Below are 276,159 nucleotides of genomic sequence, written 5' to 3'. Positions count from 1 at the left end.
GAGAGCAGAAAACTCTGTCAACGGTCCTTCAATGACGACTGCAGCCACTGAAACCTCAACAGCTAGTTTTACAGCCACCTCATCACCTGAGGGAACCACTGTGGCCACGTCTACGGTGATGGAAACCTCCCAGGCATCTGACCAAACCACGTCTCCTGCTGGGACTACAGCTGCACCTTCGTCCTCTCCAATGCAAACAACTGGTCTAGAGACAACCTCCACACTCCTCTCCACCAGAGAAGAAACCTCCAGCCCAACTCCTGCAACAACCACTGCAGTCACTTCCAGCCCACCTGGAACATCTGCGGCTGCTCTTTTCACCACCACAGCTATGGAGACAACAGCCTCTACCACCATAGTCCCTGCAGAAACATCTTCCTCTGCTCCTGGGACAAGCCCACCTCTTTCCAGCTCCTCAGTGGTGACTCTTAGCAATGCTCTGGACAACACTTCTCCAAATGTGACCACAGCTACACCCACCTCTTCTCTGGCAAAAGCCTCCACAATGTTTTCCACAAGAGAAGAAACCTCCAATCCAACTGCTGAAATGACCACTGTGATCCCTTCCAGCCCACCTGGAACATCTCCTGCTCCTCTTCTCACCACCACAGCCATGGAGACAACAGCCTCTCCCAGCACAACCCTTGCAGAAACACCCTCCTCTTCTCCCAGGACAAACCCACCTCGTGCAATCACCTCGGCAGAGAGTCATAGCACTTCTCTGAGCAACACTTCTCCAACTCTGACCACAGCTACTTCCACCTTTACTCTGGAAACAACCTCAAATGCTACTTCTAAAGCCACCTCAATGCCTCAGGCAACCACTTTGGCCATGTCCACCACAATGGAAACCTCCAGCACAGCTGCCCACTCCACATCTCCTCTTGAGATGACAACTGCACCCTCGTTCACTTCAACACAAATGCTTGATCTTCAAACAACCTCCACAATCCTCTCCACCAGAGCAGAAACCTCCAGCCCAGCTGCAGCAAGGACCACTGGTGTGACTTCCAGCCCACCTGCAACATCTGCTACTACTCTTTTCACCACCACAGCTATGGAGACAACGGTCTCTCCCACCACGGACCTCGCAGAAACATCCTCGTCTGCTCCCGGGACAAGTCCACCTCCTGTCACTACCCCAGCTGCTACTGTGACCACTGCTCTGGACAACACTTCCCCATCTCTCACCACAGCTACATCCACCTCTACCCTAAAAACATCTTCCACTGCGACATCTAGAGCCACATCAACCCCAGAGGCAACCACTGTAGCCATCTCCACCACAATGGTACCCTCCCACTCGACTGCCCCCTCCACGTTTGCTCCTGAGATGACAGATGAACCCTCTTCCACTCCAACACAAACATCTGCCCTTGAGACAACCTCCACAGTCCTCTCCGCCACAGCAGGAACCAACAGCCCGGCTCCTCCAACGACCACCGCAGCCAATTCCAACCCATCTCAAGCCCTCACTGCCGCTTTTCTCGCCACAGAAGCTAAAACCAGAACAGCTTCTCCCACCACAATCCTTACAGAAGTGTCCTCCTCTATGTCTGGGACAAGTCCACCTCCTGCCACCACCACAGTTTCTACCATCGCGACTCCTCTGGTGAACACTTCCCAAACCCCAACCAGAGCTACGCCCACCTCTGATCTTGAAACAACCTCCACTGCTACTTCTACAGCCCCCTCAGCCCCTGAGACAACCACTGTGGCCATCTCTACGGTGAAGGAAACCTCCCAGGCATCTGACAAATCTACATCTCCTGCAGAGACTTCAGCTGCGCCCTCGTCCACTTCCACACAAATGTCTGATCTTGTGACAACCTCCACCCTCTCCTCCAACAGAGCAGAAACCTCCAGTCCACCTGCTGAAATGACAACTCTGCTCATTTCTAGTCCACCTGGAACATCTGCTGCTGCTCTACTCAGCAGCACAGCTGTGGAGAGAGAAACATCTCGTACTACTGTTCTTGTACAAACATCCACTTCTGCTCCTGGGATAAGTCCAACTCTTTTCACATCCTCATCGGTGACTCTGAGTTCCACTCTGGACAACATTTCCCTGACCACAGCTATACCCACCTCTACTCTGCCCACCTCTGCTCTGCCAGAACCTTCTACAGCTACAACTAGAGCCACCTCAAACCCTGAGGAAAGCACTGTGAACATCTCCACCACGATGAAAACCTCCCACACAGCTGTGCAATCCCCATCTCCTCCTGAGACGACAGCTGCACCTTTGTCCACTGAAACACAAACTCCTGCTCTTAAAACAACCTCCAACCTCCTCTCCACCAGAGCAGAAACCTCCAGTCCACCTGACGCAACAACCACTGCATTCACTTCCAGCCCTCCTGGAACATCTGCTGCTGCTCTATTCACCACCACAGCTATGGAGACAATGGTGTCTCCAACCACAGTGCTTGCCATGACAGTCTCCTCTGCTCCTGGAAAAAGCCCACCTGCTGACACCACCTCAGCTGTGACTCGGAGCACTGACCTGGACAACACTACCCCACCTCTGACCACAGCTTCACCCGCCTCTACACTGCGAAACTCCTCCACTGGTAACGCCAGAGCCACCTCAAAGACTCAGACAACCACCGTGCCCATCTCCATCGTGATGGAAACATCCCACACAGCTGCCTGGTCTACGTCTTCTCCTGAGGCTACAGCTGTTCCCTTGTCCACGACAACACAAACACCTACTCTTGAGACAACCTCCACGATCCACTCCATCAGAGCAGAAACCTCCAGCCCAACTCCTGTAACGACAACTACAGTCACAGCAACCTCCACTGCTACTTCTAAAGCCACCTCAGCTCCTGAGGGAACCCCTGTGGCCGGCTCCACCATGATGGAAACCTCTGAGGCACCTGTACAGTCCACGTCTTCTGCTGCTACTACAGCTCCGCTCTCATCGTCTCAAACACAAACTACCGATCTTGATACAACACTTCTCCCCAGGACAGCAGAAATCTCCAGTTCGCCTTCTGAAGTGACAGCTGTGGTCACTTCAAGCCCAACCGGAACATCTGCTGCTGCTTTTCTCAGCAGCACAGCTATGGAGACAACAGCCTCTCCCACCACAGTACTTGCAGAAGTATCCACCTCTGCTCCTGGGACAAGCCAACCTCCTGCCACCACCTCGACCGCTACTCCGGACAACGTTTCCCATACTCTGACCGCAGCCACACCCACGTCTGCTATGGCACAACCCTCCACTGCTTCTGCTAGAGCCACCGCAACAACTAAGGAAACCACTGGGCCCGTCTCTAGAACAATGGAAACCTCCCCCACAGCTCCCTGGTCTACATCTCCTCCTGATGCTACAGCTGTACCCGTGTCTACACCACCAAAAACACCTGCTCTTGAGATGACTTCCAAACTCCTTTCCAGCACAGCAGAAACCTCCAGCCCAGCTCCTGCAATGACTACTGGGGACACTTCCAGCCCCTCAGGAACATCTGCTGCTGTTCTTCTCACCACCACAGCTACAGAGACAACAGCCTCGCCCACATTGCTCCTCACAGAAGCATCATCTTCTCTTTCTGGGACAAGTCCATCTCCTGCCACCACCCTGACCGAGACTCGGAGCACTGCTCTGGGGAACCCTTCTCCAACTCTGCCCACAGCTACGTCTGCCTCTACTCTGGAAACATCTTCCACTGCTACATCTAGAGCCACACCAACCCTTGAGGCAACTCCTGTGGCCACCTTCACCACAATGGAAACCTCTCGCTTGGCTGCTCGGTCCACATTTTCTCTTGAGACAACTGCTGAACTTTCTTCCACTCCAACAAAAATGTCTGGTCTTGAGGCAACCTCCACACTCCTCTCCACCACAGCAGAAAACTCCAGCTCCACTCCTGACATGACCACTGCAGCCAATTCCAGCCCGTCTCAAGTCCTCACCGATGCTTTTCTTGCCACAAAAGCTAAAAATAGAACAGCTTCTACCACCGTGATGCTTACAGAAGTGTCCTCTTCTATGTCTGGGACAAGCTCACCTCATACTGCCACCATGGCCACTACTCTGAGCACTGCTCTGGACAATTCCCCACCTCTGCCCACAGCTACACCCACTTCTACCCTAGCAACAACCTCATCTGCTACCGGTAGAGCCACCTCAACCCCTCAGGCAATCACTATTCCCAATTCCACCACGATGGTAACCTCCCAAGTGGTTGCTCAATCCACGTCTCCTGCTGACACTACAGCTGCACCGTCTTCCACTCCAACACAAACTACTGCTCTTGAGACAACCTCCACAATCCTTTCCACAAGAGAAGAAACCTCCAGTTCACCTGCTGAAGTGACAGCTCTGGTCACTTCTAGCCCACCTGGAACACATTCTGCTGCTCTTCTCAGCACCACATCTATGGAGACAACAGCCTCTTCCACCACAATCCTTACAGAAATATTCACCTCTGCTCTGGGGACGACGTCTACTCATGCAACTGCTGCTCCGGAAAACACTTCTCCAAGTCTGACCAGAGCTACACCCCCCTCTACTCTGGAAACAACTTCCACAGCCACCTCCACCTCCGAGGCCACCACTGTTGCTATCTCCACCACAATGGAAACCTCCAGCACAGCTGCTCACTCCACGTCTCCTGCTCGCAATGCAGCTGCAGCATTGTCCACTCTAATGCCTGCAACTGAGACAACCTCCACACTCCCCTCCACCAGAGCACAAACCTCCAGCCCAGCTCCATCAATGACCACCGCAGCGAATTCCAACCTGTCTGAAGTCTTCACTGCGGCTTTTCTTGCCACAAAAGCTAAAAATGGAACAGCCTCTCCCACCACAGTCCTTGCAGAAACATCCACCTCTGCTTCTGGAACAAATCCACCCACTGGCACCATCTCAGTGATGACTCTGAGCACTGCTCTGGACAACACTTCCCCACCTCTGACCACAAGTACACCCACGTCTACTTTGGCAACAACCTCCACTGCAACTGGGAGAGCCGTATCAAGCCATGAGGCAACCACTGTGCCCATCTCCACCACAATGGAAATGTCTCACACAGCTGCCCACTCCACGTCTCCTCCTGAGACGACAGCTGCACCCTCATCCACTCCAACACAAAAGCCTGATCTTGAGACAACTTCCACACTCCTGTCCACAAGAACAGAATCTTCCAGCTCAGTTGCTTCAATGACAACCGTGGTCACTTCCAGCCCACCTGGAACATCTGCTGCTGCTCTCCTTACCACCACAGCTATGGAGAAAACAGCCTCACCCACCACAGTCCTTGTGGAAACCTCCTCTGCTCCTGGGACAAGCCCACCTCCTGCCACCAGTTCACAAGTGACTCTGAGCACTCCTCCAGACAACATTTCCCCAACTCTAAGCACAGCTACACCCACTTCTTCTCTGGACGCGACACCTACTACTACTTCTACAGCCACCTCAGCCTCTCAGGCAATCACTGTGGTGATCTCCACCATGAAGGAAACCTCCCATGTATCTGCCCAATCTACACCTCTTGCTGAAATGACAGCTTCACCCTTGTCCACTCCAACACCAACGCCTGATCTTGAGACAACCTCCACACTCCTCTCTACCAGAGTAGAAACCTCCAATCCATCTGCTGAAATGACCACTGTGGTCAATTCCAGCCCACCTGGATCATCTGCTGCTGCTCTTCTCAGCACCAAAGCTATGGAGACAAGAGCTTCTCTCACTACAGTCTCGGCAGAAATATTGTCCTCTCTTCCTGGGACAAGGCCACCTCCTGCCACCACCGTGCAAGGGACTTTGAGCACTGCTCTGGAAAACACTTCCCAAAATATAAATAGAGCTTCACCCACGTCTGCTCTGGAAGCAACTTCCTCTGCTATCACTAGAGCCACCTCAACACCTACGGAAACCACTGTGGACATCTCCACCATCATGGACACCTCGCATAGAGCTACCCACTCTACGTCTCCTGCTGAGACAAGAGCTGTGTTGTCTCCTCCAACACCAAAAACTACTTTTGGGTCAACCTCCACACCCCTCTCCAGAACCGCTGAAACCTCCACCCCATCTCCTGCAATGACCTCTGCAGTGAATTCCAGCCCCCAGAGAACATCTGCTGCTGCTTTTCTCAGCACCACAGCTACGGGGACAACAGCCTCTCCCACCACAGTAGTTTCACAACCATTCTCCTCTGCTCCTGCGACAAGCTCAGTTCCTGCCTCCACATCAATGGTGACTATGAGGACTTCTCTGGGTGACACTTCCCCAACTACAACCACAGCTACACCCACGTCTACTCAGGCTAAAACCTCTACTGCTACTGCTGGAGCCACATCAATGAGTCCGGGAAGCACTGTTGTCGTCTCCACTAGGATGGAAAGCTCCCATACGGCTGCTCACTCCACATCTCAACCTGACACTACAGCTGCACCATCTTCCACTCCAACACAAACCCCTGCTCTTGAGACAACCACCACAGTCCTCTCCACCAGAGCAGAAACCTCCAGCCCAGCTCCTCCAACAACCACTGCAGTGAATTCCAACCCATCTCAAGTGCTCCCTGCTGCCTTTCTTACCACAAAACCTAAAAATAAAACAACTTCATCCACCACAATCTTAAGAGAAACATCCTCCTCTGCTCCTGGGACAAGCCCACCTCCTGCAACCACCTCAGCGATGACTCTTAATACTGCTCTGGACAACACTTCCCCAACTCTGACTTCAGCTACACCCACCTCTACGCCGGCTACAACCTTCACTACTTCCGACAGATCCAGCTCAGCCCCTCAGGCATCAACTGTGCCCATCTCCACAATAATGGAAACCTCAAGCATTGTTGCCCACTCCTCGTCTCCTCCTGAGACCACAACCCCACCCTCGTCTACTCCAACACAAACGAAGATTTTTGAGATAACCTCCACACTCTTCTCCACCAGAGCAGAAACTTCCAACCCAACACCTGCAGAGACCATTGAATTCACTTCCAGACCACCTGGAACATCTGCTGCTCCTCTTACCACCACCACAGCCACAGAGACAACAGCTTCTCCCACCACAGTCCTTGCAGAAACAACCTCCTCTGCTCCTCTTACCACCACCACAGCCACGGAGACAACAGCTTCTCCCACCACAGTCCTTGCAGAAACACCCTCCTCTGCTCCTGGGACAAACTCACCTCCTACCACATCCTCAGTGGTGACTCTGAGCTCTACTCTGGAGAACATTTCTTACAATCTGAACACACGTACACCCAAATCTACACTGGAAACTACAGCCAGTGGTCCAGCTACAGCCACCAGTCCAGCTACAGCCACCTCAAACTCTCATGCAACTACTGTGGCCATGTTGACCATGATGGAAACTTCCCACATGTCTGTGCAGTCCATGTCTCCTCCTGAGACGACAGCTCCACCCTCATCCACTCCAACACAAAATCCTGATCTTGAGACAACATCCACACTCCTGTCCACAAGAACAGAATCTTCCAGCTCGGTTGCTTCAATGACAACCGTGGTCACTTCCAGCCCACCTGGAACATCTGCTGCTGCTCTTACCACCACCACAGCTATGGAAAAGACAGCCTCACCCACCACGGTCCTTGCAGAAATATCTACCTCCGCTCCTGGGACAAGCCCACCTCCTGCCACCACCCTGGTACAGACTCAGAGCACTGCTCAGGACAACACTTCCCCAACTCTGCCCAAAACTTCACCAGCCTCCACTCTTGAAGCAACCTCCACTGGCACTGCTCCAGCCACTGGAACCCCTGGGTCCACCACTCTGGAAATAACCAACATGATGGACACCTCCCAAGCACCTGCCCAATCCACATCTTCTGAGACAAGAGCTGCTCCTTCGCCCACTCCAACACAAATTCCTGGTCTTGAGACAAACACAATATTCGTCTCCACCAGAGCAGAAACCTCCAGCCCAGCTCCTCCAATGACCACTGCAGTCAATCCCAACCCATCTCAAGTCCCCACTGATGATTTTCTTGCAACAAAAGCTAAAAATGGAACAGCTTCCACCACAACGATCCCAACAGAAGTGTCCTCATCTACATCTGGGACAAGCCCACCTCCTGCCACCACCACAGGGGTGATTCCAAGCACTGCTCTGGACAACAGTAGCCCATCTCTGATCTCAGCTACTCCCACCTCTTCTCTAGCAACAACCTCCACTGCTACATCTACAGCCACCTCAACGCCTCAGGCAAGCACTGTGCCCATCTCCACTATGATGGAAACCTCCCGTGCAACTGCCCACACCACGTATCCTCCTGAGATGACAACTGAACCCTCATCCACTCCAACAAAAATGCCTTCTCTTGAGACAACCTCCACATTCCTCTCCACCAGAGCAGAAACCTCCAGCCCAGCTGCAGCAAGGACAACTGTGGTCACTTCCAGCCCACCTGGAACATCTGCTATAGGCGTTTTCACCACCACAGCTATAGAGACAACAGCCTCTCCCACCACAGTCCTCACAGAAAAATTATCATCTGCTCCTGGGACAAGCCCACCTCATGCCACCACTTCAGCTGTGACTCTGAGCACTGCTCAGGACAACACATCTCCAACCCTGACCACCTCTGGAGTGGCAACAAGCTCAACTGCCACTGCTACAGCCACCTCTGAGACTCAGTCAACCACTGTGGCCATCTCCACCATGAGGGAAACCTCCCACATGGCTGCTGAGACGACAGCTGCGCCCTCATCCACTCCAACAGAAACACCTACTCTTGAGACATTGTCCACACTTCTCTCCACCGCACCAGAAATCTCCAGCCCAGCTCCTGCAACCACCACTGCAGTCAATCCCAACTCACCTGGAACATCTGTTTCAATTCTCACCACCACAGCTATGGAGACAACAGCCTTGCCCACCACGATCTTTGCAGAAACATCCTCGTCTTCTCCTAGGTCAAGCCCACCTCCTGCCACCACCTCAGCGGTGACTGTGAGCACTGCTCTGGACAAAACTTCCCCACCTCTGACTTCAGCAACACCCGCCTCTTCTCTGGTTACAACTTCCACTGCTAAATCTACAGCCACCTCAAGCCCTGAGGAAACGACTGTGGCTACCACTTTGGAGCTCCTTCTGAGCACTGCTCTGGACAGCACTCCCAAAACCATGACCAGAGCTCCATCCACCTCTACTCTGGCAGCAACGTCCACTGTAACTGATAGAGCCACGTCAACAAGTCAGGCGACCACTGTGGCCTTCTCCCGCACAGCTGCGCACTCAATATCTCCTGCTGAGAGCACAGCTGCACCCTTGTCCACTCCAACACAAACATCCGCTCTTGAGACAACCTCCACAATCCTCTCCACTAGAGCAGAAACCTCCAGCCCAGCTCCTGTAATGACCACTGTGGTCACTTCCAGCCCACCTGGAACATCTGTTGCTGCTGTTCTCACCACTACAGCTATGGAGACATCAGCCTCTCCCACCGCGTTCTTTCCAGAAACATCATCCTCTGCTCCTGGGACAACCCCACTTCCTACCTCCACGTCGGCTGATATGTTGATCACTGCTCTGGACAACACTTCTTCAACTTTGATCCCATCTACAGCCCAAACTAAGATGGCAACAACCTCCACTGCTTCAACTAGAACAACTTCAGAGTCTCAGGCAACCATTGTGCCAATATCCACCACGATGGAAACCTCCCGGGCGGCTGCTCAATCCACATCTCCTCCTGAGATGACAGCTGCAGCCTTGTCCACTCCAACCAAAACATCTGTTGCTGAGATAACCCCCACAGTCCTCCCCACCACACCAGAAACCTCCAGCCCAGCTCCTGCAACCACCAGAGCAGAAACCTCCAGCCCAGTTCCTGCAACGACCACTGCAGTCACTTCCAGCCCACCCGGAACACCTCCTGCTTCTCTTCTCACCACCACAACTATGGAGACAACAGCTTCACCCACCACAGTCCTTGCAGAATTCTCCTCCTCTATGTCTGGGACAAGCGCACCTCCCACCACTAGATCAACCAGTACTCTGAGCACTGCTATGGACAACACTTCCTCATCGCTGACCACAGCTACACCCACTTCTACTCTGAAAACAACTTCCACTGGTACTTCTGCAGCCCCCTCAACTCCTGAGCCAACCACTGTGCCCATGTCCAACACGATGGAAATGCCCCGCACAGCTGTCCGGTCCACGTTTCTTCCTGAGACAACACCTGCACCATCGTCCACTCCAAAACAAACGCCTGCTTTCGAGACAACCTCCAAGCTACTCTCCTTCAGAGCAGAAACTTCCAGTCCACCTGACGCAACAACCACTAAGGTCACCTCCAGCCCACGTGGAACATCTCCTGCTGCATTTCTGACCACCACTGCTATGGAGACAACTTCTCCTCCCACCACGGTCCTTGCAGAAACATCCTCCTCTGCTCCTCGGACAAGCCAACCTCCTACCAGCACCGCAGCAGTGACCCTGAGTACTGCTCTGGAAAACACTTCTCCAATTCCAACCGAAGCTACAGCCACCTCAGCTCTGGAAACAACCTCCACTGAAAAGTCCCAGTTGCCTGCCCAAACCACGTCTCCTTCTGAGACTACAGCTGCACCATTGTCCACTCCAACTCCTGTTCTTGAGACAACCTCCAAACTCCTCTCCACCAGAGAAGAGACCTCCAGCACAACTCCTCCAACGACCACTGCAGGGAATTCCAGCCCATCTCAAGTCCTCACTGCTGCTTTTCTTGCCACAAAAGCTAAAAATAGAACAGCTTCTACCATGGCAATCCTAAAAGAAGTGTCCTCTATGTCTGGGACAATCCCACCTCCTGCCACCACCCCAGGGGTGACGCTGAGCACTGCTCTGGACAACACTTCCTCATCTCTAATCTCAGCTTCTCCTACCTCTACTCTGGGAACAACCTCCACTGCTACCGCTAGAGCCACCTCAACACCTCAGGCAACCACTGTGGCCGTGTCCACCACGATGGAACACTCCCATTCAGTTGCCCACTCCACGTCTCCTTCTGAAATGACAGCTGCACCCTTCTCCACTCCAGCACAAACATCTGCTCTGGAGACAACCTCCACAATCCTCTCCACCACAGCAGAAACCTCCAGCTCAGCTCCTGAAATGACTGCTACACTCATTTCCAGCCCACCTGGAACATCTGCTGCTCCTCTTCTCGCCACCACAGCTGTGAAGACAACAGCCTTTCCCACCATGGTCCTTGCAGAAACATCCTCCTCTACTGCTGGGACAAGCCTGCGTCCAGCCATATCGTCATTGGTGACTACGAGTTCTACTCTGGACAACAGTTCTCCAACTCTGACCACAGCTACATTCACCTCTAGGCTGGAAACTACCTCAACAGCTCCAGCTACAACCACCTCAAACCTTCACGAAATCAGTATGACCACGTTGACCACGATGGAAACGTCCCCCATGGCTGCCCAATCCACATCTTCTACTGAAATGACAGCTGCATCCTTGTCCATTTCTACACAAAAGCCTGATCTTCAGACAACCTCCACACTCTTCTCCACCAGAGCAGAAATCCCCAGCTCAGGTGCTTCAAGGACAACTGCAGTCACTTCCAGCCATCCTGGAACATCTACTGCTTATTTTCCCAGCAGTACAGCTGTGGAGACAACAGTGTCGCCCACTGCGATCCTTGCAGAAACTTCCTCATCGGCTCCTGGGACAAACCCACCTTCTCCCACTATCTCAGTGCTGACTTTGAGCACTGGTCTTGACAGCACTTCATCACTGACCACAGCTACACCCACCTCCACTCTGGAAGGAACCACCACTGCCGCAGCCACTGGAACCTCTGAGGCAACCGCTGTGGTCATCTCCAGCATGACGGAAACCTCGCAGGTGCCTGCCCAACACACATCTCCTTCTGAGACGACAGCTGCACCTTTGTCCACTCCAAGACAGACGCCTGCTCCTGAGGCAACCTCCACAGTGCTCTCCACCAGAGCAGAAACCTCCAGCCCAGCTCCTGCACTGACCACTGCAGTCAATCCCAACCCACCTCAAGTGCTCACTGCTGCTGTTCTTGCCACAAAAGCTGAAAATAGAACAGCTTCGACCACCAGAAATCTTACAGAAGTGCCCTCCTCTACGCCTGGGAGAAGCCCACCTCCCACCACTGACCCAGGGATGACTCTGAGCACTGCTCTGGACACTTCCACTTCTCTGATCTCAGCCACTCCTACTTCTACTGTAGCAACAACCTCGACTGCTACCACTAGAGCCACCTCAACGCCTCAGACAACCACTGTGGCCATGTCAACCATGATGGAAACGTCCCACAGGGCTGTGGTCTCAACATCTTCTGTTGAAACAACAGCTGCAACCTCATCCAGTCCAACAGAAATATCTGCTCTTGAGATGACCTCCACAATCCTCTCCACCACAGCAGGAACCTCACACCCTGGTACTGCAACGACCAATACGGTCACTTCCAGCTCTCCTGGAACGAATGCTGCTGTTTTTCTCACAACCACAGCTATGAAGACCTTTCCCACCACAGTCCTAACAGAAACATCCACATCTGCTCTTGGTACAAGCCCACCTCTTTCCACCACCTCAGTGGCAAGTACTGGTCCGACCAATACTTCTCCAGCTCTGACCACAGCTACACCCATTTCTACTCTGGAAACAACCTCCAGTGCTCCAGCTGCAGCCACCTCAAACCCTCATGAAACCACTGTGTCCATGTTGACCACCATGGAAACCTCTGGCATGGCTGCCCACACAACATCAGTTGCTGAGCTGACAGGTACGTCTTCTTCCACACCAACAAAAATGCCTGAGGTAACTTCCAAACACCTTTCCACCAGAGAAGAAACCTCCAGCCCAGCTTCTGCAATGATCACTTCCAGTCCACTTGGAACAACTGCTGCTCCTCTTCTCACCATCACAGCCATGAAGACAACAGCCTCTCCCACCACAGTCCTTACAGAAACATCGTCCTCTGCTGCTGGGACAAGCCCACCTCTTGCCACCACCTCAGCAGTGACTCTCAGCACTGCTCTGGACAACACTTCCACAACTCTGACCACAGCTATGTCCACCTCTACTCTGGAAACAACCTCCCATGGCACTTCTACAGCCACTGGAACTCCTGAGACAACCAGTGTGGCCATCTCCACTTCAATGGAAACTTCTCACACGGCTGCCCTCTCAACATATCCTGCTGAGATGACAGCTGCATTCTTGTCCACTCCAACAAAAACATCTACCTTTGAGACAACTTCCACAGTCCTCTCCACCAGAGCAGAAACCTCCAGCCCAACTCCTGCAACAACCACTGCAGCCAATCCCAACCCATCTCAAGTCCCCACTGATGATTTCCTCGCAACAAAAGCTAAAAATGGAACATCTTCCACCACAACGATCCCAACAGAATTGTCCTTTTCTATATCTGAGACAAGTGCACCTCCTGCCACCACCCCAGCGGTGACTCTGAGCACTGCTGTGGAGACTTCCCCATCTGTAATCACAGCTACTCTTACCTCTACTCTGGAAACACCTTCCACAGTTACCACCAGAGCCATCTCAACGCCTCAGAGAACCACCATGCCCTTCTCCACCATGATGGAAACCTCACGCATGGCTGCCCTCTCCACCTTGCTTCCTGAGACGACAGCTTCACTCTCTTCTAGTCCAGCACAAACTCTTGAGACAACATCCATACTCCTCTCCACCAGACAAAAAACCTCCAACCCAGCTCCTGCAATGACCACTGCAGTCACTTCCAGCCCACCTGGAACATCTGCTGCTCCTCTTCTCACCACCACAGACATGGAGACAACAGCCTCTCCAACCAGCGTCCTTCTAGAACCCTCTTCCATGTCTGAGATGAGCCAAGCTCTCTCCACCACATCGGCCACTACTCTGAGAAATGCTCTGGACATTTCCCCAGCTCTTAGCACAGATACACCTTTTACTCTGGAAACAACCTCCACTTCTACATCTAGTTCCACCTCAACACCTAAGACAACCACTGTGGCCATGTCAACCATGATCGGAAGCCCAAATTCAGCTGCCCACTCCAGGTCTCCTGCTGAGGTGACATCTGCACCATTGTCCACTCCAACAAAAACACCTGCTCTTGCGACAGCCTCCACAATCCTCTCCACCACAGCAGAAGCCTCCAGTTTATCTCCTGCTGAGACCACTGTGATCACTTCCGTCCCTTCTGGAACATCTTCTGTTGCTCTTCTCACCACCACGCCTGTAGATACAACAGCCTCTCCCACCTCAGTCCTCGCAGAAACGTCCTCCTCTGTTCCTGGGACAAGCCAACCTCCTGCTACCACTTCAGAACTCCCTCAGATCACTGCTCTGGACAACACTCCCAAAACCACGACCAGAGCTCCATCCACCTCTGCTCTGGCAACAAAGTCCACTGCAAATGCTATTGCCACCTCAACAAACCAAGCAACAACTGTGGCCATCTCCACTACGGTGGAAACCTCCCTCACAGCCTCCCACTCAACATCTGCTGAGAGCACAGCTGCACACTTGTCCACTCCAACACAAACATATGCTCTTGAGACAGCCTCCACAATCCTCTCCACTAGAGGAGAAACCTCCAGCCCAGCTCCTATAATGACCACTGTGGTCACTTCCAGCCCACCTGGAACATCTGTTGCTGCTGTTCTCACCACTACAGCTATGGAGACATCAGCCTCTCCCACCGCGTTCTTTCCAGAAACATCATCCTCTGCTCCTGGGACAACCCCACTTCCTACCTCCACGTCGGCTGATACGTTGTTCACTGCTCTGGACAACACTTCTTCAACTTTGATCCCATCTACAGCCCAAACTAAGATGGCAACAACCTCCACTGCTTCAACTAGAACAACTTCAGAGTCTCAGGCAACCATTGTGCCAATATCCACTATGATGGAAACCTCCTGGGCGGCTGCCCAATCTACATCTCCTCCTGAGATGACAGCTGCAGCCTTGTCCACTCCAATCAAAACATCTGTTGCTGAGACAACCCCTACAATCCTCCCCACCACACCAGAAACCTCCAGCCCAGCTCCTGCAGCCACCAGCACAGTCACTTCCAGCCCACCCAGAACACCTCCTGCTTCTCTTCTCACCACAACTATGGAGACAACAGCCTCACCCACCGCAATCTTTGCGGAAACATCCTCGTCTGCTCCTAGGTCAAGCCCACCTTCTGCCACCACCTCAGCGGTGACTCTGAGCGCTGCACTGGACAACACTTCCCCAACTCTGACCACAGGTACATCCACCTTTATTCTGAAAACAACTTCCACTGCTACGTCTACAGCCACCTCAACTCCTGAGCCAACCACCACACCCATCTCCACTATGATGGAAACCTCACACACAGCTTCCCAATCCATGTCTCTGAATGAGACAACAGCTGCAACCTTGTCCACTGCAACAAAAAAGTCTGACCTTGAGACAACCTCCACACTCCTGTCCACCAGAGCAGAAACCTCCAGCTCAGGTGCTTCAAGGACAAATATGGTCACTTCCATCCCACCTGAAACATCGGCTACATCCTTTCTCAGCACCACTGCTATGGAGACGACAGCCTCGTCCACCACGATCACAGCAGAACCATCCTCCTCTGCTGCTGGGACAAGCCCACCTCTTTCCACCACCTCAGCGGTGACTCTGAGCACTGCTCTGACCAATACTTCTCCAACTCTGACCACAGCTACACCCACCTCTACTATGGAAACAACCTCCGCTACCACTGTTACAGCCACTGGAACTCCTGAGCCAACCAGTGTGGCCATCTCCACCACAATGGAAACCTCCCAGGCTGTGACGACAACTGCACTTTTGTCCACTCCAAAACAGAAACCTGTTTTTGAGACAACCTCCACACTCCTCTCCACCAGAGCAGAAACCTCCAGCCCAACTCCTGCAACCACTGAATTCACTTCCACCCCTCCTGGAACATCGGCTGCTCCTCTTCTCACCAGCACAGCCATGAAGACAACAGCCTCTCCAACCACAGTCGTTCAAGAAACCTCCTCCTCTGCTCCTGGGACAAGCTCACCTCCTGCCACCACCTCAGCTGTGACTGTGAGCACTGCTCTGGAGGAAACTTCTCAAAGTCTAAGCACAGCTCCACCCGCTTCCACTCTGGAAACAACCTCCACTGCAACTTTTACAGCCACTGAAAGGCCTGAGTCAACCACTATGGTCATGCCCACCACAATGAAAACCTCCCCTGTGCCTACCCAATCCACATCTCCTTCTGAGACTACAGCTGGACTTCTGTCCACTTCAACACAATCGCCTGATCTTGAGACAACCTCCACACTTCAGGTTACCAGAGAAGAAACCTCCAGCCCAGCTCCTCCAATGACCACTGCAGTCCATCCCAACCCGTCTCAAGTCCCCACTGCTGCTTTTCTTGCAACAAAAGCTAAAAATGGAACATCTTCCACCACAATGATCCTAACAGAAGTGTCCTCATCTATATCTAGGACAAGTCCACCTCCTGCCACCACCCCAGGGGCTACTCCAGCAACAACCTCCAGTGCTCAATCTAGAACCAACTCAAGCCCCAAGGCAACCACTATGGCCATCTCCACCATGATGGAAACCACCAGCTCTGCCACCTGGTCTACGTCTCCTGCTAAGACAACAGCTGCTCCCTCATCCACTCCAACACCAACGCCTTCTCTTGAAACAACCTCCACACTCCTCTCCACCAGAGCAGAAACCTCCAGCCCAGCTCCTGCAACCACCACTGAATTTATTTCCAGCCCTCCTGGAACATCTGTTCCTCCCATTATCACCAGCACAGCCATGGAGACAACAGCTTCTCCCACCATAGTCCTTTCAGAAACATCCTCCACTGCCGCTGGGACAAGCCAACCTCTTGCCACCACCTCAGCAGTGACTCTCAGCACTGCTCTGGATAACACTTCTCCAACCCTGACCACAGCTCCCCCCACCTCTATCATGGCCACAAGCATAAATGCCACTGCTACAGTCACCTCTGAGACTCAGTCAACCACGGGGGCCATCTCCACCATAAGGGAAACCTCCCACACGGCAACCATCTCAACATCTTCTGCAGAGACAACAGCTGCTCCCTCATCCACTCCAACACGAACATCTGCTATTGAGACAACCTCCACACTTCTCTCCACCAGAGCAGAAACCTCCAGCCCAACTCCCCCAATGACCACTGCAGTCAATCCCAACCCATCTCAAGTCCCCACTGATGATTTCCTCGCAACAAAAGGTAAAAATGGAACAGCTTCCACCACGACGATCCCAACAGAAGCGTCCTCATCTCTGTCCGGCACAAGCCCACCTCCTGCCACCACCCCAGGGGTGACTCTCAGCACTGCTGTGGACAACACTTCCCCATCTCTGATCTCAGCTACTCCCACCTCTACTCTGGCAACAACCTCCACTGCTACATCTCGAACCTCCTCAACGCCTCAGGCAACCACTGTGGTCATCTCCACCATGAGGGAAACCTCTCGCACAGCTGATCACTCCACATCTCATCCTGAAACATCAGCTACACTGTCTGGTCTAGAGACAACATCAACTCTCCTTTCCACCAGAGCAGAAACCTCCAGCCCAGCATCTGCAACAACCTCTGCAGTCACTTCCAGCCCACCTGGAACATCTGCTGCTGCTCCTCTCACAACAACTGCTATGGAGATCACAGCTTCTCCCACCACAGTCCTTTTAGAAACATCCTTCTCTGCTCCTGGGACAAGTCCACCTCTTTCCACCACCTCAGCGGTGACTCTAAGCACTGCTCTGACCAATACTTCTCCAAGTCTGACCACAGCTACACCCACCTCTGCTCTGGAAACAATCTCCAGTGCTTCATCTGCAGCTCCCTCAAACCCTCAAGAAACCACTCTATCCACGTTCGCCACAACGGAAACCTCCCGCACATCTGCCCACTCAACATCACCTACTGAGATGACAGCGGGACTCTTGTCCACTCCAACACAAACACTTGGTCTTGAGACAACCCCCACAATTGTCTCCACCACAGCAGAAACCTCCAGCCCAGCTCCTGCAACGACCACTGCAGTTACTTCCAGCCCACCTGGAACATCTGCTGCTTCCTTTCTCAGCACCACAGTTATAGAAACAACAGCTTTGACCACCACGATCCCTGCAGAACCTTCCTCATCTGCTCCTGCGAGCAGCCCACCTCCTGCCACCACCTCTGTGATGACTCTCAGCACTGCTCTGGAAACCACTTCTCCAACTCTGACCACAGCTACACCCACCCACACTCTGGCAACAACCTCCACGGCCGCTGTTAGACCTACTGGAACCTCTGAGGCAACCACTGTGGCCATCTCCAGCACCATGGCAACTTCCCAAGTGCCTGCCCAATCCACATCTCCTTCCGAGAATACAGCTGCACCTTTGTCCACTCCAACAAAAAGACCTCCTCTTGAGACAACCTCCACACTTCACAATACCAGAGAAGAAACCTCCAGCCCAACTCCTGCAACCACCGCTGCAGTGAATTCCAGCCCATCAGAAGTTGTCACTGCTGGTTTTCTTGCCACAAAATCTAGTAGAAGAACAGCCTCTACCACCACAATCCCAACAGAAGTGTCCTCCTATATGTCTGAGACAAGCCAACCTATCTCCACCACCCCAGGGGTGACACTGAGCACTGCTGTGGACAACACTTCCCCATCTCTGATCTCAGCTACTCCTACTTCTACTCTGGCAACAACCTCCACTGCAAAATCTACAACCACCTCAAGCCCTGAGACAACCACTGTGGCCATCTCCACCACCATGCAAACCTCACACACATCTGCCCACTCTGCTGAAATGACAGCTGCACCATATTCCACTGCAACAAAAAAGTCTTCTCTTGAGACAACCTCCACACTCCTCTCCACCACAGCAGAAACCTCCAGCCCAGCTCTCGCAGTGACCACTGAATTCACATCCACCCCTCCTGGAACATCTGCTGCTCCATTTCTCACCACCACAGTCATGGAGACAATGGCTTCTCCCACCATGGTCTTTGCAGAAACAACCTCCTCTGCTCCTGAGACAAGCCAACCTCTTGCCACCACCTCAGCAGTGACTCTCAGCACTGCTCTGGACAACACTTCTCCAACCCTGACCACAGCTCCCCCCACCTCTATCATGGCCACAAGCCTACCTGCAACTGCTACAGCCACCTCTGAGACTCAGTCAACCACTGGGGCCATCTCCACCATGAGGGAAACCTCCCACACAGCAGCCATCTCCACATCTCCTGCAGAGACAACAGCTGCTCCTTCATCCACTCCAACACAAACACCTGCTCCTGAGACAAGCTCCACATTCCTCTCCACCAGAGAAGGAACCTCCAGCTCATCTCCTACAGAAGCCACTGTGGTAACTTCCAGCCCACCTGGAACATCTGGTGCTGCCCTTCTCACCACCACAGATATGGAGACAACAGCCTCACCCACCACAGTCCTTGCAAAATTCTTCTCCTCTATGTCTGGGACACAAACAACTCCTCTCTCTACATCGACCAGTACTCTGAGCACTGCTCTGGACAACACTTCCTCATCACTGACCACAGCTACCCCCACCTCTACTCCGAAGATAACTTCCACTGCTACTTCTGCAGCCCCCTCAGCCCCTGAGCCAACCACTGTGCCCATGTCCACCAGACTGGAAACCTCTCGCACAGCTGCCCACTCCACGGCTCCTGCTGAGTCGACAGCTACACCCTCATCCACTCCAACACAAAAGCCTGATTTTGAGAGAACCTCCACACTCCTCTCCACCAGAGCAGAAACCTCCAGCCCAACACCCCCAATGACCACTGCAGTCAATCCCAACCCGTCTCAAGTCCCCACTGATGATTTTCTTGCCACAAAAGCTAAAAATGGAACATCTTCTACTACGATGATCCTAACGGAAGTGTCCTCATCTAATTCTGGGTCAAGCCCACCTCCTGCCACCACCCCAGGGGTGACTCTCAGCACTGCTGTGGACAACACTTCCCCATCTCTGATCTCATCTACTCCCACTTCTACTCTGGGAACAATCTCCACTGCTATATCTAGAACCACCTCCAGCCCGAAGGCAACCACTGTGGCCATCTCCACCATGAGGGAAACCTCCAGCTCTGCCACCTGGTCTACGTCTCCTGCTGAGATGACAGCTGCTCCCTCATCCACTCCAACACCAACACCTGCTCTTGAAACAACCTCCACATTCCTCTCCACCAGAGCAGAAACCTCCAGCACAGCTCCTGCAGAAACCGCTGTGGTCACTTCCAGCCCACCTGGAACATCTGCTGCTCCTCTTCTCACCACCACAGCCATGGCAACAACAGCCTTTCTCACCACGGTCCTTTCAGAAACATCCTCCTCTGCTGCTGGGACAAGCTCACCTCTTTCTACCACCTCAGCAGTGACCCTGAGCACCGCTCCGGAGAACACTTCTCCAACCCTGACCACAGCGACACCAATTTCTACACTAGAAACTACCTCCAGTGCTCCATCTGTTGCCCCATCAAGGTCTGAGGCAACCACTGTGGCCATCCCCACCATGAGGGAGACGTCCCACACTTCTGCCTTGTCCACGTCTCCTGCTGTGATGACAGCTGCACCTTCATCCACTCCAACACAAACATCTGCTCTTGAGACAACCTCCACACTCCTCTCCACCAGAGCAAAAACCTCCAGCCCAACTCCCCCAATGACCACTGCAGTCAATCCCAACCCATCCCAAGTCCCCACTGATGATTTCCTTGCAACAAAAGCTAAAAATGGAACAGATTCCACCACAACGATCCCAACAGAAGTGTCCTCATCTGTGTCCGGCACAAGCCCACCTCCTGTCACCACCCCAGGGATAACTCTGAGCACTGCTGTGGTCAACACTTCCCCATCTCTGATCTCAGCTACTCCGACTTCTACTCTGGCAACAACCTCCACTGCTACATCTCGAACCTCCTCAACGCCTCAGGCAACCACTGTGGTCATCTCCACCATGAGGGAAACCTCTCGCACAGCTGATCACTCCACATCTCATCCTGAAACATCAGCTACACTGTCTGGTCTAGAGACAACATCAACACTCCTTTCCACCAGAGAAGAAACCTCCAGCCCAGCATCTGCAACAACCTCTGCAGTCACTTCCAGCCCACCTGGAACATCTGCTGCTGCTCCTCTGAGCACCACACCAATGGAGACAACACCCTTTCCCACGACAGTCCTTTCAGAAACATCCTCCACTGCTGCTGGGACAAGCCAACCTCTTTCTACCACCTCAGCAGTGACTCTCAACACTGCTCTGGACAACACTTCTCCAACTCTGACCACAGTTCCCCCCACCTCTATCGTGGCCACAAGCCTACCTGCAACTGCTACAGCCACCTCTGAGACTCAGTCAACCACTGTGGTCATCTCCACCACGACGGATACCTCTCACACGGCGGCCATCTCCACATCTCCTGCAGAGACAACAGCTGCTCCCTCATCCACTCCAACACCAACGCCTTCTCTGGAAACAACCTCCACACACCTCTCCACCAGAGCAGAAACCTCCAGCCCAACTCCTGCAGTGACCACTGAATTCACTTCCAGCCCTCCTGGAACATCTGCTCCTCCCCTTCTCACCAGCACAGCCATGGAGACAACAGCTTCTCCCACCATGGTCTTTGCAGAAACAACCTCCTCTGCTCCTGGGACAAGCCAACCTCTTGCCACCACCTCAGCAGTGACTCTCAGCACTGTTCTGGACAACATTTCTCCAACCCTGACCACAGCTCCCACCACATCTATCATGGCCACAAGCCTACCTGCAACTGCTACAGTCACCTCTGAGACTCAGTCAACCACTGTGGCCGCCATCACCACGAGGGAAACCTCCCACACGGCGGCCATCTCCACATCTCCTGCAGAGACAACAGCTGCTCCCTCATCCACTCCAACAGAAACATCTGGTCTTGAAACAACCTCCACACTTCTGTCCACCAGAGCAGAAACCTCCAGCCCAACTCCCCCAATGACCACTGCAGTCAATCCCAACCCATCCCAAGTCCCCACTGATGATTTCCTCGCAACAAAAGCTAAAAATGGAACATCTTCCACTACGACGATCCCAACAGAAGTGTCCTCATCTGTGTCCGGCACAAGCCCACCTCCTGCCACCACCCCAGGGGTGACTCTCAGCACTGCTGTGGACAACACTTCCCCATCTCTGATCTCAGCTACTCCCACCTCTACTCTGGCAACAACCTCCACTGCTAAATCTCAAACCTCCTCAACGCCTCAGGCAACCACTGTGGTCATCTCCACCATGAGGGAAACCTCTCGCACAGCTGATCACTCCACATCTCATCCTGAAACATCAGCTACACTGTCTGGTCCAGAGACAACATTGACACTCGTTTCCACCAGAGCAGAAACCTCCAGCCCAGCATCTGCAACAACCTCTGCAGTCACTTCCAGCCCACCTGGAACATCTGCTGCTCCTCCTCTGAGCACCACACCAATGGAGACAACATCCTTTCCCACCACAGTCCTTTCAGAAACATCCTCCACTGCTGCTGGGACAAGCCAACCTCTTTCTACCACCTCAGCGGTGACTCTCAACACTGCTCTGGACAACACTTCTCCAACTCTGACCACAGCTGCCCCCACCTCTATCGTGGCCACAAGCCTACCTGCAACTGCTACAGTCACCTCTGAGACTCAGTCAACCACTGTGGCCATCTCCACCGCGAGGGAAACCTCCCGCACGGCGGCCATCTCAACATCTCCTGCAGAGACAACAGCTGCTCCCTCATCCACTCCAACACAAACACCTGCTCTTGAGACAACCTCCACACTCCTCTCCACCAGAGCAGAAACCTCCAGCCCAACTCCTGCAGTGACCACTGAATTCACTTCCAGCCCTCCTGGAACAACTGCTCCTCTCCTTCTCACCAGCACAGCCATGGAGACAACAGCTTCTCCAACCATGGTCTTTGCAGAAACAACCTCCTCTGCTCCTGGGACAAGCCAACCTCTTGCCACCACCTCAGCAGTGACTCTCAGCACTGCTCTGCACAACACTTCTCCAACCCTGACCACAGCTCCCCCCACCTCTATCATGGCCACAAGCCTACCTGCAACTGCTACAGCCACCTCTGAGACTCAGTCAACCACTGGAGCCATCTCCACCATGAGGGAAACCTCCCACACAGCAGCCATCTCAACATCTCCTGCTGAGACAACAGCTGCTCCCTCTTCAACTTTAACAAAAACTCCTGCTCCTCAGCCAATCTCCACATTCCTCTCCACCAGAGCAGAAACCTCCAGCCCAGCTCTCGCAGTGACCACTGCAGTTACTTCCAGCACGAGTGGATCATCTGCTGCTGCTCTTCTGAGCACCACAGCTAAGGAGTCAACAGCCTTTCCCACCATGGTCCTTACAGAAACATCCTCCTCTGCTGTTGGGACAAGCCCACCTCTTGCCACCACCTCAGCAGTGACTCTCAGCACTGCTCTGGACAACACTTCTCCAACTCTGACCACAGAGACACCTACATCTGGACTGGAAACTACCTCCAGTGCTCCAGCTGTTGCCCCTTCAAGGTCTGAGGCAACCACTGTGGCCATCTCCACCACGATGGAAACCTCTCGCACAGCTGCCCAATCCACATCTCCTGCTGAGACCAAGGTTGCAACCTCATCCACTCCAACACAAACACCTGGTCTTGAGACAACCTCCACACTCCTCTCCACCAGAGCAGAAACCTCCAGCCCAGCTCCTGCAACGACCACTGCAGTTACTTCCAGCCCACCTGGAACGTCTGCTGCTGCTCTTCTCACCACAACTGCTATGGAGACAACAGCCTCTCCCACCACAACCCTTGCAGAAACATCCTCCTCTGCTGCTGGGACAAGCCCACGTATTCCTACCACCTCAGCAGTGACTCTCAGCACCACTCAGGACAACACTTCCCCATCTCTAATGTCAGCTGCTCCCATCTCTACTCTGGGAACAATCTCCACTGCTATATCTAGAACCACCTCCAGCCCGAAGGCAACCACTGTGGCCATCTCCACCATGAGGGAAACCTCCAGCTCTGCCACCTGGTCTACGTCTCCTGCTGAGATGACAGCTGCTCCCTCATCCACTCCAACACAAACACCTGCTCTTGAAACAACCTCCACACTCCTCTCCACCAGAGAAGAAATCTCCAGCCCAACTCCTCTGAGGACCACTGCAGTGGATTCCAACCTGTCTCAAGTCCCCACTGATGATTTCCTCGCAACAAAAGCTAAAAATGGAACAGCTTCCACCACAACCATCCCAACAGAAGCGTCCTCTTCTACTTCCAGGACAAGTCCACCTCCTGCCACCACCCCAGGGATGACTCTGAGCACTGGTGATGACAACACATCCCCATATCTGGTCTCACCTACTCCAACCTCTACTATGGCAACAGTCTCCACTGCTACTGTTAGAGTCACCTCAACACCTGAGGAAACCACTGTGGCCATCTCCACCATGAGGGAAACCTCCAGCTCTGCCACCTGGTCTACATTTCCTGCTGAAACAACTGCACCCTCATCCACTCCAACACAAACACCTGTTCTTGAAACAACCACCACACTCCTCTCCACCAGAGCAGAAACCTCCAGCCCAGCTCCTGCAGTGACCACTGCAGTCACTTCCAGCCCACCTGGAACATCTGCTACTGCTATTCTCACCACCATAGCTATGGAGACGACAGCCTTTCCCACCACAGTCCTTGCAGAAACATCTTCCTCTGCTGCTGGGACAAGCCAGCCTCCTCCCACCACTTTGGAACTTCCCCTGAGCACTTCTTTGGACAATACTTCTCCACATCCGACCACAGCTACATCCACATCTGCTGTGGGAACAATGTTCACTGCTACATCTAGAACCACCTCAACACCTGTGGAAAGCACTTTCTCATTCTCCACCACAATGGAAACTTCCCACATGGCTGCCATCTCAACATCTCCTGCTGAGACAACAGCTGCTCCCTCTTCAACTTTAACACAAACGCCTGCTCCTCAGCCAACCTCCACATTCCTCTCCACCAGAGCAGAAACCTCCAGCCCAGCTCTCGCAGTGACCACTGCAGTTACTTCCAGCACGAGTGGATCATCTGCTGCTGCTCTTCTGAGCACCACAGCTAAGGAGTCAACAGCCTTTCCCACCATGGTCCTTACAGAAACATCCTCCTCTGCTGCTGGGACAAGCCCACCTCTTGCCACCACCTCAGCAGTGACTCTCAGCACTGCTCTGGACAACACTTCTCCAACTCTGACCACAGAGACACCCACATCTGGACTGGAAACTACCTCCAGTGCTCCAGCTGTTCCCCCTTCAAGGTCTGAGGCAACCACTGTGGCCATCTCCACCACGATGGAAACCTCTCACACAGCTGCCCACTCCACATCTCCTGCTGAGACCAAGGCTGCAACCTCATCCACTCCAACACAAACACCTGGTCTTGAGACAACCTCCACATTCCTCTCCACCAGAGCAGAAACCTCCAGCCCAGCTCCTACAATGACCACTGAGGTCACTTCCAGCCCACCTGGAACATCTGCTGCTGCTCTTCTCACCACAACTGCTATGGAGACAACAGCCTCTCCCACCAGAACCCTTGCAGAAACATCCCCCTCTGCTATTGGGACAAGCCCACGTATTCCCACCACCTCAGCGGTGACTCTCAGCACCGCTCAGGACAACACTTCCCCATCTCTAATGTCAGCTGCTCCCATCTCTACTCTGGGAACAATCTCCACTGCTATATCTAGAACCACCTCCAGCCCAATGGCAACCACTGTGGCCATCTCCACCATGAGGGAAACCTCCAGCTCTGCCACCTGGTCTACGTCTCCTGCTGAGATGACAGCTGCTCCCTCATCCACTCCTACACAAACACCTGTTCTTGAAACAACCTCCACACTCCTCTCCACCAGAGAAGAAATCTCCAGCCCAACTCCTCCGAGGACCACTGCAGTGGATTCCAATCCGTCTCAAGTCCCCACTGATGATTTCCTCGCAACAAAAGCTAAAAATGGAACAGCTTCCACTACGACAATCCCAACAGAAGCTTCCTCATCCGTGTCCGGCACAAGCCCACCTGCTGCCACCACCCCAGGGGTGACTCTCAGCACTGCTGTGGACAACACTTCCCCATCTCTGATCTCAGCTACTCCCACCTCTACTCTGGCAACAACCTCCACTGCTACCGTTAGAGCCCCTTCAACGTCTCAGGAAACCGCTGTGGCCATGTCCACCACGATGGAAACCACGCACACAGTGCCCCGGTCTACATCTCCTTCTAAAACATCAGCTGCACCCTCATCCACTCCAACACAAATGAGTAGTCAAGAGAAAACCACCACACTCCTCCCCACCAGAGCAGAAACCTCCAGCCCAGCTCCTGCAGTGACCACTGAATTCACTTCCAGCCCACCTGGAACATCTGCTGCTCCTCTTGTCACCACGAGCGCTATGGAGATCACAGCCTTTCCCACCACAGTCCTTACAGAAACATCGTCCTCTGCTGCTGGGACAAGCCCACCTCTTCCCACCACCTCAGCAGTGACTCTCAGCACTGCTCTGGACAACACTTCTCCAACTCTGACCACTATTACACCCACATCTCAAATGGAAACTACCTCCAGCGCTCCAGCTGTTGTCCCCTCAAGGTCTGAGGCAACCACTGTGGCCATCTCCACCACGATGGAAACCTCTCACACAGCTGCCCAATCCACATCTCCTACTGAGACGAAGGCTGCAACCTCATCCACTCCAACACAAACACCTGGTCTTGAGACAACCTCCACATTCCTCTCCACCAGAGCAGAAACTTCCAGCCCAGCTCATACAATGACCACTGAGGTCACTTCCAGCCCACCTGGAACATCTGCTGCTGCTCTTCTCACCACAACTGCTATGGAGACAACAGCCTCTCCCACCACAACCCTTGCAGAAACATCCCCCTCTGCTATTGGGACAAGCCCACCTCTTCCCACCACCTCAGCGGTGACTCTCAGCACCGCTCAGGAAAACACTTCCCCTTCTCTGATCTCAGCTGCTCCCACCTCTACTCTGGGAACAATCTCCACTGCTATATCTAGAACCACCTCCAGCCCGAAGGCAACCACTGTAGCCATCACCACCATGAAGGAAACCTCCAGCTCTGCCACCTGGTCTACGTCTCCTGCTGAGACCACAACTGTGCCCTCATCCACTCCAACACCAACACCTGTTCTTGAAACAACCTCCACACTCCTCTCCACCAGAGCAGAAACCTCCAGCCCAACTCCTGCAGTGACCACTGCAGTCACTTCCAGCCCACCTGGAACATCTGCTACCGCTATTCTCACCACGCTGGCTACGGAGACAACCGCCTCTCCAACCAGGATCCTTCCCAATAAATCCACTCCTGCTATTTCCAGCAGCACAGCTCAAGGTACAACTTACATATTGTGCATTAATTTTGCTATAGAACATGGATATAGGATTCTGAATCAGGAACGGTATCTCATGTAGGCATCGTGCCAGAAAAATCTATGCTGTCCCAGTAAGTTAAGTGCCATTAAAAATACAGTAACATATTGAAGAATTTCAGGTTTTATTAATGATTTTTGAGTTTTGGGGTTTTCTTTTCAATACTGTGTAATTCAATAGTTTACAATTACCTTCCTTTGGAATTGAATTCAGATTTCTACTCAGACAGAAACTATGTCCAATACCGCTCTTTTCCTGCAATTCAGGGAGTGATTTTCACCTTTTTACTGAATGCTTCTTCCTTAGTATTCCTAGAGACAAAAGGAATTAAAAACAAAGCTGTTAATGTTACTTTTCCTGGGAGGTGTCAGTCCATGTATAAAACTTAAATTTATGCACGGTATTTAAAGAAAGCTTCATACACGTGGTATGAAAAGGTAAAGGTTGAAAAAACAAAATTGTATTATGTAAATGTGTAAAGAACGATAAAGAAATAATTAACTGCAGTTCTTAAATTACATAAAGACATCTAAAAAATGCATGATCAAGACCAGGTAGGGCCACAAATGAGGAAAGCAGTGAGAAAGGGGCAAAAAACAAAGTAGAGAGGGAAGAGATTTCTGCCTTTCTCCACTTATCCTTGACACCCTGCCTAAGGCATCTTCTCACTGCCCATCTGTGCTTCTTCCAGCTCCCACCCACCCACCAACCACTTCCGCAGACCTCGAGCGTTTCACCATCAACTTCACCATCACCAATCTCCCCTACCATGCCGACCTGGAGAAACCTCACTCTGCAAAGTACAACAATACGAGGAGAGTCATGACTACATTAGTAAGTGACCCATCCTCCGTGATGTCCGTGTCCCTCAGGGACCCATTTCCCACTTGGCAGAGCAGAGAAATGACCAGAGCTTAACTGTGAAACCTCTCTCCTGGCAGCTCGACCGCCTGCTGAAGGACAGCAGCATTGGTCCCGCTTTCCTTGGATGTGAAACAACAGCCTTCAGGTATGGGTCACAACTGAGTCTCCCTTTGCAGGTCCCACCATAAGTTTTGGGGGCCTCTACATCTCCTCGTGTGTTGTGGCCTACACTAAGAAAGCAGTCCCCTCCCCTGACCCTTTCTGCCTCAGCATCGTCTCCCTGGCGCTGTCGAAGCAGAACTTCCTACAGGGAGTTGGCCGCAAAAGGCAAGTTGGCCTTGCAGGGAGAGGACTTTGAGGCAGGGGCTCAGCCACAGTGCTCTGTTTTTCAGGCCAGTGAGGGAAGGGGACAACACCGCGGTGGACGCCGTCTGCACCTACAAGAAGGAGCCCTCTGCTGCACCCTTGGACAGGGTGGGCCTCTACCACGAAGTGAGCAACAAGACCAGTGGCATCACGCAGCTGGGCCCCTACAGCCTGGACAAGGACAGCCTCTACCTCAACGGTGACCTATGCTCCTCTCTCCAACTCCTCTCCTGTCCCATGGCCACATTCCCCAGCGCGACCCCATCCACAGCCTCAGCTCCCGCTCATCCTCCTCTTTCTCTCTCTTTTCCCAGGTTACAACGAACAGCCACTGCTGCCCAGTGAGTATCTGACAGGAGCGCGATGAGCTCAGAAGGCAGCGAGTGCCTGGCAGGGTCTTCTCCCAGGCTGTGCTGTCTGGGAACCAGGGCTCCTGATCCCAGGGGGAAGTGTGGATCTTAGCAGCCTTTCCCATGGAGGGCAAGGCTGGGGAGGAGGGTTGGCTTTATCCTCCCAGAGCCTTGACACATTGGATCAATATCCTTCTCACTGCCAATCTGTGCTTCTTCCAGCTCCCACCCACCCACCAACCACTGCTGCAGCCCTCGAGCATTTCACTGTCAACTTCACCATCACCAATCTCCCCTACCATGCCGACCTGGGCACTCCTCACTCCGCAAAGTTCAACATGACGAAGAAAGTCATGACCACCTTGGTAAGTGGCTCACACAGGAGCCTGGCCATTCCCGGGGGGCCACACCGACCTCTTGGCTATGCAATGAGATGGCCGGGGCTTAACTGTGGAACCTCTCTCCCTCTCAGCTCGACCGCCTGCTGAAGGACAGCAGCATTGGCCCTGCTTTCCTTGGATGTGAAACGACAGCCTTCAGGTATGGGTCAATTCCGAATCTCCCTTTGCAGGTCACACCATCACAAGTTTTGGGGTCCTCTAATTTTTCTGGGGTGTTCTGGCCTACACTAAGAAAGCAGAGCCTTTCCCCTGACCCCTTTCTCCCTCAGCATCTTCTCCCTGGTGCTCTCGATGCAGATCTTCCTACATGGAGTTGGCTGCACAAGCCAAAAGGCCTGGCCTGGCTGGGAGAGGACTTTGAGGCAGGGGCTCAGCCACAGTGCTCTGTTTTTCAGGCCAGTGAGGGAAGGGGACAACACAGCGGTGGACGCTGTCTGCACCTACAAGAAGGAGCCCTCTGCTGCACCCTTGGACAGGGTGGGCCTCTACCACGAAGTGAGCAACGAGACCAGTGGCATCACGCAGCTGGGCCCCTACAGCCTGGACAAGGACAGCCTCTACGTCAACGGTGACCTATGCTCCTCTCTCCACCTCCTCTCCTGTCCCATCACACCCTTCCCCAGCCCGACCCCATCTACAGCCTCAGCTCCAGCTCATGCCCCTCTCCCTCTCTCTTTTCCCAGGTTACAACGAACAGCCACTGCTGCCCAGTGAGTATCTGACAGGCGCGCGATGGGCTCAGAAGGCAGCGAGTGCACTGGGGGGGTCTTCTCCCAGGCTGAGCTGTCTGGGAACCAGAGCTCCTGATCCCTGGAGGAATCAGAGAGCCTGCCAGCCTTTCCCATGGACAGCAGTGTTGTGGAAGAGGGCTGGGGTGCAGGATATCACTGGTTTATCTAAGCACCAATGTTGACACCCTGTATCACCTACCTTCTCACTCCCTATCTTTGTCTATTCCAGCTCCCACCCATCCACCAACCACTGCTGCAGCCCTCGAGCATTTCACCGTCAACTTCACCATCACCAATCTCCCCTACCATGCCGACCTGGCGACTCCTCACTCTGAAAAGTTCAACATGACGACAGAAGTCATGACTACACTGGTAAGTGACCCTTCCTTCATGATGTCCATGTCCCTAAGAGATCCATTAACTACATGGTAGAGCAGAGAAATGACCAGAGTTTAACGGTGAAACCTCTCTCCTGGCAGCTCGACCGCCTGCTGAAGGACAGCAGCATTGGCCCTGCTTTCCTTGGATGTAAAACAACAGCCTTCAGGTAAGACTCATGTCTGAGTGTCCCTTTGGAGCTCCCCGTGTGAGACCTGAGGGCCCGCCACACTCCTGGGACCATTTACCGCAGAGTGGGGAACCAGTGCCTTCTCCCTGACCTGTCCTGATTCCCCACATGCAGAGTTTAAGTTTCTGCCCAGGGAAGGATGTGGAAGCCCCACGGGAGGGATTTCAAGCGCCAGGACCCAGAGGAGGGGGCTCACCCACACTGCTCTGCTTTTCAGGCCAGTGAGGGAAGGGGACAACACCGCGGTCGACGCTGTCTGCACCTACAAGAAGGAGCCCTCTGCTGCACCCTTGGACAGGGTGGGCCTCTACCACGAAGTGAGCAACAAGACCAGTGGCATCACGCAGCTGGGCCCCTACAGCCTGGACAAGGACAGCCTCTACCTCAACGGTGACCTATGCTCCTCTCTCCAACTCCTCTCCTGTCCCATGGTCACATTCTCCAGCCCGGACCCATCTACAGCCTCAGCTCCCGCTCATCCTCCTCTTTCTCTCTCTTTTTCCAGGTTACAACGAACAGCCACTGCTGCCCAGTGAGTATCTGACAGGAGCGCGATGGGCTCAGAAGGCAGCGAGTGCCTGGGAGGGTCTTCTCCCAGGCTGTGCTGTCTGGGAACCAGGGCTCCTCATCCCACGGGGAAATGTGGATCGTAGCAGCCTTTCCCAAGGACAGCAGGGCTGGGGAGGAGGATTGGCTTTATCCTCCCAGAGCCTTGACACGTTGGATCACAATCTCCTTCTCACTGCCCATCTGTGCTTCTTCCAGCTCCCACCCACCCACCAACCACTGCTGCAGCCCTCGAGCGTTTCACCATCAACCTCACCATCACCAATCTCCCCTACCATGCCGACCTGGAGAAACCTCACTCTGCAAAGTTTAACATGACGAAGAAAGTCATGACCACCTTGGTAAGTGGCTCACACAGGAGCCTGGCCATTCCCTGGGGGCCACACCGACCTCTTGGCTATGCAACGAGATTGCCGGGGCTTAACTGTGGAACCTCTCTCCCTCTCAGCTCGACCGCCTGTTGAAGGACAGCAGCATTGGTCCTGCTTTCCTTGGATGTGAAACAACAGCCTTCAGGTATGGGTCAAAACCGAGTCTCCCTTTGCAGACCCCATCACAAGTTTTGGGGTCCTCTAATTCTTCTGGGGTGTTGTGCCCTACACTAAGAAAGCAGAGCCTTTCCCCTGACCCCTTTCTGCCTCAGCATCTTCTCCCTGGTGCTCTCGATGCAGAACTTCCTACATGGAGTTGGCTGCACAAGCAATGAAGCCTGGCCTGGCTGGGAGAGGACTTTGAGGAGGGGGCTCAGCCACACTGCTCTGTTTTTCAGGCCAGTGAGGGAAGGGGACAACACCGCGGTGGACGCCGTCTGCACCTACAAGAAGGAGCCCTCTGCTGCACCCTTGGACAGGGTGGGCCTCTACCACGAAGTGAGCAACAAGACCAGTGGCATCACACAGCTGGGCCCCTACAGCCTGGACAAGGACAGCCTCTACGTCAATGGTGACCTATGCTCCTCTCTCCACCTCCTCTCCTGTCCCATCACACCCTTCCCCAGCCTGCCTCCTGCCCCAGCTCCAGCTCATCTCCCTCTTTCTCTCTCTTTTTCCAGGTTACAACGAACAGCCACTGCTGCCCAGTGAGTATCTGGCAGGAGAGCATGGGGTTCAGAAGTCAGTGAGTGCCTGGGGGGGTCTTCTCACAAGCTAAGGTGGCAGAGGGTCACTGCTCCTGACCTCTGGGATTCAAAGAGAGCCTGCCAGCCGTTCCTGTAGAGAGCAGGGTTAGGGAGAGGATCTGGATTCGAAGACATCTCTATTTTTTCTACTAAGACTATTGACACCCTGTCTCGGCTCCATCTCACCCCTCTTCTTTACTTCTTCCAGCTCCCACCCATCCACCAACCACTCTTGCAGCCCTCGAGCGCTTCACCATCAACTTCACCATCACCAATCTCCCCTACCATGCCGACCTGGCGACTCCTCACTCTAAAAAGTTCAACAGCACTCGAAGCGCTGTGACTGCCACGGTACTTTATACAACGCTGGGCCATGGCCATTCCCTGGTGGCCCCATAACACAACTGGGTCTGCATTGAGATGACCAGAACTTAACTGTGGAACCTCTCTCCCTCTCAGCTCAACCGCCTGCTGAAGGACAGCAGCATTGGTCCCGCTTTCCTTGGATGTGAAACAACAGCCTTCAGGTATGATCATGCCCGAGTCTCCCTTTTCTGGTCTCACCATAAGATCAGGGGGACTGTTAACACCTCTGCTGTGTTGTGGCCCAGAATGAGAAACCACTGCATTCTCCCTGACCCCCTCTGCATCAGCCCCTCTCCCTGGTGCTCTTGATGTTCAATTGCTTTGCTGCACGAGGACGGCTGCACATGCCAAAAAGCCTGGCCTTGTAGCGAGAAGGAGCAGAGGAGAGGTTTCAGCGACGCTGCTCTGTTTTTCAGGCCAGTGAGGGAAGGGGACAACACCGCGGTGGACGCCGTCTGCACCTACAAGAAGGAGCCCTCTGCTGCACCCTTGGACAGGGTGGGCCTCTACCACGAAGTGAGCAACAAGACCAGTGGCATCACGCAGCTGGGCCCCTACAGCCTGGACAAGGACAGCCTCTACGTCAATGGTGACCTATGCTCCTCTCTCCACCTCATCTCCTGTCCCATCACACCCTTCCCTATCCACAGCCCCTCCCCAGCTCCCGCTTATCCCCCTTTCTCTCTGTTTTTTTCCAGGTTACAACGAACAGCCACTGCCGCCCAGTGAGTATCTGACAGGACCCCAAGGGGCTCAGAAGGCAGCGAGTGCCTCGGGGGGTCTTCTCCCAGGTTGAGCTGTCTGGGAACCAGGGCTCCTGACCCCTCGAGGAATCAAAGAGCATGCCAGTCTTTTCCATGGCCAGCAATGTTCTGGAAGAGGGCTGGGGTGCAGGATATCTGTTTTATCTAAGCACAAATATTGACACCCTCTCTCAGCTACCTTCTCACTCCCTATCTTTGTCTATTCCAGCTCCCACCCATCCACCAACCACTGCTGCAGCCCTCGAGCGCTTCACCATCAACTTCACCATCACCAATCTCCCCTACCATGCCGACCTGGCAACTCCTCACTCTGAAAAGTTCAACATGACAACGGAAGTCATGACTACACTGGTAAGTGGCCCATCCTTCATGATGTCCATGTCCCTAAGAGATCCATTAACTACTTCATAGAGCAGAGAAATGACCAGAGCCTAACTGTGAAACCTCTCTCCTGGCAGCTCGACCGCCTGCTGAAGGACAGCAGCATTGGCCCTGCTTTCCTTGGATGTAAAACAACAGCCTTCAGGTAAGACTCATGTCTGAGTGTCCCTTTGGAGCTCCCTGAGTGAGACCTGAGGGCCCATCACACTCCTGGGACCATTTACCCCAGAGTGGGGAACCGGTGCCTTCTCCCTGACCTGTCCTGATTCCCCACATGCAGAGTTTAAGTTTCTGCCCAGGGAAGGATGTGGAAGCCCCACGGGAGGGATTCCAAGAGACAGGACCCAGAGGAGGGGGCTCACCCACACTGCTCTGCTTTTCAGGCCAGTGAGGGAAGGGGACAACACCGCGGTGGACGCCGTCTGCACCTACAAGAAGGAGCCCTCTGCTGCACCCTTGGACAGGGTGGGCCTCTACCACGAAGTGAGCAACAAGACCAGTGGCATCACGCAGCTGGGCCCCTACAGCCTGGACAAGGACAGCCTCTACCTCAACGGTGACCTATGCTCCTCTCTCCAACTCCTCTCCTGTCCCATGGCCACATTCCCCAGCCCGGACCCATCCACAGCCTCAGCTCCCGCTCATCCTCCTCTTTCTCTCTCTTTTCCCAGGTTACAACGAACAGCCACTGCTGCCCAGTGAGTATCTGACAGGAGCGCGATGGGCTCAGAAGGCAGCAAGTGCCTGGGAGGGGTCTTCTCACAGGCTGTGCTCTCTGGGAACCAGGGCTCCTGATCCCAGGGGAAGTGTGGATCGTAGCAGCCTTTTCCAAGGACAGCAGGGCTGGGGAGGAGGATTGGCTTTATCCTCCCAGAGCCTTAACACGTTGGATCAATCTCATTCTCAATGCCAATCTTTGCTACTTCCAGCTCCCACCCACCCACCAACCACTGCTGCAGCCCTCGAGCATTTCACCATCAACTTCACCATCACCAATCTCCCCTACCATGCCGACCTGGGCACTCCTCACTCTGCAAAGTTCAACATGACGAAGAAAGTCATGACCACCTTGGTAAGTGGCTCACACAGGAGCCTGGCCATTTCCGGGGGGCCTCACCGACCTCTTGGCTATGCAATGACATGGCCGGGGCTTAACTGTGGAACTTCTCTCCCTCTCAGCTCGACCGCCTGTTGAAGGACAGCAGCATTGGCCCCGCTTTCCTTGGATGTGAAACGACAGCCTTCAGGTATGGGTCAAAGCCGAGTCTCCCTTTGCAGGTCCCATCACAAGTTTTGGGGTCCTCTAATTTTTCTGGGGTGTTCTGGCCTACACTAAGAAAGTAGAGCCTTTCCCCTGACCCCTTTCTGCCTCAGCATCTTCTCCCTGGTGCTCTCGATGCAGAGCTTCCTACATGGAGTTGGCTGCACAAGCCAAAAGGCCTGGCCTGGCTGGGAGAGGACTTTGAGGAGGGGGCTCAGCCACAGTGCTCTGTTTTTCAGGCCAGTGAGGGAAGGGGACAACACCGCGGTGGACGCCGTCTGCACCTACAAGAAGGAGCCCTCTGCTGCACCCTTGGACAGGGTGGGCCTCTACCACGAAGTGAGCAACAAGACCAGTGCCATCACGCAGCTGGGCCCCTACAGCCTGGACAAGGACAGCCTCTACGTCAATGGTGACCTATGCTCCTCTCTCTACCTCATCTCCTGTCCCATCACACCCTTCCCCAGCCTGCCTCCTGCCCCAGCTCCAGCTCATCCCCCTCTTTCTCTCTCTTTTCCCAGGTTACAACGAACAGCCACTGCTGCCCAGTGAGTATCTGGCAGGAGAGCATGGGGCTCAGAAGGCAGCGAGTGCCTGGGGGGGTCTTCTCACAAGCTAAGGTGGCAGAGGGTCACTGCTCCTGACCTCTGGGATTCAAAGAGAGCCTGCCAGCTGTTCCCGTAGAGAGCAGGGTTAGGAAGAGGGGCTGGATTCGAAGACATCTCTATTTTTTCTACTAAGACTATTGACATCCTGTCTTGGCTCCATCTCACCCCTTTTCTTTACTTCTTCCAGCTCCCACCCATCCACCAACCACTGCTGCAGCCCTCGAGCGTTTCACCATCAACTTCACCATCACCAATCTCCCCTACCACGCTGACCTGGGCACTCCTCACTCTGAGAAGTTCAACATGACAACAGAACTCATGACTACATTAGTAAGTGACCCATTCTCCATGATTTCCATGTCCCTCAGAGATCCATTAGTAACTTGGCAGAGCAGAGAAATGACCAGAGCTTAACTGTGGAACCTCTCTCCTGGCAGCTCGACCGCCTGCTGAAGGACAGCAGCATTGGTCCCGCTTTCCTTGGATGTGAAACGACAGCCTTCAGGTATGGGTCACAACTGAGTCTCCCTTTTCTCACCATCAGGTTTGCGGGACTGTAACACTTCTGCTGTGTTGTGGCCCACAATGAGAAACCACTGCCTTCTCCCCGACCCCCTCTGCATCAGCATCTTCTCCCTGGTGCTCTCAATGCAGATCTTCCTACATGGAGTTGGCTGCACAAGCCAAAAGGCCTGGCCTGGCTGGGAGAGGACTTTGAGGCAGGGGCTCAGCCACAGTGCTCTGTTTTTCAGGCCAGTGAGGGAAGGGGACAACACAGCGGTGGACGCTGTCTGCACCTACAAGAAGGAGCCCTCTGCTGCACCCTTGGACAGGGTGGGCCTCTACCACGAAGTGAGCAACAAGACCAGTGGCATCACGCAGCTGGGCCCCTACAGCCTGGACAAGGACAGCCTCTACGTCAACGGTGACCTATGCTCCTCTCTCCACCTCATCTCCTGTCCCATCACACCCTACCCCAGCCTGCCACTGCCCCAACTCCCGCTCATCCCTCTCTTTCTCCATTTTTCTCAGGTTACAACGAACAGCCACTGCTGCCCAGTGAGTATCTGGCAGGAGCACGGGGGGCTCAGAAGGCAGCGAGTGCCTGGGGGGGTCTTCTCAGAGGCTGAGGTGGCAGAGGGTCAGGGCTCCTGATCCCTGAAGGACACAGTGACACTGCCAGCCTCGGCCAGGGATAGCAGGGCAGGGGAGGAGGACTGGCCTGCAGGACACCTGAGCCCTGAGATTCAAAGAGAGCCTGCCAGCTGTTCCCGTAGAGAGTAGGGTTAGGGAGGGGGGCTGGATTCGTGCACATCTCTATTTTTTCTACTGAGAGCACTGACACCCTATCTTTGCATCCATCTCACCCCTCTTCTTTACTTCTTCCAGCTCCCACCCATCCACCAACCACTGCTGCAGCCCTCGAGCGTTTCACCATCAACTTCACCATCACCAATCTCCCCTACCATGCCGACCTGGCGACTCCTCACTCTAAAAAGTTCAACAGCACTCGAAGCGCTGTGACTGCCACGGTACTTTATACAACGCTGGGCCATGGCCATTCCCTGGTGGCCCCATAACACAACTGGGTCTGCATTGAGATGACCAGAACTTAACTGTGAAACCTCTCTCCTGGCAGCTCGACCATCTGCTGAAGGACAGCAGCATTGGTCCCTCTTTCCTTGGATGTGAAACAACAGCCTTCAGGTATGGGTCACAACTGAGTCTCCATTTGCAGGTCCCACCATAAGTTTTGGGGGCCTCTAAATCTCCTGGTGTGTTGTGTCCTTGAATAAGAAAGCAGAGCCTTCCCCCTGACTCCTTCTACCTCAGCATCTTCTCCCTGGTGCTCTCGATGCAGAACTTCCTACATGGAGTTGGCTGCACAAGCCAAAAGGCCTGGCATTGCAGGGAGAGGATTTTGAGGCAGGGGCTCACCCACGCTGCTCTGTTTTTCAGGCCAGTGAGGGAAGGGGACAACACCGCGGTGGACGCCATCTGCACCTACAAGAAGGAGCCCTCTGCTGCACCCTTGGACAGGGTGGGCCTCTACCATGAAGTGAGCAACAAGACCAGAGGCATCACGCAGCTGGGCCCCTACAGCCTGGACAAGGACAGCCTCTACCTCAACGGTGACCTATGCTCCTCTCTCCACCTCCTCTCCTGTCCCATCATACCCTTCCCCAGCCCGGCCCCATCCACAGCCCCACCTCCAGCTCATCCCCCTTTTTCTCTGTTTTTCCAGGTTACAATGAACAGCCACTGCTGCCCAGTGAGTACCTGGCAGGACCGTGTGGGGCTCAGAAGGCAGCGAGTGCCTGGGGGGGTTTTGCCTCATTCACAGGCGGTAGAGGGTCACATCTCCTGATCCCTGGGCCAAGCGGGCAGCCGGGCAGGCTTTGCCGTGGAGGGCAGGGCTGGGGAGGAGGGCTGCGTGCAGGACTCCGCTGCCTTTCTGCGCACAGAACCATTGCACCATGGTTTGGACACATTCTGACTGCCCATCTGTGCTTCTTCCAGCTCCCACCCATGCACCAACCACACCTGTAGCCCTCGAGCATTTCACCGTCAACTTCACCATCACCAATCTCCCCTACCATGCCGACCTGGCGACTCCTCACTCTACAAAATTCAACATGACGATGAAAGTCATGACCACCTTGGTAAGTGGCTCACACAGGAGCCTGGCCATTCCCGGGGGCCACACCGACCTCTTGGCTATGCAATGAGATGGCCGGGGCTTAACTGTGGAACCTCTCTCCCTCTCAGCTCGACCGCCTGCTGAAGGACAGCAGCATTGGCCCCGCTTTCCTGGGATGTGAAACAACAGCCTTCAGGTATGGGTCAAAACCGAGTCTCCCTTTGCAGATCCCATCACAAGTTTTGGGGTCCTCTAATTTTTCTGGGGTGTTCTGGCCTACACTAAGAAAGCAGAGCCTTTCCCCTGACCCCTTTCTCCCTCAGCATCTTCTCCCTCGTGCTCTCAATGCAGAGCTTCCTACATGGAGTTGGCTGCACAAGCAATGAAGCCTGGCCTGGCTGGGAGAGGACTTTGAGGCAGGGGCTCAGCCACAGTGCTCTGTTTTTCAGGCCAGTGAGGGAAGGGGACAACACTGCGGTGGACGCTGTCTGCACCTACAAGAAGGAGCCCTCTGCTGCACCCTTGGACAGGGTGGGCCTCTACCACGAAGTGAGCAACAAGACCAGTGGCATCACGCAGCTGGGCCCCTACAGCCTGGACAAGGACAGCCTCTACGTCAATGGTGACCTATGCTCCTCTGTCCAACTCCTCTCCTGTCTAATGGCCACATTCCCCAGCCCGGCCCCACCCACAGCGTCAGCTCCAGCTCATCCTCCTCTTTCTCTCTCTTTTTCCAGGTTACAACGAACAGCCACTGCTGCCCAGTGAGTATCTGACAGGAGCGCGATGGGCTCAGAAGGCAGCGAATGCCTGGGGGGGTCTTCTCCCAGGTTGAGCTGTCTGGGAACCAGGGCTCCTGACCCCTCGAGGAATCAAAGAGCATGCCAGTCTTTTCCATGGCCAGCAATGTTCTGGAAGAGGGCTGGGGTGCAGGATATCTGTTTTATCTAAGCACAAATATTGACACCCTCTCTCAGCTACCTTCTCACTCCCTATCTTTGTCTATTCCAGCTCCCACCCATCCACCAACCACTGCTGCAGCCCTTGAGCGCTTCACCATCAACTTCACCATCACCAATCTCCCCTACCATGCCGACCTGGCGACTCCTCACTCTGCAAAGTTCAACATGACAACGGAAGTCATGACTACACTGGTAAGTGGCCCATCCTTCATGATGTCCATGTCCCTAAGAGATCCATTAACTACTTCATAGAGCAGAGAAATGACCAGAGCCTAACTGTGAAACCTCTCTCCTGGCAGCTCGACCGCCTGCTGAAGGACAGCAGCATTGGCCCTGCTTTCCTTGGATGTAAAACAACAGCCTTCAGGTAAGACTCATGTCTGAGTGTCCCTTTGGAGCTCCCTGAGTGAGACCTGAGGGCCCATCACACTCCTGGGACCATTTACCCCAGAGTGGGGAACCAGTGCCTTCTCCCTGACCTGTCCAGATTCCCCACATGCAGAGTTTAAGTTTCTGCCCAGAGAAGGATGTGGAAGCCCCACGGGAGGGATTTCAAGAGCCAGGACCCAGAGGAGGGGCTCAGCCACGCTGCCGTGTTTTTCAGGCCAGTGAGGGAAGGGGACAACACCGCGGTGGACGCCGTCTGCACCTACAAGAAGGAGCCCTCTGCTGCACCCTTGGACAGGGTGAGCCTCTACCACGAAGTCAGCAACAAGACCAGTGGCATCACGCAGCTGGGCCCCTACAGCCTGGACAAGGACAGCCTCTACGTCAACGGTGACCTATGCTCCTCTCTCCACTTCCTCTCCTGTCCCATGGCCACATTCCCCAGCCCGGCCCCATCCACAGCCTCAGCTCCCGCTCATCCTCCTCTTTCTCCCTCTTTTTCCAGGTTACAACGAACAGCCACTGCTGCCCAGTGAGTATCTGACAGGAGCGCGATGGGCTCAGAAGGCAGCGAGTGCCTGGGAGGGGTCTTTTCACAGGCTGAGCTGTCTGGGCTCCAGGGCTCCTGATCCCAGGGGGAAGTGTGGATCTTAGCAGCCTTTCCCAAGGACTGCAGGGCTGGGGAAGAGGGTTGGCTTTATCCTCCCAGAGCCTTAACACGTTGGATCACTCTCCTTCTCACTGCCCATCTGTGCTTCTTCCAGCTCCCACCCACCCACCAACCACTGCTGCAGCCCTCGAGCATTTCACCATCAACTTCACCATCACCAATCTCCCCTACCATGCCGACCTGGAGAAACCTCACTCTGCAAAGTTCAACATGACGAGGAAAGTCATGACCACCTTGGTAAGTGGCTCACACAGGAGCCTGGCCATTCCCGGGGGGCCACACCGACCTCTTGGATATGCAATGAGATGGCCGGGGCTTAATTGTGGAACTTCTCTCCCTCTCAGCTCGACCGCCTGTTGAAGGACAGCAGCATTGGTCCCGCTTTCCTTGGATGTGAAACGACAGCCTTCAGGTACGGGTGGCAAACGAGTCTCCCTTTGCAGATCCCACCTTAAATTTTGGGGGCCTCTAATTCTTTTGGGTTGTTATAGCCTAGACTAAGAAAGCAGAGCATTCCCCCTGACCCCTTCTGCCTCAGCATCTTCTCCCTGGTGCTCTCGATGCAGAACTTCCTACATGGAGTTGGCTGCACAAGCCAAAAGGCCTGGCCTGGCTGGGAGAGAACTTTGAGGCAGGGGCTCAGCCACGCTGCTCTGTTTTTCAGGCCAGTGAGGGAAGGGGACAACACCGCGGTGGACGCCGTCTGCACCTACAAGAAGGAGCCCTCTGCTGCACCCTTGGACAGGGAGGGCCTCTACCACGAAGTGAGCAACAAGACCAGTGGCATCACGCAGCTGGGCCCTTACAGCCTGGACAAGGACAGCCTCTACGTCAATGGTGACCTATGCTCCTCTCTCCACCTCCTCTCCTGTCCCATCACACCCTTCCCCAGCCTGCCTCCTGCCCCAGCTCCAGCTCATCTCCCTCTTTCTCTCTCTTTTTCCAGGTTACAACGAACAGCCACTGCTGCCCAGTGAGTATCTGGCAGGAGAGCATGGGGCTCAGAAGGCAGCGAGTGCCTGGGGGGGTCTTCTCACAAGCTAAGATGGCAGAGGGTCACTGCTCCTGACCCCTGGGATTCAAAGAGAGCCTGCCAGCCGTTCCCGTAGAGAGCAGGGTTAGGGAGAGGGGCTGGATTCGAAGACATCTCTAGTTTTTCTACTAAGACTATTGACACCCTGTCTCGGCTCCATCTCACCCCTCTTCTTTACTTCTTCCAGCTCCCACCCATCCACCAACCACTGCTGCAGCCCTCGAGCGTTTCACCATCAACTTCACCATCACCAATCTCCCCTACCATGCCGACCTGGAGAAACCTTACTCTGCAAAGTTCAACATGACGAGGAAAGTCATGACCACCTTGGTAAGTGGCTCACACAGGAGCCTGGCCATTCCCGGGGGGCCACACCGACCTCTTGGCTATGCAATGAGATGGCCGGGACTTAACTGTGGAACCTCTCTCCCTCTCAGCTCGACCGCCTGTTGAAGGACAGCAGCATTGGCCCTGCTTTCCTTGGATGTGAAACGACAGCCTTCAGGTATGGGTCAAAACCGAGTCTCCCTTTGCAGGTCCCACCGTAAGTTTTGGAGTCCACGAATTCTTCAGGGGTGTTGTGCCCTACACTAAGAAAGCAGAGCCTTTCCCCTGACCCCTTCTGCCTCAGCATCTTCTCCCTCGTGCTGTTGATGCAGAACTTCCTACATGGAGTTGGCTGCACAAGCCAAAAGGCCTGGCCTGGCTGGGAGAGGACTTTGAGGCAGGGGCTCAGCCACGCTGCTCTGTTTTTCAGGCCAGTGAGGGAAGGGGACAACACCGCGGTGGACGCCGTCTGCACCTACAAGAAGGAGCCCTCTGCTGCACCCTTGGACAGGGTGGGCCTCTACCACGAAGTGAGCAACAAGACCAGTGGCATCACGCAGCTGGGCCCCTACAGCCTGGACAAGGACAGCCTCTACGTCAATGGTGACCTATGCTCCTCTCTCCACCTCATCTCCTGTCCCATCACACCCTTCCCTATCCACAGCCCCTCCCCAGCTCCCGCTTATCCCCCTTTCTCTCTGTTTTTTCCAGGTTACAACGAACAGCCACTGCCGCCCAGTGAGTATCTGACAGGACCCCAAGGGGCTCAGAAGGCAGCGAGTGCCTCGGGGGGTCTTCTCCCAGGTTGAGCTGTCTGGGAACCAGGGCTCCTGACCCCTCGAGGAATCAAAGAGCATGCCAGTCTTTTCCATGGCCAGCAATGTTCTGGAAGAGGGCTGGGGTGCAGGATATCTGTTTTATCTAAGCACAAATATTGACACCCTCTCTCAGCTACCTTCTCACTCCCTATCTTTGTCTATTCCAGCTCCCACCCATCCACCAACCACTGCTGCAGCCCTCGAGCGCTTCACCATCAACTTTACCATCACCAATCTCCCCTACCATGCCGACCTGGCGACTCCTCACTCTGCAAAGTTCAACATGACGACAGAAGTCATGACTACACTAGTAAGTGACCCTTCCTTCATGATGTCCATGTCCCTAAGAGATCCATTAACTACATGGTAGAGCAGAGAAATGACCAGAGTTTAACGGTGAAACCTCTCTCCTGGCAGCTCGACCGCCTGCTGAAGGACAGCAGCATTGGCCCTGCTTTCCTTGGATGTAAAACAACAGCCTTCAGGTAAGACTCATGTCTGAGTGTCCCTTTGGAGCTCCCTGAGTGAGACCTGAGGGCCCGTCACACTCCTGGGACGATTTACCCCAGAGTGGGGAACCGGTGCCTTCTCCCTGACCTGTCCTGATTCCCCACATGCAGAGTTTAAGTTTCTGCCCAGGGAAGGATGTGGAAGCCCCATGGGAGGGATTTCAAGAGACAGGACCCAGACGAGGGGGCTCACCAACGCTGCTCTGTTTTTCAGGCCAGTGAGGGAAGGGGACAACACCGCGGTGGACGCCGTCTGCACCTACAAGAAGGAGCCCTCTGCTGCACCCTTGGACAGGGAGGGCCTCTACCACGAAGTGAGCAACAAGACCAGTGGCATCACGCAGCTGGGCCCCTACAGCCTGGACAAGGACAGCCTCTACGTCAACGGTGACCTATGCTCCTCTCTCCACCTCCTCTCCTGTCCCATGGCCACATTCCCCAGCGCGACCCCATCCACAGCCTCAGCTCCCGCTCATCCTCCTCTTTCTCTCTCTTTTCCCAGGTTACAACGAACAGCCACTGCTGCCCAGTGAGTATCTGACAGGAGCGCGATGGGCTCAGAAGGCAGCGAGTGCCTGGCAGGGTCTTCTCCCAGGCTGTGCTGTCTGGGATCCAGGGCTCCTGATCCCAGGGGGAAGTGTGGATCGTAGCAGCCTTTCCCAAGGACAGCAGGGCTGGGGAGGAGGGTTGGCTTTATCCTCCCAGAGCCTTGACACGTTGGATCAATCTCCTTCTCACTGCCCATCTGTGCTTCTTCCAGCTCCCACCCACCCACCAACCACTGCTGCAGCCCTCGAGCGTTTCACCGTCAACTTCACCATCACCAATCTCCCCTACCATGCCGACCTGGAGAAACCTCACTCTGCAAAGTTCAACATGACTAAGAAAGTCATGACCACCTTGGTAAGTGGCTCACACAGGAGCCTGGCCATTCCCGGGGGGCCACACCGACCTCTTGGCTATGCAATGAGATGGCCGGGGCTTAATTGTGGAACCTCTCTCCCTCTCAGCTCGACCGCCTGCTGAAGGACAGCAGCATTGGCCCTGCTTTCCTTGGATGTGAAACAACAGCCTTCAGGTATGGGTCAAAACCAAGTCTCCCTTTGCAGGTCCCATCACAAGTTTTGGGGTCCTCTAATTTTTCTGGGGTGTTGTGCCCTACACTAAGAAAGCAGAGCCTTTCCCCTCACCCCTTCTGCCTCAGCATCTTCTCCCTGGTGCTCTCGATGCAGAGCTTCCTACATGGAGTTGGCTGCACATGTCAAAAGGCCTGGCCTGGCTGGGAGAGGACTTTGAGGCAGGGGCTCAGCCACGCTGCTCTGTTTTTCAGGCCAGTGAGGGAAGGGGACAACACCGCGGTGGACGCCGTCTGCACCTACAAGAAGGAGCCCTCTGCTGCACCCTTGGACAGGGTGGGCCTCTACCACGAAGTGAGCAACAAGACCAGTGGCATCACGCAGCTGGGCCCCTACAGCCTGGACAAGGACAGCCTCTACGTCAATGGTGACCTATGCTCCTCTCTCCACCTCATCTCCTGTCCCATGGCCACATTCCCCAGCGCGGCCCCATCCACAGCCTCAGCTCCAGCTCATGCCCCTCTCCCTCTCTCTTTTTCCAGGTTACAACGAACAGCCACTGCTGCCCAGTGAGTATCTGGCAGGAGCACGGGGGGCTCAGAAGGCAGCGAGTGCCTGGGGGGGTCTTCTCAAAGGCTTAGGTGACAGAGGGTCAGGGCTCGTTATCCCTGAAGAACACAGTGACACTGCCAGCCTCGGCCAGGGATAGCAGGGCAGGGGAGGAGGACTGGCCTGCAGGACACCTGACCCTGGGATTCAAAGAGAGCCTGCCAGCCTTTCCCGTAGAGAGCACGGTTAGGGAGGGGGGCTGGATTCGTGGACATCTCTATTTTTTCCACTGAGAGCACTGACACCCTATCTTTGCATCCATCTCACCCCTCTTCTTTACTTCTTCCAGCTCCCACCCATCCACCAACCACTGCTGCAGCCCTCGAGCGTTTCACCATCAACTTCACCATCACCAATCTCCCCTACCATGCCGACCTGGCGACTCCTCACTCAGCAGAGTACAACAATACAAGGAGAGTCATGACTACATCAGTAAGTGACCCATCCTCTGTGATGTCCATGTCCCTCAGAGACCCATTCGCCACTTGGCAGAGCAGAGAAATGACCAGAGCTTAACTGTGAAACCTCTCTCCTGGCAGCTCGACCGCCTGCTGAAGGACAGCAGCATTGGTCCCGCTTTCCTTGGATGTGAAACAACAGCCTTCAGGTATGGGTCACAACTGAGTCTCCCTTTGCAGGTCCGACCATAAGTTTTGGGGCCTCTAAATCTCCTGGTGTGTTGTGTCCTTGAATAAGAAAGCAGAGCCTTCCCCCTGACTCCTTCTACCTCAGCATCTTCTCCCTGGTGCTCTCGAAGCAGAACTTCCTACATGGAGTTGGCTGCACAAGCCAAAAGGCCTGGCCTGGCTGGGAGAGGATTTTGAGGCAGGGGCTCACTCACGCTGCTCTGTTTTTCAGGCCAGTGAGGGAAGGGGACAACACCGCGGTGGACGCCGTCTGCACCTACAAGAAGGAGCCCTCTGCTGCACCCTTGGACAGGGTGGGCCTCTACCACGAAGTGAGCAACAAGACCAGAGGCATCACGCAGCTGGGCCCCTACAGCCTGGACAAGGACAGCCTCTACGTCAATGGTGACCTATGCTCCCCTCTCCACCTCATCTCCTGTCCCATCACACCCTTCCCCAGCCCGGCCCCATCCACAGCCCCACCTCCAGCTCAACCCCCTTTTTCTCTGTTTTTCCAGGTTACAATGAACAGCCACTGCTGCCCAGTGAGTACCTGGCAGGACCGTGTGGGGCTCAGAAGGCAGCGAGTGCCTGGGGGGGTTTTGCCTCATTCACAGGCGGTAGAGGGTCACATCTCCTGATCCCTGGGGGAAGCGGGCAGCCGGGCAGGCTTTGCCGTGGAGGGCAGGGCTGGGGAGGAGGGCTGGCGTGCAGACTCCGCTGCCTTTCTGTGCACAGAACCATTGCACCGTGGTTTGGACACGTTCTGACTGCCCATCTGTGCTTCTTCCAGCTCCCACCCATCCACCAACCACACCTGTAGCCCTCGAGCATTTCACCGTCAACTTCACCATCACCAATCTCCCCTACCATGCCGACCTGGCGACTCCTCACTCTACAAAGTTCAACATGACGAGGAAAGTCATGACCACCTTGGTAAGTGGCTCGCACAGGAGCCTGGCCATTCCCGGGGGGCCTCACCGACCTCTTGGCTATGCAATGAGATGGCCAGAGCTTAACTGTGGAATCTCTCTCCCTCTCAGCTCGACCGTCTGCTGAAGGACAGCAGCATTGGCCCTGCTTTCCTTGGATGTGAAACAACAGCCTTCAGGTATGGGTCTCAACCGAGCCTCCCTTTTCTGGTCTCACCATGAGGTCTGGGGGACTGTAACACCTCTGCTGTGTTGTGGCCCACAATGAGAAACCACTGCATTCTCCCCGACCCCCTCTGCATCAGCATCCTCTCCCTGGTGCTCTTGATGTACAATTGCTTTCCTGCATGGGGACGGCTGCACATGCCAAAAAGTCTGGCCTTGTAGCGAGAAGGAGCAGAGGAGAGGTTTCAGTGACGCCGCTGTGTTTTTCAGGCCAGTGAGGGAAGGGGACAACACCGCGGTGGACGCCGTCTGCACCTACAAGAAGGAGCCCTCTGCTGCACCCTTGGACAGGGTGGGCCTCTACCATGAAGTGAGCAACAAGACCAGTGGCATCACGCAGCTGGGCCCCTACAGCCTGGACAAGGACAGCCTCTACCTCAACGGTGACCTATGCTCCTCTCTCCACCTCCTCTCCTGTCCCATGGCCACATTCCCCAGCCCGGACCCTTCCACAGCCTCAGCTCCCGCTCATCCTCCTCTTTCTCTCTATTTTTCCAGGTTACAACGAACAGCCACTGCTGCCCAGTGAGTATCTGACAGGAGCGCGATGGGCTCAGAAGGCAGCGAGTGCCTGGGGGGGGGTCTTCTCACAGGCTGAGCTGTCTGGGATCCAGGGCTCCTGATCCCAGGGGAAGTGTGGATCTTAGCAGCCTTTCCCAAGGACAGCAGGGCTGGGGAGGAGGGTTGGCTTTATCCTCCCAGAGCCTTAACACGTTGGATCAATCTCCTTCTCACTGCCAATCTGTGCTTCTTCCAGCTCCCACCCATCCACCAACCACTGCTGCAGCCCTCGAGCACTTCACCATCAACTTCACCATCACCAATCTCCCCTACCATGCCGACCTGGAGAAACCTCACTCTGCAAAGTTCAACATGACGAAGAAAGTCATGACCACCTTGGTAAGTGGCTCACACAGGAGCCTGGCCATTCCCGGGGGGCCTCACAGACCTCTTGGCTATGCAATGAGATGGCCGGGGCTTAATTGTGGAACCTCTCTCCCTCTCAGCTCGACCGCCTGTTGAAGGACAGCAGCATTGGTCCCGCTTTCCTTGGATGTGAAACGACAGCCTTCAGGTATGGGTCAAAACCGAGTCTCCCTTTGCAGGTCCCATGACAAGTTTTGGGGTCCTCTAATTTTTCTGGGGTGTTGTGCCCTACACTAAGAAAGCAGAGCCTTTCCCCTGCCTCCTTTCTCCCTCAGCATCTTCTCCCTGGTGCTCTCGATGCAGAGCTTCCTACATGGAGTTGGCTGCACAAGCAATGAAGCCTGGCCTGGCTGGGAGAGGACTTTGAGGAGGGGGCTCAGCCACGCTGCTCTGTTTTTCAGGCCAGTGAGGGAAGGGGACAACACCGCGGTGGACGCCGTCTGCACCTACAAGAAGGAGCCCTCTGCTGCACCCTTGGACAGGGTGGGCCTCTACCACGAAGTGAGCAACAAGACCAGTGGCATCACGCAGCTGGGCCCCTACAGCCTGGACAAGGACAGCCTCTACGTCAATGGTGACCTATGCTCCTCTCTCCAACTCCTCTGCTGTCCCACAGCCACATTCCCCAGCCCGGCCCCATCCACAGCCCCACCTCCTGCTCATCCCCCTTTTTCTCTGTTTTTTCCAGGTTACAATGAACAGCCACTGCTGCCCAGTGAGTATCTGACAGGACCCCAAGGGGCTCAGAAGGCAGCGAGTGCCTGGGGGGGTGTTCTCACAGGCTGAGGCAACAGCCAACCAGGGCTCCTGATCCCAGGGGAAGTGTGGACCTTGGCAGCCTTTCCGAAGGAGGGCAGGGCTGGAGAGGAGGGTTGGCTTTATCCTCCCAGAGCCTTAACACATTGGATCAATCTCCTTCTCACTGCCTATCTGTGCTTCTTCCAGCTCCCACCCATCCACCAACCACTGCTGCAGCCCTCGAGCGTTTCACCATCAACTTCACCATCACCAATCTCCCCTACCATGCCGACCTGGCGACTCCTCACTCTAAAAAGTTCAACAACACTCAAGACGCTGTCACGACCATGGTACTTTATGCAACGCTGTGCCACGACCATACCCCGGTGACCCCATAACACAACTGGGTGTGCAGGGAGGTTGCCAGAGCTTAACTACAAAACCTCTCTCCTTCTTAGCTCGACCGTCTTCTGAAGGACAGCAGCATTGGCCCTGCTTTCCTTGGATGTGAAACGACAGCCTTCAGGTATGGTCATGCCCTGAGTCTCCCTTTTCTGATCTCACCATCACGTCTGGGGGACTGTAAAGCTTCTGCTGTGTTATGGCCCAGAATGTGAAACCAGTGCCTTCTCCCTGACCCCCTCTGCATCAGCATCTTCTCCCTGGTGCTCTCGATGCAGAACTTGCCTTCCTGCACGAGGATGGTTGCACATGCCAAAAAGCCTGGCCTTGCAGTGAGAAGAAGCAGAGGACGGGCCTCAGCAACACTTACATGTTTTTCAGGCCAGTGAGGGAAGGGGACAACACAGCGGTGGACGCCGTCTGCACCTACAAGAAGGAGCCCTCTGCTGCACCCTTGGACAGGGTGGGCCTCTACCACGAAGTGAGCAACAAGACCAGTGGCATCACGCAGCTGGGCCCCTACAGCCTGGACAAGGACAGCCTCTACCTCAACGGTGACCTATGCTCCTCTCTCCACCTCCTCTCCTGTCCCGTCTTAGCCTTCCCCAGCTCCACCTTGATCTCAGCTCCAGCTCATCCCGCTCTCTCTCTCTTTTTCCAGGTTACAATGAACAGCCACTGCTGCCCAGTGAGTACCTTGCAGTAGCGCGATGGTCTCAGAAGGCAGCGAGTGCCTGGGGCGGGGGGGTTTCTCGCAGAACTAGGTGGCAGATGGCAAGGGCTCCTGATCCTTGGGGGACACATGGAGCCTGCCAGCCTTTCCTGTGGAGAGCAGGGCTGGCTGGCAGGACAACTCTACATCCTGGTTTAAGAACCTTATCACACCCCATCTTCTCTTCTTTTAGCTCCCAGCCATCCACCAACTATAGATGCAGCCCATGAGCGTTTCACCATCAACTTCACCATCACCAATCTCCCCTACAATTCTGACCTGTCGACTCCTGACTCTGCAAAGTACAGGACTACAAGGAGAGTCATGAATACCTTGGTAAGTGGCCTATGCTGGGTGATGTCCATGTCCCTCATAGGCTCCTCAACCTTTTCAGAGATCAGGGAAATGACCGGGGCTTAACTGTGGAACCTCTCTCCTGGCAGCTCGACCGCCTGCTGAAGGACAGCCGCATTGGCCCTGCTTTCCTTGGATGTGAAACGACAGCCTTCAGGTATGGGTCACCCCTGAGCATCGCTTTGGAGCTCCCACGATAAGAGCAGAGGGCCTGTCAGATGCATGCAGCATTGCTCTCCAGAGCAATGAACCAGTACCTTCTCCTCTATGTCTCCTCTACCAGCATCTTTTCCCCAATTCCCTCGACCAAGAGCTTGCATTCCTGTACCCTGACGGCTGCGGAAGAATCGTGGCCTGGCTGTGTCGTGAGAGGGAAGTAGGGACGGGGCTCAGCCACGCTGCTCTGTTTTTCAGGCCACTGAGGGAAGGGGACAACACCGCGGTGGACGCCGTCTGCACCTACAAGAAGGAGCCCTCTGCTGCACCCTTGGACAGGGTTGGCCTCTACCACGAAGTGAGCAACAAGACCAGTGGCATCACGCAGCTGGGCCCCTACAGCCTGGACAAGGACAGCCTCTACGTCAATGGTGAGCATCTGTTTTATTTTCTGTACTCTTCATGTTTTGCTATAGAGATAAGCGATTTCAGATCACGTCCTATTTATTCATGAAGTATTTCTATTCCTTTTTTAAGGACTTTGTTTTGCTTTGCCTATAGACTCTACTTTATATCTTCTGGTGGCCTCTGGTGGCTCTGTTGTACATTAGTATTTCATTCCACCTTCCTCCATATATTTTAATACCAAAATTTACTTTATTTGAGTATTCTTTATTTCTTAATGTTATTTTAAATATTCTTACTATGAATCTTTTTTCTCTTAGTTTTGTGGTTAGGGTTGTTTTCCCTTTTTTGTCCGTATTTTCTTGTAATGAACATGTCATTCCCTTTTAGAGTACACTGAAGAACTTCTTTTGCCAGGTAAATCTAGACAATTATTTGCAATCTGCATATAAATCTTTACTATCACCTGTAAATTCCATGTATCATTTGTTGTCTATGAGGGGTTGGGTGGGCTATGGGAGAGTTGGGGGGTCCATGGGGGGCTATGGAGGTTTGAGTGGGCTATGGGGGTTCGGGGGGCGCTGGGAGGAGGCTGTGAGGTTTTTAAATACAGCTACGTAAACGTCTTATATGTTTATCTCGCTCCTTGACTCCAGATGAAAGATCAAATCAATTAATTCCAATTTGTCTGTCACTTTTCCTTGTGTTTTTTTTCCTCCAGCTACAGCCGCATCTCCCAGAACAGAGACATTCACTGTGAATTTTACCATAACCAACTTACAATACTCTAACAATCTCAGAAATCCACATTCTGCCAAGTTTAGTGCTACAGCAAGAGTCCTGACCACTCTGGTTAGTGTCATCTATTCCTATTTACCTTTCTTTGTGATATCGTGCTCATCAAAATGCAAGAAACTGGTAAAACCCATTCTTTTTCAGCTCGACCAGCTGTTCAGAAAGACCAGTATTCAGGCTGTGTACACAGGCTGCAAAATAATGGCTTTCAGGTAAGCAGAATTACTGAGATTCAGAATACATCTATTTTCTTTTTCCATGATGTAGTGTAGATACAAAAACAGAGCCTAATCCCTTAATTCACTTTTACATCTTTTAATTTATCACTCGATTCCAAAAATTAAAGAAATCATTAGATTTTTGGTTTTAACTCTGTCTTATAAATTCACTTGAAATCGTGCTTTTGGGATCTGATGTGTGAAGGGTGTACTCACCGTTTTGATAACACACTGGGCAGAATCGTCATGTGGGAACAAATAAATCATATCTTCTTTTCTACCTGGCAATATAGTTTAATTAAATTGAAATCCATGAGTATGTACCATGATTATTGAATTCAGAACAGGATATATCCTAATTTCCCTAGACCTGCGCAGAAAATCGAAGAAACTGGAGTAGATGCTGCGTGTACCTACAAAACGGATTCTGCCGCTTCCCAGTTTGATCGGGTGGTTGTTTACCATGAAGTCAGCAACAAGACAAATGGCATCACCAGCTTAGGAATCTACAGCCTGGACCAGGAAAGCCTCTACATCAATGGTAAAGTGGTGATTTCTATGTGGATGTGGGGATATTCCCATAGTTCAGAGCTGTCTTGCAGTTAAAGCACAATGAGGATTGGGTGCAGATGGAAGAGCATTTCCATTGAATGCTTTAGGTTGGAAAGTGCCTTTACAGCTCATCTGGTCCAACACCACCCAAAGGAACAGGGACATCTTTAACCAGATCAGGTTGCTCATCTGCAACATGGATACTTAGGCTCAACCAAGATCAAAGAATCATGGAATGGTTTGGGTCGGAAGAGACCTCAAAACCCATCCACTTCCAACCCCTCTCCATAGGCAGGGACACCTCCCACTGGATCAGGGGCTCCAAGCCCCATCCAACCTGGCCTTGAACCCCTCCAGGGATGGGGCAGCCACCACTGCTCTGGGCAACCTGGGCCAGGGCCTCCCCACTAAATCTAATCTAGTCTAATCTTAATCTTCCCTCTTCCAATTTAAAGCCGTTTCCCATCGTCCTATCACTGCATGCCCTAGATAGTTCACAAAGCTCCATCACCTACACAAATCCTCTTGAAACTGATACCATTTACCTTCCGAGGATTTTGTCAGTCACAGTTTATTATTATCGTTATTATCACCATCACCTAATAAATTACTAAGACCTGAAAAGCAGCATATAAAGCTTAAGAAATAATGGCAATTATTGTCAGCATAAAATGAGAACCGACCTCCACCATTTACAAAGGAGCTTTCTTCAAAATAACATCTCACTGAAATAGGTCATCAAAACCAGCTCAGAAACACAAAACCTCTTGTTCAGTGCTGTTGCTCACCATACAAATATCTGATTCAATTATTGTCTCTTATTAGTAGAGTAATTCATTCCTAATTTGTCCTTTCTCCTTCCAGGTTACCACGAAGACCATCTCATACCTCGTAAGTACTGTTAAGTAATTAATAAGTCATGACACCCTTAGTGTCGATATAAAAGATAGAGACAAATGGCTACTCAGATACCTTCTCCTTTTTAGCCTTTTAATGGAACTAGAAATGAAAATAAGGTGGAAACGTTTAACTGTGAGTCTACTCACTGCTAAGCACTGCTGGTATCCACGTCTCATGAAGCACTTGGATTAGATCGTAGGAGGTCAGAGAAGACTGTGTGAGGAGACCCGTCTGCAGAAACACAGAATTACACTCTTGGAAGGCTTAGAGCGTAATCGATGTTGACATGCAGTTCAGTCATTCCCAACAGCAACACTACAATTAAGAAGAATCAGAAGTTGAAAAAAGCTAGATGATGAGGGCAGTGTGGTTAAATGTTGCGTAGGTTTGTACCCATCAGGATAAAAGGGGGGATGGAATTAACCTCAGCTCCTAGGATTTTCTTTATCTCTGGCTTTAACAGGTTCTTGAGTATTTCTTTCCTTGTTGAAACAAGTTATATGCTTTTCTTGCAGCAACATCTCCAGCTCCTCCTCTTGCAAGAGAGGGACATTTCACGGTGAACTTCACCATGACCAACCTCCTCTACACATCAGCATTAGCGAATCCAAATTCTAAAAAATCCATTGCTACAAAAAACACCATGACATACTTGGTGAGTGCAAGTCAGGTTCCTCTTGTGGCCGCGTTCTTGTTGGTATTATCATTTATTCGCTGTGAATTATTAACTGGCTTTGTTCCTGGCAGCTGGACCATGTGCTCAAGAACAGCAGCATCAGACCTATTTACACGGGATGTACAGTGGTGGCACTAAGGTAGGGACACCCTGGAAACGATCAGATCTTGGTTGGCAATAGGATTACACAGAAATCTTTCTTTTGCATATAATTCTTTCCTGATTTTGTTTCCTCTTGGTAGAGCCTGTTAAGTTCTAGAGAGCGCTGAGCAGAATTACACCCCATTTATGATCCCTTGTGATGGGGTGGGCATTATGTAATTTATTCTGATCATGCTTGCATTGATTTCACGCCAATTTTGCACTAAAGAGGGTAATCTGACTAATTTTCAATACATTTCAGTTAGATCATAAGAGTAGTATTCTTATTGTATAAAACAGTATAATACTACATTTCCAGTATTTAAGGGCATTCTCTCATTTAATAACACTGGTTTAGAAACATGGGATGGTTTGGGGTTGGAAAGAACCTCAAAGCCCATCCAGTTCCACCTCCTGTCATGGGCAGGGACACCTCCCACTGGATCAGGGGCTCCAAGCCCCATCCAACCTGGCCTGAAACCCCTCCAGGGATGGGGCAGCCACGTTGTCTCTGGGCAACCTGGGCCAGGGTCTCCCCACCCTCACAGCAAAACATTTCTCCCTAAGATCTCATCTCAATCTCCCCTCTTTCAGCTGAAAACCATCCTCCCCCCCATCCTATCCCTGTACTCCCTGATCAAGAGCCCCTCCCCAGCTTACCTGGAGCCCTTTCAGCACTGGAAGCTGCTCTAAGGTCTCTTCGGAGCCTTCTCTGCTCCAGGCTGAACAACCCCAACTCTCTCAGCCTGTTTTGCAGTATTTTAAGGTGAAATCCAAGCCCGTGGTTGTGTTCACACAAACTCAAACAAGGACACATAAGTGTCTTTCAGGCCTGTAAACATATGCACGGTTTTTCAGGTCTGCGGAGAAGGGAGAAGGCACTGCTATGGATGCAATCTGCACATATAGAGCCAAGGTGACCGTGGCTGAATTCGACCGAATCAAGATCTATCGGGAGTTCTGCAAGATGACACGCGGCTGCACTGAGCTGGGACCTTACAGGCTGGATGCAGCAAGTGTTTATGTTAACGGTAAGTGGCTGAGCTGATGTCAGGAGGGAATCCTCTCCTGACTGTGGACTTGGTATTAGCAGAAATTGAGTTCCTACAGAACTACAGAAGCAATAATCCTGGAGAACAAGGACAAAAGCTGATCAAAGCAGAAGAGCTGCATGTCACTTTGCATCTTGTTGTTCCTCTGAATTAAGGAACTTGACCAAATACGATATATTGTATCATAATACATCATTCGCCAGAAAATATAAGGATTGAGCTCGCAAGGTGCACTATGGGATGTGTTGCCTTGCAGAGGAACAGCACGAGAACGGGACACCACTTGACAAAATCCTACTTAACTTGTCAGTGTAGAAGTTAAATCAGACGTAGCGGAAAAGGGTAAATCCCCTCTCGACATCCCTACCAAAGGGAGAATTCTATGCACTGCTGTCTAAGAAAAGCAGCAGCTTGCCAACACCTTGGAGCAGTGTGACTGTGCATTTATGCCAGACAGTCATCAAACCAGTCTCTCCTAGTAAACGCTTACACAGGATCTCTCAGACAAAGACAATTCAAGTTTTCTATTCCACTGTGTGCCAGACCCTCCACATTGTAAACCAGTTTCTCTAACACTGTCCTTCTTCTTTCCCCCACAGCTTACAATGAACCACAGCCCGGACTACGTAAGTACCTTTAAACGGCAGTTGAAAGGGCAGATGATTTGCTAGTTAGCAATAGCCAAAAAAGAAGGTTGGACTAACCTTGCCCAGAGAAGTCATGGATGCCTGTGTTCAGGACCAGGTTGGATGGGGCTTTGATCATCCCGATCCAGTGGGAGGTGTCCCTGCCCATGACAGAGGGTTGGAACTGGTTGGGCTTTAAGATCCCTTCCAACCCAAACCGTTCTCTGATAACCAACCAAGAGCACTACTAGTCTAATAAAACAGTGTTAAAGGAATTTGGGAACCACGGCTGCTATGACCCTGAAGCCAACTAGAACAGCTGATAATACTTCTTATAGTGTTTACTCTAGGGATGACAGACATAAATTGCATTCTCAAGCAATAATTTCCTTGCTCGTTACAGCTGTTGATCAAACTACACAACCTCCATCACCAGCAGTAGGGAACTTCACTATGAACTTCACTATAACCAACCTCCAGTTCACTGCAGATCTGGCGATGCCAAACTCTAAAAAATTCAAGTCAGCCGAAAAAGTCATATCCCATTACGTAAGTCTGGGAAAACGATGCCCTGCTTGGGCACAGTCCTTTTAATATCTCAGATCTCTTACCTTTGCCACAACATTTGACTTAACATCTTTTTATTACATTTCTAGGTTGATCCTTTACTCCAGAAAAGCAGCATTGGCCCTGCGTATATTGGCTGCAAAATAATAGCATTCAGGTAAGTGCCATATCTGGGAAAAGCTGGTATTACCTGCTTCTTCTAAAAGTTGTTCCCCATTTCTCAGCATTTGACACATTAATGTAACATCACTGAATGGTTTTCTTAGATGCGTCTTTTATTTTTGAACTACTAAAAGCTAAGAAAGGTTGGAACGAGATGATTTTTAAGGTTCCTTCCAACCCAAATCGTTCTATGATTCTATGGACTTCCCAATAATGGTGGACACATCCTAAACCAATGCCTCACTTCCCAGGTCAAAGAAGGACAGGGATAACACAGGAGTAGATGCCACCTGCAGCTACAGAGAGGAGCCTTCAGGTCCCAAGTTCAGCAGGGTGACAGTTTACCATGAGTTGAGCAATATGACAAATGGCATCACCAAGCTGGGACACTACAGCCTCAACAGCCAGAGCCTCTACGTTAATGGTAATAAGACCACCTCAAGGCATCATTCCTTATGTTGACACAAACTAATTTGTGGATTAAATACACCTCTTAAAACAGATAACACACAAACTGGCAGAGTCATCAAGTTAAAACAATCATGAATTTAGTAACCGTAATCCTGAACTTATTGCAACAAACACCCACATATTCAGTTCTGCCAAGACGTGCTTGGAATGTTCTCCTAATAATTGTCCTATCTTTTTCAGGATACAACGAACCACAGAGTCTGTCATGTAAGTATATTTATAAACAGACACAGGTTAAAGGTGATTTTGTTTCCCCCGATTTGGCAATGCTCGTGAGAGCGCAAAGTATCTAAAGCGTGTGATCACGTTCGTATATTTTTCTGCTCTAAATACGAAAGAAAAATAATGCCAATGCTGCGTCTTATGAAGATCCTGTTCTTATTTTATCTGTGCAACTTTTGTTCTCTCTTACAGCATTGAAGTCAACCACCAGACAAAGCCCAAGGCCGCTAACAGAGCACTTCACACTGAACTTTACAATAACCAACCTCAGGTTCACGACAGACCTAGGGACACCAAATTCTGCTAAATTCAATTCTACTGAGAAAATAATGAGACACTACGTAAGTCAAAGTCATGTTGGTTTCGCCTGAAATCACCCAGTGGTTTTCCCACACTCACAAAGGCCTTTCCTTGTCAGGTTGACCCTCTGCTTCGGAAGAGCAGCATTGGCCCCTATTTCACTGGCTGCAAAGTAACAGGATTCAGGTGAGCAATCAAGCTAAAAGATTAACTCTGAGCTTTAACAAATGGATTTCCTTCTGTTAATAACAGTTCTTTTCCTTTTTGAGAAGGATTTTGATATCATTATAATAAAACTTCTATGCACTTTTCTCTGGTCCCTATCTCAGAAAGCCTTTTTCTTTGCAATACTGTATCTCAGTCATTTCTGTAGTTCATTTCTGAGAACTGTGGACCAATTTTAATTTTTTGGGATTCTTTTAGTCACATCAGAAAAAAAAATACCCCAGATTCTAACAGAAGGCTTGTGATATTTCAATCCTCAGGTCAGTGAGGAACATGGATAACACAGGAGTAGACACAATCTGCAGTTATGAAAATGGCTCCCAAGTGCCCAGGTTTGACCAAGTCAAGGTTTACCAAGAACTCAGGAGTATGACGAACGGCATCACCAAATTAGGAATCTATAACCTGGACAACAAGAGCCTCTATATCAATGGCAAGTGCTTGATTTTCTCATTCCTCCAGGGACAGCAGTTTGGGGCTACCTTGGGCCTTAGGGAGCACTGGAATGGGCTGCCCACCAAGTGGTTGAATCCCCATCCCTGGAGCGATTTAAAAGATGAGTAGATGGGGTGCTCAGATATCTGGTTTAGTAGTGGACAGGTACAGTTGGACTCAATGATCTCAAAGGTCTTTTCCAACTCAACAATTCTGGGTCAACGTGAAAAAAGTAGTGACCTTAAGGGAATGGTGAAGCCACTGGAGTTTAGTGCCTAACTTCCGCGTACAAGATGAAGTGGATGCTTCCAAGAATATTTTCTTATAGACATTTTGAAGATTTTAATTTCTATATTACATTGAAGAGCGACTTAAATTCAGATTTGCCCTCAGTCATTCACCTGCATGCAAAAAATGTCACCTGATATCTGTTCCACCAGTGTTTAATGTAAGCAGTGGCATGTTTGTTTTCTCATTGTAGTCTTCACGATTACAAAAGCACCTTGTTCTGCTTAAGCAGTGGGTTGTTTGTTTAATAGATTCACACCCTCAGGGGACTGGTTCTAATGATTCATTCCCAAGTCATCCACTTAATCATCCCCTCTTGTCTTTCATTCTCTTAAGTGTAGAGTTCTCTTATGTTAAGTTTCTCTTGCATTTCCTTTTCAGGTTACAATGAACTCCTGGAGAGATCATGTAAGTGTTTTACTAAACTCATTCCAGGAGAAGCTGACAGAAAAAGGAGAGGGGAAGAGATTCTTCAGAATAGACTTGAAGACTACTTGATAGGATAAGGGGGAATGGCTTTAAATTAGAAGGGGGAAGATTTAGATTAGACATTAGGAAGAAATTCTTCACGATGAAGGTGGGAGGTTGCCCAGAGTAGTGGTGGCTGCCCCATCCCTGGAGGGGTTCAAGGCCAGGTTGGATGGGGCTTTGACCATCCTGATCCAGTGGGAGGTGTCCTTGCCCATGGATGGGCGTTGAGGTCCTGTCCAACCCAACCCATTCTATGAAGCGCGCCAGGATTGGGAATATCTTTGAAAGTAATGATAGCTTTCTGTATCGTAAAATCAATCCTTCTCCCCTTTGATCACAGCTCTGAGCGCAACTACTGCCCCCAGCCCAGCATCCAAGCATTTCACACTGAATTTCACCCTGACCAACCTCCAGTACACTGCAGATCTGGATGCACCAACTTCCCGCAGATTCATTTCCACTGTGAAAGTTCTCAACCACTATGTAAGTCTGGCACTGGTTTTGCCCATTGTGTTCTGATGATCTTCATCTGCCTGCATTAAACTTAGGGCATGCTTTAAAGTCTTCTCAACTTTACTTCTGTTTTATTGACAGATTGACCCTCTTTTCAAAAGCAGCAGCATAAGCTCCGTCTACACAGGATGTAAAGTGCTAAGATTCAGGTGAGATTCCCAAAAGTGCAATTAACCATTTCTTTACCTGCTCTTATACACCTTAAATTTGCAGAAGTTACCATAGTTGTTCAGAGGCCAGAAACAGAATCCAATGACACCTCTGTGTCCATTCATGTTTTTCTTGCTAGTAAAATAAGTTTGGCATCTAAATGTCATGGCCACAGTTCTTGGAGATCTGCTGAACAATGCAGGAGCCAATTGCACCGATAGGTTTCAGCGCCTGTTGTTCCGAGTCCTACAAATCACACGGTGTTCTGTAAGCATCCCTGTCCTAAACACCCTGTCTGATATTTTCACTTAGGTCTGGGAGGGAGAAAGATGACACAGGTGTGGATGCTGTCTGCAGCTACAAAAACAACATCAGCCTGGCCAGGTTTGACAGAGAAAAGATTTATCATGAGCTGAGCACCATGACAAATGGTGTCACCAAACTAGGGCACTACACCCTGGACAAGAACAGCCTATATGTCAATGGTAAGCACCCACGAACAGTAGGAAGATATGACTTTGGGATCACTTGGAATCACAGAATCACTAGGTTGAAAAAGACCTCCAGGATCATCGTGTCCAACCATTCCTATCTGACACTAAACCATGCACCTCATCCACTCGTCTTTTAAATCTCTCCAGGGGTGGGAATTCCACCACCTCCCTGGGCAGCCTCTGCCAGTGCCCAACGACCCTTTCTGTGAAATTTTTTTTTTCTGATGTCCAGTCTGACCCTCCCCTGGTGCAGTTTGAGGCCATTCCCTCTTGTCCTGTCCCCTGTCACTTGGGAAAAGAACCCAACTCCCTCCTCTTCACAACCTCCTTTCAGAGAGCAATAAGGTCTCCCCTCAGCCTCCTCTTCTCCAGGCTAAACAACCCCAGGTCCCTCAGCCGCTCCTCGTAAGACTTGGTTCTCCAGCCTCTCCACCAGCTTCGTTGCTCTTCTCTGGACACACTCCAGAGCCTCAACATCCTTCTTGGAGTGAGGGGCCCAGAACTGAACATAGGATTCGAGGTGTGGTCTCACCAGTGCCAAGTCCAGAGGGAGAATCCCCTCCCTGTTCCTGCTGGTCACACCGTGTCTGATCCAAGCCAAGATGCCATTGGCCTTCTTGGCCACCTGGGCCACTGCTGGCTCATGTTCAGACAGCTGTCAAACAGACCCCCAGGTCCTTCTCCTCCATGCAGCTTTCACACTTCCTTCCACTCCACTGGGGCTTCAGCACTAGTGAGCTTCCATTTTTGTCAGTATTCTATAGGTTTTGACACTATGACAAAACCAATCCAGCATGATATCGCCATTCTAGAAGCATTTCTGTCCCTGAAATCATTCAGCCTCATTGTTATACCATATAATCTAGATGGGGACTTAGGTATACTGCTTTTAGCATGGATACATCTAATGCGAAAATAAACACACTCTGCCTTTGTCTAGGTTTCCCCCTTCCAGAGACAGCTGTCGCCAGAAAGCCTGTCTTCGTTGAAGCTCCAGCCAAACTGGGCTACAGATTGAGCTTTAGAATAGTCAACGAAAACCTAACCAACCCTGACTCTCAGTCTTCAGAGTACAAAGCAGCAGTGGAAAGCATCAGTAACAAGGTGAGGACCTGCAGCTCACATATCATCACGTCTGCAGTGAGCAACTTTTACAGCAGTTGCTGGGTTTTGTGATTGGGGTTTGGTTTTTTTAATCAACATTTAGGAATGAAAATTTCTAGAATCTTGATACTGAAAATGCTGGCAAATCAAACTCTAAGACTCATTTAGTTTTAGAACCCGAGCATCTTTTCCCAGACCTGGGCAACACGAGGGAGCGATCTCTATCAATTGTGTGCAGTGAGGCAAGAGCTGAGAGAGATTTCCCACTTGTATGCAGACATATAAGTCTTCTGCATATTGTATTACTTTCCAAGGTCTAATTTTAATGTTATTATGAACTTCACAACAGCCAAAATTCTTGCTATTTGGAGCCGGCTCCAGCTCCGCCTGACCTTACCTTTAAGACAGGGAAACAATGCAAACAGAGGTGACTGTAGAAGACTGCTGAGCACAGGTCAAACTGAACACAAGATGTTATCATCTTCAAGGAAAGAGCAGTGTCTGGGAAAACGCTGTATGAAAGAAAACATGGTCTGAGAGGGACATGGTGTCTAACTTTCAAAGAACACAATTACTTAGATGAAACTTTAGCTCAAATAAAAAATATTCCAATTTATAATATTAACTCCTTCTTCTCTCAATCTGAAAGATGGGATTTGGCCTTTGTATCATTTTTTATTTTTTGTTACACATAGCCTTAGAAATATCATCTCCAGACAGAGACACACACTATAAAACACAAGAGGTTTATGTCATCCATTAAATGCACGCTCACGTTTCAGTCTCATCCCTAGAAGTAGTCATGCAGACAAATGAACATGACTTTGAGAGATGGACAAACCTCTGCTGGCTCAGAGGTCAGCGCATGCATAATTCATTGCTAAGAATCCAACCCTTTCTCTTCAGAACCAATCCAACAAAATATCAACTGAGTAAAGCCTTAATTAGGTAGGTTTTGCTTTTTAGATGAAGCCATAACATTCCATACTCTGAGTTCCGAGTCTCTGCTGTGACACATGGATGAAGAAGACAGCTGTCAGTCAGTAGATTGTGCCATTTAACACTGGCACCTCACTAAGACATAAAGGCTTGCCAAGCTAGAAGTCAGATTCCATCACCAGAAGGCATATTGTGAGGTCAAACTCAACTCTCATGAAACCCAACTACACCCCCTCAAAAATTTGGTGTTTCTCCAGATGTAGAAGCCCTTCTGCCACCCTACGGAACAAGCCATGAAGCCCAGAACTAACATTTAACATTATGTTTTTATTTCAGATTAATCAACTGTACCATCAGAGCAACCTGCGAGACCAGTTCCTGAACTGCAGTGTCACAAGACTGAGGTCTCCGATACAATCTCATTTTGTTTGAAAGGCTGCCACACCCTGGCACCATTCCCCAACGGCCAAATGCCATTGCTTCATGCCCTAAGAAGTCATTACCAGGCTTCCTAGAATCGATCAGTTTGAATTTTTCCTGACTTAGGGAAGGGAAATGGGGCAAGGGATCCTCACACGGGACAAAACCTTTCTAAAAGAAGTGCAGATTATTCATTGTTGATCATTGATTTGTGAGACCCCACCTAAAGGCCTGCATTCAATTCTGGAATCCTCAGCACAGGAAGGACATAGAGCTGTTGGAACAGGTCCAGGAGGCCATGGGGATGGTCCAAAGGCTAGAGCACTTCCCATATGAGGCCAGGCTGAGGGAGTTGGGGTTCTTCAGCCTGGAGAAGAGACCGTCACAAGGAGACCTTAGAGCAGCTTCCAGTGCTGAAAGGGGCTCCAGGAAAGCTGGGGAGGGGCTCTCGATCAGGATGTGCAGGGATAGGATGAGGAAAGATGGGTTTTCAGCTGCAAGAGGGGAGATTGTGATGAGATCTTAGGGAAAAATGTTTTGCTGTGAGGGTGGGGAGGCCCTGGAACAGGTTGCTCAGAGACATCGTGGCTGCCCCATCCCTGGAGGGGTTCAAGGCCAGGTTGGATGGGGCTTGGAGCCCCTGATCCAGTGGGAGGTGTCCCTGCCCACGGCAGAGGTGGAACTGGATGGGCTTTTAGGTCCCTTCCAATCCAAACCATTCCATGATTCTACGCATTCAGTATAACCTATGTTTGCAGACAGAAGAGGTGGTGGCATCTCATTTGCTGTCCCTGGTCAAAGGAAAAGTCTGAAGCAGCCTGGTTCCACAACTCTTGATCGCACCACATTGTCTTAAAACACTTAACCCTTAGAATAGCAGGAAACCTTCAGGAAATGCTTTCCCACATGAAGAAGTTTTGTGTACATCAGCCTATTTATCTCAGAACCTCTGTTTCTCTGTCCGCAGGACCGGATCCATAGTGGTCGACTGCCAGTGCTTCTTCCAGGCAGTGCCCAGCATCAACAGGGCTGTGGTTGAAAGGACTTTTCAAGACAGCACTTCCAATGCAACTGGACTATGGCTGGGAAGCAGTTACCGGCTGCAAGAATTCTCAGTAAACAGTACGTACTGCTGCCCAGTTTCCACCCAGATCAACCCACTTTGCCATGGCATACTCAGAATTGCCCGACTTCTAGTCTATCACAAGGGATGTGTGTGCAAATTAACTTGATATTAACTTGATTTACTAAATTCAGATCGGAGCTGGGCCGGTCCCTTAAAATAATGTCCAGCTCAGCGTAGTCCTTTTGAATTCAATGACTTAAAAGTCTTGCTTTGTATTAATTAATAAGAAAATAAAGAGGTAAATACTTGCCATAACTTCAAGCATTTAGAAATATGCAGACTTTTAGCTTTTTTCAAATGTACAAATTCCCCCCAAAATGAGGGGTCTAGCACACTGCTAAAGGACTACGGGCAGCCTTCCAGTGCTTAAAGGGGGCTACAGGAAAGCTGGGGAGGGGATCTTGGCCTGGGAATGCAGAGACAGGGCAAAAGGTAATGGTTTTTCAGCTGAAAGAGGGAAGATTGAGATGAGATCTTGGGAAATGTTCTGCTGTGAGGGTGGGGAGGCCCTGGCCCAGGTTGCCCAGAGCAGCGGTGGCTGCCCCATCCCTGGAGGGGTTCAAGGCCAGGTTGGATGGGGCTTTAACCATCCTGATCCAGTGTGAGGTGTCCCTGCCCATGGCAGGGGGTGGAACTGGATGGGCTTTGAGGACCCTTCCAACCCAAACCATTGTGTGATGATTCAAAGGATAGGCTGGGAATTTGCTGTTAGTCTCAAATACAACCCAAGTTCTGTCAATCCGGTTAAGACTTCGAGTTTTCCCAGCTGAAAGTCTGCAGATCAGTGCTGCTTGGCAGAAGAGCTTTTGTTTCTCTCTGCTAGAACTTTTACTGACTTCTCCTCTCTGTTTCCAGACTTGGAACTAGCAATTGAGGCAGCAACATACAAACCTTCCCTTGAATCTGGGAAAGAAAACTTCAGATTAAACTTCAGAATCTCCAACCTTCCCTACTCCCCTGAGCTACAAGACTCCAGGTCGCAGAGGTACCAAGTAAACAAAGAGAAAATTGAGAAAGAGGTAAGACCAACAGGAATACTTTGATTTCCCTGTCCAAATTAAAGATGTATTCCATTTACTCAATTTTCTTCAATTGTTTTGTTTCTTCCCATCAGCTTGACGCCTTCAGGACTGGCAGCCTGAAGGACTACTTTGCTGGCTGTACTGTTGAGAGTTTTGGGTACGTCCTGCTTTGGAAGGGTTTATTCTTGAGTCCGCAAAGAGCAGTTAGCAGAAAAAGCATTCAGAGCCACAGCAGGGAGGTTACACCTCATTGTCAACCTTTGTGCTCTGGATGACATATAAGAGGCCCCTCTATTCACTCTCAGTCAGTTTTGCCTTTACCACAAAAGGTTTCTGTCCAAATAAGAGGTGGTTTCGTTTCCACGCTAGCAAAGCTATTTTCATGCATAAACAATTCCAGAGTAAAATAAATACGTTCATTCTCTCATTGAGCTTATTCAAATAACCTCCAGCTCCACTCAAACACGTTAGCAAAACAATCATCAGAAGCAAGCAGCCTGAGAACAAAATTGGCTTCTGTGTAGCTTCTCCAGCGCCTCTTCAGAGGACCAAAAATGGGAAAAAAAAAAGCTGCTTTACCTCACAGAAGCGCCTTACCCAGAATTAAATCAGTGGGTGGGTTTCACAAGGCTCCGTGAGTTCCCATCTCATCTAGCATAAACGGCAAAGACTGATTCCATACCAACAGCAGGACATGGACCTGTTGGAGCAAGTCCAGAGAAGGCAACCAAGATGATCTGAGGGCTGGAGCACCTCCTACAGGCTGAAAGAGTTGGGGTTGTTCACCCTGGAGAAGGCTCCAGGGAGACCTTAGAGCAGCTTCCAGTGCTGAAAGGGGCTCCAGGAAAGCTGGAGAGGGGCTCTGGATCAGGGAGGGCAGGGACAGGATAAGGGGAAACAGTTTGAAGCCAAAAGAGGGGAGATTGAGATGAGATCTTGGGAAGAAGTGTTTTTCTGTGAGGGTGGGGAGGCCCTGGCCCAGGTTGCCCAGAGCAGTGGTGGCTGCCCCATCCCTGGAGGAGTTCCAGGACAGGCAGGATGGGGCTTGGAGCCCCTGATCCAGTGGGAGGTGTCCCTGCCCATGGCAGGGGGTGGAACTGGATAGGCTTTAAGGTCCCCTTCAACCTAACCTATTCTATGAAAACGTCGCTTAGAGATCAGCAAACCTGAATCTGATTCTGAAACCCTCTCCCTACCCCTACCCAGCTCTTCTTCTCCTCTTGTCCCATAATGATTTCTGGCTCTCATCCTCCAGGCCTGTCCCTGGGAAAGCTCACACAAACGTCACCTCCATCTGCAAATTCATGCTGGACCCTTTCTCAAGGACTTTACAGAAGGAAGATGTGTACGAGGAGCTGAAACGCCTGACGCATGGGTTCACCAAGCTGGGCCCTAGCTATGAGCTGGAAGAGCAGAGTCTGACTGTTGAAGGTGATGTGATTTTGTAGGAATGTTCATTAGTTTTATTTTAATCACCTCTAGAGAGCTCTTGGTTCTCATCTGTTCCACCCTTCCTTTTCCAGGCTACTCTCCAGTCAAAACAGATGACCAGGAGTCCGAAAGAACTGGTAAGTGCTTTTCAGGAGGAATTCACCCTACAGCCACTGATTATCAGAACTACAATAAATTAGCATCACATACCTTGGAACTGAGGCTGCACTTGTGCAAGAGCCCAGAAATCTGAGAGTCTAGGGAAGCTGGCAGCAAACAGGAGGGGCCACCAAAGTCAGTGGAAAGTGGAAGAGGACAGGTGAAAGCACAGCAATTTAGAAAGCTGGTTTGAAGCTCTGGCACCAATAAATTTTGATCATTTCAGTAGGTATGAAAAATCCAGATACAGTGTTTTGAGCACGGCCACAACCCCAGAGCTGACTAAACCAAAGGAAAAAAAGTGTACTCTGAATTGTTGGTTTTACACTCAGCAGGAATGTACCGACAGGAAAGCTGGGGAAGGACTCTTGATCAGAGACTGCAGGGACAGGACAGAAGGGGGTAGGTTTAGGCTGAAAGAGGGGAGATTGAGATGAAATCTTAGGAAGAAATGTTTTGCTGTGAGGGTGGGGAGGCCCTGGCCCAGGTTGCCCAGAGCAGTGGTGGCTGCCCCATCCCTGGAGGGGTTCCAGGCCAGGTTGGATGGGGCTTGGAGCCCCTGATCCAGTGGGAGGTGTCCCTGCCCATGGCAGGGGGTGGAACTGGATGGGCTTTGAGGTCCCTTCCAGCCCAAACCATTCCATGACTCTATGAAAAGTAATAACAGTTTTTGCTGACACCCTTGGCCCAGTCCCCTTCCCTAAGAGAGTCCAACGAGCAGCTAAGAGAGAATTTGTCTCTCTGAACATCCCTGAAACCATTGAAAGGCTGTGACACTGAAGTGGCATTTAAAGTTTTAGCACCTTGGACCCTCACTCCACTTTACTGGAAGTTCTGTGCCTGCTGCCTATCTTCACATCATGGGGCATTTACACTGCAGCCAGAGAAGGCCAGATGCTGCCTGTCAGCATTTTTACTTCACCTACGCACTGTATGGTACTTTCGAGCTTTGCCAAGGTGAAATTTCCCTCACCTGTGTATAGGAATCCATAAAACTGATGTGCCCTTATTTTGCCTTTGCAGAGCTTCAGTACTGGGCAATTATCCTCATCTGCATTTTCACCCTGCTTGGCTTCGTTCTCCTCCTCTTGTTGTGCTTCCTGGTAAGTGGCTCCTTCGCTATCCTACCTCTGACTTCTGGCCAGAGGAGCTGCAGGTGGGACCTGCAAACACATCCACAAGGAGCCCCTGTGGGAGCAGTACCCAACGCGCACGGTGACAGCAGATGACACACCAAATCATCCTCCAGTAACTGCCAAATCTGTCAAGGACTTGCACACAGGAAGATGGGGAGGGGTGTTTGTAGTCAGCTAAGGAGATTTCTAGGAAAGGAAACACTGGATCACAAATAGGGTAGAGTCTTTTGCAGAGGGAAAAAAAATGTAAAACCAAAGGCAAGGCAAGCACCAAGATGTCAAGTAGGTTGAATTAGGGGATGTCCTGCTACAAGAAGGACATTGAGGGGCAGATGCGGGTTCAGAGAAGGGTAACAAAGCTGGTGAGGGGGCTGGAGGGAGATCTCATCATGCTCTGCACCTGCCTGAAAGGAGGTTGCAGCAAGGCAAGTGTTGGTCTCTTCTCCCAAGTAAGAAGCAAAAGGAAGGGAGGAAAAGTCCTCAAGTTACACCGGCGGGGTTTAGATTGGATACCAGGAAATATTTCTTCACTGAAAGGATTCTCAGGCACAGGAGAGGCTGCCCAGAGAGGTGGTGGAGTCCCCATCCCTGGAGGGATTTAAAAGATGGGCAAATAAGGTACTCAGGGATTTCCTTTAGAAGTGGACAGGTGTGGTTGTACTCTATCTCAAAGGTCTTTTCAAACCAAATGATTCCATGGTTCTAAACCGCTCCCCTGTTCAAACATCTGCAGAATGATCAGGTTACAGATAAGGGAGCGCAGAAGACTACATTTTTAACAGCCTGCAGAAATTACATTCTGAATTTTGTATTCAAAGCCCTTATCATGCAGATCGGAGCTGCTCTGCAGAGCTGTGCTCCAACTGCAGGCCCTTGGGAAGAGCAGAGCAGATCCTCTTCTGATCTCTGGTGCTGATTTGATGGGGGACGGGGGCAGCATCTAACAGCGCTGTTTCAAAAGCGGCTCTTTGCTTTACATCAGGTAGAGTCACAGAACCCCGAGGCTGGGAAAGACCTTTGAGATCATCAAGCTAAACTGTACCTGTGCACTACTAAACCATATCCTTAAGCACTTCATCTATCTGCTTTTTAAACATCTCCAGGGATGGGGACTCAACCACTGCCCTGGGCAGCCTCTGCCACTGCCTCAAAACTCTTTTGGTGAAGAAATTTTTCCCAATATCCAATTCGCACCTCTTCTAGAGCAACTAGAGGCCACTGCCTCTCATCCTATCACCTGGGAGAGGAATCCAACACCCACCTCACCACAACCTCCTTTCAGATAGTTTTCGACAGCGATAAGGTCTCTTCCTCAGGTTCTTCTCAGAAGAAAGCAGCCAAATCTCCCAAGAACATGGATTACTGTCCTTGGAGGTTCAAAAGTAAAAGTTAGTCAGCGAAGCTTAGAAGAGGAAAAAACCTCCTTTTCAAAACCAGAGGCTGTGTCTGCCCAGGCAGCTTTAGACAAGCATCTCATTCACAAAGTCCCTGGCACCATGGTTTGGGAGAATCTAATGAGAGGTCAAAGCAGACTTGAGGGTTTTTTTGCCACTAAGAGTCTTCTTTTCCCACCAGATCATCTTTTGCCTAAGGAGGAAATCGCATCTCTACCAGGTCCAACAGGGCATGTACGGGGTGTACTTCCCACACCTGAACACAAGGAAAGTGCATTGACCTCACAGATGAAGTCTGACTCCACAGAGCTATGCGTCCACTCATGAAGGAAAATATGTTTACAAATAGCAGAAAAATGTCTCTTTAATAAATTATTTTAGCATTTTCACTCCTCTCGAGGCAAATCTTTGCACTGTTATCACACCTCCTTCCACACTATGGGAAACTGCCACCCATGCAGATGTTGAGGGGAATATTTCTTAAAGCAATGCAATATTTTACACAACCAAGAGGACAAAAAGACTTCCAGGAACTGCAGTTTGTGAGGTTCTTCAGTGTTAATGTCAGTTTTCTGGAAAAGAGGCTTAGAAATAGTACGATTTATAGATTTCAGGGGACTGACTGCTGTAAACTTGAAAACTTCTCCTAGACTTTAGTTTTTCTTCCTGATTTATCTTTAAAAATGTAAATATCTTCAACTGATTGAAACATTTCATCTATTTAAAATGATGTCAAGAGACAGCGTAAGGATATCTGAGTGCAATACCGTCACGCTGTGCCTTGAGATTGATGCTGATTTCAGTTCAATAAATGCCATGTTTACTGCCATAAACTGCATTTCCTTGTTTTTCCTCTGCAGCAACACTTCTCACCTCAAATCAGAAAATCCTTTTGTCCTACTGAAATCCCTGAGCTTTTGCTCCTCATGCCCAGGGCATCCTACAGCGCAGAGTCTGCTGTTACAGAGATCAGGGCCTTTTCTTGCCCCTCCAGATCTTCCTGCAAGCCTCAGCTTTCTGCAGAGCACAGACCTGTGGTTTGACTCAGTTCTGGAGTCCTCAACCCAAGACAGACGCAGATCTGTTGGAACGAGTCCAGAGAAGGCCAAAAAGATCATCTGAAGACTGGAGCACCTCTGCTCTGAGGCCAGGCTGAGAGAGTTGGGGTTCTTCAGCCTGGAGAATGTCACAAGGAGACCTTAGAGCAGCTTCCAGTGCTGAAAGGGGCTCCAGGAAAGCTGGGGAGGGGCTCTGGATCAGGGAGTGAAGGCACAGGATGAGGAAAGACTGTTTTCAGCTGAAAGAGATGAGATTGAGATGAAATTTTAGGAAGAAATGTTTTGCTGTGAGGGTGGTGAGGCCCTGGCCCAGGTTGCCCAGAGCAGTGGTGGCTGCCCCATCCCTGGAGGTGTTCCAGGCCAGGTTGGATGGGGCTTGGAGCCCCTGATCCAGCGGGAGGTGTCCCTGCCCATGGCAGCAGGTGGGACTGTATGGGCTTTGAGGTTCTTCCCAACCCAAACCATTCTACCATTCTGTGAGTCTGAGATGATGCTGATCTCCAGGTCATTATCTGATGCTATCATTAGCTGAATTCTTTGCTGAAAGTGAAAGCATTAGAATTACAACTAATGAAACCACGATTAGTCGTTAATCCTCCCGCTGCAGGCAGTGTTCCCATGCAATCAAACTGGCTTTTTACTTTCAGAGTAAAGCTCCTCAAGGGCAGGTTGGACCAGTTTGTCCCCCTGAGCAGGTTCCTCATTGCAGAATGGAGTTTCTTACACAGAGGATTAGAAACCTGTTTGCTCATTCAAACAAAGGCTTTCAAACACTCAATATTATGTCAGCAACATCAGATGAAAAGCCTTCACAGCTGCCTGCAGATGATCTTTGCAGGTTTCTGTGCCACCCAGCGTGCCCTGGCTGCAACAGCCACCACATGACAGAAATTGTGGGAGTAAAAAGGGCTTCCCAGCTCACACTTTAACAGCAGGCACTCAAGAAAAGATGCGTGGCAGGGCAGGGCTGGGAGAGTCCAGCCCTTAGAGCATCACATCCTGACTTGGCAATCCCGGGCAAACCCCCAGATCATCAGCTGACTGTCCTTGCTGCACCTCCGTTACCCTCACCCTGGTACCCCAGCGCCCCGCTGTCCTTTCAACACAGAGCCCCATCTTTTACTCTCAAGAATGAGTGATGATCCTCAAGGAGTTCAATAAGGCCACGTGCAAGGTCCTGCACCCGGGTCAGGGCGATCCCAAGCACAAACACAGAATGGATTGAGAGCAGCCCTGAAGAGAAGGACTTGAGGTGCTGGTGGATGAGAAGCTCCACATGAGCCTGCCAATGGGTGCTCACAGAAAGCCAGCCGTGTCCTGGGCTGCATCCGAAGCAGGGGAACCAGCAGGGTGAGGGAGGGGATTCTGCTCCTCTGCTCTGGTGAGACCCCACTTGGAGCCCTGCATCCAGCTCTGGAGTCATCAGCAGAGAAAGGACACGGAGCTGCTGGAGCAAGTCCAGAGGAAGCCACGAAGATGATCTGAGGGTTGGAGCCCGTACCCAAAACCAAAGCTGAAACACACTGAGGAGGGGGTACCAAGACAGCTGAGAGGGGAAAAGGGGACAAGTAGCTGAGAGTAAGAGCATCTTGCAGGGAGAAAGCGATAAGCTTGAGCACACTATGGGGATGGCTGGTGCCCACAACCCTTCCTGTAGGGCTTCTTTCCAAGAGGAAGGAGCCCTTGCATACCATAGGACTCTCAGCATCCCCTACACCATGTCGCAACTTAGCCACTCGCCTACATTTGCCATGGAGCCACTGTTTCCAAACAGGTGAGGCCGCTGGTGCTGGGCCAGCTCAGTGACGCACATGGCTCAACCACTAGAGTGGGGACCGGGTCCCAGGCAGGGTTTAGGGCTGGGAAGGGCAGAGCAAAAGAATGAAGAGGCTCAGCTCCACCTCAGGGATCTGCCCTGGACCCAGGTCCATCAATGCCTGCCTGCAGCACCACCCTCCCCTGGCCGCTTTCCTCCCAGCACAATCTTCACTCTCCCACTGCCTCGCCTCTCCCCTTGCACTGCAGACAGAATTATGGAATGGTTTGTGTTGGAAGCGACCGTAACGCCCATCAGGGCAACCTGTTCCAATGCCTCACCACTATCATTGTGAAGAATTTCTTCCTAACATCTAATCTAAAGCTTTCACCCTCCAGTTTAAAGCCATTCTCCCCCTTGCAATCACTCCCTGCCCATGTAAGAAGTCCCTTCACAGCTTTCTTGTAGCCCCTTCAGGTACTGGAAGGATGGTCTGAGGTCTCCTCAAAGCCTTCCCATGCACTAGAGCTGTTCCTCAGCATTTCTCTTTGTATTTGTCTTCACGCAGCTCAGCCCTGAGTCCCTGCTGGTATCAGTGGGCAAAGTGGCATCTGGCAGCACTCAGTCACCTCTTTTCCCAGAAAAGGACTAGGTGGACTTGCCTGGCACCGAGCTGGTAATTGCTGCTTAATAAGCGTTTCAGTCTCCTTTTCAAGTCTTCAAACATTGTGCTGAACACTAGAAACGAGCCTGAACTGCAGCGATAAAAGATTCGGCCACTTCTCATCATTCTCCCCAGAAACTCCTATTCAATTGGGCTCTTATAGATAAAAAATGCTTCATCTGCTTTGCAAACAGTTCTCAAAAATCCCTTTGTGCAGCAATAGCACACATTTCAGACACTTCTTTAGTCTCTTCTCAGCATCAACCCAGCACCATTTCCCAATGGCAGGATTCCATCCTGTTCCACCTTCAACAGAGAAGAGAACAACCTGAGCTGCCTCATCCAGAACAGGATCCAACCCCCCCATCCATACCCAATGACAGCACCTGGCCCCAACTTTGCTGCTGGGATTTATTTATTTATTCACGTATTTATCTTAATTAGGAAAAATTTCTTCCCCAAAAAGGTTGTGAAGCATTGAAACAAGGAGGTGGTGAAGACAATCCCTGGAGGGATTTAAAAGACATGTAGATGTGGTGCTTAGGGACATGGTATAGTGATGGGCTTGGCAGCATTAGGTTTATGGTTGGACTCCATGACCTTAAAAGGTATTTCTCAACTTAAACGATTTATGGTTTACAGCACCATGGGCAAGGGCACATCCTTCCTGCTCATCTCCCTTATTGCTTCACCACTAATTGCATCTCATCAGCCTTTTTCCTGCCCTGTTCCACTGGGCACCTTAGCCTGGAGGAGCCAAGAGAGCTACATTAAGCCCAGCCAGGAACTGGTGACACACTCCTTTTATCAGGAGTGAAAGTTTTATTCTGTCTGCACCACAATTGCCAAATTTTGTTTCCTCCCCACCAGCCTGCAAGAAGCAAATGCCATTTTCCTTCTGAGCCCCTGCTGGGTCTGATGGTTCCCTCTTTCATCCACACAAACTCCCCTGCTCCTCTCCAGTAAATGCCCCAGATTTAGGGGCAGTAGAAGACAGACAATTAAGAAATTCTATTTTTATGCTTCAGCACATAAGGTTAACCCAATTTTATGTTCACCCAACGCACCAGTGAAAGAAGGAGCCTTGAGGCAACACAATGTTTCATCAGCTCTTGGAGCCACGGCACAGCCCAGCACTCCCTGGTGCAAAAATCAGCTGGATCTGCGCCGTAAACGTCTCAGCCAGCCAGCCCTGCTGCCAGGCATCACCTGCACGTTGTTCAAATGGCCTCAAACAGTTCAAACAGAGAAACTTCCCCGAAGCAGCTCAGTGGTGCCCATCTCAAGCAGAGGTTTAAATGCGGCAGGCTGGCGCTGCACGGTGCCAGGCACCCCGTCGCGGGCTGTCACCTCTGAAGAGCTCTGAGCAGGATTTTACAAGAAGTGACAAGCCCTGCTGGAAACAAGAGCTGTTTTCCTGGGGTGTGGGTAACCACAGCCACAACGGAGCGGCGCTGAGCGCTGTACCCCACGAGGGACAACCCCCCCGGCCACTGGCTTCTGGCCAAACAGCATTACCAGGAACAGCAACAACAAAAAAGCCCATAAGCAGACCACAAAATGCTGCAAGGCACAAGCTGGCATGAGCCAGAGCTGGGCAGCACCATTTGCTTTTCCACTGTGCTCCTGCCAAATAGCAGATGATCCCATCAAGTATCTTAACAGCTTTGAACTTACTTGGGACACAGAAGCAGAAAAATCCCATTGCAAGGACCAAAGGAGCTTCCCCGCTTTCTTTAACCACCACATTCCTGATGATCTCACCAGATCTGAAAAGCCTTGCTGCAGTCCTGGATCTCAACTTCAGCTCTGGGACAACATCACTAAATCCATGTTTTCATGCAAAACCAAGCACAGATCCTGACGTGTTGCATTGCAAACGAAGCCTTGGTCGCAGGGACATTTCTAGATGTGCAGCGATGCTCCTGTGTCTGCCACTAATCCCTCATTCAGCAGGTGCCAGGTTAAGCAGCAGCCAGAACTCCTCAGCCCTCCAGATTTTTGCAGTAGGCAACATTTCACTGAAATGAGAGAAAATGAGAGAAAATGCCCACCTGTGGGGACAGGGCAGCTTCCCAGGAAGAAGAGGGAACAATTTAAACCTAGCTCCTCCCTCGATTTTCCCCTGCCTGATGGCCAGACTTTCAACCTCAGCAAGGAGACATTTGAATGCCCACAAGTGTTCTTCAACCCTCTGCTGAATTGGGGTGTTTCCTATGTGGGTATCCATGAGATGGTCTGAAGGAGCCAACTTCCAAGAAGAAATCTGGTCAACAGCATACAAAAGCATCATCTTGTCCTCAGGGTCCTTGCTCTGAGGGGCGAGAGGATCTTTTTCCTCCAAAACCTGCTCCCTTAAAACCAAGGTCAAAGCAGATACCACACCGCTGTGGAGGAACTCAGCATAGAGAGTGGAGGTCCATCCTCACCTATCTCAAGAGTTTCCAAACGTGGTGGGTCTGGAGGGAGGAGTATGATGAATCATAGTATCATATAATCACCAGGTTGGAAAGGACCCACTGGATCATCGAGTGCAACCATTCCTAACACTCCCTTAAACCATGTCCCTCAGCACTTCATCCACCGAAGAATGAAGAAGGGCCACGCATTGTCCAACTGAGATGCTATTGAGGCAACACTCATTGCAGGAGGGAGCAGTCACACAGTTTTCTTATGGTTACAGACTAGGCAGTAAAAAGTTAGTGATTTTAAGCAAATAGCTAATAAAAAGCCAAAAAGCGATTTTGTGCTATCAAGTGTCCCCTGCTCCCCAGCTGAGGTCTCTTTAGGCATAAGCCACTGCAAAGATTACGCCAACAGGGGCTGCTCCTCAGGTCCATGCCATCCACCGGAGCACTGTCTCCCAAGGGGAACAGGCAGCCCCGCCGACAGCCCAGGGCAAAGGCTAAGAGGTGATGCTGAAGCCCTGTCCTCCGTTACTCGGTCCCCTGGCCCCAATCTGTGCCTCCCTGGGTGCACAGCATCAGCTTCTCCATCTCCACAACCCTCTGCGGCCAAGCTCATAGCGAAGCGTGGTGTCCCCTGCTGGGGCCAATGCTACAGCATCAGGGTGACACTGCCACCCGCACGAGCTCACCAAAATGCAGGAATGAATGCAGGAGTCCCACACCAGCCCAGACTCACCTCTAACAGAGCTGTGCAACAGCTGATCCTACACTAGAATTTCACGCCATCATTTGTAGAGAAGCTCCTGCCTTGGGATTGCAGTTCATGTACCCAGGAAAGGCCTTTTGCTCCCCACAAGCAATCCCATGGGGCTCCCATCAAGCAACCAGCCCTCCCAGTCACCCCGAAGCACAGAAATCTGGCTATAAACACCTATATTCAGGCAAAACCCAGTTACCAAGAGCAGCCTGCCAAGGAGGAATTGCAAAGCAGAGAACCACAACATCACAACACCTCTCCCAAACCACGTGAAGGATTTTTATACCTGAATCAGGAGGCTGGGAACGGGACCGCTACAAGCCAGGTACCAGACAAGGGTGATGAATAGTGCTGGCTTCCTACCTCTAGTGATATCTTCTGGAATCACAGCATCACCAGGTTGGAAAGGACCCATTGGATCATCGAGTCCAACCATTCCTAACACTCCCTAAACCATGTCCCTGAGCACTTCATCAACCGGTTCCTTAAACATCTCCAGGGAAGGTGACTCAAACCCCTCCCTGGGCAGCCTCTGCCAGTGCACAATGACTCCTTCCAAGAATTTTTTCCTGCTATCCAGCCTGACCCTCCCCTGGCACAGCTTGAGGCCATACCCCTTGTCCTGTCCTCTGTCACTGGGGAGAAGAGCCCAGCTCCCTCCTCTCCACAACCTCCTTTCAGGCAGTTGTAGAGAGCAATAAGGTCTCCCCTCAGCCTCCTCTTCTCCAGGCTAAACAACCCCAGCTCTCTCAGCCGCTCCTCGTAAGACGTTCTCCAGCCCCTCACCAGCTTCGTTGCTCTTCTCTGGACACACTCCAGAGCCTCAACATCCTTCTTGTGGTGAGGGGCCCAGAACTGAACACAGGACTCAAGGTGCGGTCTCACCAGTGCCGAGTCCAGAGCAAGAATCACCTCCCTGGACCTGCTGGTCACACGGTTTCTGATCCAAGCCAAGATGCCATTGGCCTTCTTGGCCACCTGGGCCACTGCTGGCTCATGTTCAGGAAAAGACACCTTCTCCCCCACTCTGATTTTTATAGTATTGAGAGTCTTTGTGCTGCAGCTGCAGCTCCTCCAATACCTTAAGGCTCAACTCTCAGGACTTCATTGCCCTCAGCTGTGATTCCCAGCTGGGAACTGGGAGCAGCCCCAGCACTGGGGCTTGGACTCAGCTCATGGGTGAGAGAGGCTAAATTCCCCACAGCTGCATTTTTCATCAAGGACAAGAGTTCTTCATCTCCTACTGGGCATGGGGAAACTCGGGCAGCCTGATCCAGTGGGATGTCCCTGCCCATGGCAGGGGAGTTGGAACTGGATGATCTTTAAGGTCCCTTCCAACCCAAACTATTCTACGATTCTATGAAACTGTGCCCACATTTGTCATCCTCTCCTAGGCCTGATTCTTCTCTGTCTAGCCCTAAGATTTCTATTTTCCGTGAAGACGCCTTATTTAATGCACTGTATTTAACATTCAGGGCACTGTGGCAGCTTTAATTACTGATCTTGAATGGCAACGCGGCAGATTTAATTTCCTTTTAACGCAGTGGAGGCATCCGCTCCCCCTCCAGCCCCGAGAACACCAGTCTCAGTGCCTGCCCTGTGGCTTTTGTCTGCGAACACCAACACCTGCACACACAAGTGATTTGCTCACTGCAGAGAGGAGCAGGAGCCACAGGAAACATCGTAAACAGTGTCAAGCTCAGCACCAAATCCCCTCCTGATCCGATCCCTGAAAGAAATCATGCCAAATTTAACAAGCTTTTGGGAAACTCCTTCTGAGCTTTGGAAGCTCACATAGGGTTTAGCGGAAGGGAGGTGAGAGAGGTACAGGATGCTGCAGGGGGGTTTCTGCAAGGATGCAGGGGGAATGTCGCAGGGATGCTGTGGGGATGCTGCAGGGATACATGGGGGATGCTGTAGGGATGCAGGATGAATACTATAGGGGGACTGGGGGGATGCTGAAAAGATGCGGGAGGGGGTGCAGGGATGGAGGCGGGGGATGCTGCAGGGTGGCAGGGGGGATGCTGCAGGGATGCTGCTGGAATGCAGGGGGGTGATGCAGGGATGGAGGGGGATGTTGTAGAGATGCAGGGGGAATGGTGCAGGGATGCACCGGAGATGCTTCAGGGATGCACGTGGGGATGCTGTAGGGTGGCAGGAGGGTCGCTGAAAGGATGCCACAGGGATGCAGGGGGGATGCTGGAGGGATGCAGGAGGCACCTTGCAGAACACTTTCCCACAGCTTGCAGAAAACCAAAGAGTGTTTGGTTCTCACATTGACTCAAACCAGCTACTTCATTTCCCCTGAAAGTTTCTGGAGAAACAAGTTCTTATCTCATTAAAAACCCAGACCACAGAAGTTGGGCTGCCTGGGAGGAATAAGCATTTCTTGTAAGCCGACAGCAGCATTCCCAGCCTCGCATGACTGCTGGCTGCTGCCTCCCCAGGGATGCACTCGAGGACAGGGCTGCACCTATGGCCCTGAGCTGAGGGCACCATACACTCAGTGCAGCTACAAACCACGGTTCTATGTCCTTGCAGCGCACAGAGCTGCAAAATTGTTTCCTGTGAGCTGAAAGGGGAAACACAGGGGGACCAGGCAGAACCCAGGGTGTAATTCTGCCAAACCCTTGTCTTTCAGCCCATACCTTTTTCTGTTCAAGGCTTAACAGAGGGACAGGACTCTAATTCTGACTTTGGTTAATGTTGCGGTGAGTGCAGCCCTCTAAGTTCTGCTGTGGTCCACAAAGCAGGTGGCACATCTGCAGTGTCCATAGCCTGGTAAATCTCCCCTCCTATTTCTACTCAGCAAAAAGCCAAAGCAGCAGCATCTCTCCCTCCCGTATGGAAGGGCTGGAGCACCTTCCCTATAACGACAGGCTGAGGGAGTTGGGGTTGTTCAGCCTGGAGAAGAGAAGGCTCCGAGGTGACCTTAGAGCAGCTTCCAGGACTGAAAGGGGCTGCAGGAAAGCTGGAGAGGGGCTCTTGATCAGGGAGTGCAGGGAGAGGATGAGGGGAACAGTTTTGAGCTGAAAGAGGGGAGATTGAGATGAGATCTTAGAAAGAAATGTTTTGCTGTGCAGGTGGGGAGGCCCTGGGACAGGTTGCCCAGAGCAGTGGTGGCTGCCCCATCCCTGAAGGGGTTCCAGGCCAGGTTGGATGGGGCTTGGAGCCCCTGATCCAGTGGGAGGTGTCCCTGCCCATGGCAGGGGGTGGAACTGCATGGGCTTTGGGGTCCCTTCCAACCCAAACAATTCTATGATTCTATATAAAAGCCAACATTCCTTGAACAAGTCACCCTTCAGGACATCACAGGCTCAGGACCTGAGGGGGACAGGACAACCCTTCAGTGTGGTGCTGGAGCCCTCGGCCCGGTCACAGCAACGTGCCAAGGCTCCACGCGTGTGTTTAAGTGGGATGCAAAACCTCATCTTCCACATATCTTGGGGAAGTCAGGGACAAGGAAGAAAGGGATGATGTGATTTTGAGGTGAGTCAAAACACTGTGGTAATTTAGTGGAAAGTCTTCTGCCGTAATCTCACTCTCACGCTGCACCCAGTTTTTCTTGCTGTATTAAAGAAATGCAATGAGTGTGGGAGGTGTGAACTAACGCTACCACACTGAGAAGGTGGTGACGACCTGAGATCTCAGAGTGGTGTTCATCAGACTCCCTACTCATCAGGGGTGTAAGCAAGCACAGTGGAAAAAAAGGGACTTAATTCATCTTTTAAGGAAAACCCAAACCAAAGAGCTATCAGACAACTCCGTCAGCAAATGCTATTTAAGAACTCAGACAGTTGCTTCCTCTCCCCCAGGGCAAGTGTTAACCTTTAAACATAGCCTTTCCGCTCTCTTCCTTTTCACTTACGTGTTTTCTCCTCCACTTGCTTCCCACTTGCCAAAATCACTCATGTTTCCCCATTGAGAGCCCACGGCTGCCATGTGCTATGATTCTCCGATCATAGAATCGCAGAATCACAGAATCATAGAATCACAGAATTATTTGGTTGAGAGCAGCCTTGCAGAGAAGGACTTGTGCTGCTGGTCGATGAGAAGCTCGACATGAGCTGGCAACGCACGCTTGCAGCCCAGAACAACAACCGTGTCCTGGGGTGCATCCAAAGCAGCGTGGCCAGCAGGGAGGGAGGGGATTCTGCCCCTCTGTTCTTCTCTTGCGAGACCTCATCTGGAGTCCTGTGCTCAGTTCTGGAATCCTCAACATAAAAAGGAGATGGAGCCATTGGGACGGGTCCAGAGGAGGCCACAAGGATGATCGGAGGGCTGGAGAACCTCCTGTACAAGGACAGGCTGAGAGAGTTGGGCTTGTTCAGCCTGGAGAAGAGAAGGTTCCAAGGAGACCTTATAGCGACCTTCCAGTACCTGAAGGGGCTGCAGGAAAGCTGGGGAGGACTTTTTTACAAAGTCTTGTAGTGATAGGACGAGAGGGAACTGGAAGGGAGAAGATTTAGATTAGACATTAGGAGGAATTTCTTCACAATGAGAATGGTGAGACACTGGCCCAGGTTGCCCAGGGAAGTTGTGGCTGCCCCATCCCTGGAGGTGTTCAAGCCCAGGTTGGATAGGCCTTGAGCAATCTGATCCAGTGGGAGGTGACCCTGCCTATGGCAGAGGGGTTGGAATCAGATGATCTTTAAGGTCCCTTCCAACTCAAACCATTCTATGATTCTATGATTCTACAAAAAAAGCCTTTCAGATCATTGAGTCCAACTATCTTTGAGATAGAGTACAACCACACCTGTCCACCACTAAACCAGATCCCTGAGCACCTCATCTGCCCACCTTTAAACACCTTCAGGGATAGTGACTCTGCCACTTCCCTGGGCAGCCTCTGCCTGTTCCTGAAAACCTTTCAGGGAAGAAATTTTTCCTAATTCCAGTCTAATCCTCCCCTGGTACAATCTCACGCTCATCAATAGACAGTGGGAACAGCCTTGCAGAGAAAAAGAGCGCCAAGTGCTGCAAATTGCTTTAAAATCCCTCACGCATCTTTGTCCTTAATCTGCACTCTTGAGTAATTAGAGTTCAGGGTGACGAGGCTGGAGCATGGGGCGGAGGATGGTTCCTGTTTGGAGGATGAGGGCTCTGCAGCGCACAGCCCAGGAGCACACCTCCATCCCCAGCAACCACCCTATCCCTGCAACCCCAGGAATGACATGGTTGAAGGAAATTAATGTGCCTTTGAACACCCTTTATCTGATCTGCTGCAATTTAAAGAAAGGCAGGATGAGGCTGAGGATGAGCTGTGAGTGCAGCTCCTCATCCGGCTGCACCTCATCCTAGGATGTTCCTTCTGGCTGGGAAGACTCATAGCAGGAGGCTACAATGAGGGCTGAATGCCATGGGAGGAAGGGCAGGTGCCTTGGAGAGGTGTAAAAGCGAGAAGAATCCCTAAGATGCACAAGAGAGTTGTGCAACTTCTTGTTCATAACCTGCCAGCACTTCCTGAGGGAGGACTAAGGGGTGGGGAGGGTTGTTCGAGCTCCCGGGGTGGGAAGACATGGCTGTGGTTGCCTGCCTTGCTGTGGCTCCTCCATCCTCTGATGTCCCTGCTCTGGGCACCCAGCTCCCTGTTTCCTTACTTTAAAAAAGTAATAGGAAGAGGCTTTTCTTATCAAATAGACACCATTTCAAAGGCGTTAAGAACAAACAGCTTTGTTCTGATAAAAGTTACTGACTCATCAAGAGACTTGACTGCTGCTCTAGACAGCCAGAGTGACTCAGCCCTCCGCACTCAAAACCAGAAGTCCCCAAAGATGCCCATGTCCCACCCATTGGAGCAATGAAGCCCATACCCAGCCCTTTAGGATCTGGGTTTAAAAGATTACCACAAACCTAAAGAACTTAAACCTTACAACTTACTGGATCCACATTTCACAGCACCAAGAAGGTCGCAGCATTTCAATACAGGATAGGGGATGATGTGATTGAGGAGAAGGACTTGGTGTGCTGGTCGATGAGAAGCTCGACATGAGCCGACAATGTGTGCTTGCAGCCCAGAACCCAACCATGTCCTGGGCTGCATCCAAAGCAGTGTGGCCAGCAGGGTGAGGGAGGGGATTCTGCCCCTCTGTTCCTCTCTTGGGAGACCTAATCTGGAGTACTGTGTCCAGTTCTGGAATCCTTAACACAAGAAGGAGATGGAGCTGTTGGAACGGGTCCAGAGGAGGCTACGAAGATGATTGGAGGGCTGGAGGACCTTCCCTACGAGGACAGGCTGAGAGGGTTGGGCTTGTTCAGCCTAAAGAAGAGAAGGCTCAGAGGAGATCTTATAGCGACCTTCCAGTATCTGAGGGGCTACAAGAAGCCGAGGAGGGACTTCTAACTGAGGCTTGTGGTGATAGGACGAGGGACAATGGGTATAAGCTGGAGAGGGGCAGATTTAGACTAGACATAAGGAAGAAATTCTTCATTATGAGGGTGATGAGACACTGGCCCAGGTTGCCCAGGGAAGCTGTGGCTGCCCCATCCCTGGAGGTGTTCAAGGCCAGGCTGGATGGGCCTTGGGCAGCCTGAGCCAGTGGGATGTCCCTGCCCATGGCAGGAGCTTGGGACTAGATGATCTTTAAGGTCCCTTCCAACCCAAACCTTTCTATGATTCTATGATTCTAAGATTCATATTTGCACCCCAAATGCAGTTCAGCTTTTGCAGTAAAGGTTCTCCAGGTGGGAATTTGGCTTGGATTTAGACTAATAAAAACCCTTAACACCCTAGAGATGAATTCTCCAATCCACAGGTGATGTCCAAGCTGTGGGTACATGGTCAGAAGGAGATGCTGTGGGCACAATCTGCCTCCCTCCCATCTCCTATCCCTGCACCTCCCTCAGTGCAGCTGCACTCTTTGCACTCTGCATCCTGGGAGCATCGACAGCATCCTCTAACCACCACAACAAATAACAGATTTTAAATGAAATCTCAAAAATTCAACGCGTTTTAGTAGGGAGAATCCCTGCTATGGCAATTAGGGGCTCAGGAGCTTCAAACCTACTTGATTTTTCCTGCGGCTGAGCTGCACGCATAAGTAATTACCTTGTAACAAATACATGGCCACCTGGGATGCTGCGGCTACTTTCCTGTTACTGTACAGTTATTTTATTCAGAATTTCAGAGACATATCACAGTAAAACTCAGGTCCCTGATCCGCCTTCACATCAGTCTGGGGAGCAAGCTGCGGGCGGATGCTTGCAAGAGCAGATCCTGCTTAGATATCACTGTGGTGTTCACCAGAAAGGGCTTCTTATCCCTGTTTCTTCAAGGCATGAAATAAATAATGCAACAGCACTGTCTATTCCCGTCTGGATTTTGGTATTGCTGTTCCTCTTTCTCTTCATTTTCAAGCTTTTTTATTCCCACTGAGCAATTGCTCACAAACAAATTGCTCACAAACACTGAGCAATTCCGGAAGACTTATCTGCGTATACAAAGTATGGTGAAACAATGAGGAAAACTGCCCAGGTTATATCAAAATGTCCTTATTTTGATTAAATAGTGAATTAATGCAAGCAGGAGATGTAGGGGATAAGTCCTTGGTACCCTTCAGTCTTGTCTCTCTACAGATGCACCCGTTTGGCCTCGAGGGAGATGAGCAAAGGCAGGGACAGTGGGAATTAGGCAATATAATAAACCCAGCCAGATCCAGGCTGCCTGGGTGTGTCCAACAAAATGTTTAAGAGAATTATGGAACTGTTTGGGTTGGAAGGGTCCTCAAAGCCCATGCAGTTCCACCCCCTGCCATGGGCAGGGCCACCTCCCACTGGATCAGGGGCTCCAAACCCCATCCAACCTGGCCTGGAACCCCTCCAGGGATGGGGCAGCCACCACTGCTCTGGGCAACCTGGGCCAGGGCCTCCCCACCCTCACAGCAAAACTTTTCTCCTTAAGATCTCACCTCAATCTCCCCTCTTGCAGCTGAAAACCCTTCCCCCTCATCCTCTCCCTGCACTCTCTGATCCAGAGCCCCTCTCCAGCTTTCACAGAGCCCCTTTCAGTCCTGGAACCTGCTCTAAGGGCTCCCTGGAGCCTTCTCTTCTCCAGGCTGAACAACCCCAACTCTCCCAGCCTGGCTTTGTACTGGATGTGCTCCATCCCAGCAAACTTTCCTAGGAAAAGTTATTTCTTCCCCCCAAAAGCTTCACTTTTTGTCACCCAGATTGCAGCAGAGAGATACATCCATTTCTCCATGGTTAAATAAAGAAAAAGCAAATAGCTGTGACTTAGAATTTAAACCTTTGACATTTGGAGAGGAGAGAGAGAAAGGCTGACAAAATGCAAACCATTATCAGATCACTCATCTCTTTGCATGCAAGGGAAGAAAAGATAGTTCTCTAATCAGCTCTAATTGCTGATGCTCAGAAAACTGCCCAGGAGGGATTTCCCTGTCCTTTAGCTGGTATTATGGTGTAAGACCCAGGCCCAAATCAGGGAGTTGAAACCAAGCCTATCCTGCACAAGCATGAGGATGGGGCTGTCAAGATGGGGCAGTTCACCCTTACCGCCCAAGCATTTCAGGGTGATTTATTTGCCCCTCTATTACTCTCTTGGGAGATATCACTTGGACTATTCTGTCCATTCTGGAATCCTTAACATAAGAAGGAGATGGAGCTATTGGAATGGGTCCAGAGGAGGCTACAAAGGGGATCTGAGGGCTGGAGCACTTCCAATACGAGGACAGGCTGAGAGAGTTGGGGTTGTTCAGCCTGGAGAAGAGAAGGCTCAGAGGAGACCTTAGAGCAGCCTTCCAGTACCTGAAGGAGCTACGAGAAAGCTGGAGAGGGGCAGTTCACAAAGGCTTGTGGGGATGGGATGAGGGGGGAACGGGTATAAACTGGAGAGGGGCAGATTTAGACTGGACATAAGAAGGAAATTCTTCATGATGAGGCTCGGGAGGCCCTGGCCCAGGTTGCCCAGAGCAGTGGTGGCTGCCCCATCCCTGGAGGTGTTCAAGGCCAGTTGGATGGGCCTTGGGCAGCCTGATCCAGTGGGAGGTGTCCTTGCCCATCGTGGAGGGCATTTAATTAGATGATCTTTAGGGTCCCTTCCAACTCAAACCTTTCTATGATTCTATGATTGCCCCAAGGCACCACCCAGCAGCTGAAGGGTGACTCCAGGCCATAAGAGTCTTCGCAATTTAATGCCCTCGAGTGATAGTGTACATTCTTTCGTTTTCTTTTTCACCCACACTTTTGACCACCTGAATTTGCAAAGTCAGCGAGGGAAAAAAACCTCTTCAAAAGAGACAATTCAGTCACAAGTTTCTGGAATTCCTTCCAGTTGGTCTGGACGCTTTGCTTTATCCTTGCTACCCCGTTGGTGACGACACTGGATCTGGATGGGTATGACTTTGCTTAATCTTGCTTATGCTGTATACTAAGGCAGGAGAAGGGTTGATGTTGCTGAGCATGGTGGGCTAGAGCCTGATCACACCTGGCCACTCTCCTTTGTTCCGGGCACATCTGGAACTAAGGGTGACCAAGAGGCCACATCTGGATTGCTGCACGGGCATCATGTGGCTGCATGTCATAGGAAATAGAGTGGGATCAATAAAACCCTGGTTTTTTTTCTTCTGATCCCTTCCGTAGGAGTAACCTCCAGCAGCCAATGCAACCACTTCCCTGCTGTATTTGTCACCACTAAATATTAGAAATGTGAAAATCGAACATAGGTGTTAGACTCAAGTGACACTCAGGATTCCTCCAGGTGGAGAAGCCACTCCTCAGCGCATGCCCTGATGGTGGCTTCATCTCAAATGGCTGGGCAGAAAACAGGCACAGGAAGGGGTAAACCTGAAAATGTAACAGGGCCTCTAATTTCTAACAAGCCAAACGTCCTCTTGTCTGCTTGGCATCGCACCAATGGGGCTCCTGTGCAATGATGTGGTTAACACGGCTGTTTCCTCCCCTTCAGAGGGATAAGGACACACATGCACAATCACAGCACTCCTCACACATCTTGTCATGATGCAACTTGTTCATTTGCAAGTGAGAAATCCTCTGTCAGGCAGCTTCTCTGCCCGGACATCATTTTCCTCTCGCCCAGAGCACTGAATACAGCACCACAGCCAGAGAGTACAGCTGGACATCAGAAAAGAGGAATTTTGTTGGATCAAAGCAGCACTTGCACATCCAATATTGTCCTCCATACCTTTATAACCAGTCCAGCTGTGCACCAGATGTGAAAATGGGTGCTGATCTCTGCAGGTACCCAGTGCTCAGCCAGCACCAGAGTCCAGCATCCATGCAACAAGATGGGTAGAACAGCAGCACAGAAATAGCAGACAACTTCCAGGTTGAACTCAACAGAGTCAGACTTGAGTTCTAGGGAGATTTGGGGGGATTTTACCCAGCAAAATAGCATTTCAGGAGGTACTGTCAAGGCTTGGTTCACACAACACACAGCCTTCATTAGGCAAAGGGGTTTGTCAGAAAGACAAATAGAATGGTTTGGGTTGGAAGAGACCTTAAAGCCCATGCAGTTCCACCCCCTGCCATGGGCAGGGACACCTCCCACTGGATCAGAGGCTCCAAGGCCCATCCAACCTGGCCATGAACGCCACCACAGATGGGGCAGCCACCACTTCCTTGGGCAACAGAGACAACACAATCCTGTTTCATGGCTGGGAAGTGATGCTCAGGTCCCTGCTCCGCCCTAGCCTTCCTGCACAGGGAGGAGAATCGGCAACGAAATATTCTCCTCACCCCCTTCCGGGTGCTGGGACTGTTTCTGCACCAGGAGTGAGTAGAAAGTCAGAGTGGAGGTGACACTCTTGCTGGAGGTGTGGGGACTGCGGTTGAATTTGGGCACAGGTTTTGGTCAGTTGCTATGATACCCACCCCCAGCCCTAACACATGACAGCTGCAAAGACTTTTAATGTCTGCAGGACAAAAAAAAAAAAGGAAAAATAAGTGTCTGGCATGCTTTATTCATTGCTATTCGAGTAGTTTGTTTGAGGTCAAGGAGTTGTCAAACTTCCCCGGTTCCCTCTGAAGTTTTAGCACACTTATCAAGTATGAGTAACGCTACATGCGAGAAACGAAACATTGTGGTCTTCAGAAGAACTCATATCTGAAAGCCAGCTTAAAGATGAATAGCTCAGTGTATTCACACTTCTCCAGTTGCGTTTACTACATCCTATTTACAGGCTACTGTAAGGTGGATACTTTCTTTTTCTCTTTTCTTTTTTCCTTCTGCATATTTAAGCATAAATATAAAAGACTGAGCATCTGAGAAGATATAAACTGGAAGGTAGGTACATAAATACTGACTCCCCTGCACCCAAGATACCTCTAATAACCACTTCATCTTAATGCACTGCTGAGCACTATTGTACATAAACAGGGATATTTGGTGGCATTAGGAATTTAGAGAGCACCCCCAGTGTTTCGCATGAAAGAGAGCTAGACTGCATTAAAGGGAGCTAGATTGCATAATCTGCTTTATCCTTCCATAAACCACAGGCTGAAGCTCCAGCTGAGGTGACACAGGAGGCTTAAGATTGCCCCAGATATCTCTAGTGGGTATCTCCAAACCATTTCTCCAGCTGTATTTCAGCCTGACCCTGCTGTGCAAGGATGGACAAGCCTGACAGACACTTTAAAGTTTATCATCCATAAATCCTCATCGGATAAATCAGATTAAGAAGTGCATGGTTACATGTATCTCCACTATAGGACTCAGTCCCCTGAAAGCCCAAGCCCGAGGCACTGTGTTGTCCAACTCACTGTGCACTAAACTGGCTCTGATCATCAGTTCTGCGTTGTTCCCACTAGAAGTGCTGCAGGTGGGCATGAAAAAAAACTGCATGTTTTCCTGATGGTGTTCCATAAACTCTAACGCCCTTCCTGGTAAACCCAGCTTTTCAAAATACTTTTCCATCTCTTCACAGATGGTGCCCAAGGAGCAGGGAGGTAGCTGAGCTAAGGAGAAAACTGGGACCAGTTTGCACGACAGGTAACATGAGTGAAGCGTGGTCAGGGGGATTGCACACAGGGCTGCCTGCCAGAGCGGCAGAGACAGAGCACTGCAGGAGAGCAAGTGGAGAAGACACCTGGATACAAAGATAAAGGCAAGATTCAGCAGGAAAGAAATAAGGGTGCAACGCAGGCAGCTCAGAGCACAGCAGGCAAAGCATGTGAGGAGCAGCTCTTGTGCAGCTGATAAGGCCAGAAAGAGATAAGGGGAAGAAATGCTCTTGCTGCCTGTGGTCACTCAATCTAGCCACATGCCATCTCTCTGCTTAGGAAACAACAAAAACAAGCCCTACCTCCAGTGTCTGAAACCTCCAACTCCCCAGAAGGGTCAGAGCACCACTATGAATGCAGGGAAGTGATGTTGCATTCTCCTTTTGCCCCTCTTGCCCGCTGCCAAACTAAAATGTCAGCCTTTACCCACTGCAACCAACCACCCTGGCACTGGGCATCAGCCCCTGACTGGCATTTGTAAAGCAACACAGGCCACTATCTGCCAGTGTAGATTATGATGATATTAAATCTACGGCATTGGTTTTCACGTTTAACATCATCAATCAACTGTGTAACCTTAAATGCCAGTTGGTACTGAATTCAGCTGTTGCCTTTGACCTTTCCATTATGGTAGACAGATAAAAACCCATCAGAATAGGCTTCCAAAGAGATACAGGCAATTAATAACCTCCTTGCCTCCCCCTCTTAAGACACTGCTCAGTTATTTTATCACATACAACTCACTCTGGTAATTAACCAACTTGAAAAGTACCTGAGATTACTTTGGAAGAAAGACTAGATAAGGGATTAACTTCTAAGCCTGAGCAGGAGCAGCAACGGGTCAGGTCTCTTCCAGGCAAGCCTTGCAGCTACCATCATCTGAAATAATTAATATTATAATGATTCTTATCTGAAAATACGGGGGGGCACAGCCGGGCCATGGGGGTGCAACTTCCCAAAGTTACAGAAATGAATCCCAACCTGTTCGGATCACAATCTGATCCCCAAACGCAACCCGAGTCACTCGGATTCGATCCAACACGCGCAGCGTAAGGGAATGGGAGACAGAGAGAGAGAGAGAGAGGGAGGGAGAAGGAGGGGGGAAGAGGAAAAGGGGGGGAAAGAGAGGGAAGGAAAGGGGAAAAGGAGGGCAAAGGGGGGAAAGAAGGGAGGGAAGGGGGAAGGAAGAGAAGGGGGAAGAGAGGGAGGGAGGGAAGGAAGGGAAAGGGGAAGGAAGAGAAGGGGGAAGGAAGGGAAGGAGGGGGAGGAGGGGAAGGGGGAAGGAGGGGAAGGAGGCAGGGGGGAAGGATGGGAAGGAGGGAAGGAAGGGAAGGGGGAAGGAAGGGGGAAGGAAGAGAAGGGGGAAGGAAGGGAGGGAGGGAGGGAGGGAGGGAGGGAGGGAGGGAGGGGGGAAGGAAGGGAAGGAGGGGAAAGGGGGAAGGAGGGGAAGGAGGGAGGAGGGAAGGGGGAAGGATGGGAAGGAGGGAAGGAAGGGAAGGAGGGAAGGAAGGGAAGGGGGAAGGATGGGAAGGAGGGAAGGAAGGGAAGGGGGAAGGATGGGAAGGAGGGAAGGAAGGGAAGGGGGAAGGAAGGGAAGGAGGGGAAAGGGGGAAGGAGGGGAAGGAGGGAGGAGGGAAGGGGGAAGGATGGGAAGGAGGGAAGGAAGGGAAGGAGGGAAGGAAGGGAAGGGGGAAGGATGGGAAGGAGGGAAGGAAGGGAAGGGGTAAGGATGGGAAGGAGGGAAGGAAGGGAAGGAGGGAAGGAAGGGAAGGGGGAAGGATGGGAAGGAAGGGAAGGAGGGAAGGATGGGAAGGGGGAAGGATGGGAAGGGGGAAGGATGGGAAGGAGGGAAGGAAGGGAAGGAGGGAAGGGGGAAGGATGGGAAGGAGGGAAGGAAGGGAAGGAGGGAAGGAAGGGAAGGGGAGAAGGAAGGGAAGGGGGAGGGAGGAAATAAATCACCACATCGATGGCAGCAGCGGCTCCTTCCAGGCTGCGTGGTCCAGGCTGGTCCGATCGAAGTGATGGTCGAGAAGGGGGCAAGAGAGCAGAGGAGTCAGAAACCCCCTGGTTCCTCTCGAGCCCTTTCAGAAGGCCTCTCCGACCCCCTCGGCAGTGCCGGGGATGGGGGAGGCTCCGGCCCGGGCAGAGGAAGGCGGGGGCTGCGCAGCCCCTTCCCCCGCGGCGCTCATTTTGGTGCCAAAGCAGTGAACAATAAGGCCCATCGCCCCCTCCCATCAGAACAATAAGGCCCATCGCCCCCTCCCATCAGAACAATAAGGCCCATCCATCCCCCCATCAGCGTCTTATTGGGGAAGGGGGGGAGGAGGCCGAGCACTGCCCCTCCACAGGCAAACTCCACCACCCGCACCACAGGCAAACTGCTGTCACCAAAGAGGGACATTTTGGATCTCCACACCCACCCCCCCCTCCAGCCAAAAATGCCAAGAGCCTCTTTATTCCCTTAATAGTTTATCTAATTTTTGGCTTGAGGTTGGAACCGTCGAGAAAAACGGTGGGAAGAAAAGTGGATTAAACTTTTCTTTCCACCGTTTTTCTGTACTGAAGTCGAACCCATCCCATGTCTGAACTAAAACATGAACAATCCACTAAAACAATCATTAGTGTTTTCCCTCCCTCATAGTCCATCATGAGTGTCTTCAGGGGTAGCATCACTTGTCCATATTTGGCATCGTTTACTGGCGAAAAGCCAACCATTTTCCCTCAGTTTTTCCCAGGCTTTAGGTGCGAGAGGAGCCAGGTGTGGGCCAAGACTGGCTTCATTCACATTCTTTCGTGCTCTCCTACAGCTTTTCCTGCTGGTTGACAGTGGCTGAACATGAGCCAGCAGTGGCCCAGGGGGCCAAGAAGGCCAATAGCATCTTGGCTTGGATCAGAAATGGGGTCACCAGCAGGAACAGGGAGGGGATTCTCCCTCTGGACTCGGCACTGGTGAGACCGCACCTTGAGTACTGTGTTCAGTTCTGGACCCCTCACCACAAGAAGGATGTTGAGGCTCTGGAGCGTGTCCAGAGAAGAGCAACGAAGCTGGTGAGGGGCTGGAGAACGTCTGACGAGGAGCGGCTGAGAGAGCTGGGGTTGTTTAGCCTGGAGAAGAGGAGGCTGAGGGGAGACCTTATTGCTCTCTACAACTCCCTGAAAGGAGGTTGTGGAGAGGAGGGAGCTGGGCTCTTCTCCCAAGTGACAGAGGACAGGACAAGGGGGAACGGCCTCAAGCTCCGCCAGGGGAGGGTCAGGCTGGATGTCAGAAAAAAATTCTTGGAAAGAGTCACTGTGCACTGGCAGAGGCTGCCCAGGGAGGGGTTTGAGTCACCTTCCCTGGAGATGTTTAAGGAACGGTTGATGAAGTGCTTAGGGATGTGGTTTAAGGGAGTCTTAGGAATGGTTGTACTCGATGATCCAGTGGGTCCTTTCCAACCTGGTGATTCTATGATTCTATGATTCCAAACACCCCCAGCTCTCTCAGCCACTCCTCATAAGACTTGTTCTCCAGCCCCTCACCAGCTTCATTGCTCTTCTCTGGACACGCTCCAGAGCCTCAACATCCTTCTTGTGGTGAGGCTTCCAGAACTGAACACAGTACACAGTCTTTGGCAGTCACTTAACTGGCAACAAGACCATCAAGATGCATTTTTCACTACAAGAGTGCCAATTGCCATTGAACAAGAAATGTTAGTAGAAGGCACATCTCTTGCTAGGTTTTCAACAAGAGCCTCCAGTTTTAAATTAGAGCAAAACACATTCCCATTATATTCTCTCTGTTGACTTTTGCAATAGGCAGCGTGCTTGTTAACTGTCCTCCATGTTAGTACTTCATGTCTTATCTAACGTTTCTCACCCATGAGGGGCACAGGTTAGGGAAGGCAGGTCCTGGGGGCTTCGTCTCTCTCTGTGAGCACTGAACCCATCGCACGTAGCAGGGGAGCTCACCTACCCCCAGCTCTGCCACCACGGCCAAGCTGCTGCCTGCACCCCACATTGCTCGCTCACAACCACTTTTTGCATTCTGAAGCGGTGCAGGTGCACCGTGGTGTGAAAAGCTGGTCCAGCAGTGATGGAGAAGGAGGAGGAGTAGAGGGGAGGCAATTTCTTTAGCAAAATACTTTTTAAGCCACCTTCTTGCTGCCCCTACCTGACTGGAAGAGAGGACAGGGGGAATAGGACAGGAAATGAAACCACTTTTGTTTTCTTTTAATCTGAAAGGACCACTGCATGAAGTTTCACACCTCAAGAGCAGCTGCAGAGCTCTGGTTTCCCTTCGTGCCAGCAAGGACAGCAGAGCTGCCCCCCTCATGCTGCAGCCCATGAAAGTTTGCCGAGTGCTCTGCCCTGATCTCGGCACAGAAGCACCAGAGATGGGGTTGGCCTTTGTGTGCGGTGTCACTATAAATGTTGTTGAGCTCTGCGAGCCCCACCAGCCCCTCTGGCACCACACCAGCGGTGCAGTAACACCAGGAGGACTCTGTGGTGGAGAACTGAGCACTCTACTGTAAGCACGTAGACACAGACAGGAGGAAAACACGTTTATAGGCAGAGGAATCAGGAAGATGTGTGCCCCTCTGCCTGCTTAATCTGTGTCCTTTATTGCAAGTACCTGTGCTCTTGCTGAGTAGGACCCGTCTCCACTTATGTTTATCACACTGGCTGCTCCTGAGGGGCAAAGCTCCGTGCAGACGCACTCACCACAAACAGGTCAATACACCTTTTGCAGCTTCTGGAAATAGAGTTTTATTAGGCACAACGTGTTGCTCTGCCTCCACAGTTCAGATAATCCTGAGCAGCCCTCATTAAGGGCCCTCTTCTCCAAACGGATTTGAGGGATTATCACATCCCATAGCAGGGAGTGTGCTTTGTCCTTTTACACAGTCTTGTTATTGGTGCTTTTCTTTATTAGCTGTAAAATGATTTCTATAAAAATACTCTTAACAATTGTCCTTATTCTCCAGAGACTGAAAGTTTAGTGAGAACAGGGTAATGCTGAAAGGAACAGGGCAATCCTGTGCGCAGCAGAACCAGCGAAGCGGAGACTTCATGGATCAGAGCTAGGAGGCTGAGCTCCCACTTGCATCTCTGGTTTCCAGTAGGACTGAGCAAGCAATGCATTTTTTTCTATCAGTAGAAGAAAAAGTAGGGTTGGAGCAGAGGAGAACAATTTGAAGTTGTTTATCCTCTTTCAGATCTGTCTTCTTCCTTCAAATTGAGCTGTATTTGTCTAACGCCAAACAGAAACATCAGGACTGCAGCCTCCTTTACGTAGGAAAATAGAAAAAATACAGAATATTCGAGGACGAGAAGTTAAAGGTATACCTGGAACACGTCTTTGAGAACTCTTTGGCTTGTAAACTGAGGTGACTGAGGAACAGCAGAAAGTAGGCTTTAGAGACATTCACAAGACTACTGCTGGCTGAGGCTCCGTTGGCTTTCAGCTCAGCACAGCTGTAGCTCAGGACTCCTCCTGCCTTGCCCTGAGCTACATGGTTGGCTGAGTTCTCCAGCCGTGTTGCACCTACTCTGCACTCACTGCTGTGGCTCCAGTGCAGGTTTTCCCAAAGGCTGAGCTCTTGGAAGGCAGGACAGACAGGAAAAGTGTCCAAGCAGATACCCCAAGGAAGACTTACACTACACGCAGCATGTGCAAAGGTAAAGGGGAACAAGGGGAAAGGGGCTGAGCCTAAAAGCATTAGGTAAAATCAAACAAAGTTGGAGATCTGGAATAGAGCTGGCTCTTGAGATACAGGGTGGAAACCCCTGTCACCAGGAATACCTACAAATAACGTGGAGATGATACAACTTGTATGATCTCCACAATGGGGCAGTGGGTATAAACTGGAGAGGGGCAGATTTAGATTAGACATAAGGAAGAATTTCTTCACCGTAAGAGTGGGGAGGCCCTGGAACAGGTTGCCCAGGGAAGTGGTGGCTGCTTCATCCCTGGAGGTGTTCAAGGCCAGGTTGGATGGGGCTTGGGCAGCCTGATCCAGTGGGAGGTGTCCCTGCCCATGGCAGGAGGGGTGGAACTGGATGATTTTAAGGTCCTTTCCAACTGAAACCATTATATGATTCTATGGTCTTAGCACAGACATTCCTTGAATGCTCAGGGCTGGAGTAGAAGCACCACGTGAGATCCAAGTAACAGCTTGCCCTGCCTGAGAGTAAGTTACCAACAATGATGCTTTGCTGAAGCTTCCCAACACATCTCATGATACAAGTTTGGTTAGGAGGGAGCATTTCCCACAGCCCTGCTGTGGGACACGGGTGAAGCCTCGGGAGGGGAGCGAGCTGGTAGCGTTACATCCATGAAGAGGATCTATGTGCAGAATATGCTGGGATATCTCTTGCCCTGCCCTGGGCACCGTACGCTTCCTTCACAGAGGGACAGAAATCAGGAGCAACGTGGCCTTCCCTTCTTTTCCAAAGCCCTGCCCATTCTATTCTGTCCCTGCAGTTCCCCCAGTGGTGCTGCACACTCTGGGACAGTAGACATCCAAAAGGCTACAGGTAGGAGAATTTTATTCCTCTGTTATTTTTGAGTGCTGCACCCAAACCTCGCTGTGATCCCTGAAAAAAAAACATTTCAGACCCTGTTTCCCAAGGTGGTCAGGAGGCCACTGGTCTGCTGTCCCAGGATGGAGCTGTGGTGGAGGATCTGAGCTCCTCCACACCATCGTTGATGTCCAGGCCCACTGGCAAAGCCAGGGATTCTCCATCTCCACCAGCTTGGGAGCAGCACAGTGTGGGAACCACATGGCATCAGCAAGTCCTGCTTTCCACCGAGCCTCTGCCCCAAAACAAGGTCCCTCTTTGTGCTTCAAGTTCCCCCCTTTTCTCCCTCCCTCCAGCTTGCACAGGTTGCCAGCCATGCTGGACTCACATCAACATCATCGGCTCAAGAAAAACCTCCAGTGCTAGGTCTCCAGTTCATTCTCTCCATCTTGCACAGTGAGGTAAACAGGAATAATCACAGAATCATGGAATGGCTTCAAGATGACCCCGTTCCAACCCCCTGCCATGGGCAGGGAACCCCCCTCATCTATGAGAACATTCAATGTGAGTCCAACATTGGGACAATCGAGATTTACCTTGGTTGAAATAAGCAGCCAGGTGTTAACTGGGTTGCTCACTTGCATTTAAAGCTGTTCAAATATTTTTTAATCATTTATGAAGAAATCTAATATGTTGAAATGGTTTTTACCCACTTAATTAAATTGGGAGCATTTACATATTTTTTTATTTTACAAGCAATTCACTTCCAAGAAAAAGGAAATGGTTCAGCGAACTCAGCTAATGGTGAGGCAATATTTTATAAAGGCAATTTCCAAATACAAAAATGCCATTTCTGAAAATGCCTTATTTAAAAAGAACATGGTAAAAATAAATTGGTTTGCATTTCAGTAAAAAAACCTAAATATTTAGTCCTCAAAAAAATCGTTGCAAAGATAAATGAAACTATCTTCTGTACATATTGTGTCCAGTCAAGGAGAAAAAGAGTTCATTCTCTCTGAAGATAAATTATGATAAACTGTGAATAGAATGGACTAGGTTCTGCTCTCATTTCATGTCAGTGTCCCCCGCCCCTTTGTCACTGTCCCTTTTTCTTGCTCCAGACAGATAGGGAGTCTGAAACTGTTTCCATTAACAGTTTCCCATGTCAAGTAATCAAGACTTCAGCCACAGTTGTGAGGATGAAGGTGATGATGAAGCAAAGGTTGTGGATGTGGTTGTGTTCTGAATGTGGTTGCCACCCCAAGCAGCTGCAGTTGCGTTACATGGCGTGGGCACCACCTCCACTGTGTTAGACTCTTCCTGCCTATGCTCCCTTCACACCTCAAATTTCAGCTTGATTTGCGAGCAGAGCAGGCAGGCAAAATGCACGTTCCTCACGCTGCGATCGTGGGGTCTGGCAGGTCTTATCCAGCAAGGTGACCATCATGGCCAACTGCACTTGTGCTGTAGTGATGCAGCCTTGCCTTATAAACTCCCTTATCATTTCTGCAAAGCAGAGAAAACCACTTTCCTCATTGACTCACAAGACATTTCCCTCCCATCCCCTCCTTCCAAACCCTTTATGTCTTTGGAAGGTCTTGCTTTGGTCCCACAGTGGGCTGTTCCTCTGCTACCTCAGTGGGAGTCCAGGCCACCCTCCTCCAAGCTGCTGAGGGCTTTGGTCTTAATCCGGAGCTTGTGAGGTAGGGCAGCACAGCTCCGGCCTTTAAAATGATCTTCTGAAAGGGAGGGCAGGCTGCATGGGGGTGGAGGAGATGTTTTGGGCACTTGTTGCTCATCATCTTCATCTGAGACTGCTGTGGTGCTTTCTTTGCTCACCACACCTGGACAGGAGGAAGGGCACAAGAAGTGGGCACTGCCTAACAAAGGCAAGTGACAAGCATATTTGTCCGGGCAGTGGTAGTTGAGGAATGAAGAGCAAACTGTGGATCGGAAGTCTGCCTCAAGCCTCTTTGGCTGCTGAAGTCCTGCTGTGTCCACGGGAGCTGGTTTTGAGTCACAGCCGAAGATGTTTCTGGATGGGCCAAAGGTTTTGCAGGAAAATTCAGCTGGCTCCAGCCCCTTTGGCACAAAGCTCTTTCTTGCGAAGAAGCAGGACTCCCCAGCAAAGGGCTCAGCTTCAAGGAGTGGGGAGGCTGCTCTGTGTCCTCTGAAATAAACTCCCAGGAAGTCCTGGAAGGAGTGGCCCTGGTAGGTGCTGGTGTCCGGGCTGATAAGCCCAAAGCGTAGCTTCAGGGACAGCAGCTCTGTCCTGAGGATGGTGTTCTCCTCGCTGAGAGCAGCCAGCTGGGTCTCCATGGCAAAATCATTGAGGCGCCTCTTCTCCCGTGAGCGTTTGGCTGCCTCGTTGTTCTTGCGCCTCTTCTCCCAGTACATGTTGTCCTTCTTCTCATCCGGCATGAACTCCCGCTTGCGGCGGGAGGGACCACTCACCTTGCCAGGTAGGACCTTAACCTGGCTCTGCTGAAGTGTGAGCTCACTGATGGTGCTCAGCGGTGCCATGAAGCTTTCCATGGTTGTGAACGCAGCCGGGGTTCTGCCAGAATTAAAACACAAAACTATTACCACTAAAGGTGCTATTAATTAACAGCAACAAATAAATTACAATAGCCATGTGGTTGCTTTATCTTTGTTGCAGTCACAACAGGAACACTGTGTGCAGCACCTTACAAACACACAACCTGGAGGGATAGATTGAGGGAAGATGGTTTTCAGCTGAAAGAGGGGAGATTGAGATGAGATCTTAGGGAGAAATGTTTTGCTGTGAGGGTGGGGAGGCCCTGGCCCAGGTTGCCCAGAGCAGTGGTGGCTGCCCCATCCCTGGAGGGGTTCCAGGCCAGGTTGGATGGGGCTTGGAGCCCCTGATCCAGTGGGAGGTGTCCCTGCCCATGGCAGGGGGTGGAACTGGATGGGCTTTGAGGCGCCTTCCAACCCAAATCATTCCATGAGTCTATGATTCTAACCTGAGCACAGCTCCCCTCGGCTACTTCTGTTGTTTTGGAGCCATGTTTTCAAGATCATAGGAATCGTAGGATCATAGGATGGTTTGGGTTGGAAAGGACCTTAAAGATTACCCACTTCCAACCCCTCCTGCTACCCTCCCATTAGAAGCAGCTGAATCTTTACGAGTTTTCATAGTACATGGTAATGAAGCAGGTCTACCCTCTGTTATAGGATCTCAGAAGTTACAGCTGGGAAGGTTCATGAATAGCTTTACTCTGGCACCAGCCTGTGCTTTAAAGCTGAGCTCTAACACAGAGATCTGCTGCAAAGACTTTGCCTCATTTGCATGATTAAAACTTCCAAAGAAAGATTTCAAATCTTCCAAACATGTCAAGCAAGTTATCAATCCTGTCAGCTCATCAATGCGCTCCCTTCTCACCGGTGTCTGCTAAATCCATGGTGGTGGATCAAAAGACATGTATGAGTGAGCAAAGGTAAAAAGGACCTATTTTGCCGACTCAGTGAGCAACAACAAACACTTTGCCTAACTAACTTCTATCAAGATAATAAAAATTACTCTCACACAGGACTTGTCTCCAATTAATAAACTGCCTTACAGAGAAAATAAGTCTCATTGCACTGTTTTACAGATAAGGAGGGCACGGGCAGGAGAACTGATTTACCTGTGTCCCATACCTGAGCAACTGAAACAGGATTACAAACCTGCTGCATGGACTCAGCCCCCTTTTCTCCCCAAACCCCCTCGTCCCATCCTGGAAAGCAGGATTTGATGATTGTGATAGATCCGTAAGCACCTGTTGGATGGACACTACGGACGTGCCATCTAGCAGCATGCAAAGACTTGCACGGCTGGTGCTGAGCAGTAGCTTGGCCCCAAGTGTCAGCACAGAGGGCCAAGCCTGGAGTGACTAATTCTGATTTAGACCTTGCGGGTGTCTTATATCTGGTGAGAAGAATCACAGTTTTTGAGCCTAACTTAGTGTTTTCGGAAACTACTTTGTAAAGTCAAGAGGAGATAGTTTGTTAAGACAGCTCTACAGGGCGGACAGAAAAAGCAAAGAAAAGATCACACTCAGAAATTATTCACTGCCAGACTGCTCAGGACCTAGGTCCCATCTAACAGAAAGCTGAGCCAGAGGGCCCAGGCAGCACTGAGCTTGATAAGCCAACACCTCTACAGAATTGCTCTAAAAAGGTGCAGAAAGGCATAACTCTTTCACTTCAATTAGCAATTATTGCACTGAAGCTTTGGGATGTGCCACGTTTCAATCCCTGCTGCCCTTGCACAAGGGCTTTCACTTTAGCCTCGTGACTACGTGACTGTTGGGACCCATGAAGACCAACAGATAGATAGTGGTCAAGGTGCCCTCCACGCTGTCTGGCAGGTTGCAGCACACTTCACTAGCGCTCATGGTTTATCACATACCTAGAATTGTGATTGCACCTCTTTATATAATTGCAAAGGGTTTTTCTGAGTCATGGGGGCAACATCACCAAGGTTCCTGGCAGGGCTGGTCAGAGTTTTGGGGGGAGGAGGGCTGACTGGCATTTTCAGCTGAAAATGTTTCTCCCCACTCCAAGAAAAAAATGTTTATGGCTGAAAATTGCCCAAACTCAGAAGCAATAAAATAACATAACATCAAAAGTTCAGGTTTTGGCCAGAAACATTCAGTTTGAGAATTTTTGGCTTTCAAATAGCTGTTTAGGATTCAAATGAAATGGTCATATTCTGAGCTACGGGTGAAGTGAGAAGTTAAACACCTTGAGAAAGCCTGAGCCGTGAACGTTCCTGCTGTCAGAGGCTGTGAGCTTGCAAAAATCTGGCAAGTGACCTTTCTGAAGATCAACACAGCTAACAGTAGCATGACTAATAACCAACATTCTTGCTAAATCAATTTATTGCATGAGTGATGTGAATTAGTCTTTTCTTAATGACTGGTAACCATCTGCAAGCAAGAGGGAAGATACGATGCAAAATCATTCAGGACAGCGCTTTGAAAGGGACTGCCCATCCCTCTAAACACAGAAGGTCACTGATTCAATGAAGGGCATACAGAAAGAGAAAGGACCGTTTTTGGGTGCTCCATGTGCTCTTCATGAGCATTCACACCATCACAAATCAAAAGACCTCATGTATCTGCAAAAAAAGACCAATTCCCAATTTCCTGTTGAAATTGGTATCTAGAGGTTTTGAGAATTTCCAGTGTCCTTCACTTTCCAAGTTTCATGTAAAAGACCACATTGGAATAGTCTGGTTTGCCAAGAGTGACCAGTGATTTCTTAAGGATCCAACACATAACCATAAAGAGGACAAAATGCTGGAAGCAAAGTAGTCTTTTTGCTCTCTTACATGGCTCTTTCGGATAATCAGATCCCTTTTAGAGGTGTCTCAAGCCAGCATCCAAAAAATGAGGCATGAAACATCACTAGAGGATTGTGAAATCCAGACAGTGCGAGGCTGTATGTAAAGGAGTACCATCATCTACGCAGTCATACAGATCTTACAGAAATGTGAACAATGAGCCTAAAAATGCTCATCTTCTGTAGAAGCTACTTGATAAAATACCTGCAGATATAATATCAGCTATTTCTTTTTAGAGATTTAAGGGCAGGTTGTCATCAGCTGTCATCTATGCTCAACGCAGACCTGCAAAACAAACAGATCCAGCTCTATTTGTGATCTGAGTTTGCTCAGTGTGACCAGAATTTTGTTCTGATTTAAATAAGAACAGGATCCGTGAAAGCATTCTCCATCCAAATCAGTGTGATTTTGTAATTAAATGCATTTAGAATGTATTTATTTGAATTTAGCTGTGGTCTTTGAGATCCGAAACACAATGCAAAGGTTCTGAGTAACCCATGACGAAAACAAGGAATGGCCTTTGAGCGTTACTATGTTTGGGGTAATTCCTCCAGCTTTTGATGAAAATTACTTCTCATCTCAAAGCATCAAAGGGAGAATATCAGTGAGCGTACCTGTGGTTTCTGACAGCGTCAAGAGGTAGAAATATGCTATTGTTTCAGGGCTTATTCACTTACCAGGAATTTTTCAGGCTACTATTTGACGTGATTTCTTTGTTGAATGAGTCAAAGATCAACAGGTGGTTTTTACACTGAGTAAACTCATCAGCCGCATTAGGCAAAGTAGTTTGTTTTCTCCCTCTCCTTCTCTTGCTCCTGGTGCCTGTCGTAAGGAGGTTCTATAAAGAAGTTTCAAGGTTACTGTAACCAACACTCACTCTCAAACATAGCTGAGAAACTGGAGAAATAAAAGGGACCCAAAACAGGCATTTGTGAGACAGAACAAAAAAGTAACAAAGAATTTGAATACTTTGTAGAATCATGGAATGGTTTGAGTTGAAAGAGACCTCAAAGCCCATCCATCCAGTTCTATCTCCTCGCCATGGACAAGGACACCTCCCACTGGATCAGGGGCTCCAAGCCCCATCCAACCTGGCCTTGAACCCCTCCAGGGATGGGGCAGCCACCACTGCTCTGGGCAACCTGGGCCAGGACCTCCCCACCCTCACAGCAAAACATTTCTTCTCAAGATCTCATCTCAACCTCCCCTCTTTCAGATCAAAACCGCTACCCTTCATCCTGTCCCTGCACTCAAGAGCCCCTCCCCAGCTTTCCTGGAGCCCCTTTCAGTACTGGAAGCTGCTCTAAGGTCTCCTTGAAGCCTTCTCTTCTCCAGGCTGAACAAACCCAGTTCTCTCACCCTGTCCTCATACAGGAGCTCCTCCAGCCCTCTGCTCAGCTTTGTGGCCTCCTCTGGATTCACTCTAACTCTTCCTTCCAGCAAACACATTTCAGCACATTTATTTAACCTTTCCCACATTCTTTAGATCCCTCAAACTCTAATCCATTGTGCCAAGGTGGGAACTGCCTTCAGATCCTGGCTTAAGTCTGCCTGGATTGAAGCAGATGGAAGTGAAATAGTGAGAAGTGAGGGTTGGGTCCAGGAGAAGAGGCAGGAGTCAAACCAGAAGGAGGGGACAGTTGCGCGTACTTGGAAGAGGGGGATGTCCGGAAAGAAGCTGGATGAGAAGTTAGAGGCAGCAAAAGTTCTTATCAGAGGCAGGCTCTGGCCTTTTAAGGGCAAGGAATGAAGATTATGCTGGGCCAGTATGTGAAAGTATCAAGTTTTAGGCCACAGAGTCTAAACTCTACCTGTTACTTATATCTTTAGCCCTCAAAATCACACATATGCCCACATGACATTTGTCTTGGGGCTTTTCATGAGTGCAGAAACTAGCAATAAAGCGCACAGGTGACACACGGCTTGTAACCACACGAACGAGTGGGCACATTAATATTAGTAACAACTGTAGAATCATTTTGGTCAAGTACATTGTGCTGCCTGTACTTTCTAAGTTGCATCACTATCTCTTGTTTCTGCAGGTATAAATGTAGAAGACAATTACTAAAGTCTTGCCAGAACGTCACCCATCTTCTATATTATCTGCATCCTGAAGAGAAAGCACCAAAAACATTGAAAATGATGGCGTGCCTTCATTTTTCACCTCTGATTTGCATTAAAGCTGTTAGTTCTGTTCAGATAGAGCATCTTTCCAAAGCCTTTGAGAGAGAACAGCCTTTGAACTTTACCATTCTCTTTCCTTTCCGAGCAGACAGAAAGCAAGCCACATTTTTACGTAAAGACCATTAAATATATGAAGATACGCAATCAAAACTATCCTTACCACTTTCACAATGCGTCTGATTGGTTGTGAAGGGCTAAATCGGTAATGTCCAAGTTTAATGCTGACACCGAACTCTTTACACCTCTGTGAAAATGAAGACATTAAGGTTTTTTGTCCATGCACTCAATGTACCTGGTCAAAAGATCCTCATTTCTGGTAAAAGCACTTTCCTTCCATTAACCAAAGACCATGTTAGGACTCAGGCTTCAGAGGTGTAGTTCAGACCTATCTCCTCTTCCTTCTCTTATCTCTTGAGCAGCAGATCAGAGCAGACTCTGATGAACTGTACTTTCCAGCAGCTTGTACGAAGCCCTCCAGGAAAAACTGATATCAAACAGGAACTGATTCACTGCAGATCTATGAGACGATAAACATTTTTCTTTAATCAAAACACGCTGCCTCATAAACCAGCTGGTGAATCTCACTTTTCCCTCATTGTAAGTCAAGCTTTCAACCCACCAATTATTCTTTTTCTCAAGGACGTAGTAAAATCACAATGGCTCCTGCAAAGGGCAACAGCCACAGGTTCAGAACGGTTTCTATGAACAGAAATACTAACATTATTTCTCAAGAATAAAGAGCACGAGCAGGAATTATCAGGTAGTGTCTTCCAAGGAAACAAAAGGAAGCACAACTTCAGACAATGCAAACTTGAACATTGGAGTTTGTTGCTTCAGGATAATGTAGTCATGAAAAATAAAAAGGGCATGATGAGAAATATTAGGCCAAAGATCAGACAAGGTGGAGCTTTAAGCTGACTCAGTCGGATTGTTCTCATGTCCTAACATACTGCATGAATTTGAGGGTTAAGTAGATCTCCCACAGGGGGGTGATGGACATGGTAGAACTGAACCATAGCCATCGGTCTCACCTTTTCTTTGGATTAGAAGAAAGGATGAAGTGGATTACATACGAAATTGAATCATTTTAATAAGATGAACACCTCTATTTATTGAGTCATTTTAATAAGATGAACATCTGGCTTTTATTCTTCTCAGTTTACTAATTTTTAGTGTATGAATCTAAATTTTACTGCCTCTCGGTACGCCTTCATTTTCTTTAAGTTGCAAACTTTTTCTTGAATCTTTGCATGTCTGTTTATTTCCCTCTATTTAATATCACAAATTCCTTTCTACAGCCACCGATACTGGGTTTGAGTTTGAAGTCTCATTTAAAAACACAGTTGAGAGGAGTATTCTTAACTCAAAGCACCAGAGTGAAAATCCAAGCATAAGTTTACGTATATTTTAATTACATAGGAAAAATCAATATAGAGGAGCAGGGAGTGGCCTGGACTGCCTTCCCTGCGTTAGAGACTTCTTTTCTTTACTCTGAAGTGAAAAACGTAGTATGATGAAATGGTTTGGGTCAGAAGGGACAATAAAGCCCATCCACATCCAATGGGACACTTCCCACTGGATCAGGTTGCTCCAAGCCCCATCCAACCTGGCCTTGAACCCCTCCAGGGATGGGGCAGCCACCACTGCTATGGACAGCCTGGGCCAGGACCTCCTCACCCTCACAACAAAACATTTCTTCTTAAGATCTTGGCAAAATCTCCCCTCTTAGGGACTCGTTGATTTGCTGTGCTGTTCTCATGACATTGAGTCATGAATTCATAGAATATCTCAATTTGGAAGGGACCTATAAGGATCATCGTGTCCAAATCCCTTCTCCACACAAAACTAAGCCATAGGACATACGCAGACTTCCGCCCATAGCGTATACTTGATTTGCAATATAACATTAAACAAACAAAGAGAAGAAAGCTTCCAATAATTTCTCATAAAGCACATAATGCCATTGTGAAATTATCTACCCTACAGACAATTTTTGGATCAAACTCTGATTCCCACCTTCCTTAATTGCACTCAGTTCAGCACCCAAATACTCAACAGCCAGTCCATGGAAACATCACTGGAGCTTACCTACTTTAATTGAACTGGGAGCAGAATTTGGGATTTAAGGAGTTTAAATCAGCATGAAGTTTGAGCCAAGCTTTCCTCGCTTCATGCTTATATAAAGGACATTGATAGCTGCCTATTTTTTCACTCTTAAACAATCTCATCCGAAACGAAATCAGAACTCAGCTGTTAATCTGAAGACACTCCAGTACATCAGTATCTGATCCACAGGAGTTATTCAGAACTTACGCTGATAAAATGAGATAATAAACAGCGAGCAAGGCATGATTTACAACAGAAACCCCTGAAAGCTTCTACCAGGAGCATCGCGCTGTACAAACACTGCACTGCAACCACCTTAGTAAATAAGTTTCGATCCTCACTGCTGCTTCTTCACCTTAGTAACAACAACAACAACAACAAAACACCCCTCTGTGGTTTGGTAGCACCTTACAGTGCTCTTTAAACCTACTGGCCTGAGATAAAAAGACATTATTCTAATTACTCATATTCCTGAGTATTTCACATTCTTGCTAAAGCAGCGGTTAGCAGGTGCTATTGAGGAACAGGCGCTGCTCAGTTCTTGTATCTCAATGGGAAATAGCATGGTCTGATGATTAAAGCAGGCAGAAAAGGAGAAAAGAGAGCCAACCCGAATAACGTGTGTCTGAACTCTGGGTCAGCTGCTTCTGTGGCTGCTGCTGCTGGAGGAATTGCTCTTGCTGGTGAAGCTTTAAACTCAAATTCAAAGCAAAACTGGCTCGGAAACAACTGTCATGTGCCAAAGTCATCATTTTGCCGTGTGTCTAGTTTGAAAACACACAAATGACTCAGAGCACCAAATGTTGCTGCAAGTCTATCAATGTATTGCTGTGCCTTTACAGGCAGATTTGCAAAATCAAGCATTTTCACCACTGGGCCAGGTTTGCTAAAGTCTGGTTTCCACCGAAGCTTTGGACTCATTTGGGCATTTGTTTGAAAATCAGATTCCAACACCCCATAAGGATTCTCTGGAGCGAATCACTCTTGAAACTTGGCCACAACTACAGATGCTGAACTCCTGAAAATCAAGTTTTTCGCTACACATCCAGGGTCTAAAGGATATATTGAACTTTCTGGTGTACTAAAATTCTAAGCTCAAAGATATTAAATCACTGTCTCGGCTGCTTAATCACAACAAGTTGTTTGCTAGGGGCTTGAATTAGTTTTGTCTTTCGGTCTTGAGGTATGAGACTTCAAACCATGTGAACCTACCCCAAATTACCAAACCACCTGCGGCAGAAGAGCTGGTGCTACAACTGTACACTCTGTAAGTCATCCTTGATTCTTCCACTTTGCATTGCTCATGGTAGCTAACCTCAAAACCAGCTCAGGTATCACTCTATTGGGAACTGTGACCTCTAAATTTGACTGTGGGTCTGTAACAGACCGTCAGACTGGAAATCTACTGCAAAACCCTTAAAACCCCAATGTTTCTAATAAATCTTTGCAAGGAACTGAATTTTGCATGTCTTGGTCTGCAAACATCTCCGTTGCCTGCTGCTGCAGAATGAAGTCTTCACCGTGTTTGCTCCGTTCTCTTGCCTCTGCATCCAAGAAACCTGACCTGTCACACCCAGGCTCAATGTAGGAGACTTGCATCTTTTTTTCTCTGGGAAAGAACTTTAAAGAAATCTTTTTTCTTCCTCTGCCCTATTTTGTAGTTTGGTTTAAGGTATTGTCTTTGCGATAGATTATGTTTGGCAGGGGTAGTTTAGTTGAATTCTAAAATACTGGAATAAGAAATCAAATGTTTCAGTTGAAAATGCAAAAAAAATAGTTAAGATCGTAGTATTTTAAGGCAATTTTTGCTGATATTTTTTAAACAACTAAGATTCTCCTTGGAAATCCAATTATGTCTGAAAAACAGTCTGGATACTACTTCATATTTTCAGTTGTCTTGTTCCTTCAGTCTGAGTCCCTTCAGGTTCAGCTTGGTGAATCCTACTCCAGGAATGCATAAAGCACAAATAACTGAATTGTTCTTTTCCCTCTTACCATTTCTTTACTGCACAACACAGGGCAGCACTGAGCTATTTCTTTCGGATACAACAATGCTGAGACAGACTTGAAATTCCCCCAAGTTAACTAATGCCAACAAGATAAATTTAACAATGCTACCATGACCAGGCTACATTTACTGCTGAAGCTGACTTACCGAGAGCACGCTTAATCACAGTGCAGAGTTTTGCAGGACCAGACTATACTGTATCTGATCCGTGTCCCATCATTTATAGAAAAGTATTAAATAATAATAAAACCACTGTTACACAACGGCATAGATGGCAGGGATAGAATCATAGCATCGTAGAATGGTTTGGGTTGGAAGGGACCTCAAAGCCCATCCAGTTTCACCCCCTGCCATGGGCAGGGACACCTCCCACTGGATCAGGGGCTCCAAGCCCCATCCAACCTGGCCTTGAACACCTCCAGGGATGGGGCAGCCTCTGGGCAACCTGTTCCAGGGCCTCCCCACCCTCACGGCAAAACATTTATTCCTAAAATCTCATCTCAATCTCCCCTCTTTCAGCTGAAAACCATTCCCCTTGTCCTACCCTTGCCCTGCCTGATCAAGAGCCCTGACAGGTCTGAGCCTGTTAAATCTTGCATGTGGATATTTTAAGTGGCAGTTTTGGTCTGCTCTGCTAACAGGAACAGGCAAGGTGCGGTTGCATTTACCTTGGTGTAACTCAGCAGTGAGTCTTTCCCAGTCACTAGATCTTCACTCACCCAACCGATGGGAGAAGAAAAGATCTGGCTGAACGAGCAGATGGATGCTTTGTGCGCACTGTGCCGCTGGCAGTACGTGCAGCCCTGCATCCGCTCTCCACCTCTCTCTGCCTACCCAGAGGGATGGAAAATTCCATCTGGTTCATACTGAATCTGACAAAAACTGCTGTCGCAATAGTTTTTTTCTTTAAAGTGAAGATTGATTCATAAAGATAAAGTTCATAATTATCTGAAGGTTACCTCAGATATTACTTTGATGGCTCGTCATAAGGAAGAAGTGAGAGGCGGACTAGACCCAAAGGTAAGTCCCTTCCTCTCTGTAGCACAAGAATGTCATCGTAGAGAAATCAATGAGACCTAAGCTTCTGTTTAAAATTAAGCAGAGGCTAAAAGGTTTTCATTGAATCACTGAATCATAGAATAGTTCAGGTTGGAAGGGACCTTAAAGATCATCCAGTTCCACCTCCCCTGCAATGCGAGGTGGGGTTTGCTGAGACAAGGCCAAAAATGCTGGTTTAAGCAGGGCTGCCGTTGATGTTAGCAAGTCACCAGCTTTCTGTCTTGGAAATTAGAAGTCAAGACCCACTAGGAAAGAATTGAACACATTCCTAATCTTTCCTAGATGCAGTCATCTAGGGGAGTGTGCTTGAGGGCACACAAAATCCTGATTTTAAAAATGGAGTGGAGTTATTTGCAAATAAGAACCCCCTCCCGCTCTGTAGAAGCACCAAAGATACCACCATCACAAAGTTCGTAATAGTACTTAAAGTGGAAAAACAATGCAAAACCTGATAAAAATAAGGACCTCCCCCATCATTTGCAAAACCTGTTGCCCAGCAAACACTGGTCATCAGGAAAGACAGCCTTCTCCTGTACTTGTTATTCTTGATTCATAGAACGGTTTGGGTTGGAAGGGACCTTAAAGCCCATCCAGTTCCACCCCCTGCCATGGGCAGGGACACCTCCCACTGGATCAGGGGCTCCAAACCTCATTTATTGTATGAGCTGATGATTCTACTCTACAGCCTTTTCACATGTCTGATTCTAAACGCCCAACTCAAAATAAGTTGCTCAGCCATTGAAGCTTCCAGGACCTGCTTCATTCCCCCTTCTCCTGCTAGTTGTGCAGTCGGTTACATCAGGAGTTGTAAATTATTCCTTATTTAGAGAACTGAATTAGGCCCTCGGCTTATCGCTGAAGCCATAGAGATACACAGAGGCTGTAGAATCCCATGGGGTTTTGCTCACCCAGCAGTGCTCCCATCCAGATTCCAACCCTAGGAAATGATTTTGCTTCAAGAAGACAAACCAAAGCCGAGCTCTGCCTACCCTTTCTCCCAGCCTTTGCCTGCTCCTGCCTCCAGCACGAGCATTTCCAGAATGCACAACTGATCGTAGCATCCCATTTGCAGAACTTTTTGCACTACCTAAACAGAGCTCATCTCATTGCTTACCTCGTTCAGAGAGCGCAACCGATGATCACAAAACAGAAATCATTCACAGTAAGATGTATTGGAATACCTAGCGGATCAGGAGCAGAGCATATCAGGAACCACAAATGTCTGCGCACGGCACCTTTCTCATTGTTTTCTGCAGGAAGACTCCCATATTTGTCTTCTTTTGCAGAAGTCCTGTCAATTGGACGCTCTCTAAAACTGTTCCTTTTTCTTTTTAAAGGATGTAAAGCATCGCAACGGGCTTAAAGGCTGCGAGCCCGCCTCCACTCATCTGTGCAGGCAAAGGGCATTTGGTGCAGGGCATGACCACAGCTCTCATTCATTAATTGTTAATATCAACCTTTTATGTTAGAAGTTTCCCTTTCGCTTTTCTAGCACAGGAAGCAAACGAAACTTTTGAAGTTTTTGCAAGGCAGAGTCGCACGTCGGCCACTTCTGCCTCAGTTTCTATAAAACACGCAACTGACGCCAAACTCACTTGTATGATACTAAAGATGAAACTCCTAATTTCAGTCCCAAATCATTGAGTGCCTCTGTGCCCACAGCAGCAGGGTGCTTATCAGTGCTTTATCAGATTCTCAATACCTACTTCTGGGTAACTAAAGTGAAACAGTTAAGTAAATTCACGTGGTCCAATCCTAGAAATAATTTTTCTGCATTCAAACTGATTGCTGCAGTTTCCTTTTTAAATCATCAGAAGAAAAGATAAAGATAATGCTTTAAATTAGGATTTGGGTTTTGTCTGAAAGTACTCTAGAGTCGAATCTGGCGTGCCAGTGCTTCCACTGATGCTGTACAGCTTATTCCAGATTGCTGCCAAAGCAGCAGAAACCAGCAGCCAGGCTAGAATAGTTTTTACAGAAACCAGCAATAGACAATTGCTTCTTCAATCCTTTGGGTTATTCCTAGCAATACCAATATTAATTACACTCTTTCACTAGTAAAGGAAATTTCTACTTAACTGCTTGACTCTACAAGAAAATACGCTTCCTTCTCAAACCATAGAATCATAGAGTCTCCAGGTTGGAAAAGAACTCTGAGATCAAGTCCAACCATTCCTATCCGTCATTAAACCATATCCCTAATTACCTTGTCTACCCACCTTTTAAATACCTTTAGGGATGGTGACTCAACCCCCTCCCTGGGCAGCCTGCTCCAAAAATGCAAAGCCAAATTCTGCAGGTAACTGCATCTTACCTGACTTTCTGCTGTTAATTGCATCTTATCTGATTTATCGCACAGGTTTGAAAAAGGAGAGAGCTGCGACCTTGGCATAGATTTCAGGTAGACGTGTCGGATTACTCACCAAAGAGTTTTCACCTGCCTGGAGCTCTTAGGTCTGTGAGATCCCCAGGAGCACGGGACAAGTCCTCAACTCCTCAAAGACCAAGACTCAGGGTACACTTCACTCCCCTGGTTGCCGTGGCCACATTGACATGGTAGCACAACGAGAACACACGTCAAACCAACGCTACACAATAAGCAAGCCAGGAAGCAGAGAACAACACTGCAGCCAGGTCAAACGGTGAGACAAACTGCGAGGAGTGAGAATGGGGAGACAGCCAAAACTGGATTGTGAGGCTTGTGTTTCAGTGAAAGAGTCAGGGCAGGAAGCACACGGATGAAGCCAAGTCCTTCGGGCCCTGCTTGCAGGTGGGCAGATGCTTTGGAGTCACTCAAATAAAACATTCTGAAGCTTACTAAGACTTACATAATATTTGCTGTTTCCTGGAAGCCTGTGCCAGCTGAGGTTATCTCATCAGGTGGGAGTCTGAGCTTTCAATTAGAGAAAATGTGTTTAGCTCTTGTGGATGCAGGAGATTAAAGATGTAACATTGTGGAGTCTCAAAACCAAGACAAACAGAAAGCTTCCCCCTCAACAACAACGAAAAAGCAGCTCCACAAACAAACCACTCAACATCACTTGAAGTTGGCTTTAAAGTTAGATCCAGAAGTTTCTCTAAAAATAGGGCGTGATTTTAAGCCTCTGTAGTAGAGGGCTGCGCTTCTGAGACATCTTAAAGATTTCAGTACAGGATGGGGGATGATGTGATAGAGAGCTGCCCTGAGGAGAAGGACTTGGGGTGCTGGTGGATGAGAAGCTCGACATGAGCTGCAACGTGTGCTCACAGCCCAGAAACCAACCGTGTCCTGGGCTGCACCCAGAGCAGCGTGGCCAGCAGGGAGGGAGGGGATTCTGCCCCTCTGCTCCTCTCTTGAAGTCTTGGGAGACCTCATCTGGAGTATTGTGTCCAGTTCTGGAATCCTCAAGATAAAAAGGAGATGGAGCTGTTGGAACAGGTCCAGAGGAGGCTACAAAGATGATCTGAGGGCTGGAGAACCTCCCATACGAGGACAGGCTGAGAGAGTTGGGGTTGTTCACCCTGGAGAAGAGAAGGCTCCCAGGAGATCTTACAGTGACCTTCCAGTACCTGAAAGGGGTACAGGAAAGCTGGAGAGGGACTATTTATGAAGTCTTGTAGTGATAGGATGAGGGGCAATGGGTATAAACTGGAGAGGGGCAGGTTTAGCCCAGACATTGGGAAGAATTTCTTCCGCACGAGAGTGGTGAGGCCTCAGCACAGGTTGCCCAGGGAAGTTGTGGCTGCCCCATCCCTGGAGGTGTTCAAGGCCAGCTCTCCGAAGCTGCCAGTTCTGTCTCATTATACTGTCTCCATGACTCTTGTCCTTTTATTTATTTATGTACCCGAATTCCTTCTTCAGATACAAATGTTGGGATGCCCCCCAAGAGCTTTTTCCAGAGCTAAATTAAGCACCCGCAAAACTGTTTCTACAGGGAGAGGGCATTTTGGTTTTATCACAAATTAAATGTTTCAGGAGGGTTAACCATTTTCTTTTCTAAGAAATTTCTTAATTTCAACATGAAAATGCCTTTTTAAAACAAAATTTTGCTTGGCTGAAGTAGAAATTGTTTAAAAGCATTTTGAGTCGTCCTAAAAACAGCCTCCTTTTTTTTTAGTTAAAGTTGCTTGATAACAGACCTCTTAGAAAACCAATTTTAGGGTCACTAATGTTTTGTTGCCTTTTGGATATGGTGTCTTGTAGAAAATTCATTTGGTTGTAATCTGTGAGATCTAAAAAGACTCAAGGGCTGCTTTCCTTTCCTCTCTTTGTAGTTGATAAAAGGCTGTCGAACAGTGTAAAGGTGCATTATGCTAATTTAAATTTACTTAATAACGAGTAAACCTTGTGAGGTGGTTGGTCCTGTTTAGACCAAGGGACTGTCTAAAACCCGTGATGACAAAAAATACAAACAATTGGATCAATTGTGCTCCCGTTCTCAAAAATAACATCTAGACACAAGGAGGGACTTCTTCACAATGAGGGTGGGGAGGCCCTGGCCCAGGTTGCCCAGAGCAGTGGTGGCTGCCCCATCCCTGGAGGGGTTCAAGGCCAGGTTGGATGGGGCTTGGAGCCCCTGATCCAGTGGGAGGTGTCCCTGCTCATGGCAGGGGGTGGAACTGGATGGACTTTAAAGTCCCTTCCAACTCAAACTCTTCTAGGATTCTAAATAGGAGCGAAATCTATAAAAGAACATCAATGTGCTGTGGCATCGCAGCGGTGACAATTTTGGGTACCTACAACCTGTTTTCTGGAAGTATTTAGAGCTGTGCATATCTAAACTGCAGTGAGAATTAACGAGCCTTTAAAATCTGGTGATCTGAAATTGTGAATGGCTTTACGATGCAAGGAATCTCAGAGCCAAATGGGAACGGAGGGGAGCTGGAGCATCAGGAACAAGGGCTGAGTGGCTGAGAGGAGGAACGGACATCAAAAGGGCATCAAAAGGCTTAGAGGCAACAGCGCGAACTGTTAAAGAAAATGAGGAGGAATTACAGATGGTGCTTTTAAATCCTCTTGTAAACCTTATCAAAGTGCCCTGTAAAATGCTTAAATTCTAGGAGATTTTGCAGATTTGACTTTTAAGGGGGGAAAACAGCATCCGTTCATTTCTCAGCTTAGTAAGCACAAGCACCGAAAGTCAGTGAATGCGAGAGTCCCTCCCGCGGTCTTCATTTATGTATTGAATGGCATAACTTTTCATAAAGTTTCATTTCAAATCTTAGGAAAGAGTTTTTTTAGCGTGCGTTTGATATTAGTTTACTGTTACTGTGGGAAGAAGACTGTATGTAACTGAAACTACATTTTATGTTTCTTATATAAATAACCAAGTGATTATGAACAGCAGATTGAGGTTTGGCAGCCTCACAACATCCAGACAGATACACATCTCCGTCATAGAAGGCTCACTAAGTTTTTCGACACATGTTGTGTGCTGTTTCGTTTACTTGTCTTTTAGATCTACAATCTCGACACTTATGTAGAAGGGGAAATTTGGTCAATTCCACAGAATTCAGGAGGGCAATTTCATTTTCTTTTGCAAATCTGCTTTTCTCTTGAGAGTTTCCTCTACTGTGTATTACTTGCAATGACTATAAAGGACACAAAGAGCACGGGTTTGACATTAGACAAAGAGCAAAGAAAGGGCCGTCGCTACCGGGGCAACCTGACAGGGTTTCAATGTACCATGAAGGAGGCCTACAAGAAAGCTGGGGAGGGATTTTTCACAAGGATATGCAGTGATAGGACAAGGGGGAATGGCTTTAAATTGGAAGGGGAAAATTTAGATTAGACATTAAGAAGAAATTCCTCATGATGAGGGTGGGGAGCCCCTGGCCCAGGTTGCCCAGAGCAGTGGTGGCTGCCCCATCCCTGGAGGGGTTCCAGGCCAGGTTGGATGGGGCTTGGAGCCCCTGATCCAGTGGGAGGTGTCCCTGCCCATGGCAGGGGGTGGAACTGGATGGGCTTTGAGGTCCCTTCCAACCTAAACCATTCTATGATTTTGTGCCATTAGGGATACACGGGGTGTGCGGGGAAGCCAATCACTCCGAGGCAGCAGAATCTTTTTTATCAGTAGTATTTCTCAAGGTCTACTGACAGCCTATTCCCAATTCTTTAGCATTTTAATTAATGGTAACAACACTAATGAGAAACTCAGGGTATACTTTTGCCTGCAAGGGAGGAAATGCTCTGTTTTGAAGTTCACTGAAAGCCGGTAGGAAAAGTGGATTTGTGACACAGCCTTTGGTTTTGTGCTTACAAACCACGCAGTGGTGGTCAGCCCTGGCTGCAGATTCTTATGCCACTTTAAAGTGCTTCTAACACCACAGAATGCCTCTGAGGTTGAGGTTAGTGAATCCTTGAGGTTCATAATCACGATGTTTATCACTCCCCTTAATTAATATAATTAAAATATTTAATGCGCTATTTATTTTTCTTCACTGTGAAAGTCATTAATTTGCTGAAACAATATAAGGACAATGAACTTTGGGCAGAAAAGTGGAGATTAAATACATTACGTTTTCTTCATATAAAAATTTCATGACAGTTGTCACCTTTAAAATCCAAAAGAAGACCAAAAGCTTCAGAAATAACAAACACTCTTTTTACACCTTCCTCCGGGTATAATAAATAGCTATCAGCTGCCTTTATATAAACCCTGCGTGCTTTGGGAATGGTTTTCTCTCTCAAACTTGCTAGAGAAGGGGGAGTCGGAGAGAGAGAAGAGGAAATGACAGCAACCCCCTCCTCCTCTTCGAAATTAGATGTAAAAGGGTTTTCAAAGCAAGAGAGGAAAAAGCTTATCCCCAGAAACTTTCTGAACTGAAGAAACCACATTACAAGCTGAGCAATGCTCAAAAGAAACAAACAGCCCTACACAGTGCCAATAATTTTTTTAACCATTTTCAGTGCCTGAATCAGTTGTATTTTCTGTCCTGGCTCTCAGCGCTTCTCATATTGGAAGGAACATGGGAAGGGCGTAGACATCAATATCTTTTCTGGGCCCCTCACCACAAGAAGGATGTTGAGGCTCTGGAGAGTGTCCAAAGAAGAGCAACGAAGCTGGTGAGGAGCTGGAGAACGTCTTACAAGGAGCGGCTGAGAGAGCTGGGGTTGTTTAGCCTGGAGAAGAGGAGGCTGAGGGGAGACCTTATTGCTCTCTACAACTCCCTGAAAGGAGGTTGTGGAGAGGAGGGAGCTGGGCTCTTCTCCCAAGTGACAGAGGACAGGACAAGGGGGAATGGCCTCAAACTGCACCAGGGGAGGTTCAGAGTGGACATCAGGAATGAATTTTTCACAGAAGGGGTCATGGGGCCCTGGCAGAGGCTGCCCAGGGAGGTGGTGGAGACCCCATCCCTGAAGGTATTTCAAAGATGGATAGACGAGGTTTAGTGTCAGAATGGTTGGACTCACGATCTAAGAGGTCTTTTCCAACCTGGTGATTCTATGATACCTCAAGCAGAGCAAGCAATGGGAAAGCCAAGTTTTTGAATGGTATGTTTTTACACAGAGTTTGACATAAAAGATGGTGTTTTCAGAGGAGGTTTGTATCTGGGGAATGCAATACTGTGAAAAACTGGCCAAAAGTCTCAAAGGAGAAACTTAGATCAGGGTGGAGAGCATGAGGAGACAGGGAGATGGAAGTAAAAGGTCTGAAGGACACACAGATGGGCTGGAACAAACCTGGTTGTGCATTCAGTGCAAGCTCAGCAGATTGGGAAAGTCACAGCAGAGTTTGCCATGGTTAGAACATAAAGTTGAGCAAATGCGGATACCATACAGGGACCTCTGTGACAGGAGTGGTTCTTGGCCGAGGCAGTCATTCACTCCATCCTCACCATTGGTATCACTAAGGCCAACTGTCTTTCCTGCCCGTCCCTCCTAAAGCGAGACATGCAAAGGGCTCCATCTGCTGAGAGGTGGATTCTTCTGCCATGGTGACAGAAGGTCCTCTCCAAGTAAGAAAATTTTCCGTATGGCTCTTCCATGGAGATGGTGCTGATCCCTTTTGTCAGGGCTGCAAATCCAGCGCCTTACATTCACTATGTTATTATCAAGCTCTACTTCTGTGCTGGCTGTCATAGAGACACCAGGTGATGGTATAGAGACACCAGGTGACTGTCTAGAAACACCAAAAATCTGGAATTAAGTTCTTCCTTAGTCCCACAGCCAGGTATGAACTCGGTGTTTCTGATAGGAAGAGGAAGTTGAACCAAAATGAGCACATAGGAAAGAACAGGTAACAAAAAAGCCCAACTTAACAGCTTGGGAAATATAGACGCATACGAGAACATCTACAAATATAACCACCTCCGTCACTCTGCCTGAGGATGGGAAGAGAAATTAGGGGGGAAGATTATTGTGATATGGTGAGTGTGTGTGCAACCATGAGTGTGCGCCTAGAAGGGTGTCAGAGGCTTAGAGAGAGGAATGAGGGACAGAGAGGGAGAAGCATAGAGGATGTGGAGATAATATGTAGGGGAAAGAGAGAGAGGAAGGAAGGAGAAAAAAGGGAAAAGGAAAAGGGAAGGGGAAAAGAAGAAAAAAGAAGAGAAAAAAGGAAAAAGGAGAAGGGAGGGAGAAAAGAGGGAAAAAAGGAAAAGAAAAAAGGAAAATATGAAAAAATGGAAAGGGAAAAGATAAAAAGGAGAAAATAGGACAAAAAAGGATGAAAAAGTTTAGAAAATAGTTAAAAATAAAAAGATGAAAAACATAAAGATAAAAAAAAGAAAAATATAAAAAAGATATGAAAAAAAGAAAAAAGCCATCAATTTTCACACCAAAAGTCATTCTCTTTTAAGGAGATCCACCAGGACAAGCACAGAAATGGTTTTCTGACGGGGTAGTGCTGCCTTCTGTGCCCCACAACACCTGGAAAAACCCCAAAGCCATGAGCTCCCTCTCACCAACCTGGCCAGGACTTACCTTGTGATGCCCCAAGTCGTCCGCAGCGGCTCGTCACCGCAGGAACACCTGAGGCAAGGTGCGAGGGGACGACGAGCTCGTCTTCTGCTGAACGCTGCCTCACCGCACACCCACTCGTGCCAGCCCTGCACTCAGACACGTCAGTGGGTCACTAAAGAGGGTGTTTTTCTCTTTTTTTGTGTGTGCCTGCGTGTGCTTTTTTTGCATAACCGGGTCCCAGGAAGGCTGGAGTCATGCAGTGACCACGTAAGAGGCAGTGACACGCGGTGACAGAGCAGTCGGCATCACCGAGGTCCAACACCATGGCTGCTTTAGAGCTTCCCGTTAGCGTTTACACCCAGAAAGGGCGTCAGCCTCGGCGGTGGCAGCGACGGAGGGGGGGAGGGAGTAAACTCCCTGTAAAGTGGAGTTTAAAAAGCTGTAGCAGGTGTTGAGTCACTCCAAACGCCACACGCCGTACCTCGCCGAGCTGAGGGCTGAGGCAGAGAGGGTGGCACGAGGGACCCCCACGGGGCTCGTTGGAAGCACCAGGATAAATATAATAAGAAGCAGGGCAACTCATAGAATCACCAGATTGGAAAAGACTTCTTGCATCATCAAGTCCAACCATTCCTATCTGCCACTAAACCATGTCCCTGAGCTCCTCGTCTATCTGTCCTCCAAACCCCTCCAGGGACGGGGTCTCCACCACCCCTCCCTGCGCAGCCTCTGCCAGTGCCCAGTGACCCCTTCTGTGAAAAATTCGTTCCTGATGTCCAGCCTGACCCTCCCCTGGTGGAGCTTGAGGCCATTCCCCCTTGTCCTGTCCTCTGTCACTTGGGAGAAGAGCCCAGCTCCCTCCTCTCCACAACCTCCTCTCAGGCAGTTGTAGAGAGCAATGAGGTCTCCCCTCAGCCTCCTCTTCTCCAGGCTAAACAACTCAAGGTCCCTCAGCCGCTCCTCATCAGACGTTCTCCAGCCCCTCACCAGCTTCGTTGCTCTTCTCTGGATGCTCTCCAGAGCCTCAACATCCTTCTTGGAGCGAGGGGCCCGGAACTGAACACAGGATTCGAGGTGAGGCCTCACCTGCGCTGAGTCCAGTCAGTACGGCACAAATCAATAGGTCAACAGATAAATAGGAGGATTCAGGGCTGCTTTCCCCCTGCCTCAAGGCACCCCTGGCCAAGCCCTTGCACCCAGCAGCCGCCCTTTCCCACCACCTCACCTTCCCTCCACCCTCTCTCATTTCTGCAGTTGCCCACCCAGCCCTGGAGAAGGGGCTCTCTCCATCTCAGACCCTTTGGGTGCTGCACACTCTGCTGCCTTAAACCCCAAGGGCTCTTAGGATGTCGTGGCTCCATGGCAGTCAGAGCTTCATGGAGAACTCAATGAGGCACCTTCCCTCGAGGGAGCCCTGTTTGATGTCCTCATCTCACCGGCCACCTCCTTGGGGGCAAGGGGACTTTCAATACATAAGGGGGCTTAGAAGAAAGATGGAGAAAAACTTTTTAGCAGGACCTGTAGTGATAGGACAAGGAGGGATGGTTTTAAACTAAAAGAAGAGAAATTTAGACTTGATATTAGGAAGAAAATTTTTGTGCTGACAGTGGTGAGACACTGTCCCAGGGTGCCCAGAGCAGTGGTGGCTGCCCCATCCCTGGAGGGGTTCCAGGCCAGGTTGGATGGGGCTTGGAGCCCCTGATCCAGTGGGAGGTGTCCCTGCCCATGGCAGGGGGTGGGACTGGATGGGCTTTGAGGTCCCTTCGGACCCAAACCATTCCATGATTCTGTGATTCAATCGAAAGCAGTTTAAACAGCCTGTGTAGCTTGTTTGTCTTTTTAACCAATATGAAATAAAATTTGCAAAAGCATTGGAGGAACTGAGGAACTTAGGTCTTAGTCTTCTGGGTAACATATTTTAAAGTCTCCCTGGATGTTTAGCTTCATTTTATTTTTGAGCTGACTGTCCTTTAGCTTTCAGCAGTAACGTATCAGCCTGTGGGACATAGGTACTTGCGTAGCTGAAGTGGCCATTAAGGGTCTGTCTCCACGAGCTTGGCTTTTATCTTCTTTTTCCTGGTTCTGACAGGATTAGTGTACAAGGGAGAGTGAATTCTTTCTCCCAGGACAGCAGGCTTGGGAAGTGTCTGAGCTGTAGAGGTCACTCTTTTCCCTCATTTCTCCCAAAAGCAGGAATCATACTAATGATCTCCTTTAGCTATAGATAGCTGCAAGAACAGGGCTTCTACCTAAAGCCCTATCCTCTAAGATTCCTCTTATAGTGAATGGAGAAAAACAGACTTTTGTAGCCTATGAGCAGTCTGATCTGTTTTAGATTATTATCTTGAGAAGAAAATAAAGCATCTTAGCATCCTTCTCTGCACTGGGCATAAAGGAAGTGCAAAGCAAGTAGCCTGGATGAGAGCTACAGTGCTGCCAGGTCAGTCTGCGTTCCTTCAGTAGACCAGGAGGACACCTTGTAAGACCCCTCTAACTCCTGGTTAGAACCAGGAGTGCCAGTTGGAACCAGCGCCGGACCTTTTGTGAGTAAGCCGTTACGGATGCAAAGCCCCTCAAATTGCCCCAGAACTGGAAAACCAATCCAGGACTCTTAGTGTTTGTGAGAAAGTAATTTGTCAGGTCTGAATCACAGAATAACAGAAAGGTTTTGGTTGGAAAAGACCTTTGAGATCATCGAGTCTGACCATCGATGCAGCCACCAGACCATGTCCCCAAGTACGACATCTATTTGTCTTCTAAACCCTTCTAGCGATGGTGACTCAACCTCCACCCTGGGCAGCCTCTGCCAATGCTTGACAATCCTTCCAGCAAAGAAATTCCTCCTAATATCAAATATAAATCTCCTCCGGAAGAAGCAAACTTTATCCATTGCTATTCTGGTTTTGCTCATAAAACTCTTTTTTTGCCTAAATCCTCTACATCATTGTGTTGAACAACTTCGTTACTTGTATACGTTGAGTCTTGATCCTTGTCTGAGTGCAGAGCCGCTTTCACCTGAGGGATGCAAGCCCCATCCCTGGAGGTGTTCAAGTCCAGGTTGGATGAGGTTTTGAGCAACCAGATCCAGTGGGAGGTGTCCAAGGGGTGGAACTGGATGAGCTTTGATGTCCCTTCCAACCCAAACCATTCCATGATTCTTTTGAACACAACTACTACAGCTGAATTTCACTCTGTTGTTCCCAAGGGAACATCCCATTCACAGGCGAGTTTTCCCGACATAGGCTGTTGTGGGGATCTGATGCCTTCACTCCCCTGTTCCCTGGGGGTTGGGTTCCCCAGCAGCCTTCGTTCTTCATTGTGCAGTTGTGATGTGGTGGATCAGCCAGAAAACACCACAAAGTCAGGGCTGCCAGCCCAGCAGGGAGCTGTGCCAAAAGGGGGATGAGGGCAGGAGACATCTGCACTGGGACTTATTAATGAGCAATGGCCACTGTGTGTCGATGCACTTTAAAGCAGAGTGGAACTGAAAATTAGTGCTTCAGTCAGGCTTGTAAGACCAAACAATATTAATTTCAACCATGCTGAGCATAAAATATTTTACTTCATTTTTTTTTTCCACTGGGAAGTAGTGGTGTGTTGTTTTTCTTTGTCTGGCAAGATAGAAATTTTCCCTCAGAAAATGCTGATTTTGTGAGAACTGGTCTTTATCTGTGAAGAACTGAGATTCTGATGTAAAGATCCTTCCTATCTCTAAAAGTTAGAGTCAAAATGCTACCTGAAAGGAAGTTGTAGGGAGGTGGGTGTTGGTCTCTTCTCCCTAACAAGAGATAGATGAGAGGAAACAGCCTCAAGTTGCACCAGAGTTGGTTTAGATTGGATATTAAGAAAAAATTCTTCACTGAGAGAGTGGTGAAGCCCTGGTAGAGGCTGCCAAGGGTGGTGGTGGAGTCCCCGTCCCTGGAGGGGTTCAAAAACCGTGTAGCCGTGGATCTTCAGGATGTGTTTTAGCAGGCACAGTGCAGTTGGGCTGATGGTCGGACCATATGATCTTAAAGGTCTTTACCAACCTGAATGATTTTGTGATTCCATGATTCTATGTTTAAAGTGGATTAATAGTGATGAAAAGAGGTAGGAATAAAAAGCATTTTTGAGGATATGCATAGTCAAGGCCAGGTTGGATGGGGCTTGGAGCAACCTGATCCGGTAGGAGGTGTCCCTGCCCATGGCAGGGGGTGGGACTGGATGGGCTTTAAGGTCCCTTCCAACCCAAACCATTCCATGATTCTATGATTCTGTGAACTGGGATTAAACCGTCACATCAGGCTGTGAAAGCAGACAGTGCTTCTCTAGCTGGTCGCCTACATTCCAGATCATCTGAGATCAGGTAATTTCATCCCACTGTCACAGTGTGCTGTGCACTGTGAGCACGAAAAGAGCCGTGCGAAATGTTTTGTTCAAACCATGTTTTCCACAGAAATATCTGTTTTCATCAAGTAGAGGTTTTTGACAATAAATACCCATTTTCAATTAAAATCACATTTTCATAATAGGAGTTTGGAAACCTCTCGCATTTGTTCTCCCTCTCCCTGGTGGATTTGGGCTTGGACAAACAAAACATTGCAGTCAAAAGATCCCCCAATAGTTTTTACTTTTCAGACATTTGTAGTTTTACGAACACCTACAAAGGTTGCAAATTAAAACCTCTCAAAAAAAAAGCCGAAACCTTTTTCTGTTTCCTGTTGTCAAAATCATTGCCAGGATCAGAAAATTTATAAACAGCTCTAAATACAGAGTCTTGGGACCATTAAACTTTTCACTGCAAGGACGACATCTGCCCGGCTTCCCCACAGGCTCTTTTCTGGCTCCACGTTACGCAGCTCCTCTCTGTTTCTCTTCCTACCTCAAGGCAGACCTGAGCGCACTCGGTGCGAGTAGCAAGAAATCTGCAAAAGTCTCACCTCTCCTGGTGAGATGCTGTATCTGAACCTCATCTTCAAACCCTCACCTCACCCATTTACCCACATGAGCAACCACAGAGTGTTCCTGCTTTGCATCTCCCTCCCTTTCGGGTTCTCTACACTCTTCCCTTGAACCCCAGTAAATAAATCACTGCCCTGCCACCACCTTTATTCCAGGTGAACTGGGCTTTGCCTCTATGGATGTTTTACTGACTTCAAGAGGAATTACTTGTGTGCTGGCAGCAGGGAGGGAGAGGGAGTAGAAAGTGCCACAACGGCATTTTTATGGGACGGCTGTCTTCAGAGGTCATTCACCCCAGCTAAGATAAAGAATAGAACCAATCTGCAGCTCCTCACACCGTTCTGCAATTACTGCAGTGACATAATAACGAAACACTACACGTTTTAGCCTAAACGAAGTTAAAACCTTCATGTAAGCGTAAGCTCTGGAGCTCAATGCCACGTGAGACGAGAAAACTCAGCCAGAACTGAAGAGGGATGGATGGTGATTTGGATTTGAACTGCAAAGTTGATAGCATTTAGCTGGATTCTTACTATTCTGGTCTTGGAGGTTCTTGGAATTGGAGTGGATTTTGCTTCTATCAGTACATTCTTGCACATTCAGTCAAAGATTTTGGCAGGACTCATCCCTGGGAAGTAGTTGGCCTGAGGGGCTGGAAAGCTCCTTGGTCCCCTCTGTCCTGCCTGAGCCATTGTTTAAGAGTTGGCAGCAGCTTCTGGTACTGAAACACTCAGACCTCGGTGGTGTCAACGCTGTCACTCTGGGACGAGGCTGTACCAGCATTTTACCGTTTCATTGCTGGGCTCAACAACGGTGGTGTTCAAACAACTCAAGATGAAATGGAGGCAGCACAAGAGCTCTGTGGTTTTCTGACTGCGGAAGGCAGCTCTGGGAGCAAGGCGGAGCAGAGGGAGGATTTTACACTGGATTATTCATACCCTCAGGACACCCAAAGAGTCCCCTTTGCCACTTCCCAGCAGAGAGGATTTTGCCGGCTTGGAGAAACAAGAACAAAGGTGTTGCAGAAAGCTTGGAAACCACAGGAACGGCACTGAGACTCCTTCACAAGGGGGCTGTGTGTCAAACCCAAGCATGATCAGAAAGATTACACTCTTTCTGTTCTTATTCTCTTAGGAAACTCTGCCTCCTTTCTCTCTGTACTTATCCTCACCTTCTTGGCTTTCAAAGACACAAACCAGACTTTCTACTGAGCAGAAATGCACTCAGTACCGTGTACTCCAGTAGAGGCCTTAGGCTGAACAGAGAATCTGCACTTTTCATGTGCAGATGTCCACTGAGAAAGTCATATTCTCAAAAGCCTGCTTAGGGGTAGATATTTCAAGGAATAAATGCCACAAGATCGTCTTGATGTGGAACCTGGGTCCTGAAGTTCTGCAATTCTCCCCTTGAAGTCAAAACATGAAATTGGAGCATCCCATCTAAATTAATTAGCATTTCTGTACCATTATCGAAGTTTGTACGTGTGTGTGCCCATGCTGACATGGAATATGGCTTTCATCGGGTGCTTTATGACCAGTGAAAATGAGAACTACCAGGATGGTTGCATGGAGAATAGTCGAAGATCTGAGCAAAGACGTCTGATGATAAACATCCAAACATCAGTCTTTGTCACACTTATTGCTAGAGAAAAATTAGCGCATGTGGTGGCTATATATGTGCGACAACTGCCCTTTGAAACTGCACAAAGGAGACTGAATGGACAGAGAAAAACACTCAGACAGAGGAAGCAGTTATTCAAGCTCACATACCAGGACTAAGAGGACTGTAGAGTACATCAGTCTTTGGCTTCCTTTCCTCCTAATAGCAAAGGCTAGATTTTCAAAGGAAGCCAACTGCCAAAAGGATATTAATAAACACCTTTTGCATGACAAACAAAACTTGTGAGTGTGGGTGCAGAGCTGTTCTGCAAACCTTTTCCCTATGCTTGCGGTTGAAAGCGCTGTTCTTCCGAAAACTGGTCCCATCTGTGTAGGAGGTAAAGTGCAAAAAGCTGTCCCCGAGCACTTCCAATAAGACAGCTCTATGGGAGAAAGGATGCTGCTGTGGTTAAGGCATAAACCTGGCATATAGTAATTTTGGTGCATTATTTGATCTAAATCAAGTAAGTCAGTCTCTGTCTGACTTGGTTCCCATCCCACTATTGTTTGATCTACCTCATTTCCCAGAATCTCCACCTGTCGTCTCGCATATTTATATTCATAAAACTGCAATAAAAATAAAACCAATAAGCTTATGGACAATAAGCACACTTGATCTGTTCCTTGAGAAATACTACAGTTCCCATAGCCCGATGTTTACGATGCAATACTGGTGTCTGCAAAAGAAGAATCTGGTGGATAACCGGATTTCTTGAGGTTATGCTGTGGATTTTTAATCGCAAATAGTATAAAAACTACTTCCAGTCAGTGATATCTCCACATGGGTCACTTAAATCATAGAATCATAGAATAGTTTGGGTTGGAAAGGACCTTAAAGATCATCCAGTTCCAACCCCCCCGCCACGGGCAGGGACATCCCACTGGCTCAGGCTGCCCAAGGCCCATCCAACCTGGCCTTGAACACCTCCAGGGATGGGGCAGCCACAGCTTCCCTGGGCAACCTGGGCCGGTGTCTCACCACTCTCATAGTGAAGAAATTCTTCCTTATGTCCAGTCTAAATCTGCCCCTCTCCAGTTTATACCCATTTCCCCTCGTCCTATCACTCCAAGCCTTTATAAACAGCCCCTCTCCAGCTTTCTTGTAGCCCCTTCAGGTACTGGAAGGTCGCTGTAAGCTCTCCTCTGAGCCTTCTCTTCTCCAGGCTGAACAACCCCAATTCTCGCAGCCTGTCAAATCTTCCCTACACTTCTCATTCAAACAGCTTATTGAAATTCTTGACTGTTTTTCTATGTTGCTGTGGTGTTACTGCTACAACACAGACCAAATTCTCCTTCCACATGAGGTAAAAAAGAATTCAGATCTGCTTGAGATTTTGAGCTCGTTGGAAAGTGGAGACCTGACCCTGGTGCTCTGCCTGCTCTCCTACAGACGGGGCGATAAGGGAGTGAGTGACTGCACAAGAAGGATGTTGAGGCTCTGGAGTGTGTCCAGAGAAGAGCAACGAAGCTGGTGAGGGGCTGGAGAACGTCTGACGAGGAGCGGCTGAGAGAGCTGGGGTTGTTTAGCCTGGAGAAGAGGAGGCTGAGGGGAGACCTTATTGCTCTCTACAACTCCCTGAAAGGAGGTTGTGGAGAGGAGGGAGCTGGGCTCATCTCCCAAGTGACAGGGGACAGGACAAGGGGGAATGGCCTCAAGCTGCACCAGGGGAGGGTCAGAGTGGATATCAGAAAAAAATTTTTCACGGAAAGGGTCATCGGGCACTGGAACAGCTGCCCAGGGAGGGGGTCGAGTCGCCTTCCCTGGAGGTGTTTAAGGAACGGGTGGATGAAGTGCTGAGGGACATGGTTTAGGGAGTGTTAGGAATGGTTGTACTTGATGATCCAGTGGGTCCTTTCCAACCTGGTGATTCTGTGATTCTGTGATGAATATCCCCTTGGCATGTTCACAAGCACGCGCCAGCGTTTTGCCACCTCTGAGCTGGGATTTGTACCACTTCTTTTAGATGAGTTTACCCACTTGTATATTTTCCTGCTACATCAATGATAATTGTGTCTGAAATACGCCGCCTCATTCTGTGCATCGATAGAATAAACAGAAAATACATTTTATTACTTGTATAGGGACAGGGGTTTAAAAAAAGAAATAGATTAGAGGCTGCCCAGGGAACTGGTGGAGTCTCCATCCCTGGAGGGGTTCAAAAACTGTGTAGGCATGGCACTTCAGGACATGGTATAGTGGGCACGGTGGGGTTGGGCTGATGGTTGCACTGGATGAACTTAGAGGTCTTTTCCAACCTTAATGATTCTATGTTGAAAGCATGAAGGTAGTGAATGTATGCGGGGAAACAAGTAGGTTTTCTTCTAAAACTTAAATCACAGGCACCAGGAAGAGTCCAGGACTTCACATCCACTGTAGATGTGGGGTTGAAAGGAGTAGGAGGCTTCCCTGCTGGGTAGACTCAACACCCTCAGACACACAGTGTGAATGTTGGGGTGTCCTCTGCAGGGACAGGACTTGGACTTAATGACTCTTGTGGGTCCCTTCCAACTCAGGACGTTCTGTGATTCCACAACAATGTACCAATAGTACAGACAGAAGTACTGCCTTTGATATTGTGTGAATGGAAACAGAGCTGCACAAGAGTGTCCTTGTGTTATGTAAATATAAGCACACATACAAAATATTATTGGCACATCCCAGGGCATAACTACACCTGACAATTTTTTCACACGCACGAGGTGCCACAGAGATGTTATTCTGCAGTTTGAAGGGTCAAAAATGAAGTGCAGAAAGGGAAAATGAAGATTGGACTTTTTCTGACTCTATGTCATATTGTCCACTGGAAACTGTTCAAAAGGAACATTCACATCCTCCTTCCATTGACTCGCTGGGAAGAATGACCTCCACAAATTCCCAGCACTTAATTCCCTCTTCATTTGAACTCTACGTATGAAATCTATTTTTCCATACATTGGTCTCCTAGAGCCGGTGACTGTGCTCAGACATCCTGATCCCAGTGACACAGGGAGAACTACAGACGCTGTGTCCTTCTTCTCTTAGTGTGAGCTCCCGTTTCCCTCTTGTCAAGCCGGCTTTCTCCATCTTCATCTGTGCTCTAACCCATGGACACAGGAGGGAAAACAAGTCGTGTATGGGAAGCCGTTGGGGTCTTTTTTGGGAGCACAGCCTTTGCTTTCTCTGCTGCAAGTTCAAAAACCCCTGAATCAAAGTGAAAAGAGCAGGAGTTTTTAATTAGGGGAAGGAGCAAACAAATAGGGTAATTGGTTATAGAGACCTTCCAGTACCTGAAGGGGCTACAAGGAAGCTGGGAAGGACTTTTTACAAAGGCTTGGAGTGACAGGACGAGGGGCAATGGGTATAAACTGGACTGGGGAAGATTTAGACTGGACATAAGGAAGAATTTCTTCCTGATGAGGGTGGTGAGATGCTGGAACAGGTTGCCCAGGGAAGCTGTGGCTGCCCCATCCCTGGAGGTGTTCAAGGCCAGGTTGGATGGGCCTTGGGCAGCCTGATCCAGAGGGATGTCCCTGCCCATGGCAGGGGGTTGAACTGGATGATCTTTAAGGTCCCTTCCAACCCAAACTGTTCTATGATTGAATGGTTCTATGATTTAGAAAACCTGATCTAGAAAACCTAGAGGTGAGATATTTGTTCATTTCTAAAGCCACATTAACAGAGACAAAGCAGGTGATTTTACAAAAAACGGAGGATTAAAGATGGCAAAGTGGAATTTAATGTCACCTTTAAAACGTGGTTCCTATATTTTATACTTGCCTGGGAATAGAATCTGCAATGGTCACTACCCTTTTCTAAGTTTCATCGAATCATAGAATCACCAGGTTGGAAAAGACCTCTTAGATCATTGAGTCCAACCATTCCTATCTGCCACTAAACCAAGTTTCCAGCCCTCTCAGAGAGTAGATTGTTCTGAGTTTTTTATATAACATCGCAAAACACTTCCTTACCTTCCTCTTTCTGTATCCGAGCCCACATAATTATTTCTGCTCCTACCTAGTAACTTCTCCAACCCTTCCCCGCCTTTAGTGTATCCTTGCAGCTCCTCCCAGTGTAACTTCATGATTTCCAAAAATGCCAGAATGGCATCAGAGGGGTTAAAATAGGCTGCCCTAAACATCAGGTCACAGAATAACAGAATCAGTTGGAAAAGACCTTTAAGATCGCTGAGTCCAACCATACACCCAACACTGACAACTCCACCCCTAATTCTGGCCTTAAGCTTTTGTCCAGTGTCTTTGTCTTTGCTGATTCTTTGCTGCTTTACACTTGGGCAAATGGATGACGTATTAGGTGAACTACTGACATGAATCAATATCTGCCTTCCTGCGTCTGTTTTTTAACCCATTTATGGTCCTTAAAACACTTTTTCCATCCTTATTTCTCTTCCTATCAGCCAAAGAACAAACACATAATACATCACTTTCCCCTTTTCCACCGATCGCACCATACGTTTTATCTTTTATCGATCTTCGCAATTTTTTCCATATCAGTACTTGACTTAGATTTGCTCAAGTGTTTGGACATGAACTATTTAGATTTTCTGTTAAAATGCGTCAAGAAAGGCAGTATTTTGTGATTCTCTTATTTATTGACACAAAATCTTCTGTTCTTTTTTCAAAGTATGGCTTGTATAGGTGTAAAAAAGATCACTTTATTGTTTTCTCCGTAATATCTGTGTAATATAACCACCTGCATAGAAGTGGGACTGAGATGTCCTGCCTTATGAAGCCCTTAAACAATTTGGAAGGAGGCTGGTGAAAATTGTAATGTAATCAAACAGTTGCAGTGGTGCAAATATTACGTTTAAACCTGGTGCCAGAGTTGACAAAGGACCAAGTTTGTGATCCTTGCTTTTAACATAGGATCATAGAATCGTTGAGGTTGGTAAAGAACTCTAACTTCCTCCAGTCCAAGAGTCAGACCAACACCCCTGTGCCTACTAAACCGTGTCCTGAAGGTCCACATCTACACATTCTTTTAACCCCTCCAGGGTTGTGGACTCCACCAGTTCCCTGGGCAGCGTCTGCCAGGGCTTCACCACTCTTTCAAGAAGACATTTTTCCTAATATCCCATCTAAACCTCCTCTGGTACAACTTGAGGCCATTTCCTCTCATCCTATCACTTGTCACTTCAGAGAAGAGCTCAGCACCCACCTCACCACAACCTCCTTTCAGGCAGTTGTGACAGTGATAAGGTCTCCCCTCAGCCTCCTCTTCTCTGGCATAAACATCCTCATCTCCCTCAGCTTCCTCTCATAACCCTTGTTCTCCAGCCCCTTCTCCAGCTCCGTTCCCTTCTCTGGACGCGCTCCAGTCCCTCAGTGTCCTTCTTGTACTGAAGGGCCCAGGATTCCAGGTGCAGCCTCACCAATGCCAAGTTCAGGGGCACAATCCGTTTCCTGGTCCTGCTGGCCACGCTATTTCTGATCCAGGCCAAGATGCTCTATCAGACCAGAGTTAAGCCAGTTTGATTTTTCATCTTTCCTGTTAGAGGAGAAAGAAGCAATGCTGCTTCCCAGGGTGGGAATTAGAGCCTGCCCTTGCTCTCATTTCCCAAAGAGATACTCATTGTGTTTCTTATTTCTGAAGAGAATCTTAGAATCGTAGAATAGTTTGGGTTGGAAGAGATCTTAGAGATCATTTAGTTCCAACCCCCCTGCCATGGGCAGGGACATCCCATCAGATCAGAATAACGCTATTTTCTGTAAGATTTGCTACAGCAGAACATGCTGCATTAAACTGCGAACGAGTACGGCATTGCCATGCAACAGTGAAACAAATTCCCCAAAGATGAGGTTGACTCTATTTCTGGTAAGAGCTGCTTTTTGGGGAATAAAAACCCAGAGGGATAGCGGAGAGGCAGAGATGGATGTCCACGTGGTTCTCCACGCCTAGACAGGGTTTCCTGTTCACTTTATGTCCTGGGCTCTGGATTGATTGTCATTCCAGCCTCTTTCTCAAGTTCACTGCCATATGGCCAAACTGAGTTTCTTAAGGTTGTCCAGGATGACACGGATGCTGATGCTGGAGGTCTGGGGAGGGAGCCTGTTACACCACATCCCTACTTACATCAAGCCAAAGGATGTGGCAACAGCTGCATCTCTGACCTGACCATACTTTACACCCACATTACACTCACTTGCCTCAGGAGTAAATGACTTGAGTTGGATGGAAATTTTCCTACAGAAGAGTTTTCCATCTGAAACTGTTGATTAGACTGAATCGAAGTGTTCCGTGGAAAGGTTTTGATTCTGTCAAAGCCTTCAGCGGAAACAAAGCCAGCCTCAGCCTGGTGGTCTGACGGGTAAGCCTGCTTCCACCTCTGCCATTTCACCATCTGCCCACTTGCCCCTGGCCTTCCTGGCTCCATGGTCACAAGCTATTCCAGCTCCTGGCTCATGGAAGCCAAGACACTAGTTTGGTGTCAGCTTTCACAGCTCCCTCCCTGCGTGGAGATAGCCCTGTGGGCAAAACCTCTTTGATTCTAGAGTTGGATGTTTCATTTTAAAAATCTCCTTTGATTCCTTCATCATGAATTTTCATCCCACTGAAAGTGTCCATGTTTCATTTTGCCATTTAATTTGGAGTTACTGGTATTTTAATTGTCAACAGTACATGTTTTATGCAGCGGAAGGTGGTGTCCATTCCTCTGTGTTAGTAGCTTGATTTCCACCTCCAGGAGCAAACTCTAAAGATAAAGCAAGGGGGGTGTTTTTGTCCCCATTTTACCCTCCCTGCTCACATTTGCCTCCTCCCATACGTTCCCACGTGCCTTCATCCCTTCTGCCCTCCCTGCATAATCCATACTTCTGCTCTGTCGCTGGTGGAAGCTCAGTCGTGCACAGGAACATTGCTTCTTCTCATCCTTAGGAGGAGAAGTATTTGAACCTCACCACAATGCTGACAAGGCTTCCCCAGAGAGGGGCTCGGTTTCTGTGAATTACTCAGATTTCAGCCCCAGAGAGAATAATGAAGAATTTGCCGTGCCCTGGACTAAACGTAATCCATGAGAAGCGTGAGGAGATGGCTCCTGCGAACTTCTAACTATGAGTGGAGGCAGCTGCCTGCACTGTGTTTGACCTGTTTTGCCCCTCTGTGCTCGGCACTGATGAGGCCACACCTTGAATCCTATGTTCAGTTCTGGGCCCCTCACCACAAGAAGGATGTTGAGGCTCTGGAGTGTGTCCAGAGAAGAGCAACGAAGCTGGTGAGGGGCTGGAGAACAAGTCTGACGAGGAGCGGGTGAGAGAGCTGGGGTTGTTTAGCCTGGAGAAGAGGAGGCTGAGGGGAGACCTTATTGCTCTCTACAACTGCCTGAAAGGAGGTTGTGGAGAGGAGGGAGCTGAGCTCTTCTCCCAAGGGACAGAGGACAGGACAAGGGGGAATGGCCTCAAGCTCCACCAGGGGAGGGTCAGGCTGGATATCAGGAAGAAATTTTTCACAGCAAGGGTCATTGGGTGCTGTCAGAGGCTGCCCAGGGGGGTGGTGGAGTCCCCATCCCTGAAGGTATTTAAAAGACAGGTAGACAGGGTGCTCAGGGACATGGTTTAGTGTCAGATAGAAATGGTTGAATTTGATGCTCCAAGAGATCTTTGCTGGGCTGGTGAGTCTATGATTCTATCATGAGACTTGTGACCTGCTGCAGGCCTGTGCAGGGGAGAAGGCAGAACATTGCTCTTGGCTGTGAGAAGCAGCAGACTCATGGAGAAGCAGCAGTCACTGGACACTGTAGAATCATAGAATGGATTGGAAAGGGCCAAGAAGGACCACAAGCCAAGTTTAGCCTCAGGTCAATTACCTCAGGTCAATTACCATAGCATTGCCTTTCCTTCCAGAACCACGCCAAGCTCAACCACTGTCTCCGAATCTGCAAAGGATGGATATATTCTGGTTTTGATGCAAGATGCAGGTGGGTTCCCGACAGCAAGAATCCACAGCCTTCAGGCAGACTGTGAGGCCACCGGCTGCCTTCTCTTGAGGACCATTGGACTTAAAACCTCTTTGCAGACAAACACGTGCAAGTAAAAGCTGTAGGAGGAGCGCAGCCAAGCTCTGAATGATGGGAGTGCTTGAGAAGATACAAACCAATCACATTGATCAGTTTATTGGAAGAATGCTGTGAGTAATAGCAACAGTGCTGCTGCCGGGCCAGCACGAGGTGGTTTCATTCCAGAGAAGCTGTCGCTGCACAGCTCTGCATGAGCTGAGGTCTCTCAGGGAACGAGGTGCGGAAGGACCTTGCTGGAGGGTGGGACCTTGCACGGGATGTACTCAGGCTTTAGTCTGCAAGGGCAAGCTCATATAAAGACATTTCCACCCCTTGGAGGCCAGAACACAAATTCCTTCATGTGCAGCAGAGCTCTTTGCAGCTCCATCCCCCTTCCCAGAGACTGCTCTGCATGGCTGGGATGTGCTGAATGTACCTACAGATAATGCCCAGATGACCTCTTCCAACATTTCTGCCAAAATCTGATTAAAAAAGGACAGAAAAGGATCAAATGCCAGTTTGTTTGTTAAAGATCATTTCTCGAGCTCTTCCTTTTGCTGCCCAGACGATGTAGCAGACAGCCAAACGCCCCAGCCAGGCTATGAAAGTAGAAAAGCTGCCCCTTTACAGCAACAGCAACAACAAACTGGTCGGTTATTTACTAGATTATATAATAGATTATTTAATAGATTAATTTAATAATCAAATATACTTACCAGAGGAGTTGGTTATTTGACTTTTCAACACCCGGTTACTCTGGACCCCAATTCACTCACTCTGTGCGAGGCTGCAAGTGGAATCACAGGCTGGAGGTCGCAGTCAGGGAAGGGAGATGAGGAGACAGATGGGACACAACAGGACCTCAGATCAAAAGCCAAAGTGCTGGTTATCTGCACATCCTCTAGGCTTTATGAGCAAGGCTCTGAAACCACCATCTGGAACAGGCTGCCCAGGGAGGTGGTTGAGAAAAGACGGGCAGACGAGGTGCTCAGGGACACGGTTTAGTAGCAGGTAGGAATGGTTGGACTCAATGATCCAAGACGTCTTTTCCAACCTGGTGATTCTATGATTCTGTGATCTTCCCAGAGTGGAAGCCTTGAAGAGGCAGTGGGAACGCCGCTGGCCACCGTGCCCTGATTGGCCTGAGCAAACCAAACAGAGGGACATCTTACATTGGCCAAAGCTCATTGCTTAAGGCCACAAAAAACAACTCAGAGAATGAGCTGCTGAAACCACCTGCCACTGCTCGCACGGTTTGCCGGCAATGAGGGACAGAAATAGCCTCTCTTTGTGATACTGTGTGCAACTGATACCCCTTTGTACCTCTTTGCTCAGCACAGAGCCTGACCCTGTGCCGTGGCCACTCAGGCAGTTGGGGTCCTGGTGCCTGTCCTCACGCTGCAAGTGCGCTCCTGTCCTCAGATGGGACCGGTTGACGTGAAACGAGATAAAGTGATGCTGAATTTCCTACCCCTCCGCAACAGCTTCTGAGCCAGCATGAGCACCTCTCTTATTTTCCAAGATTTCTGTTGCTGAGCAAGAAAACCACTTGTGAAGACACATTTACAGCTTCCTCTGCCAGCACAGATTTCTATCTGGCAGACAAAACCAAGGTAGTATAAAAAAAAATAGAGTAAAAAGAAGAAAAAGCCTATTAGTTCAGTCCAATTCTCACCTGCTCTACCAGATTTCTTGGTGGCAAAATAAGAAATCTCCTCCGGCTGGGAAAAGAGAGTTTCTTTTCCGCATATAATACCTAATATTATTATTGTTAATACCTAAAACATCCCCATCGCTTGCACTCTTTTTGTCAGTGCATCTAATTTTGCACCCAGGTTTGCATCTTCCAGTGCCTTACATATCCTTTTTGCTTTGTGTGCAATGGGTTGATTGCAAAAACCTCTACAATACGACCTGACCAATTCTGGGCCGGCTCTGAGCGATGCTCGTGATGGCAGTCTTTGTGCCAGGGCACCACTTGACTTGTTCAGCTTCTCTGAAACATGAAAGCCTTTGAAGATAAAAAGAAGACATCATCTGGAGATGAAAGTATGAAAACAGATAAAGGTGGATGGGAGCTTTTCTTCCAGGCCCCTGTGCAATGCTGACAAGTCACGTCCTTCCCTTGTCTCGCTTCTCTCGGCTGTAAATAGAAACAAACTCATCTCCTATCATGGAGGAAGATAAGGGGAAAATGTAGGATCAGGCGTTCACCTGATTTTATGAAGAGATTTGTGATTTGTGGTGTATTTTATCTTGGCAGGACCAAAGCATTCTTGTGACTTTACAGTTGCCAGCCAGTTCACGGCAAGAAGGGTGATGACAGGTCTGTCCCCTGCCCTTACAGTGTCTCCAGTTTGCAAAAGCTGGAGCCATCCAGCAGGATGGAGATCTTGGAAATGCAAAGCTGCCCTTTCCCCAAACAGGGAGCAGCTCCGAATGCTGCAGTAGCTCATCTCAGCATGGAGACAGCTGCCATGGAACCTGCGGGGCTCTTCCCTTAGGCTGCTCCGCTCTCTCTGCCCGGTGCTTCTAATTCTGCTTTCTGTGCTGATCAGAAATACATAAAGCACGGAAAGATGGCAAAACTGAGCGTCTTAACTGCTTGGCAGGGTCATGGGACAGCAAAGCAGGAGTCCCCAGGCAGCGCTGGGTTCCCTGAGGAACCTCACCGGAATCACCTCTTGGGGAGAGTGCACCCTCAGCAAGTTTGCAGATGACACTAAGCTGGGAGGAAGTGTGGATCTGCTGGAGGGTAGGGAGGCTCTGCAAAGGGATCTGAACAGGCTGGACTGCTGGGCCGAGACCAATGGCATGAGGTTCAACAAGGCCAAATGCCGGGTCCTGCACTTGGGGCACAACAACCCTGTGCAGCGCTACAGACTGGGGGAAGAGTGGCTGGAGAGCTGCACGGAAGAGAAGGACCTGGGGGTAATGGTTGACAACCGACTGAACATGAGCCAGCAGTGTGCCCAGGTGGCCAAGAAGGCCAATGGAATCTTGGCTTGGATCAGAAATGGAGTGACCAGCAGGTCCAGGGAGGTGATTCTCCCTCTAGACTCAGCACTGGTGAGACCGCACCTCGAATACTGTGTTCAGTTCTGGGCCCCTCACCACAAGAAGGATGTTGAGGCTCTGGAGTGTGTCCAGAGAAGAGCAACGAAGCTGGTGAGGGTTGGAGAACGTCTGACGAGGAGCGGCTGAGAGAGCTGGGGTTGTTTAGCCTGGACAAGAGGAGGCTGAGGGGAGACCTTATTGCTCTCTACAACTGCCTGAAAGGAGGTTGTGGAGAGGAGGGAGCTGGGCTCTTCTCCCAAGTGACAGAGGACAGGACAAGGGGGAATGGCCTGAAGCTCTGCCAGGGGAGGTTCAGGTTGGATATCAGAAAAAAATTCTTCACAGAAAGAGTCATTGGGCACTGGAACAGCTGCCCAGGGAGGGGGTCGAGTCGCCTTCCCTGGAGGTGTTTAAGGAACGGGTGGATGAAGTGCTGAGGGACATGGTTTAGGGAGTGTTAGGAATGGTTGGACTCGATGATCCAATGGGTCCTTTCCAACCTGGTGATTCTGTGATTCTGTGAATACCCAATGCCAGCTTTGCAAATGTACTTTTGGATTGATTCAGTAAATCACTTTGGGGTGTGCTACAAAGGTCGGTGAGCACTGAGCTGTGTTAGTCACGTAGCTGCCGTGCTGCAGAACAAAACGAAAGTGCCTAGATAGCCGAAAGAGATAGAAAATTCAGTTTGCGCTTGTGATATCGCAGTGCAATCGGTATATAGACACGTACTGGTGATAAGATAGGCTTATTAGTGATAAGATAGGTTAGAATGAGATAGGACTGCTTTGGTGATATGATGGAGTGTTACACGTGGTCGATCAGGCGTGATTACCTACACTTCATTGTGTTTCATGGTATCACTGCGGGTGCTTAGTTAGAAGATGAAGTTTATCTTTTCCCTTGTAAGGGTGCAAGAATCAGAAGAGCTTTAAGGATTCCTGTAAAACACAGGGAAATGAGATGAGTGGAGACACAGAGGTAAGGGGAGATCAGCAAGAAAAAAAGAAGATTTGAGGAAATTTGTGGGAGTGCAGAATCAACCCAAGGGCACTGAGCTCTGAGTCTGTGCTAACTACAGCCTCTGCCTCTATCTTATCAGTGACACAGCTCTTGCTTGAACACCCAGTGCCTTTGGAAACGTCAGTGACAGGACTGAAAGGTCCAGCAAAGGGTTTCGATCTTTGGACCCGCCAGCAGTGAAGAAGGAGAGAGGACAGAGCTGGGGGCATCCGTGCTATTGATGGAGGGGAGAAGCTGTCCCGGTCTGCAGAGATGGAGACCTGGAGATGGGACTCACTGAGGGGCTGAGCCCCTTCCACAGTTGCAGACAAGATGCACAGGAGGCGGACTGTGCCTGGAGTTAAAGGAGATCCCCTCCGGGGTGACTGCCAGACCTCACACATGCCAAAAGCAGGAGTCACAGAGATCTATGAGTCACAGAGCCCTTCAGGTCCTGGTTACCTCACTCCCTTTTTCGTCTACAGCATCTCCTGACATTTTGCAGTGCTCTTGGAAGAGCCGGAGCAGCATCCACAGCCTGGATGGCTTTCCAGAGGAGAAGCCCCTGCTCCTTAGTCTGGTGGCATGATCTCGAGGGATTTACATCCGTGTCCACGGGGGGGGGGTGTCTCTGTGGGGGGTGTGGGTGTGTGTGCGCACACTCGCTTGAAATTGTCTCCACCTAAACCAGAAGCCCCTCTGGGGAGATGACTCCTCTGGTTCTTTCCTTCCCCATTTGAAAAAAAAAAAAACACCAGCAAATTGAACACGAGAAATCCCTTCAAACCAGCAAATGGATTTGTTTCCAAAGAAAAGTCTAAGCAAAATGTTTTGGCAGTGGTTTTTGAGCAGAAAGCACATCGAACCTTCGCTTTTCCAGTGAAATATCTGCTTTCTCTGGGAGGAAAACATGACAGAGGAATTTTTTCCTGTCTCTGCCCACTGAACAAACAGGAATAAGCCACTTTCTCCTCTGATACCTCTGTTTTCCCCTCTACTGGTAGGGATAACGTGCCCTTAGTTCTCAAGCATACAGGACAAGTTGATGGGACTGAGAGAGAAAATGCTTTGGTGAGTAAATAGTTGGTAACACCAGAGGCTGTGATGGAAGCAAGGAGAAGGGAACACTGTTTTTTCTCAGCCCTGCATTCTCTAGGTGCTTAAACAGGCTGTAAAAAAGGGTAATTTCGGCCTCATACCTGAATGCTCCCCAGGATCTCTTGTCTTCAGATCAAATCCACCTCTCATTAAGGTTTTAGATAAGATAAGGGCTGTGCCCTGGCCTGGGCTGTAGCTGTTTATTTTACCCCGGGGACAAAGCACTCTATGTGAGCTACTGTGCGGCTTTTGGATACCAGAAGACGGTGAGAGATAAGCTTTTCTAGTCACTGTATCTCAGAGCTCCCATCTTCTGCTTCCCCCACCTCCACAAGCCTTCACCACCGCTCTGCTCTCCGCAGCAGCGCAGACCGCAGGCCCCCAGCAGGGCTGATCCACTGCATCCTGGGTGGGGGCAGACCTGTACAAGTCCTGATAAGTGGTTTCCACGGTGGACTCAGCTCTATGTGCCATCAGCTGCAAGAAAGCCCCAGCCCTGCAGTGAAGCCAGCCCAAGGCTGGTGACTCTACAGGGTTACGGAGGTCATAAGGAGGGAAACCCTGGCTGAGTGGAGGGAAATGACAGTTTTCTTGCCAGCTTGAAGCAATTGCAACCATTTATGGTAGTTCAACAGTCTGAGCCATAGGGTACATTAAAAAATATAGAATAGTTTATTTACACGATAACGAAGTGTGGATCTACTGGAGGGTAGGGAGGCTCTGCAAAGAGATCTGAACAGGCTGCACCGCTGGGCTGAGGCCAATGGCATGAGGTTCAACAAGGCCAAATGCCGGTCCTGCACTTGGGGCACAACAACCCTATGCAGTGCTACAGACTGGGGGAAGAGGGGCTGGAGAGCTGCACGGAAGAGAAGGACCTGGGGGTAATGGTTGACAACGCCTGAACATGAGCCAGCAGTGGCCCAGGTGGCCAAGAAGGCCAATGGAATCTTGGTGTGACCAGCAGGTCCAGGGAGGGGATTCTCCCTCTGGACTCGGCACTGGTGAGACCGCACCTCGAGTACTGTGTTCAGTTCTGGGCCCCTCACCACAAGAAGGATGTTGAGGCTCTGGAGTGTGTCCAGAGAAGAGCAACAAAGCTGGTGAGGGGCTGGAGACAAGTCTTAACGAGGAGCGGCTGAAGGACCTGGGGTTGTTTAGCTGAGGGGAGACCTTATTGCTCTCTACAACTGCCTGAAAGGAGGTTGTGGAGAGGAGGGAGCTGGCCTCTTCTCCCAAGTGACAGGGGACAGGACAAGGGGGAATGGCCTGAAGCTGCGCCAGGGGAGGGTCAGGCTTGACATCAGGAAAAAATTTTTCACGGAAAGGGTCATCGGGCACTGGCAGAGGCTGCCCAGGGAGGGGGTCGAGTCACCTTCCCTGGAGGTGTTTAAGGGATGGCTGGACAAGATGCTGAGGGGCATGGTTTAGGGAGTGTTAGGAATGGTTGGACTCGATGACCCAGTGGGTCCCTTCCAACCTGGTGATTGTATGATTCTATGGGTTCCCAGGCTTGAAAAGCAAGATGCTCGTTACAATAGCACAGAGGGGCCAGGTGGGATCCAGGAGGTGAGCAAGGGGTTCTGGGAGATTGATTGTGTCAGGAGCCAATGGCTGTGGTAATGCAGGGGTGTTTACACGGTGCTCTTTGCTGAAAGAGGAAGAGCTCTGGCTGGCAGGGCACGCAGAGGAAAAAGCAGTGGCACCATGCAGCTCTGCCCCACTCCTCCTCCCCGTCTCTCCTGGGAGCAAGCAGCACTCCTGCTGCTTCTCGCCCTGAGCCAAGGGAAAAGCGACCCGGTGGCTCCCTGTCCTGTGTCACAGCCCGTGCAAACCTCACCGCAAAAGTGTGCTTGGTGGTTTCCTGTGAAAGAATTGGGTTTTAAGGGAGTTGTAAAAATCCGGGTCTGCTGGAGCCAACACAGTTCATCCTTAGTGAGCCAAGTAGGCATCAAGCTCTGAGGTCCTGGGATAGTTTTGCAAGTGGGCAAGAAGGAACCATAGTACAGCTGTGCTGTCCTGCGCTGGGTCAGGCTGCAGATGTTCACCATGGTCTGCTCTTTGGATACATGCATAGCTGGGTGCCCTTGTCTGCTGTGACAGCATCGTCTTCCAGGTTCTTAGTTCTGGTACTACTTGAGCAACAAAACCAGCATTTGAGACATTAAAGCAAAAAGTCACAGAGAGCCTTTCTAGGTCCCATGCAGGAAGGGTGGTGGTGAGGAGCAGAGAAGGGAACTCAAGGAAGAGTTGCTTTTGACTTGTCCTCGGTCTCTGGCCCATTTTCTGTCTTGGAAGCAATGCTGTAGTAGTAGGAGCGGATTATGTTTTCCACACTAATAAATCCCGGACGCTCTTCCCATCTGTAAGGGAAGAAAGGAACAAATAAAATCAACAGAATGGACAAAAGTAGGCTGACACAATGAGAAGATACCAAGCACAGAGAAGATACCAAGCACAGAAGATACCAATGCTGTTGTCTCTGGGGGAGAACAGCAGCCCAATTGTACCAGGGCTTAGGAGGGCAGCTGAGACTTTCCTGGGATGGAGCGGATCAAAGGCACAGAGGCTCTGCTATCCCCCAGGGTCGGTACATACAAATGAGGGAGTGTAATAACAAAGATATAGCTGCATCATTCATTATGGACTGGGGAATGAGACCAAGGTAGGAGACACCATTTGCTTTGTGTTGTCACCATCCAGACAGCGTGGACTGTTCTGACGGACCTGCCGCCCGAGTAGGAGTCGAGGTAGTGAAAGCCTTACCTGTAGGTCCAGCACTGCTGCATGAGACTGTACATCTCTGCTGGACAGTCTGTGGGGCACTCCATGCGCTTCCCTTGCTCTATGAAGCTGATGACTTCTGGGCCCTTCATTTTCTAGGGTGGGATCAAGCGGGAAATGCTTTAATAATTTTGGAGCTGGTAACAGGGTTAGAAGAGACAGATTAGAGCTTGGTCTGGGGTAATGTCTTTGGATTCATGCACCGTGCACCCCATACAGTCGCTGTTTTCAACCCTGGCACCCAGCAGCGGTGTCTCACCTCGTGGCCAGCCCAGCCTGCATGCTCCATCCCAAGCACGGGCAAAGCAGTGGCTGAGCAACCGATTTCTCAGCTCTGCAAGCGACAAGAGAAGATCTGCTTTGATTCAAACCCAAATGGATTTGTTTTAATGCCTGTTTCTTCTCCCTTAAGTGAACACAAAGGATCCGAACCATATAATCTGTGCCGTGAAGTGGAAGTGAGCCTGTCTCCTTTCCCCTCTGTTCAACAAGGGGAAAGAGCACCCACTCAAGGGAGTAGAAATGGTGGTTTCAGTGTGTCTCAGCCTGTTACAGAGTGGAAGAGTAAACAGTGGCCTCCATTCGTGATGGACACAGCTCTTCCTCACCTTGTATGGCTTCTGCCCGTAGCTGAAGGCCTCCCACATGGTGATGCCATAGCTCCATACATCACTTTTGCTGGAGAACTTGTGATAGAGGACACACTCCGGGGCATACCATTTCAAGGGCCACTTCCCTGCTGTCCTGGCCTGCAGAAAAGCAAGGAGGAATATTCCCACTATGAGATGCAGACTGCTATGATCCGAATCTGAATTCTGCTTTGCTAAATGTCTGTGTCAAATGAAAAAATCCTGTTGCCCTGGGCTGGGAGCTCAAGACCTCAAGCTCTGAGCCGCAAACCCCAGATCAAACCCTGCTGTCTCACTGGTACTGCTCAGTCATCCCTGAGTGCAGGAAGATCAGCCCTGGCTCACTCCTCATCACCTTCTCTCTGCTCTGCCTCCTTTCTTGTCTCCTCTCTCCCATCATCCCACTGCACTGCATCCCTCTTGCTGCCTCTGCGTCCATCTGAATTTCTTCCTCGACACTCAGACCTCCACAAATTCCCTTTTAATATCCCAGCAATGAGGCCAGCCAGCGTGTGATGTGGTCATTGCAGCGGGGCTCTCTCCTGGGAAGAACCCAGACCTTCTACCTCTGGGGATTGCAGCCCCCAGCCAGGAGGGCTCCTGCTATCTGGATCCTTCGCCATGCTTACACTCACCTTGTAGTAGCTGTCATCAGCTCCAAGAGCCTTGGAGAGTCCAAAGTCACTAATCTTGGCATAATGCTGGTTGACCAGCAGGACATTTCTGGCTGCCAGGTCTCTGTGGACAAAGTTTTTTTCCTCCAAGTACTTCATCCCCATGGATACTTGATGCATCAGCTCCACAATATTGCTCACTGTAATCTCATCTCTGGGGAAGATGAAAGAACAATGCAGCGATAAAGAACCTGCTGTTCCTCTGTACAACACCATCCCCTCCAAGTTTTCTAGCTGCGTGGGACGATGAACATGGACATCTCTGCTCCAGAAGCATCAGTCCCTGTTACCTCATATGAACAGACACATCTTTCTGCTGTTATCAGGCTCCTTTGGTAGAAAAGAGTTTGATGAGAAGTGCAGAAAATCAGCCACCCACATTTTATTCAGTACTTACTTCTTGGAAGACAAGAACTTGTTGAGTGGTCCTCCAGAAGCCATCTCCATCACAAGCATCAGAGACTCTGCCTCGCAGACCCCAATCATGCGGACGATGTAGGGGTTGTCCAGCTGATGCATGATCTGGGCTTCCTTCATCATTTCATCCTTCACTGTTTTCTCATTGTTGCTCTTCAGCACCTTTATGGCCACATCAATCTGCTTCCTGCATAGGGCACGAGAGGAGCACACAGAGGATGGATTGAAGAGCAGCTGGACTCATGTATCGCAGCCAGGAATACAAACTGCTCCTCACATGATGCAGTTTGATCACTCAACAGCAATCTCAGCAGCCTGTTTTGGTGCATAATATCCCAGACCTGTTAGAAGGCCAAAGACATAAAGGATCACCTCACCCTTATAATTGTCAGCCAGCGTTTGCCACCTGAAGGCAAGGTTTTGATCTGAAGATGCATCACCTCACACACTGAGAAGTGCATTATCATCATTTTTCAAGAGGGAAACTGCAGGAAAAAGTGGGCAAAAGCTGTCTTTGTGGACTCATATACAGCCAGCAACAGAGCCAAGGACTGCACATGTCCTCAGTCTCACTCCTTTGCTCTGATCAAGGTGACCTCAGAAGCACTTGCTCCTCTGAGCCCAGCAAATGCCCTCGGAAGTGGCAATCTTACACCCAGGAGTGTGCAGTGGAGATGACACTCTCATGGCAACAAGCCTGTCACTGAAACTCTGTGGAAAGTCACCACTGACCTTCCAAAGTATCTCTTATACCTTCACTCTGTTGTCACTTTAAGGTCCATCTAGCTAGAAATAGATTAGCTGGGGCCACCTCTGAGCTCAGCCTCCTCCCGCTTCCTCAGCATCCTTCAGGGCAGCACTCACTTTCTCATTTTGTAGACTCCTTTCTTGACGCAGCCAAAGTTTCCTGCCCCCAGTTCCACTTCATCAATCATCAGGTGGTCCCTCTTCAGGAAAAGCTTCTTATCCTTCAGTTCTTCGGGGTCACTGTATGGGCTCTCATAGACACTGGTGTCCATGGGTAGCAGGCGTGATTTTCCTACACCTTCCCAAGAGATACAATTTTTTATAGCTGAAATAATCAGATCCTCCCCCATCTCTCTCTCTCCTTCAATGGCTGGGAAGGTTTTCTTGCATTTTTTGGCCAATTCTCCTTCAAGCTCCAGCATTCAAACTTCCCTCCTGGGCATCTCCCATCCTTTCATAACCCATTCTCCCAGGTACCACTGCTGAAGGAACCAGGATGAGGAGAGGCGTTTGAGCAATCACTCTTCACGTATCAGACCCTGTAGGACCTGGGTAGGTGCATGACTTCAGCCCAGTGAAATGTAACTGAATATATGGAGTATTTATGGGCAGGATGGAAGATGGGGAATAGGATGGATTTACTGGGTATGATGGGGAACGGGACAGAGCTTGATGTACTGGGTAGTGAACGTGTGCAAGCAGTTCGCAATAGTCTTGTCCCAGTGCCCTGAAATGAGAGGGATGTTCCTGGGTGCCTCTGTAAGAAAGGGCTTTGTAGCTCTGCTCTTTGACCAGAAGGTGACACAGATGTGTCAAGTAACCCCCATGGCTCCTGTGACATCCCCAGGTCCTGCCTCCTCTTGTTAGGAGGAGAGAGCTTTCAAAGATGCTCACCTACAGGATCTGGTGTGTATCCGTCTGCGTTAAGAGGCCCAAGGTTTCTCTGGAAAAGAAATGGGGATAAAGTGGATAAACAAACAGGGGAAAGTGCTTCACTTTAGAATCATAGAATGGTTTGAGTTGGAAGGGACCTTAAAGCCCATCCAATTCCACCTGTCCGTGGGCAGGGACACCTCCCACTGGTTTAAGCTGTTCAAAGCCCCATCCAACCTGTCCTTGAACACCTCTAGGGATGAGGCAGCCACCACTGCTCTGGGCAACCTGGGGCCTCACCACCCCCACAATGAAGAATTTCTTCTTAATGCCTAACCTAAATCTTCCCCCTTCCGACTGAAAGTCATTCCCCTTCATCCTGTCACTCCATGCCTTTGTAAAAAGCCCCTCCTCAGCTTTCGTTTAGACCATTTCAGTACTGGAAGCTGCTCTAGGTTCTCCCTGGAGCCTTCTCTTCTCCAGGCTGAACAACCACAACTCTCTGAGCCTGTCCTTGGATGGGAGGTGCTCCAGCCCTTGGGTCACCTGAGATAGGAGAGGAGAGGTACAGGGATCCTCTGTGTCCCACCAAGCCCTAGCTGGTGACTCTCTTTAAAAGACAGAAGGCAAGAGACTGGACTGGTATCAAGCCAACCTTTCCATTCCAGTCCTGGCTGGCAGGTCCCCCCACTGCAGCTGCACAGCAGGGATCTGATCTTCAGGGATTCACTGCCTGAATACACCACCACCCTTGAGTAACCAGGGCGAACTGCTGAGAGCTCTGTATTAACCCAAGCAGGAGTGTGGGGGCACATATCCAGGGCTGCATTTTGCTCTCTGCCTCCTCTGCTTTCTCCAGCTCAAAGTGACAAGTCACCCGCAGTGGTGGGGTCATCCCAGCCCAGTCTCTGCAGCTTGTTTAGAGACAGGGAACGGGGTGGGGGGAAGCCTGGAGGCAGCTCAGCTTGCAGCAGCCCACTTGCCTGCTTGAAAAGTGCCCTCCAAGTGCTCACACGGACACTGTGAAGAGCACTGTCCCCAAAGCAAACAGTGACAAAGCGGTACGGTACACTTTCATCCAGCGCAGCTTTGAATCGCTGTCTACAACTACCTGAAAGGAGGTTGTAGAGAGGTGGGTGTTGGTCTCTTTGCCCAAGTGATAGGATGAGAAGGAACAGCCTCAAGCCGTGCCAAGGCGGGTTCAGATTAGACATAAGGAAAAACTTCATGGAACGGGTTATCGAGCACTGGAACTGGCTGCCAAGGGAGGTGTTGGAGTCACCATCCCTGGAGGTGTTTAAAAGACAGGTAGAGGAAGTGCTTAGGATATGATTTAGTAGTGGACGGGGACGGTTGGGCTTGATGATCTCAGAGGTCTTTTCCAACCTGGGGATTCTGATTTTATGAATGCCAGTGCTGCGTCTGGCAGAGTTACTGCACCATGGAAGCCCCTTGCAGACTGTGAAATCTCTCTGAGAAGATGGGTGAGTGCTCAGGCCTTTCTTATGCCTCCACTGGGCTCTGGGCTGGGCTTTTGTACAGCCCAAATGAGTTGGTATCAACACTTCTCAGCAGTGACTGAGCACAGACGTACCCCGAGGCCAGGGACGCAGAGGGAGCGCAAAGACCTGGCTGGTGGCCAGCGGCCAGCAGCATGGCTGAGTGTTCCCAGAAGCTGACCACGTCTTCCTCGCTCCTGCCTGGCAAGGAGGGCAGCAGGGAGAGGGCTCCCTGAGCACAAGTCCACATGTTGCAAGGAGCACAGAATGAATGGAAACCATTTTCAGCTCTAATGGTAGCTGTGCCCAGCTATTCCTCGTCCCCATCCAAGCTGGAAAGGGGACAACAGTGCAGCTGGGCTTAATATATTCCATTTGAGTTATTGCCTTTTAGAGCAGAGCAGAGTTTGATCAGCAAGCTTGAAATGCAAGAACATTAAACTACTGAAGTGCCAATAAACAGATCCTCCCCGATACTTACACTCACGGAGGGGTGGGTTGGTGGCACTGGTGCTGCAGACACTGGAAGTCAAGAGAGAGAAGTTGTTATTTAGAGTCTGCCTATGCCCCAAGTTGGATCAAAGCATCCTTGAAGGACTGTGTGGACACCTGGTTCTGATCCCCTCCCCTACAAAGGCCAGTTTCCACAGCTGTAGCCAAAAGAGGTGTGGAAACGTGCCTGGGTGTGGGCATTATTCCCAGAGCAGCCCTCAGGGTTGGTGCAGGACCACTGGAGGGCCCTACAGCCTCCATCGATCCCAAGGACTGGCTGAGATGGACCCCAGAGGCAGAGCCCAGGAGAGCAGGGGGCTCACGGCAGGCTGTGAAGTGACATTTGTGATACTCAGGTCAGGACAAAGTGACCCATGGTTTTGAGTGTTCAGCTCAAGAGACCCACCAGGAGCAAGACTTACAGGACTTGTTGTTTCCTCCTGCCTAAAAAGGAGGAAACAGAAGTTATATTTGGCACTAGAAGTCCCTAATCCACTTGAGCCCTGATTCCCCAATCTGCTCCTGGTTTTGGGCCACCCTAGGCCAGGCCTGGAGAGTGACCTTTTTCAGCAGGCAACATGACATGAAACTTGCCCAGTTTACTGGAGGGGCAGAGACCTCATCATCCCGCATCACCACAGTCTGAGCAAGTTTGGACATTGTAAAGGCAACTTGGGTTAGTGTTAGCCACCTGGTGGTAAACCGAGGCCAGGGAAGGCACTAAGAGACATCGGCTCACCTGGCATGTTGGGATTGGGGCAGGTTTCCCTCAGGTAGAAAATCAGCCCATCCGGTTTGAGTTTTAGGTACTCTACCAGCTGGGAAAGGATTTGGAAGAAAAAAAAAAAAGGTTATTGCAAGAAGAATGACTTCTCTTTGTTTCTTTTTTTTTTTTTTTCAGGCAATTTGCATGGCTTATGCTAATGGTTGCTCTCTGATTTATGAGAAACAGGGACTCAATTATTTCTTCCTCTCCTCTCCTCTCCTCTCCTCTCCTCTCCTCTCCTCTCCTCTCCTCTCCTCTCCTCTCCTCTCCTCTCCTCTCCTCTCCTCTCCTCTCCTCTCCTCTCCTCTCCTCTCCTCTCCTCTCCTCTCCTCTCCTCTCCTCTCCTCTCGCTCAAGGATCTCCTAGAGCAAGTACTTGCATACCTGAACCTCTGCCAGTGGGAAGAATTTGGGAAGTTAGATAAGGACCAAAGAAAGACAAAAGGAAAGTCGCCAATAGGAGAGCTGCGTAGGGCATTTTCAGTGCAATGTTATTGTTGTCCCAGCCAGAAAGCCTTTTAAGTTGTGTTGGGTTTGATAAAGCGTGAGAGAACCCTTTTGCTTTCCCCAAGGAGCCCCAGGGTTGGCTGGGTGAATCCAGGGCAGTTTTTCACCGCAGCAACCACTGATTCAAGCACAGTGGGGACTTGACTCTGGCTGGAGACAACCAGCCCAGCCCCTGGCCACTGGACAGGACTGCAGGGGAGATGCAGCTTTCTCCTCCCCTCCTGTCTGGCTTAGATTCTGTCTGCAATTGGGAGCCTGGCACAGTTCTGTTTCCATAAAAACGCCCCAAAGTCTTTGTTTTCAATGACATTCAGAGTGCAAACGGTCCTGGGAAATTGAAAAATTCAGCAAAACCGAGTTCCCGTCTCCCAGAGAGCCCTGCCCAGGAGGAAGGGCTGCCACCCGTCCCCTGGAATAGGTCTGAGGAGCATCCCACAGGGCAGAGCTGGGCTCCCAGAGGGGCATGCAACTCCCCAGCAGCACCAGGAGCTGCTGGGCCATGTGTCACATTCCCTAAAAGCCTTGTCCCACCCTCACGAGGACAGCTGTGCTGTTACAGCCATCTCCGCTTCCCAAAGCCCTTGACTCCCAGAGGTGATAGGATGAGTCTCCTGGCAGTCAGATCTTCAGTCATGTCAAGATCTTGGCAGATGGCTTCAGACTTTTGGCCTCCTCTACTCTTTGCACTATAGTCAGTCATGTGGAAAATACAGTGGCAAACTGCACGCAATGGTTTTGCCGGTCCAGGACCCGTGAGAGGAACAACCCGGCACGAACAAACCCATCAGGGCTTGCTGCAGGAGGAGGTCCAAGGTGCACGCTGTGGCTGAACGTGTGGTGTTTGCTGACGGCGTGCAAGTGTAATTAATACAAGCATCTTAAGTATCCTGGCTTAAAGCTGGAAACTAAAAGCACTAATCCTCTTGTCTCCTTGGAGAGGCACCAGACCAGCGAAAGGCATGGAGCCAGAGGTAAAGCCAGCATTATTTCAGAGTTGCTGTAATATCCCAGAATTAGATCTACCGAGCCAGGAGTGCACAGGAACAACTGCAACGAGGTGAGGTGATAGATAGTCAGACCTGGGAAATGTAAGGGTTTTCCAGAAGGGGCTACAACCACCAAAGTATGGTCTCAGAATCATAGAACGGTTTGGGTTGGAAGGGACCTCAAACCCCATCCAGTACCACCCCCTGCCATGGGCAGGAACACCTCCCACTGGATCCAGTTGCTCCAAACCCCATCCAACTTGGCCTTGAACCCCTCCAGGGTTGGGGCAGCCACCACTGCTCTGGGCAACCTGGGCCAGGGCCTTCCCACCCTCACAGTAAAACATTTCTCTCTAAGATCTCATCTCTATCTCCCCTCTTCCAGCTGAAAACCAACCCCCCTTGTCCTATCCCTGCACCCCCTGATCAAGAGGCCCTTCCCAGCTTTCCTGGAGCCCCTTTCAGTCCTGGAAGCTGCTCTAAGGTCTCCTTGGAGCCTTCTCTTCTCTAGGCTGAAAAAACCCAGTTCTCTCAGCCTGTCCTTGTACGGGAGCTCCTCCAGCCCTCAGATCGTCTTTGTGGCCTCCTCTGGACTCACTCTAACTCTTCCTTCCAGCAAACACATTTCAGCACATTTATTTAACCTTTCCCACATTCATTAGATCCCTCAAACTCTAATCCATTGTGCCAAGGTGGGAACTGCCTTCAGATCCCAGCTTAAGTCTGCCTAGACTGAGGCAGATGGAAGTGAAATAGTGAGAAGTGAGGGTTGACTCCAGAAGTCAAACCAGAGGGTAGACCTTTTCTCCAGGCTGAACAACCCCAACTGTCTCATCCTGTCTCGTACAGGAGGTGCTCCAGCCCTTGAATCATCTTTGTGACATCCTCAGGACTCACTCTAACATCTCCATGCTGTCTTAAAGCCTCTAAAGCTCCACAAGGCCTTTCCTGTCCCTCAAGGTATGGGCAGCTCCAACGAGGGAAAGTGCAATGACTTTATTAAGACACCATCCCACAGCACAGTACCTGCCACAGCGTGTCGAACTTGGTCCCCTCGGGGATGGAGTACTTGCCGGACTTGTCCTGGTCTACCCGATAGTGATACACTGTTTTGCCATAGATGAGGGAGAGGGCGTAGGCACCATTTTCCTTCCTTTCTCTCAACCTGGTAGGAAGGAGAACCATTAAAAGCAATTCGAAGTCTTTCCTGCAAATTATCGTGTCTACAGTGGTGGTGGGTTGGTAGGTGGGCACTTGGTAAGGTGTCTCTGCACCCCATGGTTGGAATTGCCACCTTCCTGACACCCTTCAGCAGAGGCTGAGGAGGCATCCTTCACCTTCAGTCTGTCTCTTCCACCCTCTGCTTCTTTCTTTCCTAACTCATTCAGGAGATAATTGAATTGAAGGCTGTCTCACCTCTGCGGAGATGCAGAACAACTGCTTTCTCCTTTATTTTGTTGTTCAGACGTTCTCTATATATCAGTCTTAAATGTCCTCATTGACCGAACCCCGTATCTTATCTCACCTGGTGTATTAACAAGCATAATGACAGAGATATCTAAATGTGAGAAGCAAATAAAGCTCAAGACTGGCTCCACACGGAGGCCAGAAACTGGACAATAATAGGTTTGAGGTGTCAGACCCTGTCTTTGAAGGATCTGTAACCACACCCTGACTGCATTCAGCTAAACCTCATCTCAGGAACTGGCAAGTGAAACAAATAACTACAGGGCAGTGAAGGCAGGGAAATGGTCAGAAGGGATCACAGCATCTGCCAGGGTTCTGCATGCTCACAGGAATTTCCCATCAGGTTGCGCCCCAGAGTAGAGCCTCCGTTCAGCTTCATCCCGGGCGATGTTGCCATGGTACCAGGGCATCCTCTCATGGGCTGTGGTGGCAATGAGCTTCTCCACCTGTGGAGCCTGGCTTATGATGGCCTGTTCAAGTGCATCCCCCTGGAAGAGAATGAGAAATGAGACCTCCTGCCACTCTTCAGCATTATTGCATGGCTTCAGTACAGTATATTTTGCCCTTTGGGCAGATGACACAGGAAACTTGAAAGGTCTCCTAATGGAAGTGTCTGTAGCCTTAACAATGCCCAGAGCAGCAGTGGGTTGAATTCTGTTCTGTTGCAGAGCTGAACTGTTTGCTCATCTAAGTCAATCCCATACCCTGCATCCAGCTGAAGTCCATTGAATTGCTGGTGAGGGAAGAGAGAGGTCATCATATTTGTATGGGGGATCTTGACATCAGGCTCATGGGGTATCTTTCAGCCTCGCATAGGACAAGAGGGAACGGCCTCAAGCTGTGCCAGGGCAGGTTCAAGTTGGACATTAGGAAAAAATTCTTCACTGAAAGGCTTCTCAAGCACTGGCAGAGGCTGCTCAGGGAGGTGATTGGTCCCCATCCCTGGAGGGGTTTAAAGGATGGGTAGATTAATTGCTTAGGGATGTGATTTAGCGGTGGACAGGTACTGCTGGGCTTGATGATCTCAAAGGTCTTTTCCAGCCTGGGGATTCTGTGATTGATTCTGTGATTCCTGAGAGAACAAGACCTTTTTCTGCCTGCGCCCTCCAACAGACACCACAACTTGGCAAGAGCAGTGCGGTCTGGAAGTCATGTGGAAGACCCTACATTAATTTTACTGGCCCCACATATTTCATAAACAACTGTAGGTTTTCATTTGCCAGTAGGTGGCAATGTCCTTTGTGTTATCTGCCAGTGTTCTTAGATCAGCTTCATGGAGAAACCCTATACAATACCTCATTCTGTCAACCAGTTTTGGTCTAAAATAGGCCAAATTTAGAGAACTTTCATGGAAAAGATCCATAAGGAGAATGCCTGAGCCACCTGAGGGCAAGTCCAGAGGAGGTCACAAGGACAAGGACACGCTGTCCTAATTTGTCTTGTTAAGCCTCGAGAAGAGAAGGCTGTGGACAGACCTTAAAGCAGCTTCCAGGACTGAAAGGGGCTCCAGGAAAGCTGAGGAGAGGCTCTTGATCAGGGAGTGCAGGGAGAGGATGAGGGGGAATGGTTTTCGATTGGAGAGGGGAAGATTTAGGCTAGACATAAGGGAGAAACTCTTTACAATGAGGGTGGGGAGGCCGTGGCCCAGGTTGCCCAGAGCAGTGGTGGCTGCCCCATCCCTGGAGGGGTTCAAGACCAGGTTGGATGGGGCTTGGAGCCTCTGATCCAGTGGGAGGTGTCCCTGTCCATGGCAGGGGGAGGAACTGGATGGGCTTTAAGGTCCCTTCCATCCCAAACCATTCCATGCTTCTTTGATATTTCTCTGAGGACTTGGAAGCATCTGAGTAGCTGCTTTCAAGGTGACAACAGGCAAAAGGAAATGAACTACGTGGTTGCCAGTGTGACCATTTATGGAGTTTTTACTTGTATTATATTTTTTCCAGTCTGCTGTTAAGCAGAGAAGCCTGTCTGCAGCTATTTTTAAATGTCAGTAACAGACAGACCTGATCCAGTACCCGGTTCCTCAGTCACATGGGCAAAACCTCCACTGACTTCAAAGAGCAAGGAGAACCTGAGCAAGGGTTTATCTGCTTTCATTACATCAGCATGGAGTTCATTTCATTACAACATTGCACGGAGTTACGGAGGCACAGGCACCGCGCGTGAAGAGCGATGATCTCACTGTGACAAGAGAAGCAAATGGCACATGGGGAAATGTTTGAAAGCAGGAGAGATCTCCAACCTCCTGCAGAGTAGATGCAACACTAGCTGCTCAGAGGAAGAGTCTGAAGGCTTGGGAAGATGTTTAGCCCTGTTTATGAAGAATAAACTGGAAAAGAGGGAGATTTAAGGCTGTTCCTAGTGCCAGCAGCCTCCAATGAGATGGACCGTGCTGTACGAGGAGGCCAGGACAGAAACAGCAGTAAGGAAGCACTTCTCGCATGGTCCCACACCACCTTTGGCAATGGCCAGTACCTCTAGTTTCCACGTCTGCCGAACATATTCGCGCACCATATTGTCCCTCATGCTGTCAAAGACCCCAGGCTGGGGTTCCACACCACTGGGGCGGTTGCAGGGCTTGCGCAGGTTGCAGCAGAGTCCATCAGCATCCTTGGAGTAAAACTCACAGAGCTCCTCTGGCCCACAATGCGCTTTGCCCCCCGCAATGGCATAGGTACCGTTCAACTGGCGCTCGATGGAGTAATGGTAAAACTGCAGGTTGCAGACCATGGAGAGGACATAACCCCCAAGGCTTCGCAGGCATTGTCGCAGCAGGAACAGCCCATCTGACATCCCTGCCAGCTTGAGGTACTCCTCTGCTTCTGCCCTGGCAATGCTGCCGTAGTAAAAAGGCAGGTGAGAAGCAGCATCGGGCATCTCTGCGCGCTTCCTGGGACTGCCTGGGTCAGCTCACGCACTGCTGGTGCTCGATCTGCAAGTGAGAAGCAAAAATTCTTCATTAACACATCATTTTGCCAAAATGTTAAATTGGAATCTGGGCTTGTCTGTCTAGAGGTTCTTCAGCACTCAGCTGATCTGTAGGGTCATTTCAAAGATTACACGGAGAGCAGCAGCGAGCGTATTCATATCCCCAGCTAGAGAATCCCATGGTGATTCATCTATCCTCCCTGCATGGAGCTAAAAGTGTAAGTAAAAATCCATATGATCAAAGATTTTAAGCAATAGAGAATGCACTGAATCCGATTGTGAATTGTTCCAATGGTTAATTACCTTCACTATTAAAAATATGCTACTTAAATCCATCCCAAAGTTTTGAGCTTTGACTTCCTACCATTTTCTCTCCAGCCCCGTACACAATAAAAGGAAATTCTTTTGCCTCTCTGAATAAATTAGTTTTGCCGTGAAGGTCTGTAAGGCCAAAATCTAAAATGCAGTAAGATTAAAACATGAGATGGATATTAAATGTCTAAAAACCATTTAGATGCACAACTGCACCAAACAAAAGGAGATAAAGAGAAACCCAAGTGCTTCTGGGCAGACATTAACCATCATTTGACAGGAATGTGACGAAACCTTCCTCTACTCTTGGATTTTTCCCCACAACCCCTGATTCTGGCTGGTTTCTGAATTTGGCCAATGCTCTGATACTGTCTGACAGTTCCTATTCCTACATCACACACATGCTCCAGAGAAAGCCGGAGCTCAGATACGTCCAGCCATCACCACAAAATGAGTTTAATCCCACTGCCTCTGTCGAGCTGCAAGGTGCAAACATTACTGGAGCCCTTTTTCCAACCAACCTCAAACCAGAAAGGAACCTACCGCCACACTGCTGCAGCACCAGCTCATGGTGGGAACTCAGCAAGAAATGGCACTTGGTTAACTGAGTCACCGCAGAGCCCCTTCTGCTAAAGAGCTACAGGTCTCGTATCAACCCATCTAAAATCCCACCCACAAAGCGAAGCCAATTTTCAGTGATTAATGGAAACATCATATTCAAAGGGTCTCATTTGTTCCCTGGGTACTGATCTTTGATTTTATCATCACAAAGATGCAGACCCCAAAAAGATCAGTATTTTCCTCCATCTGTATTTCCCGCAAATATGTCACTTGTGTTCAGAGTAAAGAAAACACTGGCTTTTCCACCAGTGCATTTGATATCTGCCCTTATTCTTCCCAGCTTTACTCTCATTTCTGAACATGATGGGAGAGGTCACTGCCCGATGGGTTGGGCCACTGTGTTACTCCAGAAGTGGGTTCTGCTCTCAGGCAGTGTCCGGAGCTGTGCTTGGGCTGGTGGTCAGCCCTACTCCATCTCACCCACCCAGAAGCACAGTGACAGGGCTGCCTCTTGCCAGCCTGTGGGAGCACTGAAGGCGGGAAGGGATTGGCTAGAGATGTGCTTTTTGTCTACAGAAACAGAAGTGAGGTTAGGAGGAAACTGCTTAGAAGAAACCATTCTGCAGTGGGCACCCTCCTCTGCCCAGCCCGTAGTAGCAAAGAGCCTCAGAGAGATGGATTTATGGGAAAAAGACTCTTTTCTACCTATTTGTTTGCTGACTTCATTAAGCCTAGAATCGCCCTGATGAGAACAGGAAGGGAGAGCAGACTCCGCTGAGGAGGCGTTTTAGCAGAGGCAGGAAACCACAACAGGAAGCCGTCAGTGGTGTTCACAACTTGGGTGCGGGACGAGCACAAACTGCATCAGGAACAGCACAAATAAACCTGAATTGTGAAGCCCCTTTCAACAAAGTCATTGAACGAAGCAAGTTGTGAAGCCCCTTTCAACAAAGTCATCAAGTGAAGCAAAGTAGGATCTTGGCAGTTCTGCCAGTTTGGGACACAGAATGGAGATGAAAACACCCCATGGCTCAGCCCCTAACAATGCTTGGAACCAAAGCAAACATCCTTTGATATCATTTGGTATTAAAGAAGCCCAGACACTGGGCAGAGACACCCCCTAGCTTTAGCTCTTGAGATGAGGTGACTGCTAGGTCTTCCCAACCTCAGCCTGGCCCCAGGAAGGTGGGTTGAAGGATGCAATGACTAAGGATTGTGGCGCTTTGTTTTGACTGCAGAGTAAGGTTCATGAGTTACGTTCATGCGTCAAGGAAGAGGAAGCGCTGAAGGACCAGTGGAAGGTTGATGTCTTTCTTCATGTACTACTTATTTCCACCACCTACCTGGGATACTCAGTGATTAGGTACAAGGACACTGCACCCAAACATGCCGATTCCCTTTTCTGGAAAGTCCAGGACCAGAACATCAAAGAAAATGGAACATATTTGAAAATTGTTCAGACAGGTGAAGTGAGATGGCAGCAGCCACTGATCATCACCGATCTCCCACAAAGTTTCCAGCTGCCTACACAGGGAGTTCTGTTATAAACAAACTGTGTTTCCTCTCCATGCACAGGGCTGTGAGTGAAGAAAGCCTCATGGAGACATGGGAGTGAACCCAGGGATCAGAAGTTGGTTCAGGCCAAGCCATTTATTTCATACAAGCCTTGCTGCCACGAATGAACCCTATCGGGTGCTCTTGAAAAACCTTCAAAGCCCTTAGCCATGAGGAAAAGTCACTCCCTGAAGCCTTAGAGCAGATTTGAATGGGATGATTTGAAGCTCTTCCTTTAAAAAAGTTTGTCCTACCATCCTGACTCTTTCAATTGCCCATTTGCCAGCTCAGGGTCTTCTGGGCATAGCTAAGCTCCTTCCTAAACTACAGCTCTGTTCATGCTGCCCTTGGGTGGACCTGAGCAATCCTGAGACAACCTCAGCAGACAAATTTCATCCAACTTTATTTTTACATGCTTTAGAAAGAAGGCAAAAATGAGAACTGATTCCTTGGATTGCTTTTACAAACATGCACCAGAGCCTGGAGGAAGCCGTGCAAGGGACACTCCACCACCATTCCTTTCAAGTAGAAGGACCTAAATTTTCCAGCCACTGCTTACTTTCTGTCCCTTGGGCTGCAGCCACCAAGATATGGGTGTTCCTGTTGGATTTGAGGGTTCCTCCCTGGTTAGGAAAGCTCCTGTGACAATGGCCACACTTGCAGGTTGGTGTTATGACATGAAAATGCACTGAAAAACACAACACCCACGTAAAAAAGTAGTCAGATCTGTGCACCATGACACACAGGAAAGCCAGGCAGGAAGTTATTGAGATGTAGTCAATCAGATCTATATATAGCTGGCCACTTGCTTTTACTTCTAGCAGACAAGAACCATGAGGAACTTGTTTGGTTTTATAATTTCTCAGAACAGAAGAACCACTTTATGTGAATCATAGAATCAGAGAATGGTTTGGGTTGGAAGGGACCTTAAAGCCCACCCAGTTCAATCCAGGAAGCTGGACACCCTGCCATGGGCAGGGACACCTCCCACAGGATCAGGGGCTCCAAGCCACATCCAACCTGGCCTTGAACACCTCCAGGGTTGCGGCAGCCACCACTGCTCTGGACAACCTGTTCCAGGGTCTCACCACTCTCATAGTGAAGAATTTCCTCCTTATATCCAGCCTAAATCTGCCCCTCTCCAGTTTATACCCGTTCCCCCTCGTCATATCCCCACAAACCTTTATGAACAGCCCCTCTCCAGCTTTCCCGTAGCCCCTTCAGGTACTGGAAGGTCGCTATAAGATCTCCTTGGAGCCTTCTCTTCTCCAGGTTGAACAACCCCAACTCTCTCAGCCTATTGGCTGTCCGGAGCCGGTGGTGTGCTGACAAAGTCAGAGGAGAGTCTGGCAAATTTTAGCATCCTGTTAGGCCCATATTTTCTGTATCATCATCCTGGCAGCAATAATCCCTTAGAACACAGCCCTGGCTGGCCGGGCTGTCCCTTTAAGGTGGCTGTGGTGGAGGCTGAAAGGTGGGAGCCAAGTGATGGAGAACCTGGAGGGCTATAAAAGGGGGTTGGGGAGGGCTGCTTTGGGTGCTGTGGGGGTTGGAGCCGCTATTGTGTTGTTAATGTGGAGAGGAGTGGTTTTAACGATTCGCTATAGAGGTGTAAAATTGGGGATGGCGGAAATGGGAAGCTGAAAAGAAGATCTGCTGTGGTGGTTGTGTCCCCATTCCTGGAGGTATTTAAAAGACGGGTAGTTGAGGTGCTCAGGGACAGGGTTTAGTGGCAGATAAGAATGTCTGGACTCGATGATCCAAGAGGTCTTTTCCAAGCTGGTGATTCCATGTGGTAAATGTGCTCGCGGCCCTGCTGAAAGGTGAGAGCGGTTTGTCTAATGGGGACTGGGGGGGCTCCGCTCTACTTGTGGGTCACTCCTGGAGTGGGGATGCCTGGAGGGGGGGTCTGAACTGTGGCACTGGTGGCTGGGGGGCTGCTGATGGCCGGGGGGCAGCCCAGCCGGGGGCCCTGCATGGGGGCAGCCAGTTGGGTGGGATCCATTCTGCCCTGGGCACTTGCTTGGCCTGTGCTGCCTCCGCGTTTCCTGATGCGAACTGATCTCTTTGAGCACCTCGTGGGGAGGAAAGATGCTTCTCACAGTGCTTTGCTGTGACCCACCTTTGGTTAATGTGAGAATGAATGCGTTTTCCTTACGGTGCTGTTTGCAGCCCTTTCTTTGCAGCGCTTTAGGAGAACGCTGAGTAAAGGTTTGTACGCAGGTTTATCTCAGCCTTTCTGTTAAACTGAGCTCTGCTGATCCTCCCAGAGCAGCTGGTTGGAGGAGAGGGGTGAGCCTGAGGAGCAGAGCCTGTGGCACAGTGAAGGTGTGGGCAGAATTTCGAGATGGGAGCAGAGAGGGATGGCAGAAAGCAGAGAGGGATGGCAGAAAGCAGAGGGAGCCTCAAGCAGCAGCTGCTCCTTGCTCTACCTGCAGAGGTGCTGGGCACCTTCAGGGTCTTTCTGGCTTCCCCAGGGCTGCAGAGGAGCAGTTGGTAGAATCATGAAATAGTTTGGGTTGGAAGGGACTTCAAAGTCCATCCAGTTCCACTCCCCTACCATGAGTAGGGACACCTCTCACCAGACCAGGCTGCTCAAGGCCCCCATCCCTTCCCCTGGATCCCCTCCTGTTATTCTGGATTTGATCTGATTTACAGGGGAGAACCAGGTTGAAGATGTGAAGGGCTGAAAAATGCCTGCAGTGCACCAGTTCTCTCCCCAAGTTATTCTTCCCAGGAGTTGCTGGCACTGTGCGAGAGGATGAACTGAGGACCTCATTCCTGGAGTCCAGATACATGGGGGGGTTTTGACTCCTAACTAAAAAAAAGCTTGAAAGAACTTTTGTTTGTACTTGAAGTACTGCTTTATTCAAAGAAAAACCTGAAAAACCTAATTTTTTTGGATCGGCCTGACTACGTTCTTCTAATTGTTCTTGATTAATGCTTCATTTTTAGTTATGCATTCCATGGCAGCTCTTCCCTCACATTCCTGGCTATAACTGCTTTCCTAACCTCCCTGCTGACTACTCATTAGATCCTCAGCTACCCAAGCATTTATTAGCACATGAACCTTGTGTGAGTGGGAGTTCATGAAAGTGTGAGCCCAGTTTGTTTGTACTCATTAACAGCGTGCCTTCTGCTTGCGTTTGAAGATAATATCTTTTCTGCTTCTCAGTGAGTTTTACTGACTCAGACCTGCCTGAAAGGGCTGTGTTTGTAGAAGCTTCACAGAAAAAACTGACTGATTTTTCACTCAGGACCTTGTCTGCTCTTGCTGTCCTTGAAGCAAATGGGTAACTCCAACCTGCCCGTGGATCCCGGGCCAAGGGCAGAAATGTTTCATATACCTCTACCTCCTCCCTGTTTGAAGAGGAAAATGGGAGCCACTTGGCCCCAGGGACAATCCATGGTCTTTCTTGGAAGGAGAAATGTTAAATTCCACAGCAGCACTTTCAAGGCCCAAAGAGGGACCTGGTGCTCCTGCAGTGCCCTCGGTGTGAATCGTAGAATCATGGAATGGTTTGCATTGGAAGGGACCTCAAAGCCCATCCAGTCCCACCCCCTGCCATGGGCAGGGACACCTCCCACTGGATCAGGGGCTCCAAGCCCCATCCAACCTGGCCTGGAACCCCTCCAGGGATGGGGCAGCCACCACTGCTCTGGGCAACCTGGGCCAGGGCCTCCCCACCCTCACAGGAGAACATTTCTTCCTAAGATCTCATCTCAATCTCCCTTCTTTCAGCTCAAAACTGTTCCCCCTTGTCCTATCCCTGCCCTCCCTGATCCAGAGCCCCTCCCCAGCTTTCCTGGAGCCCCTTTCAGCACTGGAAGCTGCTCTAAGATCTCCCTGGAGCTTTCTTTGCTGCAGGCTGAACAACCTCAACTCTCTCAGCCTGTCCTTGGATGGGAGATGCTCCAGCCTTTGGATCATGTGGCCTCCTCTGGACTCGCTCCAACAGATCCATGTCCTTCCTGTGCTGAGAACTTCAGAGGTGAATGCAGGGCTCCAGGTGGGGTCTCACCAGAGGGGCAGAATCCCCTCCCTTGCCCTGCTGGTGCCCCTGCTTTGGATGCAGCCCAGGGTACGGTGACAGGGCTGTGCCAGACACAGGCCTTGACAAAAGCTGGTACAGTGGATATCAGCAACTCTCTTCCTCCTACTAAATCCTTCACCAGTGACTGAGTGCCACCCTATCACAGTATTGCCGGAGATCAAACATGGAGAGGATGGTTCTGCTCAAATCCTTGTGGCCATGGTCCTATGTGTATGCCAGAAGCAGCCAGTGCTGACCCAGTGGCAGGGCTAATGGGTGACAGGTTTTTCTGTGCCTCCTACCATGCTTTGAGTTCCCTCAACTCTGTTAAAACACTTATCCTCATGAGTCAGTACTCTTGCTTGCAACTGGTGTTTGAGAGGTCAATGCATGAGGATGTTGTTCACAGCCTTTCATGCAGTCCTGGCACTCCTTTCTGTGCCCAGTGGCTCAGAAGCTGCCATGTGTCACCTCTGCTCCAATCTTGCAGCTCTTGGATCATTCCTTCTCACTGCTTTGCTTCAGCTTGGTCACTCTGACCCTCCCTGAGGGGATGAGGGTGCTCATCCTCTTCCAAAAGGGAGAAATGGTGCAATAGAGCGTGGAAAATTGATGACATGCTTGTTTGGTGTAGTCAGATGGCACTAAAAGCCTGAGCTCATTCATATCCTGCTGAGGACTTGGTTTCCTTCTGTGGTTATTTGTCAGATGCTAATGAGCGGAAGCAATTTGCTCCTCTGACTTTGAGAGCAGGAGACAGGGAGGGGACTGGGGAGGGAGAAGGCCACCTGCACGGGGGCCTGGTGGGTATAACTATCTGCCTTTCTTTTTTTGTTCAAGCTGTTGTTTTAACGGCTGGGATCGCCTTGTTCCCAGAAAGCAGTTTTCTGGTGTCACCCTGCTTCCTCCCAGTGCCTCCCTGGTGTTTGGGAGCCTCCGATGCAGCTGCAGAGGAGACCAGGGCAGGTGCTCCTCCAGTGCCGGAGCAGGGAGTCAGAGAGGCAGAGGACAGTCCTCTTTGTCAAAGTACGATGAGAACATTGCAGTAGAAGTATCAATGGGTCTCTGAAACAAGCAGATGGCACCTTACTCCTTCTGGATTATTGCAGGTGAATTGCTGTATGCACAAGTTCATTTCCTATTTCATAGAATGATCATTTCCTATTTCATAGAAGTGATCACAGAATGGTTTGGGTTGGAAGAAACCTTAAAGCCCACCCAGTTCCACCCCCTGCCATGGGCAGGGACACCTCCCACTGGATCAGGGGCTCCAAGCCCCATCCAACCTGTCTTTGAATACTTCCAGGGATGGGGCAGCCACCACTGCTCTGGGCAACCTGGGCCAGGGCCTCCCCACCCTCATCTTTCAATACAGCTACTTCTAATATGTGTCATGGCAGCTTTTGTGGTCCAAAGTGCTGGCATAGGAGTGCCTGGAACAGGGACACAACCTTCTCTAGCACTACTAGAGGGGATGTAGGCAGGCAGATTATAAATATCCAACTCAAAAGTTGGCTGAGACATCACAGCAGTTTATCTATGCTTGCGGTAAATGCAATGGGCAGTGATGGTTGTGATCTCACTTTGAAAGCCAAGATAAAGGGGTCAATCAGCAGATCTGAACGTGACAAAATGAATGTGCTGGACACCTGGTATTGGCTACTGGTGGCTGCTTTTATGAACAGAATATTACTGTGAGTAGAGTGGATAGAAGTTGCTGCCAGTAGGGAAGAACGCTGGATGCACTCACTGCTTCTCAAACATACACAAGTGAGTTTTATTTACATGAAGCAGACCAAAATATAGTTCCTGCAATTTAAAAATCAAAATGTCTGGACAAAAAAAAAAATCATAGAATCATGGAATGGTTTGTGTTGGAGGGGACCTCAAAGACCAGCCAGTTCCAAGCCTTGTCATGGGCAGGGACACCTCTCACTGGATCTGGGTGCTCCAAACCCCATCCAACCTGGCCTGGAACCCCTCCAGGGATGGGACAGCCACCACTGCTCTGGGCAACCTGGGCCAGGGCCTCCTCACCCTCATCGTGAAGAATGTCTTCCTAATTGTCTAATCTAAATCTTCCCCCCTCCAATTTCAAGCCATGCCATCCATGTGGTTCAGTACTGGTGGCGCACATGATCCCAGCACAGTGGTGCTGCTGAGGTTACCGATTTCGGTAGGTGGTTTCGTACTAGAAGTGTTGGAAACATTGTGAGATCAAGAGAGAGCAATGAAGGGCTTGACTGGGCTGATTAATGAGAACAGCTCTTAGGGCTGGAGGACGCACATTTGCCGCTGACCAAGCGTGACAGGGGAAAATTTGAGAGCAAAGGAGAAGCGCATGATTGTCTTTCATCAAGAAAAAGTTGGTTTGGGTGCACCAGTAAATCATATGGGGATAAAGAAGAAGATATTCATCAGTGGAAAGTAAGTCTGGTTATGAAGAAACATTCCCTAATGAGAAGATTCATCAGGATGTGGAACAGGGGAAACAGTGGAAGTCCCATTGTGCTTGTCGCTTAACACTGGGTCAGAAAATGCAGTGTAGGGAACAATTCTCTACAGGCAGGAAGAAACCGGGGTGAGCTAATAGGACTTTCCCATATCTAATTTCTGCAATTCTGAGTTCCGTTAAGGAAAATAATACTTTCAATTTCTTTCTCAGGCCAACGTAATTTCCAGTTCAGCCAACGTTCTGTGGAAAACTGAAAAACACTGAATGCAGAGGCATTTTGCCATTGTTGTTGATATTTTTGGTGGTCTTTTGTTGAACATCAGTATCTGAAATGAGGACGAAGTCCTCTGCTTGCTTGCAGACCAAGGTAACATGCGCAGCAGTAAATGTTCTCCTGTGCGTGTTTATAATGTGGCTCAGTGATCACCTGTGTGATGACTAAGGTGAAAAAGTAGCTCGTTCTTCATCATTTGGTAAGTTCTTAGCTTTTGTCCTTTCTGTGCTGTCAATGGGAGGTTGCGTTAATCCATGTCTACCTGTGCTCAGCCTGCTGTTCTTGCCATGGGCAAAACACACCATCTCCCTTAACTTTTCATAGAACCATAGAATTGTTTAGCTGGAAAAGACCCTTGAGATTAGGTCCAGCCGTCCCTGTCCACTGCTAAACCAGATCTCTGAGCACCGCATCTGCCTGTCTTTTAAACCTTTCCAGGGATAGGGGCTCCACCACTTCCCTGGGAGCCTCTGCTGGTGCCTGAGAACCCGTTCAGTGAAGAAATCATTCCTAATGTCCAATCTGAACCTTCCCTGGTGCAACTTGGGGCCTATCACTTCTTACTTGGGAGAAGAGAACAATACCCATGTTGCTACAACCTCCTGTCAGGGAACTTAGACAGTGATAAGGTCTCCCTCAGCCTCCTTTTTTTTTCCACCAAGCAAATCTAACTTTGACTAATCTTGCAGCCAAACACTGTGTTGCAAACGCCCATCTTTTCCCTCTGGGATGCAAGACACTGAAAGGAGCAGCAGAGAGATAACGCTGTCTTAAGGCAAACCTGATCACTTTGCTTCTGCTTCATCCTCCTGCAGCCTCCTCTTGTCAGCTGGTTGTGTGGGATGCCAATAACCCATCCAAACAAACTCTCCAAAGAGAACATTGTGGTCCAAGGAACAGGGCTTTGTGCTACAGAGCCCTCTAGGCTGCTGGATTGCATCCAGCCATGGTGGGACAGGCTGGATGGTCCTGCCTGGCAATTGTTTGGGCACTGCTAGGAGAATTATTGCTCTTGCAGGCTGCTTCATAGTGGGTGTGTCTCGGCAGCAACAAATAATTGCAAATAGTCTTTTCTTCAGCCCTCCTAGCAGAAGCCAAATGGAAATCCTTCCAGGTCCCAGGGAAGCCGGGGTACTGGCAGCTGTGTAGGGCATGTCCTGCCCTTCATGGACCCAGCTGAGTTCCCAGAAGTTCCTAGTGCTGTTTAACTCTGCCCTTGTAATGTGATTTTGGACAGATGGAGGCAGCCCCTGAAAATTTTTCCTGCCTTTCTGGCCCTATTTTGCTGTGGCTGTAGGGCTTTTCTCTAGACTATTTTCTGTCTGCATCAAAATTACGTTCCTCAGGGTGGAACATAATGTTTGCTGGCTCCTTTCCCAGCTCAACCACAGCACTGAGGTCTGGGCTGTAGCACCTGTCTGTCTGACTCATGCAGGACCCTTGCTGACAGCCCTCTACCTTTTATCACTTGGTGTGGTAATGGCTGCAGGACCTGAGAGAGATGGGGTCATTCAGCTTGGAGAAGAGAAGACTCTGAGGAGACCTTCTTGCAGCCTTTCAATACTTATAGGGGGCTTATAAGAAAGATGGAGAAAAACTTTATAGCAGGGCCTGTAACAATAGGATAAGGAGTAATAGTTCTAAACTAAAAGAGGGGAACTTTACACTCAATATTAGAAGGAAATTTTTCACGCTGATGGTGGTGAAACACTGGCACAGATTGCCCAGAGGGTTGGTGGATGCCCCATCTCTAGAAACATTCAAGGTTAGGTTGGACGGGGCTCTGAGCAATCTGATGGGTTGAAGATGTACCTGCTCACTGCAAGGGGGTTGGACTGGATGACATTCAAGGTCCCTTCCAACCCAAACCATTCTATGCTTCTGCGATCTGATCTCGAATTTGAGGAGGCTGCTTCTTCCACTGGTTCATAGAGATGTTCATAATCTCACACTCCTCCCTAGGACTGTATTAATGTAATAAAATAAGGCTCTAGTTGTCATATAATTGTCGTGCTGGGTACCTAGGTGTGCTTCGACCTCTGCCTTCTTAGCTCTGTGCATGAAAGGTTATAATCTCCTCAGATAAGAAATGAGGGGCAAACCATAAGTGTGTGTCATCACAAATAATCTTTAGGATCTGCACAAACATCTGACTGGAAAAGGGTCCTAATTTCTACTCGGACAGCAACAAAATCTTGTGGACTTTCCACCTGCCTTGCAGATCTCGGCAACTTTTTAGATTCCAGTGTGATCTCTTCCAGAGACGCGTTTTGTAATGAGTTGGAGGCGAGGCGGTAGGAGCAGGACAGCAGATGGACGAGGAAAAACTATAATCTGTTCTTCACTAGGCCAAACCTATCACAACTTTTTTACTTGCTACTTACTAGGCTTCTGCTGAGGGATTATTTAGAAGCTTTTCAGAAGCACAAATAAGCTCTTTAAGAGTTTAAAATACTCAGCTGGCTTCTGTCTTCTGTTCTTTTTGGCCAAAATGAGAGAGAACCTGAGCACAATGTGGTTGTGTCAGGTACCCCAGATGCAGGAGGACTGATCTGTGAAATTTGAGCTTGGAGTTTGAGTCAATGACTGAGACATGATGGGTCCATTATCTCTTCCAATGTTGTCTCTGTCATCTGCTTTTTTTGTCCACTTAATCACTGATATGCAGCAACAGCTCGAGGTGCCTGAGGAGAGTGACTGGATTTGGTCAAATCCTCATAAAATGAGGTTTGAGACTATGTTCCCTAATATTATCCAGGTGCTTGTTAGCAGCTGGCGGATATCGTAACTGCAGTAGAGGCAGCTCAGTGGTTTTGCTGCTCAGTCTTTTCTGCTTATAGAATCATAGAGTCATAGAATGGCTTGGGATTGGAAGGGATCTCAAAGCCCATCCAGTTCCACCCCCTGCCATGGGCAGGGACACCTCCCACTGGATCAGGGGCTCCAAGCCCCATCCAGCCTGGCCTTAAATACCTCCAGGGATGGGACAGTCACCACTGCTCTGAGAAACCTGGGCCAGGGCCTCCCCACCCTCATAGTGATGAATTTCCTCCCAATGTCTAATCTGTATCTCCCCCCCTCCAATTTAAAGCCATTCCCCCTTATCCTATCACTCCAGGCCTTTGTAATAAGTTCCTTCCCAGCTTTCTTTTAGCCCTCTTCAGGTACTGCAAGGCTGCTATAAAGTCTCCCCAGACCCTTCTCCTCTTCTCTTCTGCTCTTTGGTTTTTCAGCTCATCCCAGTGCTGTCCCACCTGGGAACCTCTAGCAGCCTGGACAGAAACCAGCATATCCCATTGATTCCATCCTGCTGCAACACTGATGGAGCTCTGAACAGCCCTAACAGGGCTCACAGTGAATGAACTGGAAGGTTCAGTGTTCTGCTTTGGGCTTTTAACTCTCAAAACAGAGTTTTTTCTCAGTAGGACTCCGGGAAGGCTTTACAATTGTGCATCCGCTTTGTAACCCTGCTGTGCTTCAGTGCTCTCCACTGGCAAACACGACAGTGATTCCTGCAAGAGCTGAAAGCTTTCCCGGTCCCTTCCCAGACTTTTCCTCGGGTTTTGCCCAGGGAAAGGAGAACTTTGAGCTTTGAAAATGCGCCAGTGGTAAATGAGCTCTGCATCCACATAGGGAAGAATTTCTTCACCATGACAGTGGGGAGGCCCTGGCCCAGGCTGCGCAGAGCAGTGGTGGCTGCCCCATCCCTGGAGGTGTTGAAGGCCAGGTTGGATGGGCCTTGGAACCCCTGATCGGGTGGGATGTCCCTGCCCATGGCAGGGGGGTTGGAACTGGATGGGCTGTAAGGTCCCTTCCAACCCGAACTATTCTATGATACTGTGATTTCTTGTGCTGGTTTAAAACCCTGAGGAACACCCAGAAAAAATACATCATTATCTGAAGCCTCTCATCCCGTTTATTGTGCCAGACCCCTAAATCTGCTTGAGTTATTAACTTACTGCAACAGTTGCGTGTTTTCTCAGCCCTTCAGGGGCACCCACGGGACGAAGCGATTGTTTTCTGATGTAATTTAGGATCATTCAGAATAAAAAAAAATCTATGTGTATGTCCAAAGGTACAGACGATGGGTCTTGCCCAAAGTTTCAGCTTCTGTTCTGTGCATTCATTCTGTGTGGCTTCTGTGCAGCTGTCCCTGCTAAAGTAATTCTGTCATCAGCTGAGAGAAGGTTATAATCCCTCCACCCCTTCAGGTCCAGATTAGCTATGCAGATGTTAATGGCTTTTCCCAAGTGACCAGTGAGAAGACAAGAGGAAACGACCTCAAGTTGTGTCAGGAGAGGTTTAGATTGGCTATTAGGAAGAATTTCTTTACCAAAGAGAGTCGTGAAGCCCTGGAACAGCTGCCCAGGTCAGTCCCATGACATGTCCATCCCTGGGCATGTTTAAAAAACTTGTAGATGTGGTTCTTTGGGACATGGTTTAGTAGGGATGGTTGTGTTGGGCTGATGGTTGGATGGGATGAGTTTAGAGGTCTTTTCCAGCCTTAATGCTTCTATGATTTTAGTAGCTTTAGTCCTATGAGGGTGGGGTTTTATTGTATGCTCAGGAGTAGTGTCCAAGAGCTGGGTTGCTGCCAAGGATCCCCATGTTCCGATGCACCTGCAGAAGGTCCTGGGTGAATTGGCTGCTCAGCTCATGCAGAGTGCAGCTAATGGCATGGAGAAGTGTTCGGTAGCTGTGGTTGCCTTTAACATCTATTGCCCACAACGACAGTGAGAGAGAGAGATCTGCATGCTGATAGCTTCTGTCCTGCAGGATGAGTTTGGATTGCATGGGGCAGTGATCTTTGGAGAAGCTTGGTCACCAGAAAGGACATTGACTGCATTAGTACTGTACTGTGCGTGACCATAGGGAGAGGTTTCCAGTCCCTAAGTCAGCTCGGACATTCCTGTGTGGTTGAACATAATGCAGAGACAGGCATCGATCAGCAGAACTGCTGGAAATCGGGCGCCCTGATCCTGTTGGAAGTCAAAGGCTGCTATGCATCGTGGCTTAAGAGGCTCAGTCCTGTGAGACTTACAGAGTTCGGTCTTCGGCTAAGCTGTCCTGGCATGAACTGGGAGGTGATGGTGATAAGCAACCCTGTTCCTTTCAACAGTCAGAAGCAGTTTGAGGTCACATTTCACCAGGGTCTTTGGAAATGCTCTGCTAGATGATGAATTTAAGGTCCCCAAGCTTGCTCTTTGGAAATTGCTACTCAGGTATGTAGTCACAAGGAAGCAGGAGATGCTTCTTGGATTGCCAAGGGCATGTTTAACAGCCCCGGAAATATCTTAACAAGCTCTGTAGAAAAGGGCCAGAGCAGCGGTGAGCTTCAGTGTCTGCTGGGAGCCAAGGGCACTGCAGACCTGGCAGCTCCTGGCTGTAACGTCATATAAACAGCGCAGATAAAGCAGAAAGACAGTTTGGAGTCTTAACAATTATCTGCAATTTGATAGTAAAGTTCATTGAGCATCAGTTGCCCTGTTTGGAGTTTTAAAAGGCAGAAGATGAACCTGAACTTGAAATCAATCTGCAGCAAGGGGGAGAATCCTGCCAGATCCAGCTGAGTTTCTGAAACTGCAGGTGGGAAGCGTGTCCTGATGTCCCAGTCATCAGGGTGGGAGAACAAACTTTGCCTCATTGCTGCTGGTCAGGACTTCTTTGAACACTCTTTCAAAGCAGGGTGAGACTGTTCCTTCACTGGTTTATGTTATGAGCATGAAAAACATACTTTGGACTGTACAGGATTAGCGGGTGGTCAAAGGGAACTCCTGAACAAGGAATTCTGAAGAGGATAACGAATACTCGTGGAGGCAGGGGAACCTAAAGACTCGCATTTCACCAGCTCTGTTCTTGCAAAAGCTCACTAGCCCTAAAGGGCGAGTACGTAGTTGCGTTTGACCAACATGCGTTTGAGCAAAGCACGTGACCTGCAGGTGGTGATGGAAGTTTGCGTTCGCAATCAGTAATTTCCTGTGTGAAAAGGGCTGTTCTGAGCGTGGAAATGTGCCCCGAACGGACAGTTTATGATCTCTGTTTTCTAAGTATAAAACTGAGGTATAGAGAAATAATGGGCTAGACCTGCACAGGGCTTCTCCTTTGTTTCAAATGGCAACAGTAGAAGCTTTTTGTTCCAACTATTTGAATAGGAATTAGAGAAGTAGAATTACTTAAGACCCTCGTTCATGCTTTATCCTCCCTGCCTCCCTTACAGTGGCTGTAACCTGGTTTGCTGGCTCTGCATGGAGTTTGTAGAAAGCTGTAGAAAGTTTGTAGAAGGCTTGTTCAGCTGGAGAAGAGAAGGCTCGGAGGAGATCTTATAGCGACCTTCCAGTACGTGAGGGGGCTCCAGGAAAGCTGGAGAGGGGCTGTTCATAAAGGCTTGTGGGGATAGGACGAGGGGGAATGGGTATAAACCGGAAAGGGGCAGATTTAGACTGGACATAAGGAAGAGTTTCTTCACCATGAGAGCGGTGAGGCACTGGCCCAGGTCGCCCAGGGAAGCTGTGGCTGCCCCATCCCTGGAGGTGTTCAAGGCCAGGTTGGGTGGGGCTTGAAGCCCCTGATCCAGTGGGATGTCCCTGCCCATGGTGGGGGGTTGGACCTGGATGATATTTAAGGTCCTTTCCAACCCAAACTATTCCATGATTCTATGAAAGCTGCCTGTTTTCTCCATTGCCCCCTGGTCTTATGTTCTGGTCTCTCTCCAGTGTGTCCCCCTGCATCCATTCAATTCCAGACCCAACAGGGCCTTTCCTGGCATCTCTGGGGATATTACAAGACTAAGTGAGCACATTCAGTGATCAAAGCAGTGTTTTAAAACACATATTCCTGCCCTGGTGAGGAAAGGACTAAACACGTATTATACTTAGTTCCTATCCTAGGTTGTTTGATGTAGCCCATCCAGTGCTTGTATATGAGTTAGCAGAGATCCCTGGGAAAAGGATCTGCCAGGTTTTGTGTCGCTGGTGAGGTGGAATGAGATCAAGTACAGAGCGTGGTGCTTCAGGGATTTTCTGCTCCTTGTGAGGCTGGTTGCCTTACAAGGTGTTAAAGAGGCTGTGGCATAATCCTCCCTATCTGAGAGTTCTGAGGAAAGCCTCTTTCTGCTTAAGTTCTTAACAGGAATTAACTGCTTAAAAAGTCATTAATACCCATGTGTATATGTGTGGGTTCAAAATAGTGCTGTGGCATCATCCATTGCATCTTTAGGAAACCCTGTCCCTGGAAGCATCAGCAAGCTTTTGAGAGACTTGGGGCCCTTCTGTTCTCAGGAGGAAAAAGGATGATAAAACGTTAAAACTACAAAAATCATAATCATATCAGAAAGCATAATGTTGTAGGTCATAGAATCATAGAACGGTTTGGGTTGGAAGGGACCTCAAAGCCCATTCAGGTCCAACCCTCCTCCCATAGGCAGGGACACCTTCCACTGGATCAGGTTGCTCATCGCTTCATCAGTTTGTTCCTCAGGCTTTCCCTTGCATCCCCGCAGCATTTATTCCACACTCTCATAGAACTGCCCGTTAGGAAAGATTTTTTGAGGTTGCATCTCAGCTTTCCTGTGTTCCAGTTTATTCCATAACACCACGAGCTGTGCTTGAACCGATAGGGCTTGGAACTGTGCCTGCTCTCACAGAAAAGGGCAGAGCAAGAACAGACAAGGTGACAGAGAAATCAAAGGAAACAAATGCAGTTTGCTGGGCGCCTCTGTTTTTGAGTACGTCTGCTGTTTTCTTTGTTAGCAGAGAATCTCCGAAGCCCTTCTCAAGTATTTGGAGGGTTATTCAGCAGGTGCCAGTATCCTAAATCTTCCCACTTTGCCACTGACTGGCAGTTTGAAGAGAAACTTCCAAAGGAGACAAGTTTTGATGTCATGTCCAGAGGTAAAGGGAAGAGAAGGGCTGGCACCAAATATTGGACTGCAAGCCTCCCTTTCAGCATCTTCTGACATATCTAAATCCCCCCAATTTCAAAACCAATATGATTTCCTTAATGTACACCTTTTTTTTTCCCCTGAATCACAGAATCTCGGAATGGTTTGTGTTGGAAGGGACCTCAAAGCCCATCCAGTTTCACCCCCCTGCCATGGGCAGGGACACCTCCCACTGGATCAGGGGCTCCAAGCCCCATCCAACCTGGCCTGGAACCCCTCCAGGGATGGGGCAGCCACCACTGCTCTGGGCAACCTGGGCCAGGGCCTCCCCACCTTCACAGGGGAACATTTCTTCCCAAGACCTCATCTCAGTTTCCCCTCTTTCAGCTTAAACTGAAACCAAGTCCAACCAGTAGAGTACTCACTAGAAAAGCTAGAGAGGTTGCACAGTGAATTCATCTGGGCCTATAAACACCGACATTTCAGAGAATCTCCTCTCCTGCTACGAAACCCCTGATGTCTACCAAGGGTTTGTAGAGGGTTTGTCAAACCCTCGTATGAGACGAGGAACAAAGCAGCCGTGTCACCTAACAGCTACTGGAGATACCGACGGCAAAAAAAGTGCTTCTTACCTGGTTGGCAGATGGGCAGGATGTCTCCTCGGGACTTCCTTACAACAAATTTGAAGAAAGGAATGAAGGGGGAAAATGTTCTTCGAGTGAGAAATGTGTCGATTTTGGAAGACGAAAGTGGAGCTGGTAACACCATCCAGTGAGCAGCCTGGCATTCACTAACCTCTGTTTCTGGTTTCTTTGAAATGTGACCTATTTCCTTCTCGCACAGGAAAGGAAAGAAGAGAACGTAAAAGCGTGTAGCTCAAGAGTGAAACATCTCTGAGTCCTTCTCGGTGCAAGGCCTGGGTTTCCTATGGAAGAAAATAAATCAGAGGAAGGTAGTGAAGAGCTATTGCTACTTAGAATCGTGGAATGTTTTGGCTTGGAAGGGACCTTAAAGATCATCCAACGCCCATGCCATGGGCAGGGACTCATTTCACTGGATCAGCTTGCTCAAAGCTTCATCCAACCTGGTCTTGAACATTTCCAGGGGGCATCCATGATTTAAACAAGTATGTTGGAGGAGGATGTTGCCTTGAGATCCAAGCTCTCTCCTTGCCCTTTGGACAGATGGTCATGGGGAAGTGAGTATCTCTGTTGTGCCAGGCTATGTCCCTCAAACATCACAAGTGGGTAAAGAGAGTTTTGTCTCTTTGAATTTTCTACATCCAAGCCAGAGGCTACTGAGAAAGGCCCTCTGTGTGGGGCTGCTTTGGAATGATGGTTTGTGGTGGTCAAGACCTAGATGTAGTAACCCAAGAAGCCTTTCCTAGTCTGTTTATCTTGCCCTGCTTTCTGATTATCTCTTCTTAGTGCCAAAACACCCATAACACTAAAAGCTGGGCTGGGAGCCATCCAACACCAGTCCCACCAAAAACGTGCTTGGTTTTGGTAGTTTCCAGCTGCTCCTCAGGGTCATGTCCCCCTTCCCAGAAAAGAATGTGAGCATGTTTTATCACCAGGCGTGGTAAATGGCTCACTGCTGCTCCACAGCTGGAAGAGATGGGTAAAGGATCGGTGTTCAGTGCCAGCTCTTGGTGACTGGGGAGAAAGACTACAGTGCCATGACTTCTTTCCAAAGATGTGACCCAAGGAGATGGATAAGGAATCCCAAAGTGTCTCACTGTTGCAGGCAGAAGACTCTGTGCTGCAGGAGAAACTGGAACTAGGGCCCTGACCATGGCAGGTTGAGCTTGCTGATGTTCAAGACTGATTGGAATAAAACCCCCCAGTAACAGGGTTAGATATGTGAAATGCAAGCTCTCCTTGGGCATTACCCACCTGCATGGCATTTCATTGCCAAGTTGCTCTTGGGGGAGCCTTTTGTTAACGTTTTGACGTGGAGCTGGACATGATGCTTACTCAGAAATCCGAAGCAAAGATTTTTTCTAAGGGCAACGTGAGATCCTGAGATGGAACAGATGAGTCATTTAGGCAGTTTACAACGTGAAAATGCAGCATCCCAGCACATCAAACCTTGTAGTGCGAAGGGAGAGCTCTCAGTCCTGAGCCCTTGGCAAGGTTCTCCACGTTTATCCTTTGCCCAACGTCCCCACAAAGTTTAGTCAATGTAGAATGATCTTGGTAACTGCTTTTTGAGGACTGTGCTTTCCAAGCTGGAGTTATGACCCTGGGAGACAACAACCCAGAGAGACAACAACCCAATTTTATCTGGCACCTGGGATTAATTAAACGGAGTTTTACTGTTGGGCAATGAGTTTGCGTGTCTCCACACTAGTGGCAAACCAAAAACATTTGTTTACAGCTGGTTTCGCTTGCAGGTTCTCAACCTGCAGTATTTGGGCCCCAAACAAAGGAGGGCAGTTTGTTTATTACAGCAGTAGCTAAAAGGCTGAATGGAGTTGTTGTGTTGGGTACCGCAGAGCCATGAAAAGGGTGAGTCTGTGGCCAAGGAGCGAGTCCCGACATGGACTTGGGACCAGGCTGTGATGTAGAGCCAGAGCTGGGAACTTTGCCCAGGCCAAGCAGTTTAGATAGAGCGAGAGAGAGAGCATTCTTTATTTTATGTACAAAATGATTGGACCAAAAAATCACATCAAGCCTCAGCATTGTTCCCTGTGTATTTTAATGGGAACCAGGACACAATTTGCAGCCTTACAAGCCTTAAAATGAGTGCTGGCCTCAGTGTTGGGCGAGCTGGTGCTGCAGCTGGGCACAATGGATGCATTTGGGCATTAGCCAGCACCACCGAGAAGCGCCGGCGCTGAGTTTGCTTGCAGGCTTTGCTCTTTGTGCTTTCCTAGGGTTCGATGCATCATCCCTGTGGGGCTTCTACCAGCCTGGTGCTGAGCCTGGACCTCACAGGATTCCAGCGTGCAGCCTCTGCCACGCGTAGCCACAGGAGGGTGCAGCGTCACCGGGCTGCTGGGCTTTGGGGACTGGGTGCTGGTGCTGTGCTGAGCACAGGCTCTGCTCCATCCCGGGAATAAGTGAGGATGCAGGGGAGCTGGAGGGAGAGGAGTTCAAGTGTCTCATCCTAGGAAGAGAGGGAGCATCTGGCTGGTACTGTTTGATGTTGGAAATGAATTGTAGTGATGGTCGGTTGCCTGCAAAACCCTTTTTTTCATGCAGGGTCCTGTACTTTGTCTCTTTTTTTGTGAATATCTGGTTCTTTTACCTCTCCCCCTTTTCTAGGCTCCTGTGCAGGTAATGAAGGCCTTGGCTTAGGAAGGTGTGTGCAGCTCTGGGGTGGCTCCATCACCCTTTCACAGACAGAAAAAGACTGGAGTAAGACCTAGTTTTCGAGTTGGCCTGGTGTAAGTATGAGTGGGGTTTGGGTACAGGGCTGGGGGACTTGTCTGTAAGCACATAGATTGTGTGTCCTTGTATGTCAGGAGTCTCTAACGTTGTCTGGAAGGCACTGGACACTGCCCATCAAGAAAAGGCAGGTTTCTTTAGGAAGGGAGAAGGACAGGCAGCACAGAGCCACTCACTGCTATGCAGGAAAGATGGGCATCTGCTTCTCAGTCCCTCTTCCTCACACACTAAGTGTGTCTGGAAGCAAGCTTCAGCAGGCAGAAAGCCCCTGGTATGGCACCAAGCCATGCTTTGAGCAATTAGTCTTTCCCTGGCCAGGTGCAGCACCATTCAACTAAACCCAAAATTCTTTGTTTAGTTGCTCTTTAATGTGTGCGCTTTAGGGGCTCAGACAATGGCCAGGGTGACCTGGGGAGGAAGGAAGCCAGAGCACCAGCCAAAAGTTCAGCCCAGCAACTGCAGTCACTTTCAACTCCATTTTCAAATGGAGAGACAGGACTTTCCAGTCTGAATGCTTATGAGGAAGAGTGGTCCTTGTGATTCTGTTGGAATGGGGTAGCACAGGAGTGGAGCTGAGGGCTCTGATCTCCCACCATCCGGCATCTCCTTCTTGGAGCAAAAGATGTTTTTCACAAAGGGTGTTTCCCCTTGTTTTCTTGGAGCTGTAAGGATGAGCACACCTACCAGGCAATATCAAATAGTTTGAGACCATCGGAGGCCCAGCAGGTCCCTCCTGACCATCTCCTGCTCAGGTCACACCACTGCTCCAACTGAGGAGTGGAGTTCAGAAGGCTGGAATCAGGGTTTGCACAGATCCATGAAGGAAAATGAATTATGGTTATTGAATGAAAAAAATGCAATTTGTGGCTTAGGTTCAGCCCTGCACTTAGCTGGCAGTGAATGCTTGCAGCTCAGAAAGCCAACTGTATCCTGGGCTCTATGTAAAGCAGTGGGACCAGCAGAGTGAGGGAGGGAATTCTGTTCTGCTCTTCTGAGACCCCACCTGGAGCCCTGTATCCAGTTCTGGAGTCCTCAGCACAGGGAGGACATGGAGCTGTTGGAGCTAGTCCAGAGGAGGCCACAGAGATGATCCAAGGGCTGGAGCATCTCTCATCCAAGGACAGGCTGAGAGAGTTGGGATTGTTCAACCTGGAGAAGAGAAGGCTTCCGGGAGACTTTATAGTGACCTTCCAGTACCTGAAGGGGCTCCAGGAAAGCTGGAGAGGGGCTCATGAATCAGGGAGTGCGGGGACAGGACAAGAGGGAAAGGTTTTCAGCTGAAAGAGAGGAGACTAAGATGAGATACTAGGAAGATCTGCTGGGGTGGTGAGGTTTTGCCCCAGGCTGCTGAGAGAATTGGTGGCTGCCCCATCCCTGGAGGGGTTCAAGGCCAGGTTGGATGTTGCTTTGAGCAACCTGATCCAGTGGGAGGTGTCCCAGCCCATGGCAGGGGTTTGGAACTAGATGGGCTTTGAACTCCCTTCCAACCCAAACCATTCCACGATTCTACTGATCACAGAATCATAGAATAGTTTGGGTTGGAAGGGACCTTGGGGATGATCTAGTTCCAGCTCCTCTGTGATGGGCAGGGACACGCGCCGCTAGATCAGGCTGCCCAAGACCCCATCCAGCCTGGCAGAAGAAGATAGCAGAAGATGTAGGAAGATATACAGCAAAAATCCCACAGCTTCTGGCTTTTTTCTTAATCCCTTTTCTTGGGCAACACCCGATTAGTCGGGCTGGCCAGGCTTTTGTGGCTTTTTCTTTCTCCGTTCCCATCTAATGGTCAGATGGTTACAGAGTGAAGCTTGGTCAGCTTGGGTGTCACCCTGGCCCATCACCAAGATCCCTGGCTGCCCAGACCTGCCCCAGGGCTGGATCCTGTGATTTGTACCTTCTGGACCTCGAAGGGCCATGGCAGGACTTGCATCCTGGAGGGAACTGGCTGTCCTGTGGGCTTAGCATCTACACCACATGTCACGGGGCTCCAAACCCTCTACCCCCTTCCCAGAGCTTTGCAATCTGCTCCTGGGCAGAGGGGTCTCACCTCCACGGAGCTTGGTCTAAGGCTTAGCTTACATCTTCCACCAGCAACTTTTCTCCTCCTTACTCTTCATTCAAATCCTTTCATCCTAAAAGGCTGCTCGAGGGTGGTTTGGAGTCCCTCTGCTCCCAGAGATGGGGAGGTCAGTGCCTGGCACTGCCATCCTTTCCCTGTGTCCCCTCTCTGTATCCAGAACAAAGCAGGACAGTTTGGAAGGGCTGTTTTTTATAATATTTGTGGAATTGTCAGGTTATTCTCTCTTTACCAACGCTCATATATTCAGCTTTCTAATCTCAAAGCTGACTTCAGAAGGAAGAAGGAAATGAGCTCCTGCCCTTTACAGTTGCTCATTGTTTTATGTGTCCTGAGAGAGCTTTGTTTTCAAACAGGCAGTATTTTATTATTACATTACATTACATTACGATGTTTATTCTTTGCTTTAGAAATGGATTGTCCCACGTGGGATGCTCCACGGTGGCAGCAGAATGAGAGAAATGATGGCATCACAAGAGCCAGCAGGGCAAAAATTATGTCAGTGGGAAGGGAAGGGACTTGTGAACACATGAGCAATGTTTTGAGGGCATTTTAACTCTAAAGCCAATATCTGACACTGCTGTAGAGCCCAGCTGCCTTCGTTAAGGCCATTTCATAGACTCATAGAATGGTTTGGGTTGGAAGGGACCCTGAAGGTCATCCAACCCAACCTCCCCTTCATCAGCCGTACATTGGCTTTTTTAGAAGCTGCAGTTAAAACGAGGCTGGGAGTGGTGGTTGTTGTTGGGGGAAAAGCCAAAAATCCTGGTTTTTCTTGATCTGTTTGGTCTGCTCTTTGCCACCGTCAGCACAACTGTTATTGCTTTATGGCTTTTATTGGGATGTTTTATCTTCTGGGAGCCTGGGGAACATCGCCGCCTGCTCCTTAAAACAACTTAGCTGCTGAGTTTTATACTGTTCCAGGCAAGACCTGCCTTCTGCACTGATGTCAGCACTCAGGGCGGGACTTTTATAGCCCTGTGGGGTTGGGGGGGTTGGGTTTGGTGGTTTGGGTTTTTTTTTTTTTGGATAATCCTGGCAAAATTCCTGAGCAAAGTTTTTTTTCCCCCTTTTTTTTCTTTTTTTTTTTTTTCTGAGCAGCCCCTATACATGCTGCCTCCAAGCCACTCTCTTATTACTGCTCACTTCCTGAAAGGAGACTTTTTAGCAGAGCCTCTAACTCCAGCACTGCCTGGGTCTGACAGAAGAAGGTTCTTGAGGAAGGCAACAAAACCCCTCAGCCTGGAAACTTTCTGACACGCGCAGGAGTGAGAGGGAGAGAGGAGCTGTTGGCTGCTGCTGGGAAAAAGAAAAGGGAAAAAAACCAAACCAGCAGCTCAAGGAATTAAAAAAGGGGAGGAAAAGAAGAAAGAAGGAAAAACACTTCAAAAAAGGTAAAGCACTCTTTAAAATCATTTTTCCAGGGAAGCCTCTTTGAGGTTGGAGTGGGGTGGTCTGGGGTGGAGGGGACGCGAATGTGCTTTGAAATCAGAACCGTCTCTCTGGAGTAAAGGAATGAGCCCAAAGAGCACTGCACGCTGGAAAAAACATTTATGAGAATGAAAACCATGTTCACCCTTCTCCAACATTCAGAGTTTCCATCAAAAAAATGCAGGGTTGTGTTTCAAAGCGTCTGCAGACGGCAGGAGTCGGGCATCCGTGCTCGCGTGCTGTCTCCCTCGCCTCCCCCTTTCCCCACGCTGCTCCACAGGTTTTTATTGCATGAAACCCTCCGATCGCGTGTTTGCTGCTCTAAAATACAATTCTCTGCCGTGGGCAAAGCTCTCGATTACAGAAAGCAGTGGCTATAATCCTGGTCGCTGAATTATATGTTCCTTGCTCTCTCCATTCCTGAGAATCAACACACACTGCGCTCCCTCTTTCGCTGTCTCTCTCCATCTTCAGGAGCTGCCAATGCTTCTTTCCCTCCTGTCCGATGTGGTCAGCGGATTAGAAAGTGTCTGCCCTGAAAAAGCTGCAGTGTCATTAACTTTGCGTGCATCCCCAGGCATTTGGCCCCCTTGCAGCGAATATTTCTTTGCTTTGATTGTGATTTAAGGGTTTTTTAAAAGAGATCAATCCCTCTGAACGTGTTATTTTAAACATCAAAGTAAATATTAGTGGTGGTGGAATGCCAGAAGATTATCTCATTAGAGCTGAAGGAGCTGCGCTATAAATAGCGAGGAGTTTATAAAATAACCTTGGCAAATATCTTCCAGAGAGGAGAATCAAACCAAGCTGTACAGGTACCCTGCTCCAGCGGCGGCCGCAGCTGCGTGGCACAAGCTAAAATCTCACCAGAGAGTCATTTCGGAGCATTTTTCTGGTCAATTTTATGCAGAGATGTAAACCTCAGGGGAGGTGTTTGTCCTCCTCTTTCAGCCCATGCCAATCCCCACGCTGGCTGGATGCAGCTCGGCCACACCAGAGATCTGGTTCTTATTCTGCTCTCGTTAATATTGCTGTTAGCAGAGCTCACGTGGTGACAGTGTGCGATGGAGTGTGTGATGGGGGAGAGCAGGGAGATTTTTGAAGTCTTTGTTCCTCTCTGGTCTCCCTGTGGATGCTAGAAAGGGAAATGCTTTGTCAGGTGCCCAGGTAATTCCCCAGCCGGCACAGGGATGTTCTCTCTGCTCTGCTTGCCGCAGCCTTGCCCGGACTAGTCTGAAACGCCTCTATCAGTGAGGCTTCCTCCAGTTCTTTGGAGGTTGTTCCAATGTCACAAAGTTTCTCCATATATGGAACATGCCGAGTGCTCCGGTTGCTCCATCCTCAGCTTCCCATTGTTCCCGCTTCGCCCCACGGCAGCACCCTCTCCTTTCCTGCTCCTCCTTAGCTCCCTAAAACCCCCTGCACTCATCGGTGCATCTCCAGTTGCATTCCCCAAGCAGCTGCTTGTTGGGTGGAATGGGAAAGGTCCTGTCATCTCCTGTAAATCATGCTTTTCCCGGATAAGACTCAGGGGCTGAACTGTTTCTTTTGGCAGTGGGAGATCCTGATAAGCTGTGACTGAGCAGCCGATGGGGTGAAGTGGAGCCCTAAGGGAAGGTATTGCCTGCTCAACATAAACAGTGTCAGCTAGTCATGCAGGAGGCCTTTGAGGAACCAACATGCAAACCTGTAACGTGAGAGGCTCTCTTATCACTGATGGCTTAAGGCCACCCAGACTGTTACTGGGATCAGCTCTCTTATCACATGAAGCTCTGGTCCAGAGGCAACGTAAGCTCAGCTGCCCCGAGAAGCAGCTTCATGAAGGGCTTTTCAGCACAGGTTGCATCAAGCCCACCCAGGGGATGATTCCATTCAAGCACTTATCTAAACATTCTCTGAACCCCCCAACCCCAAAAACCACTTTTCTTGCCAAGTTTCCAGCAATTAGTTCATTCGAAGCCAGAAACTCCGCAGGATGTGTTTGTCACGTCCTGTCCTGCCTAGATCTCAAGTTAACACAAATGAACTTAAAACAAACAGAATTTGGACCAAATTTGTCAAGTTTTCAGAAACGATTCACTAGAGATTGGGGTGATGTCAGCTCAGATGTGCTGGAGATACGCAAGTCAAAAATGTCTTCGCCTGACCCCCCACCACGAGAAATGTTTGCAGGGCGAGTGGTTAGAAACATTTCCTGGGAATCTGTAGGGAGGTTGGATCTCATGCAGCGACTGAGGAGTGAGAAACATGGAAACCACCATCCTGGATATTCAGTTTTCAACACTGAAGGTGGTTTCAAAGGGACCCCATCAAAGCAGATCTCTCCATCTTGAATCATAGAATCATTTGGTTGGAAAAGACCTTTGAGATCATTGAGTCCAACTGTACCTGTCCACTACTAAACCACATCCCTGAACCCCTTGTCTGCCCATCTTTTAAACGCCTCCGGGGTGGTGACTCAACCACATGCTTGGGCAGTCTTGTTTGCTGTGAGAGTCTTGATTTAAGTCTGCCACCAATTCAAAAGTGGGGAAATTCTCCACTGAGAATCTCTGCCAAAATATTTTAGGTCCATCTGACTTCAGTGGAGCGATGTCAGTGGCACGTGTTTGGTGCAGGGTCTCCATCTGGCTGCTTATTGTTGCTGCTCTCCTCTCTTCTGTGTTCTCCCAGGCTGGGAAAATAAATGCTTGGGTTATGCCATGGCTGTTTCTTCAGTGCCTTTACATTTCTCTTTATCATCCCAACTCACCGTTATTGCTGTTGTGTTTCATGTTCTTCCATCATAGCTTCATTTTTAAAGGGAGAATGAGTTCCATTTTATCTGTTCCTATGCATTTCTACAAATCCTTCTGAACTCAAAACAGCGATAATCCTTGGTTTCTGATGAGCTGAACTCATGGATGAAATCCTGGCCTCTCACTGTGGGGAGTTGTGCCACTGACCTCAACAGGACCAAGAATTCACCCTTCAAAACCAGTGCAAACAATGAGTTCAGCGCTGTCGGGGTTAGTTCATTCCTTGGCCATAAACGAAGGCAGCTCTTCCACAGCCAGGCACAAAGAAGTGTGCTCAGTGGCCTTTGGGCTGCAGCTTCCTCGCAAGCCACACATGCTTGTGAGTCGGCGTGTTTTCTGTTGCACCCTGCCATTCCCCGTCAAATCCAAACCATCTGGACCATATGTTTCCCTGAACAGAGAACCTGCAGGGAGGGGAAAAGGGCCCATAAACTCTTTGCACAGCAGATCTCATTGACCTTGCTTAAGGGAGCCAGAGCCTGGAAATGAGCTGCAGAGCCTTCGGATCTATAAAGCCTGGAGGGATTCCACAGCCCAATGCAGTCTGCAGGAGTTCATCCTGCTGCAGAGCTCCCCTGGCACGTTCCGGTGTGGTAATCATAGAATCATGGAATGATTTGGGTTGGAAGGGACCTTAAAGCCCATCCAGTTCCACCCCACCTGCCGTGGGCAGAGACACCTCCCACTAGACCAGGCTGTTCAAAGCCTCATCCAGCCTGGCCATGAACACCTCCAGGGAAAACGATAATGTCTTGAGGTCTGTGGGTGCTCAAAGTCACGTTCCCTTGCACAAAGCAGCCCTGGGGTGATTGCATGGGGTCCCCAAATCACTTCTCCCTTTGCTCAGCTTCATTGTGTTGTGAAAGAAAGCTGGTAGCGTTCACCTGCTTTCATGGAGACTTTGAAAGGTGGGGAGGTCATAGGGATGCAGCAGCAGCTGTCGGTGTGGGAGGGAGGCTAGGCTGTGTGTTTGCATTTTCATGCTCTTAGTGCCCTGCGGGGCTGGGTGCTGCCTGCATGCCTGTGGAGGGGGAGGGTCTCACCCCAGGGCCCTGGAAGCACATGGAGCAGGCATGGAGGCAGCTGGAGCGGATGGGAAGAGTCAGATTTCCCAGAAGGACAACTTGGTCAAAACAAACTTCGCAGCTTTAGGGTTCTGCTCCACAGCTCACTGTGTGTCCTCCAAGCCCCTGATGAGACAGCCTGGGTTCTGTGATCCTAAACTCCATCTCACTTTCTTCTGAGTGTGGGGTGGGAAGAGAGATCCCCTCATGTTCCTTGCAACCTCAGTTGTTCTTTGATTCAGTCTGGAGGACCAAACCAGCAATGAGTGCTGGAGACAAGCGGTGCTGTGGATCCCTTCCCCTATCCAGGGCTGTGCTGTTGCTGGTGCAGCGTGAGACACTGCTGTGCCACGGGAATGCTCTGCTGCGCCAGTGGTGGAAGGAGCTGCTGACCTCTGTGCTCACTGCAGGTCCTATGGTGCTTCTTGTGGTTGGTAGGAATGGTTGGACTTGATGATCCTAGTGGTCTTTTCCAACCTAGTGATTCGATGATTCTCACAGCCCTTCTGGGTAACAGGAGGCACCTCAGATCCTCTCCTTGGAGAGCTCGGTAGGGCTCTCTTGTCTCTTGAGCTTCAGGGCCTGAGGCTGTGCAGGACCGTGGGTGCACTTGGTGTGGCCAGCAACAAGAGGGGCTGTAGTGGGGCTCTGCCCTCCAGCACAGCTCCTCCAGTTTGATGACCAGACACATCATTGTCAGGAGGTCTCAGCGCAGGTACAGCCCTACAGATGTGTGGGGTATGGCCTTGCCTGAAGGTCAGGCTGAGGAAGGGGTCGAATTTAGGTTGCCATGCTTGGTGTGTGAGCTGTGACAGCCCTTCGTAAGGGATGACTGTATCAGACATGCTACAGCCTGACCTGGGACAAACGGCTCTCCTGGAGAGAGAGCCAGTGGTGGTTACGCAGGTGAGTGGAGCTCAGTGTTGGCACAGGAGAGCGTTTGTCTTTATGCAACCCCAGGACTCGGTGCTGTTGTTGCTGTGTTGTGTAAGCACAGAGACTGCTGAAGGGCTGCTGCGGGAGCCAGCTCTGCCGGGACACAGATGGCTGCGCCGAGCTGTTGCAGTCACTGCGTCTGCTTGCTCAGGGATGCGAGTGCTCCTGGGCTTTCTAAGAGCCCGGGCCAGTTGCCTGGCATCCCAAGCACAGCAGAGCCTTGTTCCCAGCACACTGGGGGAGCGGTGGGAGCACGGGGACGGAGCTGCTTGCGTGGCAGCCCAGGAGATCTGGATTCTCTCCTGGCCACAGTGGACCCTGCAGAGAGAAGGTGTAGCTTTATAATAGAATCATAGAATAGTTTGAGTTGGAAGGAGCCTTAAAGATCATCCAATTCCAATCTCCTGCCATGGGCAGGGACATCCCACTGGATCAGGGGCTCCAAGCCCCATCCAACCTGGCCTTGAACACTTCCAGAGGTGGGGCAGCCACCACTTCCCTGGGCAACCTGTTCCAGTGTCTCGCCAGTCTCATGGGGAAGAGATTCTTCCTACGTCCAGTCTAAATCTGCCCCTCTCCAGTTTATCCCCATTCCCCCTCGTCCTATCACCACAAGCCTTTATGAACAGCCCCTCTCCAGCTTTCTTCTAGCCCCTTCAGGTACTGGAAACTGCTCGAAGGTCTCCTCTGAGCCTTCTTTTCTCCAGGCTGAACAACCCCAACTCTCTCAGCCTGTCCTCATATGGAGGGTACTCCAGCCCTCCGATCATCTTTGTACCCTTCTCTGGACCCATTCCAACAGCTCCATCTCCTTCTTATGTTGAGGATTCCAGAACTGGATGCAGTTCATGAAGTTATGAAGGCAGAAGGCAGTCATGCAAACGTGGAGAAGCCAGGTATAAAACCATCCCTCACATATGGCATATCCAGAGGTCCTCGTGATGATGGCATGCAGGCTGCGCATGCGGAGGGGCGTGTGGGTACCAAATGTAGATGTGCCTGCAGAGAATGCCCATCCTCATACAGGTAGAGTGTATCCTCCCACTAACAGTGCGTGTCCTCACATGGTTGAAGGGTATCCTCATGTGGATAACCTGCGTCCTCATGCACAGCTGCACAGCTGCCATTATGGTCTGCACGCGTGTGGACGACATGTGCACCATGTCCGTGGTGCTTGTGTGTAGGGGCATGGTGTGGGAGGTGACTTGTACTTTCTTTTAATGACTGCTCAGTCATCTTTTTAATTCTGCTGGTTTGTGCATGGCTGAAGCCAGCAAGGAGAGTGGTGGCAGAAAGCCAGCAAGTCTGGGTCACATGGAGTGGCTCCAAACTATTGCATAAGTCCTGTCTGAAAGTGGACCTGCATGAGAACTGGTGGAGTCATCTCCTTAAAGCAGAAAAGTCCAGGGCTGGGAGCATCGGTAGCCACCTTCTGTCTGGCTTGAGTGGACTGGGCTAGCAGCTCGATTTGGGCTCAGCCTTGTGGCTCGCACTGCCCCGTGCTGATGAGATGAGCTGGCACTTCTCTCCTGCCTTCCTCTTGAGGACCTCCGAGCGTTTTACCACACTTGGAGAAATGCAGTGACCCCAGCTATCCAGATAGGGCCAGATCCTTATGTAACCGAGAGATAGGATTTCCAGAAAGCAAAGCAGTCAGTGTCAGAGAGAGGTCGGTGCTCCCAGCTCTCCGCTTTATGCCCTTGCTTTGCCACGGGTTTCTTTTGCCCCTTTCTTTGTGAAATTAAAGATCCCGCTAGATTTTGGAGAGGAGCAAGGGGGTATTTCAGTCCTTTCCTCACTGAGATTGCAGTGAATAGACTTCACTGTAAAACAATTCTTGTGTTTTAAAAAAAAATACCACTCCCACACAGCACTGGAGTGAGCCCAAACCCCTGTGAAGCTCGCTTGTACAAAGGGATGGAGGGTGTGCCCGGCTAAAGAACAGCAGGGCGCAGCGTGGAGTGCCTGGAAGAGGGAGCGGGTGGTCCGAAGGCAGCAAGGCTTTCCGTCCTCATCCAGGCTACCAGGGTGCTGGTGGAGGGACGGAAACATCCACTCAGACCCCTCGCCTCTCAGCTTCAGGCTGGCAGCACCAGTCTGGATTCCCTATGTTGCTGGTGAGTGCCTCTGGATGAGGTCGGAGCTTATTTTAACAGTACAAAAGCTCCTCTGGACAAACTAAATTTGACCCCACAGTTGCTGGAATGGGAGTCTGCACAGAATTGCTCTTAGGGAGAGATGGAACAGCCTTTGCAAGTGAGGTCGGCTGCTGCGAGTGTTGGAGGTCCCCTCTTAGCAAGAAAGAGAAAGGCAAAAGTCCTTATCCTTCCTGCAGCGTAGGCTTGATAAGAGGAGCAATGAGGGGGACGGAGAGGGGACCCTAAAGGGTTGCTGCACAGCAGTGCAGGCAGCAACCATCCCATGGCTGGAGGCTGCTGTTTTCTGGTGAACAGTGATAACTACGTGTTTCTAATTCTTTGCTTGCCGTGCCCCCAGAGAGGCCAGGCTTGGAACAGCAAAGCAGATTAAGGTTCAAGCTCTTGTTTTCAGTTCTGCAGACCTGTGGCTTTAACCCATTTTTCACATTCTGCAGCCGATGCTCCTAGCACTGAGTCGCTGAGTAGTTAATGCTGTTTTTTCCTAGTTTTAACACATAATGCGTTTAACCCATAATGGTTTTAACTCATTCCTCTAGAGCTGAGAAATAACTTCCCAGTGGAAGTCTTGTCCTGCTGGCAGGATGACTGCAAAAAGACTTCTGCCATCTGCAACTCAGCATGTTTTCGACTTAGCAGTCCAGCCAAATATTTTGTCGGGAATATCAGGAGTCTCTTGCTAAAAGCAAGGAAGTTTGGAGAAGTGTGGCGGGTTGAGCAGGGTTGTTTACTCTGTCCTTAGGAACGTGCAGGGACCTGTTGGGAGCTGGGGTGGTGACTGTACACGCATGAAATGCCACCTGCCCCGGGGGGGCACAGCAGGTCAGCAGCTCCAGCCAGCACCCAGCACCCAGCTCCATCGCCACTCAGCGCCCTGAGGGAGGGACCTGCCTATTGCCGTACCCTGGGTGCTCTCCGTGCCCGGCTTTAAGGGCTGAGCTCTGATTTCTTGCTGTGCTTGTGACTGGGTGACATCGCCTGATCCTCCGATCTGGACCTGGGAGCCTGCTAAATAAGACATACATATCGGCTGCATGGAAGGTGGTGTTTGATGGGCTTGGTTGAAAGTGCAAGAGAACGACTAATTTTCCTTGATGATTCCAGGTTTGGGATGTGGGATTTTTATCATAGAATGGTTTGGGTTGGAAGGGACCTTAAAGATCATCTAGTTCTAACACCCTGCCATGCGCAGGGACACGTTCCCACTGGATCACGTTGCTCCATGCCTTATCCAACCTGGCCTTGAATACCTCCAGGGATGAGGCCGCCACCACTGCTCTGAGCAACCTGGGCCAGGGCCTCACAGGAAAACATTTCTTCCTAAGATCTCATCTCAGTCTCCTTTCTTTCAGCTGAGAACCATTCCCCCTTGTCCTATCCTTGAACTCCTTGATCCAGAGCTCCTCCACAGCTTTCCTGGAGCCCTTTTCAGTACTGAAAGCTGCTTTAAGGTCTCCCTGGAGCCTTCTCTTCTCCAGGCTGGACAACCCCTTGTCTTTCAACCTTATATTTGGCCAGAGCCATCTGACTATACATTTTCCTATACCAAAAAGGCTGGTCTGGATCATTTGGGATGGTTTCTACTGGCAGCCTTCAGATGCGTTCTGTAGATGTTGGTGCTGGAGGTGGCCACCAGCACAGGTGATTCTGCAAGGCCAACCACACAAAGGTTACTCTAAGTTGCTCCTGGAGTCCTGGGCAGGGATGGCTTCAGCCTCTGCCTGGCAAAGCTCACCAGGGCTTTTGCTTTTCAGACATCCCAGTTCCCAATTAAATGATTTCCTCAGCTTTCACACATTTTTTGCGAGCCCTCCCGTGTTCTTGCTCTCTCAAGGAGGTGGGACTGGTGGTCTGGGTTCCCCCTTCCCCTGACCCCGATGATGCTCGGCTCTGCGGGTCAGGCAGTGACAGGCGTGTGGTGGTTTTCTGAGTGTCCCCTGAGCAGAGCAGCATGAGCTGAAACTGTGACTGTTCCTGGAGACCACGTGGAAGAGTTGTCCTTCTGCCTTGCGGCAGTGTTTGGGAAGTAGATTTCAGCCAACGGTTTACAGCCAAAACTCGTGAGCCTCCGTGAAGCAGCGACGGCAGGTGAGCAGGGGGCTGTTTCTTCAGAAAACACAATGATTTTAGGATTGGCATCCACGAGCTACAGGCACTGCAAGGTTTGCTCTGTGGCCCCAGTGGGCAGCTGTGACAACAGGCAGTTGGTAAGAGCAGGGTGTCCAAGCAGGAGAAACCTGAGAACTGTGGTGATTCTGCTGCCAAGTGCCTCCCTGGCATGACCCATAGGTGAAACAGCCCAGCACCCTGCAGTCTGGATTTAGCCTGGTTTGCAAAGAAAATTAGACCCATGGAGCAAGTCACGTTTGCAGCTTTTCACCTGATGATGATAACTTTTGAACTAATCAGAGAATTTCAAGTCGGAGTGGATGGAGGAGTAGAAATTGGTGTGGTGTTGTGTTGGTATGGGCTGCACACGGCGGCTTCATAGCTGCCCTTCCACCAAGTCTAAAGTGTTGATGGGATCAGAGGCAAAACTGAGGTCAAGCTGTGGAACGTGGCATCATCGTGGCACCTGGACATCAGGAAAAAATTTTTCATGGAAAGGGTCATTGGGCACTGGAACAGCTGCTCAGGGAGGTGGTTGAGTCACCTTCCCTGGAGGTGTTTAAGAGAGGGGTGGATGGGGTGCTCAGGGACATGGTTTAGGGAGTGTTAGGAATGCTTGGACTCGATGAGAGATATTAGGATATTAGGAAAAATGTCTTCACTGAAAGGGTTCTCAGGCACTGGCAGAGGCTCCCGGGGAGGTGATGGCGTCACCATCCCTGGAGGGGTTTAAAAGACAGGCAGATGAGGTGCTCGGGGTCTGGTTTAGCAGTGGACAGGGACAGTTGGATTTGATAATCTCAAAGGTCTTTTCCAGTCAAACACTTCTATGATTCTAGGTGTGCTGCAAGTATTTCCTCCCACCAGGGAAACATGGAAGCATAAATCTGTGTTTGTATTTATTTCTTTCTCAAAACAAAAAGGGAAAAAGGACATCTGAGCTCATAATTTGCAAAAGTTGGATGAGAAACCTGGAAGCCACCAGGGCCTGCAGCTTTAAAAGCAGTTAAATTCCTCTTCTCTGCACTAGGAGGCACCTTGAACCTTCCTCTTGGCCCCGAGCAGAGTCCATCTGCTTCCTATTACCTTCCCATAAAACTGTCTCCCTGGCCAAAAAGCCGGGCTTTCAGGGAATTCTGTCTGCAGCCCCGATGTTGAAATTAGTAACAGTTGTCATCTGGTTTTCTTTTTTCTCTTCTCTTTGCTTGATTCCAGCTTGAATTCTAACCCCCCTTTCCCAGCCCCCTCATTTCTTGCGTGTTTTCGGTGTGGGAAGAGGCGACCTCAAAGTCATCATTGGCTCCGTTGGTGTCGACCTCCGCTCCCCTCGTCTCTGCCGCCACCGCCTCCTCGCGCAGGCAGCCCAGCCCACGGGTTCACGCGGTGAAAGCCACCTTGGCGCGAGGAGCGGGGAGCGTCAGCCGCTCGCGGGGCGCCTGCCAAGGACAACGAATTCCTCGGGAAGGAACAAATCGGAACCAGCCCAAGCGAGGGAGGCACGAGACCAGAGAGGTCACCTCATGCCTCTTCGTGGCCACCTCCATCCTGGCCAATGAGACCCTGGCATCCTGCTGCCCCCCATGCAGGCATTGCCTCTCAGAGAGCAAAATCTGGGAACTGAGGTGATGGAAAACTCCATGGATCAAGGCAGCCCTCGCTCTTCCAGTTCTCTCTTCCTTGTTACGGGTCCTTCTCTCGCAGGGCTCGTCGGGGGCTCGGAAGTGAAGCATCGCTGCGAAGGGGCCGTGTTTTCCTTACTGTGTGTGTGGAGGAATGAAAGCCGGGCCCTTCCCCCAGCCTGGCTTAAGGGAATTTTGCAGCTGTAATTCCTGACATGGGTTGCTCGGAACACGTCTCCTTCCCCCAAGGTCAGGGTTGCGGGGTCTCGGAGCCGGCAGCTCCTTCCTAGTCCCTGCTCCAGGGGATGCTGAGGTGATGGGACTGAAGGAGAAGGATAAAGGATCAACAGCCACAACTGCCACCGCTCAGGGTCACGAAGAGTCAGAGAAAGGAGGGGAAATAATGACAGCCTTGAAGAATCGGGTTCAACAGCTGGAAAACAAGAAAAATTAGTAGTGTGAAGCCCAGGAGAAAATATCCTTCAGCTGAGCAGCTTTCTGTCTGCAGACCTTGGAGCCGTGACAGGATTTCAAAGTTGGAATCTCAAGCTTTAATAGATGCTGAAAAATGCTGACTTAGGAGAGGGCCACAGCACACCCGGCTTTCGTTTCACCTTCTCCCTTTTCCAGTTTGCTTCCCACAGCCCCGCGGGGAGCAGCATCCGCAATGCTTGGCTGTGTGCTCCTACAGCCCCAGCTCTGCCCACTCGGCAGAGGGTGGCTGGGTCGGGGCAATCCCAAGCACAGACACAGGCTGGGCAGGGAATGGATTGGGAGCAGCCCTGAAGAGAAGGGGTGCTGGTGGATGAGAAGCTCAACATCAGCCAGCAATGGGTGATTGAGACCAGAAAGCCAAGTCCTGCGCTGCATCCAAAGCAGGGGGACCAGCAGGGCGAAGGAGGGGATTGTGCTCTGCTCTGGTGAGACCCCACCTGGAGCTCTGCCTTCAGTTCTGGAGTCCTCAGCACAGGAAGGACATGGAGCCGTTGGAGCGAGTCCAGAGGAGGCCACGGAGATGATCTGAGGGCTGGAGAACCTCCTGTCCAAGGACAGGCTGAGAGAATTGGGGTTGATCAGCCTGGAGAAGGCTGCAGGGAGACCTTAGAGCAGCTTCCAGTATTGAAAGGGGCTCCAGGAAAGCTGGAGAGGGGCTCTTGATCTGGGTGTGCAGGGATAGGATGAGGGGGAATGGTTTTCAGCTGAAAGAGAGGAGATCGAGATGAGATATTAGGAAGATATGTTTTCCTGTGAGGGTGGGGAGGCGGTGGCCCAGGTTGCCCAGAGATCGTGTCATGGTGGAAGACGACCAAAGAAGTCTTGCCATCCTTCTTGCCTTTGCTGCCTGCTTCTTTTTTACCTGTTGTGGGTGCACAGAACTAACCAAGACAAGATTTAGGCAGGTTTTCCCTGCTCAGGCAGTTTATTCTCATGGTTGCACAGTCTTCAAGGCCACTGTCATGGGTGTGTGTCCAGGCTTTGCAGAAACCGACCTGACAAGTGGCACCAGATGTGACTGTGGAGACCAGTCCAAGGCCTCACTGGTGGCCTTTGGCTATTTTTAACTGCAAATGAACAGTTAATCATCTTAAAATTTAAAATATGAAACTCCAAATTGTGTTTAAAGAAGCACGATTAATCCTCCCAGCATTTCTATCTGGTAGGAGAAAATAATTTACTTATTTAGATTAATTAGAGGAGCAGGACTCATATCTCTGATTTCTTCTTGTACCTCACATACATAGTCTGACCTGTGATGGGTGTTATTCCAAACCCCCAAAGCACAAATAACACTCACTACATAGTAAAGATGGGAAAACAGAACTGGAAATGAATTGCAGACTGCCCTGAGGACACGAGGCAGATCCAAGGAGGAACTTGGCTCGCAACAAGGCCAAATGCCGGGTCCTGCACTTGGGGCACAACAACCCTGTGCAGCGCTACGGACTGGGGGAAGAATGGCTGGAGAGCTGCACGGAAGAGAAGGACCTGGGGGTAATGGTTGACAGCCGACTGAACATGAGCCAGCAGTGGCCCAGGTGGCCAAGAAGGCCAATGGCATCTTGGCTTGGATCAGAAATGGGGTCACCAGCAGGTCCAGGGAGGTGATTCTCCCTCTGCACTTGGCACTGGTGAGACCGCACCTTGAGTACTGTGTTCAGTTCTGGGCCCCTCACCACAAGAAGGATGTTGAGGCTCTGGAGTGTGTCCAGAGAAGAGCAATGAAGCTGGTGAGGGGCTGGAGAATAAGTATTATGAGGAGCGGCTGAGAGAGCTGGGGTTGTTTAGCCTGGAGAAGAGGAGGCTGAGGGGAGACCTTATTGCTCTCTACAACTGCCTGAAAGGAGGTTGTGGAGAGGAGGGAGCTGGGCTCTTCTCCCCAGTGACAGAGGACAGGACAAGGGGGAATGGCCTCAAGCTCCGCCAGGGGAGGTTCAGGTTGGATATCAGAAAAAAATTTTTCACGGAAAGAGTCATTGGGCACTGGCAGAGGCTGCCCAGGGAGGGGGTCGAGTCGCCTTCCCTGGAGTTGTTTAAGGAACGGGTGGATGAAGGGCTTAGGGATGTGGTTTAGGGAGTGTTAGGAATGGTTGGACTCGATGATCCAGTGGGTCCTTTCCAACCTGGTGATTCTATGATCATCTAAATGCTAGATAGAAACAAAACCCACAGGCTTTATGCAACTCTCCAGCACAATGCGATTTCTGTATAATTGCCTCGGACTGAGTGGGAATTATCTGCAAGCCAACAAGCTTTCACTGAAGCAATTAGCAAATCATTTTAAATAACAAATACAATTGGAATCGCTCAATCCATTTGTGGAGAGAGCTGAGGGGAAGGGGGAGTTCACTGAATGGGCCCTTTGTTTTCAATCCCTTTTTTACATTTAGCTGATGCACTCGTAGGGTGAGCGCTCTTCTCACCGTGCAGTGACAGTCAGTAAAGCGTATTTTAAAGCCAGGGAAACTGGAGCAGGGGGGATTTCCAGGTTCCTGCTCACCACCCTACTAATGTTGTATTTAGGGACACAGTCTGGTGGTGGACTTAGCAGGGCTGCATTGGGGGTTGGATTTAATGATCTTAAAGGTCTTTTCCAGCCAAAACCATTCTGTTTCTAATGCTTTTATTTTGTGCTTGCCTTTAAGAGATCAGGCAACTGAGACCAGGCCACTCTTAAGTCTTCCTTGTGGGTGTTGTCCGCAAGGACAAAGGGCTCCCATTTGTTCTGATTGCCTTTCCTCAGGTATAAGGGATTTAGAAGCCCCTCAACGCTGCTTGCTAGTCTGCAAAGCAGGGTAACGTCTTCCCAATGCTGTGAACTGGTTAATTGCATTTGCACTTGCTTCCCAACCTTTTCTCCTCTTCCTCCTCCTTTCTTTCCATATCACTCTTCCCTCTCTAAGATCGGACTCACCTTGTACACCCTGCACAGCATTTTCACCCTCATGTCCTTTGCGTTCATGCCTTGTTTCCCCTCTCCCATTCATTCACCCTCATTTCCTCCACTTCCATCCCTTGTTTCCCCTCTCCCTGCCTCTCCCATTCATTCACCCTTGTGTCCTTCACATCCATTCCATGTTTCCCCTCTCCCTGCCTCTCCCCTTCATTTATCCTCGTATATTTCACATCCAACCCTTGTTTTCCCTGCCTCTCCCATTCATTCACCCTCGTGTCCTTCACATCCATTCCATATTTCTCCTCTCCCTGCCTCTCCCCTTCATTCACCCTTGTTTCCTTCACGTCCATCCCTTGTTTTCCCTGTCTCTCCCCTTCATTCACCCTCGTGTCCTTCACGTCCATCCCTTGTTTTCCCTGTCTCTCCCCTTCATTCACCCTCGTGTCCTTCACGTCCATCCCTTGTTTTCCCTGTCTCTCCCCTTCATTCACCCTCGTGTCCTTCACGTCCATCCCTTGTTTACCCTGTGTCTCCCATTCATTCACCCTCGTGTCCTTCACGTCCATCCCTTGTATTCCCTGTCTCTCCCCTTCATTCACCCTTTTTCCTTCACGTCCATCCCTTGTATTCCGTCTCTCCCCTTCATTCACCCTCATGTCCTTCATGTCCATCCCTTGTTTTCCCTGCCTCTCCCATTCATTCACCCTTGTTTCCTTCACATCCATCCCTTGTTTCCCCTCTCCCATTCATTCACCCCACTCTCCTCCACAGGGGCAATGCCACCAAGAGCCTGTCCTTCTAATTAGCCCATGCTGACCCCCGGGCAGAGCACGCTGCAAAGACCCCATCGTCCTCGCTGCTTTGGGGAGAGCACAGAGCAGCCGAGGATGCCTACGGAGGGACCGAGGACTCCTGTCTCTACATAAGCAGTGGACGAAGGAGAGACATGTTGGGACAGCGCCCTTTCAGCTCGCACAAGACTCCCTGCGCTGAGACAAGCATCGCTAACCATGGCAATAGCTTGGAGGCTTCTCACGTGGACTGTCATCTTCACTGCGGCTGCGTGCAGCTTTCCCGGTTACGCGTTCCAGTCACAAGGTAGGGATCACCGTGGGGAGGGGAGCTGGATCCACCCACCTCCACTGGCACAAACCCCACTGCTAGCCTGAGGGTGATGTTGTACTGAGGAGCAGGTGGAGACACCTCCAACTCTGCTCTGCTCACTGTCCTGCGGCAGAATTCTTCCTGTTGAACTTGCAGGTGTTTTCCATCAACCTCCAAGGAAAGGGTGTCTTTTGCTCTGGGATGCTACACTCCTTGACTTTTGCAGAACTCAGAGCAGGAGGATCTGGGTAAGAAGAGAGCCACGGGCTTGGGAAGCGAAGGAGATATGGTAGCAATAGAGGAAGCTCCCCTTCCACTCAGGTGGAGCGGCGCATCCTTGGATGAATAGAAGCTTTGTTACGAGGAGGGTTGTGAGTGTGCAGCCAGCTGCTGCGCTTGCGAGCAGTCGCATGCCGGGATGGAGGTCTCTACTGGACTCTGCCCAGCTGAGTCCGGACAGATATGTGCTGCTGGAGGAGCAGTTTTAGTCTGTACACAGGTTTCTGTGAGTGATACCATTAGGAAATGCTCAAACCTGCTGAGCTGTGAGCACTTTGTACCTGTCTTGTATACCTCTGTGTTTCTAACGGCCTTGTGTTTAAATACAGAGCCACCCTTGCAAGGAATTTCAAGGAGAGTAGAATGTGGGTCTCTTGTTCATAGATCATCGCCTTTGTACCTTATTTACTCCAAGTTAGGAGGGAGGGGGCTGGGAAGTGAGGTGGGCTGCCTTGTACCCAGCCCAGAGTACAAATCAGGTAACACAGAGGGGTTAAATTGCTAAATGCTCATTTGCTGTTGTGATTGTTTCTTAAGAAGTGATATGACCACTGCCGACAGGCCCCAGAGATAAGAGCTCCAAAGTTAGATGGACATTTATCTGTGCAAGGTGTTAAAACCTCAACAGCGGATTTACGTAGCCATAATCCTGAAATAATATGTGTGCCCAGATTAAATGCAGCAGGGCCACAGTCAGTGATGTGCCCAGGCTGCTGGGTAGCAGAATGCCATCAGGCTGTGGTTACGATGCCTGTGGGTCATCATGGGGCAGAACTGGAAAGAAGAACAAAGGCAACTGAAAGCCATGTGCCATAGAAACGTAGTGTCACAGCATCACTAGGCTGGAAAAGATCTTTGAGATTATTAAGCCCAACTGTACCTGTCCACTACTAAATCGTATCCCTAAGCTTGTCATCTGTCCATCTTTTAAACACCTCCAGGAATGGGGCCTCAACCACCTCCCTAGGCAGCTGCTTCAGTGCTTGATAATCCTTTCAGTGAAGAAATTTTTCCTAATGTCCAATCTGAACCTGCCCTGGCGCAGCTTGAGGCCGTTGCCTCTCATCCTATCATCTGTCACTTGGGAGAAGAGGCCAACACTCACCTCTCTACAACCTTCGCTGGGATATGGGACGTCTTGGGTCTGAGCACCATCTTCTTGCTGAACACGGGGACTGTTGTACTGGATGTTGCGGTGGGTGAAGTGCGAGACAGTCAGACCCAGAGCCGTGTGCTGTGCAGGCACTGCGCAACGTGCAACGTTACACAGGCAGATTTTCTTGACTCTGAACCAAACACGGTTTCTGGTCCTTTTTGCCAAAGCCTCTGGCAATGCCTGGGTTGACTGTTCTGTGCCTCCCACATCCATCAGTCCACACCTTCCTCCATCTGCAGCACCGCATTTGCAAGGCTGCAAAGAGTGATGCTCTGAGGAGGACGTTGCTGCCAGATCACCTCCTTCCTGACCCACAGCAGCTCAGACCATCCCTCCCTCATGAGTTCCTGCACCATTTTCTGATGAATCTCAATCTAAACCCTCATCAAAATTACAGTTTAATGCATTTGTGCTCTCTTGGATTCCCCTGAGCAGCTCTCAGGGATGAATCTCAGCCCATGGTGGTGGTGGAAGCACGGTGCTGTGGGAGCACCAAGCTCCCCAATCCCTGCACAGTCCCAAGGGCCAGGCTGCCCCATGGGCCCCTCTTGCTGTCAAAGCTCTTTTTAAAGCTCCCTGCCTTTGGAATGGTTGGCGTAAAGCTATTGACGCTGCTCAACGCTTCTCTTCACCGCGCTGCTGAGATAATCCTCATGACACCCTTTTGAGAGGGTGAGACCTTTTTATCTCCTCTTAGCAGTTGAAGGCACAGAGAACAAAGGCTGGTGGTGTCAACAAGCCACTGATTTTGACCAAAAGACTTGCAGGCAGCAGTGGAGCAGGACCCACGTGCCCTGTGTGCACAATTCCAGATCGGCGTATTTGTTTTATGCAGGAAAAAGATTAAGGTATCACAGCCCTAAGCTGTAATTATCTTTGTGGGAAATAGCAGCCCCGCGTTGAAGGCCTTTTCAAGCCAGCAGAGATGTAACGAGATTCAGATGGAACGTGTACACTCAGGCTGCAGTTTTGAACAGCGCAGGGAACAGCAGCTGAAACAATTGAGCAAGGATTCAGCGCACACTGAATGGTTTTTTAATCAAAGGGAGATTTTCTGCTGTACTTTAGTGTAATTGTAGCGATAAGTTAGACATTCCCTGGTTTGTAGGATGTCAGGTAGGGTTAATCCCACTGCTCCCAGCCCACACATAAACCAACGGAGGATGTAGTGAGACTGCCACAATGCCAGGGCAGCCTGAAGCCGCAGGATCCCCTAGTGTTTTCCACAGCCATCCCTTAGCAATCGTGTCTGGGCTGCAAATGGGGCTTCTTTTTGCTCTGGTGACAAGACCAGAGCAAACATCTCCTTTTTTTCTTTCATCCTTTAAGCAGCTCTGCAAGGAGAAAGGCAGTGGTGAGCTTACAAGGAGGGCACAAAATCCTTTCTTCTCCACTTTTCACCTTTCCCTCTTTTCTTCTTTTTTGTTCATGCCTGCCCTGTGCCCTTTCCTTTCCTCTGCGGTCCCTGCTCCTGTAGATGTGTACTCCAAAAGTGAGACAATGAGGTACCTCACCCCACATCCCATCCTTCCTGCCTCCCAGCTTTCTCCCTTACCCCAGGGTGTGTGGTTCTCCAAGGGTTCCCAGTGTCCTGCATAGACATGTCGAGTTTTCCTGCAAAAAGGCTTTTTATAGTAGCTCTTTTGAAGATGTTTGACAGCTCTCTGGAAACACCAGGCTGCTTATCACCAGCGTGAAGCCTCTGATACAACGGGTGTAAGGCTGCACGTTTCAGGCCAAGATCTATTAATACAGCGTGAAGTGGCTGAGAGGGCAGAGGGAACATGATGGCTTTTCAGGAAGGAAGGAAGGAAGGGAGGAAAGAAGGGAGGGATGGTCAAACAGTGCTGGTCTTGCTTGCAGGAGTTCCTAGTACGGTCTATAGTATGGGGAGCATGACCAAGGCAGAGGTGAGCAAAGGAGGGAATAAGGTAACATCTGTGATGCTGGATGGAAAACACAGGGTTAGGGATCAAGAGAGGTCCTGGTCTCTTAGAGCCTAATCTAATCTTTTATGTTTTTAGAGGAGAGGAAGAAGCCAGACATAATACTGAGCGAGGATACTGGTTTCCTCTTTGTGTTGAAAGTCTCTCCTAGTTATGTTTTCCCACCTGTGCCATCTCCATTCTAAAGCATCACTTCTTAAAGCATTCATGGGGTGCAGGGCACTGCTCTGAGATGTTTACTCCTGTGCCTCAGTTTCCAGAAGGACATCCCTGGAGGGGTTCAAGGCCAGGTTGGATGGGGCTTGGAGCAATCTGATCCAGTGGGAGGTGTCTCTGCCCATGGCAGGGGTTTGGAACTGGATGGGCTTTGATGTCCCTTCCAACCCAAACCATTCTGTGATTCTGTGATCCCTGGGAGCATGCACAATGACTGACTACAGTAAAACCTGCACACAACCTCACCCTCGAGGCTCTTAATGTGTTTTTTCCTCCTAGGTCAGGATCAGAGACCACAGACCAGGGTCCCAGGCCCTTTCTAGCCACTGTGTGTGCAAATCTCCTGCCGAGTCACTATTTTGCAAGCCCACGTGGACAGCAGAGAAGGAAAAAGAAAAACAAGACACTTCCTCTAGCAAATTTTTCCAAGCCTGAGGTCATTGCTTAAGTGCAAATAGTCACTCTTGTGTGCCCGGCTGCATCACACGCGAGGCAGAGCGATGCAGGGGAAGCTGGAGCACAGGAAGTTAAAGAAACTAATAATTATTTCTGGCTTGTTGAGGCAAGGGAGAGGTTGCCAGAAGTGCTTATGGTTTGGAAGGATGGGTGCTAACCCCTAAACCCAGCTGGTGGGAAGGACTGTCCCATTATCAGTGGCCAATGAAACTGCTCTGTCAGGCTCCCGCACTGGAAAACACACTAGAGGAAAAGAAAAATTTCCAGTGCTGCTGTGTGGTAGGAGGGTTATTTGGAAACCACATTTATGATGGCTGGGAAGGCTTTGAAGGTGGGTGCTGTGGAGCCAGGCAAAATGCAGCCACCCTGGAGCAGCCTGGCTTTCCTGTTTGCCTAGGAGACAACTACAAATAGGATGCAGAAAGCACAGCAAGAATCTTCCAGAGTGAAAATGATGGAATCATAGAATGGTTTGGGTTGGAAGGGATCTCAAAGCCCATCCAGTTCCACTCCCTGCCATGGGCAGGGACACCTCCCACTGGATCAGGGGCTCCAAGCCCCATCCAACCTGGCCTGGAACACCTCCAGGGATGGGGCAGCCACCACTGCTCTGGGCAACCTGGGCCAGGGCCTCCCCACCCTTATTGTGGAAGAATTTCATTCTAATGTCCAGTCTAAATGTTCCCATTCCAATTTAAAGCCATTCCCCCTCATCCTGTCACTCCAGGCCTTTGTAAAAAATCCATTCCCAGCTTTCCTGGGGCCCATTCCAGTACTGGAAGCTTCTCTAAGGTCTCCCCGGAGCCTTCTCTTCTCCAGGCTGAACAACTCCAACTCTTTCAGCCTATCCTTATAGCAGAGGCACTCCAGCCCTCGGATCATCTTCCTATCCTCCTCTGGACCTGTTCCAACAGTTCCCTATCCTTCTTATGTTGGAGATTCCAGAACCGGACACAGGACTTCAGATGCTCCATGAGCAAAGCTCCAGCCATGCTGGGTTCATGACGGAGAGAGACGGGAGAGCTCTCCTATCCAGTACATGGGTTTTTAAATATTATTCTGGTACCGAGGGCTGTCAGAGACAGCAAGACCTGTGCTCAGGCCTGGTCTGGCAGCCCCTGTGATGTTTCGCTTGGAAAATGAGACATTTCTGTCAAGGTTGCAGAGTGCCAATGTCTTTGACGGCCAAAAGTGTTATGGTGTGAGTGCAGGCAGACGTTCTGGATAGTGACCTTGTCAGAGCACATTTCCTAAGTGGTAGGAGATAGGCTTAAAAAGCCGAGCACTCTAAAAGGAGGTGCTAAGCCAAGCTGATATGATAAAGAGTACCAAGCTGGTGAGCTGGGAAGGCGGAGTGGCGTCGTAGATAGGGACCTGGCTCAGGAGTTGGGATGTCTGACTTCTTTTCTTGCTGCCTTTTTGGCACAGATGGGGAATTCTACTTACCCTCTTTCTTATTTTGATTACAAGATTGGCATTACAAGGAGCCTCCTAGGAGAGTGCCCAGTACCTAATGCACTAATGCAGCTGGGAAATTCTGAAGAACCCTGCAGTTCCTTAGAGAGACACTCTTCTCCTGAAACATTGTCGCCCAAGGCTCATTCTGGCTTGTTTTCATAGGATCATGGAATGGTTTGGGTTGGAAGGGACTTCAAAGCCCGCCTGGTTCCAACCGCTGCCATGGGTAGGGACACCTCCCACTGGATCAGGAGGCTCCAAGCCCCATCCAGCCTGGCCTTGAACACCTCCAGGGATGGGGCAGCCATGGCTTCTCTGGCCGACTTGGGCCAGAGCCTCCCCACCCTCACAGCAAAACATTTCTTCCTGAGATCTCATGTCAATCTCCCCTCTTTCAGCTGAAAACCATTCCCCTCATCCTCTCCCTGCAGCCCCTGATCCAAAGCCCCTCCCCAGTTTTCCTGGAGCCCCTTTCAGTACTGGAAGGCTGCTATAAGAGGTTTTGAAGAGGTCTTATTTCTAGCATTGTTACTGATAGGACCCACGTTAAAATAAGCCTCCAAACCGCAGCGTGTGTCCCTACATAACCTGGAGTTCATCTGCCCAGTGGGGCTGAGGAGAAGGGAGGTAGTCCAAGTCCAGAGCCAGAATCTGGGTGTCCCGAATGGCTCCTTGGACTAGTCTTTTTCTCTCCATCACACGCAGAGGAAGATTACACTCTGTCGGCTCAAGACCTATTGATAGCCCCGTGCTCTGTAGACAGAAGATCTTAGAGAACCACCAAGGATCCCTGAGCAGTCCCTCTGTGTGAGGACCCTTTCCCTCCACCTTGCGCTGGCTGTGGCTCAGTTGTGTTCAGGTGCACCCATCTCTGCTCTGAAGCTGCTGGGTGTTTCACTCTTTGCGGAATTCATTCCTCCTGTGTTTGCTTTCCCTCCCCAGAGGAGTTCCTCTCCAGCCTCGATCACTATGAAATTGCGTTCCCCATCCAAGTGGACCAAAACGGGGACTTCCTCACCTTTGACGTGAGAAGCCAGCTGAAGCAACGCCCTCGGCGCAGTCTGGGGTCCTTACCCTACGAGCCATCGGAGCGGCAGGTTTTCTACAAAGTCTCTGCTCACCGAACCCAGTTCCTGCTCAACCTGACGCTGCACTCCAACCTGCTGGCTGAGCACTTCACTGTCGAATACTGGAAGCGAGATGGCATGGACTGGCAACATGATTTCCATGAAGACTGCCACTATGCAGGCCACTTGCAGGACCAGTACCTGAACTCAAAGGTCGCCATCAGCAACTGCAATGGACTGGTGAGTACATCCCTCTGTGTTTTGTCCAGCCAAGGGCAATGCTAACATCAAGAGCTTCTCATAAAGCAGAGCAGATTGAAGCTTCTTTGTCCCTTACTGTAGAAGTGCAACCTGATTTGAGTCCCAGCGGGTGGATCCGTGGTGGTAGGAAAGACATGGCGTTGGTGTCAAGCTAGACTATTGCACACTAGCATTGAAAGTCAGTTGAGAGGGAAGAAGGCCACAGCTCATAGAATAGTTAGAGTTGGAAGGGACCTTAAAGATCATCCAGTTCCAACCCCCCTGCCATGGGCAGGGACATCCCACTGGATCAGGCTGCCCAATCATGGAATCATTAAGGTTGGAAAAGACCTCTGAGCTCATCTAGTCCAACTGTCAGTCCAGTGTCCCCATCCTTACTAAACCATGTTCCAAAGGGCCATGTCTACACATGTTTTGAAGCCCTCCACAGATGGAGACTCCAGCAGTTCCCTGGGCAGCCTCTGCCAGTGCTTCACCACTGTTTTAGTGAGGAAATTTTTCCTGATATCTAGTCTAAACCTCCCCTGGCACAAATTGAGGCCATGTCCTCTTGTCCTATCCCTTGTTGCTTGGGAGAAGAGGCCACCACTCACCTCACCACAACCTCCTTTCAAGGAGCTGCAGAGAGCTCTCCATTACATCTCGAAAGGATTCTGATCCATATATGGGTCGTAGTCCAGTTCCTATGAAAGTCAGTGGGCATTTTTCCCACTGATTTTAATTGGAACGGGATAATCAAGGCTCTAGACCATTATTCTGGCTCTCACCAAGCTCTCCTCTCCATTTCCAACATCAACAGAAGAAGGTATGTTTTGCTAGTGAGGAAGAAACGCAGGAGGGCAGGAATTTCACAGCCCAACTGGGAATGTCGAAAGTGCATTCAGATCCTTAAAAATTGCAGATACATTCCTGGGGCTCCCGGTCATTTCTGTTCAGATTACAGGAGCTAAACATGTGACTTTTGGTTAGGTAACTGAAATAACCAATGTGTTTCAATAGGAAAAAGAGAACTCCAAGAGGGGACAAGATGGTACTCTTCTAAAACAGCAACGCTGCTGCAAACGGGGTGGGAATGATTGATTTTGCGTGTCCCAACAGCTAGGAGTAGACATTATGGTCTTAAATGTCAGCTAGAAAGCTTAATGGCAGACATTAGTGGTAAGGATAGCTGAGCTCTGGACTAGATTTCTTGGAGAGTGCATGGCCCCTACATTGTTTGAAATCTTGAAGAATAAGCCAAACAAATGCCTCTCAAAAAATACTCCAGGTATGATTCATTAGCTCTTCCAGCATTGGGAATAGACTAAGGACTTCCATCCATATTTTTTCTGTGATTTTCTGATATTTCTGGCTCACAACATGCATTTCATGACCTGCCAGCTGGAGGGATGGAGCAAACATACCCTGTTGGCGAATCCCAAGGATGATGGCTCCCTTGGAGGGGTAACACGTAGAAAAAGCCTCTGTAGGCCAGCTTTGTATTTATGCTACGGCCCCACCTCGTAGCAGTATTCTGGCAGCATGGAAGAGCTTCCAAATGGGGATGAATTCACATTTGATTTATTGCTGAATTACACTGCCAGAACAGTGCTGTGGGTTATTAACAGAAATGAGAATCTGACTCGTTATATCATAGAGTTTAATGTTTCTATCTCACAGCCAGAAATCCGAGCTGTGCAAACCGTTGGTTCCCTCGTTAGCCCTTTGTTTAGATATGGGAACGCTGCTGGAGTGGTAGACTATTTCCCGGTGTTCACAAAAGCCCTGAAGGGTGAGCTGGGTGCTGCCGGCGTTAACCCACCCTCGCGCTTCAGAGGGCAGCGAGTCCAGGGCAAGCAGTGGCCCAGCAGCACTTGAACTGGGATAATCCAGTCCACAGCCTGTGTTTATCTCTGGAGAGATACCAGGGGCTGTCTGAAGGCAGCCAGGCACAAAGAGAGACAGAGGGTCATCCAACAACCTCTCCTTTTCCTGAACTCTGTCCTTCTGCCCTGGAGAGATACAGACGTCAGCAAGGAGGGAAGAGGAGCCCTTCTGGGTTAGCGAGGATGATAGGGCCAGGAATTTGGATGAGAAGAGTCTTTTTAGCTGACAGAGTGGGGTTGTACTTGCCGTCAGAGATCTGTTGCAGAGCTCTGGTTGAGCAATAACAGCTGATCCACTCATGCCATCCCTCAGCCACAGCGTGATCCCCTCCAGGCAGGCATCAGTCTGCTTTGGAGGGGGCGAGGAGGGAGAGGGAGGGTCTCCAGCTGCTGAGGTCTAGAAGTTCAGGTTCATGCTGTCACACGCCAAGGGGAGCTGCACACAGTGACTCCTGTTGCCTCACTGATGATCGTGGTTTGGGACAGAAGGGACCTTAAAGCCCATGCAGTTCCAGCCCCCTTCCATCTGGTTGCTCCAAGCCCCATCCAACGTGGCCTTGAACCCCTCCAGGGACGGGGCAGCCACTTCGGGCAACCTGGGCCAGGGCCTCCCCACTCCCATCATGAAGGATTTTTTCCTCCTAATGCCTAGTCTAAATCTTTCCCCTTCCGATTTAAAGCCATTCCCCCTCATCTTATCACTCCATGTCCCTGTAAAAAGTCCCTCCCCAGCTTTCTCGTAACCCCTTCATGTACTGGAAGGCCTCTGTAAGGCCTCTTTGGAGCCTTCTCTTCTCCTGTCTGAACAACCCTGTCAGCCTGTCCTCATAGTAGAGGTGCTCTAGCCCTTGGATCATTTTGTAGCCTCCTCTGGAGCCATTCCAACAGTTCCATATCCTTCTCACATTGGGGATTCCAGAACTGGACACAGAACTCCAAGTAGGGTCTCATGAGAGTGGAGTAGAGGGGCAGAATCCCCTCCCTCACTCTGCTGCCACGCTTCTTTAGATGCAGCCCAGGACAGGGTTGGCCACTTGGGCTTCATGATGCCAAAGGGGTTGTGTGTTGTGTTGTTGAATGAGCACAAGCAGAGACCAAGTGTTGATTACAGGGAGAGCTGGGCAGGAGGAGGAGGGAAGAGACAACTGCATCCACAGAAGCATCCAACAAAAAGCTCTACCCCAAGCCATTCTCCTGTCCTTGAACTCCCACATCCCTGAGCAATTTCTGTGTCTGCACGGAGTACCACTGTAAACCAGTTTGGTTTCAAACACCCAGGATGTAACTCTGACCTTATGGCACCCCAACTTTGGACTGCCAATATCTGGGCATGCTCCTGTAGACTCATCTTCACGTTCCCACACACACTGTCACCCCAACCCGAGGGCAAGCAGGCAGCGTGGCTCATCCCACACCTCTCTTGTGGAGGGCACGTGGTGCTGCGCTTTAGGCTGAGCAGGGGAAAAGTCACAGGGCTTAAATTCTCGGAAGCAAAAAGTGGCCCATTCTCCCAAAAAGGCAGAGCCATGAGGTGCCAGCAGGGCCGAGCACGAAGCAGCAGGATTCTGCAGGGAGCAGCCTGGGGAGCTTTGCCTCAGCCTGGCCAGGAGCTGAAACCCATGTCTTAAGCCAAGCTTTGTTTCATCCCAGCAGCTGCATGAGACCCCAAGGACCTGTGTCCTACCATCAAAAAACTGAGGAGAGAGGGCATCTTTAGGAGAGAAATGCTGCTGTCTTGCCTCTTGTGTCAGAGTTCATCAAAGGACAATTTAAAAGCCAGGTTTTCAACCCTGCATGTCTGTGCTGAAATTGTGCTTTCATCTGAAAAGCCTCCTGAAGGCAGCGTGAACATTAAATGCTGCTGAGGCTAATGTTGAGCTGCTCGTGTGCGCGTTTGAGGAGGTGGAAGAGCGGAATTGCAGAATGTGGCTGTGCTTTTCTAAGTGTGGTTATAAGCTAATAGCATAAACCATCCTTGCTCTGCAGATGACCTGGGTGAATCATACACAGGATATCCAGTTTAGCTCCCCCACAAACCGCAAGGATCTTTCTAAGGGCTTCTCTCCACCCTCTTTCTACATGCATGTAGCCCATCCAGCGCCCAGACCTCAGAGCTTGGTCTTTGGGGTCAGCGGTTGGGGCAGTTTTCAGACTCCTGTGACGGCCGAGCTTCATTGCCGAAGGATGCCAGGTAGGCGGTGAAGCCTTCTGCTTCTCAGGCTCTGCGGAGGCTCTGGGTTTAAGTAAGAACAGCCCTTTTCTACCAATATATGGATTTCAGGCAGGACATGCTCTCTCCCCTCCTGCCGCTCTGCCCCAAGCCGGTGGTGACCTCCTTCTCCCCATCCCACAAAGCCGGCAGCCAGCTGGCTTCGCCGGCCGACACTCGGCTTTCCGCCGGAGCCCTCGCCAGGCTAACCTCACAGTACCTCACTTGTGTTTGAAAAGGTGGAGTTGAGCCAAGAGCAACAGAGCCTGGTGCAGGAGGAAATCCCCCGGCACTCTGGAGATGGGGACTTCACTGTGCACACACTGCTCCGATTCAGCTTTTGTGGTGGGGAGGGAAAGGAGGAGAGACCCTATTACAGAGGCAGCGTCCACCCCAGAGAGGTTCTCCCCCACAAATGCCCATCAATAACACTGTTACGTAGCTGCTCCCTTCCATGCAAGAAGCTCAGGATCACAAAATCATGGAATGGTTTGGGTTGGAAGGGACCTCAAAGCCCATCCAGTCCCACCCCCTGCCATGGGCAGGGACACGTCCCACTGGATCAGGGGCTCCAAGCCCCATCCAACCTGTCTTTGAATACTTCCAGGGATGGGGCAGCCACCACTGCTCTGGGCAACCTGGGCCAGGGCCTCCCCACCCTCATCGTGAAGAACTTCTTCTTAATGTCTAATCTAAATCTTCGCCTTCCAATTTAAAGCCATCCCCCCTCATCCTGTCACTCCAGGTCCCTGTAAAAAGCCCCTCCCCAGCCTTCCTGGAGCCCATTTCCGTGCTGGAGGCTGCTCTAAGGTCTCCTTAGAGCTTTCCTTTCTCCAGGCTGAACAGCCCCAACTCTCTCAGCCTGTCCTCACAGCAGAGGGGCTCCAGCCCTCGGATCATCTCCGTGGCCTCCTCTGGACCCGTTCCAACAGTTCCATAACTTACGTTGAGGATTCCAGAACTGGACACAGGACTCCAGGTGAGGTCTCATGAGAGTGGAGTAAAGGGGCAGAATCCCCTCCCTCGCCCTGCTGGCCGCACTGCTTTTGATGCAGCCCAGGACACAATTGGCTTTCTATTTTACAGGGAGCTGTGTCCCTGCTCCGTGTCCTGGCAGATCAGGGCTCCCGTCCTCCTTGCACAGAGTGGAGCTGGAGGCATCCATGGGTGTAGAACTGATGGCAGGACCGGGGTGTCTCTGCTCCCAGAGCTCTACTTGCACACAGGGAGTGGGAGGACAGCCAGGTTAACGTGGCTCTTAGACTTTCGAGGTACTTCTTGGCCTGCTTGAGCAACACCAAGCGTATTTCTGTACCTCAGTTACTCGCTGGTAGAGTTCAGCTGACACCATACCCATGTTCTTGGGGTTCCGTGAGATTCAGTGCCAGGAGCTGTCAGAGCGATGGAGCTTCTACTTGTATTGGGCTGCCAGAAATGTTTGAGGTGGCTCAGACCTTTTAGGTAGGGGGAGAGTTTGCTGTGAAGGTACGACCAGGTGAAGAAGAGAGATCTTTCAAGCACCTGGTGGGTTTGGCTACTCATCCTGCTGGGATATGCCCCTGCCTTAATGTCTCACGAGTGGATCCACTCACAGAGTCTGGGCTCACAGCTGAGATTCATTCATTCCAAGAAGAAAATAAGGAAGAACAACAGGAAACAGATAAGAGACCAGAGATCATCTGACTGAAGCAGTAAGTCAGAGGTGTAAAAGGGGCTGTCAAGCCTGCAGGGCACACAACTCAGGTTTCAGGCTGCAGAGAAAGGTTGTGACTCCTGCCGGTTGCCTCACTGCAGATCAGACTTCAGGTTTTAAAGATTCCGTATGTTTCTCGAAAGCCTCTGAACATCTACACCTCTCTGCAGCTCTGTGCCCCAATTTCCCAACTGGTGGTCGTGGTCCTAAGCTGTTTTCAGATGTTCTTCAGTGCAGGAGGCAGAGCTCACTGCTGAGTTGTGCTGTTGTTTGAAGGTATGGTATTTAGGAGCCCACAGACAGCTCTCAATTAGACTGAGTGGGTGGAATAGGAAACAACTTATTCATAATTTTGCAAGGAGAGACTGTGATTTCCAGAGGACTTTAGTGAACACAGATGTCCTGAGGCATCCACGACCATCTGTCTCGGTTTACCCTGGTCTGTAAGTTCATATATTTCAAATTTTGTGCGTAAATGAAGGATTCCTCCCTATTCTCAAAAGTATTTGCCAGTACCCAGAAATTCAGTGATTAATCATCAGAAAGCCCATTACGAGAAGCCACCAGGAGGTCACCTGGTTCTCTCCCTACCTCTTTTATTGCCATCTCTTTCTTTCCTTCTGCAGCATGGGGTGATCGTTGCAGATGAGGAGGAATATTTCATCGAACCACTGAGCCCAGGAGCCAACATCAGCACAGGGAGCGAGGGCAAGGGCAGCCCTCACGTCGTGTACAAGCGATCGTCTCTCCAGTACCCACACATGGATGCAGCCTGCGGCGTGCTAGGTATGCGGACACACCAACACATCCTCAAATCATCCCAGTGCAGGCTGGGGAAGTTCTGGTAGAAAGGGTTTTGAAGGGTTCTCCCCTGCCCTATGTGGCAAAGAACCACATTTATCTCCTGCATTCAAGTTTTCCATATTTACTTTTATGGGTGGTAAGGATTTCTGGTGGCCTGGCTTTGGAAAAGCTTTTATACTTTCTTCTTCGCAGCGGGGCTTTTACATTTGTAAATAGAGCACGGAATAGAAGAGAACAAACTGCCTCTTCCTGTTCTTAAGAAATCCTCCCAGATTTGGCCAATTTACAAGGTATTGAGAAATCGTAGCTTGTGTATGCTCAGCAGAGAATGATCTCTGGGTTTTACTCAGTGAAGATTGTGTCCACATAGAGATACGTCTGCTGCTGATAGAGACCGGGTGGGAAGGTGCCTTGTAGGTGGGATGTGGGATCTGGTTCATCGCAGTGGGCTGTGGGAGAAGTTTATACAGCATAGCAATTGCACATCTACCTGATTCTCATGCTTACAGGCCTTTCACTTCCTAAAGGGCTCACACGGATCTGCCCTGGCTCTTCTTGTCCTTTCCAGCAGTCAGTCAGTGTCCCAGAGCCTGGCTGCAATCCTCAGCCCTTGTGGATGTGCAAAGTTGTTCCACCTACTCAAAATGTTGCATGCACATAGGACACTGCTCCGTCACTTTACTGAGGCTTCTCCATCTCTGTAAGGATGAGAGGTGATGCCATCCCTGAAGAGTGGCCAATTTGCCCTTATGGACTTTGTGGATGCAGAAGCAGAGCTGTTCCCAGTTGCTGCTCCTGGCAAGTTTGTGAGTCACTTCAGGATGTTCATCTACTGCTTCACTGGTGACACTTGACTAGAAGAGGAGTCACTGCTGAAAGGAATGGAGCCTCTGGAGGCACTGGCTCATTGCCAGCCTGTTCTAAGCAGGCTCCGAGTGTCCTCAGACCTGCCAGCATCTCTGGAGACAACCTGTGCTCTGTGCTTCCCTTACCGAGCTCTTCCCATGCCAGCTCCCAAAGTCACACTGGACAAAGTGCCAGCAGACTCCCCTTCTGCTGACACATTACCACATGCCCCAGCTTCCAGACGAAAGTTAGCCTCCTCTCTATTGCTTCTTGGAAAGCAAAGACCATGCAGAGGGAGCCACAGGCTTCCACAGCACGATTGGCCCTGTCCCCTCACCCCACAGGCTGGACCTGTTCTGACCTGCCCAGCACAGCCAATCCCTGAGCACCCCACGAGATCCATCTGATCAGCTGGAGGGGCTGGAGCTGCCCATCTTCTCAGTCTCGCTGGATGTTTGATAGCTCAGCACCAGTGAATCATAGACTCTTGGAATGGTTTGGGTTGGAAGGGTCCTCAAAGCCCATCCAGTTCCACCCCCTGCCATGGGCAGGGACACCTCCCACTGGATCAGGGGCTCCAAGCCCCATCCAACCTGGCCTGGAACCCCTCCAGGGATGGGGCAGCCACCACTGCTCTGGGCAACCTGGGCCAGGGCCTCCCCACCCTCACAGCAAAACATTTCTACCTAAGTTCTCATCTCAATCTCCCCTCTTTCAGCTTCAAACCATTCCCCTTTGTCCTGTCCCTGCACTCCCTCATCACATCCCCTCCCCAGCTTTCCTACAGCCCCTTTGAGTACTGGAAGCTGCTCTAAGGTCTCCTTGGAGCCTTCTCTTCTCCAGGCTGAGCAACCTGAAAGAGGAGGAGGATTCAGCTGACAGGGCAGGAGAGTGGTTGTAGTCCCCAGTCAGCTCTCCTGCCCTGGGTGGTCTCCAGACTGTGGAGTTGGAAGTGATGGCTCTGCTGGGGACATTTCTAGGGTTGGGTCAGTAGCACTTGAAGCCTGAAGCAAAGTCCTACAAGCCTGCAGCTGCTGCTTTGGAGGCTGCAGCCATTTAGTGGAGGAGAAGCCAAGTCCTACATTGAGGTCCTGGCAGGAAAAGGAAAGAGGAGAAGGTCTGCGATGGCTTTAATTTCAGTTAAAGTCTGCATAGTTTCTAAATCCCCATCGCTCTTCCCTTTGAGAGAGGTGAGGGCAGGACCTTGCAGCACAGGGGCAGTGAAATGCATGGGGCTGCAGCAGCACCTGGGCAGGAGGGGGGCAGCAAGGATGCCGGTGAGACCAGCAGGAGCCTGTGGCCGGCCCTGGACTGCAGCAGGAATTGCTCAGCAGATCCTACTGAGCGTTTGCTGGGGACCATCTGTGGTGCATAAAGAGCCTCGCAACGGTCTTTTCTTCCCTGACACTGAGTTCTCACTGCCTGCCCCTCACCTCCATGTGCTGCTGAATTCCTGCTGGAGGGCAGTAAAAAAAAATGTCTTTGCCTCCTCAGATGAGAAGCCCTGGAAGGGGAGACACTGGTGGCTGAGGACGCTGAAGCCCTCCCCTCTGAAGCCATCAGGCAACCACAGCCAGCGAGGCCAGCTGCCCCTGAAGAGATCTGTCAGCACAGAGCGCTATGTGGAGACCCTGGTCGTGGCCGACAAAATGATGGTGGGGTACCACGGGCGGCGGGACATAGAGCAGTACATCCTGGCCATCATGAATATTGTAAGTGTTATAACCACACCATGAACCTTGGGGTCCCTGGGGGCTCACACACCTGGCAGCAAGCAGGGGTAAATCCTGGTCTCCTGGGTTTCAAAGAGGGTGCCATGGGCTTTTCCTAGAATCATAGAATGATTTTGGTTAGAAGGAACCTCAAAAGCTATCTAGTTCCAAGCCCCTGCCATGAGCAGGGACACCTCCCACTGGATCAGGGGCTCCAAGCCTCATCCAACCTAGCCTTGAACACCTCCAGGGATGGGGCAGCCACCACTGCTCTGGACAACCTGGTGAAGAATTTCCTCCTAATGTCTAGTCTAAATCTTCCCCTTCCAATTTAAAGCGATTCTTCCTTGTCCTATCACTCTTGTGCCCTTGTAAACAGCCCCTCTCCAGCTTTCTTGTAGTCCCTTCAGGTACTGGAAGCTGCTCGTAGGTCTCCCCAGAGCCTTCTACTCTCCAGGCTGAACAACCCCAACTCTCTCAGCCTATCCTTTTACAGGAGGTTCTCCAGCCCTTGGATCATCTTTGTAGCCTCCTCTGGACCCATTCCAACAGTTCCCTATCCTTCTTATATTGAGGAATCCAAGACAAGCAAGTTGGAGGGAACACAGGGAAATCAGATCTGTTCTAGGATGGCTTCTCCCCACCCTCAGAGCAGAGCGTTTGGGTCAAAAATCCTGACGTGTTGCTGCTGCTCATGAGCATTGATGCCCTGGAGCCTGCAGGGACCCTCTGTTGTGTGGAGGAGGCACCCTAGGAGGGGCAAACTCTGGCCTGTCTGACCACAGCCACAGGCCAAATCTTGACTGGGAGAACAAAGCTCTTTCTTTGAACAGCATCTCTCATCTCAAATTAGCATTGCAAAGAGGGTCAGCCAAGCTGAGAAACACATGGGAAAGCATAAGGACAGTGAACTCTCACACTTGGGGGCTGAGCAGCGTGAGAGGTAGCCAGAAATACCCTCTTTCTTCCATACTGAGAGTCCTTCCATCTCGCCGCTGCCTGGGCTCTGGGTTACGGCAGGGGAGCTTCCTCTGCGCCTTCTCCTTCGGGTCAGTGCTGGCAGCAGGATGCCAAGCTTGATGCATTAACAGCCTAAATTGGCCATGCTAAATCCTCCTGTGAGGTGAGATGGGCTTGGAAGTTATCCATCAAACAGCTGAAAGCTCCTCTGTGGTGGCTCTTTGTCCTGTCCTCTGCAGGATCTCTTTTCAGGGTTTGCTCTGTTTGCATTTCTAAAGCAGATGCCAGATTTTAAAACAATGCTGTTTTCAAACTGTTTCATCTGCTCAAACCCCCCTCATGTGGCGGCAGATTTCTGAGAGATGCTCTGCTGCGCTCTGCGGATGGGCCATCAGCAAAGCTTAGTCCCTGTGGCTGCATAATGCCAGCACCATGGGACTTGCCCACCTGAGCTCCAGGATCATAGAAACATAGAAAGGTTTGGGTTGGAAGGGACCTCAAAACCCATCCAGTTCCAACTGGACACCTCCCACTGGATCAAGGGCTCCAAGCCCCATCCAACCTGGCCTTGAACACCTCCAGGGATGGGGCAGCCACTTCTCTGGGCAACCTGGGCCAGTGTCTCACCACTACCCCCGTGAAGAATTTCTTCCTAACGTCTAATCTAAATCTTCCCCCCCTCTCCAATTTAAAGCCATTCCTCCTTGTCCTGTCACTCCAGGCCTCTGGAAAAAGCCCCTCCCCGGCTTTCCTGGAGCCCCTTTCAGCACTGGAAGCTGCTCTAAGGTCTCCCCAGGGCCTTCTCTTCTCCAACAACCCCAACTCTCTCAGCCTATCCTTGTACAGGAGCTGCTTCAGCCCTCGGGTCATCTCCGTGGCCTCCTCTGGACATGTTCCAACAGTTCCCTATCCTTCTTATGTTGAGGATTCCCAAACTGGACACAGGACCCCAGGTGGGGTCTCACGAGAGCAGAGTAAAGGGGCAGAATCCCCTCCCTCCCTGCTGGCCACGCTGCTTTGGATGCAGCCCAGGACACGGTTGGTTTCTGGGCTGTGAGTGCACGTTGCGGCTCATGTTGAGCTTCTCGTCACTGAGCACCACAAATTCCCCAAGGGATTTCTCATCAATGAGTCCTGCAAGGAGCTGTGGAATGTTGGTTTCCTTGCTCAAATCTCCCAAAAAGGAGACAGCGAAGGCTGGACGTGGTAGGAAGATCTGCAATCCAAGTAATCATATGGAGTCTTGTGTCCATGCCTTTTTAAAAGATTATGTCCAGAGCCAACAACAAATGTTGACGAAGAAGCCCCATTTCCCTCTGCTGGGTGCCCAGCCTGTGCGGGGCGATTCCACCGTCACCCAGTCAGTGAGCTCATTTTTAAGACTCGTCTTTTCTTGTTTCTTGGAGGTCAGGTTGCCAAACTTTTCCAGGACTCGAGTCTGGGCAATATTGTCAACATCCTGGTCACCCGGCTGATTCTCCTCACCGAGGACCAGGTAAGGTTGGCTTTACCAGGCTGCTTTCATCACACATCTGTGCTTCTTTTGTGGGTCTGTGTATCTCCTTGGATGTCACCCCTAGGAAGCTCCCCAGTGCAGTCTGCTGAGTGCTTCACATCCTCTCAATGGCAGCTGGGGACCAGGTTTAGGCTGAGGAGACTCTTGGACTCGGTTTCTATGACAAAGTGGCTTTAGGGAGGTTTAAGTAGCTTTAGTGCTCCTAAAGTTTTGCTTTCCCATGACCTCCGTGAGAAGGTGGGGGCATCTGGACTGGTGTCAGGGCTCTGCTGGCATGGGAATAGGCGGTGTCTTCATATCAAAGCTTGCCTGGGAACACAATGTCATACTGCTTCCATTTCAGCCCACACTGGAGATTAACCACCACGCCGGGAAATCCCTGGACAGCTTCTGCAAGTGGCAGAAATCCATTGTGAACAGGAACGGCAATGGGAATGCTATCCCGGAGAATGGCATAGCCAACCATGACACCGCAGTGCTGATCACCAGGTAAGGCTGAGCCAGGCTCTGGCAGCGTTGCCTTCATGGGTGGTGTCCTCAATGCAGCTGGCCTCCATCTCTGTCCAAGCGGTTCATCCCGGGCTCTCTTCCCACGTGCTCCCCTACGAGCTGCCTGGCAGTGGCCGTCCCTCCAGCTGGACACTTGCGCAGTTCCCTTGCGGCGATGCAGATTGTTGCAGTTCCGCTCATTCCTGTCCTCCAGTGCCTTCCTTCAGTCTTTGTTGTGTTCTCAAGGAGCTTAGTTGGCAGCCATGGGTATTTGTGCACCAGAAGTCGATGGTGCGGTGTGTGCAGTGCTGTTGGGCATGTGTGGAAATCCACCCTGGAGTTGTGGAGCATCGGACATCCTACTGAAATGGACAGACCCGTCTGCCCCCACTGCGAAAGATGGAGAAGTTCATATAGTTCATAGAGAATCATAGAATGGGTTGGGTTGAAAGAGACCTTAAAACCTATCCAGTTCCACTCCCCTGCCGCAGGCAGGGACACCTCCCACTGGATCAGGTTCCTCCAAGTCCCATCCAACCTGGCCTTGTGTACTTCCAGGGATGGCGAAGCCAAAACTCCTCTGGGCAACCTGGGCCAGGGCCTCCCCACCTTCTCTGTGAAGAATTTCTTCCTAATGTCTAATCTAAATCTTTCCCACTTCCAATTTAAAGCCAAGATCCAAATGGGACCTGAGCATCATGGCAGTAGCAGAGTGCCTCCAGCCGGTATGGGATTTCCCACTTCATTTTAGGTGCCTACGTGTAGAGCTGAACTCTCTCCTTTGTAGCTGGTGGACACTCTTGTAGTAGTGACTTCACATTAGGATGAGGGCAGTCCTGCCCTGGCTTTGTCTCTCCATTCCTGTAACAACGTTCTAGGTCAGCAGCTTAACCTGGATGCTGAATTAGACCTTCAGAGTTGGGGGTCTGAACCCTCACACACAGGACAAATAACCCCTATGAGAATAGGTGAGTGCTTGAGCCTGGAGCAGGAGAGGAGATAGAAGGGATGGCTAGATGGACAGACGGATGGTCAGAAGGACAGCGGATGCAAAGAGGATGACAAGGGCAGTGGAAGGAACAGAGAAACAGCTGGAAGGACAGGGGATGCCAAAGGGAGAGCTGGAAGGGAGAGGATGGAGGGCACTAAGAGGCAGCTCTTGGGGATGCTGCCAGCTGTGCCTGGGGCACAGGCTCTCCAGTGCCCACGTAAACCCTGTCTGGGCAGAAGGGCAGTTGCCTGGGGAGAACCCAAAGGCAAACACAAGATTTGTTTGCACTTTTTTTTTCCTCCGTTATGGAGTGGAAGAAAGTCCTAAAATGAAAGCGGTGGAGAAGGGAGCCTCCAAGCAGGAGCTGCTTTTGCTGGTGCCACCACTCTTCAGCTCCAGTTTCCTGCAGAATTGGGAGTTGTGTGGAGGCTCCGTTCCAAGTAGCTCATGAGATGAGACCCTGCAAGCACTGGAGGAAGAGCAAACAAAAGGCCCCTCGGCCCCAGGTTCACCTCTCAGGCCTGCGGCATCTGCTTTTCCTCCCCTCCCACCACACGTGCAAGACACAAACAGCGGCTTCAAGCTCTTCAGCCTCCCACCAGATGTTCGAGCTAAGCCGGAGCGACTTGCCTGGCCAGCCACGCCAGGCTTGGACAGTATCAGTGCATCCGGCCTCGGCTCTCATAAATTCCCTGTCTCCCGATAGCATCTTGCTGAGCTGCGGGCTTTTTTCTCTTGCAGGGACGTGTCAAACCCGAGCCTCCAAAGGCTTGAACGGTATTTGCTTAAAACAAAGCAACAAATGTTTTTCACTTCGTTTTTCTCAGTTTCCTGCTGGGGGTGAGAGGTTTGGACACTTCCAGAGAGCACCAGAGGCAAAAGGACAGGAGCCATCACCAGGAACGTTATACTTAACCCATTGTGTGCTATCAGCTTGCTTCTTCAGGCACTGGAAGAGGCTGCCCAGGGGGAGGTGGTGGAGTCACCATGCCCAGAGGTGTTTAGAAGATGGGCAGATGAGGTGCTCAGGGATCTGGTTTAGTAGCGGACAGGGACGGTTGGACTCGATGATCTCAAAGGTCTTTTCCAACCAAGTATTTCTATGATTCTTCCCTGCTCTCATCCTTGTGGGGCTGCTGGATGAGCAGTGTCGGATGGTCCTGCTCACCATGCGAGCATCCTTCAATCCCTCATGGTGGTCAGCATCCTCGGTGCTCTGAGCTCTGGTCACACACAGCTTGAAATGCATCTCAGGGCTAAAGAGCTGGTCCCCTCACCTGCCTGCCCTACCTGGATTGAAGTGTTAACCACACTCCTTTCAGCCCAGGTTTTGCAAAGACCCAGATGTCTGTGGAGTCTCATCTTCTGGAGAAGGTATTTAACCAGAGGCAGGGAGGGCGTGTGGTTCATCTCTGCAATTAAATGGTAGTATTCCCTCTGAAGCTTCCACCACATCCCATTGCCAGGGTGCTGCAGTTCAATTTGGAGAGGATTTTACTTCATTGTCCTCATTTAGCTTTTGCTTGTACGATGCTAAGGATGTGCACACAGTCGATTCCTTGCTGCAGCGGCTGGAAGTCAAGGCCAGGAGCAGAGGGAAGAGTCATCTTGAACCGACCCATATTGAGTGTGTCTGGAAAATCCTCAGTAAAGGACTCAACTGAAAAAGGAAAAAAAGAAGATATAAAAAATCACTTTAGCATTTGAATGAAACCACAGTGGGTTTTGAAATGGAACATGTTTGCAAACTGAAAATTTTCCTTGTTTTTTAATAAAAAAATCAGAATTACATGTTTGATTGATACAATTTGCTCCAAGGGAAATGAGTTTCCAGACTGGAGGCTGACCTTGTCCTCTACTGGGGCAGATCCCGGAGCCCGGTGTCTCCTGAGAGAGAAGTGCCCGGCTCCCAAGAGTGTCCTGGGTGCAAGTGAGCAGACCTGGACCACCAATCCAAACAGCTTCAAGGCTGGAACAGCATTGTCCTTGCTGACTTACCATGTTTCATCAATACCAGTCCTCTGCCCCATAGTTAAAGGGAATGGAGCTATCGTTAAAGTCCATAGTGAGCTCAGCTTAAGGAGACTGAGTGTTCTACAATATGAATCAGAGACATCTTACCTGATACACTTGGTACTTCCCATTCCAGAAGCGTCACATGAGTGACGTGGGCTGTTTTGGATGCAAACACCTCGGTGAAATGGAGACATGCATGTGAAATATTTAGGATCCATTGGATTCTTAAGTGTTCTTAATGCTGCCTTCTCTTCTCTGCAGATACGACATTTGCATCTACAAGAATAAACCATGCGGCACTCTGGGTAGGTGGGAGTTTGCTGCTTCTTCTCACCAACACACACATGTCTTTGGGAGCGTGAGGAGGGAGGGCTGCATGGGGGAAAGCGCTCGCCCAATGCTGCCGGCGGTGGAGCCAGGAACAGGCCCGTGGTTTCCAGCCCATTCGACCATGGAGCCTCCTTACTTCTGTAAACACTAAAACCAGCAACCTGAAGGACGGATGGGCTCTGGAAGGCTTCGTTTTATCCTGGGTTGAGTCCAGCCTGATGATTAAGAACCGTTCGCATCTAGGGCTGGTCCATAGCCTGGTGGAGTATTCCTGGCTTAGCAGACAGAAGTAAAACTTTTTTGGGATGACTGTAAAGGGAGTTCTTTATTCAAAGTGCTAGAGGCAGACAGAGCCTGCAGCTCGCGCTGGCTATAGCTCCTCATTTGTCTTGCCCCAGTCTAGACTAAGCAGTCAGGAAGGGATTACTGCTCTGAATCACTGCAGTTAAAAAGGAAAAGTTTGTGGATCTCCAACCTGATGCGGCTGCAGATGAGGTTGAGGGTGGAGATGCTGTGGTGGCTCGATTCGTTCCTTCCCTGCCTTAGTGCAGTGGGCCATGCCTGTGGTGGTGGGACAGTGGGTGGGTCGAGGGAATGCTGCCACTATCCACGGGGCATTTCTGCATGATCCAGCCCTCCGGATAGAGTCAGGCTGGATTCCTGATCATGGTGGGTGTCAGCCAGTGGGTAGTGAGGCTGGGTCTGGCTTACTCAGTTTTCCAGGCTGTCGTGGCCATGTTCAGATGCCCAAGTGCTGGTGAAGTTGATCTCCAGCAGCCATGCCAGCGTTGTGACAGGAATCCCTCCCCTCTGCACACAGTCTGGGGTTTGGGTGTGAAATTCAAAGGATTTTGGCACATTCATAGCATTTCTGAGCCTGTCATTTTTAAACCACTTGACAGTGCCAAGTGACCGTGTGTCCACAGCCTGTAAGAGCCCTGGGTCCATCCCAAAGCCCGGTGCAACCAGTGGGAAGAAACTCATTATTGACAGCTCATTAGGGTGAAGCACGCCAGCTAGAATCCAAATGCCACCCATATCCCCTGCGGATGCTTTGAGCCGATCCTATGTGACAGCTCTGTCTGGCTTCCCTAGGCCTGGCCCCTGTTGGTGGAATGTGTGAACGAGAACGAAGCTGCAGCATCAACGAGGACATTGGCCTGGCCACAGCCTTCACCATCGCCCATGAGATCGGCCACACGTGAGTACTGTGCCAGAAGAGTCCCTGGGAGTAGCTGTTGCAGGGAAGGGCCCATGTTGGTTTGTTCCTGCCAACAGAGGCTGAAAGGTCCTGCTTACAGATGATCCAGATGTGTCCAAAATGCAGCAGCTGATCATCTCTTTATTACCTTGGTGTTTCTAGGTTTGGTATGAATCACGATGGGGTTGGCAACAGCTGTGGCTCCCGTGGGCAAGAAACGGCCAAGCTCATGGCTGCTCACATCACCATGAAGACCAACCCATTTGTATGGTCCACTTGCAGCAGGGATTACATCACCAGCTTCTTGGAGTAAGGAATCCATCTCATCTTGCCCTCCTTTCTACCTCGCAACCAGTACACACCTCCAGCCTCTCACAGTCACCTGTGAGGAGCGGGTAAAGCCAAAGAAAAGCCCCCAAAACACACAGCGCATGCACCTTCTGGCTTGTCTCCCAGCACCTCATCTGATCCCGAGAGGCATGTGCTTTCCTTCCTCCTTTTAGACTTTCCCACGGTTTGATGGCCTGATGAAGACACTAACACAATTCACCTTGTAGCTGTGACACTTTTTTTAGGTTCCCCACTTCCAGCAACTCCACAAATGTATCAGTACCTTCTGGAGGCATTTGGACATTTCTGAAGTTCAGCTTGGACCTGCAGGGAAGGGTGGGTGTGCTGGGGAAGGAGGATCTGGAGACAGGATGGGATCTGCACGGTCTAGGCGGCTTCTCCAGGCACTAAGGAGGAGAGTTTTCAGTTGTGAAGGAGCACTGTAGGAGAAAGGCTTTTGGTATTTTTCCAAAGGTTTCAGAAGAAGGAGTTTAGGCTCCTAAATGCCAGAGTTTCCATAATGTCACCTTGACTGCGTTATTGAGTCATAGAATCATTAAGGTTTGAAAAGACCTCTAAGGTCATCGAGCCCAACCATCAGCCCAACACCACTGTGCCTACTAAACCATGTGCCAAAGTGCAATATCTACACATTTTTTGAGCACCTCCAGGGATGCTGTCATGTCTCTGCAGCCTGGAAGAGCTTCTCAGCCAGGGTTCAGGCAGCACTCAGGGTTTCTGTCACAAAATGAGCAGTCAGGATCAATTTTGGTGAAGTTTCTGGTAGGACGCAGGCACTAATAGAAGGACTGGATAGGGCTTAAATCATGACTGCCAGAAGCAAGTGGTGGAGTCACTGTGGTGGGAAGTCCCCAGGGAGTCTGAATACCAGAGCCGCTGCTGCAAACCTCCCTGAGGTGCTGCTGCCTGTCCCGCTGTCCCCTAAAGTTTGGCCAAACCCTCCGACCCATCACCAAATCCCACATCTGGCAGCTTACATTTGGCTGGAGCAAAACCTGCCCCCCTCACTCGTGCCCTCTGGCCGTGCACCACAGCCTCGACCGAGGGAGAGCTCAGAGACCAGCAAAGAAGACCAGATTAAACCAGGGGCTGGTGAGAGCCTGCAAACCCCCCCAGATTAAACCAGGGGCTGATGAGAGCCTGCAGCCCCCTCAGATTAAACCAGGGGCTGATGAGAGCCTGCAGCCCCCTCAGATTAAACCAGGGGCTGATGAGAGCCTTCATTCTCCCCAGATTAAACCAGGGACTGGTGAGAGCCTGCAGCCCCCTCAGATTAAACCAGGGGCTGGTGAGAGCCTGCAGCCCCCTCAGATTAAACCAGGGGCTGGTGAGAGCCTGCAAACCCCCCAGATTAAACCAGGGGCTGGTGAGAGCCTGCAGACCCCCCAGATTAAACCAGGGGCTGGTGAGAGCCTGCAGCCCCCTCAGATTAAACCTGGGGCTGGTGAGAGCCTGCAAACCCCCCAGATTAAACCAGGGGCTGGTGAGAACCTGCAAACCCCCCCAGATTAAACCAGGGGCTGGTGAGAGCCTGCAAACCCCCCAGATTAAACCAGGGCCTGGTGAGAGCCTGCAAACCCCCAGATTAAACCTGGGGCTAGGGAGAGCCTGCAAACCCCCCCCCCCAGATTAAACCAGGGGCTAGTGAGAGCCTGCAAACCCCCCCAGATTAAACCAGGGGCTGGTGAGAGCCTGCAGACCCCTCAGATTAAACCAGGGGCTGGTGAGAGCCTGCAGCCCCCTCAGATTAAACCAGGAGCTGGTGAGAGCCTTCATTCTCCCCAGATTAAACCAGGGGCTGGTGAGAGCCTTCAAACTCCCCCAGATTAAACCAGGGGCTGGTGAGAGCCTGCAGACCCCTAGATTAAACCAGGGGCTGGTGAGAACCTGCAGACCCCTCAGATTAAACCAGGGGCTGGTGAGAGCCTGCAAACCCCCCCCAGATTAAACCAGGGGCTGGTGAGAGCCTGCAAACCCCCCCCAGATTAAACCAGGGGCTGGTGAGAGCCTGCAGACCCCTCAGATTAAACCAAGGTCTGGTCATAGCCTGCAAACCCCTTGGATTAAAACTTCTAGTTACCTAATAACAAGCACGTGCTTCGCAGCCCCAAGGGCACTGATAGAAAGACCTCAGAACACTTTCTCAGCCCCAGTTTTGCCCAGAGGAGGCTGGTACAGTTATTGGTCCAAATATGTGGGATCTCAGCCTGTGCAGAGCCGGGCGTGCCTGCTGCTGGTCCTCCACCATGATGCTCTCCTACAAGCCTTCCTAAACTCTGATTCTCATCTCTTGTTTCCAGCTCCGGGATGGGATTATGCCTGAACAACGCTCCTCCCAAGCAAGACTTTATCTACCCAACAGTGGCTCCAGGACAGGCCTATGATGCGGATGAGCAGTGCCGTTTCCAGTACGGAGTTAAATCTCGCCAGTGTAAATACGGGGTAGAGAGCCTTCCTGCTTTACTATCGGTTCCCAGGGGGTGGAGGATGAGGGCTACAAAAGCAAAGGGACGTGGGGATTGTTCCTCTGCTCCCCACATCGCTTTGCTCTCCTGCTTCAAAGGAAGGGCACTGGAAGGTTCCCTGTGAGCGTTATGTTTTGCTTCCCTGTGGGAGAACAGAGGAGGTCGTTTCTCATCCACAAAGGTTGACTCCAGCTTAGTTTTGGTCAGATTATTCCCATGGGAAGAGATCCCTTGCCTCTGTGTGATACCTTGGCTGCTGCTGGACCCCGAGGGTTGCAGCTGAAAGCCAAGCTGCAGTTCCCTCATCCAGACTCCTCCCCAAGTGAGGGCTTGTACACAGACATAATTTTCATAACCCTTACTAGAAGTCTTTACGCTGCACAAACTCAGGCAGAGAAACTTCTTTCTTCCAGGTGAGATGGGTTCGTGTGCTATAGGTCCATCTGAGGGACAGCTGTCCCCTAAGTCGCTTCCACCATCACTCTGCCATCCCCTGATCTTTGAATCCAGGAAACCACTGAAAGGAAAGATTGTTGCAGGAGAAAAGATCTCAGCCTGAGATTGGGCTGTTCTTAATGTAGTGGATATTCCCAAATATCTGAGCACAGTGGAAGGGGGAAGCATCTGCACTAACAGGACAGTTGAGCTCCTCAACGCGTCCACTTTCCCCTTGAGAAAACAGGAGCTAGCAGCGAGGTACACAGACAGCTGTGTGGTCCGATGAACATGTGTGTGTGGACCCACCCCAGCACTGGAAAGCTGTGAAGGAGGAAATACACCAGGATTAGGGTTTAGTTTCTCTTGCAGCACAATGCTGCCATTGAAGTGACTCAATGTGAACCAGTTTATCACTTTGAGTGTTCATCTGTTTAGTACAGCCAACACTAAACCACCTCCTGGTGGTCTCACCAGCTCATCTTGGTGAACAAAAGGACAAAGTTTGGTGTTCTCTGGCCCAGTGTGGTCTTTTGACATAGCCCTGTGGCTCAGAGCCTGCTGGACATGGGGCAGACGCAGCCTCCTGAGATGCCCAGAGCTGCAGCAGAATACCATGGTTGTGTTATCTGATGTCAGTGTTGGTGCCCCTCCTTAGCTGCTCCCGGGGGCAGTGGAATGGAAACTTCCCACGTTTACATGCCTGTTTCCCAGCTAATTTTTAACTTGGGCAGACGTTTCCTGTGTATACAAGTATCACAAAAGGACAAGATGTCCTTGTGATGACCCTTCAAGCTCAGCCTGGCTTGCGTGTTGTTTGGGAGGAACCCAAAGGGTGTAAGGGCTCAAGTGTGTGCAGATAAATCTGAGTCAATGTCTAAATCCACCCATCCTGTGCCCCATATAAACAGACTCCAGGGTGATGGCACAAACACGACAGCATCCCTTCCTCCATCCCAGTACAGAGTGGGTGATTAGAAGGTACAATGAGGACAGAGTGAGCAGACGTCACTGGTTGAAGCTGGGAGGTCTTCTCCCTTGGTGACACAGAGAGAAGAGACTATAATGAGCTCCTGCTCCCCAATATTCATGCCGGCTCTCCAAGAGCAGTAGGGAGGGGTAGATGCCTTTTGAAGACAGGAGAGATGTTCTCCTTTCACTGGTGAACCCCAGCTGCAGCCGGGCTTTGACAAAGGAGTTGGAAACCAAAACTCTTTGCATCTCAGAGCTGCAGCCCTCAGTGTTTTCCTTTGGAGGGTCACCCTGTGTCATTCTGCTATCGCAATCCCAGGAATAGCAGGGAAGCAGAGAAATCCCAAGCTCGTCTTTTCATCCCTGTTGGTCCCAGCACGGAGGATTCCCAGTCGTTGAGTCAGTTCATCCTGTGAGGGTAGAGGGTATCGGTTACTGTTTAGAGCACAGCCCTTGGCGGGGTGGAGGAATGCCTTGCTGGAAGGCTGAACGGAGCCCGGAGGCATGATGAACAGGCTGCTACCTGACCGGAGGCAGGCGGCTTGCGGGAGCCGTCTCGTAGAGCGTCACTCTGCCGTAGGGGCAGGCAGGAGGCCAGGCGGTCGCTGTGCCAGCACCAGAGCGGGCAGAGTCCTTCAGCCCATGCGTTGGCCTTGGCGTGCACCAACAGTGGTCCCAGCACGTCCTGGGAGCACATTAGCAGCAGCCGTGGCTGTTCGGGCTCTGCCCTCACGTCTCCAGACAGGTTCCTTCATTGGCAACGTGACCCTGTTTAATACTTTCAAGTACCACCTAAGTCACAGCAGCTGCTCTCTGAAAAGCCATCAGTTTTCCATGGGTTTGTTTCCGTAGGAATAGCAGCAAGACAGTGACCTGGCAGAAAACTCAGCTCTGGATTTTAGGTGTTGCTTTGCAGGGGATGAAGTCCAGTCCGACTGATTTAGCGGCAGAGAGGGTTCAAAAGGACTTCACTCTTTGATTTAGTGGTTGCGACAACTTTGCAGTCTCTGCATGGACCTAACTTTTAGGTGGGTCCTAGAACAGCTGAGGGAATTACTGTGTTTGCTGGCACGCTGGGTGGTCAGGATGGGCTGAATCTCAGGATTTGCAGCTCAGGAAACCTCCTGGAAACAGGTCTGGAGTCCTCAGCCCAGTGGACACAGCCACACTTAGCAGAGCCAGAGAGGAGTGTCCAGTTCTGGAGCTGCTTAAGGGCGAGCTCAGTATCTGGTGTTGCTTTGGTTATTCTACAAACAGCTCTAAATCTTCTGGATGAGTCTCCCCTTTGGCCTGTTAGGCTGGCTGGACACGGCCAGTACACAAGCTAGCCAGACGGTGACCTGCAGTGCGTTCCTGTAGCAGGAAACGACAGATACGCCATGTCTATGCTCCTGGGGAGGTCCATCTTCTTGCAGAGGCAGATCTGGACCCCCATGATGGATCTGGATCCATATGATGTAGGGATACTCGTGATAGGCGCTAAGAATGGGCCCTTGTCCTCGGCTTCCACTGCGCAGACCCACCAGAGAGAACATCCCTCAGCCCTGGGAGACGGGTCAGGTGGAACACAGCAGGATTAGCTTGGGATTCACTGAGAAGTGCTTAGGCTTAGTCCAGAGAAGGGGCTGAGCTTTCAGCAGCCTTGGGGTGAATGCAGCTGGCAATACCTTGCAAGATTTTATCTCATTTTCCCCCCATCATGCTGCAAAAAAACGCTCCTGCCCCTGGGTCCCAGCCTAGCCGGTGCTTCTCAAGTGCACCAGCATGCTGCTGCTCCGGCCTCGCAGCCCCTAGCACAGGCGAATCCTAAACTTGATTTTCTTTCTTTGTCTCTTTTTTTCCTCCCTTCCCCTCTTCTCGCCCCAAATTTTTCTCTTTCCAGGAAGTCTGCAGTGAGTTATGGTGTCTGAGTAAAAGCAACCGCTGCATAACCAACAGCATCCCTGCTGCTGAGGGGACCATATGTCAAACCAACACCATTGACAAGGGGGTAAGGAAGCCCAGGGCGCCGTAGCGAGTTGACAGTGAGTGGTTGAATCCTCCTTCCAGCAATAACCAGGATTATCGTTTGTGTTGTCACCAGAGCTGATTTAAGAGCACCCACCTGCTTGTCCTCCTCCACCTCCAAGAGCCTGGAGTAGGTATGGAGGGAGGATTGGTTGTGCCCAGGAACCCAGAGGCCTGTAATCACCCCACAGTACAGATCATAGAATCATAGAATGGTTTGGGTTGGAAGAGATCTCAAAGCCCATCCAGTCCCACCGCCTGCCATGGGCAGGGACACCTCCCACTGGATCAGGGGCTCCAAGCCCCATCCAAGCTGGCCTTGAACACCTCCAGGGATGGGGCAGCCACCACTGCTCTGGGCAACCTGGGCCACGGCCTCCTCACCCTCATTGTGAAGAATTTCTTCCTAATGCCTGCTCTAAATCTTCCAATTTAAAGCCATTAAATCATCTTGCATGTTCCTGGCAATGCAGAACATGAAGTCATTGCTCCAGCAGTGACTTCTTGGTCTGGCCTAGGAGGGACAGTAAGGTGATGTCAAGCTATGGCTTATGCTGTAGATGACCATCATGTTCTCAGATCTGCTGAGGTCTGCCAACTATCTTGAAAAAAGTGGCTTCTCCCCAGTTTCCCCAAGAGGGACAATGACTTCATAATGTACTTTCAGAGGAACTTATGACCAACTGCCTCACAAGGCTGGATATGATGAAACCTTCATTTTTCAGACTCAGATGTGGGAAAAGGGTAGAATTTTTCATTTTGGAAGTGAATTTTGACTTGATTATTCATATCACTTCGTTCCCTGGATCTCCTAGACACATTTGCACTGATATAAAGTGGCTGTAGCACTGCTAAAGCAAAGTGCCTTTGCAAAATGAGTAATATTTGGGAGAATGGAGAGTCAAGGCTGGGACGTCCTCCGTTTAATGGACGTGCATTTTTCCACTAGAGGAAAAATAATTCTAAGAAATTCAATAATAAATTCAAATCCTTAAAAAGTTGGAGAAGCTGAGCAGGAAGGAGGATGGTTTGGACAAATACATTATTCTTTACAAAAATTCATTTTAGTTCTGCTGGAAATTAGATCAAAAAGGAGTAGACAGTTCCTGGGGTTGGACATTCACCAAGTACAATGGCAATTTTTATCTACTATTCATCTATTTTTTTACCAGCTTTTCCCACTTTTAAATAGCTTTTTCCCCATTTATTATGGGTTTTTTTTAATGAGGGTTCTTCAAAAGTCCTAAGAGAAGTACAAGCAGTCTCAGCCCCAAGGACTCGCGGGACCTATTCCCACTGAAGATGCTGACTCAGTTTGAACCCCCAGTTACCTTCCCGTGCTTCTATTTATCGTTTTCTATTAATTCATGTTTCAGAAGTGATTTGTTATCTTTGAGTGAAAGATAATGCAGTTCTGTATTGTTTCTACACCTTTACCAGCTGGTGGCCCGCGCACTCGGCGGCCAGGTGGGACCTCAAACCTCAACCCTTGGCTGGAGCAGCTCTCTGAGATCTCTCCGAGGTCTAACCTGGCTTTTCCCTTTCTAGCTGGGGAAAGTAGAGGGAAAGACCAGGTCGTAGAAACTATTTAGGATGTGCAAGATTAAAGGAGAGACAGCGTGAATTTCCCTGTCACCCAACCGGGGATGCAGTGTCAGGGGGAAGACTGAGCCAAGCTCTGTGAGATGGTAGCCGTGCCCACATGCCAGTCTCTAGTTATTTCCCCTTCCAAAATTCCCCGTTATTTATAACTGCTCCTGGTGGTTATTGTAGCTTTGCTGCTTTACCCCAAGAGGGTGACTTCAGGCCCAGATCTCGTGGTGATTCCTGCTGCCCTGGGGTTCCCTGCTTCAGCCTGGCTGATGAGACAGCAGCTTCATTGCCTTGATGGCTCCTCCACTGCCCAGTTTGGTTTTCTTTTCTCGTTTTAATTTCCATTAATCCAGAACTCGTTATGCAGGTTTTGGTCAACTGGGAAGATGCCTTTCATTATGCATTTTCCTTCTCTGCATCTCCCCAATTCTTATCTGGTCTTGTAGCCAGCACAGGTCCATGCTTGCCACAGGCGAGTGAGCCGGAGTACGCTCGCAGCAGCCAGGGGGCGAGGGCAGAGCCCATCACAGAATCATACAATGTCCTCAGTTGGAAGGGACCCCCCAAGGATCATCGAGTCCAACTCTTTCAGGAGCCTTGAGCACGTGGAGGGGTTTGTGGGGCTTCGGCAGGCTCCTGGGTCCTTCCTACAAAACCAGCAGCCCCAATTCCTCCAGTCTGGAGCAGCATAGAATCATAGAGTAGTTTGGGTTGGAAGGGACCTTAAAGATCATCCAGTTCCAACCCCCCTGCCATGGGCAGGGACATCCTACTAGATTCCAACCTGGCCTTGAACAGCCCCAGGGATGGGGCAGCCACAACTTCCCTGGGCAACCTGGGCCGCTGTCTCACCAGTCTCATGGGGAAGAGATTCTTCCTATGTCCAGTCTAAATCTGCCCCTCTCCAGTTTATACCTGTTCACCCTCATCCCATCCCCACAAGCCTTTATGAACAGCCCCTCTCCAGCTTTCCTGTAGCCCCTTCAGGTACTGGAAGCTGCTCTAAGGTCTCCTCAGAGCCTTCTCTTCTCCAGGCTGAACAACCCCAACTCTCTCAGCCTGTCCTCGTAGGGAAGGTGCTCCAGCCCTCGGATCATCTTTGTAGCCTCCTCTGGACCCATTCCAACAGCTCCATCTCCTTCTTATGTTGACGATTCCAGAACTGGGCGCAGGACTCCAGATGAGGTCTCACAAGAGAGGAATAGAGGGGCAGAATCAACACCAGGGACACCAGAGTGGCTGTGCCTGCAGAGTGTCTCCTCTGCACCTTTGGAAAGGCACTGGAGGAGGTCACCAGCTGAATGTCCTGGGAGACCATGGTTCATTTTTCCCTGCTGGCTGCACTGCCCGTGGAGAGCCTGGCTCCAGAGCCAAGAGAGGCTGTGCCAGCAGCTCCAGGGTGGGTTATCAGCCCCTGGAAGGAGCACACAGTGGTTTCTTCCTTCCTGGGATTATCTCAGCCCCCAAGGCATGGTGTCCGGCACTGTGCCCAGAGAACGGCAGCGGATCTGGCAGTGTCCCACTCCTTGCATCACTGTTGACTCCAGGGGGTGTGGGATGCTTTCCAGGTTCAAGGGAAATATTTCAGAAGCAAGTTTCCATGATCATCTGTCACCCAATAGGATGAGGACAGGCACATTCTTTAACAGTCCTCAGCAGAATGATGACGCAAAAATGTTGTTACTACAATCAAAGCTTTATTTTAACCTGGACCCTTTGCAGATCAGGTCATTTTAACACATTAAGCACAATTGGAGCTCCCAGGACACATACAAAACTCTTTTGTCCTGAGAGGGAGCAGCTGACGGTGGAGAAGTCTGTGCTCTCCAGGGATCCTGGTCCTGGTGCCCATCAGCAGCTCTGGTCCAAGTCCCACCTAAAACTCGCTGCCATGCGCTGTTATGGGCACGTGTGCTCTTACGTGTTCCTGTTCACATCCTGTGTCACCCTGATTGCCCCAAGTGCCTGGAACCCCTTTAGAGGAGCAGTGGGGATGTGACCCACTTGCCTACAGCTGCCTGCCCCACAGGATGGTGCTCCGGGGACTGGGAGTGGGGATACTGGTCCCAGCATCCCTGTGAAACCCGAGTACGCGGTGTGTGCACAAATAGTGATGGTGTTACTCAGAGGAGAGGGTGTCCTGGGAGAGGCAAATGCCTTCTGTGACAGAGATCTTGGCTCCAAGGCCAGCACAGTTCAGATTTCACAGGATCAAACCAGATCGCAGCCCTGAACTGGTGGCTGTGTCCAATGGACCTGAGAAGCACGCTGGGAGGAGGAGAGCGTGTGCTCAGGGTGTTAAAGCTCTGTCTTTCCGCAGTGGTGCTACAAGAGGGAATGTGTGCCTTTTGGCACCCGACCAGAAGGTGTGGATGGTGCCTGGGGAGCCTGGTCATCCTGGGGAGAGTGCAGCAGGACATGCGGCGGAGGCGTATCCTCATCCATTCGCCACTGCGACAGCCCGCGGTACGTGTATGTGTGTGTGATCATGTCAGCGTGGCCCTGCCTTGTCCTGACTGTGCAGCATCGATGTTCGGGTCAACAGGGAATCATGGAAAGGTTTGTGCTGGAAGGGACATTAAAGTCCATCCAGTTCCAAACCCCGGACATGGGCAGGGACACCTCCCACTGGATCAGGGGCTCCAAGCCCCATCCAACACCTTGAACATCTCCAGGGATGGGGCAGCCACCACTTCTCTGGGCAACCTGGGCCAGGACCTCCCACCCTCATCAAGAAGAATTTCTTCCTAATGTGTAATTTAAATCTTCCCCCTTCTAATTTAAAGCCATCGCGCCTCATCCTATCACTCCATGCCCTTGTAAAATGTCCCTCCCCAGCTTTCTTTTAGCCCTCTCCGGGTGCTGGAAGGCCACTCTAAGGGAAGGCAGCAGCCAGGTACCTGTGCAGCTGTGAGCCCAGCTCCTTGGGAAGGTCTTGGCTCCTGCACACAAATCCCATGTCCTTCTTTCACAGCACCAAGGTGCTCTGGGGTTGGGTCTGCAGCCACAGCCCCAAAGCCACTCCTACAACTCCACTGTGCGCGTGAGCTCTGCTGTGGGACTGCACTCCTGATCCTCCAGGTGGGAACCATCCTCACAGCAGAGCAGGGCTGGTGCTCCTACAAGCTTAGAATCATTAAGGTTGAAAAAGACCTCTAAGATCTTCCAGTCCAACCATCAGCCCAACCCCACCGTGCATACTGAACCGTGTCCCAAAGTGCCACGTCTACACATTTTTTGAACCCCTCCAGCGATGGGGACTCCACCACTTCCCTGATCAGCTAGGGGCAGTCGCTTGCCAGAAATGCAGCTCCCTGCCTTAAGCTGGTTTTCCCATCTCGTTCCTGGTTTGGCAGGCCCACAATTGGAGGAAAGTACTGCCTGGGAGAGCGGAAGCGGTACCGGTCCTGCAACACCGATGTGAGTACAGCCTGGCTCGGGGAGAGGAGCAGTGGGGGGTAAGCAGGGCTTTGCCAGGGGGACAGGCAGTGTTGTAGCAAGGAAGAAGGGATGAGCCCTGTCTGCGTGGGTGCAGGGCAATACGTCCAGCCGTGGGCCCCGTGGGAGGAGGAAGCTGGGTGTGGGTGAGCTGTGCTGTGCCGACAGCAACTCCGCAGTGGGGAAAACAGAGCAGGATGATGCACGCCTGCACCGGCTGCGAGCTAGCTCCGAGGGTGGGTGTACGGTACATCCCTGCAGGGCTTCGGCATCAAGAAAGCACCCAAAGAGATAACAAGGTAAAAGAGGAGAGATCAGAGGCTACCAGCACTGACATGACAGCCAGTGCCTCTCACACACTGCAAGTGCAGGCCTGGCCAGGTGAGAGCGGCTTATGAAATGTGGTGGAGCATCCTGCTTCCCAGGGGAACTTCAAGGGGAGCAGAGAAATAACTGTGTTGCAGGGAAGTCCAGTGGAGCTTTGGACCTGAGAGGTTGTAGCTTTAGACCTGAGAGGTTGTAGCTTTGGACCTGGGAGATGGTAGCTTTGGACCTGAGAGGTTGTAGCTTTCATTCTGAGAGGTTATAGCTTTGGACTTGGGAGGTTGTAGCTTTGATTCTGAGAGGCTGTAGCTTTAACATCCCCAGGTTCATCACGAGGAAACTAGATGGCTCCTTATTGCTTCTCTTGAGCTTTTAAAGCATTGCTCACAAGAGCAAATGTTGCGCGTGCAGAAAAACCAGCTGGGGCCTGAAGGCTTGTGCTGTTGATCTTCCATTAGTGTCCAGCTTTGCAGAAAGAACGCTCCTGCCAAGGTGTAGCAGTGTCCAGTTGTCAGGGCTGATGTCCATCTCCTTAAAGTGCTGGTGTTATCCTAGCTGCGAGCGCTGTAGCAGCTCCTGCCCTCCTAGCAGATAAGGCAGGAGCTGCTCCTGCCAGCACACTGACCCCTGGCTGTGTGGCCACAGGACTGCCCGCCGGGCTCCCAGGACTTCCGAGAGCTGCAATGTGCTGAATTCAATAACGTCCCCTTCCGAGGGAAGTACTACACCTGGAAGACGTACCGTGGAGGTGAGTACTGGTTGGGCTGAGCATCCCTCGGCTTGGGCTGACCTGGAGCGGCGCCACAAAGACCTTGGCTCTCCCTGACCCTCTGCAGGGAGAGGTCTCATGGTCCAAGTGGTCTGGTGGACATTAGTTGATATAGAAATGTAGAATCATGGATGGTTTGGGCTGGAAAGGACCTTAAAGCCTGTCTAGTTCCAACCCTTTGCCATGGGCAGGGACACCTCCCACTGGATCAGGGGCTCCAAGCCCCATCCAACCTGGCCTGGAACCCCTCCAGGGATGGGGCAGCCACCACTGCTCTGGGCAACCTGGGCCAGGGCCTCCCCACCCTCATCGTGAAGATTTTCTTCCTAATGTCTAATCTAAATCTTTCCCCTTCCAATTTAAAGCCATTCCCTTTCATCCTATCACTCCAGACCCTTGTAAAAAGCCCCTCTCCAGCTTTCCTGGAGCCCCTTTCAGTACTGGAAGCTGCTCTAAGATCTCCCCTCAGCCTTCTCTTCTCCAGGCTGAACAACCCCAACTCTTCCAGCCTGTCCTCGTACAGGTGGTCCTCCAGCCCTTGGATCATCTTTGTGGCCTCCTCTGGACCCGCTCCAACAGCTCTGTATCCTTGTTATGTTGGGAATTCCAGAACTGGACACAGAGCTCCAGGTGGAGTCTCCTGAGAACGGAGTAGACCATCCTGCAGGCTGCCCACTCTATGTTCCTGCGACGTGCTGTGTCCCCATCACACATCTGTGGGTCAACACGCACCCCTCCAGGTGGCTGCCCCCACGATTGTCCTCCTGTTCTGCCCCTCCTGGGTCACTCCCACCTTATGCAATCGCCTTTGAACTTCATTGCTCTAGCAGAAACAATTCCAGCAGCATCAGAGCTGTTTAGTTTCTTTCCTCAACAGCTGAGGGAGCAAAGAGGAAATCAGACAAGAGAAAGGAGTCGTTGGTGTCTGGTACCTGGGGAGAAACCAGGGCAGCAGGGCAGGCAGGTAAAGCTTCCACAGGTGGAAGAGACGTGAACTGGTGGCTCCTCCAAAGAACAGCGTTTTCCTCTCCCCAAGGTCAGTCCTGCTGTGTCCTGCAGAGGGATTTAGCGTGGAGAGGGGGCGGGAGGAGGCCTCTGTGACAGGAATCTCTTAATAACGAGAAAGAACAGCGCGTCTCCTTCATGTAGTTAATGAACTTGACTGGGGAAATCCTTCGCAGCTGTGTAAATAAGCCCAGCTCCCAGCGGGGCTCCTGCAGCTGGAGCAGCTGTGCTGAGCCTGCAGGGGATGGATCAATACAAATGTAATAAAATTACCAAGCAGCAAAGGCACACAAAGACCCCAACGAATGCCAAGGTGGAAGAGAGCCCTGCAGGCTGGACCTGCCCTCGCTCAGACCTCTCCCTTTCCCAGGCATGGCCCAGTGGTTTGAGTCCAGAGAACCGCTGGAAAGTTGAAATCTGGCCCTGACACTGGTTTTTGCTTTGTCTTTCCCCCTGCTTCAGCTTCCTCTTCCATAAAATAAGATGACAAAACCTGTCCCCATCCCAGCAGCCTGTGAGTGTTGGCACGATGATGTCTTGAAGGGATCCAGGAGCTCCCTGTCTCAGCTCCCCAGGGTGACTGTGGGTAACGGCCATGAGGAGCTGTGTTGTTTAGCAGTCAGGTTTTGTTTATTCAGTGTCGAAGGGTATCATTGTCTTCCTCTGTGGTGGCCCAGATGGTGAAACTGAGGCACATTCACACAATTAGAGCTACCAGAGAGTGTCTCCTTCTGGGATTAGCAGGATTAGCTCTTTTTGGCATGGTCTTCTTGGGCTTGTCCGCCCTGGACCCTCCAATCATTTGGGACTGTGGTGGTGGGAAGGTGTTGCCACTGTTCCCCTTGACCTGCGAACTACTTTGCCTGAGTCTGGGTGCTCTGGAAGGACGGGGGAGACCTTCAGTACTCAAAGGGGGCCTATGAGAAAGTCAGAGAAACGTTTTGCCAAGGTCTGTAGTGACAGGACAAGGGCCAACAGTCTTAAACTCAAAGCAGGTTGGTTGAGAGTGGATGTATGGAAGGAACGGTGTAGGATGCGGGTGGTGAGATGTAGGAACAGGGTGTTCAGAGACATTGTGGATGTCCTATCCCTGGAGGTGTTCAAGGTCAGGCTGTGTGTCAGCTCCTCTCTCCCCATTGAAACAAGCAGTCCCCCAGGATCCATCCTTGCTGGCGGCCTCATCCTCGGGCACTCTGCCCTCCAGTTGGTAGCAGATCTGCTCTTCAGGTTGCTTTTCATAGAATCATAGAATCATGGAACAGTTTGGATTGAAAGGGAACTCAAAGATCATCCAGTTCCAACCCCGTGCCATGGGCAGGGACAGCTCCCACTGGATCAGGGGCTCCAAGCCCCATCCAACCTGGCCTGGAACCCCTCCAGGGATGGGGCAGCCACCACTGCTCTGGGCAACCTGGGCCAGGGCCTCCCCACCCTCACAGCAAAACATTTCTTTCTGAGATATAATTTCAATCTCCCCCCGTTCAGCTGAAAACCCTTCCCCTCATTTTATCCCTGCACTCCCTGATCCAGACCCCCTCCCCAGCTTTCCTGGAGCCCCTTTCAGGACTGGAAGCTGCTCTAAGGTCTCCCCGGAGCCTTCTCTTCTCCAGGATGAACAACCCCAACTCTCTCAGCCTGTCCTCATACAGGAGGTTCTCCAGCCCTTTTGGAGTTGTGTCCCCACTCTGGGAGCCGTTCATCACCCTGGCCTTTGGCTGAGCCTCTTTTCTCGCTCGGCTCAGCCCCTGCCTTTGGCTCAGCACCCTCAGCAGCCCCTCTGCTGGAACAGGGCTGGTGTGCTCTTTGATCACCAGATGCTGCCCTCGTGGTGATTTGGAGAAACATCCCAGGCACGGAGCACCCCCTGAAAATGAGGAGTACCCTGGCTTGGATGAGGAACTCTACTGATCCCACAGGGAATTTGGGAAGGGAAGGAGCTACCTGCTGAAAGCCTGACCCCAGTCACCGGATTAGTGGTCCGGTTTTGCACGGGGCCAGAGCAGCATGTTTTCCTGGCAGTGATTTGTAACGGTCCTGGGCCCCAGACCCTGGGATCACAAGACACCGTCATAGAAGTGGAGAATCAAAGAATAGTTTGAGTTGCAAAGGGCCTTAAATATGTAATTCCAACTCTCCTGCCATAGGCAGGGACATCCCACTGGCTCAGGCTGCCCAAGGCCCATCCAACCTGGTCTTGAACACCTCCAGAGATGGGTCAACCACAACTTCCCTGGGCAACCTGGGCCGGTGTCTCACCAACCCCATTGTGAAGAATTTCCTCCTAATGTCTAATCTAAATCTGCCTCTCTCCAACTTAAAGCCATCCCTCCCTTGTCCCGTCGCTCCATGCCCTTGTAAAAAAGCCACTCCCCAGCTTTCCTGGAGCCGCTTTCAGTACTGGAAGGTCCTCGAAGCCTTCTGTCCTCCAGACCGAACAACCCAAACTCTCTCAGCCTGTCAGTTCCAGCAAGAAGAGTTGAACACCCCCACTTTGAAGACAAGGAGTACCCCACTGGCTTGGACTAGGGAGGGCAGCGCTCCCATTGGGAATTTGGGAAGGATCTACCTTCTGAAAGCCTGACTTCAGCCACCGGGTCACTGGCAAGTTCGGGTTTTGCATGGGGCCAGCGCAGCGTGTTTTCCTGGCAGTGATTTATAACGGTCCTGGAGCCCAGACCTCGGGATCGCAAGTCACAGTACCAGCAAGAAGTGCTGAGCTCAGCCTTTCGGAGCTCAACAGTCAGCAGATACCTCGTGGAATGAGGCTTTAATTGTTTGTTTATTTTGCTTTATTCACTTCATTATTCATTTTGCTCTTGGCGGCTGCAAGAGCCAAGGGAGAGCAGAGCAGGGCTGGGAAAGGGACGGGGGGGAGAAGGGGCTTGCAGAAAACAGGAGATTGCTCATCATAAATTATAATGTGCTTTAAATCCTCTGTGGGACAGAACAGGCAGGAGGAACAAAACATCCTCTGAGGCATCACATGGCCAACTGAAGATCTTCTATTTTAATAGTTATAGTCAGTATTAAAAGGAGAACCCGAGGCAGACCTGGCTGTTGCTGACCTTGGATTACTCAGCCCAAAGTGACAGATGGGCGTCTTTCTGGGAGCTGGGGACCTGCGCAGCGTTTGTGGCAGACCCTGTGCTCTTTGGTGTCATCTGGCATTACCTGCTGCTTATTTCCCGGTCAATGAGTAACATTCACCAGGCAGTGAGGAGGCTGAGGGGTGTCCAACTCGTTCTTTGAAAGGAGCTTTTCTCCCATGGAGGTGGACAGTGGTGACAATGCACTGGTCACAGTGGGCACTGCAGAGCCTCTCCTGCCCCTGCGCTGCCAGAATCCCACTCGTGCCCTGCGGATGAAGCATTGCTGGGAAGCAGTGAGCCTGGGGGGATGTTGTGAGGGTAATGAAACACTGACCCAAGTTGTCCAGAGAATTTGTGGCTGCCCCATCCCTGGAGGTGTTCAAGGCCAGGTTGGATGGGGCTTTGAGCAACCTGATCCCTTTCAGTGCTGGAGGCCCCTCTAAGGTTTCCCCAGAGCCTTCTCTTCTCCAGGCTGAATAACCCCAACTTTCTCAGCCTGTCCTCATAGCAGAGGTGCTCCAGCCCCCAGATCATCTTTGTAATCCTTTATAGCCCAGTGTAGGTCCCTCATGACTCATGTTTTCTTACCTTGCTATTGATGTTCTGCACCTGGGGTCTGGCTGGACGGACCTGCGGTCCAGGCATGTCATGGTTGGATGGCTGTGACTTTTTGGGATCATGCCTGTCCCCCTCAGTGGAAGCCCAGGGTGCTGTGGAGCACGTTGGCTCTCCAGAAGGAGGGTGGATCAAGCGCCTTCTCTCTGAGCTTGCCCAGGCATCCTACTCAACGGCATGCCTCCAAGCTGCTGAATTCCCCTCTCGTGTCTCCTCCTCCTCCCTTTCCTGCCTTTGCTCTTTCTCCCCACCAGCTGTGTTGAGGTGCTCCCAGGCACAGCTGGGCCACCCCTCCCCTCCATCGGCCGCTTTGATGTGCTGGATCAACTTGCAGCTTTTGCAGGTTTCGCTCCCAACCTCGGTGTTTCCCAGCTCTGGTGCACGGCTCACGCCGTTGCCGGTGCCTGCGGGAGCCCACCGTTCCGGCATGCATCTTTGTGCCAGGGTCGTGCAAGCTGTTGAGGCTCCTCGTGGTGTTCAGTAAAGGCAGCAACACGATCTCCACCCACATTCTGATGACAGGAGGCAGGAAACTGCTCTGCTCAGGTGTCTCCTTCCACAACCAGACCCACGTCCTGCTCCATAAGATGATATCCAGGCATCCAGCCTCTTTCTTAGACAGTCCCTTTGGAAGGGACATTGACAAGCAGGTATTTTAGCCAGAACTTGAGCATTTTTCCCCTTTCATCTTCACGCTGCTGTTGTTGTCTTTGCCATGAAGTACCCACTGACCTTGAACAGAGAGAAACGGTTGCTCTAGTCTAGTAACTGGTCTAGTAGCTGAAAAACCCTGGTCAAGTCACTTAAGAGCTTCTGCCTCAGTTTCCCTGGCTGTAAAATGGGTACAAGGGCATCAACAATCCTTTTAAAGTGCCAGAAGAGCCAGGAGTGACCAATACCAAATAAGAACAAGTCAGGTTGTCTCCTTCCCTGTCACATACAGCCTGCGTTTGCCAGGCTGTGTAGAAGGGACAGTGTCTCACCATGTGTCGGTGGCCGGTTCGAGGGTCATGACTCAGAACTGATAATTAAGGAGGGTGCCTGAGTCCCTCTGCTCACTGGGGACATCCTCCTGGGCACCTGGAGCTCTGCATCCAGGTGCTGGATGGAGGCGTGGGAGGGTTGGGGGTAAAGCAACCTTTATCCAGGTCTGGCTCTCCGCACCTTTCCTCTCGATCCAAGAAATAATTCCTATTACAAAAGAGTAGAATATCTTTGATTTAAGCTAAAATAAAGTCAAGTTTCATCTAAGTAATTGTGTTCTTTGAAAGTTAGACACGCTGTCCCTCTTAGAGCATGGTTGCTTTCAAGCAGTGTTTTCCCAGATACTAATCGTTATTCGAAGATGATAAGATCTTGTGTTCAGTTTGATCTGTGATGAACAGATGTGCCTCCGGTAATCCCCTCTGTTTGCAGTGTTTCTCCATCTCTAATGCAAGCTCAGGCAGAATTGGAGCCAATTAGCAGAGATTTAACTGTTGCAAAGTTTTATAACGATAAAATTAGACCTTGGAAAGTAATAGACTATGCATAAGATTTCTGCAAAAAAATTATATACATGGATGTAAGTGGGAAATCTCTTCTGTCCCAGCTCTTGCCTCGCTGCACACACTCAATGGAGCCCAGGCCTGAGAAAGGATGCTCGCTTTCTGAAACTCAAAAACGAGTCTTAGAGAGTTTATTTGCCAGCATTTTCAGTATCACTCTCCTTGGCAGCATCATTTGAACACCTGCTTTCTTCCCAGGTGGTGTGAAAGCCTGCTCCCTCAACTGCCTGGCCGAGGGTTTCAACTTCTACACAGAACGAGCCGCGGCCGTGGTGGATGGGACACCATGCCGGCAGGACTCCAATGACATCTGCGTCAACGGGGAGTGCAAGGTGCTGCCGGGGTCTGGGACAGGCTCGGGATGGGGAGGGAACGCTGCCCTCCACCTGCCCGCATGGACTCGGGCATCCCATGGGCTTCACCCGTGGGACCAGAAGCTCTCCCAGTTCTGGGCTTGCGCCCATCCATTCTCCATGCTCTGGGTGTGTGGTGGCCTGCATTAGTGATGGATCTCTGCATTTACAGCCCATGTTGCCTCAGGCACTTATGTTTCCCTTGAAATGGAATCTGGAGGGCTATAAAAGTTAAATTATAAGAAAGAGTTGTGGGAGTGACAAACATCTCCCGGCAGACAGGCTCCCTCTCTGTCTGCCTCCCTTCCTTTGTCTCTGGGATCGTTTTGTCTTGGTGGGGCTGAATATACTGTGGAACAAAAGGGGGACTGCACCATAGGTGGTCACAACGTGCTGTGACCCGTTTTCTGGCCCACGTACTGTGGCAGCAGGCAGAGCCAGAGGCTTCACGTGGGCTGTCCACCGCGATGCTGGTGCTGCAGGGACTCGGCTCTCCTTGGGTTGCCGCAGCTCCACCAGCTCACCACCAGCATCCCAACCTCTGCCTTATCCCACAGTCACAGGTTTCCTGCCTGCACCGTCCCCAGCCTTGGAGAGAGGTCCCTCAGTGCCGTCCTGATGGGTTTCCTGCAGCGCTGTAGGTCAGATGTGGGGAGAATCTCACCAGAATGGTTAATTTCCTGCTCCTCCTTCCTCCAGCATGTGGGCTGTGACCGTGTCCTGGGCTCTGACTCAAAGGAGGACAAGTGTCGCGTGTGTGGGGGAGATGGCAGCTCCTGTGAGACCATTGAGGGCATCTTCAACCAGTCCTTGCCGGAGGGAGGTATGGAGCAAGTGGCCTGGCCAGCACAGCCAGCATCACCTGTCCTCAGGTCCCTCCTCAACTTTGCCTACTCCTGGGAACATTCAGGACAGGCAGAGCCATATCTCGGATGGTAGGACCAGTCTGCACACACGGAGCAAATCGCTCCTGTTCATGGACCAAGCCATGTCCTGGCCACCGCTCGCACTCAAGTCCCTGACACAGAGTGCCAAGGTCCTTCTCTCCTCCCCAGCTCACACTGCCTTCAAGCCAGGCTGTGGGGAAGCCCATGGAGATCCCAGCTCCACAGCGTGGTTGGTCCAACCACGAGTGCCCACACTGCAAAGCCAGCAAGCCACTGTCCTGGAGAGTGCTTTTCCTGTTTAATTGCCATGGGTGGCTGGACAAACACCTCAGCTCTGCCAGCATCTCGTTTAGCGTTTAACCCTTGGCTAACGAGGTGGCACACGCTCCCATCCAGCCCAGGGCAGGGCTGGCTCCAGCCTAGAAGGCTGAGCATCACTGCTCACCAGCCCCTGATTCTCTCACAGGTTATGAGGAGGTGATCCAGATTCCCAAGGGCTCCGTCCACATCGACATCCGTGAGCTGAACCTCTCCATCAACTACCTAGGTGAGCTGGGGCTGGGGATACTGAAATCCCAGCCAGACACTCCTTGGTCTCCTGTTTCCCTGTGGTAAAAATGGGGTGAGAAAGGCCCAGCAAGGAGAACCTCCCCCTGCGGCGCAGGATGGGGTTGTGGGTCCCACCTTGGAGTCTGGAGGCAAAGGAAGAAAGGAAGGCATCGGGGCGGGGCAGCGTGTCCCATATCAGTGTGGTCCACACCGTCCCTGTGCTGTCTCCGTCCTGCACTCGCTGGTCAGCAGCGTAACCCCAAGCAAACCCCACACTCTGCCATTCCTGGCGCTGCCTGTGGCTCCTTGGCATCCCCCCCTCGATCAGATTGTTGGGCTGGGGACTAAAATCAGACCTACTCGCGTTTTCCTTAGGCTTAATTTTGCAGCTAGACTCTGGCTCATTTTAACAATGGGCTTTTTTTTTCTCCTTGTCTTCTCTTTCTGTCCTCCAAGCGATGGACAGTGAGCACAGAGGGGTGGGTACGGCTGCTCACTCGCTGCCGGGTGCAGCGGCTCTCCAGGAGCAGGAGCCTGGATGCCAGCACCAGTGGGATGCCTCCGCGGGGCTCTCCTGGCAGCATCGCTCCAGGCCAGCTGCCTTTGCCGGGTTTGGAGATGCTGCCATCTCTCCCTGCATGGCTCACAGAAACAGGGGACTCCTCATGTCCATCCAGATGGCATTTTTAGTGCACTGGAGACACAGCACAAGCTTGTATCACCTCCTACTGCTGCCACCAGGCTCTCACACTCCAGGATCTGTCCCTGCATCCCAGTGGGAGTGATACAACAAGTAGTTACTATTACAAAAATTGGAATATTTTGATTTAAGCTAAAGTTTCATCTAAGTAACTGTGTTCTGTGAAAGTTAGACAGAATGTCCAAGACCACGTTTTCTTCTAAAACCGTGTTTTTTCCAGATACTGTTCATTCTTTCAAGGTGATAACGTCTTGTGTGATCTGTGTTGAACAGATGTCTCCTCTTCTGTGATCCCTTCTGTTTGGAGTTTTTGTCTTATCTTAAAGGCAAGGTCAGGCAGAGCTGGAGCCAGCTCCAAGTGAGCAGAGATTTGACTGTTGCAGAGTTTTATAACAATAAAATTAGACCTTGGAAAGTAATAGAATATGCATAAGATTTCTGGGAAAGTTTATACATCTGCATGTAAGTGGGAAATCTCTTCTGTCCCAGCTCATCTCACTGCACACGATCTGTGATCACTGCCTCATGTTGCCCAGCCCTGAAAAGGGATGCTCACCTTCTAAAACTCCAAAACAAGTCTTGGAGAGTTTATTTGTCGGCATTTTCAGTCTCAGGAGCAGAGGGAGCATCCTCCATCCTCATCAGTACGAAACATCCTCCCCACCCCAGAAGATCATGGCAATGAGGTTGTGGTCAGCAGTGAGGGCAGGAGTGACCACAGCGAGCAAGGAAGGAAGGGAGAGCGTGGGAAAGAGAAGGGGAGCAAGAGAGCCGATCCCCCTCTAGCGACTCGCTTGGGCAAGCACAGCCCGGCTCCTGGGGACAGCCTCCTCCCAGCAGCCAAGCCCCAGTTTGCAGCTGGATTGGAGCCTGGCTTCATGGCTACAGGTTGTCACACTGACCGATGTCCCCATCACCTCCCCCAGGCTCCAGGTTGAGCTCCCTGTCGCATCGCTCTTCCGCAGTGAGGTGGTTGGGCAGGCTGAGAGAGATGATGGGGGCGAGTCCCACCTCCACTAGTGACTCTGTGTGACTGACCCAGGCACCTACTTCAGTTGTCCCACCGATTCCCTCCCTGGAAAATGAGGCTGATGATATTTACCCTCTGCTTTAGCAGTGCTCTGAGCCTGGCAGATGAGAAGCACCCAGTCAAAGCTGGATGGGGGTGCATTCAGCCTTTCTCCTAACCCTTGCTCCTCTGTCCTCGCAGCACTGAGAGGGGAGAACGGCGAGTATTTCATCAACGGGAAGCTCTCCATAGACCCCCCGCGGCGCTTTGACATCGCAGGCACCACTTTCCACTACAGGAGATCCCCCGAGGAGCCCGAGTCTCTAGAGGCCTTGGGACCTACCAACATCACCCTCTTTGTCATGGTTGGTAACACCGTTCCTTCATACCCTCACCTCTTTAGAGACTTTGCCATGATGACATGGCAATTGGAGTTAATGAGCTCCTTGCTGTCTGGATTAAAGGGCCACAGAAATCAAAGCTAAATTGGGCTAAATTTGGAGAGGGAGGGTCTTCCTCCCTAACCTACTTAGGCTTTGGAACTATTCAATCCTCAAGAGCATGACAGCTTGTTCTCTGATTGTGTCTCCTTCGTGGCTCCACCACTGTCATCACTGGTGGCTGCTATGTCAACACTGGAAGGGACTGAAAAGGGAAGAGGGGGAGATTTCAGCTGCCCTGGACTTTAGAGAGTACGCTGAGGTCATGGGATGCCATCTGGATGGTCACAACCATGGTGGACTTTGGTGGCACTGATGTCTCGGTGGTGCTTTTCTCCACAGGTCCTTGTGCGGACAGAGCTGCAAGGGATCCGGTACAAGTTCAATGCACCCATTGGCAGGGATGCCTCGAACCAGTATTCCTGGCACTACACCCCGTGGACCAAATGCTCGGTGCTGTGTGCAGGGGGTGAGGTTTGACTCTATTTCGGCTGGGACACACACACACGTGTCTGCGCTCCCGTGATTCCCACAGACAGTGCATGGCCATTGGCATCTGCTCAGATCTAGAGGAGCTCTCAGGTTTCTACAGATCCCCACTTTGTGCTCAGACACATGCACTGTGATGCCAGTCAGCATGATCTTGTGGGCAGGCCATTCCTGCTCCCTGGGGCATTAAGACCTTCTCACCATTCTAAACTTCCCTAATTTTTCCCAATATCCAATCTAGGCCTCCCCTGGCACAACTTGAGGCCACCTCATCCTAGCCCTTGTCACTTGGGGGAAGACACAAACACCCACCTCGCTACAACCTCCTTTTAGGGAGTTATAAAGAGTCATAAGGTTTCCCCTCAGCCTTTTCTTCTTCACACTAAACAATCCCAAGTCCCTCAGCTGCTCCTCCTAAGACTTGTTCTCCAGACCCTTCCCCAACCTCATTGTCCTCCTCTGGACACGCTCCCGTGGGCCTTCACGCCATTCCTTTCTTTAATGGAGCTGTTAGAGACAAAGGAGACCTGGGTTATGAATAGACAAGTAGGTTCAGGCTTGATGAGGTGCAGTGACCTGTCACTTTGCCCGCGTGGGAGCAGAGCTGTGGGGCTCATACCTGTAACCCAGCTCAGTACCAGCCTCAGCGTATTCCTCTCTTTCCCCATTCCCTCTTTTTCTCGGCAGGCAGCCAGATCCAATCTGTGTTCTGCAAGAAGCTTTCCGATGGCTCAACTGTCCTCAACCATTTCTGTAGCCCTGAAACCAAAATGCCAGAGCGGCAGAGGTCATGCAATACCGAACCGTGTCCCCCGGCGTGAGTACCAAGACTTGGAGCCGATTGAGGGAGCATAAGTGGAAGAGCCACTGTGGAGGAGGGTGAAATTCTCCCCTTTCTGCCATTCCCAAAGCAGAGTCCCCTGCCACAGTGCCATGGGGTGACACTACCTGGTTGGAGCAGCTCTGCTGGGAGGAGGGAGTATTTTTTCTCCTCTGTGTCCACAATACAACGTGCAACCTGCCCAACCCAAGTGCAGGAACCTGTCTCCACTGCAGTGTCCTGTGCACGAGGTTGCACCATGCCTTGCTCAGTGAGAGATGTCCAAGCACATGGTCCATTGGCCGAGGGTGGTCTCTGTAGCGTCACCTCCTCCCTGTGCTGCTGTGCTACGTGCAGATATGAGTTCTCCTCGTCTGATGAAGAGCAGCTGCTCAGTGCAGTCCCTCAGAATTGTCCCAGTCCCTCCCATCTTGAAGGGGAAAGGGAGATGCAGAGGAACTCTGTGGTTCAACCAGCGCTGCTGGGGAGGCTGTGACCAGAGTACAGGGCTGTGTGTGGTGACGAGCAAGGACTAGAGTGCCTCTCACAAGCTTTGCTGTTTTACCTCTCCCGAGCTTTTCTGTTTTACCTCTCCCCAGCTGGGTGATTGGGAACTGGTCTGAATGCAGCCGAAGTTGCAACGAAGGTGTCCGTACACGCAGTGTCTTCTGCAAGCGTAAGATCTCTGCCACTGAGGAAAAGACCTTGGATGATGCTTCTTGCACTCAACCACGGCCAAAAATGCTTGAGCCTTGCAATAATCAGACATGCCCTCCAGAGTGGGTTGCCCTGGACTGGTCTGAAGTAAGTGTTTAACATCAGCCTTCTAATGGCACTGGTCCTTAGGAGGACAATGTCAATCTCCAGGCCAGAGCATCAGTGATGGCTGCTGGCCTTGGAGACCTCACCTGGAGCTCTGTCTCCAGTTCTGGAACCCCCAGAATAAAAAGGATAGGGAACTGTTGGAGAGGGTCCAGAGGAGGACACAAAGATGATCTGAGGACTGGAGCACCTCTGCTATGAGGACAGGCTGAGAGAGTTGGGGTTGTTCAGCCTGGAGAAAAGAAGACTGCAGAGAGACCTTAGAGCAGCTTCCTGTGCTGAAAGGGACTCCAGAAAATTGGAGGAGGGGCTTTTTACAAGGGTCTGGAGTGATAGGATGAGGGGGAATGGCTTTAAATTGGAAGGGGGAAGATTTAGATTAGACATTAGGAAGAAAATCTTCATGATGAGGGTGTGGAGGCCCTGGCCCAGGTTGCCCAGAGCAGTGGTGGCTGCCCCATCCCTGGAGGTGTTCAAGGCCAGGTTGGATGGGGCTTGGAGCCCCTGATCCAGTGGGAGGTGTCCCTGCCCATGGCAAAGGGTTGGAACTGGATGGGCTTTGAGGACCCTTCCAACCCAAACCATTCTATGATTCTATGAAATGTTCTTGTAGCATAGCAGACAAGCAAGGGGACAGGCAAGGCTCTCCCCACCGGTGCTCCCCCTCTCTGCTTTTTGCCATAAATCCTGATCACGTGTGTCTTCTCTTTGCAGTGCACCCCAAGCTGCGGACCAGGTTTCCGCCACCGCATTGTCCTCTGCAAGAGCGGTGACCACAGTGCAACTCTACCCACCTCTCAGTGCTCCGAGGGCTCCAAGCCCCCAACGAGCATGAGGTGCAACCTGCGGCGCTGCCCACCGCCGCGCTGGGTGACTGGAGAGTGGGGAGAGGTAGGGACAATCCTTACCATGGGGTTATTGAAGAAGACTCTCCCTCTCCAGCCCCTCAAATCCTAGTGCACACGAGGCTTTTACCTGTCAGCAGAACCCGATGTGGCCACCACAACTGTCTGGAGGAATGCAGGACTCCATAGCAGTGTTCTTGGCTTGGGAGGACATTGTGGTGGCGGCCCAAGTGCACAATTGACCCAGGGAGTCTCCCAGGCCTAGTGGGGCTCCACAGAAGTTGTTGGAGGGCCTCCATGGTCATCTAAGGGGGCAGCAGGACAGTGAGGGTGAGGAGTAGTGCAGTGGGACGAGTGGGCTGCAGTGGTGGGTTACTGGGAGCTGCAGCACATTGATGCTGACAGTCCTCCCTTCCCTCTACCACCCTTCGACACGCAGGGTGACATCAGGGTGTGAGAGTCCTGGGAAAGGCCAGTGGTTTAGGACTGGATGGAGAGATCTTTTATTGAGTTCTGGAGGTTCAAACTGAACTTTTAGAGAAGTAGGGTTGCAGCGCTCAGCTGTGCCGGTGAGGTCCCTGCAGCAGCTGGTGAGGGAAGGGACAACTGCATCCAGCACTCTTTGCACCTCACAAGACCTGGCAGTGCCCTCAGACATGGAATCGTTCAGCTGAGTCAGAGGAGGCCACGGAGATGATCCAAAGGCTGAAGCACCACCCATCAGGCTGAGAGAATTGGGGTTGTTCAGTCTGGAGAAAAGAAGGCTCCGGGGAGACCTTAGAGCAGCTTCCAGGACTGAAAGGGGCTGCACGAAAGCTGGGGAGGGCCTCTGGATCAGGAGGGCAGGGATAGGATGTGGAAGATGGTTTTCAGCTGCAAGAGGGGAGATTGAGATGAGATCTTAGGGAGAAATGTTTTGCTGTGAGGGTGGGGAGGCCCTGGAATAGGTTACCCAGAGCAGTGGTGGCTGCCCCATCCCTGGAGGGGTTCCAGGCCAGGTTGGATGGGGCTTGGAGCCCCTGATCCAGTGGGAGGTGTCCATAGCAGGGAGTTGGAACTGGGTGATCTTTGAGTTCCCTTCCAACCCAAACCATTCTATGATCTTTAAAGCTGTGGTGGCCACTGCAGCTCCATGTTGTTTCCTGGCAGTGCTCTGCGCAGTGTGGCCTTGGCCAGCAAAGAAGATCCGTCCAGTGCCTGGCTCACACCGGGCAGCCGTCCAGCGACTGCATGGAGACCCTCCAGCCAGCCGGCATGCAGCAGTGCGAGACCAAGTGTGAATCAGGACCTACAGACAACCCTGAAGGTGAGGGAGTTGGAGGGACTCGGGAGGGAAATGTGGAGGACTGGCAGCCTCGGGGCCAAATTGTGTACTGTGACCCTGATAATTGGAGTAACTGCACCCTTGCAAAGAGAGGCTTTCAGGAGTGAAGTTCTCAGTAGTGAGGGTCTCAGTACTGAGGTTCTCAGTAGGTTCTTCAGCACGGCTGCACCTTGCTGCTTCCAGGAGCCGGGCATCAGGGTGCAGAAGGAGCTTGCATAGCACTAGTTAGAAGTCTCCACTGCGGCTCCTCATTCCCGAAGCAAATTTAACCCTGCTTCCCTCTGTCACCCATCTAGAGTGCAAGGATGTCAACAAGGTGGCCTACTGCCCACTCGTCCTGAAGTTCAAGTTCTGCAGCCGGACCTACTTCCGACAGATGTGCTGTAAAACATGCCAGGGGCACTAGGAACACAGCGTGACCCCCGTGAGAAACTGGAAGGCAAAAGCTATGCCGGAGGGCCCCGGAGCTGCACCCTTCCTCTCCAACCTGGGAACGTCCCCTGGGTCCACCACAGACACTACTCATGCTTCCAGTGGGAGCCGGCGTCACCCAAATCCGTCCCCCAAAGACATGCACCCTTCGCCCCTGAGCTTCACAATGGCATGTTCCCAGTTAAACCAGTGCAAGCCGCTGCGGACGCCAGCACGGCCCAGTGCGACATGAGTTGGCCGACGCATGGTGGGAGAGGGAGAAGCTGGGCAGAGCGCGGAAGCAGGGACATTACTTGAAATTCTGATGTTGTTATTTATTAGTAGCGGACCCAGGTCCTGCAGACGCCGAGACAGCCACCGGAGCAACGCCACTCGCCCGGCTTCTGCCTCATCCTGTTCCGCACCCGTGTCCAAGGGCATCGTGGGGCACCGTGGTCCATATGGCATCGCTGGCGAGACAGAGCTGCTGCCTCTCACTTGGGGATCCCAGGGGAGACAGGGAGGAGGTTTCAGGTGGCTTTTGGGTGATGCTTGTGGCTTCTGGGCGAGGGATGAAGATGAACTGCTGTGGGGAATGGGGTTGGAGCAGGAACGTTGTCTTCTTGGCTTGTATCCTGTCGCCTTGGGACACGCAGCAGGGGACAGAGAGCAGGTCACTCAGTGCTTCACTGGGAGGGGGGTGTTTATTCAATCTCTCATAATCAACCTACTTTGATGGAGATGTTTTCCAATTTTTCCTTAAAGCCTTTGTCATCATCATGACCTTTTTTTACTCCAGAGACGCCTCAAAGCACAAGCTGAGGTCAGGGCCGAGGTGTGCTCGGGGTTGCAGTCACTTGATGGGCATCAAGGGCGTGTCAGGCTGCAGGAAGCCAAGCAGAGGAGGATGTGGGATGAGAACTGTCTTGGTCACAGTGTCCTCTTTGCCAAGTTGTGACTCGGGACCAGTTTGCATGGTCCTGGCACGGCCCCTGCCCAGTGAATACCACAGCCTCCGCAGCTGCTTAACCTCCAAAGGTGCTTTACTTCCGAAGGTGCTTTGCCTCCAAAAGGTGCTTTGCCTCCAAAAGGTGCTTTGCCTCCAAAGGCAGCCTCACCGCATGCTGCTGTGGCCTCAGGTGCCGGCCTCAGTGCCACCGGCTCCTCTGCCCTCAGGAGTCCTCCAGTGATGGGAAAAGAGCAGGTTTGAAACTCCTCCAGGTCATCTCCTGGCCAAATCTGGGCCATCACATATCTTCTCCATGGGCCACCACAGCCTGCAGAGGAGACCTGAATATCCAATCCACAAAGCATGATCTTTTTTATATCATTATTGCCATCATTATTATTTTCAGGCCTTTTTGCATCACAAAGATGAGAAATCTTGTCCAAAGCCATTTTCTGTTCCACTTGGGGCTCCTCCATCCGGTGTGGGCAGGTGGACAGCCCTCTTCCTCCAGAGCAAACCTCTCTGCCCTGCCAGCCCTCATGTGCTCTTCTACCATCTGTATTTTTTTACCCGCTGATCAGCCGATCGCAGCTTTTCTGGTGCTCAGCAAATCCCTTTTGGCTGTCGAGCGGGTTTCATTTGTCTTCCTTCCTGGTGCCATGCTCCGTTCTGACATTTTTGGTTAAGGGAGGGGGTGTTTTCACCTTTTTATATAGAGATATATATATAATGAAAAATGTTTAACGTACTAACTCTGAGGAGGAGCGACGTAACGGCATGATTTATAATAAAGGAGTAGCTACGAGCCTGGGCGCAGCTTCTGGTCTCAGCCGTGTTTCTCGAGCAGCAAGTCTAGGCTCTGGGCAGCCCCACAACGCTCCTCGTGCTCATGCTGAAACACAGAATCCTTAGGTTGGAAAGGACCTTTGAGATCGTCAAACCAAACTGTCCACCACTAAACCAGATCCCTGAGCACCTCGTCTGCCCATCTTTCAAATCCCTCCAGGGATGGGGACTCCACCACCTCTCTGGGAGCCTCTGCCAGCGCCCGAAAACCCTTTCAGGGAAAAAAATTTCCTAATGTCCAATCTGAACCTCCCCTGGTGCAACTTGAGGACTTTTCCTCTTGTCCTATCACTTCTTTCTTCAGAGAAGAGACCAATACCTGTTTCACTGCAACCTCCTTTCAGGGAGCTGCAGAGAGCGATGAGGTCTCCTCTCAGCTCCTTTTTTCCAGCCTAAACATCCCCAGCTCCCTCAGCTGCTCCTCATAATGTTCTTCAGACCCTTCTCCAGCTCTGTTCCCCTTCTCTGGATGCACTCCAGCCCCTCAGTGTCCTTCTTGTACTGAGGGGCCCAAAACTGAACCCAGGATTTGAGGTGGAGCCTCACCAATGCCGAGCACAAGGGCACAATCCCTTCCCTGCTCCTGCTGGCCACTGTTTCTGATCCAGCCCAAGATGCCATTGTGTTTGGGCAGCAGGAGAGGGTTTTCCTTGCAGCCTGAGTGATCGGAGTAGGTTGGAGAAGTGGACATTCACCCAGAGCTGCTGTGTGGAAGAGCCTTCACAGGTTGGCTGGGCACCCTTGGTGGAGGGGGACACCCCAAATGGTCCCCTTGGAGTTGGGAGGAAAGGTTTTGTGGAGGATCTGAGCATCCCTGCTGAGCTCTACCAGCATCGACCCACTTACCCAGGAGGTGCCTCCTGGCATCAGCAGCACCCAACTGCAGCAGAGGTGGGGACGCCCTGGGCAGGGCCACCCCAAGAGCCCTCCCCACCCGCGTCCTCCCCACCCCCCCCGGCAAACCAGGGCGAAATGAGGAAGTGGGAGGAGGGAAAAAAAAATAAAAAGCAAGAAATTAGTTGTAATTTGTAGTTGCAGCAGCAACACAAAAGCAAAGCGGTCCGAGATGGCCCCGTGTCCTCGGTGACAGGAGCCCCGAGCGCCCCATCCCTGGGGTCAAGGCACAGGGACATCATGGTGAGTGCACCCTGGGGTCCCTCAACCCTGTCTCGCTCGAGCACCCTGGGGATGTCACCCCTTTTCCTGCCACCTCAGGGCTACCTCAGCCGTGTCCTCTCCTGCACCCATCGTGGCTCCTTGCTGCTTTCCAGGAGGTGCCAGGAGCCCACCCAGTGCCCCCGCCGGACAGGCTTGGGGACACGGAGTGGAGCTGGGGCTCGCTGAGGCACTGGGCACAGCAGTGGGGAGCAGCCAGGGATGGGTGCTGGGTGCAGGATTGATGCTTTCAGGAATGCTGACCCGACCAGGATGGAGGCACCAAGTGCTGAGATTGGGCTGACATAGAGTGGGTTTGATTTTGCTGTCATTAGTGCGGTGCCTGCAGGAGAACCCTTAATGTTCCTCTTGGTCCAACTTCCCACCAAGAGCTTTTGGTTTCAGCGCTCGTGGTGTCAGCGGGGTGAGGGCAAGGTGTGGTGCCGTGGGGTGGCAGGAGCTGCCGGTGGGAGCTGAGGCCCCCAGGCCAGTTCAAGCCAGGAAGGACCCTCTGGGTGTTGCATCCCAGGGTTGGACCTCACACCCCGGCACCTGCAGAGAAGAGGGGCTCTGGGCAGGACACGAGGCTGCTTAAAAGGCTGCAGCCAGAGCTGGAAGCTCATCTGGAGGCAGAAGAGGAAGACGAAACCTCTCAAAATTAGGGAGGTGCTCAGGCATGGAATCGTAGAATCACCAGGTTGGAAGGGACCCACTGGATCATCGGGTCCAACCATTCCTAACAATCTCTAAACCATAACCCTCAGCACCTCATCCACCCATCCCTTAAACACCTCCAGGGAAGGGGACTCCACCTCCTCCCTGGGCAGCTGTTCCAGTGCCAAATGACCCTTTCCATGAAAATTTTTTTCCCAATGTCCAGCCTGACCCTCCCCTGGTGCAGCTTGAGGCCATTCCCCCTTGTCCTGTCCTCTGTCACTTGGGAGAAGAGCCCAGCTCCCTCCTCTCCACAACCTCCTTTCAGGCAGTTGTAGAGTAAAGGAGTAAAGGTGTGCACAGGATGGCCCAGGTGGCTCAAAGCATTGCTGTGCCCAGATATCACCACCTCACCAGGCAGAGGACAGTGGCCAGGCTGAAACAGAGCCTTCCCCCACCCAGAGTCGTGGTTGTCACCTCTGAGAGGCTGCTCAGATGCTGTCCCCTGCAAGATGCACACACACTGTTCCCTCCCCACCACCACCTAAGACCTGAAGATGCTTTGTGGCTTTATGAAGGACAGTGGGGATACACAGCCACAACCCCAGCTCCAGCTCCAGGGCCATCCCCCATCCCCAAACCACCATCTCCAAACCCCAAACGCTATCTGAGACCTGGCAGGGTTGTGACAGCCATGCATCACCCCGAGCTGCTCTTCTCAAGGCTTCCGGTGGTTTTAAGGTGTTGGCTGCATCTTGGCTTGCCCCATCTCAAGTCAAAAGGTGCCACCTTGAGCTTGCGGGGGGGGGGGGGGTTGGTGGTTGAAACCTGAAATTTGAAGAAAAACAGATGATGTTTTGCAGTTGGTGCTACAGGGCTGCTCCCCTCCCTGCCTGAACGATGCTATCGCGAGCATCGGGTGCATCTGCACACCCAAGCCCGGGTGGTGGCCTCGATGGTGACAGTCCCCATCCCACAGCCCTTGGCTGGGGCGCTCCTGGGGGTCCTGCTGGGGCTCCCCACGCATCAATCCATCAGAGCTAAGTCCCTTGTGCAAAGCAGCTTCAAACTGCACCTGGAAGCCCAGATCAAGAAGCTGCTCCCCACTCGGCTTTAGGATGCAAACAGCCTCATGGAGATATTTGGTCCAGGTTACGCATCGATCCCTTTCCCTGGAGACCCCCACGGTGGCTGTTGAGCTGCTCCCTGGCTCAACAGAGGGGGGGACCGAGGAATCGCTGCCCCAAATGTCTGAAAGCAAATTCAGTTTCAACCCCTGCTCCTGCAGGGATGCTGCCTGCAGCCCCCGTCCTGCTGAGCTCCGAGCTTGGGCAACGTCATGGCTTTGAGGGAATATCATCCTCTTCATCCTCCCCACAAGATTTTTACTTAGCTGAGCGAGCTCCGGCCCCGTGACCCCCCCTGCGCCGGCTCTCAGGATGTGCTGAGTAAAGCCAGACAGGCTTTGTGCTTTCAGAAACAGGGCAAAACCACCCACGGGCTTGCAAATATTCGGGGCAAAACCTTCATTTAAAGCGAGCCGGTGTTTTCCCTGCAGCTGGGCTGCATCAGGTGCCCTCCTGGGCCAGGAAAGCGCCTACCCTGCACCCAACTCTCGGCAGTCGTTTGATGGAAGGAGAAACTCTGGCTGTCAACTTAAAAACACAGAGGTGGCAATACAGGAAACGCTCAGATTTGTCTTCATTTGGTGCCAGAACCAGCGATGCGAGCCCAGGGTGTCTGCACCGAAGGGCTCGGAGCGGTGGAGGACGGGGAAGGGCAATCGAGGTGTCAGACTGCCCAGAGGCTCCTCCAAACTCCTGGAGTTCACCTGGAGCACAACGTTTTGGCCATGTTGGGTTGAAGCTGGGCAGCTCCTGGTGTCACCTGCAGCTCCCCCGGGGTGACAGCACGGTGGTCTGGAACGATGACTGACCCTGTCTGCGGTTTTCCAGGTGGCTTTTCGAGGGGCTTAGTAGGATAGAGGGGAGGAAGAGGAGGGGAAGGTAAGAAAAAACCCATAAGCAACAAATAGGAGGAAGAGGAGAAGCTCCTGCATGGTTTCAGGACACATGAGCAGCCCCCATCCCTCCTGGACCTCCTGAGCTGACCCAGGACCATGCATCCAAGGGAAGGTGGTGGGACAAAGAAGCCAAAAGCCCTTCCACTGCCAACTACAGGGGCTTGAGCTGCACTTGGGGTTTGGGAGGTATGGACAATAGTTTGGGTTGTGAAGTCCAGCAATCCAGCAGGGAAGGAGGTGGCTCAGAGGAGCAGCATGATGACCACCAAGCTCCTCTGTGCTCCTGACGGTCCCTTCATCCCCCGTCGTGACGGTGCTGGGTTGTGTTGAGCATCCAAGGGCGGGAATGGGGAGCAGCATGCGAAAATCAGGGGTAGGCAGGAGGGTGGAGGGGCATCGGGGTCCAGAGGCCTGAAATCTTGAGAGCCAACAGGAAAATGAAGCAAAAGGGGAAGAGAAGAAAAGGGAAATGCAAAGAGTAAGAGGGTGATGGGGGGGGAGGAGAAGTGAAATGGGTACCGGGAGCACTGGGGTGAAAGCGGAACGGCGTGGGCCGTGGGACAGGCGCAGAGGAGCAGTTCTAGTCCATGGGCTCCACAGCTGCGCTCAGCAAGGATCCTCTGCAGCACAGAGGACAAGAGGACTTTGACAAGTCTTCTTCTTGCAGGGTGACATCTTACCCTCTCCTCCCAGCCCAAGGCTCTGCTTAGGGCTTAAATCCCTAAGGAAAGGGCGATGGGGCACAGTCCCACATCCGCCCTGGGGCAGAGGGGACACGGGAGGGCGCAGAGGATGTGCAGTGCCGGAGACATCGCCACCAGCTGCGATGTCTGCCCTTCCCTTGGGTTATTTTTGCTGCCCCTTTGACTCATAAGCAGAGCTGATGCAGCAATTGCTTCCTTAGTCCTTTGGTGCCTCCGTGATGAGCGAGGGGGGTGCTACAAAGGTGTCTGCTGGCTGTCAGGGCTCTAAATGCTCCTCTCCAGGGAGCCAGACCTGTGGTGGGGCAGGATCCGGCCAGAGGCATGGGGCAAGCCCAGGGGCAGCAGAGCTGGGATTTTGAGCTTTGGAAGGTCTCAGCATGACTAAACCACCCAGAGGGGCCTGTTTTGAAGCCACAGCTGGGGTGGGGGCCAGTTGTAGGGGTAACGGGGTCCAGATCCAGGCCTTGGAGCCCCATTCCCATCGGCGGTGGCCCCGGTGCAGTTGCCGTCACCCTCTTCCCGCAGGGCAGCAAGGAGCGTTTCCACTGGCAGAGCCACAATGTCAAGCAGAGCGGTGTGGACGACATGGTCCTGCTCTCCAAGATCTCCGAGGAGGCCATCGTGGAGAACCTCAAGAAGCGTTTTATGGATGATTACATCTTTGTATCCTTCCTGAAGCAGCAGGACAGGGCTGGGGAGCGGCAGGGCTTTGCCAATGCCTTGGCCAAACTGAGGCTACCCCAACGCTTGCAGAGGGTCCCGTCCCGCACTGTGGTGGGACAAGATTGCAATCAGCTTGGGGAACGCTGCCACGCTGAAGCTGAGTTGCACTCAGCAGGCACTGCAATGGTGGCTCCCATCCCTCTGAGCCCTGGGACCTGTTTTGGTCCTTCCTTTGTGGCCACAAAGATCTAAACAAAGAGCACTGAGAAAAGCCCTTCATCTACTGTACCCACTGCTCCAGCGCACTGGAGACCCACCCGCCTGTGCCAGGGGAGCCAGACCCCAGTGGCAGCAGTGGCCGTTGTCCCCTGTTGGTGTCACCCAACCCCCCTGATGCCCACACTGTGCCTTGGCTGCTCCGCACCCACAGGAAACGCAAGCAAACCCTGGATGGACCAGGAGCATCCCTGCAGATGTGAGGAGTCGGTGCCACCCCTCACTCTCCACTGGCCTCAGGACAAGAAGCACCAAGTTGCACCAGGGCAGGTTTAGACTGGATGTTAGGAAAAATATCTTTGCTGACAGAGTGGTGAAGCCCTGGCAGAGGCTGCTCGGGGCAGTGGGGGAGTCTCCATCCCTGGAGGGGTTCAAAAATTGTGTAGATGTGACGCTTCAGGACATGCTTTAGTAGGCACGGTAGGATGGGGCTGACGGTTGGATTGGATGAGCTTGGAGTTCTTTTCCAACCTTAATGATACTAAGCCCACACGGGATGGAAAGTTCCCACCCTGTGTTGTCCCCAGTGCATCACCCCCCAGCCCAGATGCTTTTGTGGCCGCTGGCTCCCACCATGGAGCTGACGCTGCTGAGCGCAGGCTTGGTGGCTTTCAGGCTTTGTGGCGCAGGTGACGAGCTGTCCTCACGTACAGGATTCCAAGAGCTGAGCCCTTCTCATGTTCCCCCCACACCTGCTTGGGGATGCTGCCGGCTCAGCACCCCCATATCATCGCACACGCTTTGCCTGCACCCCAGATCCCGCGGGCAGACGGCTCTGGTGAGGAAGAGGACAAAATCACTGCTGTGCAGAGCAGGGCACAGTGAGGAATCCACCGGCAGCGGCGCTGAGATGGAGCTGAGCCACTTGCTCACACCACCGCGAGCTGCTGTGGTTTCCCTGAAGATGCAGCTCCGTCCTTACAAGGCGATGCTCTGTCTCGGCCGGTGGTGACGCAGCCATCCTCGCCGCTCTCTCTGCAGCCCTGGGGCTTTAACTGCATTTAGGGGCTGGCTTTGGGGTTGGCTTTTTTATTGTTTTTGAAGAAAAAATTTACCTCACAGAGCCTCTTTCTTCCTTTTTTTGCGGGCTGCTGTGCACAGGGCCTCTGCCTGGCCATGACTCAACGCCCCGCGCTTCTGCATTTCCCAGAAAAGCCCCTCTTTTCCTGCCCTTCGCCTGCTCTTCCCCCTTCCCTGCTGTCAGGTGGGCTGAAAATAGGACAGCAAGGGCGCCCAGCTTCCTCCTCCCCAGCATTTGCCCCGCGTGCTGAGGGCTCAGCCCCCTCCTGCTGCTGCGTCACCAGGCACAATTCCCTGTTTTCCATTTCCCTGCCCACACCTGGGTGACTCAGGGATGCTGCAGGCAGGGGCTGAGGGAGCTGAAGTGTCTGGGTGGCAAGAGCAGGCAGTTTTTCTCCTCTCCGTGCCTCAGTTTCCCTGCTTGGCAAGTGGAGGTGGGCTCCTGCTGCAAAAGCCGTAGATGGAGCATGAGTAGCTGAGCAGAAGAATGATGGGAGGCTGCGGGGTGCTGGGAATGATACTTTTGGAGCTGATCCTCAGAGTAAGGCATCATGTACAAAACTGGGAAGCTGCGAGGATCCACCTGTTGCAACCTGGTCCCACTGCAGGGGCACACCAGGGCCAAAGGAGTGAAGCAAGACTACCAACTCATAGTAGCATCTCTGCCTGCACCTGAGCTAGAAATCCTTGTGGCATCCCTGGTGCAGCTTCCAGGAAGAGGCAGGGACCCCCAAACACCTTCCTGTCATTGCTCGCACTGACTCTGCCTCCCAACACGGTGAGAGGGGCGGTGGGACATGAAAAACGATGGACAGACCTTAACCTGCTGCTCAGACCTACATCGGGCCGGTGCTCATCTCCGTCAACCCCTTCAAGCAGATGCCATACTTCACGGACCGGGAGATCGAGTTGTATCAGGGCGCGGTGAGGCTGCTGTGGCGTTGGGTTTAATTTGGTGTGAAACATCCTAGGGGTGTCCCATGAGTGTCCCCATCCTCCCCAGCCCTTTGGGTGCTGCAGGGGTTGGTGCTTCCAAACACATTGATGGCGATTCAATGATGAGACTTGGGAGCAATTCCACATTCCTGGGAAATTCAGCCTATAAAGACACACCAAAGTAGCCCAAGTATGGTAAAATCAGCCTGAGTTACTGGCTGTGCAACAAGGAGCTTCCCAAGGAGGTGGGGAGAGCCAAAAGACCATCTGACCTCTACTCGTAGAATCATAGAATCATAGAATCGTTTGGGTTGGAAGGGACCTTAGAGATCATCCAGTTCCAACGCCCTCGCCATGGGCAGGGACACCTCCCACTGGATCAGGGGCTCCAAGCCCCATCCAACCTGGCCTGGAACCCCTCCAGGGATGGGGCAGCCACCACTGCTCTGGGCAACCTGGGCCAGGGCCTCCCCACTCTCATTGTAAAGAAACTCTTCCTTATGTCCAGTCTAAATCTGCCCCTCTCCAGTTTACATCCGTTCCCCCTCATCCTGTCCCCATGAGCCTTTATGAACAGCCCCTCTCCAGCTTTCCTGGAGCCCCTTCAGGTACTGGAAGGTCTCTATAAGGTCTCCTCTGAGCCTTCTCTTCTCCAGGCTGAACAACCCCAACTCTCTCAGCCTGTCCTCCTATGGGAGGTTCTCAGGATCATCTGAGGAGCCCTCAGATCATCCTTGTAGCCTCCTCTGGACCCATGCCAACAGTTCCATCTCCTTCTTACGTTGAAGATTCCAGAACTTGACACAATATTCCAGATCTGGACACAATATTCCAGATGAGGTCTCACGAGGCCATGCTTGTGCCCAGAGACCATATTCCCTGTCCCTGCTGTGTTCTGCTGCCTCCTGCAATGCCTGGGCAGAGTGATGGGGGTTTGGGGAGGAGGCTCGGAGTGGGGGTCTCATGGCTGCTCTCTGCTCAGCCCTGCTCTCCTTCTCCCCCCACTTTAGGCTCAGTATGAAAATCCCCCCCATATCTACGCCCTGACCGACAACATGTACCGCAACATGCTCATCGACGGGGAGAACCAGTGCGTCATCATCAGGTAGGGTGCACGTGGGGCGCAGTTGGGGACCCCGTGCCGTTGGTCCGGGGGTGGTTGCCCCCATCTCCCCACATCTCGGGGCATCCCAGCTAAACACGGCAGCAGGACCGTGGCAGCTGAAGCCCAGCAGTGAGGTCCTGGGGGACCCCGAGGGACCCCAGCATCCTGGGCCATGGGCACCACGGGCTGCGACCAGGTCATCCCAGGCAGGGAACGAGCCTTGTGCAATGCGCTTTTCCGGATGAGTGTTGCAAGGGAAATGATCAGGATGTGGGGCAAGGCCAGAGACTTCCCCTTGAGGCTCCCAAGTCTCCCTTCTCCCCTCCAAAATCACAGAATCACAGAATCACAAGGTTGGAAAGGACCCATTGGATCATCGAGTCCAACCATTCCTAACACTCCCTAAACCATTTCCCTCAGCACTTCATCCACCCGTTCCTTAAACACCTCCAGGGAAGGCGACTCCACCCCCTCCCTGGGCAGCTGTTCCAGTGCCAAATGACTCTTACTGTGAAGAATTTTTTTCTGATATCCAACCTGAACCTCCCCTGGCACAGCTTGAGGCCATTCCCCCTTGTCCTGTCCTCTGTCCCTTGGGAGTAGAGCCCAGCTCCCTCCTCTCCACAACCTCCTTTCAGGTAGTTGTAGAGAGCAATAAGGTCTCCCCTCAGCCTCCTCTTCTCCAGGCTAAACACCCCCAGCTCTCTCAGCCGCTCCTCGTCAGACGTTCTCCAGCCCCTCACCAGCTTCGTTGCTCTTCTCTGGACACACTCCAGAGCCTCAACAAGAAATCCAGCATCTCCTCCTGGAGCAGCTCCTCGCCCAACCTCGGTTTTCATACCGAAAATGCCGGCGAATAAACTCTCTGAGACTCGTTTTTGAGTTTCAGAAGGCGAGCATCTTTTCTCAGCCTTGCCTACACAAGGCGGTGATCATCGAGCGAGAGCAGCGAGGCAAGAGCTGGGACAGAAGAGATTTCCGCTTACATGCAGATGCATACATTTTCCCAGAACCTTATGCATATTTTATTACTTTCCAAGGTCTAATTTTAGTGTTATTATGAACCTCACAACAGTCAATCTCTGCTAATTTGGAGGTGGCTCCAGCTCTGCCTGACCTTGCGTTAGAGATGGGAGAACACTGCAAACATAGCTCAGAGTACACAGCAGGAGGGAGGTCACAGCCCCCATGACCCCCCATCACCCCAGATCCCCCTCCAACATCCTACCCCCAAGCACCCCATGATAGGTGTCTCCAGAAGGGCCGTTTCATGTCTCCTCTGCTTTGACATTTGCACAGTGGTGAAAGCGGGGCTGGGAAAACGGTGGCAGCGAAATACATCATGGGCTACATCTCCAAAGTGTCCGGAGGTGGTGAGAAAGTACAGGTATGGCTGCTTCCCCCCCTGCATCACCCCCCAGCTGCTCCCCATCAGGTTGGAAGGGACCCCAAGGTCCACCCCCCGCCAAGGGCAGGGACATCTCCCACTGGATCCAGTTGCTCCAAGCCCCATCCAGCCTGGCCTTGAACACCTCCACAGATGGAACAGACACAACCTCTCTGGGCAACCTGTTCCACCCTCATCATGAAGAATTTCTTCCTAATGTCTAACCTAAATCTTCCCCTCTCCAATTTAAAGCCATTCCCCCTCATCCTATCACTCCATGTCCTTGTAAACAGTCCCTCCTCAACTTTCCTGTAGCCCCTTCAGATATTGGGAGGCCACAATAAGGTCTCCCCACAGCCTTCTCTTCTCTGGTATGTGGTCTCCCAGCTCAGACCCTCCTTTCCTCTGCCTCCAGCATGTGAAGGACATCATCCTGCAGTCCAACCCACTGCTGGAAGCCTTCGGGAATGCCAAAACCATACGGAACAACAACTCCAGCCGCTTTGTAAGTCACCAGGGCAGGTGCAAAGGGTCAGGATCCATCCCACCATTGGTTCTAGTGTGGTGGGAGAATGGGGAGAGGAACCAAGGGCCATGGGGAGAGAAGATTCCTGCTGTCACAGCCACGGCTCTGAGCAGGAGCTGTGCCGGTGCAGGGGAAGTACTTCGAGATCCAGTTCAGCCGAGGCGGTGAGCCCGACGGGGGGAAGATCTCCAACTTTCTGCTAGAGAAGTCGCGGGTGGTGAGCCAGAATGAGTGCGAGAGGAATTTCCACATCTACTACCAGGTACGGGGAGCACAGAGACAGCTGAGGCTGCCGCAGGGATCAGGGTTGGGTAACCACAAACTCTGTTTCTCTCCCAGCTCATCGAAGGAGCATCCCAAGAGCAGCGTCAGAACCTGGGGATCATGAGCCCGGATTATTACTACTACCTGAATCAGTCGGACACGTACCAGGTGGAGGGCACGGATGACCGCAGTGACTTCCATGAGACCATGGTGAGTGCCTGGGATAGGGAGTCCCCAACGCTGCCTGCAGCCGGGCAGGGGCTGACAGGCTCTCCGCACCCCCAGAACGCCATGCAGGTCATCGGAATCCGGGGTGAGGATCAGCAGCTGGTGCTGCAGATCGTGGCAGGGATCCTGCACCTGGGAAACATCAGCTTTCAGGAGGAAGGCAACTACGCCCGGGTGGAAAATGCTGACTGTGAGTAGCGAACTCTCCCCTGCTCCGCAGGGAGACCTCATTGCTCTCTACAACTCCCTGAAAGGAGGTTGTGGAGAGGAGGGAGCTGGGCTCTTCTCCCAAGTGACAGAGGACAGGACAAGGGGGAATGGCCTCAAGCTGCGCCAGTGGAGGGTCAGGCTGGATGTCAGGAAAAAATTTTTCACAGCAAGGGTCATCGGGTGCTGTCAGAGGCTGCCCAGGGGGGTGGTGGAGTCCCCATCCCTGGAGGTATTTAAAACACAGGTAGATGAGGTGCTCAGGGATATGGTTTAGTGGCAGATAGGAAAGGTTGGACTCGATGATCCAAGAGGTCTTTTCCAACCTGGTGATTCTATGATTCTATGACAAGCAGGGATGCTCGCAGAGCCTCTTGGCAATGAATTGCAAAGCATCCATAGCACAAATCTCTTGGCAGTTGAAAGAGGTGGCATCAGCATCTTCCCCACATTAGATGTGGGGAAACTGAGGCAACAAGCAGAGCTTAACTAGCAAGGAGGTGGATGCCAGGAGTTGCTTGCAGCGATTTAGCAGAGGAAGGATCATGTCCCACATCCCCGGCTGCTGCCCCGCTGCTGTCTTTTGCACTTGGCCAGGGCTGGGAGGTCCAGCAGTGGCTGCAGGCAGTGTGCTGGGGGCATCTGGGGAGCAGACAGCCCTGACTATACCCCCACCTACCCAGCACTGGCTTTCCCTGCCTACCTGCTGGGGATCGACCAGGACCGCCTCAACGAGAAGGTCACCAGCAGGAAAATGGACAGCAAATGGGGCGGCCGCTCCGAGTCCATCACCGTCACCCTCAACGTGGAGCAGGCAGCTTACACCCGGGACGCCTTGGCCAAGGGGCTCTACGCACGCGTCTTCGACTTCCTCGTGGAGGTGTGTGACGCTGGCAGGCTGGGCTGAGGGTGGCCACAGCGCGCAGAGGATGCTCGCCATCCCCTCCCTCGTGCAGCCAGCCCCACCACCCTATGGCTTGGATGAAGAGGACACACCTGTCTTTCCCTACAGTCTATCAACCGAGCTATGCAGAAGCCATACGAGGAGTACAGCATCGGGGTGCTGGACATCTACGGCTTTGAAATATTCCAGGTATGCATTTCTTTGGTGCAGGAGCCCAACCGGAGAACGTCCTTCCCTGCTCCCACAGCGTGGAGGGTGGCTGAAGAGAGGGGCTGTTCACAGTCGATGGCCCCAAGAGGGGTCCCTGTAGCAGCACCCAAAGGCTCTGCTGTTTGGGGATGTCCCCCTCCCGGTGCAGTGAGAGGAGGAGAAGCCAACTCAGCCCCATCTTCTTTTTCGTTTTGTGGCCTTTTGTAGAAAAATGGCTTTGAGCAATTCTGCATTAACTTTGTGAACGAGAAGCTGCAGCAGATCTTCATAGAGCTGACCCTGAAGGCAGAGCAGGTACTGGAGGAACTGGGCTGGGGGCGTGCAGGGCTGCACCAGTCCCTCAGTCCCTGCACCCACACTGCTGGCTGGTCCCAGCACCACAGCTGGGGCAGAGGGGCTGCACCTTATCCCATGGGTCAGGGGCCCACCTGGCTCTCCCGGTGCTTCCCCAGGAGGAATACGTGCAGGAGGGGATCAAGTGGACCCAGATCCAATACTTCAACAACAAGGTGGTGTGTGACTTGATAGAGAACAAGCTGGTGAGTGGGGTTCTCTCCTCTGGGGGAGGCTTTCTCAGAGCTGAAGCACCTGGGGGGGGTGCCAGATGGGCTGGGTGATGCTGAAGATGAGTGGCAGAAGCTGGTCCTGAGGGGCAGCATCCTTGGGAGAGCAGCAGCCACTCTACATCTTTAACCTAAGCTGCAGTACAGCGTGAAGCAACTTTAACAAGTGCTGGGCACTTGAGCACAACCAGATGCAGGATTGGGCCCTGCCCACAGCTTTCAGACACCCGTAGCTTTGCTCTCCCTTTTCCAGAACCCTCCAGGGATCATGAGTGTCCTGGATGATGTCTGTGCCACCATGCATGCCACCGGCGAGGGGGCGGACCAGACCCTGCTGCAGAAGCTGCAGGCGGCCGTGGGCACCCACGAGCACTTCAACAGCTGGAGCTCAGGCTTCATCATCCACCACTATGCAGGCAAGGTACAGCACCCCAAAATCCTCACCCTGCACCCCACATTCTACCACCCTACAGCCCTGACCAGAGTACGACAGGGCTGAGCTCCCCTCTGTCCCCAGGTCTCCTATGATGTGAACGGCTTCTGCGAGCGCAACCGCGATGTGCTCTTCACCGACTTGATCGAGCTCATGCAGAGCAGCGAATAGTAAGTCCTGGCAGCGCTGTGGTCCTGGGGACCACCCCAAAAGGGCTGGGACAGAGGGCAGCATCCTCAACATCCAGATCAGAAAGCTTTACTGGTGCTGCTTCTGCCAGAGCCACAGCTTGGGGTGCTCAGCACCCCACCAGCACCAGCGGCATCTCCCCATCGAGTCCAACACCACCCAGGGGCTGCAGGGCTGGGCAGAGGGGAGGTCACTCACCAGCACCAATCCTGCTCAGTCAAGGGGCGTGGGATGAGCCACCGTGCAGGGTTTCCCAGCAGCAGAAAGTGGAGCTGGAGCTGGTTCCACCTGCTGAGCTCAGGGAGCCTGGCAGCTCTCACATGGGGACTGTCGTCTGCCTTTCAGTGGGTTTATCCGGATGCTGTTCCCAGAAAAGCTTGATTCTGACAAAAAGGGGCGACCGACCACTGCGGGCTCCAAAATCAAGGTATGTCCCAGAGGCTGCTGGAGAGGAGCTGCCTGTGGGGCAGCAGCCGGGTGATGGGCTTCCCCCAACACCTTTGACGCTACAGAGGTCGACCCTTGCAACAGAAACAGGCTAATGACCTGGTGAACACGCTAATGAAGTGCACGCCACACTACATCCGCTGCATCAAGCCCAACGAGACCAAGAAGCCCCGGGACTGGGAGGAGAACAGGTAACAGAAGCTCCTTGTGATAGATCAGGGAGCCCAGAGATCCTGGGAAAGAGAACCCAGTGATGGGGATGTGGCCAGGATCATCTTTCCTCCAAAAACTGCACCCCTGGGCTGGTCCCTGTGTGCTGCCCACAGACCCAGGGGAGCACAAGGCAGGTGCTGAGGAGGACGTGAAGACACATTGGCTCCTCTACATGTCTCTATCTGAGCCCCAAGAAGCTCTCACAAGCCAAGGTCATTCCAGTGCAAAGCAATGGCCAAAGGCCAAAGAGTCTCCCAACAAATTGTCACCCTACGCTGAGAGTGTCCCATCTGGATCCACAGGGTCAAGCACCAAGTCGAGTACCTGGGGCTGAAGGAGAACATCCGGGTGCGCCGGGCGGGTTTTGCCTACCGCCGCCTCTTCCAGAAATTCCTGCAGCGGTGAGCGACCACCAGGATGGGGGGTGGCAGGTCCCAGTAGCCCAGCCATGACTTATGCCTCGTCTCCTGGCAGCTACGCCATCCTCACCCCTGAGACGTGGCCATCCTGGCGTGGGGACGAGCGGCAAGGGGTGCAGCACTTGCTGCGCTCTGTCAACATGGACCCGGACCAGTACCAGATGGGGCAGAGCAAGGTGTTTGTCAAGAACCCCGAATCGGTAGGTGGTCATAGAATCATAGAATCACCAGGTTGGAAAAGACCTCTTGGGTCATCGAGTCCAACCATTCCTATCTGCCACTAAACCATGGCCCTGAAGACCTCACCCACCCATCTTTTAAATCCCTCCAGGGATGGGGACTCCACCACCACCCTGGGCAGCCTCTGCCAGGGCCCCATGACCCTTTCTGTGAAAAACTTCTTCCTGATATCCACTCTGACCCTCCCCTGATGGAGCTTGAGGCCATTCCCCCTTGTCCTGTCCTCTGTCACTTGGGAGAAGAGCCCAGCTCCCTCCTCTCCACAACCTCCTTTCAGGCAGTTGTAGAGAGCAATAAGGTCTCCCCTCAGCCTCCTCTTCTCCAGGCTAAACAACCCCAGCTCTCTCAGCCGCTCCTCGTCAGACGTTCTCCAGCCCCTCACCAGCTTCGTTGCTCTTCTCTGGACACACTCCAGAGCCTCAACATCCTTCTTGTGGTGAGGGGTCCAGAACTGAACACAATACTCAAGGTGCGGTCTCACCAGCACCGATTACAGAGGGAGAATCCCCTCCCTGTTCCTGCTGGTCACACCGTTTCTGATCCAAGCCAAGATGCCATTGGCCTACTTGGCCACCTGGGCCACTGCTGGCTCATGTTCAGTCGCCTGGTCCTTGCAGCCCAGCACCCTTGGAGGATGCTGCACGCCGCTGAGCATGGTCTGGGCCAGCACTAGGGAGGATTTGGAGTGCCAATGTGCGGCAGAAGGGATGCGGCACAGGGCCCCTGGCTGGCCGCGCTCAGCACCTCACATGTCTCCCAGCTTTTCCTCCTTGAAGAGATGCGGGAGCGGAAGTTCGACGGCTTCGCCCGGGTGATCCAGAAAGCCTGGCGCCGTCACGTGGCCATCCGGAAGTATGAGCAGATGCGAGAGGAGGGTAAGACCAGGCAAAGATGGGGACATCGGCACCTTGGCACTCGTTTTGGATTGTCCTTTGCTGGGGCCATCCCAGATGCTGCAGTGACAGGGGAGCAGCACCCCAGCCCTTATTTATCACTGAATCGTGGCATGGTTTGGGTTGGAAGGGGCATTAGAACCCATCCAGTTCCACCCACCTGCCATGGGCAGGGACACCTCCCCCTGGATCAGGGGCTCCAAGCCCCATCCAACCTCTCCTGGAAAACCTCCAGGGATGGGGCAGCCACCACTGCTCTGGGCAACCTGGGCCAGGGCCTCCCCACCCTCATCATGAAGAATTTCTTCCTAATGTCTAATCTAAATCTTCCCCCCTTCAACTTAAAGCCATTAATTATGACACTAATGAAGAGGGGAGTGAGAAGGGAGCAGAACACGAGGAGCCCCGGGTCCTTTTCTACAAGAGTGCGCAGATTTCTTGTTCTTATTTCCAGCCCACAGGGGCCGTAGGGCAGAACATGGAGCTTCTCTCTGTCTCGCTCTGCATTTTGTTGCTTTCAGATGGACAGGGAGGAGGAGCTGAGAGTCAACGTTTGCAGAGGGATAGAAAAGGCCAGTGGTCACCACCTGACCCCAACCTGAGCCTTTTCCCACCCTCCCAAGGGTGCAGGGAAAAATCGAGTGGAAACCCCAGAAAGCCACTGGGTCGCTCCCTCCTCCCCAATTCAAGGGGTTTTTTGAGCTCAGTTAATAGGTTTTGAGTCCAACCAAGCTCAAGCAGCTCAGATTCTTCCCATGGCATTAAACGAGCCCCACTTCTTGCTGCCACAGTCCACGTGATGGCTCCCACAGCTGTTTTAGGACAGCAGGTGGGCAGGGGCTGTGGGCTGAGCCACCACCACAGAGCCCTGTCCAACCAGCATCATTCTGGGGTCCTACACAGCCTCCAACATCCTTTACAACTTCAAAGAGAGGAGGAGGAACAGCATTAACCGGAATTTTGTGGGTGATTACCTGGGCATGGAGGAGCGGCCGGAGCTGCGCCAGTTCCTGGCCAAGCGGGAACGGATAGACTTTGCTGACTCCATCACTAAGTACGACCGGAGATTCAAGGTACGTGGACCTGCCCAGGGCTTGGGATAGGCCAAAACATGGCTTGTGGTGGCTGCCTTTGGGTGAGATATGTGGTGTCCTCCAAAACACCCCCTATTCCTGCCCTTTCCCAGCCCATCAAGCGGGACTTCATCCTCACTCCCAAGTACTTCTACTTGATCGGGCGAGAGAAGGTGAAGAAAGGGCCCGAGAAGGGGCAGATCAAGGAGGTGCTGAAGAAGAAGGTGGAGCTCCAGGCGGTGAGCAGCATCTCACTGAGGTGTGTCCCCCAGCATGGGCATTGTGGGCTCTGCATCTGGGCAGTTGGGCTTCATCCATCAACTCCACCAGCCTTCTCCATCCTCTGGTGTCCCCAGCCAGGTCCCAGCCCCACGCCTGCGGCGGCAGCAGGGCATTGGGGTGTGGGGAGGTGGTTGCCCATAGGGTGCTTTGCCTATGTGTCTTTGGAGGCGAAGGAGGTTTCCAGCTAATTCATAGAATCATTCAGGTTGGAAAAGACCTCTAAGCTCATCCAGTCCAACCTCACCGTACCTACTAAACCATGTCCTCAAGTGCCACTCCAAATCACCCTCCGCATCTCCTTGGGGTTGATCGAGGCCCAGCAGGGTCTCCTGGCTCCCCGCCAGCGCTGGCTGGCACCAGCCTTGCCCCCACTGATGCCCCAACACTGGGGTTGCTCCCCCAGCACCAGGCAGGATGATTTCTTTATCCTCCATGAGAACGATGCCGACAACTTTTTGGAGTCCATCTTCAAGACGGAGCTGATCAGCCTGCTGTGTAAACGCTACGAGGAGCTCACTCGCACCAAGCTGCGCCTCTCCTTCAAGGACACGTAAGGATGGAGTCTGGGAGAGGTGACAAAGCAGGATGAGGTCCCATCCACATGACCTCACGGCCCCTCTCTCCCCTAGACTACAGTTTCGAGTGAAGAAGGAGGGCTGGGGCGGTGGCGGCACCCGCAACGTCACCTTCGTCAGAGGACAAGGCGACGTGGCCACCCTCAAAGCTGGAGGCAAAACCCTTACGGTCAGCATTGGGGATGGGCTCCCCAGGAATGCCAGTGAGTGCCAGGGCACCTGGGAAGTGGTGGAGGGGGGACGGGGACGGAAGCACTGGGGCTGCAGGGCACAGCTGGAGACCTGGGAATATCAGGGTGAGCCAGCGAATACCCCAGCCCTGCAGGGCTTGCATTTCACCTAGGAGGAACCCAATCCTGCTCGGGTGATGGGGCAGCATGGGGTATGGAACCGTTGGAAGGGGTCTAGAAGAGCCCATGGAGATGATCCAAGGGCTGGAGCAACTCTGCTATGAGAACAGGCTGAGAGCTGGGGTTGTTCAACCTGGAGAAGAGAAGGCTGTGGGGAGACCTTAGAGCTGCTTCCAGTGCTGAAAGGATCTCCAGGAAAGATGGGGACGGGCTTTTTCCAAGGGTCTGGAGTGATAGGACAAGGGGAACGGCTCTAAATTGGGAGAGGGAAGATTTATATTGGGTATTAGAAAGAAATTCTTCTATGATGAGGGTGGGGAGGCCCCGGCCCAGGTTGCCCAGAGCAGTGGTGGCTGCCCCATCCCTGAAGGTGTTCAAGGCCAGGTTGGATGGGGCTTGGAGCCCCTGATCCAGTGGGAGGTGTCCCTGCCCATGGCAGGGGGTTGGAACTGGATGGGCTTTGAGATCCCTTCCAATGCAAACCATGATTTCGGGGCAAAGGGCTGGGTACAAATCTCAGGGGCAGCCACCTCACCAGCCAGGGGACCATCACCTAACGGGGGGCTTGTGTCCCCCCAGAGCCCACGAGGAAGGGGGCAACGCAAAGCAGAGGTGGCGGCAGGCGCCCAGCGCCCTCCCGAAGCGCCCCACCAGCACCCAGAGGTGAGAAGGGCGGTGTCGGGGGAGGATGCTGGGGAGGAGGCACAGCCTGGATCCAGCCAGGAGAGGGGCAGACTGAACGCGGTCCCCCTCTAATGAACCATCCCTGGGGGGGATCTTTCAGGCACCTGCAAGAACGGGGCACCCCGGTTCCCATGCGGCAATGGAAGGGCTCAGCGGGACACCTACACAGCGCCCCAGAAGGCACGGGGGCCACCAGCTGCAGCGCTGCCCACCCGGAACACCACCCGTCAGCCAAAGACACGACCCCCGTCGGAGCAGAACATGGATTTCCTCAATGTGCCCGACCAGGGGGTGGCTGGGTAGGTCCTGTACTGGTGTCCACATCCCCTCCCTGGCCCTGTCCTCCACCGCTGCCAGCCCTAGGGGATGATCCTTCTGCTCTGCCCAGCTGCCCAACCAGGCAACAGGAGGTGGTGGCTCTTGTATCTTGCACCTTGCTCAGCATCTCCCGGGCTCTTGCACAACCCAGTTCTCCCAGTTCCTGCACTGGGAAAACCCACCCGAGCTGCAAACACAGAGCATCCTGTTGATGGGGGAGAGCAGGATGAGAAGGAGGAAGCAGCGCATCCCGCGCCCTCCTGTTCTCCCTGCAATGAACACCATTTCTCCCGGCTCCACAGCATGCAGCGCCGCCGAAGCCTGAGCCAGCGGCCACCCCCGGCCAGGCGTCCCAAGCCACAGCCCAAGGTGGCCGTGCCACGCTGCCAGGCGCTCTACCAGTACATCGGGCAGGACGTGGACGAGCTCAGCTTCAACGTGGGAGACGTCATCGACATCCTACTGGAAGGTGCCACCAGCCTCCTCCCCTGCTCAGCTTCTCCCCACCGTGCGCCGCGGCAGCACCATGCCTGACCCAGCTCTTTTGTCCCCCTTCCCAGATATCTCCGGTTGGTGGAAAGGTCGGCTGCATGGCAAGGAAGGGCTTTTCCCTGGGAACTACGTGCAGAAGATCTGAGCTGGGTGCAGCATGGCTGGAGGCAAGGAAGGGGTCACCATCCTCCCATCCCACCTCTGCCAAAGCCGTGCCGGAGAGGACAGTGGTGGATCTGCAGTGGTTCTCCACCAATGCTGGCATCGAGCAAGCGCTTCCTCATGAGCCATCCTGGTCTCAACCACTGAATCCTGCAGCTGCTTTTGATGGTGGCCTCACTGCAACAAGGACCAGCTCTTTGCTGCTTGTTTGTACCCTGCGAGTGGAACTGATGTGGTGATTCTGGGGTATCAATAGGAATTTTTTTTGTTTGTTTTTTGTAATGGTAAACAATCAGACTCAGCAAATCTCAGTCAAAACTTGAGCCCAGAGTTTGCATTTCACCCCTGCGCTGTGACAACAGCCCTGCGTGCATGTGTCCCCAACACGGGGACGTGGGCAGACAAACATTGGACACCGCCCCATTCCCTCCACGTTGAACCCTCCAGAAGATGCTGAATGCAGAAATCAGTTCCCCCAGGAACTCTGCTCCGGTGTCTACACAGCCTGGAGTGACTCCAGATCATCCCAACTCCAGATCATCTACAACTGCCTGAAAGGAGGTTGTGGAGAGGAGGGAGCTGGGCTCTTCTCCCAAGGGACAGAGGACAGGACAAGAGGGAATGGCCTCAAGCTCCATCAGGGGAGGTTCAGATTGGATATCAGAAAAAAAATTCTTCACAGTAAGAGTCATGGGGCACTGGAACAGCTGCCCAGGGAGGGGGTTGAGTCCCCTTCCCTGGAGGTGTTTAAGGAACGGGTGGATGAAGTGCTGAGGGACATGGTTTAGGGAGTGTTAGGAATGGTTGGACTCGATGATCCAATGGGTTCTTTCCAACCTCGTGATTCTGTGAATCTGTGATCCCACATGGCTGAGAGCTGGGGCTCTGGGTCAGGGAGTGCAGGGAGGGGATGACGGAGGACAGTTTTCAGCTGCAAGAGGGGAGATTGAGATGAGATCTTGGGGAGAAATGTTTTGCTGTGAGGGTGGGGAGGCCCTGGCCCAGGTTGCCCAGAGCAGTGGTGGCTGCCCCATCCCTGGAGGGGTTCCAGGCCAGGTTGGATGGGGCTTGGAGCCCCTGATCCAGTGGGAGGTGTCCCTGCCCATGGCAGGGGTGGGACTGGGTGGGCTTTAAGGTCTCTTCCAACCCAAACCGCTCCACGATTCGATAATCCTGGGCTGCAGCGGCTCTGGGGCTCCGACCCTGGGATGCAGCCGGGGTGGAAGGATTTGTGGGGAAGTGGGGTCTGAGTCCATCCCGGCGTTGTTCCAGCAGCTTTGCAGCAGGGAGAAGATCGAGCAGTGCCGACATGTCGGAGCTCTTCCCTGGCTGCGCAGGCAGCCGGAGGAAGTGACGACAGCCCGCGCCATCCTGCTTCAGCCTCGCTTCCCAGACCTCCTCTTCCTCCCTCCCACAGCCCTCCGCAGGCAGCGCCCCTCACCCAGAGAAGGGGGATTGGGGGGGTGTCAGGGGGCCCCGTTTCCTCCAGGGTAGGGGTGGCACACGCAGGAAGGCTGCTGGGATGGAACCCCTCCATGGCCCCACGCCGCAAACAGCGGTTGGCGAGTTTTTCCGAGCCCTGCTGTCCTTAGAGGGATTTTCCCTGTAAATCACAGGGTTTTGAGAGTCCTTGCACTGCAGGGGGGGAGGGGGGAAGGAGGGTAGAACCTCTGGGTTTATTTTAATGAAAAAAAAATGGCTTTGGAATACTTGGGGGGTGAGGGAAGGGGGTATGAAACTCCTTTCTGCACCTTCTTGGGGGTGGGGGGCAACACCCTGGCAGTGGGTGCTGTGCAAGTCAGGTGTTGCCGCTCAGTCCAGTGGCACCTATTGGGGTGCTCCGATGGGCTCCGGGTGCTCCGAGGGGCTCTGGGTGCTCCGAGGGGCTCCAGGTGCTCCAAGGGGTTTGGGGGGCTCTAAGGGGAAGGGGCTTCAGTTGCTCTGAGGGTCCTAGAGGGCTCCCAGGGGCTTGGGCTGCTCTTAGGAGCCGTGCATGATCTGATGGACTCTGAGGAGTCCAAGGATGCTCCCAGAAGTCCAAGGAACTGGAAGGGGTTGGGCAGCTTCAAAAGGCTTAGGGTACCCAGGGATGCTCTGAGGAGTCCAGCGCTTCCCAAGGGTGCTCTGAAGACCCCAGGATGCTCCAAAGGCACCAGGATGTTCTGAGGGCACTTGGAATGATCTGAGAGTCCCAGGGTACTCAGAGGAGTCTGGGATGCTCCAAAGGCCCCAGGGATGCTCCAAAGACCCCGAGGATGCATGATGTCTTTGGAGGGCCCCAGGGATGCTCCCAGAGGGACGACGCTCTGAGCCCCTGGAATGCTCCAAGGCCCCCAGGATGCTCCAAGAGCCTTGGATGCTCCGAGTTCCTAGCATGTTCCAAGACCCCAGGATGCTCCAAGGGATTGGGATGCTCTGAGGACCCCAGGATGCTCCAGGAGCACCAAGATGCTTCAAGGGCCCAGGATGCTCTGAGCTTCTGGGATGCTCCAAGGGTTGGAATGCTCTAAGGACTGGGACACTCCAAGGACCCCGGTATGCTCCAAGGGCTGGGACGCTCCAAAGCCCCCTGGGATGCTCCAAGCCTCTAGGATGTTCCAACCCCCAGGGTGCTCCACAGGCCTAGATGCTCTGAGAACAGGGATGCTCCTAGGGCTCTGGGATGCTCCACGGGACGGGATGCTCTGAGGGCTGAGATGCTCCAAGGCTCCTGGGATGCTCCTAGGCCAGAATGCTCCAAAGTCCTCTGGGATGCTTCAGTTCCCTGGGATGCTCCTAAGACCCCTGGGATGCTCCTAAGACCCCTGGGATACCCCTAAGACCCCTCGGATGCTCCACAGGCCAGGATGCTCTGAGGGCTGGGATGCTCCAAGGGCTGGGATGCTCCAAGGCCCCTGGGATGCTCCAAGAGCCAGGATGCTCCAACCCCTGGGATGCTCCACAGGCCGGGATGCTCCAAGGGCTGAAAAGATGTAAGGACTGGGATGCTCCAAAGGCCCTCGAGATGCTCCAAGGGTCTAAAAGCCTCTGGGATGCTCCAAGGGTTGGGATGGTCCAAAGGCCCCCAGGATGCTCCAAGGGTCCAAAGACCCCCTGGGATGCTCCAGGGACTGGGATGCTCCAGGGGTCCAAAGGCCCCCCTGGTATGCTCCGTGGGCTGGAATGCTCCAAAGCCCCAGGGATGCTCCAATGGCCAGGATGCTCCAAACCTCCTGGGATGCTCCAACCCCCCCTGGGATGCTCCAAACCCCCCTGGGATGCTCCAATCCCCCCTGGGATGCTCCAAATCCCCCTGGAATGCTCCAACCCCCCCCCCCGGGATACTCCAAACCCCCCTGGAATGCTCCAACCCCCCCTGGGATGCTCCAACCCCCCCCCGATGCCGCATCCCCCGCGGGCTCCGGGGCGCAAGGAGGATGCGAGGGGTGGGGGTGGGGGTATGACCTCCCCCAGGAAAAAAAAACCCGAGTGTCAGCGATGCTCCCTCCCCGCCGGTGCCCCCGCCCCCCCTTTCCGTGCCGCTCCTTCCTCCCCCTTCCCCCCCCCCCCCTCCGCTCTCGCGACAGCTCCGCGCAGAAAATGGCCCCGCGGCCGCCGCTCCGCTGATGCGCTCCGGGCACCGGTACGGGGGGACGGGGGGGGACCGGCGGGGGGACCGCGACCCGCGGGGGGAGCCAGCTCTGGGGGGGCCAGCCGGGGCTACTAGCCACGGAGAGCACTAGCCACGGGGGGGTACAGCTGGAGGGGGGGGATGCTGCCCAGGGGGGGCTACTAGCCACAGAAAGCACTAGCCATGGGTGTGCTGCCCATGGGGGGCTACTGGCCACAGAAAGCACTAGCCATGGGGGTGTAACTCTGGGGGGGTGTTACCAAAGGGGGGCTACTAGCCACAGAAAGCACTAGCCGTGAGGGTGTACCCCTGGGAGGCTACTAGCCACGGAAAGCACTAGCCATGGGTGTGCTACCCATGGGGGGCTACTAGCCATAGAAAGCACTAGCCAAGGGTGTATAACCCTGCGGGGATGCTACCAAGGAGGTGGCTACTAGCAACAGAAAGCACTAGCCATGGGGGTGTAACCCTGGGGGTGTGTTACCAAAGGAGGGCTACTACTAGCCACGGGGGTGTACAGCTGGGGGGGAGATGCTACCCAGGGGGGGCTACTAGCCAGAGAAAGCACTAGCCAGGGGGGTGTAACCCTGGGGGGATGCTGCCAAGGAGGGGGCTACTAGCCAGAGGAAGCACTAGCCATGGGTGTGCTGCCCGTGGGGGGCTACTAGCCACAGAAAGCACTAGCCAAGGGTGTATAACCGGGGGGGGGGGTGCTACCAAGGAGGGCTGCTAGCCGCAGAAAGCACTAGCCATGAGGGTGTAACCCTGGGAGGGGGGGGGGGGGTGTTACCAAGGGGGAGCTACTAGCCATCAAAAGTGCTAGCTATGGGGGTGTAACCCTGGGGGGATGCTGCCAAGGAGGGCTACTAGCCACAGAAAGCACTAGCCATGGGGGTGTAACCCGGGGGGGATGCTAACAAGGAGGGGGCTACTAGCCACAGAAAGCACTAGCCATGGGGGTGTAACCCTGGGGGGATGCTGCCAAGGAGAGGCTACTAGCCACAGAAAGCACTAGCCAAGGGTGTATAACCCTGGGGGGATGCTACCAAGGAGGGCTACTAGCCACAGAAAGCACTAGCCAAGGGTGCGTAACCCTGGGGGGTGCTGCTAGTCACAGAACCAGTAGCCATGGGTGTGCTCTCCATGAGGGGCTACTAGCCACAAAACTTACTAGCCATGTCTATGCTCCCCACGGCGGGGGCAGCTTTATCCGAGTTCAGGGGAGGAAGGTCCATCCTCCCCAGGTGGCTCCTGAAAGAGAAGAAGTTTTATTCTGGCTGATGGATCCTTGTGGATCTGCTGGTGAAGGTGGCCACCAGCGTGGTGTGGGGACGTGGGGCAGCACGGCTTGTCCCCAGTCACACGTCACCTGGGTCACCGTTGGCTTGGAGGAAGCCGAGGGGGTGGCAGAGAGCCTGGAGGCTCTGAGGAGAAGGCCAAAAGAAGAGATGTTCCCCGAGGAACTTCTGAAGGTTCTCAGCTGAGCTGTTCCCGTGGCATAAGGCTCTCACCCTCTTGGATGCCCACACTTCCACCAGGTTCATGGTGAACTCCGTGGGGCTCTCCAGGTAGATTTTCCAAGTTAGAAAGTGGGGAGCCTGCCTTCGGAGCGAGGTGGAGGAGGAGAGCGTTGAGGCAGCAGCTTTGCTCCACCCCAAGTTGGGATGAAGGCACCCAAGTTGCAGTGAGCATCGCTGACCTGGGGATGCTGGGAACATCCTTCCCTGCCTCTGGCAGAATTCCCTGTGCCATCTGAAGGCAACAGGAGGATTTATAACGTGTATTTTAGTTTACGATGTGCATTTGAACGCCGGGACCGGTGGCCGGAGCGTGTGCCGGGGGGGGGGACCGGCCGTGCCGACAGGCGCGGGGTGACTGTCACCGCCTGGGCGTCCTCCTTCCGCGCCGCTCGGCGCTGAGCGATCACATGAGCCCTCTTGTTCGGAGCCTTTGTCTCTCATCTCCCGACGCTGAGAAGCTGTGTTTTTGGAAGCCTCTGCACCCTTTGGTCCTACACTGCTCCGAAATGCTCAAATCAGGTTATTTGTCCCATTTATCCTCCTGGGAGGGGGGGGGTGTAAAAGTCTTCTGGGCTTGGAGATGCGTTTAAACCCTCTGGTTCGTTTGATTTGTATTAATTATTAACTGAATGAGCACTGGAGGCAGCTCTGGGTGACCAAACCCTCCTGCTCCTCCTTGGTTCTGTCGCTCCCCCACGAGGATTTTTCCGCCTTTCCCGCCGGGGCTGCAGCGAGAGGGTTTGGTGCCGGCGGGTGTGCGTGGAGACTGAACCTGTGACCTGCAAAAAGCAACACTGAATCTGTGATGGCTCCAGGATTTGGGTTTCCAGGGCAGGATTTGCGTCAGTGCTGCGGGAGCCACATCTCCAGTGGGATCCGTGGAGGTGGGGACGGTGGCAGCAGCACCGAGGCTGGAGCATCACGCGTGGGGTTGCAGGAGAAAGGGTCTCGGAGAGTGAAAAGGGGGCAGTGGCAGCAAAAGGAGCCGCCGGCGCCGCAAAAAACAGGGTCAGGGCTGAGCAGCTTTGCTCTGGTGGGACGTTGGTGGGGCAGAACGCTGGGTGCACATAGAATCATAGGATAGTTTGGGTTGGAAGAGACCTTAAAGATCATCCAGTTCCAACCCCCCTGCCATGGGCAGGGGCATCCCACTGGATCAGACTGCCCAAGGCCCATCCAACCTGGCCTTGAACACCTCCAGGGATGGGGCAGCCACAACTTCCCTGGGCAACCTGGGCCAGGGCCTCACCGCTCTCATAATGAAGAAAATCTTCCTTATATCCAGCCTAAATCTGCCCCTCTCCAGTTTATCCCCATTCCCCCTCGAATTATCCCCACAAGGCTTTATGAACAGCCCCTCTCCAGCTTTCCTGTAGTCCCTTCAGATACTGGAAAGTCACCATAAATCTCCTCGGAGCCTTCTCTTCTCCAGGCTGAACAACCCCAACTCTCTCAGCCTGTCCTCGTAGGGAAGGTGCTCCAGCCCTCGGATCATCTTTGTAGCCTCCTCTGGACCCATTCCAACAGCTTCGTACCCTTCTTATGTTGAGGATTCCAGAACTGGACACAGGACTCCAGGTGGGGTCTCACAAGAGAGAAATAGAGGGGCAGAATCCCCTCCCTCCCTGCTGGCCACGCTGCTTTTTGAAAACGTCCATCCATCCTATCGGCAGCACCGCTCCTGCCCCTTTGCATGGGCTCAGGAGGCATTTTCCCAGCTTTTCCAGAGAAAGCTTGGTGCAGGTGAGCTCCTCGTAGCGTTTACACAGCAGGCTGATCAGCTCCATCTTGAAGATGGACTCCAAAAAGTTGTCGGCATTGTTCTCGTGGAGGATGAAGAAATCATCCTGCCTGGTGCTGGGGGAGCAACCCCAGTGACAGGGGCAGGACAAGGGGGAATGGCCTCAAGTTGCATCGGGGTAGGTTCAGATTGGACATCAGGAAAATTTTCTTCCCAGAAAGGCTTCTCAGGCCCTGGCAGAGGCTCCCAGGGAGGTGGTGGAGTCCCCATCCCTGGAGAGATCTAAAAGATGGGCAAATGAAGTCCTCAGGGGTCTGGTTTAGTAGTAGACAAGGACGATTGGGCCTGATGATCTCAAAGGTCTTTTCCAGCCTAGGGATTCTGTGATTGCATCCAAAGGCACTGCCAGGTTTGATCTTGAAACTCCTGTCCTGGGAGCCGAAAGCCACAGTGGTACCGAGGGAGAATTGCCTGATTTCTTGCCTGTGCCCCCATTAAGCTCCTGGTGCAGCAGGCGTGGGCGTCCTGCTCCCGTCAGACACCGTTGGTCCACAGGGGACTGTCAGCAGGTCTGGGGACAGGCGGTGGCCGGGAGGATTGAGCTGGAGTCAGCATTTCCAGCAGGGGAGCCAGCTTTTTATCAGGGAGTGCAGGGATAGGACGAGGGGGAATGGTTTCCAGAGGGGAGATTGAGATGAGACCTTAGGGAGAAATGTTTTGCTGTGAGGGTGGGGAGGCCCTGGCCCAGGTCGCCCAGAGCAGTGGTGGCTGCCCCATCCCTGGAGGGGTTCCAGGCCAGGTTGGATGGGGCTTGGAGCCCCTGATCCAGTGGGAGGTGTCCCTGCCCATGGCAGGGGGTGGGACTGGATGGGCTTTGAGGACCCTTCCAACCCAAACCATTCCATGATTACCACCCTAGACCCCACCAGACCCCCCCAACTTCTCTGACCTAAGGGAAGTTCATTGCAGTCTCAGGGACTCCCACTACCAGGAGATGCTCCAGCAGAGCAAAGCTCCAACGTGTCAGGGAAGCCACCCTAACGGATGCTGCACAAGGGGCTGAGCATGAAGACACAGCCCTGCCTTCACCCTTGTCATGCTTTCTCCCTCCAAAGAAGATTCCAAGAACTGTTTTCCCTGCAAAATCTGCATTTTCGCCTCCTCATAAAACAAAGCTCCAGCAAAACTGCTTTTCTGGGGCGTTTGTGCCGCTTTGGGCAGATGAAGCAAACCAACCCATCCAGCCAGGGTTGAATTTCCCCTCTCGGGACCCGATCAGCCCCTGGCCCTGCCCCAAGCCCCCTGCTCCGTGGCCAATCCGCCTTCCAGCTGGTCCACCCTCGGAGCAGGTTGCATCCTGCAGCGTCGGCAGAAGCCGCTGAGCTGAGAAAACCACAACAGCAAAAAGCAATGCAACCCCCAAACAAAGCCGCGAGGCTGGGGGCAGCTGGAGGAATAATCCCTCCTGGATTTCGGGATTTGCCTCCCCCTCCCCGATTTATTGCCGGCTGGGATGCAGTCCCAGTTCCGCTGGTTGCTGCAGTAACAGCTGCTGAGTCCCCGCTTTGCCCGGCTAAAGCCCCACTGCGTGCGGCCAGGCTGAAACAGAAAAGCTGGGAAGATGCATCTTGAGCAGATGCTAACGGGCAGGTCCAGCAAAGGCAGGAGGGATGGGATGGATCAGAGAGCGCAGGGATAGGATGAGGGGGAATGTTTTGAAGCTGAAAGAGATGAGATTGAGATGAAATCTTAGGAAGAAATGTTTTCCTTTGAAGGTGAGGAGGCCCTGGCCCAGGCTGCCCAGAGCAGTGGTGGCTGCCCCATCCCTGGAGGGGTTCCAGGCCAGGTTGGATGGGGCTTGGAGCCCCTGATCCAGTGGGAGGTGTCCCTGTCCATGGCAGGGGGTGGAACTGGATGGGCTTTGAGGTTCCTTCCAACCCAAACCATTCTATAATGCAGGTGCATCTCATTGCACCCAGCAAAACTGATCTCCAGGAATGTTCACTTCGGATATCACTGAGGTCTTGGGGAAAAATTAACTCTCTCATCAGTGCTGATGAGCACGGTGCTGCCACTCTGCAGCCCAGCACTGATATTATCACCACCACCACCACTATCATCACTATCATCATCATCATCACCATCATCATCATCATCTTTCCCTTTCAACTTTCACCCTAAGACACTGCTGAGAAATCTTCTAAAGTGAGAAACTAATTGGATGCCTTTTGCTGGGAATTAGTGAGCTTTTGCTCATCAAAGCCTCTCAATGAGGCTTCATGAGCCAGTTTAATTTTGGGGACCATCTGATGGAGCTTGTGTGAAGGAACAAGCCCATCAGCCGGGCATCAGGCCCTGCTGCCACCACTCCCGGTCATGCAATGGGATCTACTGCTCCTCTTGGCTGGAAAACCCTTTGAATCTGAGTGGGGGCAGTCGAGAGGAGCATCCAACAGGACCTCCAGCACAGCCAGGAGCGAGAGAGACTAGAGCAGCTCCTGCTTCAGCTGCGTCACCTTGGCAGGGCGGTGGATCCTGTGGTTTTGGGTGGGATTTTGGACTAGACATGTTGTGGGAGTCTGGCGATGCGTGCCAAGCAGCAGCAGGAGGTGAACCTTCCAGGCGCTCTGTGTAGATGGGGTAGGAGATGGAGAAAGGGATGGCAACAGCTCCAGCTTCAAAGCCCAGTGGCTGCTCCCCATGGATGGTCATGCACAAAGCCCCCCGGGGTGCACATCCACCCTGCAGAGATGCTGAGTAGAGATCTGCATCCTGCATCTGCTGGGAAGCCCATGTGGAGCTGGGATCTCCTCCCGGCTTGGTTCTAGAGGTCCACAGCCAGGAGAGCTGGTCACACAGCCTTGGGGCACCAAGGAGGAGGCAGTCAACATCACTCCATGCCAGCATTTAACCTCTCGCCCTTGTGCTTGGTGTAGCGTCACTGGGAGAAGACGCAGTCGGCAACACGTGCTTCATCCCATGCCCACCACTGGCCAGGCCATGAAGACCGAGAAGGACGAGGCTGTGCCCACCTTTTCCCTGGGGGGTAGATACACCGGAGAGGGGCCAGGTGAGTCTCAGGTTGCACCAGGGAAGGTTCAGATTGGACATTAGGAATGATTTCTTCACTTGAAAGGGTTCTCAGGCACAGAATGGCTGCCCAGGGAGGTGGTGGAGTCACCAGCCCTGGAAGGGCTTAAAGGATGGGCAGGTGAGGAGCTCAGGGATCTGATTTAATAGTGGACAGGGACAGATGAACTCTATGATCTCAAAGGTCTTTCCCAACCAAACAGTTCTATGATTCCATTGTGCCACATGTGTTGGCGAGAGGAGTCAGGGCAGGACGGGGAGAAGCTTTTGCACTTCTTCATTTGAGGCCCCTTTGGCCAAGTTCCACCCCAGAGTGTTGGCTGGGAGCACCCTGAGAGCATGGACAGGTGTGCGTATGGCATCACCCAGCCTGTTGGAGATGCCAGTGGGCTTTGCCTCCATACCAGCAGCTTTTATCAGACCTTCCTGCCTCCAACCACCCTGAAGGCTTCTGCCTGCTGGTTTAACCAGCAGGTCCAAGGAGGGGATTCTGCCCCCTATTTTGCTCTCCTGAGACCTCGCCTGGAGCCCTGCATCCAGTTCTGGATTCCTCAGCGTAGGAAGGAGACAGATCTGTTCGATTGAGTCCAGAGGAGAACACAGAGATGATCCAAGGGCTGGAGCACCTCCTGTCCAAGGACAGGCTGAGAGAGTTGGGAGTGTTCAGCCTGGAGAAGAGAAGGTTGCGGGGAGACCTTAGAGCAGCTTCCAGCACTGGAAAGGGCTCCAGGAAAGCTGGAGAGGGGCTCTGGATCAAGGAGTGCAGGGGTAGGGTGAGGGGGAATGGCTTTAATCTAAAAGAGGGGAGATTGAGATGAGATCTTGGGAAGAAACATTTTGCTGTGAGGGTGGTGAGACCCTGGCCCAGGTTGCCCAGAGCAGTGGTGGCTGCCCCATCCCTGGAGGGGTTCCAGGCCAGGTTGGATGGGGCTTGGAGCCCCTGATCCAGTGGGAGGTGTCCCTGCCCATGGCAGGGGGTGGGACTGGATGGGCTTTGAGGACCCTTCCAACCCAAACCATTTCATGATTAATTACCACGGCAGACACCCCCAGCTTCCTGAGCCCGTTTGTGCAGAGTAGGAAGGAGGGTGGAGAGGGACCTGGTTTGGGCAGGGGCTGAGCTTGTTGCTCCCTAACAGCCTTTTCCCCTCAGGCTGCAGCGAAGCAGCTCTGCCTGTCGGTCCGATGCCGGTGACGGGGAGCGGAGGAACCCCAGCCCAGGACCTGCGGCCTCTGAAGCGCAGACCGGTCCCAGGTGAGCTGAGCCCCAGCTTTGCCCCAGGGAGGTGACAGTGACGCCTGGGTCAGGGACAAGACCAACGGATCTGTCTCCTTCCAGGGAAGCACTACCAGTGCTCAAGCTATGGTTGCAAACTGGCCTTCCCCAGCATGCAGGAGCTGATGGACCACCTGAAGGTCCACTACAGACCCACGCAGTCCCTCGAGGGTAAGGCCACGGCACTCTGAATCCATCTTTTTTGGCTGGGAGTTGGCAAAGCAGGCCTTGAAGCTGAGGCTTCATCATCCAGGAGATGCTGCACGACAGGGGCCGGGCATGGGGAGAGCATGGGAGGTGCTGGAGAACCCCCAGCCTTAGGGGTGCAGCCCAACCACGCTGTTGCTGACTCAATCCCACTTTCTTGTTCAGGCAAAACCTTCCAGTGCCCAACGCTGGGATGCACGGAGACCTTCCCCAGCATGCAGGACCTCATGGCCCACATGAAGGTGCACTACAAGCCAAACCGGTACTTCAAGTGAGTCCCACTGGTCCCCATCCGTTGCCTTCTCTCTGCGGACACCTCCCTTGGAGCATCCTTAGAGCAGCTTCCAGGACTGAAAGGGGCTGCAGGAAAGCTGGGGAGGGGCTCTGGATCAGGGATTGTAGGGACAGGACAAGGGGAAACAGTTTTCAGCTGCAAGAGGAGAGATTGAGGTGAGATCTTAGGAAGAAATGTTTTGCTGTGAGGGTGGGGAGGCCCTGGCCCAGGTTGCCCAGAGCAGTGGGGGCTGCCCCATCCCTGGAGGGGTTCAAGGCCAGATTGGATGGGGCTTTGAGGTTGGAACAGGATGGGCTTTGAGGTCCCTTCCAACTGTTCCATGATTCTACGATCCCAACTAGGGGCATCCAGCAGCTCCCAAACAGCCCCAAGCACAGGGGTTCCCACCTTGCAGACCCCCCCATCGCGGCAGCAAACCTCAGGGCTGGGAAGAAGGGATGCAGAGGGGACTGACACCGCCTCCCTGGCCCTGCAGGTGTGAAAACTGCATGCTGCGCTTCCGGACACATCGTTCCCTCTTCAAGCACCTGCACGTCTGCTCTGACAGTGCCAGCAGCCCCGCGCCACCCCCCAAAGCCGACAAGCCTGTCCTGCCTGCTACCTCTGCCCTGGAGAAGGAGCCCCCGGCCAAGCCAACCGAAGGGCTCCCCAAACTCCTGAGCGTTATCCAACCCCTGGAGAAAGAAGCCATCGTCCCCGGCGTGGACACTACCCCAGCGGCCCCCGCCGCGCTCCCCACCAGCCTCCCTGAGCTGCCCGGCTCGCTGGAGGCGCTGCCGCTGGTCTCGCCGGCCCCTCACCCTTTCCCATTGCTGGAGCCCAACCTTTTCGGGCCGTCGTCCTTGACTCGGTTCTCAGGGCCACCCCCGTCCTCGGTGCCGGGCCCGTTCCTGCCCTACATGCCCCCTTCGCCCTACAGTTTGCCCCAGCCCCCAGCGCAGCATCGCCTCCGGCCCTACCTGCCGGGCCACGGCCCCCCCGTCTCCAACGCTGTCTGGAGGAAAAGCCAAGGTGAGCACGTGGGGCTGTTTGGGCAAACCTTCTTCTGCTCCCGCCTTGACCAGCAGCTCCTGGAGAAGGATCCACAATCGGCCAGCCGAGGATCCCCCTCCTCCCAGCTTGTGGAGGAGACCCTCTTGGCCCCCCCAGCCCCATCCCACCTCTGCGCCCCCCCCGGCCCCCATCCCACTTGAGGGATGCTCGATTGGAGAAAATGCAACTAACCGCCAGCAAACAAGACTCACTCCAAATTTTCCCAGCCCTGCTGCTCCCCAGCAAGCTGGGGGTGCGAGGCGGGGGCCAGGCCAAGCCTGCCCCCCCCATTTTCCCCTTCCCAAGGGAGGGGAAGACCTAATGCTTGTCTTGCCCCTCGATTCCCTCCACAGGTATGAGTGTCAGCCCACTCCTCCCATGCTTTGGCTCAGGAGTGACTCCAGGTTAGTTTGGCACCTACTGGTTGGCGGCAACTGGGAGGGGTGGGGGGCGGTGGGGGGGGGCACAGGGGATGGGAGAGACCCTCTGGGGCACCACGATGCTCCACAGAGAGCAGAGGGGGAGGGCAGGCTCCCACGTTTTCAGGAGCCGTGTGGAGAGGGGATGCCACCCAGGTAGGCTTGGAGATGGGGGGGCTGCTGGCTGTGCCCCCCCAGGAACTGCAGAGCCTGGTTCCTGCAGTGCCCACGGAGCAGGAGAAGGAGCTGCAGCAGCTCTGTGGCCTCAAGCCCTCTTGGTTTGGGCTGGAAACCGCTGCCCTTTGCTCCATGCGGTGCACAGAGGCAATGGGGAAAGGGAGCTCGGAGCCAGAAGGGAACAGCCTCGTTCCCTCCTCCCACGTCTGGGGTTTCTCCTGTGGGGAGGGAAATTCTGTGGGGCTCAGAGCATGGGGGCTTCTGCCCCTGTAGCACCGACTGATCCGAGCCCCGTGGCACCGAGTGCGATGTGGCCTTTCAGTACCTGAAGGAGCTACAACAGAGCTGGGGAGGGACTTTTTACAAGAGCGTGGAGCGATGAGGGGAATGCCTTTAAATTGGAAAGGGGAAGATTTAGTCTGGATGTAAGGAGCAATTTCTTCACCATGAGGGTGGGGAGGCCCTGGCCCAGGTTGCCCAGAGCAGTGGTGGCTGCCCCATCCCTGGAGGGGTTCAAGGCCAGGTTGGATGGGGCTTGGAGCCCCTGATCCAGTGGGAGGTGTCCCTGCCCATGGCAGGGGGTGGGACTGGATGGGCTTTGAGGTCCCTTCCAACCCAAACCATTCTATGATGCAGCGAGCAGCCGGGGCCGCCTGCCCTGCGGCGAGGGGCGAGCGCTGTGCCTCCCTCCTCGCCTGTCCTTGCAGGGCACTCCTCCACCAGCCGCATCGTGTGGGAGCACACGCGGGGCCGCTACACCTGCACCCAGTGCCCCTACTCCACCGCCTCGCGGGAGGAGATGACCCTGCACATCGAGGACCACCGCAAGAACCCACCACCACCCGCGCGCTTGGACGCAGAGATGGGTACGGCCCCGGGGGGGCAGCGGGAGGGACTCCGACTGCCGGGGTGCTCGACCTGTCGCACACAGACGTGTACCCCACTGTCCTGGAGCAGGGTGACCGGCTGCTGGGGTGGGCAGGGGTCCAGTTCCTGGCTCCTCAACCTCCAGCATTGCCTTGGGGGGATCCGTGTACCCTCGCTGTGTCCCCTCAGCTTCGTGCAGGAGCCAGGGTGCGAGGGGCTCAGCTGCAGTGCTGACAGCTCTCTTCCCTCTCCTTCCAGATTTTGGGATGGGGCTCGCCTCCTTCCACTCCAAGCTGACGCCAGAGATGGAGAATTCCCTCTACTCCCAGCTCTGATGGCTCCCATGGGACTGCTCCTGCGCATCACCGACCCTTGCTGCGAGCTGGGCAGGGGACACCGCGCGGCTCCGTGTGCCCACGCTGGGACAGGGACCCCCATCCGGATACTGGGAGCATCCCCCATCCCAGGGTAGCAAACTGGGGGCTGTTTGGTTGGATTTTTCCTCTCCCCTGTTTTTTTTTCACAAACTCTAAACCCCTGGAACCTCCCGTCTCCCTTCCCTAAAGGTTTCAGCGCTTCAGCTCCAGGGGCTCAGGGGTGGCCCGGTAGGTTGCTCAGGCAATAGTGGACTTCTCTGGAATGAGGTCTCAACGTAATTAATGGGAATTGTATGACATAATAAATGGGAATTGTACAGGAATGGCAGCCAGGAGAGGCTCTGTTGGTTCCCACAGCGGCTGGGGGTGATGGGGGGGCAGTGCCACCCCGAAGGATGCCCCAAACCAAAGAAGGGGCAGAAGAGGGGGGCAGGAGTGCATTCCCCTGGGCAGGTTTGGGAAAAATGAAAGTTTGGGAAAGGGAAGGGATGCTTCCTGTCCTCCCACCACCACCAGCCCCATCAACACATCCCAAACCATGAAGGGCTCCTGAGAAGCAGAGTTGAAGCCTCTGCCAGCTGCATCCCAGCACCCAAACTGGGCACCCGAAGCAGGGCAGCCCCTGTCTCCAGCATCCAACCACCCCCCAAAACAGCCAGAGGTGCCGGGAGGCCACTGACACCAGGCAGCAAGTGGAGATGAGGGCCCTGCTCCACCCCAACAGCCCCTCTGGCTGCACCCCCATGGGAGC

At 51.4% G+C, this 276,159-nt stretch overlaps 5 protein-coding genes across 10 annotated transcripts; 3 read left to right on the top strand and 2 right to left on the bottom strand.

Moving 5' to 3' along the window:
• Positions 1 to 91,694: 91,694 nt before the first annotated feature.
• On the bottom strand, positions 91,695 to 105,813 carry NFILZ (NFIL3 like basic leucine zipper). Of its 3 annotated transcripts, XM_054050304.1 has the most exons (4): positions 101,252 to 101,499; positions 99,453 to 99,613; positions 98,980 to 99,060; positions 91,695 to 95,985 (listed from the first exon to the last, which is right to left on the bottom strand). In XM_054050304.1, the coding sequence occupies exon 4, from the start codon at positions 95,961 to 95,963 to the stop codon at positions 95,064 to 95,066; it is 900 nt and encodes a 299-aa protein (XP_053906279.1). In that variant the 5' UTR covers positions 95,964 to 95,985; positions 98,980 to 99,060; positions 99,453 to 99,613; positions 101,252 to 101,499; the 3' UTR covers positions 91,695 to 95,063. The 3 variants fall into 3 exon arrangements, with proteins under 3 accessions (XP_053906279.1, XP_053906281.1, XP_053906280.1); XM_054050306.1 differs by lacking the exons at positions 98,980 to 99,060; positions 99,453 to 99,613; positions 101,252 to 101,499 and adding an exon at positions 105,742 to 105,813; XM_054050305.1 differs by lacking the exons at positions 98,980 to 99,060; positions 101,252 to 101,499 and having other exon boundaries at positions 99,453 to 99,767.
• A 30,781-nt stretch (positions 105,814 to 136,594) lies between these two features.
• Positions 136,595 to 167,394, bottom strand: LOC104063473 (tyrosine-protein kinase ZAP-70). 2 transcript variants are annotated; one of them, XM_009565672.2, is made up of 13 exons: positions 167,230 to 167,394; positions 149,076 to 149,532; positions 146,928 to 147,088; positions 146,160 to 146,298; positions 143,615 to 143,693; positions 142,865 to 142,905; positions 140,906 to 140,954; positions 140,129 to 140,309; positions 139,245 to 139,451; positions 138,809 to 139,001; positions 138,153 to 138,293; positions 137,527 to 137,639; positions 136,595 to 137,123 (listed from the first exon to the last, which is right to left on the bottom strand). In XM_009565672.2, exons 2-13 carry the CDS (start codon positions 149,475 to 149,477, stop codon positions 137,000 to 137,002), a joined length of 1,830 nt encoding a protein of 609 aa, XP_009563967.2. In that variant the 5' UTR covers positions 149,478 to 149,532; positions 167,230 to 167,394; the 3' UTR covers positions 136,595 to 136,999. The 2 variants fall into 2 exon arrangements, with proteins under 2 accessions (XP_009563967.2, XP_053905771.1); XM_054049796.1 differs by lacking the exons at positions 142,865 to 142,905; positions 143,615 to 143,693.
• Positions 167,395 to 173,110: 5,716 nt separating this feature from the next.
• ADAMTS10 (ADAM metallopeptidase with thrombospondin type 1 motif 10) lies at positions 173,111 to 241,184 on the top strand. Its single transcript, XM_009565706.2, has 25 exons — positions 173,111 to 173,460; positions 188,345 to 188,671; positions 195,131 to 195,495; positions 201,910 to 202,069; positions 204,428 to 204,645; positions 207,017 to 207,100; positions 207,465 to 207,610; positions 210,879 to 210,922; positions 212,043 to 212,148; positions 212,311 to 212,457; positions 214,800 to 214,941; positions 218,254 to 218,361; positions 222,292 to 222,437; positions 223,328 to 223,391; positions 224,379 to 224,481; positions 230,957 to 231,090; positions 231,811 to 231,934; positions 232,465 to 232,545; positions 234,458 to 234,621; positions 235,039 to 235,165; positions 235,873 to 236,002; positions 236,605 to 236,809; positions 237,542 to 237,718; positions 238,822 to 238,978; positions 239,293 to 241,184. The coding sequence occupies exons 2-25, from the start codon at positions 188,584 to 188,586 to the stop codon at positions 239,400 to 239,402; spliced, it is 3,330 nt and encodes a 1,109-aa protein (XP_009564001.2). The 5' UTR covers positions 173,111 to 173,460; positions 188,345 to 188,583; the 3' UTR covers positions 239,403 to 241,184.
• Positions 241,185 to 242,202: 1,018 nt separating this feature from the next.
• MYO1F (myosin IF) lies at positions 242,203 to 261,074 on the top strand. Its single transcript, XM_054049795.1, has 28 exons — positions 242,203 to 242,339; positions 246,264 to 246,401; positions 248,532 to 248,621; positions 249,644 to 249,738; positions 251,038 to 251,125; positions 251,541 to 251,630; positions 251,782 to 251,913; positions 251,991 to 252,125; positions 252,201 to 252,333; positions 253,034 to 253,230; positions 253,363 to 253,443; positions 253,672 to 253,758; positions 253,917 to 254,003; positions 254,281 to 254,448; positions 254,545 to 254,630; positions 254,995 to 255,076; positions 255,181 to 255,287; positions 255,612 to 255,710; positions 255,784 to 255,928; positions 256,729 to 256,843; positions 257,765 to 257,934; positions 258,048 to 258,193; positions 258,620 to 258,766; positions 258,846 to 258,994; positions 259,721 to 259,804; positions 259,926 to 260,124; positions 260,446 to 260,612; positions 260,704 to 261,074. The coding sequence occupies exons 1-28, from the start codon at positions 242,337 to 242,339 to the stop codon at positions 260,778 to 260,780; spliced, it is 3,297 nt and encodes a 1,098-aa protein (XP_053905770.1). The 5' UTR covers positions 242,203 to 242,336; the 3' UTR covers positions 260,781 to 261,074.
• Positions 261,075 to 264,329: 3,255 nt separating this feature from the next.
• Positions 264,330 to 275,729, top strand: ZNF414 (zinc finger protein 414). 3 transcript variants are annotated; one of them, XM_054050498.1, is made up of 9 exons: positions 264,330 to 264,419; positions 270,605 to 270,738; positions 271,912 to 272,013; positions 272,098 to 272,205; positions 272,407 to 272,512; positions 273,012 to 273,547; positions 273,922 to 273,972; positions 274,872 to 275,030; positions 275,290 to 275,729. In XM_054050498.1, exons 1-9 carry the CDS (start codon positions 264,403 to 264,405, stop codon positions 275,364 to 275,366), a joined length of 1,290 nt encoding a protein of 429 aa, XP_053906473.1. In that variant the 5' UTR covers positions 264,330 to 264,402; the 3' UTR covers positions 275,367 to 275,729. The 3 variants fall into 3 exon arrangements, with proteins under 3 accessions (XP_053906473.1, XP_053906475.1, XP_053906474.1); XM_054050499.1 differs by lacking the exon at positions 264,330 to 264,419 and adding an exon at positions 265,314 to 266,446; XM_054050500.1 differs by lacking the exon at positions 270,605 to 270,738 and having other exon boundaries at positions 264,384 to 264,419.
• The last annotated feature ends 430 nt before the right edge of the window (positions 275,730 to 276,159 follow it).

Source organism: Cuculus canorus, chromosome 27, assembly GCF_017976375.1.
Source record: "Cuculus canorus isolate bCucCan1 chromosome 27, bCucCan1.pri, whole genome shotgun sequence".
Lineage (NCBI taxonomy): Eukaryota > Metazoa > Chordata > Aves > Cuculiformes > Cuculidae > Cuculus > Cuculus canorus.
Note: the sequence above shows the minus strand (reverse complement) of the source record. Positions and strands in the feature narration are given on the sequence as shown.

Excerpts from the sequence above, each read along its gene's own strand:
- LOC104063473 (XM_009565672.2), bottom strand. The coding sequence starts at position 149,477 with ATGCCCGATGCTGCTTCTCACCTGCCTTTTTACTACGGCAGCATTGCC. Across the intron at positions 146,299-146,927 it reads CAACCTGATGGGAAATTCCT|GTTGAGAGAAAGGAAGGAAA; the intron begins GTGAGCATGCAG and ends CCTTCCTACCAG. Across the intron at positions 137,124-137,526 it reads CAGCAGTGCTGGACCTACAG|ATGGGAAGAGCGTCCGGGAT; the intron begins GTAAGGCTTTCA and ends CTTCCCTTACAG.
- MYO1F (XM_054049795.1), top strand. Across the intron at positions 248,622-249,643 it reads TCGAGTTGTATCAGGGCGCG|GCTCAGTATGAAAATCCCCC; the intron begins GTGAGGCTGCTG and ends CCCCCACTTTAG. Across the intron at positions 251,126-251,540 it reads GAGGTGGTGAGAAAGTACAG|CATGTGAAGGACATCATCCT; the intron begins GTATGGCTGCTT and ends CTCTGCCTCCAG.
- ADAMTS10 (XM_009565706.2), top strand. The coding sequence starts at position 188,584 with ATGGCAATAGCTTGGAGGCTTCTCACGTGGACTGTCATCTTCACTGCG. Across the intron at positions 231,091-231,810 it reads GCGTCAACGGGGAGTGCAAG|CATGTGGGCTGTGACCGTGT; the intron begins GTGCTGCCGGGG and ends TCCTTCCTCCAG. Across the intron at positions 238,979-239,292 it reads ACCTACAGACAACCCTGAAG|AGTGCAAGGATGTCAACAAG; the intron begins GTGAGGGAGTTG and ends TCACCCATCTAG.
- ZNF414 (XM_054050498.1), top strand. Across the intron at positions 272,206-272,406 it reads ACCCACGCAGTCCCTCGAGG|GCAAAACCTTCCAGTGCCCA; the intron begins GTAAGGCCACGG and ends TTTCTTGTTCAG. Across the intron at positions 272,513-273,011 it reads AAGCCAAACCGGTACTTCAA|GTGTGAAAACTGCATGCTGC; the intron begins GTGAGTCCCACT and ends CTGGCCCTGCAG.
- NFILZ (XM_054050306.1), bottom strand. The coding sequence starts at position 95,963 with ATGGAAAGCTTCATGGCACCGCTGAGCACCATCAGTGAGCTCACACTT.